At 41.5% G+C, this 265779-nt stretch overlaps 2 protein-coding genes and 1 long non-coding RNA gene across 5 annotated transcripts; 2 read left to right on the top strand and 1 right to left on the bottom strand.

Moving 5' to 3' along the window:
• Positions 1–531: 531 nt before the first annotated feature.
• PGM1 (phosphoglucomutase 1) lies at positions 532–27050 on the top strand. Its single transcript, XM_064454905.1, has 11 exons — positions 532–825; positions 15380–15542; positions 15822–15968; positions 17112–17237; positions 18223–18413; positions 18848–19002; positions 19616–19731; positions 22890–23025; positions 24422–24605; positions 25698–25832; positions 26792–27050. The coding sequence occupies exons 1-11, from the start codon at positions 580–582 to the stop codon at positions 26879–26881; spliced, it is 1689 nt and encodes a 562-aa protein (XP_064310975.1). The 5' UTR covers positions 532–579; the 3' UTR covers positions 26882–27050.
• Positions 27051–47976: 20926 nt separating this feature from the next.
• On the top strand, positions 47977–222511 carry ROR1 (receptor tyrosine kinase like orphan receptor 1). 3 transcript variants are annotated; one of them, XR_010373427.1, is made up of 10 exons: positions 47977–48332; positions 166155–166226; positions 178711–178998; positions 180456–180486; positions 207438–207565; positions 208785–209102; positions 210003–210248; positions 214672–214883; positions 219499–221092; positions 221310–222511. XR_010373427.1 is itself a non-coding variant. In XM_064454900.1 (9 exons), exons 1-9 carry the CDS (start codon positions 48233–48235, stop codon positions 220921–220923), a joined length of 2820 nt encoding a protein of 939 aa, XP_064310970.1. In that variant the 5' UTR covers positions 47977–48232; the 3' UTR covers positions 220924–222511. The 3 variants fall into 3 exon arrangements, 2 of the variants coding, with proteins under 2 accessions (XP_064310970.1, XP_064310971.1); XM_064454900.1 differs by having other exon boundaries at positions 219499–222511; XM_064454901.1 differs by lacking the exon at positions 210003–210248 and having other exon boundaries at positions 219499–222511.
• Positions 222512–245287: 22776 nt separating this feature from the next.
• Positions 245288–247919, bottom strand: LOC135314086 (uncharacterized). The gene is made up of 2 exons (XR_010373561.1): positions 247832–247919; positions 245288–245903 (listed from the first exon to the last, which is right to left on the bottom strand). It is a non-coding gene; the product is annotated as an uncharacterized LOC135314086 (long non-coding RNA).
• Between the last annotated feature and the right edge of the window lie 17860 nt (positions 247920–265779).

The raw sequence follows: 265779 nt of genomic DNA, 5'->3' as shown, positions 1-265779 counted from the left end.
CTAGCCTCTTTTCTTCAAGGGGAAACGTTTAGGAGAAGGTGTCTGTAATCTGAATCTTTATGTTATTTTTCTTTTGAGAACCAGAACTATAATAACAAAATGCAGCTGCTCTGCCGCGTTGCTAGCGCTGGCCTTCCCCGGCCGCCCTGCTGGGGGCACCGGGTGCCTCTCCTGTTTGCGCCGGGCGGTCAGCCGCAGCCGGGCTGCCAGAGCCCGCCTGCCAGGCCCGGCGGTGGCGTCGGGGCCTGCTGCTGCCCGTAGGGACGCGGGGCCCGGCCGGCGCCAAGCGCCAGGCCAAGGCAGACAGGGCACGGCAGGGCGCCCCGCGCCTCCTCTCCCCTCACAGCGCCCGGCAGCGGCACCCGCCGAGAGCTGCCGGCGCAGGGATCGGCGGGAAGGCTGTCGGCGGCTCGCCGCCGGTATGAGACTGGGACACAGGGAGCGGGAAGGATCGCCCAGCTCTGCCGGGGCGGGAGGCGCCTTTAAGGGGCGGGCGGGGGGCGGGAGCGGCGGCGGGGCGCGGGGCCGGCTCCGCTGCCTTCCCCCGCGGCCGCCCGGAACTCCCCGCGGCGGCCGGCCATGGTGCGGATCGTGGCGGTGAAGACCAAGCCGTACGGCGACCAGAAGCCCGGCACCAGCGGGCTGCGCAAGCGGGTGGCGGTCTTCCAGAGCAATGCCCACTACACCGAGAACTTCATCCAGAGCATCCTGGCCACCGTGCCCGCGGCCGAGCGGCAGGAGGCCACGCTGGTGGTGGGGGGGGACGGCCGCTTCTACATGAGGGACGCCATCCAGCTCATCGTCCGCATCGCCGCCGCCAACGGGGTAGGGCTGCGGCGCCGCGGGCGCTGGGCTGCGCTCCCCCACCCTTAGCTTCGCCTCTCGGTGGGGAGACGGTGTCGGCCCGGGGCGGGGGCCGGCGGGGCTCGGCGGGCAGCGCCGCCCTGCGCGGGGAGCGGAGCGGGCCGGGCCGGGCGGGGCCGCGGGCTGAGGGCGGCGGCAGCAGCAGCAGCAGCAGCAAATCGGTGGGGCTTTGCGTGTCCGTGGCGTTGAGGTGAATCGGTGAGTGACACGTGAGCTGACGAGGATCACCGTGGGTACAGCTTGTGTTTCACGCAATAAAAAAATTACCTGAGAGTTTTATCTCCCTTTGACGCGCCCGGGGGCAATCGGACTTCTGCAAGGGCGGGGGTGGGAAGGGGGGAAGGAAGCGCAGCTTTCCTGTTACTGCTTTTTCTTGCTTTGGGCGATAGTAACGTTTTCCAGCCAGCGGCGCAAACCCGGGGCACAGCGTGCTGGCGGGGAGGTGCCTGGGCGGGGAGCAGCCTTTGGTTCCGCAGCAGTCTCGTCGCTGCTGGAGACTTCATCCCAGTTGATTTGTCTTCGTCCTGTTATTCGGTCAGCCCAAGAGAGGCCCAGCAAGGAGTGTGATGTTGGTAGGGAGAGCTGCGCTGAAGCTGAATTTGCAAAGGGAGGCTTTTCCCTACATTTGGTCTTTTCCAAATGAAATATGTCCGGGGCTCCTGAGACACCTGACGACTCCCCAGCAGGAGCTAACGTTCTTCCTCACAGACCAACAAGGAGAGAGTAGGCTGAGGATGCTTGGTGGTTAGGGCTGGTCATTAGGGTAAAACCTTAGAGTTACCTATTTCAGCTTCCCAGGGGCAGTCAGGTGCCTCAGTGTCTTTAAATATCTGGCTTCTTGTGGAAAAATAAAATTAATTTGAGATTGCAGCCTTCTTATGGCATAAAGAAGCTAATAACTTTTAAGTTATTAATGCCTTAAGTTATTAAAGTTATTTATCTTCTTAAGCCATGTAGAAATTTGTCTTTTGTGACTTGTGGTAGCTGCTCAGCTTTCGGCCCGTGTCCCAGCATTCCTTAGCAGCACCTGTCTTGCCGTGTGCACCTGTGGAAGTGATGGATAGTGTAGCCTTCCCTGACGGGAAAAGCAACAGACACTGTTTTGTTTATTTGTTCTAAGAAGGGGTTGGAGTTGAAACGACAGACAGTGCCTTGGATCCCTATGAAAAACAGAGTGGGAGACTTGTTCCCTGGGATAAAGCCTTAATTTGTACAGGTTTTTGGATGTGCATCCGGGGCCTGGTAGGATGTGGCAGCCTTCCAGGCACCGAGCTTTTTGTCGTGTGTGTCTCAGCTCAATCCCAGAAGTGAGCAAGGGCCTGAAGGTAAACCATGCTAGGGCCCGATGAGGTGTCTTCTTCGGAGGCAGTCGAGGGCCAGTCACTGCTCAAATCCTCCACCCTGATCGTGCAGATACTCATATATGTTCAGCATTACAGCACTGAGCTTTCTGCCAGAGTTGCAGAAGCAGGTCCCAAGGGGTGCATTGCTAATGGGCATTTGCCTTCTAATATTTTGTCTGTGTGAATTCATAGTGCTAGGACAGAATTGTCTCTGAAGTCAGAAAAATGTCCTGGAAAGGCAAGAAAGGAACCAGGAAGTAGAGGAAGAAAATAGATGGAAGAATATGTGGGTTAAGAGCCAAGACACTAGTATATGAAGTGAGAAGTTTTGCTTTAAAAGCTTTTTGTTTTGAATCATTAATTTATAAAACAAGATAATGGCCACGGCCTGAGACTAAATGTTAGGCTCTTTCAAGCAAAAATTTAGCAATGTTACAGCATTACCAGTCATCTGCTAACACAGGTTCTCTATACCGTTGTTGTAGCAGAACAGAGGTAGTGGTGTAGGCTTGCCAAAGCGCTGTAGAGTGCCATGAAATTACCCCATTTGTTTTTTTCTTCAGAGATTCAAAAAGGATTGGCAGGTCAAAAGCACTGCAAAACTGTAGGTCTAAGTATCCCATTTAAAAAAGGAAGAAAAAGACTTCATAAGAGATCATTGAAGAGAAGAGCAAAATATCCCCCAAATTCTTTAATAAATGAAGAGCAGGTAAAGCCTGAATAAATAACAAGAAGGAGGTACAGTGAAGTGATCTGCAGAATACAGAGCCATTGAAAACTTGATGTACAATTGCTGGCTAAGTTTGAGTGGCACTGGCCTATATAAGACAGTGCAAGTATTGCATTGCTAAACTCAGGAGAGGTAAAATTGTCAGGTCCCAAGAAATGAGGTGACTAAAAATAGAAAGTTTCTTCAGCAAATGCAAAATGCTAATTTTTAATAAATTTCTAGGCACTTGCTTTCCTATTTTAAAATGGTTAGGGGATGCTTGCTTTGTGGCTTTCTCTGTCATTGCAAGTATTAGTTCCCTGGTAGTTACCACAGTGTAGTTGAGTAAGAGCCTATGAAAATCCTCTTTCTTCATAATAAATGTGAAGTAACTGGAAGTCACCTACCCTTCGAAGAGAATGGTGGACTAACTTCTGTTAACTGATAAGAAAGTGTACTGCAGAACAGGGAGCACATGGTAACTTGTTCCGAGAGACTGTGGTTTTGTCTGAGTGCTGGGGCTCTTGGGGTTCTCCCAATTCCAGCAGCCAGTTCTCAGAAAGACTCTGTAATCTCACATTGAGAAATACTGAGTAACATGGAGAAAACTCCAGAGGTGGCTGCACTGCCCATCTGGACACCTGAACCGACAGTGCCATTTTGTCTGTAGAGAAGTGGTGGCTGCAATGCATGTGAGAAGGGACTGGTATATAGTTACATCAAAAAGTGGTAAAACTGAAAACAAGAAGTAAGAAGTAAAGATTTAATAAGGATAAGTTTGGGCTACAGTCTTTCCCAACATAGCTCTTCTGATTGCTTGATTAACAATGTAACAATGTTACACCAGGATGTATTGACTCATCTAAAACCAGCCAGCCACCTATGCCAAAGCAAGTGCTGGAAAACTGTATTTCTGGTCCTAGGGATTAAGAAGTGTTTGGATTAATTAGTTCAAAATCATGTGGTTTTAAGATCTGGATGAATGGTCCTCTCAAGCCACAGGGGAAACCTAAGGATCATGGTTTATGACTGTTAGTTTTACAATGTAAAAGAAAAGGATGCTTAAGTGAGTTTTAGTTTTGTCTCCATCTGGAATGGTTAATACATAACTAAGGACTTAGATTTGACTAGCAGCAACTCAATTTGTAGTTGTGTGATTAAGGAGTGTTTATCCTGTTTATAAGTTCGCATTTATGTAAGTAAACTAAAACAGAGGTTGCTGGTTTTGCCATTCTCAGCTGGCATCCAGTGTAGCCTACCTGCTTTGTTTTGGTCTGTTGTGCCAGGTTTCCTTGATGTTATTCCCACATAGTTAGTGAGTCTGACTCTTTAATTACATTAATAAAAACTTAAAAGCTGCTGTTGGAGCATCACCTGTCAGAGTAGAATTGTGGCTGTACAATAGCTTTTTGTCAAAAGCATGCAAAAATTACGGAATGGAAGCTATAAATCTAGATCTAATCACAGCTAGCACCAGGTTGATTCCCTAGCATTGTCACCTGCTATTCAACAAGTTTGCTGTGCCCCTGGTTCCTTCTTAAATAAACAGATTTCAAAGTGCTGCAAAGTAGCTATATTAAAGCAAATTGCTTGAAGGTGTTTTGAATGCCAGGCAGTGCTTTGCATGTTAAATACTAGCCTGGTTTTGTTTAACTGCTGCAGGACAAACAGTGCTTTTATTAGAAATACTGCTCTCTACCCTAGAAGGTTTGGTTTCCTGGCTTGGCTGCTATTAAACTTTTTCCCCACTCAATTATCCCAGGGAAACCAAGTGTTTAAACTGTTGCATTTCTCAGCAGCTCTCTGTTTGCCACTGCTCTGATTTTGTAGCTCTGCTCCCTTTTTGTGTGCTGTTCTGCCATAGCCTCCAGGCCAGTTCCCTTTCTGACAGTGCCGCTCAGCCTGTAATAAGCAGCACGGTGCGGTGTGGGCTTGGCGAGCCATGTTGTGGTCCTGGCTAGAGTGTGCCCACGTTCCTGGCCTCAGCATCCCAGCTGTGGAAGGGGTGTAGCAGGACCTGCATGACCGATCTTCTTTGGGCCTACTGATGGGAAATGTTCATTACTGCTTACCCTAATCTCAGCCTCGCTTGGTTTTTTTTACCTAGTTAAGAAACCTGTTACCAACATCTCTTCTTGTTCCTGTCTCTGCACAACACTGTGCAGTCAGTCTTTGCCTTGTTGGTTTACAGACTTTCATCCATTCAGCAATCTGCATCGTTATCCTGAAGAATAGACTCCCTCAGTCCTCAGGGTCAGACCTTTCCCTTTAAGTAAAAGCTCCTGGTATTAAAAACATCAAACTAAAGTGTTCATAAAGAAAGTTCTTCCAAAAAGCAATTGCTGTGTACCAGAATTAGATGCAATGATGCTAGATCCTACAGGCTGTTAAGAAAGACCAGAAATTGAGATTTTTTTCTTATGGTACTGTTTTTCTCAGAAGCAAGATAGGAAATTAAGATCTGATCTGTGAAGTAAAGAAATAGATACCAATTGTGCCATGAGCATTCCCATGCAGATATATCCTGGCTTCAGATTGTGGTGGGTTTTAGAGGACAACCATGCATGCAGCAGCTCTTACAGCTTGGAGACTGCTTCTTCACTAGTCTAGCTTCTTTTTGCCTGTAAAGTTAATTGGCTTTTATCAGTTTACAGCTGAAGGTTTTTAAGGTAGTGGACATGTCGTCCATTTTCAGTGCTTTTTTTGGAATTCTAAACTCTACAATAATGAAACACCAGCTCAAAAGAAGAGCTAAGGTGCTTTGCAGTTAATCTCTGCAAATCGAGCAGACAGAGTTGAAATTCATACTAACAGGGGTTTAATTGTAATCTCCTGGAACAATGACTCTGTATAACCAGAAACCTGAGCTCTGGCTGTGCTGGCAGGGCAGCAGGATGGAGTGTAATGCCTTCTCTTTGTCAAGGCAAAGTCTGGGATGGGTGAGCTGGACTGAATAGGTGTTACCTGTAGCTCTTATGCCAAGACTGAGCTGCACCACATGCACAGTTAATCAATATATTGATTAATGCTTCAGATGATGAACTGGAACATATCTTAGAAGTAAAAAAAAATATGATAGGATATGAGTAAGAAGGAAAGCAGAGAAGGACGTATAGGCAGAAGTAATAAAAGATGGATGTAATATGTACATTTATAATCATAGTACAAGTGGTACAAGTAAGCAGCAGATCTGATGAGTAGACCACAAACTGGTGACAGTATCATCCAGTTAGGAAGAAAAACAAACGTCACTCCTAGATTTTTACATAAGATTGTAAGTGAAACCCAGGAAATAAAGTCTCACCAGGAATATAAGTCCTGATCTGGGGTACCACCCCTCATAGAAGATGCAGCCTGCTTTGGGGAGACTCTAGCAGGAGTGACCTGAGGTTGGGCAGATGGGGCCAGTGAGGAAGGAATGAACTTAGCCTAGAGATGGGGAAGCATGCTGGCAGTCTGTGAACCTCTGCAATGATGCTGCAGGGAGGAAGGTAATAAGTTGCTCTCTGGCCTACTGGGGATAGGGAAAGAATTAAAATTGCAACAGTGGAGATTTAGGTTAGACATTAGAAAATCTTTTGGAAGCTTAAGGCTAACAAAGGGAGTACATTGCCTGGGGAGGTAATTGAATCTCTGCCTGGGAAAACCTCTAATGAGAATGGTTTGGGTAAGGTTGATCCTGGCCAGGGCAAGGTCTAGGTGACCTCTCCACAGCCCTTTCAGCCCTCTTTCCTGCTACTTTACTTCAGTCGCTTTTTACCCCTGGACCCACAGATGAAGCTTCTCTAGCAGATCATAGTAAGTCTGTAGGAAAATGTCTCCCCCTCTCCCCTTCTATCTGTGCTATTCCTGCTATGTATAGCCACCTTGTCACCATGTATACATACTGTGGGTTACTGGCTTGTTACCAGACAGCAGCTTGGCTCTGTGTGCCTCAGACCAGAGCTTCTGTCCCTGATCCTTCAACGTTTAACCAGATATGTCTCTGCTCATCACTCTGGCATCTGGCTGAGCCAGCTAGTGCCCTCCCTCTGCTCCACAGCCTTGTCTGCATTTTGTAATTCTGATTTTTTGAGTTCAGGTGCTGGTTTCTAAGAAGATCCAGGGATGGGCTATCTCTCAGCAGGCTGGGGTCAGGAATCCCAGAGCAGCCCTGGGTCAGCTCGAGGTAGACCAGCTGGAATCCCTCTCCCATCCCCCAGTGCAGGGGCAGGCCAGCAAATGCCAGGGTAGTCCAAGGTAATATGCAGATTTGGGTGTGCTTTGAAGAGCTGACCTTTGAACAGAAAGTTTTTCAGTCTTGGTTTCTGGTGTGTACTTCTCTTTGGGCAAAGGGTGGATCAGCCTCTACCGGTGTGACAAACCTGGAGCCCATTGCAGTATCTATAGCAGCCCTGCAGATAGTGGTTTCATCCATAGCCCTGCAGAGCTCTTTCTCTGCCACCTGTCTAGCTTGTCCCTTACTTAACTACGGTGCAATGCAGGTACAGAACAATGTCTCTTAATTCTGGAGTGACTTGTATTTATGTGGTTGCATGTATGTGCACTTGTGCTGTCAAGATGGTGCCAGATATTTTGCCTTTCTGGAATCTCTACAGCAACTTCAAAACCTAGATTTTTAATTAATGCTTATGGAAACAAACAGTTTTGCAGTTGGAGCAGCACTCCTGTGACTAATAGGCTTGCAGGTGGTCTACTTGTCTTACTTTGGTTACATTTGTCTTGGCATTGCCAAATGTCACACACAGCAGTGGCTGCCTGGACCAGAACTGTACTCAGGCAGAAAGTGCAGGGGTTTGGCAGTTGAACAGCAGGGTTGTTCAGGGCTCTTGGCACCCTCTTACGGTGAGTATGCAGGCAACAGTGCAGGGACTAGAACTTTTCTGTGCGCAGGAGCTAGGGAAATGTGATTTCTGTTTTGAAGGAGAGTCACAAAATAAGTGCAAAATACCTGATTTGACTCTGTCTGTTCCCTGGGGTTTCATGCAGTGTAACTTTTTGACTAATCACAGAAAAAAAGCATAAAGATAATGGCCACTTAATGGGGAGAGAGAAGTATGAGACAGAGGAATGGGAAGAAGCTGAAAGGAGAGGAGAGGGGCTGCTCGTGGAGGAGAGGACATCCTGGACCTTGGAGAAGCCTCAGCCAAGGTTGTTTGCAGGGGGTGAGAAGGTAGAATTACTGCAAAATCTGGCTTTTGTGCAGTGGGTTTTCCATCCCCCAGCTATTTTGCTTGTCTGAATGACAAAATATAAGATGTAGCTTGGACGAAGGCTGCACTGAGGATGGGTTAGTGTCAGAGTGGGAGGCTGGGAGAGCCCAGCTCCCTGGTCCCAGGCGTAGGGGAGGCTCCAGGCAGCCAAGGCCCTGAGTAGGTGGGATGAGGGAAGATGGCAGAGCTCATGCAGAAGGAGAAGGGATGGTACAGGGACCAACAGTATTGAGCCAAGGGAGCAGCTGTGTACTCTACAAGATTTGACTGAGTTTTAAGTCCTTTCAAAATAGTCTTGTTTGTCTTTTTATCATTAACCAAAGTAAACAGTTAGTTCATGGTTTTAACTCTGTTCTTGCATGTCTGAAGTGCAAGACAGTAAAAGGGGATCTAATCTAGCAAATGTCCCTGCCTACTGCAGATCGGCCATTTGGAAGGGGAAACAGCCTCACTAGCCTCTGACTGCCTTGAGGAATAAGAGACCTAGGAAATACGACCACAAGGAAAAGTTAAGGAGGTTGGGGTCATTTACTGTAGCAAAGAGAGGGCACTCTGAGTCTGTATGCTAAAGGATTTATTTTTTTTAATGAGTGAGAAGCTGTCAGGAAGAGGATTATGATCAATTTGTTTTCTGTGTCAGCTCAGGTCAACTGAAACCACAGCAAGGGAGATGCACAGCAGATTGTAGGAAAATGCTTCTAACTGCAAGGCTAATTATGCACTGGCGTGGCTTACCTGGAGAAAAAGTTTTGAAGAACAATTTATATCAACTTTCTGGAGGATGCTCTAGGTGTACTTGATGCTGCGCCAGTTCTGGGGAGGGAGCATATGACCTGCTGAGTTCCTTTCCAGCCCGTAAGTGATCTGTAATGATCACAGTCATCTAAGCAAAGCCTCCCAGATCACAGATCACATGACCGTTGCCCAGTCTCTGCTCTGATCCTTAGAGGTGGTCAGGATCCACCTTTGAGTTTTTTTTTCACCTCTGAATCTTCTGGCAACCATGTGATTGCCAACCCCTGTACCAGTCCTTGTTGGCCAATTACTGGTGATACAGTTTATCCCAAATAGTGATGCACATGTTGCAGAAAAGCCCTGGGACCAGGTGAGCACCCCAAAGATGGGGCTGGTGTATTATGCTGTTCTTGTCCCTATGCTTTATATGCACTATTTTATATTTTGTTTGATAGAATGTATTTCATTTTATGTACCTATGCATGGAACTAATGACCGTCTTCCTCTCCAGCTTGATTTAGTTTGATTCGTCTGTCCAATACCTGTGTAATTAATTACACGTACAAATTCCTAACCCTGCATAGGCCTTTTCCCTGCTGGTAAGTCTGTGTGCATCTCCTCCGTGCAGCCACAGGAGCTGGTTGGTGGCCTGCACCCTCCTCCTGTCACTTAATGCCATGGCATTTCACAGCACAGTAGGTTTATCTTGCTGGGAATAAGAATGAAAGAGCTTGCTCAGGCCTTTTCCTGCCAGGGGACTGCCCTGTGTAAGGCTCCCCATAGCTCATTTTGGGGGCTGGATTTTGTTTTCTATGCCACTAGAGGGAAACCTATGCCTTTGCATGAAAATAAACGGCACCTCAGCTGCAGGATGTTGAAATAGCATGGATGTATAAAATACAAACCAATTGTGTCTAGCTGCATGACCAAGGCAATCTCACTGTTAGTCTGAAATATGTGTTGTCCTAGTTCTGCAGTACACATGCTTCAGTGTGGTTTGGTGGGGAGAAGAGAGGAATTAAGGAATCAAACTCTGAGATCATGCAAAATAAATTGCTCCTGGGCCACTGAGGCAGGAGGGCTCTGGATGGATCAGGCAGCTCAGCTCATGTGCAGTGTGTTCAGGCCAGCACCCTGCAACATCCTGGCTTTTGTCTAAGCCAGTGCCTGCCCCTTGAGCAAGCCTGGGTAGGCAGCTGTGTGGGGCAGCAGCCCTCAGGGTTCCCATAGATTGCTGAAACAGCTTTGCTTTCTGAGAGCAAACCTGAACTAAACTCCTCTTCCTCGGGAATTAAGTCCCCTCCCTAGGGAGCAGACACGAGAGCTCACCTGGGTCCTCCGCTCCCTTGCAGGACCTGGCTGATACTTTTGCAGAAGGTCAGCCGTTGTCTCCAAAGGTGTTTTTCTGCCTTCAATCATGAGGTTCCTCCTCAGTCTCAAACAAATTACCCAGCTCAATTTTAATGTACCAGTGAATATAACAGGATCTCTCTACCCCTTGGAAGAAAATCTCTTAGTTTTTGGAGCAATTAAAGAATCAGCACCTCAGGAAACAGTCCTTTGAGTGCCTTCAGAATTTGTCAAAATTCAGCTGGAAGGCACCTCCTTTTTTCTGCCCCTTGCTTTTTAATAATGGGACAAACCGAGTCATTACAAAGTATATGTTCTTTAATTGCTTCAGTAATATCTATAATTCAAAAATATATTCAAAGTTACCTTCCCCATGTTTAGGAATATGATGTTTCATAAAAGTTTCTTGGTATCTGAGTTTCTTCCGTATGTGTTTAAGCTGTTCCAAAATTAATAGCTTTGTCAGATGCAGTTTTATAAAACATTTGATAGTTTTTTGCATTTTTTTTATAACTCTGGGTGCATATACTGCACCCAGAGACTTGTTTGGGTATTCAGTTGAAACCATTGCTCTTGTGGCTTTTAGCTACTCTGGATTTTTCTTAGTCTAAACAAAGGTTGACCCACTATTCATTGTGGATAGTGTCCGTGTGTTTGAGAGGGAGTCCATGGAGAAGTCAGGTTGTCAAAGCAGGAGTTGTATGAGCAAACTGTAGGTAACAGACCTGTTGCCTTCCATTTTAAGAGTGACCTTTAACTCACCAGACTTTGCAAAATAACTCTGGCAGATTGCTGCCATGCCTGCTGGAGGCTTACCTCCTGGGGACCTGCTGCCCCAGGGAGTGGTGTGACGGCTGGCCCTGGCCAGCGGCCTGGTGCTGCTCTGCAGATCTGCTTGGCTGGTGAAAAAGCTGGGCTCTGTGCCAGGGCAGTGCGTTGGCGCATCTGAGCAGAGGGCTGAGCTGTTCACCACCTCCCCCTTCGCCCCTGCCCTAAGGGAGAACTGGATGGATTGACAGTGCTGGGCTCTGGTGAGTGATAGCACAGAATGGCAAGGAGCTGTGTCTGTGGAGAACAGAAGATGATAAAGACGGGAAAAATCCCCTTTTCCCAGCCGTTTCAGTGAGGGACAGCCGTGTGGAATTGTGTATTCTCCATGACATTGATCCTCCACAACAAGTGCAAGAAAACGTCTTCAGTTACAGAAACTACATTCAGCTCACGGTTCAAGGAGCTATTTTTGGGTGCTCAACAAGCTCACTGAACTTCTGTCTAATAGGTGGGCCATTGCTAGTGTCAAGATTGATTTTTGCATTTTGGCATAATTTACTTTTTAAATGCATTTGTATGAAAAAAGAACATGGAAGGTGCTCCTCTGCCTCTGTTGATCATGCCAACGGCTCCTTACAACGATCAGAAACCAGGAACCAGTGGATTGCGAAAGAAGACCTTTTATGTTGAATCCAAGACGAACTATTTGCAGAATTTTATCCAGAGTATATTCTTTTCCATAGACCTAAGAGATCGACAAGGATCTTCTATGGTAGTTGGAGGTGATGGGAGATACCTTAATAAGTCTGCAGTGGAACTGATAGTCCAAATGGCTGCTGCCAACGGGGTTGGTAAATGTTAAATGACTAAATTCCTATAGCTGTGTGGCTGATAAATGCAGAAAACCATAATAAATTAGTCACTATGAGATTTAATTCCCCCAAAGACTATTCAACTGCTAATAGTTTACTTTTTAATGGAAAATCAGCTTAGTAGTACAGAAATTACTTTTTTTATCACTATAAGTGATGCAGTTGGATAGAAGTATGTGGGAATACACATGCAGTAAAGAAAATAAATACTGCTTGGTTTTTGTGTGTCCTTGTTTTGTATTTTGGCATGCCACAAGCTGTTGGCACCTGTGGATTTCATAGTCTCTCCGTCAGATCATAAAACCCTGATATTGTTCAGAAGTGAAGTAATTGATAGAGCCATGGCTTGCTGTTCAATGGCAACTCAGCAGAAGCTCTTTCAGCATTGGGCTGAGCTGCTCAGCTCATGAAAAGGCAAAACATGGTTGTTTCTTTCTCAACAGGTGTTAAGTTGTGGCTATGTGATAAGTACTCTGGGAGCCTTTGAAAAATTAAATAATATGAGAGTTAGCAAGTGAGTGGCAACCTTTACAGCGATCTCTGATTGTGCCGGTGATCTGTATTTTGGAAGCAGAACAGAAGGCTTGTCTGTTTGCAGTAGAGCATGGTTCGTGCACTGCAAGACTCTTGGGCACTGGGGTTTTGTCTTTGTTTCCTTCTGCTTTTTAAGAAGAAAAGACTGTGGTGTCTGTCCTGGATCTCTTAGTGCAGAGCAAAACTTCACGCTAAGAGACCTGGCTCTTAGGAATTTTGTTTGACCGCAAAACTTACCTGATCACAACAGGGTGATTTGTAGTGAATGGGAGAATAGGAGAGATTTTGTACTTGGGGGGGAATCCTTTGGCATGGCAAATTAATGTATTCCTCTAAGTCAGCATATGGGCTGAGCAGAAGAGCTGGAAAATGTGCACAAAGAGCCAGGCCTCCTGCTTGGACTGCTTGACACTAGGACAGGTTTTCTGCTGGAAAGATGAGATTAGACTGATCCTTACCAGCTGAGACTCTTCTCATGCATTTCTTTCCAGCAATGTGGCCTGTGTGTGGCTAAAACCTGGTTGCACTGCTGGTCTTGATACTTTTAATTGACTTTTAGCCAGTTTGGCTAATACCTGTGACTATCAGCATTGTACTCATCTTGCTTTATAGAATAGAATGGATGAGTTCAAGAATGCTTTCAAATATAAAAAAAAAAAAAAAAACCACAAGGAGGGCATGCATATCCTGTTTGGAGTATGCAGAAATCTCTTTGTTGGTGTGTGGCAGTGATAGATACTGTTACCTCTACCAACCTGGGATCAGCAGGATTTGCAAATAGCACCAAGCACGCTTGCTAGGTCGGTAGCATCACATTGTGTGTTTTAAATGATGATTAGATAGCTAGGGGAATGACCCAGGTAGTTGTTCACTTGACCTGACTTGTATAAATAGAAGCGTCTCTATTCAGAGACTGTAACTGTGCCATGGCATACGGGACTGGTGAGGTTGCTCTTGTGAGGCATCTCTTGTACTGAAAGAGGACTGGAAGGGTGTGCTGGTGACACGATGGAGCTCTAGGCACCAGCTTCCTTGGCCTGAAAACATGTTTTCGGTGTGAAAGCATCAGCCTGAGTTACTGGGGGAAAGGGGGGGACTACGGCAGGTTTCCTTTATTGCCTGTGTGCATCTTAGTGGGGCTTTCAGTAAAACCAGGTGGTGGAAGTGTCACCTGGATTGCTTCGAAGTGCTGTAACCCAAAATCACAGCACAAAGTGGGTCTGTTTGTGAACAGGTCTGTTTTGAGCATTCTATGAAAGGTATTTCTGCATCATTACATCCTTAGATTTTTCTCATAAGAAATTCCAGAGAATTAAAAAAGAATAAGTGTAAATTGCTCCACATGCTGCTGTACCAAGCAACCTTTTCCAGTGGTTACCACAATGGATTTAGCGTTGCATGGGGCAGAATGACTGCTGAAAGCTGATGAGGACCCAGATCAGAGAGCAGCTTGTATGGAGACAAGTGTTTGCATCTTTTCCTTCACTGCCGCAGGAGCAATGATACACGTGCAGAAGCCCCAGTTCAGGTGTGTGGGGAGGACGAGCTGTGTAAGGACAGCGGATTTGATGTGTTTTCCCAGCTCCCCTGCAGCTGCTGCATGCTTTGGGAGAGAAACTCCCTTGTTTTGCCAGTCATTCTCAGCATCCCTTGAGCTGCGCGCAAGGCCTGGCAGAGCACCGATGCAGAGGGGTGTTGTGGCTGGACGTGACCCTCAAACAGAAGCTAGGAAACAAAAGGTGGAGTTTTAGAGAGGAGCTTCCTGGAGACTGCATTAATTCTTGGTGAAACTGGAGGAACTAGACTTGGAGGCTGGAACAAAACACAAGGTGTGCTGGCTTGGAGTGAGAATGGGGAAAAAAGCAAAACCCATGTAGGTTGGGCTACTTCAAATTAAATGTATGGCATAATAAATTAGTGCGATCAGCCTGGTAGAGAGGCACTGTGAGGGCTGTAATATTAGCTACTACGGCCAGCTGAAAGAAGGGCATTCACTTTGGGTTTATAAACTGCTGTTTCACATTTATGCTCAATGTTTGCTAGAGGTGCAGTTCTTTTAGCAGGGCCTTGCTCACCCAGCTGGTCTGTGACAGCTGTAGCATGTAATAAGCGATCAGCAGCAAAGCTGGGGCTTAGCACCAGGCAGTGCCACAGGAGAGGAATCACAGTCATCCAGTGCCCTCGACTTGGCACTGAACATGGACCTTTGGTCTTGGAGCACTGCCTTTTGTTTTTGGTTTATCTTGTGTTTGAATGAAATTCCTCCTCTTTTTCTCATTTGTATACAAGATCTAATCTTCATGGTTGATGGAGAGTAGTCTGGTTTGTTTTTTTTTAAATCTCTGTCACCTCATTTGGGGGCTACGGGAAGGAGCATGTTCTTCCAGAAAAATACTCATCTTCTGTTTTATTACGTTAACTCCAGCAACCAGATCCTGATTACCTTGTATTGCTTAGCACATTGGTCTGGATTTAATCTCGGGTGATGTTACTAAATTTATGAGAAGGAGGTGTGTTACCCACTGCAAGTAAGAGAGTCTGCAGTAGGTCCCATGGGAGTAGTGATGATGATCGATTTTTGTTTTGTTCTGGCTTTTCTCAGCCCCATTGTGTCTTCTGAAAGCAAAGTTTGAGACCATAGCCAAAGGGCGTTTGGGTTTTTTTGTTGTTGTTGTTGTTTAGATGCCTCTGGAAAGCTCAGCTCTTTGGTGCGAGCTGACATTTCCAGTTGAGCTGCAGCATTCATAAACGAAAATGCTAAAAAGGCACAACAGAGTGGGGTCAGATGCTGACCTTCACTGTACACAGCGGAGAGCTTTGGCAGCCTCCCAGGAACGAGCTCTTTGCTTGCAGGAAAGCAGCACCTCTGCCATCAGCACACCTCCTGGGAGCTCTGGTTTACCTGTCGCCAGCATTTGGGGGTTTGACAGTTTTGCTGGTTTTAGGATTTGGGAGTCATGGTAGTTTGTTTTGCTCTTTAATTTTCAGATTGGCCGCTTGGTTATCGGGCAGAACGGCATCCTCTCCACCCCAGCAGTGTCCTGCATCATCAGGAAAATAAAAGCTATTGGTGGCATCATTCTGACAGCCAGCCACAACCCTGGTGGGCCCAATGGGGATTTTGGCATTAAATTCAATATTGCCAATGGAGGTAAAGTTGCTTGGTTCATTTTGGTTTGCTTTGTTTTTGTTTGGCTGTTTCTTGTGTTGACCCGGAGGAACCTAATTTAACTCTCTTAATATCACAGAGATTCAGTGCCCTGAACAGTGGGTTTTCTTAAACAGAGCAAGTGATTGAGCTGCTCCCCTCATACCAATATTCCTCTCCAAGGGAGGTATTTGCAGCCCCAAGTCTGCTGTACTTCTGAAATGCACTTCCCTTGCAGTCTGGTTCTCTAATGTCTTCCCCCTTGACCATTTTATCTTGCAGGTCCTGCTCCTGAAGGTATCACGGACAAAATTTTCCAAATCAGCAAGAAAATTGAAGAGTATGCAATCTGCCCAGACCTCCAGGTGGACCTGAGCACGATTGGGAAACAGCAGTTTGACTTGGAGAACAAATTTAAACCATTTACAGGTAAATGACTGTTCTTCCTCTTGGAAAGCTTCCTTTCAGGTGGAGTTAGTGCAGACCTGCTATGAAGGGGCAAGGGCATCTGGTGTTTTCTGAAGGATAGGCGTGGCCATTCTGACCTCTGCTCTTCCTCTGTTGGATAATCCAGGGAAGGACATTGCTCTTGGTCACCCTGGCATCCTGACTTTTGTTTTTGGCCTTTATCTTACCTTGTGTAGATACTTTAATTATATCATTGTTTCTGTCCTACAAAAGCTTGTACTACAGTAGGTAAATCTGATCCATCAAACTTCACTAAAATCAGAGACTATTTTGTCTGTTTGGCAAGTACATGCTAATGGTAGCCTTATGGACAACTCTGCAGATAAAGTGCACTTTCCTGACACCCCAAAATTATAGTGTTAGTGTTTAATCTTCATAACTGATTTTTTTTCCATGGTTTCACATACAAAAGCATTCTCTGTGCGTGGGAAAGCCATTACATTTCACATGTTACTTTTGTCAGTTAGCAGTGAAATATGAAAATATATTAAAAAAAGACTTGAAAAACACTGCAAGTGTTTTTACCTTCTCCTGGTGGCCTGTGCTTTTAATAAAAAAATTAAATCAAAAGATTAGAAAAGTTGGCATTTCTCTCAGTCCCCATTTCTGTATAGTGCGATTTTTATGTTAATGGAGTTTTCATGGCTGTCTTTATATGGCGCGTTAGTTGCAGAAGTGCAACTTTTTCAAACTATTAGGTGCACAGTTTCCATTGACCTCGGAAATTGGAGATCTGTGTTTATATGTTGGATTCCCCCCGCCCTCCCCTTTACTTTAATCCTACTTTCCAGGTAAGTGGAGTGGGACTGAGCCCTCTTGAAAGAAGTCCAGGGAGCTGTAGCTGGGAACAGTGTTTGTCTTAAGGATTTTGTTGGCCCGCTTGGCCTCTAACCAGATTAGCAGTGACAGCCTGTAATTAAATTCTTAGTATAGGACCATTATTATGGCTTTTATGTAATGATTCTATGGGATGTTTAAAGGCTTTATGCTGAGCCCTGGCCCTTTGCACTAAGGACTGTCAGCACACTGCCATGTGTAGCAAAATCGTTTTTCTGCAAAAGTTTCAGATTCTGAGAGTTGGTCTCTATTTACTACTTTTTCCAGTGGAAATTGTGGACTCGGTAGAAGCTTATGCGAATATGCTGAGGAACATCTTTGATTTCAATGCGTTAAAGGAACTGCTTTCGGGGAAGAACCACCTTAAGATTCGCATAGATGCTATGCACGGAGGTATGGGTGGACTTGGGTTTGCTGTATTGCGGGGCTCCAGGTGTCCCTGGGGCTTTGCCGCCTACTTCAGAGAGAAAAAACTGTCTGTCATTTGTAAACTTGTTTCTTGTTTTGCAACATGTTGTATTTTTCTTCTTGCAGGCAAACTTTTTATGGCTTTACATTGTCTTCTTTTGTCAAATGTTTGGACTTGGGAGATGTTTGGGGTTTTTGGGTGATGCTGTGTGGCTCACACATGTCAATCCACACCTGAGAGACAGAGGCGGTTATAATGCTGATGCTGTGATCTGAGCTGCCGTGGCAGCCTTTGCATCAGTCAGTGTCCCTCAGAGGTCGCAGCGGTTAGGCAAAGGTCTGCCCATAGATATTTCAGTACAAAAATGGGACCATTAGGCTGTTTTATATAATCTAGTACATATGCCAAGCTTGTGAGTCTCTTTCAATAGACATTTTCAGGAGCACCCTGGTTTTCATAGCATCTTGTTTCTCTTGTCTCCAGGCCATTCCCATGCTTACTTATTTTTTATTGTCTACATTATTAGTGTTTGAGAGCAGTAAATCCTGTTGTACTGCTGGATGTCTGAATCACACATGCATTTTGTTCTGTTATATGAGGCTGTCGTACTAATACCTCGGTGCACTTGGCACATAAGCCCTTCGCAGTGGGGTCCTGGCTCACACGCTGAGCGCCTAGCATACGATCATCCTCACTTCTAAACCCATGAGTGGTTTCACTTATTTAGTGGGACAGCCCCTTAGCTGAAAAGCTTGCTTTGGCAAGAGCTTGTGCGCCTGGATGGATCAGACTTAAGCACACCTATGTGCTGCTTGGGGCTTTTGATGTGAGTGCTTGTGCTTTAGTACCATGAAGCATATAAACTGACCTAAAGTGAGCACACTAGAGGCCTGGGTGGCTATGTGGCTGCTGCAGAGCCGCCTGAGGGCAGAGGGTGACTCGTTTCCTCTTTGTGTTTTGCCACAATAGTTGTGGGCCCTTATGTAAAAAAGATCCTGTGTGAGGAGCTTGGAGCCCCAGCAAATTCAGCTGTGAACTGCACCCCACTAGAGGACTTTGGCGGCCACCATCCTGACCCCAACTTAACCTACGCTGCTGACCTGGTCCAGACCATGAAGACAGGAGAATACGACTTTGGAGCTGCCTTTGATGGAGATGGGGTAAATGGGCTGTTCTATATTCACTTTTTTTGCCCTCTAGTCAGTTGTGGGGAAGTGACCGCTCAGCTGCTTTTAGGCAGAGGAGGATGAAGGCGAAGTCCTTTTTTCTCTCTCCCCACCCCCCATTCTGTACTTGGAAGTATAAGTGAACCACTTGCTGCAGTTTGCCACCATGGCTATAGCTGGCTACTGTGTTAACAACAAAGTCCAAACTGTATTTAAGTAGCTTTAAAGCCTGTGAAAAATCAGCAGGAAGGTGAAATACTATACATGTGTTGCTATTTAACTTTTTCAAAACTCTATTTATTTCAGTGCAGTCAAAAATCTCTGAGTTGTTGGGTTTATAGGCTGCACCTGCCAAGCAGAACAAGTTCTGTCATTGCAGCCTTTGTGCTAAGCAGGGATGAGAGCTGTTTCTTTCTTGTCTTCACCAGGATCGCAACATGATTCTTGGGAAACACGGCTTCTTTGTGAACCCCTCCGACTCTGTTGCTGTCATTGCTGCCAATATTTTCAGTATCCCTTATTTCCAGCAGACCGGAGTCCGTGGCTTTGCCCGGAGCATGCCAACCAGCGGGGCTCTTGATAGGTAGCATCTACCTCTGTGCATGGTGGGAGAGGGGAGGGGAGCCCTGCCAGGGAGACCATCCCTTTTTTGTGGTTTAACACGTGTCCACAGTGGGGAGTGAGTGCGTGGTCCGTCTGAAGGGTGAAGCAGTGCCAGGGCTGCTGCAGGCTGGCTGCCAGGGGAGGTAGTGAAGTTTAATGAATTAAATCCTGTTTGGGGTCATGGCAGAGCTGGGCTCCGCTGTTGGCTCTCTTCTCTACAGATAAGCCCAAACGAATGATTCTCCCCACCCTCTTTTTTTTTTTTTTTTTTTTTTTTTTTAAATTTGATAGTGATACTTTCTGCGTTAAATGCTTTGAGATCTACAACTTAAATTGCTTTAGCGGAGCTATGTGTTTACATTTATTCTTTAGTTGTGCATCCCACCCATTTCCCAAAGGTTATACCATGATATAATAGAGGGTTGTGGTACAAAGAATTGTTTGGGGTAAAAACCCAAAATCAGTGGCATGACCTGCCTTCAGTGTTAGCTCAAAAGAGATGCTTGGTAGCAACTGAAGCTCCTACAGCCGTATTTCACATGGGACCGCTGAGAGTCCATCCATGATGTGACTTAGCCTTCTTACCTTTGAAGGGTGGCCCATGCTACAAAGATTGCTTTGTATGAAACTCCAACTGGCTGGAAGTTCTTTGGAAACTTGATGGATGCAAACAAGCTGTCTCTGTGTGGAGAGGAAAGTTTTGGTACTGGTAAGTTGGTGTTCCTGATTTCACCAATGATGGTATTGTTCCTCCTCTTAGTTCTCTGTTGTATTGGGTAGCTTGGGCTTTATCTTTTATGTGTAGTTGTTAATGCTTCTAAAATAATAGAAAAAAAGCTTGCAAGAATCAGTGACTGAAATTAACACAATGCTAAAAGTTTTGTCAGGCAAGAGCTAGTTCTCTTTTCAGTTATTTAGGAAGGCATATGTAGATATGCAGGAAGCTTAAGGGCCTCTTTACTAGCCCGGTCATTGAGTCTGTGGGGATTAAGTGCAGTGTTAAATGTATTTTTCAACTCTTGGTGGCCAGGAAAACCTTCTAAATGTTTTCATTTCTGGAAAGAAATATGGTTTGGAGCATGCAGTTTTATTAGGGAAGGTTTCAGGTCACTATTAAATCTCTGAGCTTAATAGGGCTCTCATTTTCCTGTTCTAAAAACAAGGTATGATTTATAAAGTTTAAATTAACACTTGCCTTTGAACAGTCTAAGCAAGTTATTAGGTTACTGAGAAACAAAGTGAACATCTTAAGGAATTTACTAGGGTTGTGCATGTGACACAAAACTATTATTTGTGCAGGGAAGTTGTAACGAGCAGATTCTGCTCCGCATTTGGAGCGGCGTGCTCAAAACATGCAGTGTTCCCAGGAGACCTCAGCAGTTTCTGAGTTCTCCCATGGCATCTACCACATGGTTTTAACGTCCTGACTGTGGGAATGGGACCTTCCCTGCATGCAGGAGGTCAGCACCTAATTCATGTGCAAAGGCTGAGTTTTATCTGGTCAGAATTCTCCTCAAGATCTTGTTTTTCCTAGGATATGCAAGGCACAGGGTCTTGAGGGAATTTAGGTTGGTTGAGTCTCAAACCTTGTGTTTTCATTCCACCGCCCCATATTTCAGAAAGACATTTTAGCCTGTGTATGGGTGTCTTAAGAGCAGGGATGGCCTTAAATCCCCAAATGCCTGAAATTCAGTGCTTTGTGGAACTGGGGTGCACAACTTGATGTGAAAGGATTACCCCAGCTTTTCTGCGGCTGGGGAAACGACATCACAGACTCTGGTTGAAAGCAGTTTGCTGTGGGGTTGAAGCAGTCTTCAGTGGCAATATTTTCACAGTTAAATGCTGTTGTGATTCACAGGATTTGTCCTCAGGTTGGAAGGAAAGGGGAGTTTCAGAAAAGGTGGTATTTCTGTAAAGAAATCTGGAAGTAAATAATGAATAAAGAAATATTTTGGAGTTTTGCCCTGAATTATTTCTGCATGCGTTAAGTTTATGTTCTGGACTTTGGCTAACAAGAGGGCACCGGCATTTCAGTAAATAAATAAAAACAAGAAGCAGCAAATGATTCATGGAGCTGCTGATAGGAGATGGTCTCTAATGAGCAGCTCTCTAAAATTGTTTCCATCTTTTACTGTATGAGCAATGAGCTCATAGTTTCTCTCCATCCCCCAATAGGTAAGTAACTTTACATTACAAATAAAAGTGACTAATTCCATTTGCAGCAGGGGCTGAGAGAGGGGTTTGAGGTTTTGGCCATGCAGCATCACGTCTGAGTGGCCAGGGACTGAAGTAGTTCTGGGGGGGACAGATTAGGAAAGGGCCCAGGAGTGTTGGACACCCCCTGCAATGCAAAGGGGGTTTGTCCATCTGGCAAATGCACTTTAAGGAATGGAAAGGGGCGAGGAAGGTTGGTTGATAGTAAGTTGATGAGTTGTTTGGAGTGGGACAGAGTGTGAGTGCTGAAGGGGAGAGAGGTGAAGGAGCAGTCAAATAGACCCAGTAAAAATTGAAACAAACTGTGACCCAGTGGGACTGGAGTCCAGGAGCAATTAGAGTAATGCAACATGACAGAATTCCTGCTTGCTTTCTTGGGTATTTTATTCCAGCAATAAGTTGATACATCACATGGGACTTCTGTTTATTTAGCATTCCTCTCCATCACCTCTGTACAGCTCTCTCCTCTGTAAGGGACCATGAGGATAATTTATCACTGCGTCCACAACAGTGGGATTTGTGTAAAGCACCACGTAACCCATGCCCCAGCCCCCAGCTTTTTTCCCCAGGCAATTACCCACTCTGGCAATTCTTGAGAGGGTAAAATGGCAGCTCAGGAGTGTTCTCTGCATTAGCAAGCATACCCTGGCTCCTTGGGATTTCATTAATACCTGTTTGGAGGTTTTCCAGAGCTCAAAGGACAAATCTCAGAAGTTGTGCATCTGTGGGGCACAGCACCAAACTTGCAAGCCAGAACCACGGAGTCTGGGTTGGGTGTATTCTGGGCTGCCATTTGATCCCTCATTTAATTGATGTGTTCAGGGTGCTGTCTAAGTTGCAATACCCTCTCGGGTTTCCTGAGGGCTTCCTGAGGGCTGTGCAGTCCCTGCCCCGATGCTGGCAGCCCCTGTCCAGTGTGTTCCCAGTGCAAGGCTGGGCCGGACTCTGACAGCCTCCTACTCTCTGTGCAGTGCTTGCTTTGGAGGAGTGCTCTACTAGCTAAAGCAGCGTCTTTTACAGCCTTTCAGTGCTGGTGTGTGGGAGTGAGAGCAGGCACAAGGCTCCCTTCTGGTTTCTGCACGTGAATGAAGTCTCTTCTTGCACTGCTGTTTGCCAGCCCCGGTGGCTGGTGCTATCCAACAGGCTGCTCTTCTCTCCACTGTGGGGTAATTTCAGAGTTGTTTTGGGTTTGGCATCCTCAGCGAGGGCTGACATTTTTCTTGGTGCTCAGCCAGAATATGTGCTGATCAGAGTATGCTGATTTGGCATACAGTACATGACAGCTGCTTGAAGAGGTTGATGTTAGTCCTTCCTGAGCTGTTCCTCTGCATTTGCCTTTTTCTTTTTTTTTTTTTAATGACCTTCTTACTGTGCATTCCCTATTACTTTCTTGGGAACAGAATTAAGGATCTGTGAACAATGAGTGTATGTGTGTTAAAAGGGGCCGAATATTTTATTTGGGCTAGAGCTAAAAGCAGATGATACCTTGAACCGTTTTAACAATACAGCAGGGATTGAGCTCATGAAATGCCTTCCATTTGTGAGTTTGTACAGCTGCCAGTTGGATGGAGGAGAGAAGACAAGGTAGGGCCATAGCACAGGCTCTGCTGTGAAAGGAGGTGGGAAATGTGTTTCTGCTGTGGCTCTCTGCAGGTTCCGACCACATCCGTGAGAAGGACGGGCTGTGGGCTGTCCTGGCTTGGCTGTCCATACTAGCTACCCGCAAGCAGAGTGTGGAGGACATAATGAAGGATCACTGGCAGAAATATGGCAGGAACTTCTTTACCAGGTGGGAAAGGTGCTCCTGACGCATCACACTTACCTCTGTCCTGTGTTCGACTCTCCAGGGTCAGAGCCCCAAGCACTGATGGCATGTGCTACTGCAGTGCTGTTCCTGCCTCGTTACACTTGCTGTTTCTGTGGTGCTGCAGTGATTTCAAACTCCCTGAGCATTTGCTGCAGTATGCGATGTATCTGGGTTAGATAAAACGTACCCAGATCAAACAACTTATCTGGGTATTCACCCTAACCTTTCATGATGTCCGGTTTAGGATTTGTTATTCTAAACATAAATCTAGTAAATATCAAAGTCTGCAAAGGCTGTACATTTTATATGTGCAAGGTATCTTTTTTCTTTTAATGGAGATTTCCTTTCTTACAAATGTCTTTTTTGCCATTGGAACTGTATGCTTCCTGAGACCACAAATCACAAGTTAATTTGTAATATCTTCACTGATTTCAGTGTCTTACTGAGTGGATGCCAAGCTCCTAGGCTGATACTTACATGGTTGAGTTTCTGTCCAGTCTCAAAATACTCTAATTTAAACTGCAATAAACATGGAAGATGGAAAGGGAAGGAGTGAGAACCAACCTGCACATAAGCAGAGGCGGGAATGCTGTCTGGAGTGAAAGTGTTAGACAGAAAGAACTTGCCTTTTCCATTCTGCCCCCCCCCACCCCGTACCACAAAGCCAGCATACATCTAAGGCATTTAAACCTGTGGAAAAAATGCCAAAGTCTAAAATAAAAAGGCAGTCTTTCAGCGCCAGAGGTATGTCTGCATAGCAAGCTAAGAGCAATGGTAGGCAGGTTAGCAAGCCTGTGCGTGCTTCATCTAGCCAGTTGAGCAAATAAAAGCAGCACAAATCACACTGACAATCTGAGTGCAAAGTCTCAGATCCTTACATGTGCTTCAGCTGCTCTCTCCTTCCTCTCTTACCCAGGTTAATGAGATCAAAGCTGGCACTGGTATGTTATCATGTGCTGCAATCACACCTGCATTTTGCTGTGGGGATGCACACGAGGATGTTCAGGCAAAATTGTTATCGTGAGGGACCTGTTGAGATCCTATCAGCAGAATTAGAATAAATTCTTTGCAGTCAGCGTTGTTTGAGTCTAGCCCTGTCTACGATACGCCTAGTGCAAGACAGCACAATTTGCACTTTTATCTCTCCTGACGCCAAATGTCTGTGGTATGTTGCAGTGTATCCCACGGATTTGTATTAGATGGTAACTATATTGCTGCACGCAGATCCTCCTCTCTTTTCTTCCTGTCCTCTCCTCCAGTAAGGGTGTAGAGAACATCTTTGGGGCAGACTGCAGTGTTTAAACAAGGGCATCACAAAACATTGCTACTCATTACAGCCTCTTCTTCCCTATCTTTGTTTTGTGATGACTGGTTGTAGATACGACTATGAAGAGGTGGATGCAGATGCAGCTAACAAAATGATGAAGGATTTGGAGACTGTGATGTTTGACCGCTCCTTTGTGGGGAAGCAGTTATCATGTGGTGACAAAGTCTACACGGTTGAGAAAGCTGATAATTTTGAGTACAATGATCCTGTGGATGGAAGTGTCTCTAGAAACCAGGTGGGCATAGCCTTGCCTGGGCTGAACATGACCTCGGAGGGGTGATGTGCTGTGTGTTTTGGGCTTAATCTTTGTCCGTTGCATTTGCATCTGCTTTAAGTCAAACGTTGTATTTGTCCCTTGGAAATTTTTTCCTGCCCTGTGTTTGCTGGTGGGATCCTGGCCTGCATGAGGGAAACTGCTGCCTTGGAGGGGGAAGGTTCTGGAGGCTGCTCTGGCCCCAGCAGGGCCCATAGGTGGAGCAGAGCTTCCCTACAGCCACCCCAGAGGGGAAGGAGTGAAGGAGCTGAGTTGAGGGGGGTCCTGTGGGTGATGGGTCAGGAGCCAAGAAACAGACTGTGCTGAATGAAGGGTTGAAACCCCACTGGAGCACGAGGCACCGACCCTCCCGTTCAGGTATCATCTTGTCTCTAGCACTAGACCCACAGGTTGGTGCAAGCGAATCCTCCCTAGACGCTTTTGTCCCCAGGCTGGTGGCACTCTTCATGGGGTAGTCCCTAAGAGGGCAGGCAGCAGTGCAGAGTGGCTCTAATAAGGGATTGAGTTCCAGGCTCCAGCGGTCACAGGAGTCTTAAATACATGTGAGATGAGTAACCTGTTACCAGACATCACTGAAATAAAATTTCCTGCAGATGGATGGGTCTGACAGCATAATGTGGAAGCATAGTAAGTGGGAAGGAGTAATGGAGAAATCCTGCAGGAATGATTGCCTTGCCTGTGGGATGACAGGAGCATTTTCTTTACGTCCTGTTTTTGTGGAAGAGCAGTGGGTTGGTAATGCTGTGTCTGACAGAGAATCAGTCCCTTGCTCTTGTTTCCAAGCAAGTGCTGGGGCGAGGGACCTTACAGCAGCAACACACTTCTTGTTCAGGAGCTCTAGCAAGTTCTCCGGGGTGGGTTACGAGGAACACTAGCTCCTCCAGGAGTGGGGAGAGGATAACAGAAGAGCCTTCCTTCTGTGGCTTCCTAAAGAGGAGGAGCTCAGGGATCGTGCAGGTGAGGCATAGCCATGCTGGGACTTATGGAAAATATCTTGGGTACCCAAAAGGCACGTAGCTAAAAGGCTCTTCTTCTCCCCTCCTCTGTTACCAGGGCTTGCGGCTCATCTTCTCTGATGGCTCACGCATCATCTTCAGACTAAGCGGTACTGGCAGTGCGGGAGCAACGGTGCGGCTGTACATTGACAGCTATGAGAAAGATGCTCAGAAGATACATGAAGACCCACAGGTAAGCACTGCATCTCAGTCACGGCACTGCTGGCTCCCAAAGTTCCTAAAAAAGTTTAAATCTTTCCTTAGCACTGCTTTGCTTAGAGCTATGTGGAGATGCTAGCTATTTTGGAAGAAAAGGCTTTGGTATCTTTAATCCCAGTGTAAATAGATTTATTAAAAAAAAAAGGCTCTGTGTGGAACAAGTGTTACTTGTTCAGAATCCCTCACAGCTGCTCCTGCAACGGCACCTTAGTTTTCCTGTTTATGTTACATCTGTGGCTGGTTGCAGGTGTGGGTGGACACTGTTTCAGTCCTGAACTGACCTTCTAGTTGAAACATTGCATCACTGGGCATAAAATGAGCTCCTTCCTATACTGAATTTGGGAAATGCTTTTATAAAACAAATAAATAGGGGTAAAAGGATGCAGTTGTATATAGGATGACACTGACCTGTTCTCTACTAAGTTTAATAGATGTTCTTTACAGCAGCATTTAATAATGCTGTTGACCTTTCTTGTAGACACAGGAGGAAAAGAATCCCCATTTTATATTCCCCAGCAAACAGTCTTTGAGCTCCTTGTGCATAACTGACTGTACCATTATTGACAAAAAGACTAAAAAAATCCCCAGATTCTGAGAGGCACAAACTGAATTTAGGATTTAACTGTCCTGTGCTGATGGCGCAGAGGAGTTTGGGGTACGGGACAATGAGGGCGGCAGCAGCAGCAGCGGAGCTGTGCCCGGGTTTTCTCTCTGAACCTGCATGTGGTTGCAACACTGTATCCCTCACTGCGCCATCTGTCACTGGTCCCGCAGCTCATGTTATGAACCTGAAACAGTCCCTTGACCAGCAGTGCTGAGCTTTGGGTGTCCCAGGCTGACGCCCGCGAGGGAAGGGTGGACGCGACATGCGTAGGCCATGTGTGCTGCTCTCCTCTGCTCTGCAGTTATGAGCCACCTCTTTCTTTTCTGCAGGTCATGTTGGCACCTCTCATTTCCATTGCACTGAAACTTTCACAGCTTCATGAAAGAACCGGTCGCAGCGGTCCGACTGTCATTACATAAAGGCCCGGTCAGACATCGTGCTGGAGTGCACACCGAGTGAAGGAAGCCAGCCTGTCTCCCCTTCTGTTGTCAAATCTGTCACTAAAAGAGGAATATTAATTTTATCTCTGTATTTAAGAACACTATTGAATGGCTACGGATAGCCAATAAAACCCAGCCCCTGTCAACACTTTGTGTGCACATTGCTGTGCTGCTTTTCTGCGTCACACAGCGCTGCTGGCAATTTGTGTATGGTGCTCATTAGCACAGCCTTCTGGTTTAGCGTATGTACTTTTTTTTTTTTTTGCTTAAACAAAAGGTTCTAGAAATAACAAAGAGACTAAATTCTTCAATAATACAGTGGGGTTTTCTATCTTGGAAACTTTCCTGGAAAAGAAGCACAAATACTTTTATAGTTGTTAACACATAGTCTTTCAAATGTGATGTCTCCGAATAAGCAATAGTTGTGTATTAAGGCTGAGTACTTTTTGCTTAGGTGGATTTTTCCCTTTCAAAAACAAATTATGTAAATTGAGCTCCATTGGCCTTCTGTATAAGAAAAAACCCACAACAAACCCTCCACACAGAAATGAGCAATAACAAGCATTGCAGGATATTAAAGTGATATGAGCTACAATTACTGTTCAGTGCTCTTTTATTTTCTTACATCATGATAGGCTGCCTTTTGAAGAAGAAAAGATTATTTTGATGAGCTCATTTGGGTGAGCATGGACAGTAAGATCCTTGGAATAATCAGATTTGCAGGCATTAATGTGCAGTATCTTATCCAAGGGCACAGAGAGGGTCACTTTGGAAACAGTTGTAGCTGTTTGATGTTAATGCCCTGCAGCTGTACCTTCCTGCCCTTTACCTGGAAGCCATCCTGTCAGAGCTGAGCTGTGTTCCTGCTCCTGGCCGACCGGCTGACTTGGCCCTGGAGAGGACTACACATGCTTGTGCCGCTGACTTAGTGCTCCTCATCCATGGAGGTGACACCCTCCAGCAATAGCGGGGGACTCTGGAAAATAACACCAGGTAAATCCACAGGACCCTTTTTGTTTATTCCCTCCATCTCAAGGCTGTTACTTCTTAAGCTATGTTAATAAAAGCAGTTCTATTAGTGGGAATGAGTTTAGGTGACTTTCCCCTGTTGGTTTGCTTGCCTCTGTCACCCAAATCCCTGCAACATTTGTGCCCAGTCTCACCCTCTGCCCATGCTGGGCTCAGCAGTGTGGGGCCTTGCTGGGGTGGTACTACCCATGCAGCTGAAATTCAGACTGGGTCCCTGGGCAGCCCTGAGGGAATAGCTCTGTTTTCCAGGAATGTGAAATATCCCACACTCACCCTAACCAGGACCTGCCAGCAACGCTTCTGAGGCAGATGCACATGTGCTGACAAAAAGCTCTTTATCTCATCTTCCTCACAGAGGTGAGGTGTCTCTTCTGACAGACAGACTTCTCTACTAAACCTGTGCTAACGGTTTTGCTGCCAGAGCTGCTTTGGTGTGGAGCATATTAAGAACCAAAAACCATCCCAGCCTGTGCCCTAGCGCTGGATGTTGCTGGGTTGGGGATGCAGAGCTCCTGTCCCTGCTCGCTCCCACAGACCAGCTCTGCTGGCCAGCAGTTCCCACAGGGATACATGGAGAAATGGTTGTGGGGGAAAGCTGCAGCTGTGCCATTTCCACCGCAGCCCTGCCTGCCTTCTGCTCTGGTTTTGGACCATCCATGGCTTCTCTGTTGGATGGATTCAGGTCAGTAACACAGAATACCAGGAGATTATCTGAATAAATGCTGTGTCATCTGTCTGAGGAAGCAATGCTTGTGCTCAGGGTCTGGCTACAAACTATAGCAACACGGATTCCTGTTTATTGTGAGAAGTAGCAGCAGTGGCACATGTGTTTCTTCCACTCCAAGCAAAAAGGAAAAGCCAAACCCACGCAACCCATGTGCATGATGATAGACCAGAGTTTCCACGCTAGCATGTGGTGGGGGAGGAGCTTTGGTGATCAGGATCTTCAGAAAAAACGGGTGCTGGAGGTCAGTCTCCAAAGTCTACGTGTTGAAAGTGCTGAGTGGCCAATGGCTGTGAGTGAAATTGCTGTGTGCTGGTGCAGAGCTCTGCCCGTGCAGCCAGGCTGCTGTGGGACTTGCTCCTGTACCTTTTGCCCCCACAGCCACTGCTGAGCTGCTGATTCCTCCTGTTCACAATCTGCTGAGTGAAAGGGAAACCTCCCGGGAGGCAGTACAGGTGCAGAGAGCAGCAGGCGGGTGCTGCTCACAGGGAGTGCAAAAGTCTTACCCAGAGCAAGCCATGCCGTGTCGCTTAAAACAAAAGAAATCCAAAATCCCAGCAAACACTGTGGCTTCTCCATTATGGAGAGAAAGGGGAATAAAAAACCCTAAATCAAACCTGAATTGCCAGTCAAACCCAGCAAAAAGCAGTTAAATACAGTCAATTTATATTCATTACTTACATTCACATGTAAGTGAAAGGTGTATCAAAGTGAAATTGCACAATCCAGGCACATCCATGGTGTGAGCTGGGTGCTCCGTTCAACTTTGATCTCTGTCAAAAGAGATGTGTGGCTGGAGCTGGAGGTTGGTAATGAATCCTGGAGTCTCCCCCTTGTAAATACTTGCTTCCAGCCTTTCTCTGGGTGGTGTCAACCACACATCTCCATTGTTCACCCTCTCCTGGGGCACTTCAGCCCAGCTCCTGACACGTTGGCACTAGTGGCAGAGAAGCATCAGGGGCACAGGACCAAACCCCGCTGCTTTTCACCACTGTTGTCAGACCTCTGCACCATCCCCTTCCCCTGGCTCAGCTCATGTGGGTGAGCATGGGACTCACATGCCTCTTTCTAATCAAGCGAATCACTGCTGTGAAACCCTCTTTCTGATTTTTTTTCCCAATATTTTTACTGGCAAACATTGATTCCAGTCCTAACAGAAGCCTGTGTTCCCTGAGAGCACTTAGTGCTGGGCTATGATAAAAACACCTTCTCTTTGCTGCTACTCTGCAGCAGAGAGCCGGCTCACTCTTCCCTTTTTAATCCGCAGAGGAGGTTTGTAACTCTTAGTGGAGAAAATGTTTAGAGTATTTGGGGCTCTAATGAGGGACTCCATTTCCATACCGTGTGTCAGGCATCGTTAACACGAATGCTTCTGTGACTTTCACCAAATGAATTGGTCTGGAAGCACGAGCTGTGCGGCCAGGAAAGGGCAGATGCACTCAGCAAGGAAGCTTCCAAATTAATCTGGGGAGTCTCCTTTCTTCTGAGCACTTGAAAGACCAAGCCTAAATCTACTTGACAGCTTCTTCTGCAGGGACACATATGGCACGGAAACATTTGATCTCTCGGTCAGCTAATAACAAACTTGAAAACAGTGTAAATTGGTGACTATAACATACGCTAAGAGACAAAAGAATTTACATTTGCGCCCTAGAGCTTCAGTCTGATTTGATCGTAAAAACAAGCTAGAATTGTGAATAATATATTTTGTAAATTGTGTTAGCACTCTAATAGCTGCTCAGTAAAATTATCTAGATCAGTCTTAGGGTAAAGAGAAAAAAGGAGATATTAATAGAGGCTAGAAGCCAAGGTAAGAAACGCTGCTGCCTGCAGGCAGGCTGCGCTAAGCGCTGTGCTGGCAGCACCCACGGGCTGCATTCTGCAAACAGCTGATCAGGTGTGCGTGTGTGTGTGCGTACAGCATCGTCGCCCAGCAGTGTGGTGGCTGCTGACCTGGGGAAAGCTTGTGCCCAAGTTTGAATGAGCTGTTTTCTGTGCCGTGGACCTGTGCGTGCAAGCCCAGCACTTCACTTCACAGAGTTGGGTCTCAGAGGCTGTACTCACTGCCGGCCGCAAAGCACTAAACCAGAAAGCTGGGATTAGAGGGGGGGAAACAATTTGGCTGCTCTAATTTGCCTTTTAAGCGGTGCGTGAACAAGTGACCCCATAGTTTATGGTTGGCCTCTTTTTAAAGCAGGTCAGTCCTGAGTTCCTTCTACTGGAACCGTGGGCACTTTTCAGTCAAATTCTGTCTATTAAAAACTGCTCTTTTGCCAATAATGGTGCTAATGGCTCAACGGCAGCTTGCAGCACTCCTCTCCTGGGGCTCCTGACTTCTTTCAGCATCTTCAGAATGAGATAGAAACCTTCCTGCACTCTCATGGTTTTATCTCAGCTAGAGTTACTCCAACTGTTCCTTTCCACTGAGTACAAGCAGAGCCTGAGCTGTTCCCCCATGTCAATACCCTTCCCCCAGACAAACAATCTGTGCCTGTCTGGCCCTTGCCTGTTCAGCTCACGGGATTTGGAGCCTTGCATGGGAGAGGGAGATGGCTACAGGCAAAAGATCGTGCTTGGGGAAGCCCAGGTGGATTTGCCCGCTGGGTTGCTGAGCAGGATGTAGCTCTCCACAGCTGCCTGAGTGCCAGTAAGTCCCTGAATATACAGCAAATGAAGGAAAAGTGGCTGGTGGTTAAGGATAACTGGTACAGCTCTGAATATGGGAGACATATTCTACACACCGAGGTTCAGTTAGTCATAATTTTCTCAGGAAATTCATTTTTACCCCTGGGCTGTATTATAGTGGATTCTTTCCAAGTCAGTGACTGTGTGCAACAACAGAGAAACCCGGTCAGCCCGTACGGCACTTAATGGGCTGCGTTTGCCAAAGACGTGGCAACGGAGGTGTTTGCAGAGACTCAGCCCCTCTGCGCAGATGGGTATTTGCATGAAAAATTACTCCTGCTCTTTCTTTACTTCTCTTCAGACTAAAGCTATAGAATCCTGTCCCAGAGGAACCCAATTAGATCCAGATGTCTCACTAGTCGTATGTGTTTTAATCTTTACCCCGAATTTACGTAATGCAATATCTGATTTCTGCACGCAGTTTCCACTGCACGAGAATGAAAATACATCATAAGAGCTTACTGACAAAAGCAAGCGCAGCTGCACATGGAGCAGAAATCAGCCCAGCCACTGAACTGCTGCTTGGTGGTTTCTTTTCCCAGTCTGGTGGGTCTTACAGAGGTGCCATTGCCAGAAGTCAAGTTAGCAGGCAGCAGCAGCCAGGGTGACTCCCAGCACATGGGGTGATGGTTTTACTATGTGGTGTCAGCGAGCACCAAAGGCTGAACCCTTGTGCTAGAGGCAGAAAGCTCTGAAATCCTGTTCTTCTGTAGGATCTGACAATGCTCCGCCCACGGAGGATGGACTGTTTCTCCCTAGATGGCAGCATTGGTAAAGAGTCTCAGGGCAGCCTCCGATGGACCCAGGGTCTTGCTACACGTCACTTGGGTGTGATTTCATCTATAATCGAGGCGTTCATTCACAGTTCAGAATTACTGCATCTTTCAAGTCCTTAGTGAGTACACAGCTTGCCAAGCTGTTCCCTAAGCGCAGTCTACTTGAGCATAAGTATTGACCCAAAGCTGAAACCCATCCCGGTAAAGGAAAGGTCACTTTGAAACTGGCTAAAACAATTCAGGAAAACACCACACAGTACTGGCTTTTGTGGGGTATTTCCATGTGATACATCCAAAGTCTAATCCCCAGTTCTTCAGCCTGCAGAGTTTTGGGCAACATTTCCAGTTGCCATTGAAAAAAAAATCTGTTCCCTCAGCTTTGCATATGTTATTCAGCATGTTTCCATCACAGCACTGACAGCTATGCCCAGACGAGGAAAATCGTTGCAAATAAAAAAAGCCAATTATCAAATCACATAAACCAATTCTCATTTTTTTCCTCAATGTTTTCACACACTGTCCAAGCATGTGGGACCACCAGCAATTCCAGTGTCTTTGTGCACTTTCTCCACCATCAGAAGAACTTTTTCTCATCCCTTCCCCTAGTATTCCCTTGCACTCCCCAGCTCTGGGAGGATCTGGGAGGCGCTGGGAGGATCCCAGAAACCATGAGCTGGGACCAGTGAGCAGTAGGCCCACGCTGGGGCCAAGGAGTGTGGATGAAGCAGCAGGGTCAGGGAAGTGTGGTGAGAATGAGACGGGATCAGGAGCTGGCACTGGGGTGGAGGTGGGGCAACTGGGGTGGTACATATGGTGACTGGAAGGGATAAAAGCTTCAAACCAGTGATGGATTTGGTTTTACTGCCTTTGTTTTCACAGGTTGTGATTACAAGCCAGAATTAACAAAGATAACGGCCCTACTCCCCATTATGGGAAATGGCTTTATATGCCAGCGCAGAACCTGCTGTTCACAGCATCCCACCTGCCCTTTAATTCTGTAAACTCACATTTCCTTTGTGGCTAAACACTCAGATATACTCACATACAGCTTGATTACGGGGAACAAATTAAGTTTTAATTAGGATGAAGAATCCTGGCAAGGAGCAACAGTCCAGATCTGAAACTCGTTGGCATGCTCCAGGCTTTTGTAACAGCATGTGAGAGGAGCCAAAGCCGTGGCCATTAAGATGGTTTCATATGGCATCTGAAGTCATTATTAAATATCCATCCTCCCATTTCCGATGGCATGGGTTATAATTTGTATCATCTTGGTAAACAAACCCCAGCACAACCTCTGCACAGAGGGGCTGGGCACTGGTAATGTCTCCCGGCATCCCTCTGGCTCCTGCACAAAGCAGCAACGCTGTGCACCTCTCCAGAGAAACCACAGTGAGGCAAAGCCTGTGGCGCATTTCATTTTCCATAATTTCAACTTCTCTATCCACTTGTTTATTTTCATTTTACAATAGCAGGGTGCTAGTCGTTGAGTGCAGGGCATTCCTTAATGGCCAGGGATTAAACGCTGCACTTCCATCAGTCCCTCCTGGCTATCATCCAATACAGAAAAGCTGCTCACACACTTGGTGTTGCACACACACATACCTCCCTCCCCACATGCCCACCATCCCTAGAAGTGGTCAGGATGAGATTAACATTAGAGGATTCTGGCTGTACTTAATGGCTCGATTTAACATCATGGCATTGATTAGACTTTGCACCAACTTCAAATTAAATCAGTTCCCTTGCCTCCTTTGTAAAAGCCATTCTGGAAGGACTATTAAAAACCTTTCGCGCTCTGCTCCCTCGAGGTGCCCGTTTGGGTGCCACAGAGGGACTTCTAGATGTGCTGCGGCTCCCACCGTGGTGCACAGCTCCCTGAGTGGGGAGTCCTCGCAGTCATTCCTCCTCTCTTTCAAGTCCCGGTGAACCTCCTCACATCCACAGCAGAAAGGAAGGTTAAAAAAAAAGTAAGTTGGAGAGGGAATAAATGGGCAAAGTCCGTCCTGTGTCACAGGAGTGAGTATGTGAAGCTTTGAATCATTTGACTCCGTGTTTATCCACCGCTCCTGGGAGACGGGGGGAGCTGGAGGGAAGTGGAGGAGTTTAGGAAGTTCGCAAGCAGAGTGCTTGTGTTGTTTCTGGCACAAAATTACCAGTCATGTATGTCCCTTCACAATGCCATTAACCTCCCATGGTGAGGCCAGGAGACCTTCAGAAATGATCAGCTCCACCACTTCTATGAAGGATGACTTAGGCAGTTGTTCCTGGCAGCAGCAAGGCTTGGACTGCCGGTAGGAGCCATGAGCAAGGTGGGGCAGGATCCAGTTATGCAGAATAAATCTGATAAATGCGTGTTAAAGTGCTGGAGACAGCTACTATGGAAATGAGAAACAGCTTTTATCTCTGAATGGTGCTGAGAGCTGGGGGGTGATTCACTCAGAGGAAGGTACATAATCCAGCCATTTGGCATCAAGGCAGCAGAAGGCACAGACCTGCCCTGGCCAGAGGACGTCTTGTGCGAGGAAGCACTGACAAGGGGGAACAGCACGTAGGGCTTTGCCTTCTCCTTTGGGGTCACCTGCCTGCAAGGATCCTTACCACAACAGAGGCTTTCCTGAGTTTAAGGTTTGTTTCAAGGCAAGCACGTCTATAAGCATTTTCCTGCTCAGGTCACTAATGTTGTTCCCTCCCTGAACTGAGTGTATTGCTCCAGTCTAGTTCTGGATATGCTAATGCTACGCATTAGCCCTGAAAGAGGGAAAGGAGAGAGAAAGTTTTCAGTATTTTTTCCTTCTGACTATGCAAAAGTGGATGAAACAGGAAACACAGACTACAAATCCATCCTGTCCCAGGGTAACCCAAAGATAAAAGCATTAAAATAGTCTGTAATTATAGTCAACCTCAAAGAAGAAATTTTATGATGGCAGTAATCAGATGCTCAGCTCTTACAATCCGTGGCACAAAATGAAAGAATGTGATTCTTTTAAACAATGCTGGGGTTTACTTTGGGTCAGCAACGGTTCAGAGGTGTTTCTCCCTTTGTAAGAAATTTGAACTGTTTGAGAGTCTGGCCACTTGGATGACAGAAAAAAAAAAAAATTTAAATGACAGTCCTGTCTAGTTCCATATGCCTACATCTTTCAGGGTGGAGCGTAGCCTTTAACAAAGCAAAATGAAAGCATCAGTTATGCAGCTGAGGCTGAAGAAATTATGTCAGCGTTATAGCTAAATCAGAGTTCATTAGAATGCTAAAATGGATATAGCCCAGTTAGGTCCTGGCTGCCTTTTTCAGGAGTACATGAGAACCTACCAGTTTTTAAGCATGTACCCCATGCTTACTGGTTTTTAGGTTTGAGTATCCTCCTGATAAAATAGTTCCTCCTGTGGAAGTTGAAACCCTAGGTTATATGGAAAGTAGAGAAGTTAGTAAGTTTAGATAACTTAAGGACAGATTTCCTAATGCAGGATGTGTTACTTAACCAACTAGCTGAGCTTATTAAAAACTAAAAACATTCTGTTAAACATTCTTAAAACTTTCTGGGTTTCAGTGTTCAAAATAAAACCCTATTATCAGAGATTCCCTCCCACCTCCTGCAACCAAAGGAAACTTATTTTCCTGAGTTTAACTTCTTAATGGGCAATGCATGGGTACCACGCCTGCCTGCACACTGCTGTTGTGAATTTTTTAGCCTGGTTTCCTAGAGAGACCCGTGTGGTCACCCCACCTTTGCGTGTCCCTTCTAGGTGACACCAGGAAATCTGTTGACATATTTTAAATGGGATATAGACGCAGCGTTGGCAAAGGTGTTAAATACTGTCAGTTCAATGGTATTTCACAGCAGAATGGCAGAGAGAGAGAGAAACCCTGGTGAGACCTGTGCTGAAGACTGGTGGCTCTGGGAGATCAGCCCTTCCTAGATAACAGTGAATCCACGCAGGACTCCGTGCTATAGGAAATCCAGTACCTTAATCTTTCATGCCAGTGGAACTATTTGTGTTATAATTGTTTGTTCAAAAGAAAGGCATACGGTTCTGGTGCTTCTTCACAGTATTCTGCTGTTCGCCCTTTGTGGCACGTGGTGTGGCACAGAGTCCCTGAACCTGCTTTTCTTGCCCCCTCCTCTCTCAGCAGGGAGGGCAGAGCTCACAGAGGTCTGGCTCATCCTGTCTCTGGTCACTGTTGTTAATGTTGAATTTCTTCTCCGTGATCCCTGACACTGTAGGAGCCCTCCAAAGTCAGGGTTTGGTACTTACACACTTGAAAAGGGATGCCATAACTCTTTAGCCCCAGAGAAACATCAGCAGCAGCCGCACTTGGTCAGCTGCGGAAGGATCTGCTGGAAAGACTTTTTTTTTTAATCTCCATCTGCTTATTTTCCTAAGGGAAAAGTTGTGGTGTGACCTCAGCCTCTGGCTGCTCTGCCCTTGGCCTGCATGTATGTGCAGGCACTGCAGCTCGGCACCAGCCACACCAGCAGCTTTGGGGCAAGGAGGGAGAGGGGAGGCGGGGACTTTGCGAGGAGGTGGGAAACGCAGTAAATTGGAGTTATGATGGATGCTAGAAGAATGGTGGGAGACTTTTGAGGTGCAGGTATAAAGGATGAAGGACACAAAACCGCTGGGTACTGTTACCTGTGCTGTTTGTATCTTGCTTAAAGATATATTCTGGGATTCTGATATTGGTCGTTAGAAACACGACAAAGAAATACAGTAGAATATGGCCAAAGCTGTCCTGGCAGAAGTAAAGGGAATCTACAGGGCTGAAAGCTGTGTTTGTGTTTTGGTAACACACTGAGCCAGTTTATAACTTGCTCCGTTTATAGTAACATGCTGTTGGATGCAAGCTGCCGACATTTTGGACTTCTGTGCATGTGTGTGCTATTAAAATCTGTATGTGATGGGAGTCATGAAGACATCGCCCACCAAAAGCTGGGCATTTACTGTGCAGAGCTGTGCTGCTGGGCTCTGTTACCCGGCTGGGTGCAACAGCAGGGGCTGAGAAAAGGCCAGGCCTCGTGGTGGGGGTTGGGGGTGCCCTGCAGAGCTGGGGCTGCTCTCCTGCGTAAGTGCACCCTGGTGAAGATAGATCGTGATTTATGATGCTGCAGATACTTGTTTGCTTCGGCAAATTGTTTTGATTTGAGAAAATCAGGGAGGTGTTTTTAAAAAGCTAATCTTTCTGCTTACGTAGTGTCAGGATAAACTTCCTCATTGCTATACTTTTTATTTTGATTGAGCAAAATGTTTAATGTAAATGGAAGCAATTTATTTTTTTAGTTTATTGCAAAGCAAAATTGCAAGCAAAAATGTGCTACATGTACAGGGCTGTTAATTAGTACCTCGCTCACAGCAGCAGGTGGGACAGTAGAGCTTCTGGCAGCATTTCAAGCATTTACTGATGATAACATTTATGGCAGCATTGGCGTGTAAGACATTTCATTTTTCTGCTTTAAAACAAAACAAAACAAAAAAAGAAGAGATGGAATAGATCCATGCAAATTAAACAGCAGCGAAAACGAAACTAGACATTAGTGGTTTCAAATACCCAGGCTGTACTGGTAAGCTCTCTATCATAGAGGGAATTAAAGTCAATTTTTAAGCAGCTATTGTATGTTCTACTTTGAACTGATTATTGTAAATGTCTTATATAAAGCAGCTGAACTGCATTTTTCAATTTTATATACAGGCCTTGAAAACCCACTAAGTAGCTGAATGCCCCTGTGCATGCATGTTAAACTTATTGTGCGGTAGAAAGAAGGTACAGAATATACCTCAGCTCGTATATAAATAACACACTACTAATTTTTTCTGCCATTACCAAGTGGGTTGATGCTAAACAGCATAGCTGCTGGGTGTTTCATATGAATTGTTTCATAGGAATTGTTGTTTAGATCCAGGGAAGTGCTACAGATTCCTCTCACTATGCACTAATTCCTGCAAAATTATGCCTAATGATTTTGTAGCACAATGCTTGCATACTGGATCTTTCTTTCATCCTAACTTTCCAAGTTTCTCCTATCTTTTTTCCCTTCTTTGTTTCCAGCTTTTTTTTCCTTTTCAGTCTCCTTCACAGTTTTCCCACTTGCCATCTCCTCCGTACAGAATTTCCCCCCCCCCCTCTAGATTTATTTTCTCTTTTCTAGTATTGTGTGGGAATACAAGACTTCAAGATCAATATTTTACTTCAACATCTGCAAGCCCTCCTCTGGTCTGTGCTTTCAGCATTGACTAAAGTCCCCTTTGTGGAACTCTAGTGCAGATGTCTGAGGAGTTACTGTACAATTAGGCGAGCTTACAAAAATGGTAGACACTGCAGTTTTTATAACATCCCCAGAAAGCACCCACGGGAGAAGAGCGAGAAAGTGGCTCCCCTGGCTCACCTTGGCTGCTGTGGCTCCTGCGCTGGCTGAGGGTGGCTGGGAGCCTGGGAGTTTTGGCCATGTAGCATGAGCTGTGTAAGTTTGTCCTACTAAAAGATGTTGTAATGTGTATGGCCGTGTTAAAGTAAAGAACATGTTCCATGGCAACTGCCGTGTTTGTAGTAGCAATAGCATATGGGACAGCCTCACTTCAGCACTTCCCAGCACTGCAGTGATTGTCCATTGCAAGGAACACTGAAGCAATGAAGCAATGACTGGGTAAAAAAAAAGGACATAAAGCACAATTTTTAGAGCTGGTATAAGCAACTTATAAATGAATCACACTGAGAAACAAAGGGAAAGAGGCTCATCAGTCACCGCAAACCTGAGCTGGATGGATTAAACCACATCTTGTCCAATTGCACAGCAGCTACATGGCCAAGACCCAGTGCACAAACCAGTGTGCTCTGCTGCAGAGCCCAGGTGAGCATGCAGCAGCCTGATGGGAGCAGCTTGGTACTCACGCAGCTCATAACATTGGCAGAAGCCCCCTGGCATGGATGCACCAGGGCACCCAGGCATCACTGGGCAACTGGGAATATTTAACCCAGAAGTAGAAACAAGGACATCTGTGCTATGTACATGGTCTTATTCCCCCACCTCCAGCATTCCTGCCAGCTGCATGGGTCAGTGATACCCAGTACCAATGCAAACCCCAAAGATCTTAAAGTTAGTCTTGTTGTGGGACTCAACTCCCTCAAAACAGTATTTAAAAGCATATGAAATGTCCTTCAAAAACAAACTGTCTCTATTTGAACACCATTCATTTTTTCCCATTAATAATGATTAGCATTATTTTAAATCCCTGTAGAGAGACCTTGAGTGATGGCCAAACACAGAAGGTGCTGATGCAGATGCCAAAACCAGAGAGGATGTATCAGTGGTAGGAGAAGGTGATGATGTAGGGAGGCGTAGGCTACCTTTTAAGAGAATTTTCTTCACAGTAAGAGATTTTGCTAATGGTTATTTGATGGAATTCATGATGGAACACTCTGGAAAACATCTTTAATTTTTATGTATTTAAAGCTCTCTAGATTTTCAGTTTAATTTACCCCATAGAAACTAATATAAATGTAAGGAATGTTTTAATCAACATCTTTTAGCATAAACGAGACACTAAAAACAATACAACATATTAAGTATTCAGTTACATCCCAGGGTCCCATTGCTTTTATTCCACATACGGTGATATGTATAAGTCCTGAAGCAGTCCAAGAGGTAAAGGTTAAATTATGGATATGTATTCAGCATTCCGTCTAAGAAGCTGTCAAGCTCTGTAGTCCCTTTTACATGAAAGGCTTGTTAGCACGTGTTGCTGAGATTGGTGGGAGATCCACACTGGCAACCCAAAGGAGACAAGCAGACATGTCATGAGCTGAAAGGATAAAGAATAGAACTAGTAGTGGTTTATAAAACCAATAAAACTTGTATCTGTTCCTTTGTCATTGCAATACCACTCCAAAACAGAGGCCAACTCTTAACAGAGGCAAAGGCAACTTCATCTTTTGCAGGCTGACAAATGGTCATGTAAGTTACCAAATAACCCAAGACCTCAGGACTAAACTTCTCCAATTGTTTTCACATGATGCAACTTTAAATCTCTCTTTTGAACAGTATTAAATTTCCTTTCATTCCCATAAACTTCAGAAAAAGTTGACTGCTCTCACATTTCAGACTGTGACCCAGCTAACTTGCACTTTTCCCCTCTGCTAGTCTGGAGAACAGAATAATGAAATTCAGACAACAGTGACCAAATGTTGCTCCGTAGAACTTTCCTTTTACAAAACAGATGAATACTCCTGGGCTCCAAAACACTGCAGGGAACAAAACTTTCAAACCTTATGGAAATAAAATAGTAAGCCTATGCAGTGATTTCATCTCCTTTATCAGATCAGAGACATTTTCACTGGAATTGAAATGGATTTTAGAAAACCCTCTAAATAGAGCAAAAGAATTAAAAAATCCCACTGAAGCCATTATTGAAATACTGCTTTATTCAAAAAACCCCACACCCATGTGAGTGAAAGCTAAATTTCACAGAGCTATAGAGGGAAAAAACCCTCCATCATCCTCATAATTTACATAACACTTTGTTGCAGATAGAGGTGTGCTTTTACAAGAGCCAGGGAAATAAATATTTTAGCTTTTGTGTTTGTGATTAAAAAGACGATAGGCAAATGTATTGTGTACTCTGATGCGGACAAAGGGCTTTAGAAAATGACCACAGACATGCTGTGTGGAGGTTCTGTTGCTGCAAGGTCTGGAATTTCTCCCTTGAGGTGCTGAGCACTCTCGATCTCACAGAAACCTGACGAAGTTAGTCCACTCAGCATCTTGCCAGATGAGGCCCTGTATTTATATAACAAGAAATACCCACTGTGCTGCAGATTTGCTGCTGGTGTGAGTGGAATTGCATTCACTTAAGCCCATGGCAAATTTAGCCACTAGAGTCAAAATAAAAGGAGCCAAAATATATAAATCCAGCAGACGAAGTTTATGGGGGAACTAAACCAAACATTCAACATCAAGATTTAGTGCAGCCAAATTGTTATAACTAAACGGGGTACCTTACAACATTTTGTGTCCTAGGGGCATAGTCTCTGTTTTAGTGGCATGCTAAACTCACGCTGATATCAATAAAAGTTTTACATGCAAAATTAGTGGAAAATACGAGATGTTAGATAGTACAATACAAGTCTATAAACCTGATACCTAAAACCTGCTATCATGACTTTGCCAACCCCCTGCTAACTTCCATGCAAATTCCACTGATGGATCTCTAGTTCAGCTTGTCTTAATTGAAAGTCTTAAAGGTGAATTGAAATGTTGTTGGAATAAAAACCTGTTTAAGATGCCAAACCCCTAACAAAATCCCTGTGTAGGCTTGCAAGTAAATAAAATATAAAGACAAATGTACAGGCCTTCTTAATAACCTACCAAACCATGAATTCTGGATTCTATTTTTCTCCTGCAAAAATTGTGACATTCTTCTTCCTCTAATGACTGAAGTATTTTACTGCTTTACATGCCTGGCAACAAAGATGATATTGTTTAGGAAGGTGGTGAAATCCCCATGGTTGATGCTGAGACTGCCATGGCCCTTCCTGGCAGGACTATTTACTACAAGCTGGTCTGGGGCTACCTGTAATAGTGTGAAGTCATGGATTAAAACAGTTGAGTGCACTTGTTTTCCAAACTATTCCCTTAATAACCTTCTCCCTGAATCAGATTTTTGAGGATTGGGTTAATTGATTCCTTTCAGAAAACGCAAACAAACTCTGCAAGAGGAATCATGGCCCCTTTGAAGTCAAGGAGGAGTTTCACCTGAAGTTACCTGAGAAATTTTGCAAAAGTACAACCCGGTTGTGCCTGAACTAAGCTGTAAATCCGTTGTCTTCTTTTCAAGACTCACTTCTGGGGCTAACGAGAAAGTCAGAGATAAAACAATTGCAACTCTTTCCTCCCGAAGGATAACTACAAAGCTCAGCATCTGAAATGTAAATAAGCAGCCTGTGTGACTATTTGGACGCACCGCTGTTACACACTTCTCCCATTAACTGTCCTGCTCTGTACCATGTCTGGTTGTTAAATTAATGCTTTGAAAGTGCCCAGCACAATGGATATCAAATTTAATGAAATGCTGGGGTGCCAACACACAGTTTCAAAAATAAAGCAATAACAACAACAAAAATAACGCATAATAAGCGTGCCAATATTTGCATATGTTATTAAGTTGTTGCTGGTGTTTGTGTCCCATTCTAATACCCTTATTTTTCCAGAAGGGTAACATTACATGTTATGGAGGTAAGTAATTCAAGGATATAAAGAACAGAGTCCTTCTGCTATATATATAAAATTCCAGTGTAATACACATATGAAAGGGAAAGAATTGTGGTCTATTTCAAGGCTTTTTCTTTTATCTTTTCCATAGTCTCCTGCCAATTTTCAGAGTACTCCCAGATCACAGACTGAACTAGATTATCTGAACAAGATTGTACTGCACCTCCTGATACTCCCTCTGTCATTCCCCAGGGCTACAACCTGTGCTCTGACCCCTGACGGTGCTCCCTTCCACCGTACCCTATGGCTAGCCAGTCCTTTGCTTTCCTCTTAAGGCAAAGAAAAAATTTCAGCCTGAGAAGGAGACACAGTTGTTGCAAAGACTGTCACAAACGCACCTACTCATGGGCCTAACCTGTTGCCTTCAAAATAAAAAGAGGCTCCCAGCAGGGCATGCATATCCCACTACCTATGGACATACCTTGAGCTACTCCATGATGTCTGCAGCTGACCTGCCTGACTCAAGCAGTGAAAGACATGTCAGGAAACATCCTGACAAGGGCAGCACTGGATTTAACTTTTAACTAAAACAACACGTCAAGTGCAATCCATTACCTCCCTGTCTTCAGTGTCTTTTCTTACTGTCTGCTGAAAACACAGAAATCAGTCTTAATTGCTTAATAGTGTTCTGTCATAATCACCAGGTTTATCAACCATTTTCTCATGCAGTTATGAACAAAAGTGAAAGCTTTTGCTACATGATTGCATAAAGCAAAATTTTTCACATGAATGTTGGCCAATATCTGTATTTCTTAAACTGTCTGCAACAGATTTTTACAAGAAATCTAACTTGCTGAAAAAAATTGCCTACCAAGATATATGTCTTTCTTGTACATGCCTATTCTCTACAGAGTGGCTGATTTGTTTTAGACAATTCAGGAAGTTTACACTTGTATGTCCTGTTCCTTTTAAAGAAACATGTTATTATTGATACTACAGTTGCTCCTGAAAACTCGGCTAGAAAAGGAAGGAGGTGTCAAGCGAGACAGTGTCTTCACATAACTCAGACAGAATTCCTATTCTAAAGAATTGAAAATGTAAGAAAAGATGTAAATCTCCAGTCTTTAAAAAGTACCAGCAATTGTTGTTTTCCATGTTATGTCAGCATTTAAAAATCAGTGGTGAAATCAGATTTACACACAGTCTTTCCATGGATGCACAGATGCTAGGAATCCATGAGCAGTTCTTCCTCATCTCCAGGTTCCTCCCTAGAAGCCTTAACGCATTGGTGTAATTCTAGTTAATTTTCAAATGGGCAAAGGATGATTGACATGGCCTCAAATGAAAAAATTCTGGTATAGATTAATAGGAGTATTAGTGAAAGATGGAAGGGAAAACAAGGATTCTTTCATAATGTGACATGATACTTAAGAACATACATTGTCAGTAACTACAAATGTGTAATGTTTCTCTTTTATTTTGCTGTACTTCTGACACTATTCTCTTCCAATATTTTACTTATCATCCTCTTGTGAGGTTTATTGTACTTACAAATCATTCCCAGACAGTCAGCTTCTTTGCTATCTTTTCATTTAAAAAAAAAGAATAAAAAAGTTTCGTAATACATTTTCCCTGCGGGAACTAATTCCACAAAGATATTGACTACAAGCCTTTCGTTGTTTTAAAATATGTAGACATGCATCAAACAGTTGATTCTTCTCCCCAGAGTCACCTTCTGAAGCTTTATCTGTGCATTACATCTCTGAAGCATCCTGCAAACCATGTAGGAACAACTCTCTAATTTGTCCTCCCAAGCCAGTGCTTATCCTTACCTCGACTACTTTTTGCCATCAGATCATTATGAATATTCTGGGCTATTCATTTTATGGTGTTGAGGGCTGTGTCCACTCTAGTTCCTTTGTTTAATATATTTTTAGTTCTTCCACTGTGGTACAACAGACTGCAGCATGTTAATGGAAAAGTAGGGAGAATATTTGTATTGATTTCAAAATGCTGCAGATTGAGAGCAGATGTACCATGTATTCCCAAAACGTATGTTTTAACTTTCAATTATGTGCTGTGCTGAACAGTCTTCAAGCCAGGAAATGATTTATATTTGCTAATTGCATGCACTTTGGTAGATTTGCAGCTAAAAATAAGTGGTTTGTTTTTTAATTATAAATGATTTATCCTTTCACACTGCGTATACTTAACAGCTAACTGAAGAGTTGGGAAATCTGCATTTATTTTCCCCATCTGCCATAGACTGCTTTTGTATCTTTAGGCACCCACTGTGGGTTATCCCTGGGCCCAGCTCAAAGGTATCTGGACCTCATGGACATCTTACTTCATTACACAACAAATAGGGAGATTAAGGAAACAATTTTGTGTTACAGGTAAACAAGTCTAATGGCAGGTTGCTCCCAAAAGCAGTGGTTCAACTGCTTCTACCCACCCCTCAACTAGGGTCCTACTCGTCTTCGCTGGATCTAACACCCCAGCAGCTGTGGGGGGAACCGGCCCAGCTGGATGATCTGGAGGAACATTGCTCTTCTTTTCTCTCATCAGGGGGTTAGTTTTCCACAAGACCAGTTGGCTGAATGGACCTGTCCGGATGAATGTACAGGAAACAAAACAGATTTTTTTTTATTGCGGGTAGCTTGCTGTTAGATCAGCTTAGAAGTAACTTGAAATGTCACCTTAGAGGATCAGTGTAGGCAAGTCTGGGCTGGTCCTGCAGAATTCCAGCTCTACAGCCTGACCTTCTCACCGGTATTAGCTCTAGTATTCCTCTACCTAGATGATGAGTGTCAGGACCCTGAGGGCACTCATAGCTCTTAATGACTGACCAGCCTCACCTGAGACCTCCCACCCTACCCTTGGCCAGGGGCTCTATCTAAGCTCAGCCCTGCCCCACCCTTATGTTCTCCCTGAGCTATGTTAGAGAACTAGTAGTCTATAACTTGGGCATCTCTGTACCTGCCTATGGATCCTGCTGGTCTGGACCCTGACATGTGGGATGACTTCCCTGCTTGATCTGCCTTATCACTATGGACCTGGCTGGCAATCACTGGGCTGTGTCCCAGTGACCATTGCTGGAATGGACCCTGACGTGTGGTTGACCTCTCAGCTTGACCTCTGACCTACCTCACCACCACAAACTTGCCTGATGATCTAGACCCTTTGTTGGACCTGGCCTTTGCTTGAGGGTAGTGGGACAGGTTTTGGCTGGTGAGACCCCTGCTCTGCTGGCTGTTGTACCCCTTCAACTCCCTGTCCCTTAAAGACCAAAGAGCATTTGCTGTGCCCTGGGAAAAAGGTGGTTTGAGGACCTAAACTGGCAGAAACATCTCTGCTCTGAAGATGTAACTAGCTGTCAGCTTAGCCCTTCAGTTGTCTCAGCTCCTAGTTCCTTGTGTCAGAAGTGATGTGCAGGACTGGAAAGACCATGTGGCTGCCTGGGGAAGCTAATGGTGTGGTTCCTTCCTAACCTTGATTTGAATCAGCTCTGGCTGGTATGGAGGGGTTTGGCTTTGTGGTCAGTTTAAGCAGGTCCTGTGTGGCTGTGCAACTACTAGAGCTGACACAAAGAATGTATTGGGAATGTATGATTGGGAAAGGGAGGAGATGGCAGCATGGCTGCCTTCAGCCAGCTGTGAAACTGCATCCTAAGGCATATCAGAGCAAGGTCCTGCACCCTGAAAAAGGAACTACTTTGTCTAATACTGCAAAAACTAAATCCTACCATGCTGCAAACATAGGCACCCAGGTCCTAGAAGCAGACAATCCCTTCCATGTGTCACACCCAGATCATACAACAGCTCTGGTAGTATCAAGCTTGGCTTGCCTCTTCCATTTAATCCACATCTGTATATTGGTGAGTTTTCACTAGGAAATGGGTACTATTTTATCATTGTCCTCCTTGGTCTGAGAAGGAATATGTGCATGTTTGTATATGTGAGGAGAAGGTGGTTTCAGACCTCAATCTCTTTCCCTAACACGCAGCCAGATGCTTATCTGGGTTTGTTCCTTCTCTTGAAACTCTATTAGTGTCTGACAAGATATACAAGATTCATATGGCAGAACGCAAGCCTAAGAGGGGCGAGATCTGATCTAGCAGGAAGTGAGGAGGAAATTCCTTTAATCTTGTCCTTGTTTCCACTCTGCTTATGAACTTTTTATTAAACAGTTGCTGACTTTTGAAATCCTAAACCTAATATAAGCATCCCAGGAATGTGATCATTCTCCTGAATGGAAAGTAGCTATCACTCCTAGTAGCTTCAACCGGCTCTGGCAGTGTCCTTCAACTCCAGCAAAACAGTGCTATCTGCTATCAAATCTTCCTGATCACAGTTACAGCTGTGATATAATGTATGGTGAACTGGTACTTTGTGTTGGCAGAAGAGAGTAAACTGCAACCCTCCTGCCCACAAAGCCCAGCTTCCTACCACCAGTGAGAGGGGAAAAGCATGTCTGAGGGCTGGTTGTGGGCACCATGTCATGGGCTGATGGAGCCCTTGTAACGAGGCCACGGCTGTGTAGGAAGCATGCTCATGGGGATGGTCACCAACCTGGCCAGAGGCGTGCTGGAGAGTGGGGGAATTAGAGCAGGATTAACATGCTGTTCTTGGCACTTAGGATCTCAGGCAGTAGCTACACCTGAGTCTTTTTCAGGTATTTTTGTATAAAAGCTAAACTAGAAGAAATTAGTATGTTAAGTGTTAGTTTCACTAAGGTGGGGGGGAGCTGAAAATTATTCCTAGGATGCAAACTGGACTTCTGAGGTCCTGACTGACAGGAAAACTAGGAGAGATCCAGTAAACTGGAAGTGTTGTAGGGAGAAAATTAGAAGCTCTTGACTATAAACCCACATATGAAGAACAGTTGAGAAGTTGCTTTTCCACACTGCTGGTTCTCTGTTTCTTTGCTTTGTCTCACCAGAAATGGTCCAAAAAGTAGAACACTACATCCACAGAGCTCAGTGGGAAAAACTTTAAGTTACATAAACCTGATCAGCTGCCCTCCCCATTGCCAGAGCTGCATCTGGGCAGTGAGTGATGCCCTTCCCAGGGACAGAAGGTGTCTGTTGAGTGCCTCCATTGTGGCTCAGACATGCATCAGTAGCTCCTGACCACTGGGCCACCCCAATGCTATGAGCCCTCTGGGAGGCTTTGCTGTGGGGGCAGGAGGAGACCTTGGAAAATTAGGGATGGAGGCAGCAAGTAACAAAACTGGACTCTGTCGGGAAGAGTGAAGAGTGTTCCCCCCTGCACCCAAATGTAATAATCCCAGGCATCGTGTTTATTGTATGAGCAGCAGACCCTCGGAAAGAGAAATAGGGAGGCGAAGGGATGAAAGAGGAAAGCACAGAAGTGGTGCTTTCATAAATCCACCTGCTCGGAAGGGGAAGGAATGAGGTGGGTTGTGAGGAAGGGCACCTCAGCCGTGTGGGCACAGCAGCCGACACCTCCCCTTGCCCTGGCTCACAGAGCAGGGACGCGCCGGCCAACCACAAGGCTTTGGGGGGAAAATGGCGCCCGGCGGGGAGAGGCGAGGCCAGCGCCCCCCTGCGGCCGCCGGGCCCGGGCGGGGCGGGGAGGCGGCGGCACGGGCGGGACAATAGGGGGCGCTGCTCGGCCGGGCTGCGGCGGGGCCGGGGGGGGCTCGGCCGGGGCCGGGCCGGGCCGGTCTGTGAGCGGAGCTGGCGGAAAGTGACAAGTGAGGGGCTGAGGGCGGCGGAGGCGGCGGCCGCCCGCGCTCGCTTCCCCGCCCGCCAGGAGAGCGGCAGCCCCGAGGGCGCGGCGTGGGACGGGTCGGCGGCGCGGGAGGAGACGCGGCCCCGCGGCTGGTGCGCGGGCCGGCCCGGGAAGCCGGCGCTGCGCGGTGGATGTGCGAGTAGCGCGGCGCCGGCTCAGGAATGCAGCAGCCGGGCGGCGGGGACGGGAGCCTCTTGCTGCTCCCGCTGCTCCTGCTGCTGCGAGCGGGCAGCCGGGCGGAGCTGGGGGACGCCACGCAAGGTAGGGGGTGCGCGGGACCGCGTGCCAGGTTTTGTCCCGCGGGAGCCTCCCCTCGCCCGCGGCGGGACGGGGATGATTCTGTGAGGGGGGCCGTGATCAGCTCCCCCGCCCATCACCCGCTCCCCGAGCTCGCGTGGGGTCCGGCGCGGCGGGGCCGGCCTGAGGCGCGGCGGGGCCGGCCTGCCCCGGCTGCGGGAGCGAGCGGTGCGGGGCGCGGAACCGAGCGGCGCTGGCCGTCGGCGGGACGCCGCCCTGCCCGGGGGCTCTGCGGGGCTGCGCGGCCCCTCCGCCCGCCGGGGAGCCCGCCGGCTCCAGCGCTCCCCCCCACCCCCTTCCCGTTAACGAACTACGAGTTTTATGCTCGATCTGTGTTTAATTGCTTCGTAAAGAGCCCTTCCAAGTGTTTGGCCGAGCTACTAGCGAAGTGTAACCAGTCCCAGGCAATCCCGCTTTTGAGAAGTGATTGATGGCTCCCGAGGTGGCGTTATCAACGATGACTTGTCCTTTAGCTCCGGCTTTGGGGATGTTTTGCCGTCTCGTCGCCCTCGTTGCCTAACAAGAAGTTTTGTTTTGGCCTTTTTTTTTTTTTTTTTTGTAACAATAACCTTAAAGAAAGGCTCTTTGATTCAGTTTTAACGAGTAATATTTATTTTGCGATCCTTCTGTTTTATTAGGGTTTTGATTTCAGCCTTTTGCAAATGATTTATGTTTGAAGCCTAGCACATGCATAAAGGGACCTAGATGGAATTAGGCAAGAAGGACTGATTTCTGAGGCCAAGTCAGTAAAAAGTGAGCAGTGCTTTTGGATGCCTGCATGAGAATTTCAGTGAGAGGTGGATGTTCATGAACTCCCTCTCCTTGAAGGTATTTTATGGTGGGTACTTAAATCACAAGCCACTTCTGAAAAGTGCTGGTTGATAATACAGCCGTACTTAGTATTTAAAGAAGGGAAAAAAGTGAACGCTAAAGAGATAAAGCCGTGAGTTTAAATACTTAGCAGTTCAGAATTGAAAAAGCTGTCGTTATGAAACCTCTGAGCCACATCGCAGATACTGTAGGATAATTGCCTTTAAAAAGCCAGTTGTAGGGAACGGATAGGACACTCTTGTTGTATACCTGTGGCTGAATTTCTCTCTGTGTTTCAGTGTGTCCCTAATGATGCCATTACTGGGGACTGCATGTTAGGTAGCAGATCTGTTTGAATGACTTCCAGATATCACAGTGCGACTCTGTTGGACAGAGGAGTCTCCTGCTGCAGATGCAATGGCTGGAAGATGTTCTAGCTTAGGGTAGGAATTCTCCCTGACATCTCAGTGGGAAGATTTTCAAATGTCATTTTCTAGTGTCTCCAGGGAATGCTGTATGTGCTTAACAAATAGCTGTAGTTTTAAAAGGGGTGGAAAAAAAGACAGGCCATCTTTTTTTTCTTGTTTTTCAGTTAATTTCAACACTTTAGGGTTATAATATGAAATTTTGTGGTTTTCAAAGAGCCTGGAGGGGACACCCCTACCCCCCAAAAAAACATAAAGCAACTGATGCATTAAGTCCAAAACTGGCCATTTTTTATTTACTGTGAATTCTGCTAGAAAGTATCTTTCCTTATATGAATTCACCTTTATGTATGGCTATTAATATAGTAATTATGCACAATTACTTTCCACAGTGAAATATTTCCTGTATTTTAACTAACATCTTTGGCAAAAACTTACGATGTTGACTCATGGGCAGATCAAGTGATTTATTTTTTTTACCGATAGACATCTATCACATATGTTACAACCACATTTACATTTTCCCCAAACTTGCCAAAGATCTAGGTTTTGAAGAAGAATAAGGGAACCTGAACATCTAATGCTCTAATTAAAAGCAAACAAAACTATTACGAAATGTTTTACAAATTTCTTTAAGATAACTGTAGTGGCTGGGTGAATAGATTTTGTTCCATCAGAAACCCAGCCAACCATAGAGCACCCTTCAATCCCTACCCTTTTATCTCTAGATTTTTCAAAAAGATAGAATATGGACCAGCAAATAAGTAAAATACTTTATTTTTCCAGGCATGTCAAATAAGGACTGCAATGAAAGTTCGTGTCTCATAGTAGCTTAACTTCTACTACCAGAAAAGATGGGCTGGGAGTCCAAGATCTGACGGTCTAACACAATGAAAATATTGAAGAGTAGTTTGGGCTGTTAGCCCCCTGAGGTCCAGAAGGATCAGAGCCTCATTGTGCAGCGCTTGGTCCAAACATCTGTGAAGACATGACTCCCACTCCAGAGACTTCCCAGTTTGACACTCTGATCCAGTAAATGTATACAGATGTGCAGAAATGGCCTCGTGAGTAGGCTGATGCAGCTCAGTAGGACAAGTCAGACGTGAATTTGCTTGGAGGCCAGGAACCTGTGCAGCCATTGTCACATCTCTTCTGGGGGGATTATTACCAAGTCATCCATTTAGTTGAAATATTGTTAAGTGACCAAAACTGTTTTGCTGTGTTGCCTTCCAAAAGCTCTTTTTTGCCTTTTCCTTTTCACTTTTCCCTGCTCCTGCTGCTTCCTTTTTGTCAATGACCTTTCCTTGTAGAGAGCAAAACAAAACAAAAAGCACATTTTCCTTTGTACGTTCGTACCGTCTTCAATGCGTGCTCTTCCCAAGGGTGCTCACCGGCTGGCCCAAGTGTTCTGAATAAAACCACAAAGTTAATGTGAATAGAAATAACAGGAACTCCCTAACTTTTTTTTTTTAATTCTTTGCAGTGTCTGACTATGAATATTACCACTTCAGCTTTATTATTCCACATCATGTAACTTTGTGAGGAGTCACAATGGAAGAAGCGTGAATAACAAGAGCTTTTTAAAAGCATATAGAATAACCACAGATCCCTAGATTATGTTTCAGGTTATAGGGGATACTGTTGATTTCCTTGAAAGGTGCCTCTTGTGAGATAAATTTCCACAGCTCTTGAGTAGTCCCTGTAATACCCCAGTGGTTAATTGTTTCATCCATAGGTCAACAGGCTGCTGTTTCAGCCAGTATCCACTTATTAGTTTACAAACAAACAAAATGCTTTTGTTGCCATAAGCCTATAAGAAGATGAGAGTAGATGTCACTGTTTGACTTACCATGATTGTAATCTTGCATTTCTTAAAGTTGCTCGAAGTATCAGCAGATTATCTTCAGGACATAATTTCTTTGTTTCTATAATTAACGTCTACTGAAACTGTTGTGTTGATTAGGTACACACAGGCATTTTAAGCTAAAGCATTGCAAATGAGATCTGGGCAGGGTAAGGGTTTTAAATCCTGTGTATGGATTTTAAATACAGATACCCAAATCTAGGCAAAGGGGGATGGTGGGGGAAAGCTTCCCTGAGGTGTGACACTAGATACCACTCTTTGGAAACACATGTAGAAATGCAGCAGTCTTCTGAGACTCAAAAGAGCACCTCAGAGTTGAAAACTCTTTAAAAAAGTCTCTAACTAAATGCAGCTGCTTTCCACATAGCAATTGTCTTTCAGGCCAGAAATATCTAGAAAGTCAAGTAATACAAAATGAAAAGTGTAAACCCTTTTTTCCCCAAGCCCCAGAAAAAAGCTCAGTCATCCTCAATTGCAAATTTTATGTTCACACAATTGTGCGTGTTTTTGAAATTTTGTATATTAAGAAACAATTTTTAGTAATCTGGTAGACTGTGAGCTGCAGTTATTTTGGGCTGCAAAGTCATGTGTTTTGTCCACTGTTCTTGTCTTGTTGTAGGTACCCAGGTAATATGTGCTGGTACTTCACTGGTGAAGTTGCTCCTGAACCAAAAGAAATGAGGCAGCTGGTGTCAGGGCTGGCCTTGCCAAAGCTAACCTAACCTAACCACCTCACAACCAGCCTCACATAGGTAGAGGCATGACAGTGATAATGCAGTTTATGTTTTGATGGTGACTCCTATGTGTTGAAACACTTAAATGAATATCAAATTAAATGATTTTATTATTTAGATGCTATCTTTGATCCAAGTTTCTGCTTTTAAAAACTAGCAAACTGGGGCTGTTGTCTTATAATATTCTCTTGCACTTGAAAATGGAAGGAAAGTTTCTGTGAAATATGAGTCCGGTTATATGGTAGGAAACAATTCCTAGCGGTAAGGGTCAAGCAGCACTGGGAGGGCTGTGGATCCAACTCCCTTTAGCAGAGCTTAAAGAAATTCTGGGTTGATTGGGGCTGGGGCAGCAGTTGAATAGTTAAGTGACTTTGTAGGGCTGCCTCTGTCCTGATTTCTTTTTCATTCTAATCATGGAGATACTGAAAGTCAATTAATCTGCTCATTTATAAATGCAACAGCAGTGAAATGAATAAATGAGAGCAATTGTCTATGATTCTTTGGAAATAACAAAATACTGGTGTTAGCTGAAGGATGGTTCTGTAGTTCTCATTTTTTCTGTCTGCTTACAAGCAGAGTCACCACCACCCCTTGCCAGGAGTGTGGCATATGAGAGGCATATGAGTCATGTTTACTTTCTTAGTTGGGCATTTCAGCCCAGACAAAATGCATGGAGGGGTTATGAAATTTGCTAAGTTGAAAAAACAGAGTAATTTCAGCTTAAATAGATACTACTAGTGTATTATGTAATAATAAAGATCTGAATATTAGCATTATGTAACAGTAAAGTTCTTTTATGTCCTCTTCGGAATAGAATGTAAAATAAAAGAACTTGCATGTATTTGGAATCTAATGCAATGTGATATTGGAAGTCGTGCTCTGCCAAAGTCAGACAGCTTGGGAAAAAGAAGTAGCTTTAGAAACGAACCCTTTAGTGAGGGAAAGCAATAACACAGGATTCTCAGCATAATTCCATGCCAGCATCCCGTAGTGAGGAAGATTGCTTTCTAGGATCTCCTCCTGAAGTGGAGACACTGGAGTGCCACTGTTTCCAAGTAAATCTGCAGAGCAGTATATGAAAGGAAATGGCTAGTGACGTGTGAAAAGAATCCCATGGTGCACATTGCTGGGATGGACACAAATTTGGAGGATGATTAGTTAGATATGATTCCTGAAAAATAATGCAGAATGGTCACCAACAGGAACAGAAAGCCACATCGCTCCCATTGAGGTAGAACTGACAGGTGTAAATTGATTGTGGGGCCAGTACTGTGTTTCAGCTGTGCTGGGTACAATGCTAGGTGTTTTCTAATGTATTTCAACAAGTCATTAGCTGGAGTTCATGCCAAAGGCATGAAGTAGGCTCTAAAGCAGTAGAAAGCCTAGGTCAAGCCTGCTTTGTTACTGAGTTCCATGGGGTAATTGTACTCAATACCCTCTTTTAGCAAAATCCCTTCAGAGCGCTGCATAGAGGCTCTGGTTGTGTTTAATCTGTGAGGTGGTACAGAACACCTTCACAGGAGATTGAAGAACAAGAAAAAATTGTCTCTTGTAGAAAGTATCCTGTATTGCTGATGCTGGCGAGGTCTGGGCAGTGTGTCCCTGTTGGCTGCGTTGGGACAATTGCATGTCAGTTCAGTAGTGCTGGTCCAGGCATGGCTTAACCCATGCAGGCCTTCCTCTTGCCATGTTGGAGGCAGGGAGCCAGGGCATGCTCATAGCATTTTGGGAGCGTCAAAGGGAAAGATCATCTGTCTGGCCTTGGTGTCTGGGAAGGTTTAAAAAAAATACAGCTGAGGTAAGTCACCATATGTAGAGGCAAGACACATTCTTCCTAAAGAGTTTGAGCAAAAGTGCTGGTTACTTTGTGCAGATATTGCGTGTTTTTTGTAAGTGCTGCTGATGCCCTGTTCTTCGTTGTGTTGTACAAAGATATGCTTTCACTTTGTAACAGATATTTGGTACTAGGTTTACATTAGGACTTAGCCATCCCAATACACAATGGCAAAGTTTCATAACTAGATGAGTTCTTGAGAAAGCAGTTGGTGGAGGCCCTGGTGGAAGCCTGTATTTTATTAAAAGATTTTTTTCAAACTGGTCAGGTCATATGCTGAAACTGATACTTCACAATGGCTTCCTGTGACCTTCTGCTCCTTTCCTCCAAGGGGTGTCAGTTGTGCGTACTCCTGTCCCATTCCCAGATGCTCTGCTCTGTCTGCAGCAGAAGTCTGAACATCTGCTCCATGCAGATCTGGGAAAGAAGCGGGATGGTGAAGCTCTGTGTCAGAGCATAGCAGCAGGCCATGGGAAATTGAAAGATCAGAGATAAGAAAGGAAAAATGTTCGGCAACTTTATAACCCCATCACACATTCCCTCCAGAGACTGGAAATACATGAGGGTATGATTTTCTTACCCTTAGAACTTGAGATTATCTTTGGAAGGATATGTACTTCCAGATTTGCAGCATGAGCATTCCTCTTAAGAGACAGCTGTTTTGTCCTCCTCTGAAGGAGGTGACATAGTCCCTCCTGAAGACGCTAAGCCATGCTTTAAAGCATTGATGGTGCAAGTGTGATGTGCTGCCTGAGAGTGTCCGCATTGTGGCTGGTCAGTACAGAACATAATGGCTACTCATTCAGAGAAACTGTGTGCTTCAGTGCTGAGAATACATGCTGGAGAAAGAGGGATTTTAGGACCTGTGTGACCTTATTTTCAGAACTCCCAAGGACCTTTATCTCTTCTCACGTTTACTTGGGAGAGCTGAGCACTTCTCAGAATCTCATCAGAAAAGGCATAGGGTGCAGATCAGTCCAAAGGCTTCAGAAGAAGCCTGGTCAGGAGAAACGAAGCTGCTTGAGATCATGTAGTGAGTGAGAAATTTTACTAGAGCCCCTTTTAAGTCATGTTTGGTACTTCATCTCTTCTTGTTGGGCTAATACCACTTTGAAAAGAACATGTCTTTGTACTCAGTCTCCTAACCATCTCCAGGTGAAAGGCAGAAATGGCATTTATAGGGAAAAATGCTATCTTTCTTTAGCCTAGGTGACAAGCTTTTGGGTGCCGAATGTGGGCTTACACCTGAGAGCAAGAGTGGACCCTAATAACAACACCACCACCCTTCCTTGTTTCTTTGAATTGTTACAATCTTGTAACTGCCATTATTTGAAAAATAATGGCAATACTACCAGTAGTACATAGGCTAATTTGTGCTAGGCAGAGGCCGCAGGTTAGTATTTTGCTTTGTTTTCATCTAAGCATTTCCTTTAGCAGTAGCACCATAGAAAAGTTATTATGACATTTGCTATATTAAAGTATTTTCAGTTAAAGTCACTTTTCCACCATCTTCCAGAGAACTTTTGTCTGATTTTGAACAGAATGTCAGCGTCTGATGATAGGATTGTTCTTCCTGAAGGCTTTAGTTTAAAAGCAGGGATGTAAAGGTACACGGTACATGTACAAGGATTCTTGGGTAACAAAAAAAATGCCAGGATGGTAGAATGAATTGTAGAGTGTCGTGACAAGGCTGGGCTGGTGGACATCCTAGAAGTTTAAAGCAAATACAGTAAGGGCATAGGAGTATTGAAGTTCTCCTAGGAGAGTCTGTTGGTTGTGGTGAGAACTTATCTTTATTCTTAGACCTGGTACCAGCTTTTATTACACAACATTATGCACTGGGTATGTTGGATAATATAAAACAGCTTGCCAGAGATACTTTGTTGCAAATATGAACATGTTGTGGAACTGCTAATCCTTGAAGTCCTTGGGATAGTCAGACATCTGGAAAAAAACCAGGAGGGATTAGTCCAGACTCAGCACACCCCATGAGGTCAGGAAGGTGTATTCTTGACCTTCTCTTACTACAAATTGAAAGGGGTTTGAATGTTTTTAGATGATTCTTGAATCTGATGAGGCTTTTAAGTTTTCATCCCACTCACAGAAAAAATTATCTATGCCTGTGCTTGTTACTGCTCTGACCTACAAAGCTAGTGTTAAGGTCACTTTTTTGACTTGGTTGGAGGAGGAGAAATGCTGTGTTGGAATGCTGTCATTGTGGTATTAGCAGCAGCTGAATAAAGCGTACAAGCCTGTCCCACCACCTCAGCTTCTATATCTTTGAACATTGTGGAATATATATCTTGGAGAGGGGTTTAGTTTTCTTTCTGTTTAATTCATTTTCAGTAATTCTGTCCTCAAAGTTAAGTGTGACTGTGTACACAGAGCAGTCTCTAGGATAAGCCAGAAGCTTGGCCAAATGACAAAAAAAAGTCAGTGTTAGAACTAAGATCAGATCAGTTTTTGATCAAATGAAGTCCTCTTTGCAAAACTTGTTACCTCACCTTCCTCTTCATGGAGAGGCATCATGTTTATTGTACAGTGAATATCAGTCTCATCCCCGACACCTTTATAGAGTTATTGTATATCTGAGCACTGTGAGTCTGCACTGTATTTGCAACAGTTTTAGCCTCTCCCAGTTTTTCCTGTAAGAGGTCAGTTATCATGGTTGAACATCTCTTCTCCAAAATTAACTTGGCTTCAAATAAAAGGAAGTATCTGTAATTGTTTTGTTTACTCTGAAATGTTTGATGTGCTGTATAAGTAACAAGCATTCTGTACATTTTAGTTTTTAATTTTATTTTATATGTTAATATGCATTCTGTATGTTTTGATTTTATTTTTTAAAATACATTATCCCTCTGAATTTAGTGAAAATTTGTGGCATGATGGAGACATCTCTTTCTCCAGAACAAGCTGACTGCAGAGAGCACCATATTGAGCTTTGCTTTCTGTGTGTTTCACCCAGAATGACAAGAGGTCATTTAATTCTCAGTTGATTGTTAGGAAAATGGATTTATGTCATTAAATGCTTTCAAAAGGTCACAGAATAGCACTAGGTGGATCTTTGCGTCTGACCATTGACTTACTGTTCCAGTGTCTTGAACAGTTTTCTCTTCCTACATTTAAAGCTATTCTCCAAATGAAAAAAACAGTTCCCAGTTTGGATTTGTGTGCCCTTTGCTTTTTTATGAAGAGTAAAAGCACAGAGCTCTCCGGGGAGCTGCGTAGTCCTGGAGGGCTAGTAATACCCCACAGCTGAGAAACTGGCAGCGAGAGGGAAGCTGGTAATTAGAAGTGAAAATGAGGTCTTTTAAAAGTAACTATCAGCCAGCGATTAAATCTGAAATTCCAAGAGGGTTCTTCTTTTGTTCCGGCCCTGTCTGGGCATTTGGTGCATTTTGCTACTGCTGGGCAGGAGAGATGCATTTGCTCTAATTAGCAGTATGTCAGAAGTCCTCCTGGAAGCTCTGGCTGGTGCAAAGCTGGCCCCCTTCTAGCTGGTGTAGACGCTCATGAGGCTTGACTCTCTTCATCAATTTCCTTCTGATATCTGGGGCAACTTAATAGTGTTGCTGATGCTTTTTATGGCTCTGAATGGTCCGGAGTTGTGGTTTGAGTGCATGGTCCTTTTGCCCAGTACTGCATGAAGCAGTTAATCATAACTGGGGAATGCCGGACTGCTGGCATCTCTGAGGTTGAAACACTTCATGTTCATGATAGGATGTTTTTGAACTGAGGGCCCCTTGCTTTTAAATTCACTTTTCTTGGCAGTCTGACAGAGCCCAAGTCTGGCAACCTTTGTAAGTGAGATGCAACAAGCCTCACTTATTTTAGCTATTGGTCTGTCACTGTGTTTTTAATTTACTGTAGTTTAATAACTGACACAATGCTGGAATAAATAAATGGGCTGTGAACATTCTCATAGACTTTGGAAGTCCAACTCAGGGCAAGATTTAGCTTTTAATTAACACTGCCCATGAGATTTATTGTTAAAATTGTATCCTTTTAAATAAGTAAATCTGAAGTTGAGTAAGAGATGAATAATTGAAACCTGGTGTGGGATAATAGAATGCATTCTAATGCATGCAGTAGTGGAGCACAGTGCCTTCCCCAGCAGAGTGAGTGGAGGCCCATCATAGCTGTAGATTCTGTTTCTCATAAGTTAAGGGTCATTCCACTGCTGGGCCATACGTTGGATGTTGTCATTATTTATCCTCTCCCTTTATTTTTCCTGTGTATGGTATGTTGCTATATGTTGAAAAACACGTGTTGTTCATGACGTGAAGAACTGTAGTATTTCACATGTGTATAAACCAGATTTTTAGTACAGCAAAGAGCTTTAGGAAGGCCTTTGGATGCCCAGCTAAAAAGAACAGTCAAAGGGTTTTTGACTGCTACGTAAATTTTCCAAAAAGAGGCCCAGGCAGGGGAAGAAGCTGTACAGGCATCCTTTCACTGTAGAGCAATCTTAGTCATTAGCAAAGTTCTAATTCATCAGGGATCAAAAGAAGATGTTCTCCTGATATTTTTTTTTTTTTCCCCATTATGTAGGGGGAGATGATATCTGATTTGCCATTTTTTCTTTTGAGAGTCTGTTTGTAGGATGTGATTTATGGTCTCATGTTCCGGTTTTGTGATTTCTTTAAATTTTTTTTACCATAAAATCTTTTAAATCCTGAGGAGTGTTTCTGACTCTTACGACGGATTGTGTAGTGAACCCTGAGCAGTATTAAAAGGTTCACAAAACTTGAGAATATTTTATGGGCAGAAATTTGATGTCCCGTATGGAATCTTCTTAAGATCTTTGGTCTCATACTTTTCATAGCAGCAATATCATCCAGATATGAGGAGCTCTGTGACCAACCCTTTTTATTTACACTGAAAATCTATAGGGAATGTCAAAGTCAGACTGATTTGCTTTTAGTTTATTTTGTTGGCTGTGCTATTCAGGGCATGACAGATTAGGTTGGGCGTTACACTAACTGCCCCATTTCTTTCTTCCTGAACTGGTTTTAATGCTCTCTTATTTGAGGCCATTCTGAAGACGCTGGGCTTGGAGCTCTTAAGCACTGGGCAAATTTTTTGGCCTGCAATATATTTATTGTGGGATACCACTGGTATAATGGTCCCATCCAGCTTTAAAAATCCACGGGTAGCTCTAAGAGCAGTCCCCTTTTTCAAGAGATTGACTGAATGCTGCACAAACATCTTAACTGGCATCGTTCTTCCTGTGGTGTTAATAAATGACTGAAGCTGTTGCCTTGGGTGTTGTAGACCATCCAGCAAGGGTCGTAACAGGGAGAGCAATGCTATCACTGCCTTTGGTTTGGGAAAAATGCAGTTTGAAGTGGTCTGTACTGTTTTGTATGTTAGGTGTTTTTTTGTCAGCTCTACAGAAATCCCCTACCCAAACCCTGTAATTGTCGGATGTTCTGTTTTACTGTTCCCCCTGCCAGTTATCTCCTAAGATTATCAAGAGTAACTTCATATGGACTAATTGTAGCAACTGAAAAGGCCTAAGGGGAAGAATTCTGTCTCGATGTTGCAAGTAGGGGATTAAGTGTGTGTATATTCCATGTAATTTACTGAGAGGTGGCTATGGACGTATCTGTCAGAAGAACTGTAAAATCATTTGAAATACTGCAAAGGATAGTTATGTGGTGAAATGGGGGCTCAACTTTCTTTTGCTTTTGTTGCCTTACTTTATACACTTTTTTCTTCTCTTGCCTGTATGAGCTAGTGTCAGGCTCCTTGAGAGAAGGCACTTATGTTCTTGAAGGATTATTGTTCTAATTTAGCTTCCATTTCATCAGATATCAAGGCCTGTATTATCCTGCTATTTGTTGCTGTACTGTTACTGTAAATTACTGACACCAGAGATGGTTGGTGATTACAATGAAGATGACTGAGGTGCGGGAAGGAAATGTTAGTTTTTGATCTCCGCTTACTTTGCTGTCTTAAAGATCCTACAAGTGGTTATGATCCTCTGGGGCTCAATCATTCAGTAATGCTGATTAAATAGTCAATCTGAGCAGCAGAGCCTGACAGATTTTCTGCCAGAGTCCTTTAAAGAATACATGTAATGAATCTTTTAGGAAATTTAGCAGGCAATTGCTTTCAGTCAGCTAAGATATTTCCCATATAAAATAATGCCTGCTCTGCTGGACTTGCGATGGGACTTACTGTCATTTTGGAAATAACAGGCTGGATTCATTATATCTTCTCCTTATTAGATAGATATATTTTTAATGATCACTGTTTTTGTTAAAAATAAATATTAACTGCACTAAGTTTGTATTTGTTCCTGGGTTCGAAGTTGTTTGCTCTGAACTGGAGCACATGGTGTCTGAAGCTATTCAGCATATCAGTTTTATTTAAATAAGGGGTAAAAAGTGAATTAAGTAACTGTTCAGGAAAGATTTATCTGTCTTAATTTTGGCCTCAGTGGAATCACTCTCTAAGCTTTTCTTGGGATTTTTGGGTAAAACCGAGTTGCATTCACTGTGAAAGTGATGATGTGTGGTACAAACCCACCCCTTGAGTGTGATGATGTTGCCCTAAAAGATGTATCTTTAAGCAGTTAGGGTGAACTTATTCCTATTAATGATGGTACTTGTTACTAGTAGACATAGAAAGTAAATCGAAAAGTTACTTTGATATATTTTCTGTATTTTCAAAATCAAATCCACTTCTTTCATAGAAAATAATTTTGCTACTTTGTTTCCAGCCATGCTTCATCTAGCAGTGGATGAGGAGAGTTGTTTTACAGAAAGCAGTTTCAGTGCTGAGTGTCCTAGAATATCTTGCCTGGAATTAGAGAAGTGCAATTCTTCTCATTGACTTCATTGGGACTTAAAGTACACGCGGTGCTTTAAAGAAATGGTGTTTTGTTTTGTTTTGCCACATTGCTTTGTTACACTGGTACGACTCCTGAGTATTTCCCGTCAACTTCAATATTGTTCAAATGTATGGTGGTACCACTGAGATGGTTTGTACAGCAAAGGAAAACTAATTGACAAACAGTGGTAGTCTGGAGTTCTGCTGATGCCCCTTTTCCCATAGATGTTAAGTATTCTCTGCAGAACGTGTGAAATTTGAATACTTTGGATTTTGTCTTTAAGCAGAATATAGTGTTGCTTTTGCTTCCTGCACCAAATGCCATGGGGGAAAGGGCAGTTTTGATCTGTGCTATACATACTGTGATGTGTAGCTGTCTCAGCTTTCAGGGATGAAAGACGACTGTCATTTAAAGCGCTCACCATATGAGAAAATAGTGTCTATTCTTGCATAGCTGTGGGGGGGAAGGGAGGAAGCAAATGCTTTGCATACAGGAAAATACCTGCTCGGGGGGTATTTGATTTCACTAAACAAAATACTATCCAATCTTCTTTGCATGACTTTCATACCATAGTGGGGTTAAAATGAACAGCCAAATGCAAATGGTTGTTCCATATATGTTCTCATGCCCTCTACCAACCCTAATCATAATATCCTGTCTTTCTTCTTAAAGAAATATATACTAGGAAATTAAAAGGCATCTCATTTGCGTAGTAGTAAATAGTATAGAATTCAGTCAAATCCTAGTGAAAAGATACTGTTTATTTCTACTAGAAAAATTTCTCAGACTGGATTATGACTTGAAATAAGCAGTTTAATTTCCAAACTTTAAATCTATCGGTATGTCAGGAAAGCATTCGCAGTATCTGATGAAAGCCGTTGCTACTTGAGACAATATTTTTTCTTGAAGCCTTTATTTTGTAATTGCTTGTGCAGTTCAAGGAGAGTAATAGGTGTTCTATGAGTATGAACTTACTTTTCACGTTTTGGAGGAATATAAAGATATAAAAAAAGGAAATATTTAATGCTGCAAGTATAAATTAGCTCTCTTGATTGGGAAACAACTCCTGGTTTTAGTCTCCTATGTGGCTTTTTTGCTTTTATTAGTTTTCTCAAAACTTTTTGGAGTTCTGAAATGAGTGACTTTGTGTATGTAGAAAAAGGATTTTGTAATCTTCAGGATTTTTCTGTTTTGCCTGAATCTATCTAATGTTTGTTCAGATGAAGTGAAAGGGAAGACAGCTTAAAGTGTCTTTTTCCTGTTGCACAAGATTTGATCCTTGCTTGAGTTCTGCAGAATTTACTAGTTTTAGCCAAACTAGGAAACATTCTGGATATTTTATGTTCATTCATCTTTGATGTTTGGGATTTGGGACCTCAGTGGTTTATTTTGGATATAAGCCCAGGTGAAAATGTGCTGGAAAAGAGGTGCACCTGGCAGGCAAGGTTCTGGCAGCCCTTTTCTGGCCTGCACCAACAGGTTCTGTCCTGGGCCAATTTTAATCTGAGGTGTTTCTAGGGTTTCTATCTCCCTTGTATCTGTATACTGGTATGTCTGAAGATGCAATATACAGGAGGGTGACCCGTGGAGACCACAAACACTGAAGTTTTGGAAATTCAGTGCTAGTGCCTGCTTTCCATGGAGGGTTTTTTGTTATTTTTTTTGTTCTGTGTTTTTTAATGAGAACTTGCCCTCTGTGGAACTCTGTTTTTTGTTGAGATTTGGAGGTGAAATGGCGTTCACTGAACTTTGTGATTTATATTGCCTTTGGTAGAAGGCTTATTCAAAGATGCCAGGAGTGTTTGGAAGCATCATCTGATGCAGAGTGCAGCTGCATTTTCACTCACATTCTTTTATGAGGAGCAGAGCACACTTGCTATTGAGCTACTCTGACAAATAATTTCTATTGGCAATTCAAAGTCCCGGAGTTTTGTTTGGGTTTTAGCATATTCGTGTGTCAGCCAACATCTGCTTAGATGTTTTCTATTAACATCCCTTTAATTTTGGGGTATGCTTTGCTTAATTGAAACTTTGAAGTCACAGGAAGATGTTTTGACCAAACCTGTTCTTCCTTCAACTGATGTAAATGCTGAATAAATGCATACTGTGACTGATGCTGGTAATAAATTCTGTTTGTTGAAGAGTCCCTGATTTGAACGTTTCTAGTTCCTTTGGTTCATCCAAACTTCTTGACTTTCCAAGCATGCTGCAAGACTTGCCTGCTTGTCTGAGCTGCCTAATAAAGAATAGATGGAAGGAAGGGGTAGCTGTTAGAAATCATGAATGGGTAGGGGTAGTCACTGATAAGTGCTCCATGACATACTTTGTATGCATTGTTTTTAAAAAAATGTATTTCAAGGCACTTTTTTTGTACATGTGCCAAAAGCATAGGGCAGTTACAGTTTTAAATGAACACCCTGATCTGGTGTTAGAAACGTGGTATGGTTCAATTCTTAAGTGCACATGACGAACAGCAGAGAAATATAACATACCATGAAGTTATGCAGCAGTGCCAGCTCTTCAGTTTTGTGTTTATAAGCAGATGCTTATTCTTTAATCTAGGGAATGATTGGTATATTATCCACAGTGTGACTGATTTACCAAGAGATGCAATCAATTTGTTTCCAAGCAGAGACATGTCTGGTCTAATACAATACAGGCACATTAATGACAATGCAGTTTCCAGTGCTTTTTCTTGTTTTCAAGTTCTTAGTGACTGGGGTTATTAAAAAAAATCCATCTGTACCAATTTACTTTTTCAGGGGAGAATGTACTGGGCAGCAGGATTACAGATGTTCACATGCCCAAACTGTATAATGGTATTAGCAAATGACAGAGCTGCAATGCTATTTGGGATGGTAGCTAAAATGATTGACCTATTTTTCTTTCAAAAACTTTGTTTATATTAGAAGCTTTATATCTCAGATAAAATTAGCTTTATATGAATGGGAACTATACTTGTAATGATTTAGTTTAGAAAAGCAATGTCAACACCCCAAAGGATTTCTGGCCTTTGATTTTTCCAGCATCCAATGGAAGCCTTTCATAGAGGCTGGATAATGTCTCGTTCTGACTTCTGTTGCAGCACACAGAGAAGTGTCTTGACAGCTTCCAAACCAATAATATCTTGCTTATGTTTCAATATATGAACAGCAGCACAGACTTTCTAGAGATTATCTTTTTGTAATGTCTTTAGTTCTGTAACATACTGTAGCCAGATGAATATAAATCCTTCAGCATTTTGAAGAACAGGAATGTAACCCTTTTAAAAATGTGTGTTATAGCAGGGGTGTGCAGTAACATCAATTCACTGAGCCAAAGTTGTATTCTTTTAATTAAGAGGTGCAGTTAGCAGAGCACATGACACTTCTTCCTTTTCATGCTGTTTCTTTCCTCTTTTCTAATCTATGTTCTCCAGTGTGTTATTTTTTTTTCATGGTCTTTGGGAGTCTGTCTTTTTTCAAAGTGATCCCCTGCTGACTATTTTGAGGTCTGTCTAAGCAGTTTCTTCAGCTCTGATTTAAAAGAAGTCGTTCCCTTTGATTACTTAAATAATTCCATTGCTGTCCGAGTGATTAGTTTCTTTGCGGTGGAGGAGCTGGGAGGAGAGGCCAAAGAGCTGCCAGTGCTTCATGGACCAACTGCTCTGATGATGTCTCATCCAACCAGGATGTGTCTTTGTGCATCCCTGGTTCGTCACCCTATGTTGGGGACTGTCTAAACAAGTCTTTGCATCAGATAGTGCAAGGACAGACGGGTGGAGAAGCCATTCTGTGCAAACTGGTGCTGGATATTCTCTGCTTCTGTTGAAAAAGCTGTTCCACATGGCGTTGCTGCGGATGTCTCTGGTGGTTCTCAGCAGGCAAGTCCTATGGCAAGTTCTGGTGCTTTATCAGCTGCAGCCAGAAGTGAGAGCTCCTCCTGCTAATCTTACAGAGGGAAATGCTGTGGCAAGGAAAAATGCCTCAAGCTGTTACCTCCTCTGCAGAGCTAGTTTGTTTTCCCCTTTCCTATTGTCTCCCTTTGCCCCACAGCATGTGCACCACTGCCTCTGTTTGCTTTTTTTTTTTCTATTGACAGTGAAATGTTGCTTATTTATTCTTGTCCTAAGGAAAACTTTGGAAATAGTAACTTGCCTTTTAATTTAATATCTGCCTGTTCATAGATTACTGTGGTGGCAGAATCTGAAGTGTTCAGACTGGGGACATCTGTCTTTGTTCAAGAAACAACAGGAGATGCAGTGGGTGGAAAATAGATGAAGTTTGTTTGAGGCACAAGAAACTGGCAAGATACCTTCAAGAAAGTGTTAAATAACAATCTCTGCCTTAAGGCCCCAATCCAGCAAAGCACTTAAACGTATATTGTAACTGTAAACAGTTGAGACATCCAGTTGATTTAAATGGGGCTAGTTTTGTGTTTAAAGTTAGATACTCGCTTGAGTGCCTTTCTGGATCAGGGCCTAAGTGAGTGAGAGTTTGAGCTGTTTTTCATTTACAAAAGTGAGACTTGAAAGTGAGACCTGACCAGTGGTTACTAATGTCCCAGGGCATCTGAGATCTCAGAGAGACTTTTTAAGGCTGTGTCCCTGCTGCTACTTTTCTGCCACTTGCAAATATGCTTCTTTCTCCTCACTTATTTTTCTGCTGACAAGTCAAATGACTTATGCAGAATGTGAATCTAAAAGATGCAAGTAATTCATCGCATGCCAGGGGAATGGTGCAACTGGTCACATTTTTCAAGGGCCTCAACCCAACTTGTGCAATGGAAGAGCAATAAAAGTAGTGATGTAGAGGTGTCTTTCTAGTTCACTGGCATAAGTACATGTAAAATTCTTAGTTCTATGTAAGTACGCATCAAACTATTGGTGAGGTTTTAAACTATATAGGTCCTGTGTAGATAATCTGTGTCTTTTTATGAATATTCAATCTATACTAGAAGTGTTTCATAGGGAAAAAGCAAAAATACTTTTCAAGCAAGTATTCCCATATGATTTTCATTACTGGGAGGAACTTGCTTAGAGGGCTTGATCCCACAAACTATTTCTCTTGCAAGTTGTCTTTACTCCAGAGAGCTGACTGATGACTTCAGAGGAGACTGCTGTACAGAGAATGCTATTCTGCTTCAGGTTTGCCATTAATTTATTCTTCAAGAATTTGTCTCCTTCCCAATCTGTAAGAAGCAGGATAATAATGCTTACCCACCTGTGTAATACAAGTTCAGATGCTTGAATGAAAGGCCCTACTGTGCAAAAATATTAGGTAGAACTATTGAGGGGTGGGGGGGGGAGTATTCTATACCTGCAACTTCAGACAATCTACAGTGAATGCAGTAAAGTTTTTATTAACAGACAGGTAAGCCATACTTTGTTTGCACCAGTGCATGGTGTTGCTTTACAAAGAAATAATATTAGGAAATAACACTACAGTTGTCACTATCTTAGTATTGGCAAAAATGTGAAGGGCAGCTTTCTAATCTTTTGGGTGCGGAAATTCTGCTACTGCTGTCCCTGGTTATTGCACTTTTCTGCTTCTGGCTAATGTGCTGCCTACCTCCTGTTCCTTTCCTGGCTTGCATGTCCATGTCATTTCTGACTCTAAATGCCATAGTACTTTGAAGGAGCTGGTGGAGGAAAAAGGTTGCAATAGCAGGGTGATGAAGAGGAGAATCAAATTTGCTGAAGAATAATACTTAAAGAACAACATTGGTTTTACTGTGTATTGCACCTGCAGGACCTGGACAAGATTTATGCCACAGTTCAGGTTGTGTACAAATGCCTGGTAAGGCACAGGCTCCTTTCCCTTACATTTTTATAGTCTAGATCTCAGTGGTAAAACTCTATTGACTTCAACACAGACAGGAGTTTGCCTGTCCCTTCAATATATAATGAAGTGTATGAGGAGAAACAGTAGCCCAGAGCAGAGATTTGGCTGAAAGTCACACAACAGGTTAAAAATAAAGCACAGACTCTCCCAAGTCTCCAGCAGGCACTTTATAAGCTGCCCAAAACACTTCTCAAGAAGTAAAAGAATATAGCAAATGGTGAAATAAGCAGCTCTTCTGTTTATCTTCAGTCATCAGCAGTGTGTGTGGTGGAGGTGTGTGTGAACAGCATACTCAGTAACAACCCTTAAAATTGTTCCTACGCAAGCCTTGGGTCAGGAAATACACCTGACAAAGCCATAATTTGTAGACCTGTGCAAAATGCCTTTTCATAAGGCTTTGTTTCATATTTGTTTGACTAAATCTTCTCACAAAATTTCCTAGTGTTTTACGTGCACAAACTATATAATTGTCTTGGAAAATGCAAGTCCAACCACTGTAAATGGGTTTATATTTCCAACAGGGCAGTTATTTAATTTCCTGTTGGAAGTCTGCAAATGTTGGCACTGTTCACTCGTTGGCAGGAAGCCAAAAGAGAGTACGGTATCATTAACATGCTACAGTCCATTCGAGATTTCAGTTGGCTTCATCCAAACTTTAACACTGGACTATAACAAAATATGTATTTCTGATTAAACTTCATCAAAGCAGTTAGGGAGATGGGGGTGAAAGGGGGGTGATAGAGTATTCTTTAGCATGAAAACAGGGTTTTTTTTCTTCCTTACCTAGTCTTGTGCTGGGGTAATCCTCATTTTGCTGCAGACTTAATCTCACTTTGTAGTTTTCCATTAAAGCACCACAAAATGAAGGCTGAAGTCTGATCCTGAAATTCTCTTTCAGTATAAACACATCCCCTGATGCAGTTACCTTCCTTGGGATCTGTGTGCGCAGCCCCTGCGGAAGGTCAGGTGCTAAGGTTTGAACCTCTAATAGTCACGGTGATGTGACTGAAAGTCCTGAAGTCTCCCAGGTATATGTATTTCCAGAGGATTCATCAGCATCCAGAGGACTGAGATGTTTGGAAAATGCTGTCTTTAGAGACAAGTGCTTAGAAACGGTTTGGAAAGCAAACTCTTATTAAAAAAAAATTTGTTCAGAGATTGTTTTAAATACACAGGTTTAACTCTGCAAAAGTGAATCAGACTAGTTCAGTGTAAAAACAGATAATTTACTGTGGGTGCCTGGTGTAGGCTATCTATAGCTGCATGATGCTTCAGGCAAGGCACCTTCCTCTGTGTAACAAAGTTATTAGCTTGTGGACCTTTTGGTGCACCATTTCTGGTGCCCAGCTTGCTCGTGGAATTCCTCATTTCACTGCAGTTTGCAATGGAGATATATACTCTTAACATCTACAACTTGAAATAGAAGCCCTCTTCAATTTCCTTTTGTAATTTTTTCACTTTGAAAGGAGCTATATGTTGAAATCAAATAGTCAAATGATGTGGCAGACTCTTCATCACTTGGAAGCCTTTACATCAGGGCTGACTTTCTGAACAATGCACAGTGGGCTATGTGCAAGAACTGCTGGATGTAGGAAATTGTGGTGTGTGTCATGCAGGGGATCAGACTTAGTCTTTACTAAATCTCTTATAAGGCAATACTTCAGTGTAATCTGTTTGGATTTACCCTGTTCTGAACTGGAGTAGCTGCTTTTTTTCTCAGTGATTTGGTGTGAAAGAGGAGGCGCTTATAGAGAAACTTGGACAATTTATTATTATAGTTAATATTTGCACTCACTTTTCCTAGCTTATCTGAAGCTGTAGTAAGTAAAGCTGTATGATGGAAAGCAGAAGGATAAAAAGGATGTTTTGAACACCTGTCATTCTTTGGTATTTCTTGAAATTCTTGGCTGCTGATAATATGTAGGCTAGGCTATTGATATGTATTGAATCAGAATGGGGAGTGCCTAAACAACTTTGTGTGTCAAAAGATCAGGTTCATTTTTCATTGCGCCCTGAGAAATACACAGTGCAACTAAATGAAAATGCACATAAAACTTACCAAAGCATATAAAACATGTTAAAAATTATACACCTGAACTTGTATACTGCAATATACTTCTCTTACTTTCATGTTTTTTGTGATACTCATAAGATCTGTAGGTTTTCTTTTTTTTTTTTTTTCCAGCACACAGATGAATGCACTTACCTGTATTTACATCCTGAAAGGCAAACTCTAGAGAGTGTTCTTTCCATATGTGCATGGAGCTTACAGCAGTAATAAGTTCTGGGTGTTAAATTTCATGCAGAAAATATGATTTGCATTGCAGCTTCACAGGCTTTAGAAAAAAGCAGGTCTTTTTGATGCTCCATCTAAAAGAAATACAGCGTACTCAATTTTCATTTCTTTGTCTCTTAGTGATATTATCCAGAAGTTATCAATTTCTTACAGTAGGTTTGAGCAAAGGATCTCAGAACTGTTTGTAAACAACTTTTAATTTTTCACTGTGTCTTGCTGTGAGTTAGTTATGTATTTTCTCCTTTTAGGTATGTGTAGAGGAGCACAGGTAAAATAGCTTGTTTGAGATCCCAAAAGAGAACCCATAGCAGGTCTGGGAGTAAAAGCCAGGGATCTTCTCTTCCACACACCTCTGTTTTACCAAAATTTTAAGATCAAAGCCCTGTGGGGTTTGGGTTTTGTTTGTTTGGGGTTTTTTTGGTTTTGTTTTTTTTTTCAGTAGTCTGGGACCTTTCCTACATCTGACTCTTTTTCATTCTGCACATAAGCAGCCATCTTGCATACATTTGGGTTTGCGCAAACTCCTCAGTTGCTGTCTCCAACCCATGCACCTCCCAAGTCCTGCAAAAGCCTTCTGCTATTCCCAGCTGCCTACCTACCAGGTCTGTAGATTTGGGGGTGGGAGTGAGATGCTGACAGAAAAAGTTGCTACCAGTTTGGTTTTGAAGTTGCTAATTATTTCAGAAGTTGTTACCTTCCTGAAATAAGTGCATTTGCTAGCATTTCTTGAAATGGCATGACATTGGGTTGAAATACTCTTTTCTACACAACATTGCATACTGGTTTGTTAACTCCAGTTGCAACTGAAAGCTTGCTCTGCCGCTGGTGGAGATTGTCCCCGAGTTCTGTCTGCCACCTAAGCACGAAGAAGAAGCGTGAAGAGGTCACGGTGCACAGCAAGCTGACAAGAGTGAGGTCCTATATGGTGCTTTATGCATTTCAAATCAATGTAAGACATGTCACCTGTTCTAAATGCAGATTTGGACTAAAAACCAAATGTCTATAATTGACATCTAAAAAACGAGGTTTATAATGCAAAGGGAGAATAAAAGAACACCTATCTGCCACACAACAAACAGTGATATCTTACCTATATGCTAATATATCCTGCTAAAAAATTGAATTCACAACATCATGTAAGTAGCATGAAACACTTCTTGAAACGTAACAACTGAGATTTTATATAATGTGAGAAAGTGCTTTTAAATTTGCTATCTTGACTTTGAAAAGTATTTTGATTAACACTCTTGAGTGATGGAGTGAAATCCTTAGGAAATAGGGTTGATATAAAAAAATAGTCTGATTTGGTATACTAAAGACTATAGTTCATAAATAAGGTCCTATGAGAAGCAAACCTTAAGAGAAAAAGTATTTAAGGGAATCTATAGTTGCTTATAGAGATTGTACTTCTAATGTGTGGACATCCTCTTAGCATATGGGAATGGTAGGTGTGAATAAGAGATGGTGACCTCAAACACAATAGGGAGGCATCTAAAAACTGTGAATGAGATTGCCAGAGATGGGTACAAAAGCTTAGGATAAACACAGCAACAAAATTAGAAAAGCTAAGGCACAGAATAGGACTAAAGCTTTAAGTGATAATAAGAGAAGCAGAAAAAGAGAAAGCTAGGAGAAATGCTGACTTGTGATTCAGTGCACAGGAAAAAATCCTGATAGGTGAAACCAAAGGCTAAAATCCTTAATGCTCTTTTTTTTTTTTTGTGCTGCTTTCCACCCTGCCCTGAAAAAACCATCAAACATAATGAATGTACAGTTGTAAAGACTGCAATCTCGGGTTACAACAAGAAAAAACAAAGAATATTTTGATAAATTAATGTTTTCAGGTTGTTCCTGTCAATTGGATCGGTCCTGTCAGTTGGATTGCTCCTTCCATCTAACAAGACCTGGACATGCTGAAATGCTGGGCCGAGGAGAACCTCATGGAATTCAACAAGAGCAAGGGCAAGGTCCTGCCCCTGGGGAGGAACAACCCCATGCACCAGTACAGGCTGGGGGCTGACCTGCTGGAAAGTGGCTCTGCTGTGAATGACCTGGGAGTGCTGGTGGACAGCAGGCTGACCCTGAGCCAGCCATGTGCCCTTGTGGCCAAGAAGGCCAACAGTATCCTGGGGTGCATGAAAAGGAGTGTGGCCAGCAGGTCGAGAGAGGTTATCCTCCTCCTCTACTCTGTCCTAGTGAGACCACATCTGGGGTACTGTGTCCAGTTTTGGGCCCCCCAGTTTAAGAAGGACGTGGAACTGCTTGAGCAAGTCCATCAGAGAGCTACCAAGATGATCAGGGGACTGGAGCATCTCCCATATGAGGAAAGGCTGAGAGACTTGGGTTTCTTCAGCCTGGAGAAGGCTGAGGGGGGATTTCATCAACACCTATAAATATCTGAAGGGTGGGTGTCAGGATGATGGGACTAGGCTCTCTTCAATAGTGCCCAATGACAGGACAGGGGGCAACGGGCACAAGTTGGAACACAGGAAGTTCCACTAAATATGAGAGAAAACTTCTTTCCTATGAGGGTGCCAGAGCAGTGGAACAGGCTGCCCAGAGAAGTTGTGGAGTCTCCTTCCCTAGAGACACTCAAAACCTACCTGGATGTGTTCCTGTGCCCCCTGCTCTAGGTGTGCCTGCTGAAGCAGGAGGGTTGGACAAGATGATCTCCAGAGGTCCCTTCCAACCCCTACCATTCTGTGATTCTGTGAATTCTTTAACTTCTGAGGAAGTTGTTCAGTTCCAGTCGGTCTCAGGAGTGAGAGCTGCTGTCCTTGTGGGGGTAGGCCTAGAAAATTGGGAAGAAAAGAGGGGGAGGGGGTGGGCAAGGACATATGTAAAACCTGTTAAGAAGAGAAGTGCCAAGGAATTATACTTCAATCCGCTTCACAACAGATAAGTTATGTGCAAGGAACTGGAAGATAGTAAGGAGATATATAGCAGGCTAAAAAGGTTTTGTCAAGATCAAATCCTGTCACACCAATCTCCTTTCCTCTTACAGCATCTTATTGAGTCTTGTGGAGAACATGAGATGACGTATCTTGAGCTCATGTAAAATTTTGATGTCGCATCTCATGTGCCATTTTTACAAGTCATCTGCAGACAGAGGGTCTTAGTGAAACTAGTACAGCGTAAAGGCAAAACTGGAGTAATTGCGTGCCAAGGATGGCCCTCAGGGTTTGCAGGGGAAATGAAGATCCTCTAAATAAATGGAAAGCCTTGGGCCCTGTGGTTTGGAAAGGGAGTAGCAATTGTGCTGGAGGACACACAGGTGGAGGGACTGTGAGGGTATCAGCAGGCAGGCAGGTTTTAAAATGATCATGCTAAACTGGAGAAATAGAAGAAATATGATGGAGTGGAATAAGTGGAATATATTAAACTTCTAAAGGAGTTATCACCTGTATAAATTAAAGAATAGGAATGTGGTTAGGTTACAGCTCTTCTAAAATTATTTGGGAGTTTTTGCGGAACAGAAATTGAGCAGAGTCAACAGTGGCGTACTGTAAGGAGAAGGCAAACATTGTGTTTGGCTGCGTCAACAGCAATAGAACCAGCAGGGTACAAGAAGTCATCTGTCCCTCTGCTCAGCATGGGCAAGACCTCAACTGGAGGAATACTGTGCCTAGTTTTGGGAAGCATATCTTGGGAAAGTTGTGGGCCAGCTGGAGAAAGTCCTGTGAGAACAGCAAGAATCATCATGGAGCTAAGAAAACATGACCCATGAGGATGAATGAACAGAGGTTGCATCACCAAATAGGAAAGGGAAAAAAAACCAGCAGATATTATGAGTTTCTAGTACATAAGATGTTACAGGGAGGAAGAGAATAACTTACTCCCGACGGTAGTGGTTGCTAGGACAAAAGATATTTGGCTTAATTTACAGCAGAATAGATTTAATTTAGATATGAGGAAAAAAATTCCCAGGGTAAGGAGAATAAAGACCTTCACAGTCTTGGGAGGCTAGAGGTCTTTAGCAAGAGATTAGGTTTACATCTGTTAGGACTGGGTTTGGGAAGGGAGATGTGGCAGAGTCCTCTTGCCATCTATTTTACCCTGGTTGACTTGGTGACTCTAAAGGGATCGTAGAGAAACTAGCTTCCCTAGGCTCCATTTAGTCTTTGTGACTATTGCCCTCACTTATTTCTTCAGGCCTCTACAAATATACACATTAATTAAAGCAATAGTAGTATACTGAAATAGTTTCTCGCCTAAGACCTGATGGAGTATAAAATGTTTTCTTAATATGAAAGCTCGCAGACAACAACCATTATTCATACCTAAACTGTATATTACACTTACTAAACTGTAGTAAGTGGTCGTGAAACCTTCTTCTGTCCTTTTTCCTGGGACTTCTTATCAAAGGAAGGGAGCTCCTGCGCTACACATCTCTTGCATGTTGGGGGAAGAAAGCAGTGCTGTGGGTGGTATTCACCTGTGGCGTTTCTCTAAAAGCCTATTAGGCTTTTCTTGTAACAAAGTACATTTTTAGTTCTGTCCAAGGAGATGACAAATACGTCTACTTTATTAATCACGAGTCACTTGAGAACAGCACAACATCAAACATTTTGAAAGGATTGAGTATGTCAGAATCTCTAATGTTTTTTTTGTATCGGTGTAATAGTCTTTGATTCACTTCTGACTTCCCAAGTAGTTCAAGTCTGCCAAGAAGCCTAATCACTCAACACCAACCCACAAAACTGAATAGACTTAGGTTCACTGTCGTTTTGAGTTAATATATCAGTGATGAGTCTAGTCTAAGAGCAGAAAAAAAAAGTTTTCCAGAGTTGTGTGAGCCATTAAGAGGGGTAGCTCTGCTGGGACTAGTTTACATATAAGTTAAATACCAGATATGAGGGGTTGTCTGTACTGAAAAATAAGTAGTCTGCCATTATAGAGAAAACAGAGGCCCGTTTCTCTGTGTACATGTGTCTAACTCACAATTTAGGCCCCAAAGGATGTGTCTGTTGAAAAGAGGAGGCAGAGATTGCCAAGAAAAAAGGCATGCACTACTCAAATAACAAGTATTACTTTCCCCTTTCTCCTTCCTCCACCCCCCAAAATACATATATACAAGTATTGCCCCCCTTTTTTAATACTCAGTTTTTTATCCAAATGGGCTGCACTGTAATCTCATGAGTCTGAATGCTATATTTAGCTTTTCTTCCTTCCATTGGAAACCCCACCATGGTTTTTTTCGTCACCATAACTTCCATCTAACATCACCCTCTTTGTGAAGTCTGCTGCTGCTCAGTGTTCTTTAAGGGTCAAACTCAGCTTTTTAATATTTATTAGTTAGACTTCAGTTAAGAAGTTTTGTGTCATGTGTAAGGGTGTCAGTCACTTGTGCCAAATCACACAATTTTCCAGGATGCAGAATGCCTGAATTTTATAGAATCCTTATAATGCTTCTCGAAGGGAAGTGGGCACACCTAGTCCAACCCCCTGCTTGGAGTGGGACTGTCTTCCCTTCTGTTAAATTATATAATGTGCTCTACTTTTCTTGGTGGGTTTCACTATTTTTCTTATGGTAGTTCCTCAAGGCCTTGTTAAGCTGCACAAGATGCAAAGACATTTTCTGTAGGCCACAGCTCCTAGTAAGCTCGTGGCCTGGGTAATAAAGCCGAGAGAAAGGAAACATCCAAGGTGACTTGCCAGAACAGAGCTGCAGTTTAACCTCTCCTGGTTCTCAATGCCAGCCTCATCTCTTGCCCTAAATGCTCATTAACACAGCAGCCTTTAATATGAAACTTGCACATCGTTTATTCAAGTGTGTGTGTACGTATATAGATGCTACACTGGGGAGCACTGCAGAGGTGTTTGGGTTTTTCTCCTAATTCTGAATGTTTTTCTTTCTTCTGCACATGGAAGGAACCAGCTCATCTACAGCGTATGTAGTCACTCCAGGGAGCACTGCTATAAATTTTTTTGTTTTTCTTCCCCTTTTTTTATTGATCAATAATGTATCCAGTTTTTCAAACACTGCTTAAATATAGTTCATTCTCATGCTGTGTCCCATGAAGGCAATGTTAACCACTTCTAATGCAGGAGTGGCGTCTGACCAGCTGCAGTTTGGTTGAGCGTTTATCTGTAGCCTTTGCTGGGGTACTCTGCATGGTATCGTCACAAAAGAAGGAAAAGGGACTTAGTCAACTATAAATACTTGTTCCTAATATTTTGTAGAGGTAAAAACCACGCCCAGCCCGATTTCTGTTATTTGGCTGAAAGGAACCTGAAAACAAATATACACAAGGTCAGTGAGGTTAGTGGGCTTTCTCTACAGCTGTCATGGGAGCGCACCTGTACTGTTATTGTACAGCTGTGGGAAAGTTAATATTAGAAAAGCTTCCAACAAATTGTGGTGAAACTTTAGAGGAAAAACATCAAAATCAATTCCGTGATTTGTTTTTATTTAGGGAAAATGAAAACATGTTGAAGTTAAGAAGGATGATCTTTTGTGCACACGTATTTTTGATTTATGTTACTAGCAGGGAAACGGGTATTATTCAATGCAATGCAAAGGAAGATATGACTATAAACAGGAGGAAGGAAAAGCAGGCAAGGAAGCCTAAGCTAAATTTCAGGAGCAGTTTCTGAAGACTAAAAGTTTTTGGATTGAATAATCTTGCAAGGGAGGTTATTGAAGCTACATTGCTTGAGATGTTTAAATTGGACGGGGCAGAACTATGGGGGAATAAGTTTTTGGCAGCAAGTCTTCCCTGGCAGTGGATTGGATGTACAGGTTGGTCCAGCACCTTGGGAAGTCAATGTGAGTCTTTCAGCTTGCTCTGGATCCGACCTCTACTGAGTGAAGATGTTGCTCCTGTTTCTGTGATCTCAGTCGTGTTTAAATGTCTGAGCAGATTTTCAGTTTCCTAGACTGGTAGCAGGGAGGAGTGGCTGAGTGGTAGGACCACATTTGCCATCATTCTTTAATTATCTCAGACTGCTGCCTGTAAACGCTGCCGTAGAGTATTATTTTAATAGGAGATTTTAAAAGATATTTCTCTTTTGAGATGGGAATGTATCTTTTCTTCCCTCCTGGATTTTCATAAACATATTTTTAACCTGCATCTATTTTATTAATATTAAGGTTGCAAGATTTTTCTTTTTTTAAAAATGTTTTTCTCTTTAATGCAAAGTCCCTGTAATGTGAGCCTTGTTTGGTGGTCTTGAAAGAACCCGAAATATAGATTTGGTTGATAATGTGTAATGTAAATACAATTAGTCGCATGTGCTTACTTGTTTGTTTGTTTTACTAACGGAAAAATGTCTGCAGAAAAATAATGGGTACCAAATTCAGGTCACAGGAAGGAACTATAATACATCCTTAGGTTTGTTACCTCAGATTGTGTAACTGCTCTTAGTCTTTAAATTCCAGAGCAATGAAGAACAGTATTTTTAGTCTCACAAATTTAAATAACACAGTATGATCCCCTGATATTGCTAATAAGTCTCTGTGGGAAAGAACTGTGGCATATTGTGTTTTTCCTCCCTCATTTCCCTGCCATATGTAGTTAATAGAATAATAGTTGGTGGTATGCCTATGCCTAGCTGTGGCTACCACACTGGAGGGAAGTTGCAGGGCCTTTGGGTTTTGCAGTTCGCCTATCTCAGCAAATCAGTTGCTTAAACAATGGAGCAAGTTCTTCACAGATATGTGAATCCCTTATGCTGGCACGTGGCAGCCTGCCTGCTGCTTAGCTTGTTGGCATAAAAATCTGTTTCTTAGGTATTTAAAGCTTTCCTCTTTGAAATTAGCTTTTGTTGAAGTTTATATAAGTCTTTGGCATTAGAGCACTTTTTTTTTAAAAGTAAGAAAAATTACTTAAATCTATAAAACCATATTTTTGTTCCTAGAATTGTTTGGAAGAATAGAAACTGTTTTTTTTGTTTTGTTGGTTTCTTTGTCGTCATCTGAGCTTTGGCACCGTTGACACTTCACTACTTATTTCTGCGGTAAGTGGGAAGATACTTTTTCAGTCATTGCACAGCATGCTGCAGCTGCACAGAAATGGAGACAGCCTGAACTCTTCTTCTGCCTTGCCCAAAATCCACAGGGCAGATTTGTGGCCACCATTTTGGATCATCTCCTGAATGCGAATTCTTTCCCACAGCCATTTAAGCCTTTCTAAATGTGTTTTTCCATTGGAAAGAGACATTTGGGTATTAAACATGCGCTTAGAGTGTTGCCTTAACTGAGTATAAAGGAGAGGAAGAAAGTATTTTAAATGGGCACAGCAGACTAATTTCTTCATTCCCTGGGGGAAGCATTCTCCTCAGGAGGCTGTGTGCTGCGCATACCCCCGGCTGGCACCTAGGCACTTTGCTTCAGGGGAAGCAAAAAACTATGCAATGGACCATGCATTAGTGTGTTGGGATGCCAAAATTTTACTAAAGCAATCAAAGTTGTTTGGAGTTTCAGCCTAAAGAGGAAGCATCATTTAGAGGCAGTTCCAATTGTGTGCAGGTATTTGCTGGCAACGCAAGGAGGGATGAAGAACATTTGTAATTATCCATCCATTTTTTAAATAGTACTGCTGGACGGAACCTATGGTGCTCATCAAAGCACTGTGAAGTGATTTCCGTCTTGACTTTTGGCTAAGACACAGTTTTTTCCTGTCCTCTGGTACTTAGACAGTTCTTATCACTGTAAATACCCCAAAGCCTTACGATCTTTGACAAGGTTTTTCTCATTACACTCCTTCTGAGGCAGGCAAAGACTGCTATTCTCATTGTTCACTTGGGAAATGGAGACACAGACAGGCTAAATAACTTTGTCTATGATGACACCAGACAAAGAGAGAGTTATGCAAGATGCAAACCTTGAGCTTTCCTTGCTGAGATGGATACTGTCACCTCCAGCCACTCACACAGAGCCTGGAGGGAGTGGTAGAACAGCCAGGGCACGGGTAGTGGAAGCTGCTGCTCACACTGGCTAGATACTGAATCTTGGTTTTATACCCAGGGTGACAAAACACTAAAGACCATCCAGACTCCCAGCATCCCCACCACTGTCGTTCTCCACCCAGTTCTGTACTTCCAACCACTTATTTTTGCCTAGAAACATGATTTCGCTCCAGCACTGTTTCATTGTCAAAACATCTGAAGCCAGGAAATCTTTCTGGCATAGCAAAAAAAAAAAAAAAAAAAGTAAGGGGACACAAATCCCCAAAGGTCCAGAGTGTGTGCATTTCTCCAGGTCCAGTCTGGCTTGTGGGAGCCTCTGGATTCCCAGTACCATCAGCTCCCACTCAACTAGTCCTTGGTTCTGCCTGTCTGGTGTGTCTCCTTCTAGCTTGTTAACACCTTACCTGGTAGGTGTTTCTGTGTTCCTTTAAGATACTTCCTTGGGTTTTCTCCTGTTTTTTTTTTTTCCAAGCTGTTAACTCATCAATGAACAGCAGTTTGTCAGCCTGTGGCAGCAAGGCAGTGGTAGTGGATGCAGGTGAGGAGGCTCAAGGAGTGCTTTTGCGTCCTGCCAGCTCTTCTCCAGGGAAAACCACTTCTTCCCTCTGGCATCTTAACTCCAAACTGTGCAAAGCACAAGGAGCAAAACCCCAGTCTCTTTCAGGGTGGCATTCAAATTCTAGTTAAGAAATCTTCATTCACATGTTTAGTAGACAAATTGTTTGGATCTACTTTTTATTGCCCAATTTTTTAAAAATCTGATTTTAGTCGGAAATCTTGAATTTACAGCAACATACTTGTTTAAAAATACTTCAGTGAAGAAAGAATGTCCACAGGTGAGGAAACCACTGTTCTCACCTGCACTAACTGTAGTTGCTCAGCATTCAGATGCAACTCTCCTATAGCATTTGATTGTGTCCTGGGTGGGACAGTTCAGGGGTGTAGCCTTGAAAAAATCCAAACCAGCCCAGCAGTACTTTAGCAACAGTGTCAGGGAAAGTACCTGCTAAAAGTGCCAGGTACTTGATTCAGCTTTTAACTACAACATACAAAAAGCGATGAGATATGGTGAAGTATAGCCATAGACATGAATTAGTGTTTGTAAAATGCTGCATTTTATGGTTTTTAATCAACTGCATAATGCTTAACATGCAGCACAAACACCCCATTCCTCCATAGGGTATGCCTGAAGCAATTTTTTCATGTACTTTGAGTTAACTGTTCCTGTTTTGAGCACTTTGTGTTTTACATGTCCTGTTCTGCAATGAAAAGGCAATGAATTATTTCCAACTAGTTATAAGCTGCTCTTATTCTGTCAACACAGAGTAGAAATCCTGGTCATCTTTCTCTGTGACACAAATTTTCACGCTTTCTGCAGTTAATGAAATTGCAAACCCCGCCAGATAGTGGCCTGCTTTCTGGGCACAGGACTGAGAATGTGCATATTATCCCATATTTTAAAATAATTGGCCTGTACATGTTACAGAGCTTGGAACTTAATTTTGGAGAGCAGCACTGCTTCTTGGCAGTACTTCTTGGCACCAAGCAGTGTGCGTTTTTGTCCGAGGCAGCTCTGTTGAGGAGCATGAAGAGGGTTAAAGCTGATAACACTGCAAAAGTCTCCTGGCTGCGTGGCAGGGGAATTGACCTAGCCTGCTTGAAACAGCAGGGAACTAATAGAAGTTTTCTGCTCTATTCAGAGCAGGGTAGTCAAGCGTCTGAACTTCCCACCAAACTCTGTTTTCTATTGTACTTTTGATGCCAGCTTTCTGTAGCACTCTGCACTAAAAGACAAACATTTGCAACTCCGTCCTTCCAATTCCAGCTATAAGGCATTTAGTCTTAAATAAAAAAAATAAATCTGTAACAATGCTAGTCTTATTTAAACAGACTGTTTGGGGAAAGGACCTTTGCTATTTACAACTAAGAACGTTCAATACGTTTCAGAATAGAGTATGTAAATAAATAGAGTGCACTTACGCTTGTATGCTGAGATAATGCTACTGAGTTAATCTTATCTTGAGTTTTCTTTAGAAGTAAAGCTTCTAAGTTTTGATTAGGGTGAATGTCAACTTTATCTCTCTTTAAAGCACCTATCGTATTGCAGCACTCTAGGTAAACAGCGAAGGCAGAGGACCTAATTTCTGCTGTCAGCTTCTCACTGTAGTCTGAGCACTGATTTTACATAAGCATTCCAATAAAATTTGACTTTCAAGTTAATGAAGCTCATTTTCCTTTGTGACATTTCCCTTTCTTATTTTTTTCTCAGTACATGCTTTGCTTTTGCATGTAATTTTATTTTTAAACAAAAGTACATGAAGAAATTTGCTCTACACTTTATATACATATAGACATGAGGATTACTTTTATCTCTATACTGGAAATATGCCTTTGGGTGGATTGCTAAACTTATATACTGCAAAATTTTTGTCCATCCATGCCTGGATATGGCACAGTGTGTAGCCCATAAAGACGCAGGGTCATTTTGCCTCTGTGGCAGGGTAGGTAAGAAGACAGACACTCTGTAAAATGTATATTGCATTTGGATCTACACATAACTCTTGACCTAGTCCAGACAACTGATTGACATAATGAACAGGGGATATCTGAGCTCAAATACTTGGCAGAAACAAAACTGCCTTGTCCTGACTTTCTGTGATCCCTCAGTTGGAATCTTTTCGAAAATCATAAGGACGGAGACCCTGTGTTGAAAGACTGTCTGGTAAGATGCAGAGGCAGGGGGAAAACAGTTTCTGAAGAATTTAGAGCCTTGTTGATCTACTAACCCTATTGAAAAGACTAGCTGAAGCAGAAAGTCCCAAAGGGTTAAGTGGAGGCAGGTGTTCAGTGGACATGATAAACTATATCCCTTTCAGCTCTCAAGAAATATCTCATTTCTGCTGTGGGATGGAGACAGCAATGACTCTATGCACCTCTTTATACCTAAATACTTTCTAAGGACTGATTAAGTTTCCCTGATACCTGTTAGGAATATTCTAATTTTAAAAAAAAAGCAAAAAAAAAAAAGCTTTTTTCCAAGGGACAAATGCTTAGTGATTAGATGGTGGTGGATTTTTTTTTTTTTTTAAATAGGGACATGTTAATTTGTTCGGTAGCAGCAGATATTTGTGTGCAGCTGGCCCCAAGCAATTCTTGTGTGTCTCCTGCTGTAATGAAGGCAGTTCAGGTCTTGTGCTGTGAGCCAGCCAGTACAGCCATGTAGCATTGGCTGCTGTGAAACATTTAGTATTAAGTATGGACTACATCCATGACAAGACTGCATCCCTTCCAGATGAGCGATATCAGTATACTAGCTTGCAGTGTGTTTGAATGCATGTCAACAGGAGCGGTTATTTTAGGCTACAGAAAGTTTATCTTGAAGCAAGCGTGATAAAAGAATATCCTTTTTGTCATCCCTCCCCGCCTGAACCTAGACAAGCTCTGATTCATGTGCTCTCCTTCTCTTCTAAAACAACATGTAGGGTCTGAGCTACCTCATCCATTTGCGCTGTGTTCACTCTTTCAGTGCTTATTTTACACACAAGCTGTTTTCCTTTGTCCCCTTGTTCTCCTTCCCCTGTTCCAGGCATGGCAAACCGAAGTAGTCAAATTCAGGCTTGTGAGGGCTTCTCCCTTGTTCTCCTCTGCCGATAACACGTGTCTCCTAGTTTTACTGGACATCCTGAGAAGGTTGCCAGATGACATGTCTGGAAATATTGATGAGGTTAATGGGACATCAGGAGAAATATTAAAAATCCTGATTTATATTGGCACATCTGTCAAATTTTATTTCCAGAACCTCTTTCGGTGTGTAGTTGAATCCTGAAAACTCTTAACTTCATAGGATGTGCTTGTACGCTGCAGGATCTACTCTCCCCTTTGCAGCATTGTCCCCCCATCGTGGCAAGTATTTGATGCTGTGTACCCAGAGCCACAACTGATTTTGCACAGAGCTTGTTTGGTCTTCTGACATCTGGCATGGCACATTAGTTTATTTCTGTTGTTTTCCTCTGCCCTTCCGTTTCTCCAGCACTTTTAGAGTTAGTTGCACTTAGTTTTCGTTTCATACAGTAGGCCTGGTAAAAAGTAATAGAACATTTTAAACTTTTAAAAAATGGGGCATTTGTACAATTTTTGGAAGGACGGATTCATTTTTTCTTGTTTTTTTTTTTTTGCGTAATTTGTTTAAATTTGAAATATTACAGCACATGTTAGCATGAACAAAAGATTTCAGGAATTTTTCATTTACCAAAATGAATTTTAATTTATCAAAAGCTCCTGACATCTTGAGGCAAGCACGATGTGTTCTTTGTGTTTCAGTCTAATGCTGGCTCCCAGCCATGAGGCTGTGAAGGATCGTTTTCACCCGAGGCCTCTTGTAGTTGGAGGAAATCAATCTTGTGTGATACAAAATGCCTGAGCATTGGAGGCATGTCCATCTTCAGGAACTTCAAACTCATTCCCCTCCTTTCAGGGACTTGGCTTGAAGGCAAAGGCTGAACTCTCTTCTTGTCCAAGAAAAATGAACAAGCCTTGTAAAGATGCTTTCTGCTCTGACTGGATGTCTATTGAGCTGGAAGATTTTGACTTCTCCCTGGAGTAGGGAAGATGTGGGTGGCCTTCAGCAGAGATGAGGCTGCTGAACAATGCAGCCATTGTTTGAGCTCCTCCGGGAGGTAGCAGTGTGTTGCTTTAACATGGTGGTTGTGTTTCTGGTGGGCTGGTAATACTAAGGCATTGCTTTTTGTCATGTAATTATAGCACTATTAGCTAAAGTTTTCTCCCTTGCTAATATTAATTAATCAGTAATGTTGATGGGATAGTATTTGGGTTACCCTCTCTCCATGTGCAAGAAATAAGTACAGAATCAGAAAACATGTGTTTTCCCAGGGAACGAATTTGAGGTAGCAGCTTTTGAATGCTCTCTCCGTTATGGTTAAAAATGAATACTAACAACAACAACAACAAAAATCAAACTGCCATCTTGAGTTTCATAGCCCATTGCACTAGCATGACTGAGGCACTGGTTTCTCCAGCTGATGATACCCAGGCCCTGGTGTAGGTAGGTGGTGTTTTAGTCTAGATACCCATTTACAAGGGCTGGAGTAAGGGTTCAGCTGCTCTTTGCAGACTGAATTGGCTCAGGCCTTCTGTAGTTACTCCCTTTTCTCCTTTTTTTAATTAAACATGTTAATTTGGGAAATTATTTAATACAGACTTCTGTTTTCTAGTTGTAATTTCTCTCTGTTGTTGTTTGGGGAAGAATTGTTATGGTCTTTGCTCAGGAGCAAGAAAGACACCTGACTGAAGGCCTCTGTGGTGGAAGCCTTTATTTTTTTGTGCTAATCTACAGTTTGTTCTGTTTCCCCACAGCTGCATTTTGGAAAAAGTGTAATTCCTTCAAGTTGGTATTAAATTGAGCAAATAAGTAGTCTGTTTTCTCTTTGTTGGCTTACATGGCATTTTACCTTATAAATCTTCTGTTGGAAACATGTGGAATCTGGACCAATATCCATGGTGACACATTATGCACACATTGCACAGCTGTAAGTCTACGAGAGGTGAAATCTGGATGTCAGTGAAGGGCATGCAAAATTCCGGTACGAGGCAGGTCTGAGATTTCACACTTCCTCTCCAAACTGCTGCTGGATGAATTGCTCGATGCTGGGTTTTGGGGAGGGGTTTGGGCTTTTTTGTTTGTTTTAGGTTTGTTTTTGAAATAAGGTAAGACTAAGCAGCTCCTGCTGCTAGAGTAATTCAGAATGAGTCATAAGGGGGTAGAGATGGAAATATCTTCAAATAATTGCAATTTGATTAAGAAAAATATACCCATAATTTTGAGGTGATTCAGGGTATAATGAATGTATGGCCCTGCTTTCTCAGGTGAACAGAGCCTGTTCCTTTCTCTAGAGTGTGTATGACTGAAGATGCTCTGCACTTCTGCAAAGACTCAACCCCCACATCCCCTTCACAGAGAATGCTGTGCACATGGTATTATGTTCAGTGGGGAGGAGAGGAGTATTTATTTGAGGATTATGGTCCAGGAGGGCTGAAATCAGTGCAAAGGGCTTATTGCTGAAGGTGGGATGCTTTGCTCTCCCAGGAGGGCAACAGGCTATAGGCATCAGAATTGTGCTATTTATGTTAGTAGCTAAGATTCTTGGTCTTGCAGAATTATCTGGATTTTGCTTCAGCCATAGTGCTGTGCTTCCAGACTCTGCGATGTTACATTACTGAAGGAAAGCACACCGTCTGGCATTGTCACCTGGAGAGGCGATGATGACTCAGGCTGTTTCTTATGAGAACTCAGCCTGTTACTTTCAGTTGTTGTACCAGATCTTTATAAAGCCTAATCTTTGTGACTGGGGGCAAAAGTAAGAGAACTGAACAACGAAACAGTTGTTACTAAATTTAATTTTTTACATGCAGACATGAGAGGGCAGGCTTGATAACGTGCTTCCAATATGTTAAGGAGCTGCCACAAAGAGGAAGACAATAACTGTTCTTGTCCACTGAAATTAGGACTAGCTTAAGACTAGCTAGCTTTAAGACTAGCTGTCTTAAACAACAGCAAGGGGCATATAGACGAAACTGTTAGTTAGATGATGGAATAGCTTTCATGGAAGTGCTGTTACTCATGGCCTTTGAGGATGTCTGCCACTTGTGGTACAGCTGATCCTGGTTTGAGCTGAAGGGAGAGAAGTGGTGATGTCTCCAGCATGGCCTCAGGTCTGCTTTGTGTACCACCCTTGCAAAGATCTACAGAATGGGAGTTGCCATACTTAGAATGGTAGAAATAAGGTTGCAGAAAGTATAGGTTTGTTAGATTTCCCTTAGCAAAAAGGTGAGGATCCTTATCTCTTCTCCAGTGATGATTGTGCTAATTTTTGTTCGACCCACTGTTGAAGACCATATCTGCAGGGTAACTGATGTCTTTGCTTTGCTTTAAGTGGAAAGTCATTCAACTGCAGACTAATTTCTCTTTGCCTGTTCACTAAATTGGTCCTCTGAATGTTACAGTGGTGGTTGTGTCACAGTGCCCGCCTACCACAGCTTTTTCTTCTGCTATTTATTTTCTAGAATAAAACAATGGATATAGTGGATAAATGAGCAAGAACGTGAACATCAGCATTGAGTTAAATGAAGAGGGAGCGATGGTTTTTTCGCTGGGCTTCTGTCAGATAAGTCAGGCAAAATGTCATGGCACTTGGATCTATTATTTTCTTCCTGCCATTGGCAAATGTCCCAGTCACTTGCCTGTCTGCAGTGCTGGTTTCATAGTAATTCAGAGAACTTGCAGGGTGAGATTGCAGTTTTTAAAGCATGTTGCAAATATTAGTTGAAGCTCACAGCCTCCAAATGGTAGGTAAGCCCTGGCCTCTTCTTGCTGCAGCAGAAGTGGAGCAATGACTTGGCAAGGGGCAACAAAAGAAGTTATTGTTAAAAGGAGCACAAGAAACTAGAGGCTCCTGGCTCAAAAGCCAGTGCCCAGACTCCCAGGCACATGACACAATTTACCAACTTGCAGCCTGTTTTTAGCAGTTTTGATGTCAAGCATATATCATCATTAGTCTCACTCCAGCAGCCTATGTATTTTCCTTTTCTTAATTTTCTTCCTGAAAGCTGTGAGCAGCTCCAGTAATTCTTGAGAATAAATCTTATTTCATCAAAGTGAGTGCCTCGTCAAAAGCACTGTTTATCTTTGCAGCTCTGTCTGGGCTTTAATGCTTGCAAGAAGTCAGGAGTGGCTGCATTGTGCTTCCTGACCAGATGTACAAATAGCAATCACGTGGATGCTCAGATGAGGCGCATTCCTATCATTATTTTCCAGTGATAAGATCTATTAAGCTAGTAGGACAGTCATTGTTTGTTATGTTGATTCATAACTTTATTCGTTCCCAAGGAGCTCATTGATTTGATAAATTCTGTCAGGAGCACAGTGCTGTGAAAAGAACTAGTAGGCATGTAATTCAAATAACTTCTACGTGAAAATCAAGTGTGTGCTCATAGCTTCTTTGGTGATTCACTGAGTACTTTTTCCAATGGGCTTTTAACTGTGAAGCTTTAAGTTATAGAAATGCCATAATTATCCGCATGTCTGTAAAGACAAAAATATGCAAATGATATTAAATGTTATGCAGTGTGGCTTTTGCTGGTGGTGTGTCAATGGAAAGAATCTAATAGCTTTTAAAGGCAGTATTTTGAAGTGGTGCTTCAAATGAAAGGAATTACATTGTTTTGAACTTTTGTACCTAATATTGCTACAAATACTACTGAAGATTGCAGGGTTACTACCTGTACTTTTCCTTACTTTTTTCAATTAAAAAAGTGATAAGAATTATGAAATTTGCAGTATAATTGGACACGCCTCTCTTGAAATAAAAGAAATTGAGGTTTTTTCAGATGGAGAATTTTTCTTTACATTATTAAAATTGAGATTTAAATTCATAAAAATGTGGTTTTTTTGTTCATATCACTTGATCAGTTTGTTGTTATAGATGCTTACATTTAATTATTAACCACTGCGTAGGGTTTGCTTGTAGGTTGTTTGTGTAAATAAGCATAACTAAATCCAGATCTGTTATTAATTACAGATAAGCTCTGTGTAACACCCAGAGCTTTGTATGATCCAGCAGTCACAAAATCCGAACGTGTTTTGTTCAGCTTGATGGTTTTTTCCTCACTTATAGATTGTTTCTTTTCATTTGTACAAAAAGGAAAATGGATAAAGTCAGTTAATGCCCAACTTTTATGTTCAGGTTTAAAGGGAATGTTAATCATTGAGGCTTTTTATGCCAGAAAAGTACTTCTTTATTGAAAGGAATACTACTTAATTTTTTTATAATTTGCACAGTGGTACAGAAATCATTGTTTAGTTTTCTTTTGAGGTCAGACAGAAGTACAGCAGTGAGATCTTAATACTGATTACAAAGAAGTGTTTTCATAAAAATAAAGATATACCTAGAGGAATTCATGCTTTTGTGTGCACTTTTAAAATAGTACTGTAATGGAAATATCAAGGTCATGGTTTCAGTTAATTAATGTAATTTAGAGGCATATAGAGGTTAAACTGAAACCCCATGTTGCTTGTGTGGTTGTCTTTTGCCATGCAAGAGACATTTGATCAAACACTAATTATATGCCTACATAATTTTAATAGTTTGGGGTTTGTAAATGTGACTTTTGTTCCTGCGTAGATTTGAAGTAGTCCACCTTGTGATTAAGAAATGAACTCTGAATAAATACTAGACATTGAATATGTCTCAGTACATCACTGAAGAGCAAAGAGTGCATGTTGCTCTCAGTAGGTGGTTGCATTGATCTAAACAGAGGTGTGCTTTAGATCCTTCCCAGCAACTGCTTCTGTCTCTGTATATATGAGGCTTTGTCAATGTAGGGTATGAAAACTCTGTACGTTCCTGTACTTGGTATGATGACGAGCAGCTGCTGTTCGCATCAAGTCTAGATGCCCAAATAAAGGGAGGGTATGTGTATTATATGGGTAAAAACTCCCCACTTCTCTGCAATTCAGAGACGTAAAGCAAAAATTACCTAGCAGAAAACAATAGTTTGTCTAGATTTATTGGTCTGGATCTTAGGGTGCTGTTACAAGGAAAAAGACACCGAAGAACTGTATGGATTGTGGTTCGAGCTACTCTCTGATGGTCCCAGCAGAAGTGGTGGCATCCAGAAGCAGCTTGCAATTGCACTTTATATTTTAGCAGTCCATCTTGCAATTAAAATAGAGGACTGCAGGCTCAGTCCTTCTCAGGGATTTGAAGTTAAGTGGTATAAGCAGTCTGCTAATTGGGGGATATAGTTAGTAATATTTAAAATTCTTTTCAGTTCTGCTGGTTTTGTTATCTCTAAAATATAGGGAGGAATCACAATTCCTTTGAAGTTCATGGCAAAACTGTTGGTTGTAGCAGAGATTGGAATGAAGCTTCAGGTTTCTGTCTAGAAATTTCTTTTTCCTTCTATCTGTAATGTTTTTAAATAGTAATGGCATTCAGGTGCAGCTATTGTCTTGCACTTGGGGTGACCACTTTCTACCCTGATCCTCCCCTGCTTTCAGAGCCATAAATCCTATGGTCATCAACTTCATCTGAATTTCTTTAAAGATACAGGAGAAAAAAAATTTGGAGGTGTTGGAGGATTTTGGTTGGTTGTGTGTTTTTTTTTTTTAATCTTTCTGGTTTTTTTTAATTCTTTTTAAAACAGGAGTTAATCTTATATGATCCCATGACTCCCAGCGCACAGCACAGTCACAGCTGGCAGTGCTGTATCTTGTAGCACAAATTTTCTTCTGTAAGGATTAGCATAATGTCCTTTTCCACTATTAGAAGCAAGGTGGTTGCGCAGATGGAATAACTGAAGTTGAGCTCTTGGGTGGACTTGCCCTAAATTTCCCTGCCACTGAACCCAAGAAGATGCCTCTCTGTGAACATGCTTGTGCATACAGAGCGCTGTCCTGAACTGAGTCTGATCAAAGCATATAAATTATTTTTCCTGAGTTTGTGAGAGTCTCTTGGGCACAACAATTTAATACATATTTGACCTACCCATGGGGTGGTGTTGGTGGTAGTGGTATTGTAGCTTAGAATGTTTTAACTCAGTGACTCAGGAGACGCCAATCCAACAATCTGTTGATACTTTTAATTTAGTCTTTTCTGAATTTCTATCAGCAGTCTGAACATAGCCAGAATGGCTGCCTACCTCCTCCCTTGACAGATTATTTAACTGTGGTCAGTTCTGGATAGTTACGATTTATGATCTGTTGGTTGTGTTCATGAATGCTTTGGGAATGGTGCTCTTTTTTTGGACTGAGTTTGTCCAGATGTATCAATATTTTGGTTTGGATGATATAAAATAAATGGTCAAGATTAACTGTCTGCAACATTCTCTTTTTAACGACAAAGTAGAACCATTTTTCACTTTGGGAGATGTCTTTAAAACAAATATTGAGGTTTGCAAAATGGTTATAGCAGCCCATCCACAAGTGGCTTTCCATTAGCTTTTGCTATATATTTTTGGCGTCGGCGTTAGACTGAGAGAAGACCATGGGGAATCCACTTCTGATGCTCTGTGATAAAGACTTCAGATTGTGTAATGATGACCGAAGTGTGAAAGGATAGGGTGAAATCTTTTCAGCGCACACTCTTGGGCGGCTAGTGCTGCTCTGGTAGGAGATGAGCTGGGAAATGGTTTGGAGAATTTTGTGATGAGAGTAGAAGACCTATAGTGTGATTTTATTTGTTTTTAAATTTTGTTAGTTCTGTTCAAGCAGAGACTGATATTATCTTGAGCTCCTCACAGCCTTCTCCTTTGCTGCTGCTGTCACTTAGGGTAATGTCACTCTGTTATGTGCAAGGGACTTCTGAGTAGAGAAGGGGGAAGGTGATTGCATTACAAAAACATGAAGCTCAAGGTTGTTAATGGGAGTAGAAGAGCCCATTTCCCCTTAGTACCCGTCTCTTCCCTGGGTGTCAGTGGCACAGCAGAAATGGGTCGTTTAGAGCCTCCAACTGTTATGGAAAAAAAGGTGAAAACTCATCTGGGTAGTGTCTGACTGTGGAAGGCTTGCTGATTAACATCAGTGGGTGTGAAAGCAGATTCCTCGCTGAAGAGCTGTTCTTCAGTGTGTATTTGTCATTTGTGGAACCACAATCGTTTACCTGATTTCCGTGGATGCTTGATCACTTAATAGTCCTAGGGTTCAGAAGATGGCCACAGGTCTACTAAACTGGACCAAAGACCTGTGTGGCTGAGCAGCTTGTCTCTGATGGACTACACTTGGGCAACAGGGTAAAAATCACTGGACAAATTGGATCCTCCCAGCTTCTGACAGGGAACTTCTTGGGCTAGAAGCAGGTTATTAATTTTGTGATTCCATGTAAGAAAATCTGGTACAACAAAAATGAATGTAGGATATAGAGATACAATAAACCTGTTGTAACAGAGTTAGTGTAAATGAGGGCACATGGTTTTGTTTGGGGAACAGTAAGAGCAGTTTGCTTTTTGATATATTAATTTGTGCATTTAAAATTATTCCAACTAGGTAGGAAGGATCTTCTGCATAAGGCATTAATTGGGTTAGGCTGGCTTCCAAAGGTAACGTTTGACAGCATGCCTTGAGTTTGACTTGAGGGACACTGGAAACGAAGTGATGTAAGTGTGAGTTAGCCAGACTGGACTATAGAAAGTCCTGACCCATGCTATACTTTACAACTGTATGAGTAAATTGGCTACTTCAGGGTTGAAAACAGTTGGATTTTTTTAAAGAAAGAGCTGTTCCCACAGGTTTAGGTCTTTGATATTTCTCAATTATTTTGTTATTCTCAGCTAGAGAAAGCTTTGAGTATGTAATACCTGCAGAGCTAGTTTTGTTTTTGTTTTTGTTTTTTTTTTAAGAAAGCCAATCTGATAGTAATAAAACAACAAATGCAGCAAAAGGAACACTTTATTTTCTTGTGCAAGTATACAATATTTCATATAACTTTCATGTGCACTTCTAGTAGGATGGAGGTAATTAAAGACCAAACACTTGTTTTGTCTCTAATAATCAACACTGATAAACCAGGCTAAACTCTTAAATTGCAGGAAAAAGGTAGTTTTCTGTAAGAAATGTGTGTGTATCATTCTGAACTCTGAAGCTGATGTAGCTAGGGCCAGTGAATTTCCTTCTAAAGTAGAATTTAACTTTTTAAAAGAGAAAATCAGGTTACTCTAATCTTTAATGGTATAAGCCTTCTGGTGTATTACCCATACCCTCGGTGTGTTGTAGTCTTTCAGTGGCAATGCCTTGTCTAAATGGGGAGTATTTTATTCCTTACTTCTAAAAAAACTGCTTCTTGAGTTATTAAAGGTATGGCTATAGTGAGAAGCTGCATATTTCACTTGAAGCTGATTACTTTAACTTTGAAAATATTTGTCTAAGCTTTCATTTGGTTTGCTAACTCATTATATAGAAGTGACAGTAGTTTAATTAGAAAACACAGTTTGTATTTATGGAAAGTGTTCACATGCTGCCTTTTGTGAAAGCTGAAGAATTCAAGAAGGAACATGATGTTTCCCACAAACCATACATCTCCGCAGTTCTACAGTCTCTCAGCAGCTGGGCTAAAAAGGTTTTTAATACGAGTTATGTGTTTAATTAGGGAAGGGAGCTTTGGCAGATCTTCTGACTTACAGTTCATTTTTAAAGTCTTCCAAAAAAAAAAAAAGAAAAAGGAAAAAAAAAAGAAATCAATCCAATTTAGTTTAATTGTCATATATAAATTAAGAACTCATTTTTTTCCACTTCACAAAGATATCTTCTCTGGCCCCTCCTGATGGATTGCACAGGGCAATTACTTCCAAATGAGGAACGCCAGGCTGGAATTCAGCAGTGAGTTCTCATAGTCTCCCAGAAGGCCCCGCGCTGCCCTGGCCCCGCTGCAGATCCCCCCGTCGCATCCCTGCGGTTTCACAGTGCTCTGCAAGCATTTGCCTCTGCAGTTCCTCCCACAAGACAGTTGCCCAGCCCAGAGAGAAGGGCTTCTTCCAAAAGCTCAAACCCTCTTGAGAGTGGACTGTGGATAAGAAAATATCTTGCAGGAGATTCCCGCCTGCAGTGTCCATCCTGCATGTTCAGCAGGAGGTGAGGCCAGGCTCTTTCAGGCTCAGGTTTTGGGGTTCCCCACTGCTCTCTTTCCTCTTTTCAAACTGGTAAATAATTTTGGGAAATAGAAGTTTATTCCCTTTGTACCAGTTCTGTGTGGGAGAAGATAAGTACAATTAGTAGAAGATCAAAAAAGAAGGGTTTAAACCAGAATAATTTAATGCAAGAATACAAATTGCCTACCACCTCCTTCTGTTAGGTTTAAACTCTTGGTAACAAATCTAAAACAAATTGGAAAGAGAAGAGTTGCTTCAAGCTGACTAAAATTTCTATTGCGTCTTCACGGGGAAATACACAGTGGACTTGAGCTCTGGGATTATTACACGCCAAGCCATCTCTTAGCAGCCCTTGTTTTCAGGATAGGGTTGAATACAGCTAAGGATGGATGATTTTTTTTTTTTTCTTTAATCTAAAATAGGAAAGTTTCAGGGGTTGCAGAGGTTAGTAACCTCATTCATTAACTTCCTTTTAAGAACCACCATGTGTCACTGGGCTGCTGCAAGGCACCATTGCTGCCTTGCTGTCTCCTCCTTGCCTTCAAGAAGCCAAAATGTTAAACTGGTGGAGTTTACTAGATCTGACAGAGAAATTCTTCACGTCTGGCCTAGATGTCTAACTAAATTTGGTATGTATCTTGTGGCCTGGGGCAAGTGCTGGAAGCTATTAGAACACTGAACAAAAACCTCTATTCAAGGACTATCACCTTCCTGTTGGGATAATCCAAGTATCGAAAATTTAAAAATATGGGGTAGGAGACTGTGGCTGCCACAGACGAGAACTTTTAAAGGTGTCTAGAACATCAGTCACTTTAAAATGTTGCTTCTATGCTTAATTTGAAAAATGCAACAAAGAAGCCCAATATAACATATACATATATATCCAATTAAGTAAAAATTGAACACTTCTAATAAAGTGGAGTTGCAAGCTGGTAAAAATTTTCTCTTGTCACTCAAAGTCAGGACAGGAAAACATTTTTCTTTCCCTTGGAATAGCTGTATTTATTATATCTGACCTGTTTAACATTGCTGGTTTTACTTAAGAACTAGAAAGAAACAAATGCTTTTCATCGTTTGATGCCTTTTTTTTGTAGCATGAAATTGTGTTACCAAGAAAAATAAGGTAGAAATGGTTTCCAAAACACAGCCCAGAATAATAGTTCTTTTTTTAAAAAAAAAAAACAAAGCAAAACAATCCTGGTTAATTGTAATTGTTTGAATCTATTATAAATTATTTACTTCATGAACAGCAGCTCATTATTATTTTTAAGCTTTAAAACAGCTATATATATGGTTTTAAATTTTCAGTAGTTTCTTTAGGGAAGGTGAAGATGTGGTGAGAATACTTCTAGTGCTTAGAGAAAGCCAGACCATATAAACTGATTATAAACTGATTCAACTTCCAGTTAAGTTATCCTGTCTATTAGTTGCTCTTAGTTGCTTCCTAATGAAAAAGCTCTAGAGTGTAAGAGAGCCACTGAAGTCCATTCTGTGCTTGCTTTACTTTTAGTATATACTTTTGGCTATATTTTTGAGATATTTTGAGAATTTTTTTGGTGTCATGTCTGTAATGGGTTTGCCTGAAAAGCAGACCTCCTTCATCATGGCTGGGCTAAACATCTTAACCCATGCTTCTGGCTGTGGAATGGCCAATTTATATTGTCTTTCATTTTGCTTCAACCGTTTTATGTTAGCCAGTGAACTGTGCAGCTGGTACTAGGCAAGTCAAGTTAAAATTCGGCAATGTTGTGGCCCCAGGAGGCAGATGCTGAGGGTTTTGGAGTATTATGTTATGTTATGTTAGAGTATTACATATGTGGGAGTATTTCTGTTGGAATCACAAGAAATGGGCACAGATAAAGGAGCCAAGACCTTGATGGGGTGGGTTTGTACACACAGAGTTGAAACTTGCAGCACATAATTTCACAGGAAAATCCAGTTGCGGAGATGCCTGAGGATGCTCGCAGGAGGGCCTGACTGATTCTCTCCTTTCCAACTTTTTCCCCAGTCCATTGTCCAAACATATCTTGAATGAACATTGGATGAATTGCTTATTTCCCCTCCCTGTTTTACCAGTGTATTTTAAATATGAGAGACAAAAAACCCCCAGTGTCTTAGTTTTACACATTCAATTTGTTTATCTCCCTGGGGATTTTAAAGTGAGAAATGGCACCTATTCTGCATTAATATGCCATTCTCATTGTACAGAAGGCATGCAAGAAAAATCTTTCTTTTTAATAAAGGCCAGATCTAATGTATTTACTACCTATGGCTACTTATGCGTCTGTCTTGCAACTCTTTAAGGTTCAAAGGCAGCTGAAACGGCATAAACTCTGCTCATAGCGTAGAACCTTTACACTTACCCTGTCTTCTCTAGCAGGAATGTGAGCCAAAGCCTACTCAAGTCAATAAGAGTCTTTCCACTGCCTCTAGTAAGTGTTGGATTAGGTCTGTAATGTGAATATTGAGATTGGTTGAGGCAGAATGCTTTAGTATAAAAGTTTCTTTTATTTTTCTTCCATAAATGGCAATGAGCTGTGTTACAAATAAAATAATAATACAAGTCTATTATAGAGCTCCTTTTATCTGCTGACTTCAAAGTGCTTCCAAGTTTGCATGAAATTCCCAGCTTTCATGTTGGAGAAACTGAGGTATGCAGATATCAAATTCAAAATAACATGGTGCAGTAGCAAGACTCAGAATAGCACCTGGCCTAATTTTCATTCATATGAAGTATCAATTAGTGGTCATTAGTTTTCGGCTGTCCAGAATCAAACCCTAAGTATTTTTTGCCAACCAGGATGGCAGGGTACAGCATTGGTGAGAAGACAGTAAGTCCTGAATCATTAAGGTTGGAAAAGACCTCTAGGATCATCAAGTCCAACCATCAGCCCAACACCAGCACGCCTTCTAAACTGAAGTGTCACATCTACACATTTTCTTGAATGCCTCCAGGGATGGTGACTCCACCACCTCTCTGGGCAGCCTGTGCCAATGTCCTGGCTACAGACTTTGTAAACGTACCATTTTAATGTGCAAAGGGTGATGGTTTCATATTTCCATTGTATCAGTGTTCAATGTCATAACATAAAACTGTTATATAAAACATAGCAAAAGCTATGAAAACTGGTAATATATTCAGTTGTTCCTTTCCAATTTTCCTTCTTTATTGTCTGGTTTTCTCTTTGTCCTTAGTAACTTCCCTGAAGCATGTTTCTTATTTCTGTTTTCCAGAATTTGCTCTAGGAGTTGCAACTATACTGATGTAGAGTCACAAATGTATTTTAGGTGCTCTGTCGTTAGAGAGTTAAAACCAAGGTGGTTTCATGCCCTGAACTTGGGACACTGTGATGAGAAAACACCAACACATCCTCAATTCTAAGAGGTTTGCCCTAATTACAAACTGGAGATTTTGAATTCTTAAAACAGAAACTTAAGTTATATATCAAATTACATTTGTCTTTGAAATTCCTATGTAATGGATATTAATACCTGTTCAGCTTTGTTTGAGCTTCTGCTTCTCTGGACCCATATAGTATAAACACAATCTTTCACCTGATTTTTTTCCAAAAGTAATGTAATCATTTGGGCAGAAGACTTGTACTGTTGGCTGGCATGAGAGTCATAGGCTGAGCTGATTTTACAACCATCTGACTGCATGGATATGTTACCTGTTTCTTTTTGGAGATTATATTTTCACAAATTAAAAAAAAAAAAAAGAGCTGGAGAGCTGGAGACATGCACAGAACCTGTACGGAAAGGAGACGCAGCTTTTGTGTGTTTTCTGCACTTCAGGTGAGACTTTAATTTTAATTTGTTTAGAAAGGATTACTTTAAGCCATCCCTTGTAAGCTAAAAGAAAACTGGGAATGATTACAGTTGGCATAAAATTGCAGATAACATTAAAAAATAAGACTGCAACTCTTACACCTTCCACAGTCCTGACTGGGTACGGTTTGAAGGCAGATTTCTCTTTCCTGCCTAAATGTGGGGAGGTGTTTTTGGGTCGATTTTGCTTCTTTAGCTCGCATGTTGGTTACTGTGAGAGGCAGGTTGCTGGGTTCAAGAGGCGATTCCCCTGTTGCGCTGTTATCTCTGTTGGGTCTCTGCAATGGCAGTTGCACATTTTTCTGTGCATGAAGCTGTTGGAAAACTTTTATTTTATGAAAGTCTTTATTAACTACTTCTGTAATGTCAACATAAATAGGAAGATTGAAATTCTGATTTGATCCTAATAATGTTTAGGTAGAAAATTGGAAGGATTCACTTTCAAACTAGATGCCAAAAAATGTGACTGCTTGGCACTAATTTTATATTGAAAATTATAATACATGAGGAACGGGAAGAGTTGTAATAATTCACTGTTTGACTGCTATGGCAATCTGTTTTAGCTGGAGGGAATAATTTTTCTCATGGGACAAGCAGTATGATTTCTAGCTATGTGATCTAGTTGCTAGGTACTTAGTACAGGAGCAGTGGTAATTGATTTTAACTTTTATCAGTTTTGCTCTTGTAATTTTTGTCTTTGACATTGTGTTTGCTTTGATAGGGCTACATTTGCTGTAGATGTAAATTGGTGAATCTTTATGGCCTCCAGTAATTTGTACCTGGCTCCATGCTATTTCTGTAGAACAGACTTAGAATAGTTTGGCAATTTTAATCAACTACAGTATAGTGCTGAGGCAGGTGGTGCTTTTTGTATTACGTTTTAATTCCATTATTTGTGGAAGTAATGAAAAAAATAATAACAAAAATCACCCTCCTGCTTTTAAGAGAAATGTGGTTTTAATTTTTTAACAAGTTAATAATTCATTACTTTGTTTCTGTCTGTACAAATACTAGTGAAAAGTGTTGTAAAGAACTACCTGATGGCCTGAAGAAAGCTGTTACATGTAACCATGCATAAAGAAAGGACAAGCGCTTGCCAGTTCCTATGTAACGCAGGCCTGGCTTTAAACTCTGAAATAAGTATAGCAAATGGTATTAAAGTTGTGCACTGGGACCAGCTGATAATCCAGTGCTGAATCAAATTTCCAGATTTCACGTCTCATGACAATGGTATTCCAGGATTGCTTTATGCTTTTTCCATTTGGAAATAAATATATGTTTTCCTTTTTTTTTTTTTCCTCTTCTCAGTGTTGATCATTTTAAATCCATAATGTGACTGAGTCAAAGAGATTCCACCAAACGTTAGACATTTGGTGTATTCATACTGAAGACTTGGGCACTCTAAATGCCACGGCTGAAATTAAGTAAGTGTTTAATAGCTTGACCCAAAGTCTGTTGTGTCAACAAAAAGAGTCTCATTGAATTTTAGTGGGCTTTGATCAGGCTGTAAGTAATGTACAATTTATCAAGTTATTTCCATGCTATTTCTTTTCTGTAAGGTTCACAGAGGAAGTAGGTTTTATTAGTGACAAGAATAAATCTGAAAGATGAATGGAGGGGAAAAATTATGCATATGCTGAGGGCTTGCTCCTGCTTTCAGCAATGCAGGTGTGGGTCTTGGTATCTTGTAAGATCAGCTGCACTGATGATTTTACAAGAGATCTGATGATTTACATTGTGTGCTTTTGTGAATGGGGTCAGCCTTAGTGATGCACACCTGTGTACCTGAGACTGGGCCAGGCTGCAGTCAATTGAAAGTGCAGGTGTTTTTTTTATATCTGTCATTTGCTAATGTTAAATTGATTTGAAGAAGGTATAGAAAGAGTTCACTATTTGGCAAGCGCATTACAGAACAAACAAACAAATCTAGAAGGTATACCTTTCCACTGCAAGTTGTCTTGCACTGTCTCTGAGTCCTTGGCTCACATACTGGAACCCCTTGCCAAAGTCATGTATAGGGGCATGTTCTGGCATAATCAAGAATATATGGTGGACATTTTTCTGTATACAGGGCAAAAACTAGTCAAAAGAACTCCTGTCTTTTGACTACTATTAGAGTTCCCTGTGTAGCGGTTGTGTAGTAGTGCTTTCATGTAGACACCACTTTTGTGCTCCTCCTTCAAGACTTGGCTGTGTAAATGTCTTATTCACAAAATAAAATAATGCAACTGGTACAAAGTAGAAGCTTGAGCTAGTGGACGGGAAAAGTGTGGGAAGTCTTATTTCTTAATACCTAGCAAGTTCTCATGAGTTTTGTGTCCTGTTTCGGGGTAACTCCCTATTTATTCCTGCAAATGTTAATAGTAACGTCATCTTTTTGTGGTGTTTACAGAAGAACTACAGTGGCTGGGTTATGTGATACGCGGGAGGTGTGGGCTGCTGGTGTGTGACCAGATATGTCCATTTATACAAATACCTATGCTGCATGCAAAGTTATTTATGAGAAAGAATTCACAGTAGCTGTGTTGGCACACAAGGGTAAGGTATTTTTCCTGTTTCCAAGCTGGCAGCCTTTAGTGACTCACTTCAAAGGTAAAAACAAGTCTTTATTCCTGTATACCGTTGCCTTTCATCCTTCTGCTACTCCATAGGTTTGGGATATTTATCCTATGACTAGAACGTACAAACTGGTATATAATACAGAATAACATAGAGGGGGGATAAAAACCCCAACAAAAAAAGAATTTGAAGGGAACAGTTCTGTAGGTAGATTTATTTCTGTCTTGAGATCACTTTCTCCTCATTTTGATTGAAGAATGGAGATGGAATGCATCATGAAGACTTGTTTTGTTTTACGGAGACCTGTGTCGCAGATAACAAACCCTTTGATCCGAGTCTCTGTCTGAGTTCAGTCCAGAGAAGTGAGGTACAAGTGAACTAGTCGTTTTGGGGGAGCTGCCAGATAAGAGTATAAGCAGAAGCAGTTACTGTTAGAGAGCAATACACTCTTCACTTACCTTGCAGCAACTTGTTTTTATGTCCATTTCCTGAAGTGGTTTTCCCTGTTTCTGCTGCTTTCTCATAGCTGTTTTTCCTGAGGGTTTCTTGGGGTTTGTGTTTTTGTTTGTTCTGCTTAGTTGTTGGTTTGTTGGGGTTTTTTTTTTTTTGAGTTTGGGTTGTTTCTTTGAATGAATTGCTCCATTTCATTGGAATTAATAACTCTTTCTTTTCTTTTTGAATAACCACAAGTGGTTAAGACCTGTCTCCTCTGGTGAGCAGCACATGCAAAACCACCATAACTTATGCCTCTGTTGATTTGCTTTCTCCACTGCCTCCTGGAGTGATGAACCTCCGCAGTGCAGATTGAAGGGCTACATGTCACCTTCAGGGAATCACCATCAGTATTCCCTGCAGCATTTTGCCTTCACTTGGAGGTCTTGCATCAAGACCTGATCTGACCTCTGTAACCTTCCTTGACCCCAAAACATCACAGCCTGAGGTGTTACTATTGCAGGAACACCTGTGACATGCATTTATTTCCTACTGGGAAAATAAAGTTATTCTTTCACACAGATTCCATCTAAGCACTATATTTTCGTCATTCCAGAGGTAATGATTTGAAATTACTTAATTTTGCTTCCAAGGATAGCAATCAAGGTTTAATAAAAACTAAATTGACAGAATTTACTGTCTCATCATATGACGTTTTCAGAATTGTGGAGAAAAATAGGAGAAGTGTAAGTCTGTGTGTACTCCAAGAAGAACAAGGCTTGTGCCCGTGTAAGGTCATGGCATGTTTTATCCTTGTTTGAACTTGTTAGGAAACTCATGATTTTGAAGCCCACTTAGATGTCTGTCTTACTGTTCTTGCTTCCTGATGTTTGCTGGCCGGTGGGAGATAGTTATACTTTGGGTATAATATATAAGTACGCAGTGCATGGTTGCAAGTCATTATTAACCGTGGCAGTTTATTTATAGTTCCACTTTTTGCTCAGTTTTTCTCCTGTACTAAAAGCAAGGCAAACCAATGAGCATGTTTGGGAGGTTTGTTATTAAATGCCTGTGATTTGCATATCTGATATATCCAACGTCTTTAAAGATTTCTGATGGATAAACATAAAATCACAGAGCAATTTAGGCTGAAAGGTAGGTCATCAGGTCCAAGCCCCTCTCAAAGCAGTACCCGCTTTGAAGTGTGATCCAGCTTTGGCATTAGATCAGGATGCTCTGGTTAGATTCAGGTTGAATGGTTTGTCTCATGGACTTTGAGGAGTTAAAATCAATTTGATACGTGATAATACTTGAGGTTAAAAATATTTCTTGAACCTTGAAGTAAACCTTCTGGATGTATACCAGGTTTCAGTACAAGTTCATATTGTCACCAATAGGCTTTCAATAATACAGCATTTTCTCCTAACAATGGATTAGAGAGAAAGAAGGCTGCTTCTCACTGATTAAATGACACTTATTCTTGTGCTCTTTATTCAGCTATTCCCCAGCTGCTGACAAAAGGTGCTTTCTCTGAATGCAGAGCAGCAAGCCATCTCCTCTGAGTTAGTAAAATACAGTAAATTCCAGATGCTTTACAAATAAGCTTGGCTGAAACATTGTGTTCAGGGGAAAAAAAAAGCCTTCTTTTTATTAAAACCAAACTTCTGTAGGAAATAATATATTTCAGATTTTTTTTCTATTTTTCCTCAAAAGTATGTTGTTTTGATTTTAAATTCTAATGAAATACTGAAAACTCATACGGATAGATTTTTGTAATTAAAGATTGTATGTGGGACAAAAACGTTTCCCACCTAGTTATTATTTTAACCTGCGCTCCCCCAATTCCCCACACTAGTGTTTGTCAGTAGTCCTTGTTCCCTGAGAATTTTCAGAGAGCGAATTTTTTTAATTAGGCATTTGCAAGCACACGTATGTTTGAATCAGCAAGTGCATTTTATCCGCTTCATGAGTGCACCTTTGAACACAGATTTTTGTGGGTATGTATATTTAACACGTATCTGAAAACTCTGCTCTTACCATAGCTGCCTTTTGAGCACTGGCGCCATAATTTCCTAAGGGAGGTGTGCTGCGGCACGCTTTCCAATCTGATCACCAGGACAGTGATTGCGGTTAGAGATAACTGGCAATATCTTTAATTAAAAGGCTTGCTGGAGAGCAAAGGGCACTTTGCCAGTCACCATAACAACTGTTGCTGCTGAGAAATTATAACTGCATGCTTTGGCACAAATGGCATGTGCCCGCCCACCCCCATGATTTCAGGTATGTTTTTTATCTCCTCATGACTTAATTGTTTTTGTTCACAAAGGATGTGGCAATTTTTTTTCTTTAACTGTCATGTGGTTTTCATTCTGCTGTTCTTATTGCGTCCAGGGATTTTTAGCCTTTTGCAGCAGGCACTGAGAATTGTTGCTTTAGTTTATAATGCTCTGTCAGGCTCCTGACCATAAATAATCCATAGTGGAGCAGTGATTACACTGCATTTCCTCAGGAGCTGCAGGCTATGTTTGCACTGGATGTACACCCACTGCATTGCTTTAGGCATTTGAGTGATTCCTATTTTCAGTTTATTTTAAAAAGTTGCAAACGGACAATTTTTTAAATGGATTGTTATTGTTATTTAAATTGATTTAGTAGTTAGACTTCTGCATTTGTGCTTTAAAGGGACTGCAAATTAAAACCAGTGTGAGTCAGGAATGTGTATTCACTACAGCTTTGGAACATGTATGGAATCTGAAGTTTATGGCTTTGAAAGCACTTGCCCTCTTTCAAATGTTTCTAATAAGATAGAGTGTGGTGATTTACACCTCTTGAGATATTGAACTGCTATCCAAGAATGTTTGGCTCTTAAAGAAAGCAAGTATTGGTAGGCCTAATTTTGGGAAAAGAAAAAAAAAGCTGATGTTATTTCATTGAGACTTAAGCATTATAAGCATTATGTGTGTAAAAGAATTCATTATTTAACACTTTCTCTGCACACCTCAAATGCACTTGGGATCCATCAGCAGTTCGTTTCTGGAGAGGACAAAGAGGAGAGCGGAGCCCTCGCATGACCTGATTTTCCTCCCGCTCCAAAAGGCGTTGCTGTACCAGGAAAATAAAATTTTATTCTGTTCCCGAAGGAGGCTCTTTTGTCTCTCCGCTCCTGGGCTCTGCAAGGTGATAGCACTGTCAGCAGTTCAGATCCACAGACTCCGGGAGCTGTGGCTGGTTTATACAGCCTGGGTTATACAGCTCGGCGTAATGCAGGTTGATCACGACTGGGCTCCCCGACACTACTGCGTTGCAGCGCTAGCAGCAGTAGGCTGTTCACACATAGGAGAGAAGACATTTGGAAACAGTGAGCTGGGATTTTTTTTTTATATGTGTATACATTTTACTATAAAACAGGGTGTGTAGCTCTTAAGTGCTCAAGGGTGTGTTTTAGTTTTGGTGCAAAAAATGAAGCATGGGTAGGGAAAGCAAAGGGAGAGAGGGAGATAAATGAAATCTCACGCCGCTCATCAGAAGAGGAAGGACTTGTAACAGGGGTGTTTTGGAAGAGCTTCTAGGAATGGTGTCTTAACTTGGGAATCTGTGATGTGTTTCTTGGAGTGATTTTTAAATTTTTTTTTTGTTGTGATTTTTAAGGGGTGTTTTTCCTCACATAAAATTGAGAATGTTGTGATTTTTCTAGATTACTTACACTCACTCCATCCCTGTGGGCCAGCGCTGCTTCCGCCTGTGCTCTTCCTGACTTTCATTAGAGGTTATCAAATTACATTTGCAAATCCTGAGACGAGTTACAAATGATGTTTGCCCATTCATTTGACTAGAAGAACTGGGGAGGGGAGGCATGAAGAGGGCAGGAGGAGGTTCAGGTCTGTCCTGACGAGTGTGGTTCAAGTTTTAATCAGTGTGGTATTTCCTCTTCCTGCAGGCCAGAGAAACACCTGTGTTTTTCTTGAAGTATTACAGGGGACAGTTGACGAGCCCTATCGTTTTGAAGGGAAACGTATTAGACCCCATCTGCATATGTTGGCTTCAAAGCATGTGCACAGTGCTCTGGCTGATTTTTTTTTTTTTTTAAATTAGAGCGAGTGAGATCTCTGATGCTTATACAACTCCAGTTAAACTGCGTTAACAAAGCATCCATCCAGGAGGGGAGACCTCAGGATTGATATAAAAGGTCAGGTAGGTTTTGTGTGATGAAGTTTTAAAGCATTTCTTAACCTTCAGGGCTAGTTTCTTATTCTGAGGTTGTGTTTTGTTTGAAAGGACAAACACTATTCTTAATTTCATTCTTTGTTTCATATAAACCTATTTTAGAAAGTTGTAAAATTACACACATTATTTTCTGTCACGGATCTTTTTCCACTCCTGAGAACTTTAATGGGAATAGTCACTCCCAGGGCCGTTTTGCAGCTTTGCTGGTGTGTAGCAGCACAGTATTGCCCAAATGTCTCCAGCACCTTTGTTGGCACATGTTGGGGGTTTGGCAGGTGAGTGCAAGAAAAGCATAGCAGGCAGTGCTGTAACCATGTTTTGGAGGCAGCTCCAAGAAAGCTGCAGGGGTGCAAATGCAAGCGGAGGATCTATTTAATCTACAAAACTGGGAACTGTTTGCTCCTGTTCTCCTCCATGAATTAACTTGTTTGTGTTTTTAAAGAATTAAAATTTTAGTTCTGTGGAGAAAGATGATTACCACTTGTGGAGGACTAGAGCATTAAAAAAGCTGTGGTTTTGTTCAGGGTTGCACTGAAAGCCAAACGTGTGAAATCCTCCCTAAAGGGAATGGGGCCCTAACTCAGGGCAAGCTGCCTGGGGGGGCACGTGGAGCCATCAGCCTAGAGAGCTGGGGTTCCTTATGAGACACAGTCCTGGGAATGATGTTTCCAAGCTTTGGGCTGCCCTTTAATCTGCCAGGTGGGCTGAAGGGAAGCCAGGAAACTGGAAGTCTTAGGAGCCACGGCTCCAAAATGTCTGGCTCAGCTATGGTTGCAGGCTCTGGCTCCATGTCAGCTACTGATAGGGAGCCAGAGAGCCCTGCTTCCCAGCAGCCCCCCAGGGGAGCTGCACTGGAGGGGGGGCATGCTGACAACTGGGAGCTGTGTGAACTTGAAGGCATGTTTCCAAAGGACTGCAAGCTGGAAGGGCAAACTCCCCATTAACCTAGCAAGGCTGCTTGGTGGGGTTGAAGTCAGCAGTGAGGGTCTCATCATAACCTTGGCAGGGCGCCGCAGCAAATATTTCAGAACTGAACCATCTCCAGGTAATGTTTTGATTGTGCAGGTTTGGCATTCTCCAGTGGAAACTCACTCTCTTAAAGAATTTCTGACCAGCATTTTTAAAATCCAAGAATTTTTTCCTTTTCAAACATAAATAAATTCACCTGGGGGTTTTTGTGCCTTTGTTGCTGTTTGTTATTCAGGATTTCTAGTTAGCTTGCCATATCAAATGTCCAGGAGTGTGATAAATACCTCTTTCATATAGAATCATAGAATCATTAAGGTTGGAAAAGACCTTTAGAATCAAGTCCAACTGTCAACCCAACAGTACCATGTCTCCTAAACCATGTCCTGAAGTGCCACATCTACATGTTTTCTGAACACCTCCAGGGATGGTGACTCCACCACCTCTCTGGTCAGCCTGTGCCAATGCCTGACCACTCCTTCAGTAAAGAAATTTTTCCTAATATCCAATCTAAATCTCCCCTGACACAGCTCGAAGCTGTTTCCTCTCATCCTATTGCTAGTAACCTGGGAGAAGAGACCAACACCCACCTTGCTACAACCTCCTTTCAGGTAGTTGTAGAGAGCGATAAGGTCTCCCCTCAGCCTTCTCTTCTCCAGACTAAACAACCCCAGTTCCCTCTACCTCTTCTCATAAGATATGCTAGAGTATAAATTCAGTCAAGTACAACATGGGGAAAATCTGGTTCTCACAGAAGTCAGTACAAATTTGAGACAAATGAACTTTACTGTAGCATGCCAGAACTAGAAATTTAGGCCCTGGTCATGTAATCACATTGATTTATGTGGCATTGTAATGAAATATAGTCCTTTGAAATATGTTGATCAGATCTTAGAGAAGGTGCATTTTCAGTCAGAAGGTGTATTGGAAACACTGCTTGTAATCATCTGTCATTATATCAAGAAATTGCATATTGCACCTGAAGTGGGGAAAGCAGAACAAAACCCCAAAACCAAAAAAAAAACCCAACCCCAAATATCCAGGGAAAACCACTACCTTTACAAACCACTATAAAGTCATATTAAAAGACCTCCTTACATTATTTGCAGTTATTGCATAAACATGTTGCACAACAGCTATACTGTTAGCAAAATACACAAACACATACTTACAATATTTCTCAGAGCAGATCATACCACAGGGGCTGCTAACATGTTCTCAGGGACTTCGCTAGCTATTCCAGCCAGCCTGTTTACAGCTCTGAAGGGAGGAGAAAGATGAGGAGCTAGGAAGCCCCCAGTGTGCTTACACGTAGAATGCGTGTGCCCCAGTTTCTTGGATATGCGGTCTTCCCAGGGTTGCAGTTTTCCTTTCCCAGCATCAAGATTATGATCTTGGCTTTTTATTTTATTTGCGGCTGTTGTGCCCCTGTCCAGCCCATCTCATACATTCTCATTCTCATTTAGCAATATGGTCCCTCTCCTCCTTTCATGCTGTTTTTTCTAGTACCCATCCTGGTTTGGTTTTTTTGGTTTTTCTTATAACTAATCCTGTTTGTGCTCACCATGTAAAGTTGGTGTTTCTTGATGGAAATTCGTGGCCCAGACCAAGCTCTGTCCCTTTGAAAGAAGCTATTTGTATCTCAGTTGGTTTTCCTAAGAACCTTTTTCCTTTGCCTGCTTATTGTTCCAGGTAAATAGGCATTTTGTGCCTGATTTCTCTAAGGTAATATTCTGTCCTCTATTTGTTTTCCATTTGGGAACACATGGAGAACATGGATAAAAGCAGAAAGGAAACGGGAGTCTACCAAGTAACAGGATATTGACTGGGAATCATCAATGTGGGCAGGCAGATGAAAAAGCAAATGACGTCTTAGGGTGTATCAGGTAATCGATACGGCCTGGAGAAGAGAAGATCGAGGGGGGATTTCAGCAACACCTATAAATATCTAAAAGGAAGGTGACAGGATGATGGGACTAGACTCTTTTCAGTAGTGCCCAATGACAGGACAGGGGGCAATGGGCACAAGTTGGAACACAGGAAGTTCCACTAAATATGAGAGAAAACTTCTTTCCTGTGAGGGTGCCAGAGCAGTGGAACAGGCTGCCCAGGCAGGTGGTGGAGTCTCCTTCCCTAGAGACATTCAAAACCCACCTGGATATGTTCCTGTGCCTGCTGAAGCAGGGAGGTTGGACAACATGATCTCCAGAGGTCCCTTCCAACCCCTACCATTCTGTGATTCTGTGATATTAATAGTGGAGCAAGGGAAGTTTCAGTGTAACAGTAAAAGGTTCTGGAAAGACCCTGTCTGTAATTCCCTGCACAACTTTGATTTATGACTCTGAAGACCATCACTGATACGGACAGGCTCTTCAGTGAGACTGCAGATACGGCTTGTTCAGTCAAGCCAGGTGCTTGCTACAGTGAATATTACTGCTGTATATCAATAAAGCATTTATCCTCATAAATGCCAGAAAGGCAGGGAATCTATCTGAGGTGGAGATTAATGCTGATGCAAAGTTAAATTTGTCTAAACTGGCCATCAGTAAATTTAAGTTAATGTTTCAAAGTGGAAAAGCTGTTAGGCACTGGAATAGCTTTCCAACAGGAGCAGTTTGGACAAGAAACTTAATTAGCTTGAAGATGGCACTCATTCAGTTCATAAGTAGTACAGCGTGCCTGCAATAAAAGATGCCTGCACCAAGTCACCCTACATGTCACTTTAAGCTGTCATGGCTACATGCGTCCTCCAGCTTTCCCTCCTCTGGAGGTTATCCTGCACCTCCTGGCACCCCCTGGCATTCCCCCTGGCAGCTGTCACCTCCTCAGTGTCTTGCCCACCCCCTGCTGCTGGCGGCCCACCCGTTCCTGATGCTTCTCAATGAAAGGACATTTTGTGGAGCTGATTCACTGCTGTGTTTGTACTCTTTGCTCCTTTGTATAATCCTTGCTCTTTCAAGCTAACAGCTTCCCGTCAGATGGTTTGCCAATAGCAATTGTGATCTTAATATTTCATGCCAGGTTCATCTCCCTGTCTTTGCAGGATAAATGGGGCTTATGTGTACTCCAGAGACTGCATCTTTCCTTTTGTAAGGCCACAGTTAATTGCGATTAAACAGTCAGCCTTTGTAAAATTAATATTATTGCTATGCTATGCATGTGCTATAACATTGGGAATGGCTAACAAATGTCAAGCAAATAAAAATGGAGCCCTTTGCTTACTGGGATTTTTAATATATTTTAATCACCTGTTTGCCTTGGCAAAAACGTGTATTTTAGATATTCAAATAAGTGGGAAAATAAACTAGTAACTTTGCTTTAAGTATAGTCTGACATCTGTTCCTTTCTTCTTCTCTGTTCAGCTTCCTTCATTATGCTTCTTCACAGGTCTCTTTGTTCTTGAGTATGTTAATTTCTTGGGTTGTTTATACCACATACCTAAAATGTGAATTCTAAAGAGTTCTTTAGAATTTAAAGTTGCTCTTAGTTTCCCAAAACCCAATTCTACCACCACTTGTACAAGTACAAGCCGAGCTTGTGGGAGTAACCCACACAGCAGAGTTACGAACCTTGAGTGTTTCCAGACCGGTGGAAGTTTGTGTTGTACATTCGATGTGACAGGACTGACCATCCAAATGAACTCTGCGTGCTTTTACTTGTAAGCATGAAACTAGCAGCTGATGGTTTCCAAGCTGAGCCAGGCGTTAGCTTCCTTTTCTCAGCATCTGTTGCTGCTGCCTCATGGAGCTGTGATTCAACTGCGCTAAACGTACGACCTTGTGATTGCAGGATCCTAATATTGGGGTTAACTTCCTGCAGTCATGGTCTTCAGCAGAACCAGCATGAGCACAAGTAGGCCATAGGAGGTAGATCTCTGCAGGTTACCATATGGATTATTTGATCTGTTCTCCTGGACATGGCACAAATGATGAGACAGTATGATGCTCCCTAACAAATATAGATACTATGTAATCTTGCTTAATGAATCGTGAGCACAACTGTTTGCTGACAGACCTATTTGAAAGAGAAGGAAAGTATTTTTACTATTATGGTTTTAATGGTGGTGGCAGCCTCTCACCATTGAGCAGGAGAACTCCCAAAATACTTAAATTATTAAAAATTTAGCGCCCCATGTGAAACAAAGTGGGCGTTGCCATCGTGATCCCAAATGAGCTATTGTATCCCTCTGAATAGTGCCTCATGTAGTTCCCCAAAACTTGCCCCATTGGAAATAAGTGTTACTTAGAAAGAAAACCCCAGAAATAACCTTCTGACTGCAGGCCCTCTCAACTGTACATGTGGTTAGGTTGGAGGTCACGGATGTGTTGCAGAAGGAGCGGGGCTCTTTGCAGAGACTGGAGATAGAAAGGATTTCAGTTCTTCTCATGACTGGTTCCTAATGTTTCACAAGTACACATTTCTTTCAAAATTTAAGAGAAGAAAAACTGTATTTTGACTAAGGAATGTAATTCCCTCTCCCCCAAAAGAGATATTTATTCAAAAGCTGGATCAGGTCCAGTTCAAATGTTGAATACTGAGCCAGTACAGAGACATATAGCACATGTTCATCACCATGCAGGTGCGAGGGGAAAGGGAGTTTAGGCTTGAGCCGTTTTGAAATATTACTTTTACCTACATGTTTGACATTTTCTAGCGCTTTTATAAGGAGTGATGGAAATCTACGTTTTTCCTCCTTTAATAAAATGAACTTCTTGCTCGTTAAAGGTGCTAGATTGACAACCAGGGAGACTGAAGTCTTCTGTTTACCCAGAGAATAAGCACAGCATGGGAAAGCTGCAGTACAGACTTCCTTCAGGTGCTGCCTAAGCTAATGTGCCTCAGCCTTGACCTGGTGAGAAATTCATCCATTCCCATTACAGCTCTAGCTTTTGTGATTGGACTCTGAAAGGGAGGAGTTAGTTCAGGCTAGTTCTAACGATGCTGTTATTCCTTTAAGAATTTTTTTGGACCTAAACAGACCACCCCAGAAGCTACCTCCAGAGCGTGTGCAGCAAGCAGAGCAACCTCATCATCTTCTCTTTCACTTTGTACACACAAAACTGAACACGTCTTTGATGAACCCTGGGTGAAAATTCAGAGCTTGCCATGAAAAATAAGTAGCAGGAAAAGATGACTAACTGAACACATACATTGAGAAAACCTCAAACGACTCCTCATTTTCCTCTTCTAGTCTTAATCACTGGTGTATTTGTCCTTCACAATTAGGGAATGTCTGAATGTGTGTGTTTCAAGACAATAATAAATAGTGGCTTTGCATTAGGAGAGGTCTGGTCTACATATCCCAGAAAAAGTGAAGGAGAGAAACTGAAGGTTAAGTACAGAAATCTTCACACCTCTCTCATTTTTATGGCTAGAAAAATTCAGACAATTTAGCTTTGGAAAATATGGCATATAGCCTAATAGGTCTTTTTGAAAAACATTTTGTAATGATTGACTAACTTCCAAGAAGAGAGGTATACAAACACTCCAATTCAACAGATCACTTAAGGATATACATTTATGCGTAATGATAATCCTACTGACCTCAAAAATTTAACTTGTCATTTAATGTTGATATAGACAACATTTCCATTACTGTCCTGTCCTATAACCCATTTTTCTTTTTTTCATATTACCAGTTCAGTGGAGAAATAAACTTTGGTAAACTTACTTGTGATGAAACTGATAACAGTGAGATCTTAGCATGTTAAATAGCAGATTCTTTAAACATAGATTTAGATAAAGTAATTCTAATGTAATGCTAGAAAAGATTAATTTAGAGTGTTTGCAATAACTAGTGGAATTACTAGGGGCTTTTCTTACTGGAAAACACTCTTTTCTTTTGGAAATGTACCCCCACTGTGCTGTTGGTCTTTGTGAGCGCCGTTCTGATAATCTCAGTGAAGCGTGGTCCCACTGTATTCTTAGTAAGGAGACAACTGGGCTGTAAGAACAGATCTTCTTTGCATTATCTTCTTCAGTAAATGTTGTCTTTGATGAAGAACTAAGAGCTATTAGTTCTTCTAATATACTGCAACTAGATCAGCTTTCTGGACCTTACACAAATAGAAATGCTCTTGGGGAAAACATTTGTGCCAATGCGACCCTGCAGGACAAGAGTCCTGTGGATGACCTGACGCTCTTCCTGGGTTTGTCCAGTATAAGAAAGTCAAATAGGATAATTTACTTCTGTGAAAAGAGAAATACCTTCTAGTTAAACCACTGGACTGGGACATAGGAGAGATGTAGATGTCAAAAATGGCAAAGGATGAAGATTGTTTCCTGTTGAGTATCAAACAATTTGTTGAGGGGCAGTGGCTTAAAACCCCCAATATGTCTAAAGGATACTGCTATAGGATAGCAAAGATCTGTTTGAGGGGAAAAATAAGGGAAAAATAAGCCTGTCAAAAATAGTTGTATAACTATGTATACATATGTACGTATGCAATACGTGAGCTCAGAAGTAACCTGTACCCTGTAGAAGACCAAGTCTTTTGGGAACCTTTGGAAGCTACACCACTTGGAGTCGGCTACTGTGTAGTTTTATGTGCTCCTGTGAAATGGGGGTAATGTCTCTTAGAGCACCCCATCTTGGCTATAACCTGTAACTCTCCAAGGGTGCATCTTTTAATTTGTAGCACATTTGTTTCCTTCAAGCCTGTTGATATCCTCAGACTGTAGGTAAGTAATGTGATGACCTACAACCTCACCAGGGCAATTGCAGTCCAGTTCCACTAAAGTCAGCATAAGTCTTGATCTTTTTTTAAAATCAAAAGAAAAGTCTGTCCTTGTACGATTTTATTTGGGGAGTTTATCTAGTGTTAAGGTTTTGTGCATGTGTGCTGTGACAGTGTGGGCAAAGAATCCTGCAGAATCATGCTTCGCTTAGAATACATGTACTCAGAGTGCTTAAGTCAGGCTTTTAATGATGGAGGATGATATTGTGCTATTGGGGCAGTAATTTTCAGACAAGGTTTCCAGACATGATTTGTGCTTTAAGACTTTGCCAGTACTAACATTAAACAAGCTTAAGTATGCTTCTATTTTTTTTTTATCATCTAGATACATGAGTTATTAACGTAACTTTTAATTTACATGTCAGAGTAGAGATAAAGCCCATTTGGATTACTATCACCATGAAATTGCTGAGATAGTGAATTTTAGGTGGGTGACTGTGTCACACTAGGGAAGGGAAAAAGCAATCAAATGTAAGAGGGCTAAAACGCTTCAGGGTTGTTACAGATTCCATATGGTAAGAAATAATTTTTTTGGCAATTTTCAAAAGATAGCGATATGATTTCACCCCTTCATGTCTGTCACCACATCATCTAGTGTGGAGAACAGCACAGAGGAATGTGAGACAGAGTTAGCATGAATTTAACTCTTCTGAATTTAGCATGTTTGCAATTTGGCTTAATATTATACTTTTAAAACTGGCTTTTACTGAAATAGTTTTTAAAGTTTGTTTTGGTTTGAAGCTATACATTACGCACTTTCAAGAGACCCTTTGGTGATTACATGGAAAAAATGTGTTTCTTTTCTTTGTTTCATTTTTGTAAGGTTATCTTTCAGTGCATGTTAGTCATTACTGGTTCATTTTTGTTGAAGCTCTGATGGAATGATGCAGTCATTTCTGTGACACCTGGTTATTTTTTCTTTGCATTACACTTGGAGTACAAGAAAGTAACATGCACAGATCCACAAGTCTCTAAAATTCTCTGCATCGAAACGTTCCTCATAGAAACTGTTCACGCTGCCTCTTAACAGCGAAGAAAGGGGAGCAGTCCTTTTAATTAGAGTAGGCCTGAAGCCATAACGATTTCTGAAGTCACTTGGGTCTCTACAATCCACATGTTTTGGTAGAGCACTGGAAGTCCTTTTCAGTGCTTAGGCTGATTACCTGCAGGCTTGGAAACACCTGTTTGCAACACCAGGTATAGCATCTAGCAGACTGTGATAGTGGATGGCACCAAGGCTGCTTTCAAATAAGCAAAATGCTAACAAGCAGGACCAGAAGGACCTGATTAATTATTACATATGAAGTTCACGTTACATGGGTGGCTGTATAAGGCTGGATCACCACTTAAGTCCCCAATAGGCCCATTTGTGAATGGGGAGGAAGGGGCATCCTCCAGTGTGTGCAAATTTACTTCCCAGTAATTCCTACTAGTACAGCATGTACTAGTAACTATTCATGTTTATATGGTGACACACAGAGGTGGAACGGAAATAACACTAATAAAATTTGTAGGTACATGTTGGATTGCCAGTGATGTGGCAATCCTGTCGGTGACTTTTATATTGAACTTCATCTAATAATAGTGCTGCCGACAAACTTCTGTTCAGTCTCAGTGATAAAGTTGCCTTTTCTGACTTCCCTTACTACCCATGTTATTTTACTATGCTATAAAATGTAATATTAGTAAGTGTCATGGGTTTAGTACGGTACTAAAGATAGTAAAAAAAGGCAAGAATATGAATTAAAAGTTATAAGAATGTGATTGACCATTTCTGACTTTGTACAGGAGTAGAACATCTGTTATTTCTTACATGTGCATCATTTTATATCATGTAAGGACTAAACTACAGCATTGTGTTGGCCTTAACGTTCACAAGTCCCATTTTCATTCATCAGAGATAAGTACCTAAAACTCTACACTCTGCTATGAAATTCTTTACAGAAAATAAGTATTTTATGTGACGTTCCCGCAGGGAGGTACTAGTGACTCTTGTTATATATTTGAGAATATGTAGTTCAGAATCAGACATTAAGCTCCAGCTAACTGTAGCTGTTTCTTAATTCTCTGTGTAATACATGGATAATTTATGCTTTGGAGCCTGAGATGATATCTACAAAAGATAACTATTAATGAAAGTATTAATTGTGGATTAGAATTACTATTGCTCGTGGGTAACAGATTTTTAACTTTTAACCTCTTGGCTCTGTTGTCTGTGCTCATTTTAAAACTATATATTTTTTTTTATTCAGAGAAAGATTTTTAATACCTATTATCTCCTCTCACTATTTATTCCCTAGAGTCGTACTTTTGCCTTGTAAAAAAATGCTTTCACATGTAGTGATACCTGCAAACAGGAACCTGCTGACCAGATTTATATGTACAAAATGTTTAACGGGGCCATAGTATTATCAGGGATCATTTTGCTGGGACTAGTTAGCAACTTGACTCTTAATTTTAGCCATAACATAAGCTTAGCATGCTGAAGAAGAGAAAATGAGCGTCCTTGAATACGGTTCTTTATTGTACATCCCTAAGGAGCAAGATTTTATGTTAGCAGTTCACATTGTGCAGGAAAGTACCGTTTAAAGTAGTATGAATAACAGCACAGTAGATTTAGGATTGTTTGATTTAGCTTAAAGTTGAAGTAATTGACAATTTTCTCATTAAGTGCCATTGGAGTTCAATGAGCCCAAGATCAATGACTAAATCAGTAGTTCATATTCTGCACCCAGTTATGTGAGCATATTAATCTTGAAAACTTTCATTAATTGGCACCAGATTATACAGTGATGCAAAAAAAAAAATCTGTTTTGTGACTTGTCCAAACATTCAACTGTTACTTGCTCTGGGCAAATGAGTATTCAGCAGAACAACTGGCTGTTCTGAGTGCAAGTCTAAAGGTTCACAAGTTGCACAAACTGGTGTCCTGACACTTACTAATTATCCTCTAAGTTAGCAGACTGATTTCTCAAGAGTTTATACAAAAATGTACTAAAGAAATTTGATAACGTTATTTATAAAGCACTCTGCTGCTTCTAACATGAAAGGAATAGTTTTAAAATTTTCTCATACTTGTCTAGTAACTTTATTAGATATGTTTCCTAAAGGTTTTTTAACTCAATTTTTATACTTTACCCATTAATAGCTTCCTTCTAAATGCAGATTTTGAAGTTCTTATTCCTTCCTGCTTTCCTTACACATTTTTCGCAAAAATTAATCAGAGTGCTGCACTCAGAATGAGCTCTCTTGCTTTTTTCTTGGGAGGAAACGTGCTGCAGAGTATTGAACAGACTGGTGCTTTGTACTGTCTTACTGAGTTGTTATTGGGCTGATTATGTCGAGCACTTTTTCATATGCTGTCTCCTGCTCTAGTATAGTGAAGAATTTAAGCATCTGTTTAATTACTGTATTGAATCCACAGGTTGCTGCTTGTTAAACTTTCACAGGTCCTTATGCAGATTTTATAGATGATATGAAAAACATGCATAGGTGAAAAACACCAACTCAGGAACCCAAATATCTGCAGGATGCAAAGGAGTGGCTACCTTTAGGATAACAAACTCCCACACCCTTTTTGTTACAATATTACTTAAGGGAAGGCACAAAGGGTGTAAACAAGAGCTATTAGAAACATACTGTGGTGCCTAGTGTGTATTTGTATGATGCTGTAAATCATGTAAGGGCCCTGTATGTTAAGAATACTGGAGGAAGTGAACAAAGGAAACGAGTTAAGCCTGAAGTCGTATTTCCCACAGCACAGGCTTTTTACTCTGAATTGCTTCTACAGACTGTGACTTTCTGTTGTTGTGGCTGAGTGTCACCTTGTTTACTTTTGATGTGGGAGTTACTCTGTGCTTTTTTTTCAGCCCTTTGGGTTTTCCTTGAGCAAAAGCCATCAGAAGTTTTTAGTATCCTGCTCATTATTATCCAGTGAAAAGATGACAAGATGCTGGAAACCACAAACATCCATCCAGCATTAGACAATGCAAAGAATGGTGAAATAGAGTATTTGGCTATTTCTTATACTTGTAAAACAGTTACTAACTATTCATTTGTTTGTGGATGAATCACTTGCCTAATATATTAAACAGGCTTTCTTGTTTTAGTAGGGTAGGGAGGTCCGAAGTCTGCGTGCTGGGAGCAGGGAAGTCTCTTGAAACAAATGTGTGTAGGCGAAGTATTTAGATACATTTTGCCTTAGAGTGACCTTTCAAAGAATTTCACACACACTATGGGCACTGGGTTTCTTTCCATGGGTTTACCCTTAAGTGCAAAGCCATATGTTTTAGGTAAGGTTAAGCAATCAACAGGTTGTACACTTAACCCTTAAGTGTATATCTGGGACTAGACATTTTTATTACATTGCTTCATTCTGTGTATTACTGTACTATCAAGTGAGAATTTAAAAGGTTGATTCAAGTGCCTCTTGAATAGTATTTTTTTTTTTAGCTAGTTGATTGATATTTATTCCAGATGTAGGTTGTGATTTTTTTATTTTTTAAATATACTTCATAGCTGAGAATCAGTACCCAATTCTGGAAGGTGGTCCTCCTGGTGGGGCTTGAATACATTTCAGCCTGTTGAAGTAAATGGCAAGTGAAAGTGCCTGTGATATGTGATTAGGCCCTAGCTTCATGGGACAGATGCTATCCAGTTTTTATTTACCACAGTTGTCTAAGTAGTTACTCCATATTCTGCCAGCTGCTGACATTTGAGGAGCTATATAGTGTCCTTAAGAAAATATGTCAATACTTCCCTGTTGCCCCTGTGATAAGGAAGTGTCATAGTTTAGCAAACCAGTTGTAACAGCACTGAGAGCTGCCCAAGCCTCCTAGCTGCTTGTCTGGGCAGATCTAACAGTTTTTTGTGGTTGTACTTCATGGACCTCAGAAAAGACTGGTCCTATCCCCACGTGGTGGCTAGTGTTACCACCTAAATGAAGGTCACAATATGATTTGTTTTCTAGCAGTACTCAGGTGGAGAATGTTTGTAATAAAATGTGTGAAACTATGGCTTTTCTGTTGGGAATATGAAACTCATCCCCTCTTCCCCTGTCTCTGAAGAAGTGCCCTCTATGTACCTACCAAAAGTATTCTGATCTTACAACTGATGTAAAGCAGTGGCATAAGCTGATTAATGGCATGGCTCACCATAGCTGACGTTTGGGTTACATTTTTGAAAGACACTTCTGAAATTGAGCTGCTAATGTTATTTTAAAGCCTTTTTTTTTATGCATTGAAATTCCTCTAGCAATACAGAAGTTTATTTTAACTTTTTATCAAAGTTTAAGGGTATTTCAGCTATTAAAATTAGTTACTTCAGCCAAAAATCATACTACAGAGAGCTTCTTTGACCTCGTAAATAACAATTATATTAGCAACAGAGTAAATATTGCTTTGTTTGGCATCTTGTCAAAAGACAGTTTCACAGGAAGATGGGAAAAATATGTAAGATTGCTTGGGACAATTTTTAACATGTAAATGGATGGTGAACATAAATTGTGACAGTCCTGCTAAATTTAGTGAAGCCATCCGAGTGTACAGTTGGTGAGGATCTGTCTTGTCCTTCCAAATACATCCTGGAAGATATGTTCCACCAAGTGCCTGCTTTTGAATTAGTTGTTAATCGTGGACTTGCAGGTTTATTGTTCATGATCAGAAAAAGGAAAGATGGAAATGGAATATGCTGGCAGTAGTTATCCAGTATTGCCCACTGAGCCAACCTGTGCAAGGATAGCCTTCTCCTGGAGATGCTTCTTTCTGCCAAGGTACAACAAATACTAAACCTCTTAGGTTCAGCAGTGCTGCCACTTCTGCTGTATCCGAAAGGGCTGGGGAGTTTTACACCACCCTTCTTGTTGTTTTTTTTTGGGTGGTGGTTTTTTTTTTTTTAATATTTACTCAGTAACATACGGTTTAATAGAAAGCCAAGAAGACATCTCTGTATATAGGCCAGAAGCTATCTGGATTTGTTGTACTCCAGCTTCATTTACTGAATCGTCAGGCAGGGTGCCGCAGAGATATCAGAGAGGGATTTGTGTTGAATGTCATTAAGCACTTTCGGCACCTTGCCACGTGTATTGTTTGTGGAAAGAGATTTTCTGACACTTCTACTATTTTATAAGAAATAATTTCCATTAGGGGAATGTTTGGGGTGGTGTGCAGGATAAAGATGATGTCCTGTTGAATTAGACTTGGACTGTGCTTTTTGAAGGCAGTATTAGCTATCTGGCAAATTGATTTGTCTTCCATATAATGAAATCAGAGAGTGCTAAGGTAATAGGCCTGTCAGATGCCCTGTCCGATGCTATACTGTGTGCTGGTTTTGGCTGGGATAGAGTTAATTTTCTTCAGAGTAGCTAGTATGTGGCTATGTTTTGGATTTGTGGTGAGAATAATGTTGATAACACAGGGTTATTTTTGTTACTGCTGAGCAGGGCTTACACAGAGTCAAGGCCTCTCACCCCACCCCACCAGTGAGCAGGCTGGGGGTGCAGAAGAGGCTGGGAGGGGGCACAGCCAGGACAGCTGACCCCAACTGACCAAAGGGATATCCCACACCACGTGACATCATGCTCAGCCTATACAGCTGGGGGAAGAAGATGGAATGGGGGGACCTTTGGGGTGACGATGTTTTGTCTTCCCAAGTAACTGTTATGTGTGATGGAGCCCTGCTTTCCTGGAGACGGCTGAGCGCCTGCCTGCCCATGGGAAGTAGTGAATGAATTCCTTGTTTTGCTTTGCTTGTGTGCACAGCTTTTGCTTTACCTATTAAACTGTCTTTATCTCAACCCATGAGTTTTCCCACTTCTACTCTTCTGATTCTCTCCCCCATCCCACCTGGGGGGAGGGAGCGAGTAGCTGTGTGGTGCTTAGTTGCTGGCTGGGGTTAAACCATGACATACTGAAAGAGATGCATTGTTGGTTATTTTTTAAACATAGTAAGACAGTGTGATTATTTGGCTAGTTTAGCAGTTTTCATTTAAGTTTTTTAAATGTATCTTGAATTTTTTTTTTCTGCTGCAGTGAAAGGAGTAGGTAGGGTGGTGCTTTTCTACTTAGCATCTGACTTTCTTTTTGTATAGAAATACAAATACAAACGATTTTTGTGTGTGTGTGTAGAAATTATCTGCTGTCAGCTTTTCCAGTTTAAATTCTATTTTCAGGGATTCTTGTGTTACATGTGTGGCAAAAACAGAAATTATTTTCTGGTTTTATGAGGGATTGTCTTCTTTAAAAAAAGTTTTGTAAATCATACGAAAATGGGTTTGGTTTTAGTAAGTTTGAAGTTTTCCAGGCAATTAGCTCACTATATGGACTAATGCCTTTTTGATAATTTGGACAGGGAAAACAATATGAGACTAAGATGCTCTCTTCTTTTTTTGGGGAGTCACATGGCATTCCTGCTTTTCAGCAAACATTTAATCAGGATTTGTGACTCTTGGGAGTTGCATGCATGCACACAGCCAAATAGTCTCGGGATTTAAGATTCCCTAAATACTCGTTAGCATGATAGACTACTCCAGTGCTGTGAAACCTGAAGGTCAAAAATTGCCGGTATAAAAGTCCCCAAATACAGGTTTAGAATTCAGAGTTTTTAATGTCTACTGGCTAAATACTACCTGTTAGGAAAGATGTCCTAATACAGCTGGGCCAGACAGAATTTTTTTTTTTTATGTTGTCTCTGAGTTACTGCTTGAGAAGTTGCTGTAAGTGCTTTCCCTGAAGAACAGCCTTGGGAAGAAGCTGACTTGGAGGAATCACGGTTCATTGCCTGACCCTGTCTGGCTTAGACGTAAGAGGGGACAGCCCAGGAAGAGGCATTACTGCTGTCTTCTCTCTCTCTTCCTTTCCATCTCTCAAGAGCCTGCTCAGCTGCCTCTCACCCTTTTTTTCCCCCTTGATCACAATTTTTCTGTTCAGAAGATGTAGTAAAGCTTCTTTGAACCACAGCCAAGATCTGCATGGGGTGGGAAATTCTTTTTGCCCAGATCCAGGTAAGACCAGGGCTCAGCTGATCTATGTCTAACAACTGTTGGTAGAAAGGCCACTTCTTTTCTAGCATTCTTCTCCATGAGGAGGTTCAGAATTACATTCGCTTAATAGTATTTTAAAATTTAAAGACATATGAAAGGTTGAACTTATTTGAACTCAACAAAACCACAGTAGCACTGAAAAAGGAAATTGGATTTCTTTGTAGCTCCCCTGCCTTGTTCACAGAACTAGAAAATCAGTTTCAATTCTAGCATCACCTCTTCAACTCCATTGTTTTCAGCTGTAATTGTGCATCCTCATGGGTGGCAATAGGTTTACTGTTACAGGGCTGAAGGATGAATGAAGTCAAGGTCAGCGTTTAACCTGTAGGCTCCGCAGTTTTGGGTAACAGGCAAGAAGCAAAGGTAAAGCACATTCCTCGGGAATTCATGATACAGTTTCAGTTCTGAGTAGAAATTCTCTGGCTTGTTCAGTTTCTTGGAGTCCTGCAGCAGTGCTCTAATGCTGTATCTAAATGTGGATTCAGTACAAAATTTAAGCATCTCAGTATGTGCTTGCTATTGTAGTACTTAGCTATAAAACATTTTATGTTCTCATTTAAAAAGCTCCATTTTATACCTAGTTCTTAAAAGCCCCATAATTGTCTTTAAAAGGCTATTTTTAATTATTGCTTTTAATAACCATGTTATCCATGTTAAGCTCTGTAGATGAAAACCTAACCTTATTGAGGAACTTCAACAAGGTGAGGATTTCACTCCGGTTTACAAGTGTATTTTAAGGGTGTTGTTACAGGCAAGTGGCCAAGTGAGCTATCCCTGAATTATAACTGTTGCAACCGTGTGATAGGTACTGCAATGGTCTTTCGGAAAGTAACTGCCGAGTCTAGTTCAGAGCTGTTAGTAAATCCTTCAGATGGCTGATGGTACATCTAAAGTAAGTTTTTGGGGCTGTCTTAATTCAGTGTCTTCGTCAAACACCTCGCATGGCCACGTGGCATTAAGCAGACTACCTTTTTGAGAAGGTCTGGAAACTAAGGTACCTTTCATCTTTCCCCAGTGCTCCTTGGTAAATGATGAGGATGTTAATGGAGTAGTGCTTAAGAAATCTAAACTGCTGCAACTTGTGCTTTCAATGTATCATGGATAAAAATGTGCCTGTTTTGGTCAGGACTGAACATTTTCCCACAATCAAAAAAATGCAGCTGTCTAGAAAACAACATATATATGTTGTTACACAAATATATAGAGACTGTTATATATAACATATAAAGGTACCTATAACTTCATTGAATAGCTTCCCTGAATATATGAACCATTATGTCTCTGCTTTAATGGAACTTCAGCAGAAGGAATCATGAGTTCTACATTAACTTAAAAATCCCACTAGCAGAAGTTTTTATGGGTGGTTTTTATATTGCCTTAGATATTTGGTGATACAGTATCACATCGAAAGATGTCACATGTAACACTTCCGGTAGAAATTCTAACTAATTGACAGTGAGCCACTGAAGAATGTTCTACAGTGTTGTCCACAAATTAAACAGTTTGCTCATGTGATTTATATTTTTTATTTTAATATATATTATTTTTAAGGTCAGGCCATAATTAGAGATATCCCGTGATTCTGTCACCAGCATACTTTGTGTTGGTAGACCTCTGCAGAGCTCTCAATAAACAAGCTGTCAGGACTGTTTGGATAAGAGCTAGGGAAGGGACAATAATAAACAAATGTACAAGAAGGTTTGAAAAGCCATGTTATCTCAGACTTTATTTTTAAAGGGCTTCCACAAATAGAAGGTACTTTATTGTCTGTGATACAAATAAATATTAAGAAGTGTGCAGACCTTTAACCACTTCTGAACCTTGGAAGTTGAGTTATTTGCAAAATATAATATCTCATATTCCTTCAGAAAATCCTGTCTGGTACAGGAGAAAACAACTTGTACGCTGTCATTTAAAAGATACATAAAGATTGGAATTTGTCATGGTGGCTTTAGAAAGCACAGATAAATATGATGATGTACAGGGGTAAAGGGATTTTGGCATCACCAGTAGATGGGACAGGCTGTTTGTAAAGTCTGCAGCTGCCCTTATTTTAAAAAGAGGTAAAGTCCACTCTTAACTCCAAGGTCGTCAGATCTGGTTTTTATAATTTTCCTGCATAGACTAAGTAGCAAGAAATCCAAAATGAATGCCATGTTAATAAAAAGAAACAGTAAGATGTTTGCTGTATTTTTAAAACCAGGCTTTCTTTTTGTGACAAATCACCTGTACTCTCCGATCCGAGGCCTGAAATCCTGCCACTTTCACAAGTCCCAAACCGCTGATGTGGAGTTGGAAATCCCACTGTCACCTTTTGCAGATTTAGGCTTGCCTTTCCAGAGCTGCTTTGCAGACCGTCTCAGGAAGATGTGTTTTAAACATTTAAAACTCCAGCCTCTGCTCTTGACAAGACCCTCTGGAGTCTGCAGTTAAGAGTCTGTCCTGTAGTGGTCATCTGTGGTTTGTGTGTATCTTCTTGTGTCTGTGTTTTCTCCATAACATATAATGTAGATTTTTTGCCGCTGAGTTAGGAATGAATTTAGCTGAACCAAGTCTAATACACAAAATACAACTCCTGGATGACTTGTCTTTGATTTTTACTATATTATTTTTCTATTCTTTGGTTGTGTGTGGACAAGTTACTTACAACTGTGTATTGTGATAGTGTACATACCTAAGTATTTGCCTGTTTTACTCCAGTTTTTCTTTTTAAAAGACACTAAAAATAATAATCACAGAATCACAGAATGATAGGGGTTGGAAGGGACCTCTGGAGATCATCTTGTATGGAACAAATGGAAAATGTAAAAATAGTTGTTAAAATATTGGAAATATTGGAAAAAAGATTCACTTTGAGTCAAAGTATTTTATTAGAGAAAATCAAATCATCTTACTTGGTTTTGATTGTTTTAAGTTTTCAGTTGTATTCAGCAACAATTTGAAATGAAAGGTCATTTCAAATGAAATAATTACTATTTCCCTGAAGCCATCCAAACAGGATTCAGAATGGTATGAAGCTTTTGTTTCTACATAAACAATTCATTAAGATCAACATGAACCTGCAAAAAATTGTCTCATCAATCAACATGTGTTTTTGCTTTAAAAAAAGCCAGTTCAAACCGAGAGATCTGGGTTGATTATTTTGCACCAGCACAGATTTATGGGTGGCTGTAAATCAGCTTCCCCCTCCCAAGTTGTAAAGTAGTGATAATACTGTTCTTGTTCAAATTTTGTATTTAGATGGTAAACCTCACTGAGAGGAGGGCCTGTTGCAAGCAACTGGTTATAAATTGATAGGCCACACTGAAGTCTGCTTGGGCATGTATCAGGGATAATATAAGGAAGTGATGCAGGTAGTTCCCTTTGGAGATGGCAACTGTCTGACACAATCCAAAAGAGGGTCTTTGTAGATTTTTAGCTTTATTTTACAAAAACAGTGCAAATGAGAAATGTGGTATCTTTTGATTTATTGCCTGTGCAGCCTTCTGGGAATTAATTAATAACTTTTGTAGGTTGTTTTTCTAGGTCTTAAGTAGCAGGATATTATCTAGTCTGTCTAGGGGCTTTACCTCCTTGGAGTGGTAGCCAGGATGTTTGAGAGGGTTTTGAGGGCTTTTTCCCCTCTTGCAGCCCATCTGGTACCTTGATGAGCTGTACTGGGAGTTTGTTAGTCTTTGAAGTTTGTTTGGAGTCCTGTCTAGACTCCCCAAAAATTCCATCCTCCCCAGCTTTACTGTGAAAAAAATCTTTTGTCATCCAGTACCAGCTAAACTTGTCTGAAAGCTGTGTGATTACATCAGCGAGGTACTGGACTTGTTTTGGGTGACAGAAGCTTTTGAAATTCAGGTGGTGGCCGCTAAACTGTTTCCCCCCCCTCCAGTTTCATATATCCCAGTTTCTTTGCAGGCAGAAATAAAATCACTAATCTGTACAAAGGCAATCTCATATTTGGGTTGCATATCCAAGTTAGTAATATGTCCGGGAAATGCCACATTTTAATATCTACAGTTTTGCTTATTTTTGTTTTAGGTAAGGCTCACAGTTGATCTAATGCACAGTTAATGTGGGAAGATATGCTTTATTGCTTTAAAAATCTGCATAGTAACACACTATATATTATTTCTCAGTCATTGCTCATTTTTCGAACATTTTTTCACATAGCCAAAGAGACTTTGGGATTTTTATAATAATTAACTGGAGAATTTAGAGACAAGTGTAGTATTTTCTTTTATAGATGACTACTGTTGATTGTCCTCTTAATGCTTTTTAGCTTTTACGTGCAGTCGTTTCCTTGAGGTTGATGTTTCTAGTGTTTATTCTAGATTTATGCTTAATCTTAGTTTCAAAGAATCGTAAAAATTATGAATACATTTGTTTCAACCAAGTTTTCATTCCTAGGAAACACTGTGCTTATTGGAGCTGATCTACAAAATAACACTCATTGTTACAGTGCCTATCTTCTTTTAAAAGAGACTTTGTTAACAAGCTGAGCAGGCTTTGCGCACTTAAAGAAACACAGAAACCATAGGGAATTGTGGTATAGCTTTTTATCAGTCAGAAGTTCTTTTTTATTCCTAGGCTGTGCAGAAATCATGGTAAAGTTTTGACGTTAATTCTGTTTTATATTCTAAACAAAAGGAAAAAAAAAAAGCTGTGAACTTTTCCTGACCCTTCACATGGACCATGCTTGAAACTGGCACAGATTTCATCTTATGAGGGAGTAAAATGACATTACTTCTCCTCCCCAACCGCACCACCTTCTCCCCAGCCAAAACTTGTCACAGTCCAAGGACAATGTTACTTGAGTTGAACACATGCACCAGGTTAGATGACATGGAAACCTGGATCCTGGAAACCAAAAGCACATACAAGACCATTAGCAGATCAGTTTTGGTTTCATTGCAACGGTCTAAAAGACAGCAAAGGAGTTGATCCTTATCTCTACTAATAAAGGAGGATTGATGATTGTGTGATCATCTCTATGCCTAAATTATTTGGAGAGTAAAAAGTACTTAGTGGATTCTCCTTTGCTGGAAACCTGATGGATGCTCCTATCCTGGCCAAAGCCAAATGGGTGAGAAAGGAGTTTGCCTGCAGTGCAAAGCAGGGAACTTTTTGAAAGTGATTTGTACCTGAGCTATCTCCCCTTCCTGGGAATGTAATACTGCCTGGGAATAAACCTCTACTCAAGGTTTTTCAAAATTTCAATTAAAGTAGTTTTGTTTTCCCCAGCTGCCTTCTTATCTTTCCTCCAACTTCTCATTCATACAGGTCTCCCAGGTGGCAAAGCTGACTCTCCATTGAATCTCTGAGGTCAGAATAAAAATAAGGTGGCTTTATTATTTTGGTAGATGAATCAGTAATTGGAGAGTTGTGCAGATGTATCTAAACCTTGCCAATGAAAAACATGTGAAGTTTGTTAACTTCAGAAAGGCATTTTTCGTCATGAGCAATGGCATAGGTGGGGCTGACGTAGTGCGTGCCAAGTGTGAAATAAGTTTTGCTCAGGGAAAATCCTCATCAGTCTCCTAAATGTGGGGCTCCCACTGCAGCTCAGGCAGGCTCTTTTACCTGTGTAGATCAGATGAGAGACAGGGTGAACACAGGGGAGTAAGCTTTTATAGCCAGATATGCCAGAGCAGTTGTCATTCTGACATTCTTCCTCCCCTATTTCTGGGTACCTTTTTCTCTGATGAAATCCAGTGGACACTCTCTTCATATCTTCATAGGGGAAAGTACATGGAGTTGTAGTCTATAGCAAAAAAACCCAGTCCTGAGAGTCCTCAGGAGGCAGGCCAACTGGACTGTGGCTGACACCTGTTTAAGAAACTCCTTTTAGTGCTGAAAGATGTATGGAAAAAGGGAGCCTAGCAAAACCGCAACAGAACAGTACAAGGGAAAAGAAAGTGTAGGATAAATCCCTACAGTTAAGGATAAATAATTCAAACTTTTTTTTATTAAATAGGACCATTTCAATTAGTGTATTTCCTTCTTAAACAATTAAAAAATTTAAATTTATGAGAAAGTTTTATTTATTTTTGATTTTAAGACATACAGATTTGTAGTCTGGCTCCAAGTTTTATCTTTTTAAAAAATACATGTAGTAATAGGATATGTTCTTAGTTATAACAACTGACATGTCTTGCTCTTGGGTAAAATATCAAGCTTATTATATATGTTGTATTTCTACTTGTCTGTTGTTCATAAGTTAGAGGCAGGGAGTTGTACTTTTTGGTGCATATGTAGCATGTGTTTTCCTAAGGACCGTTTCCTAAATTGCTTTTAAAGAGGTGCTGGCGAGGTAAAATGAGGGGTCCAGCTTTAGTCTCGACTTCCACAGAAGTGGGATTTGGCCTCCTGTTTTACTGCCGATATTCAGTTTGATGTCTCAGCTTGCAGCATGCTGACTACGAAAGGACAAGATCTTCCTGTGCAGGCTGCTGATTCAGGGAACAGTGGGTTGGTAACCTGCTTGCAGCATTCTGCTGATCTAGTGTTACAGTAATTAAACACAAAGGGTTCGGGATAGCAAACACATGGACTGAAATCTTCCCTGGATGTCAAATGCAATCTGTCTTACATCAGTCGCTCTGGGCTGTTTCAGTCATGTGATGTCATAACCCTGATGACATGATCTGCTCTGACAGCCAACCTGATTGAGGCACATGCTAGAAAAAGAAATCTTGGGTGCGTGTGGGGAGGTAGATGGATCACTTTCCCCTCCTCCAGATGAACTGTGCACGAAAAAGTTTTGGCCAGCTATTTCTGTTGAAAGCTGTGTGGGATCTTAGCCCTGGAGCTCTCTGGAAGCTGATGTTCTGATACATTGCCAGAGCAACACTGCTCACTAAAATGTATTTTTGAACATATTTTCCTTTAAAAAAAGCAGTACTTCTGGAAGAGATATGTGGGATGGGGATAACACTTTCTCGCACGAACACACAGCAAAAGTCTGTTGTTGTGAGCAGACCCAACAAGCTGAAATCTTGACTGCTGCTTTGTGATAATGTTAGAGGATTAATAACAAGTGACAGTTGAGTCTCTTGTTGCTCGTGGACCTGCCTTTCACACATACTTTGTTCCTAATACCTGTGTAAGCATAATAAAATGATGCGTAGAAGTTAGAAATCATATAAAAATGTAGGTGGGAAGGAGCTGCTGGCATCAGCTCATCTAACCTCTTGTCAAGACAGGGCTAACTTTCAAGTGGTTTCAAGTTGCCCAGGACCTTGTCCGGTCTGGTGTTGAAAATATCCAAAGATGGAGGTGCTCCAGCCTCTCTGGGCCCCTGTTCAGTGCTCAGCCATTCTCATCAGGGGTTTTATTTCCAACTGTAGTGTCTCTTCGTGCAACTTATGGGTGTTGTCCTTTTTCTGTCCTCTTCCAAGAGGAGCCTGGCTCTGTCTCCTCTGCTCTGTGATCTCTCCTCTGCTTTCTCTTCTCCAGATGACACAAGGCCAGGTCCCTGGGACTCCCCTCCTACATGATGTGACCCCATCCTCTGACCATCTTAGCATCCTCCTGCTAAACTCTCTTTAGTCTGCTGCTATCTCTCATATGAAAGGTATGCAGAAAGGTAATACTGGGCTCCAGATGTAGCCTCACAAGTCCCTCCTTGAGGGGAATGATTGCTTCCCATGGCCAGCTGGCTAAGCTGCTGCTAATGCAGCACTGTAGGCGAGTGGCCTGCAAGGATGTGCTGCTGCCACGTGTTCAGCTGGTTGTCCACAGGGTCCAGTTGAGAGAAAAAATTATCAGCTACAAGGACATAGTATCATTCCTCATTCAAACACATATACTGTGTGACCCGGGTAAATTCTGAATTTTCATGTGCCTCTTTTGTGCATCTGTAAAACTGATGGTAACACTTCATTCCTTTTTTTTTTTTTTTTTTTTTTTACTGTCCATTAAGCTACAAGCATGTGATTGGGAACTGTCTTTTAATATCTTTAGACAGTAGCTGGGGCTTTACTGGGGATCCTCAGGTGTGACTCTGATCTGAAATGATGAAATGACAGCAAGAAAGACACCAAGGACATAAACCTGTGCAAACATTTCTGAGATGATGTGAAAATACCCTGAGTTGTTAGCAAGGTAAAAGTCAAATGCTTTAACTGCATACCTTCTAATTGAACCAAGTTGGTCCAGCTACATACATCCAAGTCTTTTTTTTTTTTTTTTTTTAATATGGCAGATCAATGACGTTTCAGCTCTTCAGTAATTATTAGGAGTGTTAATCTTTCTTACTTCCCCTTTCAGTTTTCGAACAAAAGTGATTTGGAAGCTAGTGTTTAGGCAAGGAAGGGAAAAGATGCAGTCAGCTTCAGGTTATTATGAATACAATAGTGTGGAACTGGTTTTGCTTTATATAGGGAACTGCTAATTGGATGTTAGAGGCTGTTAACTTTATAGCCTTGTAAAACTGCAATGGCTGAAGCTGACACTTGTATAAAGTCTCTAGGGAGAAAAGAAAGTTTTCATGTCACTCTAAGGAAAAGGTTAAGAAACAAACTGAAAGAACAGTTGTTTTGGTGTTTGTCCTTTAGTCATCTCAGTTCTGTAACTTAAAGAAGTTTTTAGACATCCTCATGGTGTTTGCAAAACAGTTGTAAGTGCTCATACTGAAAATAGTGGAACAGATTTTTTAATGGTGTAGGTTTAATTTGCATATGGCTAGACCCAAATCTAGGTTCCCATTCCCTCTGTTGTTTTCAGAGAGCCAGCTAGTTGAAATAAGTTTCCTGCAAGCTTGTACCAGCAGAATACAGGCAGCTGTGCAATCCAGTGTTTGTATCTTGTGCACAAAAATAGATTAACTGCTTGCATCTGCAAAACACAGTGTGTACTGGATCTTAAGAGTAAACAAAAATATTTACTGTAGATGTTTTCCAGAAGAAGCTAGCTCTATGAGTGCCTGCCTATAGCACCCATTTTGCTCATTAGTTGAATCCTTGTGAATCATCATTCCCAGGAGAGGGCATAGTGGAAGTTCTGTGTGGAAATGCTGTTCTCCATCCTGCCTGGGTCCAGCTAACGAGGTAAAATACAGTGTCAATATTTTCTACTGGCAGAGATGAAAAGAGCCTATTGTTTTAAATACCGGCCACTCGTAGTTGGTACCTGTTTTCTTGCATAAATAACAGAAATGACAGTGAAAGGGTCTTTAGGATTTTTACAAATCAAATCCCTCTGAGAGAAAAAAAGCATCATTTCCTTAACTTTTAAGATGTGTTAAAAGTATATAAATCTGTGTATTGGGCCTTGAGGGACTGCACTCCTGGACTTATGCAGGTGCACACAGTAGTAAAAGCAATAAAACATGCTAAATGGTTGGTATACTTTTGTTTCGCTCGGATCAATTACTGTGTTTTCATGTATGAAAACTGCCATGCCAGAGATGACCTAGTTCCTTTTAAATGATATAATAAAGTGCAGCGTTTCTGAAGGCTGCTTGTAAAAAACTCAACATAATGAGGTTGGAAATAAACCATTTCTAGGTGACTGCTTTGACCTTCAGGTTTTTCTGAGATAGACCCTGAAGGTGTGAGTTTTATAAATAAAGTATTGTTGTTAGAGGTATTGAGTACTTCCCTCCCACTGCTTACTGGGGTGCTGAGAAAGGGACACGGTCAACTGTGGTTTTAAATGGAATGGCTGATCCTTTGCAGCAGCACATGGCAATTTATGGTCTTGAAGTGACATGGTCAAGTGTCTTAAGCTCAGAAAGAAAGAGAATGCCATAAGAAAATGGGTGTAAGGTGACGAATGTTCTCCAGATGACAAATGTCTGGGTTCCTTTACATCACTCCCTTTGCATTTGAAAAATTAGAAACAACTAAATGATGCTTTATATGGTGGAATAATGGTTTTGTACATTTTGTGGGGGAAAAAACCCCAAACCATGTGCTGCTTCTGGGCAGTGCAAATCCTTGATTCTGGTTCAGACATAAAACCCCCACTACATAGCTATGGAGAAATTATGTCATCAGCAGAAACATAACTGTGAATACAACTCCAGATTTATCATGATTATAAGGAAGGGCCTCTCCAGCACCTCACATCTGTCTGGCACAAGACGACTGGCCAGCTGTGCGTGCAGGAGCCAGCAGTGGTTTCATCTCGCTACCCACTGCAGTCGGCTCCGAGCGGCATGGCAGCGGGAGGAGAGCTGTGGCAGGCTGGCCACCCTGCTTGGCCAGGCTGAGCACGAGAGAGGAAGATCATCACTGAGCTGATGCTGACGCACTTGTTTCTAGCAAAGTTCCCTCTGGCAGGGGAGGGAGGGATGAAGTTTCCTAGCCAAGCTGGAGGTGAAAGTGCACTTTTCCCCTGCTCCCTGCTATCTGGTTATCCAAGTTCTGCAAGGATTCAAATAGGACTGTGAAATGGGCTCTGTATAACTTAGATTAACAGAGGCAGTCTGCCTACAGCAGAAGGTGGAGTCAGTGACTTGGCTAGCTCCAGAGGGGTCAAGCAGTCTTGGTCATGCAGAGTTCTCTGAGTCTCCAGAGCTCTGAAATACCTCTGTAGCTGAAGGAGATTTTCTTTCTGTCAGTTATGCAGGCAACAGTAATCTTCCCATCAGTTATGCAGCCTTCAGACCTCCTTCCCCATCCCTCAAATCCTCACTGTGGTCCTCCTGCTTCAGAAGTGCCACTCTCTGGATGCGTGCCAGATGTCTTGGAAGAAGTAGGGGGTAAAGCACGGTAAATTATGCTGGTATTATTCTTAGTCATTGAAGGAAATGAGTGATTAAGTGTACATGGGACTCACAAGTGTCCAACATATTATCAGTGCTGGTATTTAAACTATGTACAGCGTATCAGAGAGAAGTATTTCCTTATATCTGTGTCTGCCTTTCTTCTTGACTTTGATACAAAGATAAGGCCTATGCTATAATGAATCACTATTGTGGGAGATAGTAAGATTGATTAGGCCTATTACTGAGTGAATAGGTCAGATACTTGCAGTACAAAGCTAAACTTCAACTTTGATAGCTCTCAGGCTATGCTTTTATGTTCCCTCCCCGCCAAAAAATAGCATTTATATCTACAAAGAGATGTTTAACTGCTTAAGAAAAATCAGGATGGACAAAATAAAACAATGACTGGGCTGATGGTTTACCTACAAATCTTCCTAGCTTTTGTAATTACATTTAGTCTACTTTTGAATATCAGCTAAATTACCAAGGTGGTGAGCATCTTACATAGTTCTCCTTTTAATTGTGGAATTAAATATGTTCTCTATATTCTTATTTAATTCAAACAATAAACAGAGACAATTACATGTTTAAATAATTTAAAGATGTCTGTGGGTGTATTTTAAAGGTTGTTTCTTAAAGGGCTGCTCACTTTTGAAAACATTAGGGCTGAACTGTGACTCTGAAAATGCTGAGGGGACAGCCGGGAGGGCATGACTAGCCTTCTGCACTGGAGCTCTTTATCCTCCAAGGGTCAGATCTTGCAGGAGTTAACCCTGACAGACAAAGTTAGATCCTTGATAGGCTGCACACCGTGTAGTTATGACACCCTTAATCCTTGCATTGCTGAAAAGGACTACTTCATCAGTGGTGTGGATTTCCATGCCCTCTTCCGAACTCACCCTGGTCATTGGCAAGGAGTGGTAATAATGAGAATTTGTTAGCTTTTCATGGGCTTTGGCAAAAGGCATTTGAGTCTTTCCTTTCTGAACATCCCAGACTGCCTTGTCTTACGTGAACTCTGTTGTCTCTGGAGCTGGAAATGCTGCATCCAACTTCCATGGCAGCATGGTGTCTTTATCAATACAGGATAATTACTTTATTTTTGTGTGTCATAGGACAGTTGTCCTGTTTTCAGTATGTCCCTGTGCAGGACCATTTAACTGGCACCTACCTTGAAAATATTTTCTTGTCTTGCAGGGGTAGAAGTTTTACTGGGGAGGGTCAGAAGACTCCAGCCTTTGAGCACTGCATTAGCATTGCCACCACTACCTTCCCACCTTCCTCTTCCCTCCTTTTCAGACTGAGGCTGTATCCACTGGTTTTTAAAATCCTTACCTGTGGACTCTTTAAAAATAAAACTATGAGGACCTGTTTAAGGATGGGAAAACTGCCCTTCCAGGATAATCCTGCAAGACTTATGCAGTAAAGTGAGTAGATAATTAGTGAGATCTATTAAGGAATTAATATGTTTGGTGAAGGTGAGACTTCCTGAGCATTCCCACAGGACTTCTCTACATAGATGTATGTCGTCTTCTTTTTGGTGCGAGATCTTTATGGCATAGCCTGGTGGCTTAGGGAGTGATTTTTAGCTGACTTGAAGGTTTCTGTCACATCCCAGCTGAATTTGTGATTCCAAATATAGGTTTGAAGACTGAAGGAGGTTTTGTAAGTTGTTGACCAGTGCATCACTCAGAGACAGTGGAAACCCACTTTCAGCACTGTCCAGATGATATCTTTGGCCTTGCTTTTCTAGGTTTTCCAATACTGAAGCAAAGTACATTGAACTGGTCCGTGGTTTCTCAAGACATACTCTGTCGTGCCAACATGTCTTGCAGGAATAGTTGTCCCTGATGCAGCTGCTTTGGCTAGATCTCAGAGTACAGTTCTTCTGGAACATTGAAAGTACTCTCAGAATTTACAAGAACCTTTACTTTGATTTTTAAAAATGCTTAATTCTTAGCAATTGCCAGCACCTCTCATAAACAAATCGTATTTATGGTACTGTGTGAGGCTATGAGCTGAATTTGGGAGCCATAATGCCTTCATATCTGTCCAGGTAAAAGTTTGATGATGAGGACACAAGAAAGTCTATTGGAAGGTAGCAAGGAGTCTGCAAACTATGAGGTTTGGAATCCACAGCTTTAAATGTATGTATTCAATGATGGGAAATGTCTTCTGTGGACCAGCATGGCTGGTAAAGTAATTTTGCTCATTACGAGTGAGAATAATTTACTGCTTGACTGCTTATTATGATGTTGCGGAATATGAGGGAGAGTCCTCTACTGTCGCTAAAAAGTGGCAGGTGATTTCAGAACATTTCTATATAAACAGACTTGAATTTACATGGTATAGATGGTGGTAATTACAATACTTTGAAGCAGTTACATTTTTGTTAACTCTAAAGACTACTGTGGTAACTATAGAGTTCCCTTTGTAATACCTGTTTTGGCAGTTCTGGGAATGCCTTCACAGCTTGCTTTGGCATACTTTAGTCTTTTGTGGTTTTGTTTGCTTTCCACTTCATGTGCCTATTTATTTCTGAAAGATGAGTAGTTGTTTATCTTGATCACTGGGGAATATCATATCTGTTGACATATAAATAAAGGAAGCTATTATTTGTAGAGCTTTTGTGGTCTGTGATCTACAAATTATTATGAAGTTATTATCTTTGCTATTGTACTGCAACGCTGCATTCCTCACTACTTCTGTAAACTAGATTTATGTGATTTTAATGTGTCCTGCATATATATATCAAAAAAGCAGTAGTGAGTAGTAATCAAATGATGCAAATAAAAAAACATTTCACAACCAATCAGATCCCTAACCTAATACTAATGGAGCTGTCCTCACAAAAATAGTGTTATCCATGAATACGATATCTGTGAATATGTATATCCTTCTGCTGTGCAGCAGTTGTTGGTTGAGTGGAAGCGGTTTGGGTAGCTTTCTCCAGCTCCTGAACCCCAACTAGCGATCCAGCGCTACTGGGCTTCTGTGGAGAGACGTACAGAAGAGGGAAATTACTCTGTCAGAATTTACTAACAGTTGCTTTTTGGTGTCCTACAGCAATCTTTGAAAACATGGAAATAGATGAGAACGACTTGAGTTGCTGTTGAGATTAGTTATTACTTCTAGCCGTTTTAGAGTAAGAACCTAACTGCTGAATTGCACTGCTGAAGCCAAGTTTTGTAACCAGCTTCTCAGTTTTTCCCTTTCATCCATTATCTTTACCTCGGGGAGATTACTCATGTAGGTAAATGTTACTGATGTGAATCAAGTTTGTAGGACCAGATCCATAGACCTCATGTTTGTATTGCTGTTAGATTGCAGTCTCATTTAATAGCGCAGCATTAAGTATAACGTTGTTTCAACATGTTAAATTGCTTTAAATAGAATCAATCTTCACATCATGTTTTGGGCTGATCGTTGCCATATTTGTAAAAGTAAGGCTGAAGACATTTTCTTGGCATGTTCCAAACTACATTATACAACTTGTAATGCAATCATTTATTGGAAGGGCTTTAGTACTTTTAGAGCAATGGTTACGGGCCTGGGAGCCTCAGCGTGGAGATGCTGTCACGCATGAGTCTGAAATCGGCAATGATGTAAAGGCTTTTAAAACGATCTCATGCAGTAATTTAACTTTGTTGAACTAGATTTAGACAATTTTACTTCTAAGATTTTTTAGGTTACTTTCTAATTATTTCAAATGCCCCATGTGACACAATGGAGATAACACTAAGTGGTTGGAGTTTACTTTTGCTGTTAAACTCTGCATTTAAAGAGAGCTTGTAGGTATACATTTGTTTTCCTTGACACTTGGTATAGCCAAAAATGCACAGTCTTGATAAAGACATGATGGCTGAGGTGGCTATTAACTGGGGAGGTTTCCGTATTTGTTTTTCATACATCCCTAGCAGATTCTGCAAAGGGAGAGCTCCATCTGGCTTGCAAACTTCAAGCTGTAAAAGAAAACCTCTGAAGATTACTGTACTTATCCTGTAAACCTCAAATCTCATTTGTCAGCTCAGATTTTTGAACACAGTATTAAAATTGAACTGTAAGCAAGAGATTTCTAAGTAAAATTCTAGCTGTCTTGAGATTTTATTCTAAGATAAATACTTCAAAAATATCACTCCAGTAAGCTGAACAGAAACTTTTCAAATCTCTACATTATTGAGTACCACTGATATGTATTTATAAAATTTCGTGTGGATTTAAACAACGAATTCAGTCATTCTGTGAGTAGCTTCTGAAACACCATTGTTCCCAACCATGACATTATTTTCTGGGTAACTATCATGTTTCAAAGTTATTAAATGTTATTCAGCCCTCCTCTTACCTCCTTTCTTGAAATTCTCTCAGCAAGCATGTGCCACTCTGCCGTCCCACTTGATTAGACTCTGTTGAGAAATGTGTAGGTGAATGATCTTTTTGTATTCTTGTCCACTGCAACTCAGTATTTGAGAAACTGGGAATGAAGGCTTATATTGCCCCAGCGGGTTGTTGTTAACTCTCTGAATTCCTAGGTTATAACAACATGAGTTTAGCGTATCCTTTTGTGTTTGCTTCTCCATGAAACATTGCAATAGAGTCTCTTCTCTGCTAGGGTGAGACGGCAGTTCCATAGGAAAATTTATTCTGGTTGCTTGGACTTCAGCCACTTGAGCAGGAGAATTTTGGATTCCAACCAGTTTAATATTTTTTTTTTCCTCCTGAAACACATAGCAAAGGAACTGGGCGTTAAAATGCAGCCTTTTGGTAAGGTTTCAGGCCTTGGTATGGGAGTTGTATCAGCAGGTAGGTGATGAGCACAGGGGTCTGTCACACAGGAGGGCACAAAAGTTCCCAAACTAAATTAGGGAGGAGGGAAGGAAAAAGGAGATTATACCATAGTCTTTCTAATCCTTTAGAAATGCCTAAAAGTGGTACATATAAACTGTATATAAAATATCCTGAAAATGGTTGCAGAAAACATATTCTCTTTTTTCTTAAAAGCACTTAGAGACTTCACAAAATTGTCTGGAAGCCCTGAGAAACTTGTCTGAATGTGGAAAGTAAAAAATCCAAAATCAACACCTATCACTCAGCCTCAAGTACATGCAGCTTGCCTAAACAGCAAGGACTTGGAGAGAGGGGAGGAATGTATTATCTCAAAGTACATTTGTAATTATTACAATTCAGCCTTTGCTAATAGTTACCACACAATGTCATTTCAGATGCCACGTTTTCCCCTCCAAGTTTAGAATGGCAAATAGCTCTGTGGGAAATGCTGACTCCCTTGAAGTGGGCGGTATTGGGTAGTAAAGGGAAAAACCAAGAAAAAAGAGGAACTGTTTTAACATGGTCCAAGGGAATGATGGGTGAAACTGAGAAATGGAAAATACAGAGCAAATGTCAGGAATTAAGTCCTTATTGCAGAATTTTTTAGCCTCAAGGATTAACTGTGAAAGTAAGTGGTGGGAACTGTGTTGCTTGGGTCAGCTGCAGTAACACGAAATAAGCTTTTCAGAGAGTGCAATAGAGAATAATATTGCATAGGTAAGAGACAAGAGTAGATGAAAATGTTGATGTGATTTCCCAACATAGAGGGGAAATTTAGACACTCAGAAAGGTCTGCTGAAGTCTCAACATGATTTAACTTCATGCGTGTTGCCAGGTTAACTTAGCAATTGTTGATTAGACAAAATAAAAAGCATTCTTCTGGCCCAGCCTGACCATGTCGCAATTTTGGGGCTTTTTATAAGCTGTTAAATGAGATGCTGACATCCTGTGTCTAGTATCTACAGATAGGCTGATCTGAAAGCCTTGGAGACCCTGAGGGTCTGACCTACATTACTGGTACTGTCAGTACAGCAAGCTCATATATCTTTCAAGCTTTTTGACAATTTAAAGGGCAGTCAGCCTAGCCCAAATAGTTAATCTCTCTCTCTGTCTCTCTTTATCTCTCTTCTCCCTGCCTAAGATTCAAAGAGAAGGGAGAGCGCTAAGGAAAAATTTATTAGAGCACAGCATGCCCGTTTCTTTAAGTTAAATAAAAGGGTGTTGGATTTAGTTAAAATATGTTTTTGTTAAAATGGAAAAGGATTTAACCTCTTACTTTCCAACAGTGAAGAGGGAAGAATCTACACAATGCCTGTGCCAATGGTAGCCTATTTGTTGTTTTTAGGTTAAAAAACACACATTGTCATCTGAAGGTAGAGTGGCTTCAGCCTGAGAAACACCATTCTAAAGCAGATGAGCTCTTTAGCCAGCAAAAAACAATCATCAAAGATGTTGGGAGTCAAACTGTGGAGCATCTAAACTCATGTGGTGTTTGAGGGCCAGAGAACCTCCTGACCTGCAGATCAAAGGCTGACTGAACCCTTTCGCCATACCCCTTTGGGAAATCAAAAGTCAGCACCTACACCATGAATCCTCCAAAAGCAACAGTAAGAAAGCATAATGTGCTCCATTCCTCCCCCATTTTTTGTGGAACAGCATGTCCATTGTAGGGAAATGAAAGTAACATCCATCACTAAATCTGCATCCAGTTGTTCTTCTATCTGTTTCCTTTGATCAAAGCGTTTGGTCATTATATATATCTTTATAGTTCCATCCAAGGATGACACTCAGAGGCACATTTTTTATCATTCCTCTCTTTTTACTGTTAGACAGGACAAGCGTATAACAATATATTACATGTAAAAAGTCTATAAATAGCTGAACAGAAGAATTGTCTCATGAAGGTTTGTGGCTTGTTCCTGATCTGTACTGAAACAGGCTGACAGACAACCTCAGAATTAACATGGTTTGGAAGAAGAGGCAGCCTCTGTGAAAACCAAAACCGCCCAGCCCCTGCTGTGTTCCTGCTCTCTGGGAAGCAGCCTTGCGCAGCAGCAGGTATTGGTGATAAGGGCATCGGTGCTATCTGGCCTCCTTCAGAGGCAGCATCCCCGAGCTCTTGCTGGGTCCCAGCTGGAGAGAATCACCAGAGCACACTGCTTTTCCCTTGCAGTTTCTGGCCAGGTTTAATCTGATTTCCCTTCCCCCAGGAATTGTAGAGCATGAGCAATGTGAAACAGAACTGAGTATGAGCACATGAACTAGGGAAACCTGGTTTCCTGGGGATTTATGCCTTATGGCACTGACTGCAAGCTCAAAGGGAAAGACCTTTTCACATCTGGAGCATTTAAAATTGCTCTTTGCCATGTAGACTCTGTGGTGGTTGTAAGGGCTGAGCTCACAGTTCTGCCTGTCCTCTGTCAGGGCATGGAGAATTCCTTTATCCACCCATCTATATTAACACACAAATTTAATTATAAATCCCTTATGCGCATAGGGGAATATACACCCAACTAAGAGCCAGCCCAAAAGGGGTTAAATAGGACGCATATGATGCAGTATAGTAAAAATAAATTCTCTAGCTATTCGCTTTGCCTAGCTCCATTTTCTTTGTGTGCTTTCAACTGCCTCTTATTCATCTTCTGCTGTATCAGATGTGAGCTGCTTCCCTTCATTTTCAAAGTCCATCGCAGCCTGTTCTGTTCTCTATCATATTTCCTTGGGCTCAGAAGGGGAGTGCCTGCCTTTTGCTGGCTCAGCCTTCATCATCTACTCATTAAAGTTTCAAACAAATGACTTTGTGTTTTCTCATACCTCTCCCCTCATGCATGGAAGGAGCTCCTCATCAGTATCTGCAAAGCTATTTCATTATACTGCTTCAGAAATCCTTCCTTAAAGTTTTCCTTTGCTGAGATGCTGACAAAAAAAGCCTTGTTATCAGTGGGGCTGCGAAGGCGCTGAGCCTGCTGCTGGTCACACTGACCCTACTGTTTCCTTGAGTCTCCCTCTCTCTGGGTCGCAGAGGCTTTCTAATTCTTGCTGGCAGAGAATGCAATGAAAATTCAAGCTGCTTAACCCCATCCCGTTTTGATAAGGCATGGGAGGCAAGAGCAGCAGTGGTAGAGGTAGATTATAATGTCCTGGTAGGCGGAGAGGAGAATGGGAAAGTGGCCGCTTAATTTGGACATGTGTAATGGTACACCTCAGGGACCCATTAGTCTGAATAAATGAGGAATTTAAATTGGGTATAAAGGAGTGTTCAGTGTCTGGGACACTTCACGGGGAAATAATACTGTATGGATCCAATCCCAAAGTCTCAGCGTAAAACATCTTAATTTTTCAGTTTTCATCGACTCAACAAGCTATTTCAAGACTAAGCATTCATTTTTTAAAAAATTATATAAAATGTTTTTTAAAAAATGTTTTAAAAAATATCAAGGCCAGATCATTTGGGCAGGTAGTATGAACAGCCTGCAAGGCAAGTGACATTTCCTAAGGACTCCTCAAAAACCAAACCAAAATGGCACTCGATGCAAAAGGAATAAATTGTTATCAATTGCTATGATCTCTTGTTCTCATTGCCTTGACTCCCTCTGCAGTGTAGCCATGCTCCCTAAAATCCAGCAAGTTGGATCAGTCAGAGGAAGCAGCTGCAGGATAGTTTTCACAATCCAGGAAACAAGTTCAAATAGTCTAGATATTTATCAGTCAATGTCGGGATAAATTTATTTGGAAGTTTAACTTAAATTATGATAGATCCATTCTATTCCCGTTGTTTCTTTTCCTGTGCTGTGTGTTTTTTCTTTCCTGAAGGTATTAAATTGCTACATAAATCCTGGTAATCCTTCATTCATGGGATTTAAGGAAAAAATCCAGGAAGAAAGTTGTCAGGAGAATGGACAGTTATGCAGTTATTTCCAGAGTATGTGCTGCCAAAAAGCTAATTGTTCAAGTCTTCGGATAGGTTCTGCCACATTATGGAATTAGTTAAATAAGGTGGTTTCTTGTAACAACTTTTGCTAAAAAGTTTGGCCACTTGTTTCAGGTCTTACAGCAAACCTTTTCAGATGGAAAAATAAGCACTCTCCATAGGGAGGGAGATTGTTTTCCCTAAATGTGAATTATTGTACCACTGTTGTAGACAGCCTGGTAATCTCTTTTTAGGGTGGGAATGAATGGCCTCACTAATTTTAGTGATTCTTGACTTTTAAACGATGATACCACTTCTGGAAGTTTTGTGCATTGCTTGGATTAACACTAGGATTCTTCATTTGCTGTGCAATTACTACAAAACTGGGAAGCAGTCAGAATAGTGATGAGATATTATGATATAATTGATAAAAAGGCTTTGCATCAATATGGCCATTAAACAAACAAATCTGAATAATTACAGGAAGCCTATAATCTACTTTATGAGCTGTGTTCCTTGTATTGCCGTTGAGTGGGAGGTAGACAGAACAGGCAGAGCAATATGGCACTCTAATATTGCAGCCCAATCAACAAGCTTAATTAAAAATGTGATTTTTAGTGTAATCATATTGCTGAATTATTTTTACCTTTATGATTCTTTCCCAGATTTGTATCCCAAAGATCAGTGTATGTAAAATGAAGAGGCCTTTATCTCTGTATGCTTAAAGAGTATAAAAAGTCAGATTGGACTCTGGCATTTACTTTTATTCAGTTAAACTGCAGATAGTACTTCCGAAGCCTAACCTGTCATCTAAAGTTGTAGCTAAGCTGTCCTTTTCCCTCTCTGTTACAATATCAGTTAAAATGGATTCTATAAATAATATCATAGCTTTAAGCACTAGAAAATGTGAAAATAATTCTTCTTATCTCTGTCCTCTACTGTGCATGTTTCTCAGGGATAAGATTTTTTTATTTTGTATACAGAGAGTTTTTGTTGTGTGTATGTATGATATGTGAGGGAAACCAAGAATATAATCCCAGAAAACAGTTGAATTGAGTAGCTCTAAGCTGTGTGTTGGAGGCAGCCTGGCCAGAGCAATCCTGATTCAAACCTAGTCTAAGTCCATGGAAAAGTTCCTGTGTCTTCAATGGCTTTTGGATCTTGGCCTATGGTTCTGGCTTCCCACCTTGTTTCCAGCTGCTGAAGTGCATTATAAGATGCTAAAAATACATCAAATAGTTTTCTAACATTTTTTCCATGTAAGCAACTGCCTTAGTTGCCATTTTGTCTTGTGTGGGTGGTCCATGACCCTATCTATTGATACCATACTTAATGCTGTAAAGAAACTAGAAGGCCCTGGAGTGGATACTTTTCCAGTTAGCAAGTATAGTTTAGAGGCAGAGGAACTGTACAAGAAAAATTTAATTGTAAGTCTCAGCAATTGTTTCTAGTCTCATTGTGCTAACGCAGACGTCTAAAGGGATGGTGTAGAAAGGAAAGAAAGAAAGAAGAAAAGGTTTATATTTTAAATGTAATTTTAATTTTTGAGTTGAGAGAGCGCCTTCAGTATATGATATTGTATGCAAGGTCTGATTTATTGAACATGTTGTGTAAGGCTATGTGGGTGGGTGTGTCTCTGAGCTGTTACATCCAGCATACTTTTCTCCAGGCTATTTCTCTTTTTCAGTGACAAAATAGGGATAGGGACATAAAGACTTAATTTCTCCCTATCCAAACAAAAGATAATACAGGCACCAGCATCCAAAGGATGAATTTACATTTCAATGAATCGATTTAAATCAGTAGCAAATAACCCTGATTTCAACAGACTTGGCTATGGCTTCAGATTCTCTTTGTTTTTGAGGACGATAACTGATCAACCTCTCTCTGGCTCTTGGAGAGCACAGGTCAGAAGGGATAATGCAGTGCAGTGGGTAGCACGCTCTGGCTTGGGGCAATAGTTACCTCCATCATTTTGCTTGAGCACTGGTCCATCCTTTCCCCTTACTGTGTTTTAACTATTCAGATCATCAATTCTTTTAAGCAGGGCCAAATCTTATTCTTTATCAACATGGTATTTCAAGCATACAGTAACTGGTGGTAGCAGCAGTAGTGATGTTTTCTTGAGCATTGTCTCAGGAAATGCTTGACCAAAGCCAGCTATATCAGTTCCCAGCTCACAGGATTTCTGATTCATTTTAGCAACGTATCAGAACAAAACCCAAGGATTTGGGATAACTCTGAGCTTTGGAAAAAAGTTTGATTCTGCTCTAAACGTGAGCAGTGATGCTTTACTTTCCGGAATAAAAGCCCTGCCTGTGAGCATCTGTGAACTCTGTACAAGTTCAAAAAACAGAACCAGACCCACATTTTGTGGCTTCGGCCCATCTTTCATTCATTAATTTCTAAAGTATTTTATGGCCTTGGTTATCTGGCTGCTTCCTGATGCCTTTAACAGCTTCCTCATAGCAAGTGAAGCTAATAAATTTACAGTCACCATTCTTATGGAAGCCTTAAGCAGAGTTACTTTCTTAAAAAAAAAAAAAAAAAAAAGAGGGGGGCTTCATCGTTTGATCTCTAATGTCTGGCACGGGAACAATACAAATAATAATTGTGACTGATGAAATGTATAGGAAGAAAATTTGATAATTGGGCATGCAGGAAAATGTATGACCTGGAAGATGCTGGATCAGTCACTGGAACTCACCATTTGGCTTAGGAAGCAGTATTCCCAGTAGCGTTCCCAGCTCAGGGCCCTCTATGGCAACACAACTTGTTAATCATCACACCATCAGACTGGCCAGAATGCAGCTGTATAACTTAGGCTTTTGTGTTGCCGTGGATGCTATCTAAGCATTCCTGGAACAGTAATTTCCTTTTTGACCTCCATGGAAACAGTCATAAAACAATTCTTAAAATGTCAGGAGAAACTGCATCTAATGGTGGTGCTTTAGCCAAAGAAAACATACTTCAGTTTTGAAGCATTCCCACCAAAACACTGAAATCTTAAAGCTACTAATAGGCTGTGCATCAGTGCCTGAGCGCTTTACCATGACATTTAATAAAATGTAATTCATATACCAGCTTTACTGAAATCATAGTATTCACCAAGGTACACTAAAAACTTTCCAAAAGAGATCAGACAAAGAGAGAAGGGCACTGGTGACAGCTGAGCTGGAGGCAGAGAAGGACCAACTGGCATGTATGCTTCAGTAATATTGCAGTGTTGAAACTGGTAAATATTTAAAACCATGTCACACTCCTTTAAATATCTGTCCACTAATGAAAGTACTGTTGGTGCTATTGGTAAACATATCACACAGTAAATTCCACAACAAGAAAAATGTGACATCTCTGAACAAGTCAATATATACGGACAGTAGTGTGTGTCCACATGTTTGCATTCTTATAATTATTTTATTTTTTTCTGATACTGCTTTTTGGCAGCAGGGTAAAGGAGAAGATTCCTCATGCGTTTTTATGGATAAGTTTCCTCTTGAATCTCAGGTCTCCTGTGCTTTAGTGAATTTGAGGAAGGAGGGGAGAGACAGTGAAATATGCTAAGTAAGCAGTTGCAACTCCTTTTGTATCTTACTTAAATAATTTGTTGCAGTTAATGGTCAATGGCTGAGAAACCTTTGTTGTTGTTGCGTCATGTCAGATTGGATCCAGTGCTCGATTCTGCGTTTCCTCTGAAGCAGGGTGACCATCTTTAGTTTAATCAGATACCAGTGCCAGGAGCAGTGTCACCCCTGGCCTTGTGCTGGGTGATACGACCAGGGAGAGCTGGCACGGTAATGCCAGACACTGCTATGTGTTGGGAGATGCTGGGCTTCCTCCACTTCCGGTGAAGCTGGTATATTGGGGTATTCATGCACTTTCAGTTCTGGAGATGCTCGCTCACTTTATACTAGGAAAATATGTCAGCTATTTCAGAGATAATGGCACCACTGTGAGCAGCTGGCTGGCCTTCATCTGCTGTAACGTTGATGCACATCAATAATCTGGTAGGGCAGACTTCAAAAGAGTCAGAGAGTGAGTTCATGCCAGCACACAAAGTTCAACTGCTTATGGGAAGCCTACCCAAGCATATCAAATGCTTTTGGGCTGGAATTTGGACTGTGAATCTTTCAGGATTAGGCTCTTTCGTCTGCTGGAGGACAGTAATTCCTGTTTCCAGCAAGGCTGGAATACCATGAGAATAGACGTCTTTGAAATTTTTTGAGATTTGAGTTTCCATCCCAAAGATTATTGCCTGAAATCAAGTTGTGCTGATAGATATGGGAAAGAAAAGAGCACTTAACCAAATTTCTTCAGTGTTGGGTGTGGCTTGGGTGTGTTTCAAGTTTTTGATGAAAGCCACAGTGAGCTCTTTATTAAAACTGGCTAACACATCCCCAGTTTGTGAGTGATTGTCATGCGGATCCCTGCTTAAACCCTGTGTTTCTATAATTCACGGGTGTTCCAGATTGCCTTCATCTTTTCATCCTTGAATATTTTATTTTAATACACTGTTAATATAGCCAAAGTGTGGAAAGGTTTAAAAAATTCTACATGAAACTATTTGTACAATATTTAAAACCTTCCAAATGTCTTTAAATATTTCTCCCTTATTAGGTCCTTCTGCACTTTGGAACAGTTTTGAAAGATGCTGCCTATTCATTTTATTTTTATAGTTTTATTTTGCTAATATTTTTTTAAATTGGGACTGAGCTAAGCTCATTCTCTGGAACTGATATGGGTATCATTTAACTGATGTGGGCGTAAACTTTCACCCTTAAGACAATTTTAAAATTATATTTCTAATCCTCTTATCTCTTCCATGAATTGTCAATCTTGCTTGTAGGTTTTCTGGAGAGAATGATTTAATTATGAATGAATTCTCTCCATTTGGATTTGTTTATTTTTAAGAAAGATAAGTTATCTTTCTCCCCATGAGGGAGCATGATTAAAATATTTCTAATTATAAATTTGAAAGTGGTGCAATTCAAAGTACTTCACTGACTGTTTGCTGGTGTAGCAGAAATATAACTAATGAAAATGTATCAGAAAATTGATGAGCATGTGAATTTGAACATAATGATGAAGCGATATGAAAGGGAAAAATAATAGAAAATTGCAGGAATAGTGAAATAAACAGAGATAAGTAATCAGTGCATCTTTCCTCTTCAGTTACCATTTAGTTTCTGCTATTTATAGTGGTATTTACTCTTCAGCCAAGTCATTTGCTTGGTGTAGACAGGCAAGCTCTTTAGAAACCTACCTGAATAAAACCTGTAAAATGTCTTTTACTTGATTCTTGCTACTTTGTGTCTGAGAATACAAGCTTTAGGGATATATGAGATCCAATAAGAAATAAAGTGATAAATACCCACTTGGGGCTGGAAGTGTAAGTGTCAGAAGGAAGCCTGAAGGGAGAGAGAGGGAGTGCTGTGGGTTATAATTTTGGCATCTGAAGGGGAGTAGGTATCACACAGGAGCTTGTGGAGAATTTACTGGGTGGTAATAATGTGGAGGAGCCTGGGGCTTTTGGGGAGTGAGGCCAATACAGAGAGATATTAACACCTGGCAAATTTTGTTATAATCCTTTGTGATCATCAGTGTATGGAAGCAGGAATCTAAATATTCCTTTTGTTCACCTGGATACAGACCCGGTGTCCGTAATGAGTGATACACGGTGTCCCAGAGGTAGGCAATTTCCACCTACTGAGGATGAGTCAAAGCAGTATGGCGAGGGGCCCAACCTCAGTCTTCTCCCACATTTTCCCACGTCAAGAGCTGTGATTTCATCAGGGGCCTCTTTCTAGCTGAAAAAAAGATTTTTGCATCTGTGCTGCCTTGCCCTGTGCTCTTGGATGGAGCTAATGCTGTGGCAGCTAGGAGGAAATCCCAGTTTTCCATGTTCATCTGGTGTTCACAGGGAGCCAACATCCCACCAGCAGCATTTACAACCAAAAGGTCTCAAATAAAGTGGGTAATCTGATTTCCAGCCTTCAGTCAAGTACAGAACATACAAAGGCTTTCCCTGTGAAATCATCTGTAATAATACTTCCACCTTATGTTGCTGTTTCCCTTCAATTATTGCAAGTTCTTTTTCAACTGAAGACGCTGGTTTTGCTAGTGCCATCATTTCATTAATTCACCGGACACATTCTGATAACCCCTTCGTTCAAAGCTAGGGGAGGGAAGCAGATGGCAAGGACTGTCTAGCAAAAGGTCTTCCAAGTTTCCACATTGGCATCACCTGAAAAGGAGAATAAGCACGACTGCACTGGCGTTTGGGATTTACTGCAATGCACATTTCAGGCCATCTCTGGAAAAATAACTAAGGGATGTTTTGTCTGCTTTTACTGATACATCTTGAGGAAACTTTGAGCCTTTCCAAGGTGGTGATATATTAATTACATGGTGCGAACCTTCCTTAGATATACATGGTTTATTCAAAAAAGAAAAAGCATTCAGTGTTTGCATTGTTAATGGAAAAGGTATTTAAATTGGAACTTTTTGGACAAACTCTCGTAAGTTCTTTTATAATCAATATTTTTTTTACGTAAACAAGAACCTAGAAATAACCCAAATTTATAAATACGAAAATTTTGGAAGAAGTGCATTCATCATTTGCGTCACTGTAGACAGTTACAATTGAGAAGGTCCTTGAATACTCAGAAACAACACTCGTGCATTCACACATGGGCTTAATAAAAATTTAGTGTGTGGGTAAACCCAGAAAATATTAGTGTGCTATTTCAGTACGGTAGAGTTTAATGATACTCAAAATAAATCATGTCTTTTGCCATCCTTTGTAAGTAATCACTTGATGGGATCAGGTTACAATGTGCTTTCAAAGACTGATGCAGAATTTTGCCTCTTCTCATCAACAGTTATTTTGATGGATGAGTAGTACATTTTTATCCACTAGAGAAAAGGACTGTATATTAACACTTTCAATTAACATGGTACATTCTTGTAATAAATTGACCATGAGATGCTCATAAAACAGATATGGACAGAGGGTAATTCACGATAATTCTTCCTTTAGAGCTCAGGGACTCAGGATCATCTAGTATCCTTGGCATTTTGGACTGGGTTTTTCTGGTTCTAATCCCTTTATGATATGGACCATGAGCCCCTCTTGCAGTAAAGTATTTAAGCACATGCTTAAGTCTTATTACTCAGGTGCTTAAGCATTCCGCTGAATGGGGGGCCCTGACACGTGTTCAGGAAAAAATGGATTTGGGGCTTTTTTGTTAAAGTTTTCTGGGCACTTGGCACGTTGTGTGTCATGCCCAGCTCCAAGTAATTAAAATTCCTTTTAAGGTTTCTTTAAAAGTTCAGCATTATGGGATTCTTTTCAAAGAACTGGCTTTAAACCTAGGACCTTTCAGAGTATTTTTAAGGAATTAGAAGGATGGATATGTTTAAACTGAGTTGCTCCTTCCATAGTAAAATGTATTGTATTGATCTGAGTGGCCCAGAGAGTCTGCTTTTGGGGAGAGAGAGCACAAAAAGGGACTTTGGTGACTGGTAAAAGGTCCCAGGCAAGTTCTTTATAATGGGTGGCTTCCTGCTGGAGGAGGGAAAGGATGGTGGAAGATGTTCCTCTTCACCTGGCTCAGGTCTGTACTTCAGGGAGCACATAAAATTAAGATAGGGCTGCTGTTCTTCTGGAATAAACCTCACACCTTCAGAAAAACTTACTCTAAATGGTGTTTGAGGAAGAATGTAATTTTTCTGCAGCATGAAGCATTTTGAATGGTTATCAAACCCTGGCTCATAGCTGTCAAGATGAGTTATGAACTATGGGCATGCAAGAGTGGGGACATTCTACAGCAGAGTTGAGCAGCTTTGACACAGGAGAATTGTCCTTTGCCTGAAAAATAAGAACCGGCTTCTCCAAAACTTCCAATCTCATGCTTTTCCCAAAGGTCAGTGTTGGAAGGGGCAGTTCATGATATTTGATGGTCTCAAAGACAGAAAAAGAAGCGGGGTGAAGTTTTACTATATTTGGATAATCCTCTAGCACTGAGGCAATCCAGTATTTTGTTTCAGATGGCTGAATTTTTTTTCCCTTTCCTGTGCAAGCGAATTGGTACTTTCTTAAATATTGACATTAATCTCCTCAGTTGGAAGCAAACCAAGCTTCTGTATTTCTTATCCTCCCAAATCATCTGTACTTCAGATCTGTTTACCAAACGGACTATATTGCATTCCCATAAATCCTGTAATTTGAGTTTGCTGTGATATTAATTTATTAGTACGATTGCATTTTCAACATCAATTATGCTCTATCTCAACAGACATAATTCTTTCTTCAAAGGAGATAGAAAGCTGTGCAGCTCTTGGGTTTCCACATCCCCTCCCCTCCCTCTGCCCTGCTGCAGAGCGGCTGAGCTCAGCTGGGCTTTGAGGCACCGGGAACCTGCATCTGTACAGTAGCAAATAGATGAATGAGAAGCACCACTACTGCAGTGTAATTCTGGGTTTCCTGATATTTTGCTTAAATGCTGTGTTTGTACAGAAGGCAGTTTTCACTGAAAGCGAAACCACTCTGTGTTTGTAGGAGGGAGCTTGAAATTCTGATGGGAATGCAAACTTCTGCCTCAGAGAGTAGAAGAGGGCATTGGCTTTCAAAATGTTGTAATCTGAAATCAGTTTTGAGATTTTAGGGGAAAGGAAGAACAGCAACTTTTTTAACTGAACAGCTGGAATAAATGTCTACAGATGTACACGTCTTCATTTATACCCAGAGCTTCCCACTACACCAAACATTGCCTGTTAAGGGAAAACAATACCAAGAGTTTATTTCTTAAAATGACAAGTGACAAAATACAATTATTTGAAAAAGACCTTTGTACCGGATCTACTCTTTGTGTCCTAATATTGCAGTAGTTGGGGGAAGAAGGCAATGGAAAGGGAAAACTGCTTTAGTGAAAAAGGGTTAAGTGCCTTCATTTTCTTCCTTGTGTTGGGCTGAAATATAAGTGTTGCCTTGTAAATGAAAAAGAACTTGCCTTTTAGATGACCTGTTTAAAACTGGAAGTACCATTATAGTTTAAGAAATGCTTGTCAACTGCTGTCGGGGAAAAAATGAGAAGCATGTGGGACTTTGATCCAAAATTTTACACAGTTTTACCTGCATCCACTATGCTTGTAGGTACGCAGGCTTGTTCCTCAGACAGAAGTGTTGCAGAATGCATTCGATTTTGTTAATGTAGATTTCCAAAAATACAAACTGTGCTTTCCCTTCATCACCAATTAGATTGTTTAGTGAATCTGCGTGTAAAAGTGGGAGCATTTCCCTGGTGTTTGTTGCCAGAAATAATTATAATCATTGCCCCTGTTTTCTTCACTCAACATTTCAGGATTTTTCAATACTTGATAGTGAAATGAGAAGGTCCATTTTTTTCTAATGAACTAGTGAACAACTGCAATCCAAATTGCTTCCTCCCATGGTGACACTTGCAAGGGCTGTGTGGGGATCGTAGAGGCAGAAAACCCCTAGTATTTTTCTCACTTCCTTTTTTTTTTTTTGTTTCCCCCCTAGTTGCCCACTTGGCCCAGCCAGGGCAGCTCTAAATCCCATGAAATGATGAAAGGTTGTGTTTCTTGCAGCTTGCCATCCCTTTGAGATTTGTTTCTGTGCAAGCTGCTGCAGGAATTCCAACCTCCCTTTTATTCTTTCTAATTTTTCCCTAATTTCCCCCGTTTCTATATTTTTAATTTAAATTCCCCTCTCCTTTTTTTTAAAAAAGAAATTTACATTACTTATTCTTTAGTAGGTTATTAATTAAAATGGAAACTGATTTTTTTAAGGTCCCTTTCCATTGGGATACCTTTCCAACTCGCCACACTAAACTGCAGCACAGATGTTAAGCACATTTAACTGTACAGTCAGTGTGTGCATATTTTTAACATAACTTGTCTTGAAAATATTTATTCAAGCCAAGACAACAGAAAATTAGAGTAATTTGATTGCTCAGACTTAAGGAATAGATTACTACTGTTCCAGATGTAAGAAACAACAGCCTACTTACTCTCTCTAGGCTGAAAAAAATGTCTTTGGCTCCTGATACCAACCATATTTGCTATTATGTTAATAGTAAATCTTTTAAAAGTTGAATACCTTTAAAGATTTTCAGTTTAAACTTTTGCCAACTAGTGTTACGAGAACTTCACCCCAAAATAAGCTCATTATGAAGGGTTTCAAAATACTCAGTGCTCCAAGGGTGCAGTATTACAAAGCAAAGTTATAAATCATCTTTGCTGTGAAATAAGCGTGCTAGATATCTATCTCTATGGCGGACTTGGTACTTGGACTATGCAGGGCTTTCAGCAGTCATTAATGATTAAATTTAAAGATCAGGCAGTTGGCACAAAAGATGTGTGATCTGGGGTGCACCTTTTTTTCTTCTTGTCTTTAACTAAATCTTCTTTGTTTAGATTTGCAATTATCACTCAACCATTTGAACCTGTTTTTATTGGGTTTTTTCCCCTCTCTTTGTATGACTTAAATGCAATTACCATTTTTATGCTTATTTGTTGTATCACTCACCAGGTTTCTGAATGTATAGAAATATGCAATAGGAAAGCAAGACAGAAATGCTAGCTGTCTGACCCAGGGTTTAAAATACATATTCCTAATAGCTTGTGTTAGTAACTGTTTGTACAGTCAGATTGTCAGAGCACTGTGGGACGGTGGAAACATACTTTAAGATACTTTTCTGCAACTGCAGCTTCTGTATCAGTCCTTCAGAAGTGTGTTTTGAGATGTAGGCTTATATTCCAACCTAGCATCCAAGTACCTGAGCTATTTTTATGTGAACTGATCATACATGAAATGATGGTCCAGTTTGCAAGTGAGGCTAAGGCTAATGGGCCAATGCTTTGCGTATTCTCATTTTTCCACTCATGCATGTGAATTGCCTTAATGCACTTCACTTTGATGTTTTACATCTAGATGTGTTTTTTACTTGTTAACCTAAATGTCGTGTCCACAGATGTAAAGCTTTCTTTATGTAAGAACTGCTTATGCAAACGTAGAAACCAGGTTCACAGCTCCTAAAGAGTGTTACCTCCAAGTTGACTATAATCAAGTGGAGCTGGGCAGATACTCTTGGTGAAATTACCATTTTGCTATGGGTCTCCTCTCCATTTTCTGCTAGGTACCTTTCTATTTAATCTTTTATTTCTGGTGGTATTTGCCATTTTTATGACCCTGTCAAAGACAGAGAGTCAATGGTCAGTAAAGAGAGAGTCAAGGTGTAGGGGTTGCATACTGTTAAAGAAAGGATCATTCTCAAGCTGTTTCTGCTGGTTCCCTCCAAACAGTGTGCAGATCCTTTCTCCTCCGTAGGCTGCTCTGTTTATTTGGAAGATTATTTTTGAAGGATTATCTTTCTCTTTACCCTCACCACCACCCCCACCCCCCTGACCTTTTTCAACAAAAACCCAGAATGTCTAGGGTTTTTCAGAAACTGCACCATGCAACTTAATGCATGCTTCATTACAGATCTTCCTTCTCTGTCCCATGAGCTGTCTCTGCTCCAGTAGTACACGGAAAATAGACTATAAAACCCTCAGTCCAGTGTCTGGTTTTACTTAAAGACCGTATTATTTTAGGGTGAAGATGAGCATGAGGAAATAGTCTTCATAACTGCTCTTGTACAACAGCTCCCTGTGTTTGAAATTACTTCCTTAAATCCATTCTTCTTTTCTCTTTTCTGGACAGCAAGGAATGCCATATTTTCACTTCTCTTTCTGTAGTAATGCCACATATTTTTTCTGTCAGAGCTGAGTGGAAGGAGTCATTTGGCGGTGAAGTAAAGCACCATTTCCACTCCTTTTTGGATCAAACCCCATGCCTCTATTAGCCTGGGTATAACTATGGAAACCCTTATTGTCCAACCGCTGTATACTTTAAAGCCGGTCTTAGCCATCAGTGTTCGTGAAGAACAGCACTTTAAATCATGGTTCCCTAAAACTGAGGTAGTGAAAGCAGAATCTTTAAGTGGATAAATGTTTTTGGGCTGCTAATCAAGTAGTGTGGAGCCTAATAGTGCTGTGTATACACTAGCTGCTGGAAGTCTAGTTTAGTTGTCTAAAGGGAGATTTCCTTCATTCCTGTCCTTCTACGTTCACCTTTTAAAGAATACAAATGTTTGCATATAAAAGGTCATTAGGGGCTGACTTACTGCTTAAATAACAGCACCTTGTGTCATTTTTCACATAATAGCTGGGATGGAGCACAGCACCCTTTAAAAGGGAACTTGAGCCATACTGCTAAATGTTAACTGACAGCCTAGTAAAAACAAAAGTCTTCATTTTTCTCATTTGTCTGCTTTCTAACCAGCCAGAAATTGCGCAGAGTGCTCTTATTAGATCTCCAAGCATGCAATGCGGAGGATTCTAAAATTGCTGAGTACACACAAATGGTGCCACAGTGTCCTCGTCCTGTGCCAAAGCAAATCTCTGAGTTATGTAATTCTTCTCCTCAGTATTTGAGTTAGGTAAAATGTTTAGCATGTCTGAGTTGCTTGTAAGAGCACATAATCTGTAGGGTCCTGCAGTTTATCAAGGTGCCATCGGCAAACACCGTGGCATTGGATTTCACACAGCCCTCCAGAGCGGGGTTGGCCACGCTGGCTTGTGCTCGCCGTCGCGAGAGTGCCCCGGATCGGTGTCTGCTGCTGATTTCTAGTAATATGGTTCTGTGTGAAATCTAAGTTGTGTCTTTTAGGTCAGTCAGAGTGTATGGGCCAGAGAACGCCGTGTTCATGTGCTAACTCCGTTTAGCCCAGAAGGTTTTTCATGTGCAAGAAAGCTCCAAACCAACAATCAGTCTAAGTCAAGGGGCTGTGAGCCCACGCCACAAGACTGGACAACTATTCCAGCTCAATCAGTCCTGGCCTTATTTTATGTCTGCAGTCTGCAAAAGTGCCAACTATTTACGTTCCATAAACTTCAGTAAGGTGACTCTGGTGGCTGCAGAGAAGGGATTTTTCCCTCTCCTGAATTATGATATACCTGGCATGTAGAAATAAACAATAAATTTAATTAAAGCCTAGGCCAAGATGAAGTGGCCTTCAGTAGATTGTGTGTGGATGAAAGGGACTGCGAGAGAATTTTAGCTGCTTATCTAATGCAGGCAGTCAGCATGTGATGGTTTAGAGGGGCTTTCGAACATTTTCTACTTCTTTCTTTGCTTTAACTTTATTTTCATTGCTTGTAACTTGTAGAGCAGTTGCGAGCCAATAGCTTCGTAAAGCACTTTTCATCCACTTGTGCAGCTTTCAAAAGTGCTCAGCATTTCCTAATTCAATAGCAGCTTTACTGTTTACTTCAGTGGAAGCACAAGTGAGACCAAGAGCCTCTTGAAAAACCACATAAGTTTCCCCTGAGTTTTCTCTTTTTGACTCTTAGTCCACAGAATAAAGCTAGCAGCAGCATCAAGTGATATTTGTAACAGCTAAAATTTCAGCATGTTCCCCGATTTCTGTGTTTGATCCTAGTGTCACTAGACAATCCTTTTGATGGGACTGTAGTAGGGGTGGGCGATGTACAGACATTAATTAGCTGTTAAGAGTTAATTGCTAAGGAAAAGTTCCTACTCAAATAAAATATGTCTCTCTTCTAATTCTGCATGTTGGTTTTGCTCTGCGTTTAACTGCTCAGTGTAGAGGAATCTCCCGCTTCCCATAGTGACGTCTGTCTAGCCCGGTTCTTTCCATTCACCAGTGACACTTGTTACCACTGGGACTTTCTTCTCAACCTACTACATGAGGAATTAATTCCACCACACTGTTCTCTGCTGACTTCCATTATGAAGTATTTTTGTATTTATTTATTTGAAAAGTAAGCCCACCTGCACTGCTTTACATAAATACATGCTGAGATCTCCAAGACTCCTGTGTCTGCAGTGCAGTGTTTATCCACTTGGAGCAGAGATCAAGTTCTCCTTGCCTGGCACAATGTCAAGCATAATGGCAATAAGTAAGCCAAATCTTGAAAGCTTTGGGCAGTCCTTTATTTATCCTTGTTAGTCAGAACTCCCTCAACCACAGTGGGAACTCTCCCAGAACTGAAAAGCAATGTTTGGACGTGGACAGGAGGGTCCAGCGGAAGACCTCACAGCAGTACGTGCAGAGCTGGCTCTGTGCGAGGTGCAGGGTGTCCCTGAACCCAAAAGGTCAGCTGTGCTAATGTCTGGAGGTTTGCCAGAAAAATAAATCAGCTTTTTGATTCTGAGAAATCAGCAGTCTCTTTAGGGTGACTCAGTGTGCGCTGCACAGGGTATGAATGGAACGAGTATACATCTTTTCTTTTTCCCCTGCCACACTTAAAGGTCTCAGGGTATAAAAGGGCATGTCGCACAAGAGTCAGCTGGAAGACGCATGGGTGCATTGTCCTGTTCACCACCTCCATCTCCTCTCATCCCTGGGAAGTAAGTCTGTCTTTGGGCTGATACAAAGTGTGCAGGATATAAGGATGTCAGTCTTGTCTCTGATTCCATTTGCTAAGTGAGTTTGTTATGTGTTTAAACCCAGTAAATTGTTCCAAAAACAGTTTAGTTTCTTTCTTGGAAAGCAAAGGTGGGAAGAGCAATAACCACATGTGATAGAAGACTAGTTTTGCTCATCCTTGCTCTTTGTTAGGCTTGCACAGAGAGGAGCTCTGTCACCTAACATCACTTATTTCTAGATTAGTCTTCTGAATTCACACGCCCCACTGCAAGACAAATTAGTTGTCATTTCTATCCTTGTGCTTCAGCTTTACATTAGTATAAAGCGTCACGCAAATGCACAAATATGTTTAATAACTATTTCCATCCTGGAAGGGGTTTAACAGAGGTTCTGCTCATCAATGGAAATAAAAATTGAATTTGTTGCTTTGGATACAACAGTGCAGGTTACTAAAACTGCAGGCTAATTGTGTTGTGAAGGGCTAAGGTAGAAGTGGTTAAAATTTGGTAGCATGATCTGTGTCAATAACTCCTTGTTTTCAACCAATTTTAGGTTGAGGGAGCAGCAGCAAAACTTTGGTAAACATGGCCACACTGTTTGTCTGCATCAGTTACATAATTGAAATGCACTTTATTAGTTGTCAAGAGTTTCTTCCCACCAGGCAGGACTTCAGGGTTCCTCATTCTTTATCAGGACTTCATAACTGCTTTGGTCACTGGGGAATGACGTGAGTGGGCATTTGCTCCTGGTGGTTCGCGTCATATCTGTTTTCCATGTCTGCTCCCCCTGTAGCTCCTGGATTCCCGGTGTCAGAGAACACTGGGAATTAACACTTTACCCCAAATAGCATCCAAAACATTTGGATGCGTACCTTCCCCCACCTGTGTTTAAAGTCCATGTCCAGAGCTGCGTGTGCCTGGTGCATCAGCAGGTGGTTCAGTTTGTTAAAACAGAAAGCCCAAGGCAGAACACAGTTATGTCGATCACCACAAGAAATGCCTCTCAATGGACACTGTGCTGTGATTTCTGCTGTGAAATTCATCACAGGTGAGATGTTCAGGATCTCCTCTCTGTAATGTGACACTGCACGTGCAGGACTTTGTGTCTGGATCCAAAATCTGTATCTGCTTAGTTGTGTGCGCATGCCTATGTGTCTATGCATATATGTAAATGTGTGCATATGTATTAAATGGTTTCAAAGCTTTAATCCAGTAATGCAAGGAAACCAAAATCACAGGGCATGATTTGCTCTGTGGTTTGGAGAGAACCACATCTTCTGAGAATTCCCTCCTTCAGCATACCAAGCCCAGGCATTTCAAACAAGACACGCTTTGCTGAGAAACGTGGTGAAAAAAGACACTTTCGCATGATAGATATTTACGGTTTGTGTATGTTTGTACTGCAAGATAGGGCATTGCTCAGTGCGATCTCAATGGCCCTCAATGCAGCGGAAGTAATTTGATCAGTTTACCTAGGATATACCTCTCTGTTGAATCTATTTCTCCTGGTCTATTCCAATCTTTTTGTGAATATACTTCCTATTGCAGTTCATATCAATTTTTATCCTGCCTTTGTCATAAATGGAGAACATTTCAATTTGGACTCCTATCACAACAGTGAGATTTTCCTCATTTGCAGGCTTAGGACCTGTGAAGTTCAAGGTCCTGAAGTTCAAGGTCCCTCAAGGCTGAGCTGTTAATATCCCAGAAGAGTACTTGGTGCTGAGAGGTAACTCACTGGGAGAGAGAAATTCAGTCCTTTGGCTCTTAGAGTTCCCAAGATGGTTACTGCATCTGCTAGTTATGCTTTCTGTGACAGGGATGTTTGGCTGCTAGGAGTTGGACTGAGATGACCAAATATGATGTCATCATCAAATCAGGTAACCCACAAGAAAATCTCTGCTCTTACTTCTGTTACACCCCTTCTGAGACTTTAATAGCTAAATTTTTAAAAAGATTCTAGTAATGTTATAATCTGTTATCCCTGGCCTTATGTAAACAGCATGACTAACAGCAGCACACAAATCCACTGTCAAAGTCAATTAATTTGGGAATCTGGGTAAGAAAATACACAACTTATCAATGCTGTGTTTCAGGACAATTAAAGATGTGCAAAAACCTGAGACAGCATCCAAAATCATTAACTGATGCTGAATTTTCCAGGTATCTCAGTAGAGGCTGGATTGCATTCAAATATTCCTCGAGCATCCATGTATTAAGTAATGGAAAGTTTTTAGTCTTGTACAGCCACAGGGTAAGGAGTTTGATTGCTTTTAATTTAAACTAAACAGGTCGTAGATTGTGATATTTGACCAGAATCACAAAAATGAGAAGGTAATCTGCCAGAATAAAAAATAAGTGTTTCTAACATCTTTCTTATATCACTGATGGAGTAATTAGACTTTGTGCAATCAATGCTCTGTATCTCTCAGACAGGAACCCTCCTCCCAAAACTGCAGCCACCCCTCAGGAGACCAAAACTGAATTTTGTGCATGGTCTTTCTCCATCATTCATTCAGAGGCCCCTCTGTTAGCATCAAAACTTTGGGGTTTTTGGTGTACATCCTGTACAAGATGGTCAGAGCTGAGAAATGGGACAAAACGGAGGGTGTAGCTGCTGGCGTAGTGAGGAAAGGACCCATGAATGAACTTTAGAAGAGTTGAAAAATTAAACAGCAGGAAAATTTGGCTTGACTATAGGAGTGGTTTAGGAACTAATCACAGATGAGTGGATTAAAATTGGGGGAGCAGTTTGTAAATACTAGGTATGAAACTAATGAGAAGCCTATGGGACGTTCTACGATTTCATTTTCCCAGTGTCCTGTTTGCTCCAAAGCTTTCAAGGAGAAACTGTGTTTTCCTTTACTTGCAAATAGTCTGTACAAAATATTTCAAAGTGTGTCTGGATGCTATCAGAGCTGACTAATGTTAATGAACCCACTAGTCAAATTTAGCCCTGTAATAAGTATGTGCTCATTTGAACTCAGCAGAATCTGCACACACTCGGGCTTACTTTGGCAGACGCTCGCTCTTATCACCTGCTGAGCTTGATATTACTGCAGTCCTTTTGCCTGAAGAAAAGAAATTGGGAACAGCAATCAAAAACTTTTGCGCAGCTCTGTGGTTTGCAGCTACTGGGCAAGCAGTTGGTCCACTGGAACTTCATCTGGGTGTACTGTGCTCAGCGTGTTTATTTGGATTGCCCTGTCTTTCAGAGAAAACCTATATCCATTTCCAAGCTAACTAGTTTCTTAAAGCATGGCAGCTGCCATGACTTTGAAACATAATCTCTCTAGATCTGCAGTAGCATTACATCAAATGCCTAGCTTCTTGTTTGTTGAGCTAATAAAAAAATCATCAGTGGTTTTTCCTTCCATGAGGCTTCAGCGGCTGCAAAAGCAGTTAAGACTGAACAAGACAACTTTGCCCTGCTCCTGTTGATTTCCTATTGTACAGGCTATTAACTTTTAGAGACTCTGGGGGTTTTTTTTTGTGGCAAAGCCATTACAGGGTCATGAAGACTACAGACATTTGTACTTCTGGGTGCAATTAAGATGAAGGCTTGCTAAGTCGTAGTTGTGTTGTTTAGAAGCGGCTCTTTTGCACCAAGCATTTCCCTAGTCCTGACTGTGCTTGAGACAATGCATAAGTATTGCTGCATAATTCGGGATTAATTTTATCAAACCTGTGGATTTGGTGTCAATTATTAAGCTGCCAGCATGAGGTTTGTGGTGCTGAGGTCTGCATGTCCATGATGGGGTGTGTTCAGTAGCCCCTGGAGGTTTGCATAATTCTAGTACCAGAGGGGAATGTAGTACCAGAGCATGCTTAAGCCACTGATGAAACAATCTGAAGATCACCCAAAAGAAATGAAAATAAATTTGGTCCTGTTGTTAAGTTTGGATTTAATTTTTCTTAATGATAGAGAGTATCTGAATCCAGGAGATCCTGATGAACCTTGGATTCAGGGAAATTTCCTATAGTGAATAAGTTGTAACTGTGGCTAAATCAGTACATTAACTCATTCCAGCAATGAATGGATTAAAAATAAACCTCTGAAGCATTGATGCAAACCTTTTGCTCAGACTAATTCCCTATATAGTTGCTTTTGTTAGCTAGCATGTGGACAGCCCTGATCTGGAGTCCCATTAGGGAAGGACAAGGACAGATGTGCCTGTGTCATGTCACCGTTGTGTCTGAAACCCAACCTGGAGCCATGAAAAGGGAGTTTAGTCTTCACCTCTGAGAGACCTTGCCCTCTCTTGAGGCTGCTAATAAACACAAATTAGTTGGAGGGCCTTGGTTTGGTTTTGGTCTCTCGAGGATGCTGTGCCTGCGTGTGCTGCAGACTGAGGGATCTGGCTCAGGATCCTGCCTCCTGGCACTTCCCTTGTGCTCCTAGCTGAAACCTCAGTTAAGCCCAGTTCTCCACATGCATGCTTATCTGTTCTTACTCACAAGTGTCATCAGGTTGACTTCAAGACAAATTTTGAAACCAGCATTTTAGCAAAAGAAATTAAGTTTTAAAGATACCTTCTAAAATGTATGGGCTTTAGGCCTGTCTGAGATCAGGCTTGTGTGGGTTTAGACCAGGGTGTAAGTTCCTCTTGAACAATCAATGTAGCTCAGTCCTGACTTGGCTAAAGCATCCAGCTCTGGCATCAGTTAAATATTTACATTTCCCCCCTTTTTATATAAATTGTGCTCTATTAGCATACGTTTCACAGTGTATCCTTGTGTTTCGGCCTCTCTATAAATTTGGCAGTTTGTACATTAATCAACATCAACCCATGTAAAATCCTAAGCATGATGTTGAAGCCGTCAAACGTGCAACGTTTACTGTTTCATCATACGCAGCCAATAAGTCATGTTGCAATGTATGCCTTGTACCAAGAGGATATGGTATAAAATGAAGCATGTTTACACTAGGGAGACTTCTGTGTATTTAAGAAGTAATTGTTTCAGGACCGTTCATTAATTCATGAGCTGACATGAGTACGTTTTTCCTCACTGCAACAAAAATAATTATCATGCTCAAAAAATAATAATGAATTTGCACATGGCAGACTTCTACTGTAATTTTCTTCACAAGTTATAAGGGTTTAATTGTAGATTGCTAGTAGCCTTATCCATTTCAATAATTCCTGGCCCTCAAGTGCTGAGGTGCAAGGAGTTACGGTGTGCTGCAATTTATGGTGGATGTAAACTATTTCTTGTTTGCCCTCCCTGTACTTGGCTGTATTTGCCTTCTTTAAAACATTTGTGGGTGGATTTAGTGCAGTGGCACTGATGGAAGCCAGGGACAAGCAAGCAGGTGCCCTGTCCAGGCACTTCATCCTTCGTCTGCAAACACCTCTATCCTAACCATGCACTTGTGGGTGCTGCTCAGTCTGCTGTTTTGTGAGATAAATAAATGGGAACCTCTGTGGTGGTTATGTCAGTAGAGCAGCAGGCCCCCAAAAATGCTCGTGCATGGCACTGATGCCTTCAGGAAAGCAAGAATCCGTAGTAGGTGTGGGCTGGGTGATATGGATCATTCAGAGTCTCAAGGACATTAAGGGCTTTGCAAGAGAGCCTTTTTCTCTCTGTTTGGAGGGATCTCAGTGCTCTTTAGATTCAGGACCTCTTGGGATTGTTCTTAGGGAAGTCTCCATCTCAGGCAACCCAGATGTTGCCACCATAGTGCTGCCCCCAGAAAGTGCCTAGAAGAGAATGTTGCCTCCTCCCATTCCTCCCTGGATCTTTCCTCACCATTCCTGGCCTTGAAACATCTTCACCTAAAAGTGCCTCAAGACGTCTTTCTCTACCTCCCTGCCTTCTTGATACTGTGGTGGGTTTTTGTGACTCCTCTGTTTATTGTCACATCCTCTTACCCCAGACTAGCCACCCAGCAATTTCTTGCTGACACTTTGTGTTTTGCTTTCTTCTGTTGCAATCATCCAATTTCCTTTGTGTGGTTCCCACTTCCACTTTCTCTTCTGTCTTTCTGCCAGTCTGAGGTGCTCAGAAGACAATAGCTCAGGGTGTGGAAAAAAATTCAGTATTATCTCAGGTAGGTTTGGAGAGATAGGAAATTTGCCTTTATTATGCAATTACTCAACCTTTATAGGTTTGCTTGACAAACAGCTGTGCTGTGCTCCCTTTCAGGGTTATTAATACTGAATAACAACCAGATTCTTTGATATCCGTGTCCAATAAAAGCCGCCTTAATGGACAAAAAATTATGTGTTCCTCCAATATCTCGCTTCCACATCCCTTGTTTTTCAGATTGTGCAGAGTACAAACAGTTCTTCGTAGAAAAAGCACTGGAGGTTATTTGGAGGCTGTCAGCTTCAACAAGAGGGGTATGTTCCTTCTGTATCCTTGTCTCTGCACTGCCAGTAGAGTCAGGACAGTCCAGTCACTTGTCTACAAAGTGCATTTGCTTCAAGTTGACTTAGAAGCCCAGCATTATTTTTCCTCTAGATTTGCCCCTGCTTCCTTGGCAGTAGAGGTAGAGGTCCTGTGAGTTTGTGCAGTGCAGGATCATGCCCGGCCCACCTGAGCTGTGCCGTTCCCAGGAACGCCAGGCAGAGCGTTTTTTGTGCTAGGCTCACGCGCCTGAGGTTCACATCTGCTTGATGTGCATTGAAGTGCGATGGTAGCCACATTTCTACAGTTCATAAGCACAAAGACTCAACTGTGTGCTATGAAATGCTGGCATTCAGCCAACTGGCCATTTCTTTTCTTCATTCCCTGTCATTAAAGCTGTGGGTTGCTCCAGGGTGCAGTGTTTTGCTCTTCTTAAGTGGAACTGTTAACGACCCAATTTAGAGCAATGTAAAGTGCACCCAGATTCCACAGTGACTTCTAAATCCATATAACATTAATGATAATCTGTAATTAATATCTGCAATCAAAAGGAATTGTAGTTCAGTAATTAGAAATTTAGGATTAAAGTATTAGCATATTAAAAAGGCCTCTTAACAACCTCTTCTTCCAAGAGATGGCTCTGATCCCATGGAAGAAAACAGTTTTTAACTGATCTGAGCTTAGTCAAAGACCAAGTTACTAAAATATTGCATTGACCTGACTCAGTGTCATTAGACTACTGCCAAAACATTGAAAGGTATTTTAAGAGTTTGCAGGTATTGAGTACGTAGCAATTGCACAATTTTGTGACAATGTTGCCTATCGATATTCCATAACAAATTGTAAGAACGGTGTGTTTGAGAACAAGCTTCAATCTCCTCAGTAGGCCTTTTGGGGTGGGTATTATTGTTATCCTGTAAGTACAGGAAACCCCAGTGACAGCCTGTCTTTGAGTCCAAAGCTTTCCTGGTGTATCCTCATCGAAGAGAGCAGGTCTGCAAGAAGACATAAGGCAGAGGTGTCAGGTGCATGCAATGCTCTTGGCTTCCTGCCCTGTAATCACAAATATGGCACTGGCTTGCTTTCTGATGGTCCATCCTGAATGGGCTAATCCTTTAATGTATCTCTAGCCCTCAGGAACTTGAGGCATTTAGAAAGACTCCCAGGTAGAGAGGTAGTTCATTGCATACGTGCTGATGAAAGTGCCAGTAGCAGTGATGAGGTGCTCTGATAGATGGAATAGGCTGTGGTATAAATGAAGTTCCTAACAATTTCCAGTCCTGCACTGAATTAAATCGTCCTGCTGCATGTCTCACTTTTGAATCTGAAAATTAAGGTATTGTATGTTTGAAATCCACAGAGCTCAAATTGTTCGTTGGTGTTGAAAAATTCCCTATCTAATGCCAATTATTAACCTACCCCAGCTATCAATAATGATATACTACAGATAAATAAGACAGATGTGCTTGAAAGTTTTACATTCTAATAGTGTGAGGAAAGTTAACCATTTGAAAGTTATTAGCATCATGCAGTATCATCTCTGCATAGAACGACCTGAAGAGCTCCAGCAGGTCCTTTGCCAGCAGTAAGTGTAGTTTCTGACACAGCCACGGCAGCAGTTGTGAACTCTGCAGGAACAGTCTGGTAAATGCTATCTCTTGGATCTGCCTATGCAAGGTTTTGGCAGAACAAGCTTTGCCTTTGCTTTTTCAGCCATTGAGTAACCAGGTGGAGTAAAGCTAACTAGTTAATGTTAAGCATTTGAAGGAGAAAAGCCATCATGCAGCATTTCATCTTGCTTACCAAATAGATCTTCAGTTAAGGTCTGTTCTCTGACAGTTTTGTATTGCATGTAATTTGTAGACTGCTCTCTTTAAAAATATTTAAAGTGACAGTACAAAGGCCAACAGCTTCACCTGAACATGCAAGGCTGAGTCTTTTTACAGGGACGTATTTTTAATGTGGACTGTGTTTGCTGTAGGCTATGTATACAGTATTTTTTACACATCGTTTTGGACTGAAGTTGCTATTTCATAACTAATCAATGGGAGGTTTGACATTGAGCTATGGTATTGCATACTGTTAAAGGTAGTATATTCTCCTTGAGAGACACCTGCCTTACCTGAAGAGCAGAAATGGTCTCAACAATTTCCCGTCTTCATGCAGTTTTGTCTCATTCAACTGATTGAATTATTTATGATTCCTGCCTCCTTTTGAAACTCAAGAACTGTATAATGCAGACACATCTACTGGCATGCAGAGATATTGATGTCATGAAAATGAAATCCTTTCACAGATTAAAGGTATAAGCAAAATTCAAGGTATATATTATGGAAATTTCAGGATGGTGCCAATTTTCAAACAGACAAGAAAATTGGTAAATAATAGGTCATATCCATTACAGTCTGCAGAAGGTATGTCTAGATTTCCTTCAGCACCTCCAGGGTGGGCTGTGGATAGGCTGGTAACTGGATGACTGCAAAATGTAATATCTTGAGAAATCAGATTAAAATGTGTGGGGAACTTACAAAGGATCAGTGAAACAGAAAATGCAAAAGGCAAAAAAGGAAGATGAGGGAGATATGACTGAGAGGAAAAACAGCCATGAGGCACATCTGTGGGAAGATCCTGGAAGAGATCAGTCAGGTAGGAACTAGACAGAGAGAAAGATGAAGCGTCGGCCTGGAATGTGCAGAAAAGCAAAAAACACTGAGCACTTAGTTAATTAGGTTTTGCTCCAAGTCTGTATAACTTTATAGCTTATCTTATTACTCAGACTTCTAACTCCTTGGTTACTTTAAATACCTCCTTGCTCTTTTTGCTATTTTGGGTATTCTACAGTGAGATCTGGATTGTGTACGTTGCAGTCGCATTCATATTTGTATCAGAAAAAATTACTTACGCCAGATTGTCTCAAGGTTATAGAATTAGGGTATAGAATGACCCACTGGTGTGATATAAAGTAAGACAGAGGATGCCCATTAAGAAGATGCTTTGAAATTTTGTTTGCGTGTTTTAAGTAGACAGATCATCTGCCTGGTATTTTCATCTCTGCACCTGAGAAGAAAGTCTGTCCCAGGCAACATTCTATGCTTAGCAGCCATACAGACCTCATGCATTGCTCATAGTGCCTTGCAAGTAGAATATCCACATTCTTAGACTTATTTTTCTCTCTGCTTTGTTTCTGTTTAGCAGATTTATTCCCCATTAAAATCTTCAATCATTTCTGGGTTTGGTGTCATCTTAGTTATCTGCCTTCTTCCTGTTTTGACTTATATTCTCTTTACTTTATGTTACAAATGCATCACATAGCGATATTAATTAGCCTGGGCAGGGGGCCTGGATCTTCTCCTATTTGGTTCTGTGGCCAGGGGATGAGGCTGCCCCATCCTTTTGATGGGTCTGTAACTGTGACAGTAAAAACACTGGAGCACTGAGTAATGGTTGGTTCTGGTGAGAAAATGAGAGAGCAGTGTGTGCCTGTGATAAGAACGAGCTCTGTAGTTTTTCTTCAGAGGCAGATTTTTGTAAACCTTATTGAAGTTTATTTAATCACAAAGGCTTTAGAAGGACTGGCTTGTGTGAAATTCACTCTACGCTTATGCAATATGGTAATAAAATCAGATGTTAGTCAACTTCTCTGTGGGGAGTATATTTGAATACACTTTACTTGGCTTTTCACAGGGGTTATAATTGACTGTTGTGATTTCTCATTAACTTAAGACCAATGTTTCTTAATAGTGATAGAGATTTGGACAGATACTTATCTTTCCAGTATTAAAGATAAGATTCGTCATTCATCTGGAATGATTTCTTCTATAAATAAAATCTTAATGGGGTAATGGTTCTCTCTGCTGATCACATTTCTCAAGTTGATTTTTTTCAAAACAAATCTTATTGTTCAGATAGTTAAAGTGGGGGATAAGAGGGCAGTTTTAACAATTAAGGATTTTTAAACTGCTCATTTGAAATCCAGTTGCAATATTAAGCAGATTTTTTTCCTCTTTTTTTTTTTTTTTTAAATGGTGACAACAAGTGGGCAAGCCTGTTTCAGTGCCCCAAATGCAAGTTGCTGTGTGTAAATCCTGTATACGGGATTTACAGAATAAATGGAGCAATTGGTTAGTGGGAGTTTAAAGGTTGGGTGTGTGAGTGAAGTGAGTGGATGGGCCATTTGCAAGCGGAGTGATGGATGCTGAGCGCTGCTCCCTGGTCTCCAGGTCATGGTGGGTGGAATAGCTGTAGGTGTCTCGTTTTTGGTGTGACTTTATTGGTGCTCCAGCTCTTTGGCACACTGGCACACAGTGGGTCCCGAAAGGGAAAAAAGACCTACTCATTCCCAGTCTGTTTTTTTAAAACACATTTTCCTCCTGGAGGCAGAGTTACTGAGCAAGGCAGATCAGGCAGGAGCAGGAGGTGGGTTTGGTTCCAGGGTTTGCTTAGACAAGTCTTTGATCCTTCTCCCATCCATGATTCATCTCTCTCCTTGGGCTGGCTGGGAGCTCACCATCTGACAGAGGGTGCTTCGGATTTGGCCTGAAGGTTGTAACATAGTTTTTCCAAGGAGGGGTATCACTGCTCTCACTTTCATGCACAGCAATCCTAAGCAATCGCAGTTAGAAATTAAATCCATGCATGTCTTGTAGACTTCTTTTCTGGGATACTTTTGTTTTCTGCATTAGCTTTGAATTGACAGTACGTTCCCAAGCTGTGTATGTTCCTTTCAGTCAAATAAAATGTTCACTAAGGGCACAGTAATATGCTGCTCTCAAATTGGAGCTTTAATTCAAGAATATCAGAAAAATTACCAGTTACCAGCCTGCAGGGCTATCTCACAAATAGTAAAGTTTGGTCTTCTAATGTGGTTTCTTCTGTAGGTCAGGTGATGGATGTCTGCTCTGTGAGATTTATGGTCATGTTTTTAAAGCCTGTTTAAGAAAACATTAATAGGAACACTCTGGAGTTTTAAAAAGCAAAATATTAATTTGGTCATAGCATTATTAGTACTCTTTTTTCTATTTCAGTTAATGTGTGTTAGCTGCTTGCAGAATGTGGTTCATTTGTAAGCTTTTAATACTAGAATATTTCCAGGTGAACAGAAGTAATATTACCTACAGAAAATATATTGTCGAGTGCAAAATTTGAATGTGTGAGCAGTGTGAATGACATAACCCATTGCCGGAGGGTTTGAGCGGTGCCCTGTGGCCATGAAAGATGAACCTGTTTGTCTCAACGGCAGGTGTGAGGGGCAGTGGCACCTCAGGTCCCTCTCGCGGAGCAGTTTTATCACAGGTTTACAGGAGCTGCCCCATTTTTTGGGTACGAGGGATGGAAAGGCAAGGGCCCATTGGAGGTTTAAGAGATTAAGCATTGCAACCTCCAGCACCAGCCTGATACCAACCAGGTCCTGGTCAGCATTGGCCCACTGGTTATTTGTCACCTACCTTACATCTCAGCATTAGCCTCAGAGCAAATCCGTCAACCACAGTGTCCTGCCTCTTGGATGATCATGGTCACCATAAAGATGGTATTAGCACTGGATCCATTTTGTTTTCCTTAAACCTTGCAGGTCTTTTAGCCACATGGTCCCTAACATTTGGGTTAGGTAGGAAGCTCAACTGTTAAAAAGTAAAGAACAAGGAGGGATGGACACAGTGGGCCAAAATCTCAGCTTGTGTAAACACATGGCACTACTGAGTTCAGAGCAATGCTATTTCACATGGGCTTAGCATCTGTCCCCGTCAGTGGGTTTCTGCCCTGCATATCTGTGGAGGCCAGGGGCATGTTCATAGGTGAATTATAATGCCTTCAGATTCGGTGTTTACATTGGAAATACTTGACAGAGTCTTAAATAAGCAGTGCTACCAGGTGGGCTTTTAAGAAAGACGATATTTATAAAACATGTAGTGGCTGTATCTTAATTTAACAGCTTCATGAGTTTGTATGACTTCGTGTTAACAATTTTCATGTGATTTTTTAAAAATGAAATAGCTTAGTTGCTAACTGGTCAAATAAATGCAGAACATTTTTGGATATCCTTGCGCTGCCCCAGTTTTATGAGTGAAATGGTTTGTGGTTAAAAAATGTCTAGGAACAAGCTAAAGAGATGGTGTCAAAATAAAAATAATACAATTCAAAATATTCCTGTTCTCATCTGGGATCCTGCTGACACTCAGCATCCTGACTCTGCCCTCGCTGTGCACCTATGGGACCAAGGGAATCACCTGGCACTGGGGGTCCCGCCAGGGTGCAGGATTGGGCCACAGGGTGTTAATTTGTAGTGAGTCTTCATAGCATCTCACTCAGATTGGGTGCTGACACATAGAAACATGCTTGTTTTTATTTCAAATTCACTCCCATTTCCAGTGCCGTAGCACTCCTCTCCAGCGTTGCTCTCCTCCTTTATAAGGTCAGGTTTCCTGGGGCTGGGTGGACACAGGGAATTAGGAGATGCACTGTGTTTCTGTGCCATGTAATGTGTGTGCACACCCCTTCTTCCCACCCTTCCCATTATCACTTACTAAAGCTGGCATATATGTGTATTAATCCCTGGGGGTTGACTCTGAGAGACAGCGCTCCAAAAGCAGTCTTTTCCATATGCCTGAAGAGCCTCGTAAGGCACACGTGGGTCAGCTGTTACAAGGGGACAGTAATTCCCCCCCGCAACATGTGATGATGCATTTACACTGCTGAACGTAGTTTTGCAAAAACCCTCGGGGAGTGAACAAACAACTCATTATGGATACTGCACCCGGCCACTGCAGCCTGTTGGGATGTGGCAAGTGCTATGGCAGCAGAGACCTCATATCGGTGTTTGATGAAATTGTCAACATTCTGATACGGGGAGGTATTTTAGCATGACTTACAGCTGAGGCTGGTAGCATGCTGGTAGTTCCCTCAACACCATCCTCTGTACAACTTACTGTTTGCATGTTTAAAAAAAAGGTAAAAATATAAATGAAGATTAAGGTCACCATTCAACTTTTTCTTGAAAAGGAAATAAGTATCATAGCAATGAAAAAGCTACTGATGATCAGATTAGTCTTTCCAGCCTGTGTTTACATGAGTTGTAGGAAAATTTTTCATACAAGTAGCCCTATTAACTTCAATGCATAAACTGTGTCCCTTCTTGTGCACATGGGTTTGCAGGATTAAAATCGCTTGTAAATGTTAATAGGTAACACGTTCAGCAACCTCGCGGCGTTTGTGTTTTTCTTAGCTGTAGCACTGCCGAGTCATTCTACCTCTATAAAATTCGGAGAGATTTTAAGGTGGGCCAAATATATCTCAAAGATTGGTTGCTTAATTAACACAAGGCCTCACTGTGACAGCATTGCAAAACAAACTCCAGCACTGGCCCTGTGCCTTTTTCCACTTCGCTGGTTCTGCTACCCATATGTGTCAGCCTGCCAACACAGAGCATCAAGTGCAGTTTAATAGCTGCTGTTCTTCAAATAATTTTATTACTGTGACAGAAACTTTATAAATGCCTCTTACTCTCCTGATGATACAGAATTGATATATTAACAGCATTTTTTTTTTTCTTCCCTATTTTTTCCTTCCAGGAGCAAATTCATCAGTTGTTGCTGATTTCATGCCTACATCATCATGGAACATCTCAAGTGAGTTAGATAAAGGTAAGTAGACAGAAAAAAATAGAAGGATGTGAAATCAGGTTTTAAAATCTCAATTCTTCTTCTTGTCTTGGCCAAAACGGCAAGCAAAGGGGTGAGGGGCCATTTAAGATAAACTTAGTTTGCCTTGTGATTGACATTTAATTATGTGTGGTTCTGTGATTTCTGGAGAATGCCGTGTTCATTTCTTGTACTAGTAAAATGTTCCACATGGTAAAGCTATTTCAAGATGTGAGTTCTGTTGGTTTATGAACTGCTTGACATTTTGTCTGGTGGATCTTAGGATTTGAACTCAAAATTAACAAGCGTCAAGGAGGCAGTTTGCCTTGATGTGTTTTATTATTAAATTTTAAGGCTTTAAATTAATAGATGGGGAAAATACATTTGCAGGTGGTAATTATGTGTGAATTGGAGCTCTCTGAAGGGTGTATATTGTGAAAAAAGGGATGTATTTCCCATTCCCCTTTATTTTGTAAATTATGCACCACCAATTATTTAAGCCACATTGCTTAGCTTCCTCTAGCCCTTATTGAAAGGCAGTGTCATGCAGCTCCTGAGTCAGTCTGGTCTTTGGAATACTTCTAATGTAACATTTGCAGTGGAGGATGCTGTTAGCCACACTAACTGTGCAATTTGTCAACCACTCTTTTCATTTGCTTATAACTTTGCCAACCATTGACTATTTTGACTGAAATTTCCCATAGTGGAGTTCTAGCACAGATGGTTTTTCCAAATGTTTTTGTCTGTATTTTGTTTTTAGTTTTTTAATGAACATGTGTTCGTAATGTTTTATGTTTATGCATAAATATGTTGTCTGTGCTTAAGTATGAAGAGCATATGTAGTTCTGAGTACTTTAAGGCAAGGTTGACTCTTTCATGTCTGCTTTCCCACCAGGGAAGGAGCAGTACTTTCTGGTGATCCAGGATAGACTGGAGATTAAGGAAGTCAAAGGGCTTTTGCTTGCCAGTGGGAAAGGGAGACAAGCATGTAGTCATTAAGGAGAGGATTCCCAATTCACAGGAAATTGCTGAAAGGCATTGACAGAATGGATGTCCTATCTCACTGCAGTGATTCATCCAGGTGCCAATGGCAGGTCGCAGGTCCAGGCTGTGTACTGGGGACATCCCGAAGCTGTGGAGAAGTGAAGGCAGTCGTTCCCCCAGACAGGGTGCTTGCATGTTTCTTTACTTGTTTGGCAGCTTTGTTTGTTTTTTTTTCAAAAAGTAAGTAATAAATAAGTGGCCTAGAAAAAGCAAGTTAAGGCCACAAAGCCAAACACTCGAAAGTTAGGAAATGCCAGAGAGAAGGCAATCAGACAGTCTTAATTCAAGCCTTTTACGATATCCTTGACAGCCAACCTTTACTAACCTACAGGGTAGATTTTTCTGTAGGAAGCCAGCCCATGATCACAGGAGAAGAGAGGGTCACACTTTGTTGGAGTGGTGGAAATATTTTTTGCAAATGATCATCAGTGGTATATTTGTTGTTCTCCACTGTGAGCCCAAGGGTTCAATTGGTAAAGATTGCTATACATTGCAGGGAGAGGTGCGTGCCTCCAAACAAAGCTTACATAGAGGGAAAGGTACAGAACAGATATTGAAGATAATGTAATTTTACAGTAAATTGTATCTGATCTGTGCTGAAAAATAGGTCCCAGTAGCTTCTTTGTTGTTATTCCTAACAGGAGGTTTTGTGTAGACTGGTTTCTTACGACCAGGGTGATGTTTAACCCATGTTTTGGTTAGGCTTGCCATCAGCTGGTAGTTCAAATGCTCCTTTTTTTCAGTAGCATGTGCCCCAGGTGGGCCATCTCCAAAGCCCTGCTTGATTCACGTAGCTAGGAAACAGAGAAAGATTCCTGGTGGCAGCATGGACTGCCTGCCTCCTTTGGTGTCTGCTTTCTTCAAAATACTCTCCTCGCTGGATTCTATCAACCAGGGTTCAGGTGTCCCACCCTCGGTGTGCCGGCTCTGTTGGAAAGTAGCAGCTCCAGAGCTAGCAGAGGCAGAACTCAAGGCGACTGCCACCATCCTGGATGTTGAGTCATCTTATTGCCCAAAGCAAAGCTTACACTTCCTGTGCCAGTGCTGAGCCTGCCCTCTACGTTAGTAATTAAACCATTTTCCACATTACTTCCATGGCACCTGTTCCTGAGCTATATTGTCAGAAACAGGTAAAATGAAGTTTCATGCTTCTAATCTACCTGGAATGCAGCAATTACCACTTGTTGGGCTGAATCCTGCATTCCTGGGGGATTACCGGCCCCTTTGCTCGCTCTGATTAGCATTTAGACTGCTGTAAGCTTACACACCTAAACATGGATTTACATATGTGATTAAAATGCATTTGCTGCCCAAAAAGCTTAGTCAGAGGGGCGGATTCTCCCAGCGTGCCTACAAGCAAAGTAAGGCACACACGTTTTGTCTTGTGTAAGAGAGAAGCAGGGGCTTTAATGTGGGAGCTACTGGTTCTACTAAAGGTCTTTGAAATTCTCGCTTGTATAAGGCCAAATATACTGCAGTGCATGCTGACTTGGTGAGTTGAAACCTCAGAGGAGAAAATTAGGCGTGCACTTGGTTTCCATTTCTTTTGCAAACAAGCATCTCAAGAAATCAACATCTACTTGTCTTTGCTGCAGTCAGCCATGAGGTCACGCAGGCGTCCCAGTAAAACTAATTTTAAAGCCTATTAAGTTCACCACATGAAAGTGGTTTCCAGCCAAATTTCCCAGTTAAATGGCTGTCTGCTTTAAGTGGCTTTAACTCTACCTGCTGCCTTTTAGAAATGAGCATCTCTTCCTCAAATATGTCTCCTGTGTTTGGGAAGGAGAAACAGCTCATAGTCTTGCAAATAATATTCTGCCTTTTGAAATAATTACTTAATATGGTGCTTTCCCTTGCTTGGGGAGTTCTGCAGTGATTATCTTACAACTGAGCCCTATTCAGGTTTCAATTTCTATTAAATAAGCTAAATCGACAGCATTAAACAGTTGCCTGTTTATTCTTTTTAACAGGAAATGAATTTAAAAGAGATGCAGCCACCCGTGAAGAGCTGTTGAAAGCAACGATTGATGGGAGGGAGGAGGTGGTTTCTCACCAAAACCTTAAAAAAACAAACAAACTGTGCATAAAAAATAAAAAATAATCACTTCTGAAATAGGAGAAATTTAGCTATGAGCATTTCTCTCTCTTTTCCAACTGGTAAATCATGGAGTGCAGAGGGAATGCCGCAAGGGAAAGGGAAATGAAAATGTGATCCAATAAATATTTAATTTTATAAGAAGAAACGAGTGAACTTCAGGGGAAAAAAGGGGTCTCTGGTGGTAGGAAAAGGCCCATCTCAGGGGGTTGGTGGCAGGATGCGAAGCCTTTCACCCCAAAGTTGCTAGCTGAGATTTCCCTTGACTGGGAGAGCCTGCAGCTGCCTGGCAAGCAGGAGACATCCAGCGGGGACCGTAGTTCATTACTTTGTGAGGCTCAGAGAAGTCCCCCTTCATGTGTGCTCCTACATGGCCCTATGGCACCAGACTTTGTAACCGCTCCTGACACTCGCCATGGCTCAGCCATTCGCTCTTGGTGGCTTAAAGCAATTTCCTTTTCTGGAAATTGTTTGACATTGACTGTGGCAATAGGTGATATCTGAGGCAAAGGAAAAAGGCCAGATGAAACCGTGAGTAAGTGGAGTTCACGAAGATGCTCTGCCCTGGTGCCGGCTTTTAGGGTCTATGCTCTGTTCCTTAATGCAGTTCTTTTTTGGGGTGTGTCAGCAGGCAAGGGAGCAGGGCAAGTGGCTCCGAGCATTTTTTTAATCTGTCTGTCTTCCTTTTGTTTAAGGCACTCTGATTTCTCATCTCTCCTTGCCTGTGCATTGCCTCCCCTCTCTCCCCTTACACCATGGGACACCAAGCTCCTGCTCCAGCTCTTTGTCTGAGAAAGCTGCTGATTTACCATGAGCTCTTCTTCTCCTTCATCCTTATTTAAAAAGGTGAAGAGCCCTTCATTCAGCTGCTTCTCTTCCACAAAAACAATTGTGGCTTTCCCTTCTGTCAGATGTCAGTTTATTTACAATGAAATAGGCCTGAATTTGAATGAGAGCCTATTTACATCTGGTACAGCAGAAGAATTGTTTGGGAACTCTTCATCCTTAGGCAAAGATAATATTGGAGCCTTTGCCAAGAAAGAGTAAGCTTTGAAATATTGTTTTCTTTTCACTGTGAGTAGGATTCAACTTCAGTGGATGTTTACTCTATAGGAGAGAGAACGATATAAGAGAATGATGCTGTCACTGCAGCTTCCCCTGATCAGGTCCTCCTGGTCCCCCCCATGCCCGCCTGCAGCATCCTCAGGAGCTCATGTCATCATGGCAGCTCCCTGACCATGCACAAGGATGTGTCCTGGCCATGGTTGAGCCAGAGCTGAGGACACCAATGCTGGGTTGCACCATGTTAGCTCATTGCTGATACCTCCTCCACTCAGGAGCTCTTCACTTGGTCCTTCAGTTTCCAAAGAAAACCGATTAGCGTGAGTTTTTGCAGGTACTACCTATTTTCCTCTCCCTTTCATGGCATATCTGCTTTGCCAAACAAGTATAAAACATTAGAATGATTCAGAGCTTGGGAACCATTTATTTCCAGACATTCACCATCCCAAGCCCGGGCGCTGAGCTCCCCACCACTCGCAGCCTCTCTGTGTGGCATAGACCTTGCAGTCACTGCTTCAGCAGCATTAGCAGTCTTGTGGTGCTCCAGGTGTTATATGGAAGGCAAACATTCCCTGGAGAGCTTGGCAGCAAGAGTCAGGATTTTACAAAGTGCACCCCAAATCACTCAGTGGTTTAAGGTTAAGCTGAGATTTATCCTTAAGTATTCAAAGGCATATCAATACAAGGATTACCTATAGCAAGCATCCCTCCCCTGGGGTGGTCTGGGGATCCAGAGCAGAAAATGGCTGTGGAAGTCCAAAACAGAGGATGGAAGAGCTGCAGTATTTGTTCCACTACTCTGTGCGTGGGACTGCGTGTCATTAACTTCTTGGAGATCCTTCTGCAGGCAGATCATTCCCTGGCAGGGTGGGCTGGACAACAGCTACAGTGCAAGAGGAGGCCATGGAGCTTAGAAGGGGCTGCAGGACATCCGGGTGGGTACAGCCACTCTGCTGATGGACCCTTTGCATCTGGGGGCTTCCTGAGGGGTGAAGCAAGCCTTGTCATCCTTACTGATGAATCCAGGCTAAAGCTGTCACCTTGGCAAGTCTTTCCAGGCAGGGAAATGACATGGCTATGAGTTCTTATAGGGAGAACCTTTCTGATGTCCCAAGGAGAATTTGACTCTTAGGCAAACTACATCTTAAAAAACATAAACAAAACCAAACGTGGAGAAAACCAGGTGGATCAAGGCCTCCTGACATTGGCCCCAGTTCTTTAGAGATTTCCAGATTTTCTTTTGAAATCACTGGATGTGAATCTGATACACGTGGTGAAAGGGGAAGAATTACAGCTTTCACATTCATGCACAATTTACCTTTTTATTTTCCTTTATTATCTGGGGGATATTCAGTAAATCAAGCTCCCCTGATGGGGCTCAGGATTCTGATTCTATTTGTGGGGTCCCATTAGTAGCGAGGCAGTAAATTACTGCTACTTTGTTTTAAAATTTTTTTAGCCACAGTACATTAGCTCCTTTTGTTTGCTTTTCCACTGATGGAGTGTACATTTTTATTTGAGAATTTGTGTTTCTTGAATGTCTCATTTTATAAATAATACAGGGTGTGAAATTTGAAGGTCACAGAACACAACCTGAAAAAGAAACCACCCTGAGTAATGTTGGGCATTCATGGCAAAAATATTTCACAAAATGCTTCACTTATTTTGGATTTTTTATATAACCTTAGTGTGTGCAGTGAATATCTGACCATTATACATAAGGTAACTATATATAATAACCTTTTCCTGGCTCATCCAGCTATCTTTGTTTATTTGAAAGATTGATAGATCAGAGGGTCAAGGGACGTGTTTTATTGTAAGTTTCTGTTCCAAATTTCCTGACATTTTTGGTTTAAAAAAAAAAAAAGACCTTTAAAAGGCACAGAAAGGGCTAATAAGAACCAGATCCTAAAGTGATGCTGTGTCAAAATGTCAAAAATAACAGCTTTTCTTTGACTCTACTGCATTAATCTTAAGGCACATACCTTTCTATACACCCTTCCTTTAACAGCTTGAGTTTTTGTACGTGGCTCTTTACTGCAGAGCAGCTTCTAAAGTGACAACAAAATCCCTTGATGGTTTTCAGTAGTTGGGTTTATAGCTGGATATGGACATTTGTTTACCTATTCCAAATCACTTTTTTTGTGATAAAGTTTAGAGGCTTCCTACTTGTGCTATAAAACTGGTTCCTGAGTAAAGAAAAGCTTCATTTCCCCTTGCTAGATTATAGCATCAAAGCTATCACCAAGACATCTGTCCTTAAACCTGAAAGTTGACTCATAAAAGGAGAGGCAGATGTGGACTCTCAAATGCATTTTAAGAATTCATATTGGCATGAAGGTCAGTGAGTTGTCCAGTTCCTGTCCAAAAGCAATGGGATTCAGGTGCTCAGCCCCTGATAATTTTTTGGCAATCTGTGGGCATCTGTGCACTGGTTTCTCTCCACAAGCTCTCCCTTCCCTATGGTCCAGGGCAACCTCTAAGCTGCTGATTATCAGAAAGGAGCATTTAATTCTGAGAATCCCAAATACAGTGAATGTCACATGTGGACATCTGAAAAGCCATAAAGCCTCGGGCAGTGGTCAGCTTGTTTCAATTCAGTAAACTATCCTCAGGTGGCACTAAACCCTCTAGATAGTGTCTGGGAAGAGAAAGCCCAACACACAGCCGCAGCGTGTATCCGGAATGGAGTCTTGCATATACACATCGCTGAGGGAACTTGTTTGAAAATAAGATGGTCAGACAAAGGCAGTAGAGTTATTTCCTTTTGTCCCAAGACAGTTGAAATTGAATATTTCTGCAATGCTGGGCTTCTTTAACTCTGATATTCTTCATATGGGTTGCCAAATCATGGGTTGAGTGTGGTATCCCTTTCCTCCTACTGTCATTCCTCTAGTTTTACTCATTTAAAATAAGTGAAATTCCAGCTGGGAGCCTTCCTTTTGCCCCTTTTATTAACAAGGGTCTGTTGATCAGACCCACAGATCGGACCTGCCAGGAGTTGTCTTCCTTTGTGAGTTATGGGCAGATCAAGCAATCAATGGTTAATCCTTTTTTCCAACTGAGAAGAATATGCTCTGTCTATGGCCACACTTCAGTCAGAAATCCCGCTGGTTCCTCCTTTAGCTTAAAACTCAAGTTGATTGAACATATGGAACAACCAGCAAGTCCCTCCAGTGTCTTGAGGCTGGGTAGGCTCCATATTGTTGACTTTCTCCAAAGAGAACAATTCTGTACAGAAAATTTCCAACAATCTGAGCTCAGTGGCAGTGCCAATACATCTAAGTATGGGGTGCGTCCAAGTGTAGCATCAGACTAGACTAACATAGATAATCCAAAGCTCTGAATGAATGAAAATGCTTATTTCCAGACTGTGTCAGACCCTCTGATGTGCCTAACAGGCTCTTTTCCTTCAGGCAAAGGTTATCAACTCTTTAAGTTACCAATCACTAAGCATATCTGTCTTGCAGTCACTGACTGAGACACTTTTTGTATTTCTTCTTGTCAATGTATGCTACGACAAAGAACCAGTGAGCTGCTAAACCATTTGGTGAAAAAAGATAAATGCAGTAAGCAGCGTGGAAGACTGATGTCCCAACTGGCTCACTCCAACCAGGTCAGGTGGTTGCTTTACGTGCAGCAATGCAGATTTGAATTTTCAAATCCAGAATTAATTTCATTCTCCAGTCCAGCAGCTGGAAACAGTGTCCCCACAGCTGTAGGTTTGCTTGAGAAATGGTCTGGAGATGCTCCTTACCAGACAAGTGTGTTGTTACACGTCTATAATGGAAAGTAACTTAGTACACTGGCCTCTCTGTTGCACCTGAATTAAAGCTGTTTTCAGGCTTGCAACAGCTTGAATGGAGACTTTAATTTTAGCTTTTCTTTGAATATTCTGAAAGATCAGAAGGGCATAAAGAAAAGGATAAATGAAACAACAATTATTCTCATAAAATGAACATTTCAGGGTCTAATCCTGCATCCCCATTGTGCTTTAAACACCTAGTGAAATCAAAAGCATATAGCACACACAGTGCTTGAGGAAAAAAAGGTCTCACTGTGGCCAGCAAAATCCTCCTCCAAGCAGAGAGGGTGTTACTGCTCTAAGATATGTCTTTGGTAATTTAAGATAGAGTAACCATGTGGTCACAGAGGAGATTAACATTCCTTGGCCAGAGAGGACGAGCTTTTATTTTGAAAGCCACCTGGGTTCCACTTAATAGTAGTAGAATGCTTCAGGATTTATTACGACTGGGCAGGCTCCTATTTAACAATGTCAAGACGGCTGTGGAAATACACACACTTTTCTTCTTTTGAGACACGCAATGCACTACATTTTGTCCTTGCACAGCTGTTGCTATTCTGTAACATCAAACCAGCAAAAAGTTTGGCCATGAAGGATACCTAATATTTGGATTTTATATGCAGTGTCTCCAATTTATGCGCTTAGAATCATGAAGATGACTTATGATGTGTTGTGTTTGCATTGGCAACAGCTCAAAACCAGAAATATATTTCAGGCTTGGCTTTCCAGATATTATCTCAAGTCATTTAAAAGTTCATTATAGGGCACCCGCCAGTGCTGCTATAGTAAAGGGGCTGTCAGCATTTTTCAAGGGTTTATAACTCAGCCATTAAAAAAAAAAATCTCTGTGGGCTAAAACTTGGCATTCAGGGCCTAGGCCCAGCAGTAAATTGTTTTTACAAATTAAAAAAAAATCAGTTTGACTATTATTAAATTATAGGTGGGCTAAATTTTATTTAGAATTTTTTCAGGCTATTCTCCCATACTTCTTTAAATTAAAATGTTTCCAAAATGTTTTTATAGAGTGCTACTCTAAAATATGGACCGGCTTTTGTTATGTTCTTGAAACCCTGAGATTTAACTTAAAATATAATAACAGTGCTTATCCCAGCATAGCACTTTTCACCTTCAAAGTGCTTTACGAGCATTATCTCATTAATGTACATAACAGCCTCCCCATGATGTAAGAGGGATTATTATCCTCACTTTATAGCTGGAGAGACTGAGCCAAAAGGTTTAAGGCTGTTTTTAAAAGGACTTAGTTGCACAAATCCCATGTGAGCTTTGATTGGCTTTGGGTGTCTACTTCCCTTTGGCTCTTCTGAAAATCAGAACTGAAGTGATTCACCCAAGACTACTCAGAGCCAGGATTAAAACTCAGACTTTCCAATGGCCAGTGCCACCAGACTGGTTAATTCTCAGAAGTGCAGTAATTACTTTGTACATAAGAACCATCGTGTTTCTAAGAAATTGTTCTTTAGGTCAGAGGGGGTCAACTCTGGGCGTCCGGGGAGACTGTCAAATGAAATATGGTAAAACATGGCGTGCTCCAAGACCATGGCCATGAGACACAGTGTCTTCCTTGTGTATGCAAGCAGTGGGTCCATCCCATTTCATCAGCCCTGTTTGCCTCCTACTAGAAGCACAAAAGGAGGATTTACCACCATTTTCTTGGCCTTTGGTCCTAAAAGGAGGAGATGTTAATGCTGACGGCACCAGAGAGTGGCTGACAGAGGGTGACCTGGACAGAAACCTGGCCACAGGCAGAAACTATTTTATATGTTCTCTGCATAGTTGTTATTAAAAGGAGAGGTTAATGGCGGTAGTTTAGGAGATTTGATGGGCTTTGGTAGGTGAGAGTTAGACACAATTATTAAAAATAAAATTGGGCTTCTCTTTGGCTCCTCCATGACAGGCAAGGGCAACATTGGATAGCTTTTTGCATGCCAGGGAAGAAATGCTTATACTTTTGTATCCCTTAGGAACAGTCCAAGGTTTTTTAGAAGCACTGTTAGCCCTTCAACTCGTTTTCAATTACAGAATTGCTTTATCTGTGAGAAACATCTTCTCATAAAGCTTCCAATTGCTTGAAACCTGCCCTGTTTAAATCTCATCTCAGGTGATCCGCTTGATCTGATTTATGATTTGTATTCAAAATGTATGGATTTGAGGACTAAGCTAAGCTGAATTCAGCAGAAGCATTTTGGTTTAGTGTTTCTGTAGTAGTTAGTTGAGGAAGGTAGAGAACAGTTAGAGAAGAGTCATAAGCTCCTGATGCTGAGAGGCTATTTCTGTTTGTACCTACAGAGAAGTTCCACCTTAGCTCTTGCATTACAGCCATACTTTTTCACTGACTACTGTTGCTAATAATACTTTAAAATCCTTCTCCAGGGAGAGAAAAATTCTCAAAAAAATCCAAAAGAGACTGGAAACCTACCCTGCATCCTCACTCCTTTATTTGTCTCTCCTGTACACATGTGACCTTTAAAATATTACATATACTGTGGTATTTGTCAGCAAGACCATCACAGGACTGAGGCCGTTCTGTTCTCTGACTGTGTTACACTGTAGATGTCTGGAGCAGTCTGAAATGTTATCAGGAATTATATAAATGACTGTGGTATAGAAATGTTACATTGGATAATTAAATGCGGTTATCCAGTTCCATGCTATTAGTGTGATTTTATTAAACCCAGATTGTGGAAAGAACCCAAGAATACGTGTGCTGACTTAGATTATGCTTCCTGGTGAGGTTATTAAGATAGCAAGTCAGACATATTTCTAGTCTTGCAATGAAGCATGCAGAAATTATTCTGGAGAGTTAAAAGGCCTGTCTGACACCCCTGGCAAGAGACATCAAACTTTGTTGCCTATCTTCACCGAGGGCTGGGATCTCTGCCCTTTTTACCCCATACATAGATTTCCTAACTAATTAGATCCATGGGAGCAGAGGTAAAAGTAGGGTTCTTTTGCACAGTGTCATACCTGCACATGAAAAGGCTAGTTGATCAGTGAAAAAGATATGTGTGGGCAGTTCCTTTGTGCTAAACGTTTATCCTAATAGCTCCTCAGGACCAAATGAGAACAGGGAGGCATGATATAAAGTGCTATGCAAATACAGGATAACAGTTTACATGCTAACGGATTAAATACAAAGAAAATGGAAATTGATATACTCAAAGCATCATGAAGGGAGTAGCTAGTGAAGACATAATTAAAATAAATAATTAGGGAAGTGGATTAGTTAGGCAAGTTAGTTGGCTGAGCTGGTTTTATACATGCTAGAGATTTTTTTCATACTTTTAGGCAGGCTTATTGCTGGAGTTAACAGTAGATGGACCTGAAAATGATGGAGCATAAGCAGCACAGCACAGCTTTACTTACTGATAGGCTTTTCTTGACCTCCTGGGTTGGCTGTGAGAGCACAGGAGCAGAGTACAGCCTCTAGATTTCTCATTCCTTGGCTGCCCTGCTGAGGCAGCTAGCAGATGATAATGGGGTTTGGCCCCTAATGACCACCGTTAGATTTGAACCTGTGACACAGAGATGAAAGTGCATGTATTCCATTCCCTGTACCCAATCTAACTTGCTCTCTGCCTTTAAAGGATTTAATTAAATGTTGAACACAGTTAACTAGAAATAGTCCTCTTCTTGAATGATGCACAATGAAATAGCACTTGACAGGAGAAAGCAATGTTCCTAAATGGATTAGAAGAGATTAATTTTGCTAAATTTTGATTTAGCATTCTCTATCTTAACAAAAGAATCTTTGATCTTCTGCTTGCACCTATCATGAGACCTATTTCAGATATAAGATAAACTTTAGTACTCTCAGCAAGGGAAATACTGAGTGAGAAAAAAAGTCTCCATCACCTAGATGTGATCCTTATTCCTTGTCCGTGCAGTTAGTGCTTACAAAATCATTGGCAACATACTGTCTACACTGCTCTGCAAATCAGTTAAAAATAGCTCCGAGATCTTAACTTCTGAGTAATTAATTTCATTTATTCCTATATTTTGTGGGTCCTAAGATGAGCAGAGGCAGATCTGCATAGGCAGAGGCATCAAAATGAGCAGCTGGATTTCTGATACATGTTTTTCATGTTTATTGGTTAGCAAAAAAGAAAAATAAAAGAAAAAAGAGCAGCAGTGTTACCTCCTTTTTCTGTGTTGAATGAAGCCAAATAGGATGATGGTGAGAAAGTAGAGGGGATCCGTGGGTATATGAAGGAAGTTTTCTAGAAATACAACATTACTATAGTGCAATGGAAATTCCAAAATTTGTTCCTTTTATTACCATGCAAAACTATGTGGGACCTACTGCCTGCCCTGAAACATCACTTAACAGGTATTAACGTTTTCTACTAAACCTGATAGCCACTTCCTTTGTTTTCCTTTCAAAGACAAGCATGAGCTTTCTTTGAAATGACATTTCCTGAGCTGGAGTTCTTTAATCACCTTTTTTTCTTTTTACGTAACAGACTACTTCCTGACACTTGATGAACCTATGAATAACATAACTACCACCCTTGGCCAGACCGCAGAGCTGCACTGTAAAGTCTCTGGCAATCCTCCTCCGACGGTCCGATGGCTGAAAAATGATGCTCCGGTAGTCCAAGAACCCCGGAGGATCTCCTTCCGTGCCACAAGCTACGGGTCTCGACTGCGAATAAGGAACCTTGACACCACAGATACTGGCTACTTCCAGTGCGTTGCGACTAATGGCAGAAAGACTGTTTCTACAACTGGCGTGCTGTTTGTGAAATTTGGTAAGTTTTCTCCTTTTAAACTGTTCAAACCATTACCTAAAAAAACAACTCTGGAGAAAAGTGTGTTCATCCACTGAAAATTAACACACTGATGTAGTTATTTTCAGCCGGTCTGATTCAGCCTATTTTTGGGGTGGCAGCTTATCCTCTCTGCGTGTTTGCTCTTTGCTCAGTTGAGATGTCTGTGTTGCCAGTAACGGTGGCTTTTACTATATAAAAGCCTACTGGAAGCAGGATTGAAATGCAGGGGTCACTCAACAGCAATGTTCATTAATATGCTACCGGAGTGGATTCAGACCAGATGAGAAAAAATATTTTATTATCAAGTGACCTCCTTTGTCTCTGGTAAGTGAGAAATTTCAGCTTGGAGTGTAGATTGGAGGCATGTTAGTGGTACATATATATATACATACACACACCTGTCAGGTAAAATAAGCACTTTTTCTTCAAAGTTTGTATTGGGATAATTGCCTTCAGAGCTGATCTGAACAACTGAGAAGATTCCAAACAAGAAACAGGTTTTGTGTGTCTTCTGCTCCACCTCCACATTCAAAGGGAAATAGTTCACTGAGATGAAGGTGTTTGCACAGAGTCCTAGATAATCCTCTTAGGAACTGGACAAATAACACACAGTGAATGATGTATGTAATGAGCTTCATAGTCTTTTTTCATAAATCTCCCACATTTTCTAAATTCTAATAAGAAATTAATAATTAGGTGTTCTCTCATAAGGCAGTTGTTGTCCTTTAGCCTGTATCTGGAACGTAGGAGATTTTCATCTGAGAAAAGATACTTTTATAGATGCTCCTGTAGAAAACAGTAAGTATTTTTCTTTTTTCTGACTGGAGCAATATTTAATGTCACAGTTCAGTTTCTAGAGCGAATACTCATCAGTAAGAACTTCCCTGAAATCTGCTGCAGCTGACTGTTCAGTCTGTGCTGTGCTGGTGAACATGTACTCCAGCCTGCTCAGCCCTTCCAGTAGCTGCCAAAATATAAGCACCGAGGGCAGTAACAATGAAAACCTCTCAGCCAAAGCCCACTGAGGTCAGAACAAATTTGATCAATGCATCTGAATCAGACCTAGTATGAATTCCCTGATAAATAATGAAGGGGAAATTATGCTGTTTTCTCCCACTTAAAGTTAAACCATGCATTTCTACAAGCCTCCTGTGGTTTGCTGTAACCTTTTCTATGATTGCCTAAGACACAGTTGAACTGCAGGATGAGTGCCTCACCTGTTTATTGTCTTCGTCTATGTTATTTTGCAGACAATCACTGCTACGGGATAGTGTCTTCTCTTTGGTACTGAGAAACTGCAACTCATCTGTTAAACTACATAAACCACATCCAACATGACAGTCTGTTACTTTTATCTTTTAAAAGGTTTTCAAAAGCTTCCTGCTTACTACCTTACCGTAACTCATCACACTGTTTTTCTTCTGTCACTTTTCCAGGTCCCCCGCCAACAGCAAGTCCAGGATCATCGTAAGTTGTTTCATGTCTGTTATGTTGATTCATTAATCTTCCATTTCAGCAGTCAGAAGCACATTTTTCATTTTGTGTGACAGCAGCACTTTTACATTCCACTTTAAGTCAGATAGTATGGTAATTTATTATAACTGAATTATCTGTCTTGTAGATATATTTTCATGTTATCATGTCAACTCCTATTTCTTACCCTAGACTTCTTAATTTCCAATACTATAACCTTTAGTTCCTCTGGTGCCTTCAGCCTTTGAACTGATTTCAGTGTACCTACAGGTGTGAGTAGAAACTGATCTTCATACATGTCACAGCCCAGTTCAGAAAATACTTATCACTATAAGTAGATTTTATTACCTAGGGGCTTCTTACTAATTTTAAGGGGACTGATGATCCTAAACTGTATCTATATCTACCTCTACCTGTATTAGTAAACTGTCTTAAAACTGGGTTTTTGAAGATTGAGTACGTGAGTGAGAGTAGTGGCTGTTTTTACAACAGCTCCCTGTATCCTGGACCTCGGGTTCTGTTCCTGCTGCTGGGCCCATGCTGCTGGGTCTGAGCAGTTGCCACGCTGTTGTATTTTGGCAGTGGGGCTTCCATCTTTGATAGCTTTTGAGAACATACATTTATCTTCCCCTCTAGTTTCAAGCTACATGATAAACTTGCTCACCTTTTGTAGTTCCTTATTGTTTTCAAGTGTGATCTTCAACTGTTCTGAAGTTTGAAATTAATTTTGTGATGGCGTATCCAGCTTATTCACATCTTATGTGCATGGAACAATACTATAAATCCATCTCTCCTGGTAAGGGAAGCTGTACCATTAGAAGAGAAATACTGTACCAACTAAAACATAAAATGAAACTATTAATATGATTACAAGGGATGCAAATGCCCATTGGGGATGTGAATGTTACCGACTGTCCTTACAGGAGGTCATTCACAAAGTATTGCAGAGGATATAAATTAGGGGAAACATCTGACTACAAAAGGACATGCTAGGATGCCCTCTAATGGAACATCATAAAATGTGTTTTTGTCTTCCCTTTTGAAGGTACTTAATATGAAGTTACTGAGTTTGTTTTGGAAGGAGAGCTCTTTGCTTGGACTTAGGCTCCTTTTTGTGATTGCGGTGTTCTGGGGAGGAAAGCTTCATGGTGGTGTGGGAAGTGGGGGCTGTTGTGCTCTTTAGCAGTTTGGAGACTTAATGGGTTGAGATGATGTGCATTTTTTGTCTGCTTCCACCTAGTTTGGGGTTTCTGACATTTTTAAGGTTAAGCTACATGCCCTTGGTGGTCAGAAATCCATGGGAGAGCAGTGAGAGCACAGAAAGCAGAGACCTGTGCTGGAATTTCACTGTCTAAGCCACTCAGGATTGCCTCACTTTTTAAAAACAGAATAGATTTGGGAACCTTTTTCCCATTTTTCTTTCTGGCAGGGTTTTGGGGTTCTTATGTACCCCTGAATAAAAGGAACTACAACTTGAGTACCTAAAAGCCTCCCCCAGTTATGGAGAAGTAACAGCAAATGGTCCTTCTAATTCAGTGAGTGTTAGGCTGAGCTGTAAGGTGATGTCTACACAGCATCATCCAGACCATGAGGAAAACGTAAACTAGTGTCACAAGTGCTGGTTTGGAAACTAGTAGTATTACACTCCACCTGAGCTAACCACCCTTCTTCTAGCTTGACATGGCCCTGTCTTATTCTGCGTGTAAAGCTCATATATCCAGGGAACAATCAATCACTGCTTTCTGTATGCACCGTATCAAATATTAAACTGGCTTTAAAGTGGCTTAATCCAAGATTTTCGTTTTGTTTTCAGCATTCACTGTCCATTGGTATACGTGTATACAACTACAAAGAAAGTGAAGAGGTGAAAAAAAGTGAGATGTCCTCTAATAGTTGACTTTATAATTTTCCCTTATAATTTTGTAACCAAAGAAGATATTAAATCACACTTTGTTACCCTGGGAAGTTGTGGGCTCTGTCTAGTAAAAGGTCACATTGTACTAAACATTGGAGAGAAACATACCCAAAGAAATGTGCAGAGGGATCTCTGTTTTACTGGATGGAGAACATTCACATTCTTGTAGAAGCTAACCAGATTTAATCTATGAAACAAGAGAATCAGGAAGGAGCTTATGACAAAGAAGTCATAAACTTGGAACTCATACTAAATAAGAGTAAAAAAAAAAGTCCATGTATGTCATCTTGAGCCTATCTCATATCTGCTGCCAGTGGCATGAGTGCAGGAACCTTACAGATAGCAGCAGCGGGTTAGGTCCAGCTGTGTGAAGCAAAATTGCAAAGCAAAATTCCTTGTTGTGGAATGCTGGAGGGAAATTGCCTCAAAATCTGTTCCTTGCTGTTTGCTGTTCTTTCCACGCAAACAATATCTTGAGTGTTGCAGCCTACTCATGCATAGCCTTCTCTCCATACAAGTTGGCAAACAAATTTGTAGCTATTAAATTAATGAAAATTTGGTGGAAGTGCCTGTGGTAAGAGTGAGCCCACATTATGTAAGTGTCACAAAAAAGCATTTGAAGAAGTATTGGGTAAAGGCAGGAGTACTCTTCAGCAGAGGGGAACAGAATATTTTGTACAGCTCTGCTAAATTTTTTGTCTGCAAAACAAATTTATTTAAGTTGTTCTAGAGAGCAATACCTCATTTTTCTGGCATTTTGAATGCAAATTTATTCAAATATGAAGAGACCTTGGAGTCTGCTTCCTGGGAGACCCTTGAAATCCATCAGCCATCAGACTATTACATTGTTTCATAGTCTTGATGCCATTTTAGGGCTCATCGTTGCTATTAGATGAGCAACAGGTATAGTCATGAGAGACACCTGGGTTTTTTTCTGTGAAAACCAACCCCATCTATGCCAGCCTCATTTTTCAAGTTCCAGAGTGATAGGTGTACTCCATGGTTGACCTCCCTCCCCACTGTTTGAGACTCACGGGAGTCCTATGGGGAAACACTTTCTTCAAGGAATAGTCCTGGAAGCTAGGTCAGACAATATCTTCCTGCCATTTTTTCAAAAAAAGTTAGGGCATTGGTCCTGGTGCTTTGGCTAAACTGGCTGTGGGTCCATGGGTTCAGCTGATTTTGGTTCCCCAAAATACATTCACAAGAACCTATGTCTCTTCCCCTGCTGTGCAGGCTGACTGCTGGTGTTGCCCTGAGCAAATGGACACTTACTGTATGTCATCATAGGGATATATCGCATTATTTCACAGTGGTTAAATGAAGGCTAAATATGGAAAGCACTTTGAAGGATGTTGTGGAGATGAAAACTCATACTTGGGTAGTGTTTGTGCCTTATCAGAATGAGTTTCTTCTCCTATGATAAGGCAATGGACAAAATCGATGGCAAGTAGCAGCCTTACTCAGTGGGCGTGCTTTTCCCATGTTGTCTTTATCAACCTACCCTGAGTGGAAGGTTCTGTTCATTTAAGGATTTAATTTGAGGATCATGTTTTTAAAAAAATCCATATGCTCAGCACTTTTTCTTCTCATAATTTATAGGTGCAGAGTTCTGCTCTGATGTGATGGCAGAAAAATAGATGGGCCAACTGTAGCTTAAAAATAAAAAGGTTAAACGGATGAATTCTGTAAAAGAAGACAGACAATACTAGATAACATAATAATTCATGTGTGTGTTATATCCTTATTCTTTCTGCTTTCCTTAAGCACTGTTATAGTTAGCTAGAGCCAAATGTCTGATTTGCAAATCAGTCTGAAGCGAATGAAAGAAACTCCAGCAGAAACACACCACTGTAGTTGATAAGGAAATTAAGAACCCAGGGTATTGCTGCAGTGTAAAGCACTGGCTGACCTGAACGTCCTTCCTTTAACTCTTGTGTTTGGCAAAGACCAGCTTTAAAGCCCTTATCTGTGAGGCCATGGAGTTACATTCCATTAATGTGCTCTGTGTCTCTGACATAGCTTGAAGAAGCTTCTTATGTTTTTAAAAAAAAACCAACCCACACTCCTGCTTTATAAATAAATCATCATGTTATCTTTCGTTTTGCCGGAAGGTGCTACAGATACAGGGCCAGCTACAAACAGCTCGGTGAGCTGTGGGGAGAGTGCCAATGCCTCTGTCCTGCAGTCCGGATGCATGCCCAGGAGCTGGGCGGCTGCGCCATCTCTGGCTCTCGGACTACTGGAATAGTTTCCGTAAAGTGGATGATGTCAAGGGCACCTCCACAACAGGCAGGAGTCTGGGCGGGGGGCTTTTCGGGCAGATAAGTCAGGTCCTGCTGGCTCTTGGTATAAAAAGCCACCATCAGCTAATTTAGCCATTTCTTTTTTCCATTGAATTTATGAATGCAAACTAAAATTTAATTAATTGAATAATTTGAGGAAGATCAAAGGGAACATTTTGCTAGTTAACTATTTTCCAGCACGTGTCAGTGTATACTTGTGCATTGCATATTTCTCTGTGTGTATATCTATTGTACACACATATATATTCATGGCTGTAGCCATCAGTTCTGAAAATATCCTGAAAGACCATAACTTTAACCTTATTTTATTTTTGAAGTTCCCATGCTTCACATCACTTTGAAATACGGGTTTTATTCATTGTCCATGGCAAGGTTTGGTCCTACGTCAGATCTCCCTGGTTGCTACAGAGATCAAAATCAGAAAGGACTGAGGTCAGAGCACAGCAGATTCCTAGAGATGAGAGAATTTAATATAACAGTAGAGATACTTTGGCCTGGAAAGTGGTTGTGTGCCCAATCTTGTCCATTATTATTGTCCCCTTTTTTTCTCATTCTGTATTGTTTCCAGTACCTGGAGTGATGGCCCTGTGCTTGCCCTGAACTTCACCTACTCCAGAAGGAATGCTAGGTACCAGTCACTGAAATTAGAGGAGGTGGAGCACACATTCACTCTGATCAAGAGCTGCCACAAGAGCTATAGTGGGAATGAAAACAAAACGCTGTTTTACAAGGTCCAGTCTAAAAATGAGCTAGACAAACCCTGATGAAGCATAGTCCAGTGGGAAGAGTTCCAGAAAATGCTGTGTATATTCTGTGTCAGAGCTGTACAAATACCACATGCCATTTATTGTGTTGTGAGTACATTTCAAAAAGGCTTAACCTGCAGGTGAAATATTTCACTCAACAATGCAGGCTTTTGACTTTATTACAATGGAAACATTGGAAGAACAGCATGACACCTCTTGGAAGTATTCTGTAAGTTTGCAAGACACAGTGTCTTAGGTTTTAAAGGATAAAAATGACTAGCTCATCAATATTACTGCTCTTGGATGTGCAGTGCTTACTGTGCGGCAGAGAGACAACAGCATGAATGTAAATCAGACTGGGTGTGTATACCACAGACTGGCACCTCCTGAGTATATACAGTCCTATGTCAGTATTGCTCTTGAACAGTCCTTTTATTCTTAACGGAGCCTTTTCTATGCATATAACCTAAATATGGTATTGTTTTGTTCTTTATTTAACCACTGGGGGAGAGGAGAGGAGGAGAAGAGGAGAGGGCTGTAATTTTAAGGGGCATTTGATTCATAAAATCAAATGGGGTTTGTGATTCCCAGAAATAGCGTGCAAGGCTTGTGAAACCACAAACCTCACAGGATTCTCCCATCCTCTTTTTCAGTGATTAAGGTTGGTTTTTTTTTTTTTAGTTAAACACATCTGGGTTTTTTAGTAAAACAGATCTTTTATATAGTGGCTCTGTGTGGCTGGACGTCAGCATGGTTCCTTCAACGAGAAAACACACAACCACTGGCCAGCATCCAGGTGAGACTTGGCCAACTGTGTATTTGATTGTGGATTTCAAAGAGTAACAGAGAGACTTTCCTCTTTTGGTCACAGAAGCTAAATTTTATAGAAGAAAAATGCCGATAAACAGGCAAGAGCAGATTCACGGGAGAGCCACTCCAGCAGCATCCGGAGACCGACTTCCCTGCTGCTGCCTACAGCCGGCCCCCAGCACCCGGCACGCCAGGGCTCCTGCGCCCGGGCTGGGCACCAGGCTTGACCCACAGGATCTTGGTGAAGGAGGAGTATTGACTTCCAGTCCTGTACATGGTTTGTGGCTGTCACAGAAACTACCTCAGTGTTGCTTAGTGACAGTGGAAATTTTGAATGAGGACTGAAGGCAAGTCCCACGAGTTTTGGCACAGGATCTTTTATAGCCCTGCTGTGTATTGGTGCAACGGCTTGTACATACAGCATATAGGATCTGAGGCACAAACCTGAAGTGGGATATTCTATGTGGAGGCCAATATAAATATATTTGTGCAAAGAAATCACGTGGTATGAAGATGAAGTCTGAGTGGCTGATGCTGACAGAAACCATGTTAAGTTCTGTTGCATTACTTCATTTGAGTGAAAATAATACTCCCTTAGTTTTGCCAGGGTCTGAGAGTCAGATTATCTGCTGTGAGCATGCCAGCTGTAGAATTCAAATGTTTCCAGGGAGAGCTGGACATGTCCTCTTCACTAGGTCTTTGATCTGGTGCCCACTTATTTGTTATACCACTGTCTCACCTTTTCCCATGTTCTGATTATTCTGCTGAGATTTTCTTTGTGACATTGGTGTAGCGTTGCAGGCAGTAAGGTGACTGCTGAGGTACCCTGGTGTACAGTTTAGGGGGAGGCACACTCTGGGACTTTTCCTGAGCAAGCAAAAATAAATGAAAATGCCTGTGTAAATGTGGTACAGAATTTAGAAAGCCATATTTGTGTCTTGTATTAAATGAATTAGTTATAGACAGTATGCTAGTGCATTTTATCTACCTCAAGGTACTTATGTAGCTAAATATATACATTATCTGAGAATCCCAGGATCCTTTGCCTCTTTACCTCCTCTTATCTCCCAGACCACATACAGGAAACTGAGCCAGAGTAAGATTAAAGGTGTGTTTCAGTTGCCTTAACTGTAGCTGTTTGTGCTACTTCAGATGCAGCTAAAGTCACCCTGGTCACCTTCTCTGGGTTTGACACCCTGGAGTGGTTTGCCCAAGCATTCATTGCATGTGGAGCCTGAAATTAAATAGAGAATTGATCTCTGTCTCTGGACGTGCAGGCCAAAACCTGTGCCACTGGGTTCTTGTTCTTGTCTGGTGCGGCTGTGCATAGTCCACTGGTTTTCATGTGAGCAGTGCTGCAAAAATCCGAGATCTTTGCCACAGAGCTCTTACCCCGGCTCTTACTGGTGAAGTGGGTTACATTTTATTTTGTTACACTGTGGTAAATCTACAGAAAAGAAACTGGCCTGTAGTTTGCATCCAGATTGACCTTAGAAAGTGCTTTTCACTTTTGAAAGGGTATCTGGTAAATATTTTTACAAATTTTAGCTGAAGTGCTCCACCCTTATCTGCCTGTAGTGCAAACAGAAAGCCCTTCTGTCTTCATGCGGCACGAAGGAAAGGTATGACACAATACAGAGACGTAGTTGTATTATCTGAAAACAAATTAATTACAGTGATGTCAATATTTTTTTAAGTGGGGAGGGAAAAATGAGTAAAGTATATTATGACTTGGACATCAGGAGCCAGAGTTCCCTAATGTATTTTTGTAATACAAGGGAAAAGACAATGTGCTATTAAGAACTGGATTTGTTTTCATTCTGCACAGGATCACCCATAGCAACTACATATGCAAATAAATGTTTGGTATAGAAATGGCCTTTGTGGAATGCTACAGCCAGTATTTGAAGAGTATTTGGACTTTTATTTCTACGAGGCTTTAACACGACCCGGTTGCATAGTCAGTAACCCCTGACATTGCACACAGGATTTGTAGCAAGGCTCCGGGAGACTGGGGGAGTTGAAAACTTGACCCCAGCATTTTGTTCCCCTTGTTCTGAAGCCAACTTGTCTACTCATTGCCTGCTCACCACATCTTTTTCAAGCACAAGTCTACACAGGCAGCTCAGTGCAGCATCCTGCCTCACCCCGCTCACTTCAGCAGCTGCAATGTGGTACTTGAGGATGGGAACACAAGCACTGCTATTTCATTTCTTGGCAAAATTAGTTCTCAGCTCTGCATGGTGGCCTTTGTCAAGAACTGGTAACACAGTTCTTGTGCTAGTTCCCACTGCACATCCAAACAGAGGAAAAAGTATGTACAGTGCATTTTATACAGTGAAAGAGTTTCTTGACATGCCCGCAGAGGTCAGAAGGAGGCAGGCGGTGTGGATTGTGTGTCTATTACAACCCACAGTGGAAGTGAAGATGAAAAGATGAAACTGCTTTTACTTGCCTGGGAAGTGCTCAGCTTTCAGCATTTTGGAAATACTGGATTAGGTCTTGTGCCTTTTTACATTTAGCTGCTTTTTGGTATGTTAATTTAGCCTTGCTGCATTACTCCTGTTGCACTGAGCTTGTTTGACCATGTTCGATAAATGCTGAGGATAACACTGAAAGGTGAATTTACACTGTCATTATAAACTAGGTTCAGATACCTTATTGTCATTTTTTAACACTCTTGATCTATGAACATTTCAAATTCCACACAGGATCCTGGGAGGGGCAATACATAAAGTGCAGGTAGAGGATAAATTTTCTTTTCTCTAATTGTCAGTCACCTCAATTGTTAGTCTTTATGCAAACACTTAAAGAAATCCTGTAATTATATAATTTGACTGAGAGTTACAGACTGTGTGTGTATTTTCCTGATTTGTTTAAAAAGGAGCAAAGTGAGGATCATTTTGAAGTTTCTTCTGTTCAGCAACAGAAAGGAAAAAAAATTATGAAAGGCTGAAAAGTTGCATTACTTACCCTGATCATCTCCTGCAGCCTTCAGGGTATTGTGTTTATGGACATATTCTTTAACTGTTGAAAAAAAAAAAATAAATCCTTATGCACAGTTGGCAATCTGTGTCTGACTAATAATAGACTGAGTCTTGTGAGTTAAATCAAATAGTCAGACCTGCCAAGTATTGTTCCTATTAATGCTATATATCCTTAATGTCACACAGAGGCCCTTTTCCCACTGAACTCACTGGCAGAAGTTGTCTGGGTAGGAGTTCAATCCACCCCAGGACAGAGAACTTGTGCTACTAAGGTCCATATTAAGGCTGCAGCTCAGACTGGTTGGGAAAAAGTATTGGATTTGATTTAAAATATTGAGCCTTCAATATCTGGTTTTATTCCATGTTGGAATGAAGCTGAGACCATTAGACACTTTTCTCAGAAAATAAATGTTGCATCGCCCCTAGCCCAGCATATATTCACTTGTGAGGAGGAAGATGCTTTAGAGCAGAGGTATAACCTGGCTTTCCCATATTTCATGTGGTCATTCCAGATAACAGCTGTTTTGAAGCCAACCCAAAAAATCCTTCTGAAACTGCTAAAAGATTGCAGCAGGAATTTTGTCCAAACCACTGTGTTTTTGTGGAACATTCCAGTTTTCAGAAGATAATGTTTTCTCTCTAAGACAATTTTCATCCAAAAAATTTTCATTTAGCTCTAATCATAAGAGCAGTTTAAATGACTTACAAGGATTTCTTTGAGCCTGCAGGCTGTGAGGCAAGATCTGACAATATTACAATTAATTTCACCCTTCCTGGACAGGGTCAGGTTACAGTACTGGCTAAACAGAGCCTGTCTTTGTGTTGCTTTATTTTGGAAAGGACTTGCCCTGAATGTATGTCTTGTCCTCAAAAAGGGCAAATTTGAAAAAAAAAAAAAAAAAAAGTTTTAGAGTGTCTCTGCGTTGCGTGGGATTAGACCTGATTTCTGTTATGCTTGGACCACACAGTATCTTAAAGTTTCTGGCAGAGATTATTGGTCTGTTGTTTTATTTGCATATATTTACAACACCGTACCTTCTTCAATGGCCCTTCATCTAAAAGTTGCTAAAATAGAAATGAATACTGTTGTTTTGGGGAGGAGGGGTGTGCCAGAGCCGCCTCCTTCCCAGTCCCAGGATTTTGGAGCTTTCTGTTATATTTTTGGGATTTGTTGGTCTATCTTAATCAGTTAAAAAACACAACAAAAAGCTAAAAGACTGGAAACCAACCCCCTTGATTTCCCTCCTCACCCACCTGTGGTGGGATGACAGTCGATGTAAGACTCTGGCCTTGCAGGAGAATACATTACTTGAGTTTCTCTTGTCTGGCTGTTGTCTCATTAGCACTATTGCCTGAAGTGTACAGGTGTTATTTGTGGGGAGATGGGTGTAAAGGTCTTTAGATGTAGGAGGAAAGAAGGGAAATAATCGTACAACCTGTCATGTACTTATGGTATAAAATGATTTCTAGCTGTCATGGAATGAGTTAAATGTAACTAAGTCAGAAAACTGGTAAATGAAATTGTTAATCAGTCAACTTTATTATAATTTTCTGCAAGAGAAAAATTAACTTCTGTCACATGGGGCAAGCATGTTTAAAAGTCTTGTATGGTCTTGTTTTGCTTAAAACCCTGCAACTTCTGGTGGTCAAATGTCCTTACAGCACTGGTCAGGTGTAAGAGGTGAAATAAAGAAATAGTCAAACATTTCAGAAACCAGTTAATGTCTGAGGTCATCTCCAAGCTACAGTGAGATTCCTTTATGCTGTAAGGCCTTTTAATTATAAGGGAAATCCTATTTAAAGGCCTATAATGTTTCTGTGGTTGTAATAAAATATCCTGCATAACCAGGTAGAAAATCTCAGTGGGAAAATCTCAATCTCTTTCTCATTTTGGTCTTCTTTTACTTTAGTGCCCAGCTGTTGTTGATATTCCTTAAACAAATCCTCTTCTGCTATTTTCAGTTTGTGGTGTTGGGGAACCAAGAAAAGGAGGAGCAAGGAGGGATCTGTTGGAGGTTCATCAGATCATAATGGCATGCCATGGCTCAACTCTGGGGACAACTTCAAGCAGGTTTTTGTTCTATCTCCTAGCTGCCAGCCCACTGAAAAGTGAATTAAGATGAAGCATTTGAAACATTAGGGTAGTGAAAGCTCTGGTACCTTGTGGTAGGAATTATTCAAGAGAACAAAATAGAGTAATAATAATAATTACAGTATTTCAAACAAAGCGTTGGGTACTGGAAGGGGGAGAGGCAGTGTCTGTGGCCTGTGTGTGAGGAATTTGTTTCCTGTCCTAGGCTCTCTTTCACCACCTGAGAAGTTATCTCTGTCCGTATGTAGCCCCCTTCTTCCTGTCCCCCCTTCCCATGGGCACTTTATGCTTCTCCTCCCCTTTCAGATGGACTCAGTGCTGAGCCTTTGCTTTCTCCCCTAATGAGACATCCCAGGACGGGGACCCAGAGCTGTGTGCTGGACTGCTGCTTGTCCCTTGAAATCACTGACCCAGCCAAGAGCTGCGCAGCTGCAAAATTTCCTTCATTAATCAACCCCATGTATCTTTAGATCTTCTGATTTCATAAATGGTTCAGTGATTATGGGGTGTTTCTCCTTCCACCTTGAATAGTGTCCTGCATCCCCATGTTCAAGCGGGTTTCTCTTGTGAAGACCACTTGAAAATCAGCAATTTAAAAGGGCCACCCAATGCCATTGACAGCCACACTGTAATGAGCCAATGTCAGGAGTGTTGTGAGCAAGAGCCCTGTGACTAAGGGGCTCTGAAAGCCCACATGAAGCTGGAGGGTACCATCTTCACCCTGAACGAACAGTGTGGCTCCTTGTTGCAAGGATATGTCAATCAAAACGAGCTCAACTTAAGAGTTTACCCTGGGCTTCCGCAGCCTTTAGGAGAGCCAGTGGTTTCAGTCTTGGGGCAAGTGTTCATTCAGTCTAGTAAAAACATTAAAAATGGGAGTAAATCTGTATTGACCCAAGCTGCTTTCACTACTGCGATACAGTATAAAACCTTCAGAATGAGTTTTCCTATAAACATAACATTGTTGAGCAGCCCGTCTGCATGTAGTTACCTACTCAATTGCAATTTGTGTTACTCCATCACAAAATCATTAAGTGCGAGGAAGAAGATTATAAGGTGTTACATTATTTATCCTGATAATTAAAAACATACATGACGCTCTAGCTTTGGCCATTCAAAGCAATAACCCTGGTTGACTTCAAATACTGTAAAAGGAGCTAATCATTGATTTCAGAATGTGTCAAGTTTATTGATCTTGTTAACAGGAAAATATGTGTGGGCACCTCAGTGGGGAAGAAAAGCAGTTATCATCTGACTTGTTATTAGTTGGATGCTATTATTGATGCTTGCACCAACAAAGATCTGTGTTAGAAATTAATCACAAATGTTACCCTGCCATAGTTTTCCAGGCAAATTTCTCATGTCAGTAAATTTACCTTAAATAAATAAATTTTCTCTCAGTTCTGATTTTGGTCGGGATGAATGGACACATTCTTTAGCCACAGTTCTGCCCGGCAATTAGCACCAAGAACACCAAGCAACTCCTCTTTCAAGGTTCACAGCTAGTTTAGAGATTTGGGGGTTTTAGAGGTGAGAAGAGACTCTGTCCTCTGTCTAACCGTGCTGGGGACAGCACAGGCTGTAGTGCTTCTCTCAGGTATGTTATGTTCCAAATCCAGTGGTTTTGAATTAACTAGGACACACACTTGGGGAGGAAAAAAAAAAAAGGTCTTGTTGATTTTATCTGTCTTTAACTTCTGAACATGCTTGTGCTGTGTCAAGTGAAATGCCTTTCGAAGATTCTAAATATACAGACATTGTTATCTTTACAACCTAACTCTTGACTTCTCCAAAGCACATCTGAGAGGTCTCTTTTCTGTAAGCTCCTGGGAATTGCCACCAGGTCTGTTACTGCCTTAAATCCTGTGTTGTCTGGGCTTCGTTTCAGCCATTCCACTGTTTTGTCTTGGATGGAGAAAGGCCAGCAGTTGCGGAGTCACTTGGGTCTTTCGTTCTTGACCTGCCTATGTTTAAAAGATCTGGTTTTAGTAGGCGCTATCTAATGTCTTCTTTAGTTACTTTTGGAATCAAAACTTTTTTTTTTATTTATATGATAAATAAATAAATGCATTTACTACGCGTTATCGTTGACAGTTCCATCATTTCCTTTTATGTGAGAAACAAATATGAATTTTAGCAGAATCTCTTAATCTTGGACTTAAAAGCATAGTAAAAGCCCTTTCTCTACTGTTTGCAGCTATGCTCATTTCAGAAATCTTGTCTGACTTTTGCTTCTCACAGCAATTTTTTAACATTTGTTTAAAATATGGTGGTGTCAATTTTTCCTCCTTGATGCATGCCAATTAGCCCAGCCACAAGTAGCAGATGAGGATTTGACCTTCCATGACAGTACTGTCTCTTGCAGATTTGAAAGGAACAGAAGATAATGTGAGAAAATATCATTCTAGCAATGATAAATGTGAGGGAATTATCTGGAGAATATTTGCTTTGTGTTGGGAGCTGTGTTTGGGGCAGTAGCTGGCATCAGGAGCTGCAACTGTTTCAGAGTCTGATCTCAGCTGTATGGGGATAAACCCAGAGGAGCTCCATGGGTTTCTGTGGAGCTGCTCCATATTTTTCCTCAGTGTGAATAACACAGGAATGTTACTCCATCCTTGGCATACAAAGTGTTTTTGTGAGGCAAAATGGGCAATCGTCGTCCTGCCAAAATAAAGTTTCTCAGTTGGATAAAAGGAGCAACGGTATATAAATACCAGTGTTCCCTTTGATTTTCATCTCACACACACTGTGCGTAAATTGCTTTGCTGCATGGATGGTATGTGTGCATGCCTTTTAAAATTATGTTTGGCTTAATCCTCATTTAATTTTTTATGCAGTTGTAAAATACATGTTTTATATTCCCAGACCATGATAAGAGTTAGTATTGATACGAACCAGCACTTCACCTACTCAAAGATAAAACCCAGCTTTTAGATTTGATAAAGTACAACTGCAAAAGTATGCTAGGACAGACTTTATTAAAACAAGGTTCTAGAAACAGTTCTATTATCTTAAATATTTTTCCAGTGAGGGAATGCATTAATATAATACATCACATGCATATAACTTTATCAATACCAATTAATTTCAGAATTGCAGCTAAAATTTTGGTGTCACGCAGCTCAGCCCGTCGCGCCATGCAGAGGCGGATAGGAAGTCTGGCAGACACGGCTGCGCTTTCTTACTGAGAAATAGTAGAGCCGGATGTTATGAGTGCCTTGAACATAGTTTGCATCAAAGAACACAAGTAATCATGTGTAAAATGTCTTATTGTGATCCATTCACACTGGCAAGTTAGCATAATTGCTTCTAATGCAAAATTCAATCAAATTACTGTTCTCAATTGCTGACACACTGGAATAATAAAATGAAACTAAATAATACAATTGGGATACGTTGGTGGCTTTTTTTGTGGTGGTGGTAAATAGCAATAAATTGCATATCCTGCAAACTTGGATAAATCCAGAAAAATATGTACCTTTCCCTTCTTCTGCCACTTGAATAATAAAAAACATGGTGCTGGTTATGGGAGGAGGAAAGTGGGTTTTTTCATCTTTAATACCAATTATTGGCTGTAAATGAGCTGCGAAGTGGCATTAGCTTACATGTTTTCTACAAACACCTTACTGCAAACAAGCTGGGCTTTTCTTTGAGTTGCTCAGAGAAACACTTTAAGCTTGTAGTGTTTCGAACTGGTTGGCCTTGCAAAATTAAATGTTTCTATCTTTGTTTACCAAAACAAGAAGTAAAAATATTGGAGGTCAGAATTTACTTAATAATTCTTTAATGCTGCTGCCAGAAAATAGGCAGGAAGGTGTGTTGCAACATATTCACTCTTTTGGGGTAGCAGGAGGAAAAGGCAAAGACTGCTTTCTTCCTAAGAACAAAAGTTTCAGATGGGATTTGTGTTATTTCTGAGTAGAAAGCAGCCATTTTTACACAGTTCTTCCTTCATAATCAGGGTTTTTAGGGCTATCGTCCTCCTCAAGGCTAACTGAAATATGTATCTTTTGGTCCTCGGCCTGCTTGCTGAAGTGTGATTGCTTCATGCTGGTTTGTGCAGCCTATGTAGAGAGGCAAAATGCTTTTAAAGTAAACAAACAAGTTCTCCATGCCTTATCCGATTACCATTAGGGAACGGATGGACAGATCTTAATTTTCACTGAAGCATATTTTTGCTCATGTTTGTTGTCTTAAGAATGAGTTTCTTATCTCAAAAGCAATCTTTTTCACAAGACATTCTCAGTTTAATATAACTCATGATACTCTTTAAAGCAGACTGGCTATTCCCAGCTGAGGAGCCTCTATTTATGTGTGTCTGTCAGGAGCAGAATTTATGATAGACCCGCAAGTTATGTGAACTTTAAATGTTTTCACAGTTGTTAAACTTGACCAACTACTTCAATAAGACTAACTGCTTAAAACAGTTTTGGATTTACCAGCTACCCCAGCTGAAGTATGAGTATTGTGCTCATAAACCCAGCAACCCCCAGACTGCTCGTCAGTGGAGAAAAACGCTATATTCCTACCTTGACATAATTCTTAGGAAGGCCATTTAGAAAAATATGTTTTCTGCTAGATTTTTTAAAGGGGTCTGGAATTTCAGATAATTTTTTTTTTTCATGTAGCTGCTCTCCGTCCACTGGCTTTACTTTGTAGTGCCTGGCCTCTACCCTGCCCCATCAAAGGGAACCACTGAGAGGGACACGGCTACATGCCTGAAAAATTAGTTATCTGCAACTGATTATTGGTATCTGAATTAGTATTGTGGCATCCAACAGCAATGCACAATGCTGAGCAGGCACAGGACTCAAGCGCTGGGGTACCGGTGTGCCAAAGTCCGTACCCATGCCCCCGTGTTCAGACAACCCTCACACATGCTCTGTGCAACTCTTTGGGTGGGATGTAGCAATTTGGCTCAGCAGCTTCGGCAGGCTCTGTGAAAACTTTGGTTAAATAAAAAGAGAAGTAGTATAGCTAATTTTTGCCCTGAGTTTGAGCTTATGTCGTTACTGTTATTTTTGTAGCAATTGTAGACCATAGCAGTTATTGATGGGTGCAAATTTTTGGTCAAATAATAGTTTAAACAAGCTAACATTATGCGTATTATTTTTAATTAACTTGTGCTGAGGCATGTGTTTCAATTTTAATTCAAGTGTCAGATTTGTGAAGTCTGTTTTTCATCATGCTTAAGGTTAAAATATTAGGTCACCAGAAGAAAGACCTATTTGAGTCACGTAAGACAAATTAAATGTTAGAAGGAAGGAGAGGGGAGGGAGGAGCAGAAATAAAGCTGTGACTTCAGAAAATAAGGTAAAGCAGGAAAGAGTTAGTGAGAGATAAAATGGGCTGCAGAAGTTCTGAAACTCATTTTGTAGTGCTCGTTATTGACTTTTGATGCTAACAAGTTTTTGTATTGGTTAGGAATAGTTCAAAGCTGAATTTGCAGTGTCCTGAGGTCCAGGAAGGAGCAGGATATCGCCTTCTGTAAGGAGCCCCTCCAGGGCAAAAAACTATTTGCAGTAGTTTAATCAGGGAATAAGGCAGGTCTTTAAGACACGTTGCAGGAGAATGGGAAGTTTGGGTGTCCTTTCATAGGAGAGAAAGAAATAAAATGCATAGGATTGAAAAATAGCTTGCAAATGAAGATACTTTCCCATGTTATTGAAATAGTCTATGTGTTAATTCCACCCAAAAATTGTCTTTGCTTTAGACTAAATGTTTTGGTTTTGATATTCTCATTGATGAATGTGTTCCAGAAAACTTGACTGTCCTGTTGCAAAGGTAGGCGTATATCATACTGTAGCGAGGAAAATCTCTTTTGCCGGGCACTTGAGCAATTTCAGTCCTCAGCAGTGAATAAGCAGTTGTGGGAGAGACAGGAATCATTAGCAATGCTAACAGAAAATTTTAAAACGTTAATTTTTCCTTAAAAAAAGGACATTTGACAAAAGAGATTTAATGTAAGGCAAACAGAAAGGTGTTACTTAAAACCTTGTTATGATTCTCACCCTCTTCTAATCACAGGGGTTCAAAGTAGCCTGGTCCATGCTGTTTTCTGAAACCTATGCTCCTCAGAGGACCCAGCTCCTCATGCATTAAAGCCTGGTTATGCCACGTTTTTGGTGTAAAGAGACTTTCTCATGTGGTGTCAGTTGCATGAAACTCGCTCTGAGGCCCCATTATGCCTGTAAAGAGGCAGTAAAATATTTGGGAATAAAGCCCTTAATGTCCAGATCAAGCTATTTGAAAGGTGACTCAACCTTGACTGTACTTCTCATGTTTAAAGTTTTTTTTTTTTTTAATATATCACAGAGGTGCACTTTTCTGTATATTATGAGGGGGGAAAAAATCAAATTTGTGGGGGAGATGCACAATGTAATCTGCAACTTATTTTATTGCTCAGTGAAATCGGAACAACCTCTGTAACTTCACGTGACTAAGTAATGAATAAATTCCTAGTCTGACTAGAGACTGAATACAATCTAGAGGTTGTCCTTTGTAATACGACCTATTCATTGTCCCATGTATGTCCTCCTGGCAGACCCCAAGAGGCAGAAGGGTGTGTTGCTCTCCTGTTCCTATGTGGAAAAGTGCCGGCCTTATGGAGCACAAGCAATCCTGTAGTAACTCTCCCATATGGCAGTGTTATCGATGGAGAACGGTCTCAGGGGAATATCAGCTTGCTGGTTAAATAGGTCACTTAAATACTTTTCATGCATATGAAATCAGTGAGGTGTTTGATTAAGGAGCTCCATTGTATCTGGTGACTTGATGTCGCTTGTACAAATAGAGCTGCACCAAGTCGTGATGGTTGGGCATGGGTGGCTGATGGAGATGCAGCAGTCAGGCTGTAGTACACTTTGAGGCTGCTCATAAAACGTGAGTTCAAAAAGGACCCAGTTATTAGAGATTTGGACAAAAATCTGAGGGATGGGGCTGAGGCGCTTAGAGGAAGTCTCTTCCCTTTGCCTGTCTGTCTTATTTTGTGTCCAGCTTCCCGCCTCAGTGCCCAGGGGTTGCTATCTTGCTGTGTAGGAGATGGATGTGGATGTGATACTGACCGGTCCTGTCCGTCCGATCCCAAGGGCATTCAGACCAATGGCCTGAGCCTCTGTGGGGCAGAGCAGGAGTCTGGTATAACTCAGGGCAGAGTGGCTGCAGTCGATTTATGGAGTGAAGCTGATGATCGTTCCGTCAAAAACTCCTTATCTGAAGGTTAATGCCTGATGAGAGGTGGATAAGGAACGTGTGTGTGAGATCATTGCAGCTCTGTGAGGGAATCCAGGAGGAGGGAGCGTGTTTTTCTGTGCAGTACAAAGGTTTGATAGAAGAGGCAACGTTTAGCACTTGTAATCTTATCCTGCTTGACTACTTTTATGTTTTTTTTCCTCTGCATCTAAAAACTTGGACGAACCGACCTTCCAAACGTAACCTTAAAATAGCTTTGTCAAACAAAACATAAGTGCAAGAAGTTTCCTGCCATTTCCATAACTACGAGCATATGATTTGCAGTTCATCTTGAATAATGATGTAAGAATTCTGCCAGGAAAGATCCAAATGCTGTTACCAGGGCTGTTTCCTAACCAGCTGCAGCTGCTGAGCAAGCGTGCGGCCAGCTTGCAGCCTCGTTTGCAGGAATACCTATTGACTTTGCAGGAAGAGTTTTCGTAGGGAAGGGATTGTTATAAAGTGTTTAAGAGGAGAAAAAGAGTGAATCTCAGAGGGTAACAGCTAATTTATTTATTTTTGGTCAATATTTAGATCAAAATCATGGCCACCGTTATTGAGCTTTTCTAGGCAGCTTTTGCTTCCCTAAAATGAGTAATTTTGATAAAGACCCTGTAAAACTTTCTTATGATGACAAAGACAAACATGCAGTAATTGCTTTGGTGCATCCTTGCCAAGGGATTAATTGCATGAGAGATGTATTTTATTAAGCTTCCAAAACTGTGGATGCTGCCGCACTGCCCAGATGAGGTTAGTAGAAAACACATGTCAGCTCTCACCAGTGATGTTTATGTCTCTGCACAACCCTGCCTCCTTTCAGCACCGAAATCCTCTAACGAGAAGTGACTGGGGGAGGGGAGTGTAATGATATGCAGCCCTGACAAATGCTCAGACGAATATGTTTGGGTAATTGTAAGATTTTTGGGGTGTCAGGGAATTTTGTGTGTCCCAGTTTTAGCGGAGAATGGCCATAATGTGGCCTCAGCACTGGCCTGGGCCATTCAATGCCATCCCACGTGCTAAACTGTGCAAAACAGCATCCCAAACACATAGTAGTTTTGGATGCTTTATCTGTCTCTGGTCAGAGACATCATGTTAAACCAGCTATCAGTCTGGAATGTGAGATAACGTCTAAGTAAAGTAGTAGTTACTTAGGCAGATTGTATTTGCATATTGATTTTTTATTATTATTATTATTTTTAGGAACCAGGTGCATTAGTGGTGCTATGGGATTCTGTAAATTTAATTATGTCAAAGGGACAGCATTATTAATTTTTTAATTTTATGCCTATCCTTTTCTAGTGAACCATTTAAACCCTGGCTGCCCAGTGACTTTAAAGGGGTAGCAGAACAGCAATAGCTTGTATTACTCAGAACTTTTCCTTAAATTACACAGTGACATGCAAGTCTGGGCAATTCTCTTCTTTTTGCAAAGTAAAATGCAGCCCGCACAATTCTGAAATATTGTTATGAAGCAGAGCCAATATGTTCCCATTTTCAAAGTGAGGCACAAGCAACTGGGTTTTGCTCTCTGGAAAGTATGACAGAATGTTTTTCATCTGTTTGCTTTAAGGGATATCTGCCAAGTAAAAACTCCTTTCATTTTATTCTGTGTGAAGCTGGAACATGAGTACAGAACAAAACACAATTTATTTAACAATGTACAAATAATTAATACAGCATTAATGTATGTACAGAGGGTGTATTGGATATATGTAATGAAAATAATTTATTGAAATACCTTTTAATTAACTGCAAAGTTTTCTACAGTATGTTTCTTCCCACCATGCTGTCACCTATCAGCATTCATTATGAGTTCAACTCCCCTAAAGCAACACCCTCCATAACCCGCATTGTAGGCTGCAAATTTGTAAGTGCACAATTCAAACATTAAGCAGGACCCTTTTGTGAAGCTCTTGAGAGGGCAAGAGTCTCCTCAGGCGCTGTGCAGATCCCTGGCTCTGCTGGGGGACTTGCCCGTGCCAGGGTGACGGGAGCTGAGCCATCCGCTGGCACTTCCGTTGTCCCACTGCAACAAGCAGCAGTTTTTCCTTGGAAGAGAAGGGTATAAAGCACTTGGTTGTCTGAACGTTGGCTGCATTTTCCCATCAGTACTCCGCTGTTAGATATAAATTCTTTAGATAAACAGCTCTGACTACTTTAGTGCTATGGTAGAACATTTTTTTTAAGCAAGACAAAATGCATTTCACTTTATAAGTGAAAAAAATGTCTGGACAGTCTTCACACAAAACCGAAGCTACTCCATCTCAATTTGGTAGATCTTGGAGATAATACAGCATTTATTTGCTTTTGCTCATCAAATCAGTAAATCTTCATAAATCAGTCTGGCTTTGCACGCACACTTTAACCCCATGATGGCTTTATACGTCTGCCTTCCTGTGTCGCTGAACATTAAGTTGTCCTTTCCCCTGCTGCTTTTATTAATCCTCACTGCCTCTATGTACACTCCCCTATTTACATTGCTGTCAGTTAGAGATTTGGTTACCAAAATAATGGTAATCCAATGGTCCCATGTAACCAACTAAGTACAGACCTAAGTGTAAGTAGACGTCATAGCAGGCTGGTGTTGGAACAGGCATCAGGAGAGACAGTGGTGCTCCTACCTCTTGTCTTGGGACACTCTCAGCATTTGGGACTCTGTCTTCCCTTGTCCCACATCTCTCCTTTGCCCATTTTTGCTCAAGGAGCCAAAATCAGTCCTGTATTTGTGATCCTTTCTCACTGGGTACTCATGCAAATCCTTCTTAAAGCAAAAGAAAAAACAAGGGAAAAAAAAAAAAGAAGTAAATCCATGGGATGTGTTAGAAATGACCACACAATTACACCATCTTTGGAATATGCATTTTTAATACATTGGATATTGTAAAAATAAATACAACATGATCTCACAAGGTTTTTTTTTTCTGTTAATTTATTAAATACTTCTGAGAGAACTCCTGTTAAAGCCTGGTTACAAAGCTTTTGTTAAACTAAGTTCCTGGATCTGTTGTTGACGTTTGCTGGGAATGTTTAGATTTGGGCAATTCCTGGTAATTTAGAAACAGACTGGCAAAGAAAAGGCAGTATGTTGGGAAGTGGACTTTGACAGAGGATCTTGCAGAAATGGCTTGTATTTAGAAACCAGACTGCAGACATGCGTTTGGATGAGGTGAATACCATGCAGCCCCTCAAGGTTTAGTGCGAGCTGATAAGAAACAAATTGCAATTTGATTGTTACTGCTTTTCTGCTGCTGTAAGCTATTTTGCCTGGTTTGCATGGAGATGCTTAAAAAGCTGCTGCTGTTTCAAGTCAGAGGCAATTAGAAATTTCTGTTGCAGCCTAAAACTGGAGAAAGGTGCTGTGCTGGGAGGCAAATCCACCTTTTGATTCACTGGAGCCGTCACACCATGAGCAGAAGAGATAGAGAGATCTCTCCTGATACAACCCTTGTAACTACCTCCTCTGGGATCTCAGTGCAAAGTCAGAGATTTTAGTCCTCCCTCCCGTTCCTTTCACATTTTTACACATTACTGTATCTCCCCTAAGAAACGACCCCCTGGGAAGCTTCTATTAACAAATCACTGTCTTGGGAGTGTCTGCTGCTCTCAGTTCTGCTGCCTGTTGCTGATCCTGTGTCTGCCTGGAAAAGGGCCAGGGAGTTTGTGGCACGCGGGAAGCAGCAGACATCAGTAGCAGGGTAACCTTTACAGAAAGCAGCACCTCTATCGCACGTACAGAGCACCCCTGCATTTCGACACCACAGCGATGCAGCAGTGCTGCAGCAGTGGCAGACCAAGCATTGGATGGCGTTCGAGTCTTGAACAGGTCTGCCTTTTCTGAATGTGCTTTTTCATTCACTGTAAGACCTTTGCACATGGAGCCATGTTGCTTTCATGTTTACCTCTTCATTGTGCTAAAGTTAGATGGGGTGAAAGAGAATATCCTAGAGAGAAGAGAAGGATCTCAATGCAAAGTTAGGTAACACTGAGAAAGCCACTGGGAGGGTGTGAGTGAGGAGCAAAGGGAAGGAGAAACATGAACTTGCACCAGCCATTCTTTACTTCAGGGTCGGTTTATTATCTTGTTACAATTTCAGTGTGTGAAAAGCTGCTGGTGACCCCGGGTTGACAGATGTATATATTGCTAGCACAAAATAAAAGAATATTAAAGAGAGGAAAATGAACCCAAGCGGTGACAGTGAATTCTTCGTCAGTTGTTTGCAAATTTTTTTGTGTGCTGTGACTTGGTGTCTCTGGCTTTGTCTAGGTGACCCTTGTTGAGACCTTTGTCATCTTAAACTACATGTGAAGGACAGGGTCCTTTGACACACGCAGGCACATCATATTCAGATGGACCCAGAGAGACATGAAGTACCTTATTACAGTGCTGATCTTTCTGTGCAGCCTCTGTAATCTGTAGAAAGAAAGATGCTGGTCAAGTTGGCCTGTGTGAAGGCCGAGTGCATCCCATGTTGATGCGAGCTGTAGGTTAGGTCAGATTACATTAGTGAATTGGTGTGGACGCCTTTCAAAGCTCTTACTCAGTCTTCTGTAAACTTTGTGCAATCAGATAAAGACAGCTGAGTATAGTGTAAATTTAATCTCTGGTACTATTATTACATGAAGCCAGAAGTATTGTCGCAGACAGAACTGTAGCAGCATCTAAAAGCAATGGGCAAGCTCCAAGATAAACAGCAATGCTAGAAATATTTGAAGATCCAAACGGAAAACAGTGGAAACCAAATCTGAAAAGAAATCATCTTAAAATGCCACAGTGCTGAGCATCTGTCTGTCATTAAAATCCAGCACTTCCCTTTTTCTTGTGTAGTCTTCACTGAATGGTTGCCAGGGCTTTTCTGGGTGCAGGCGGTAGAAAAAGCAGGAGTTGGGGCGGAGGGGAGGGAGCAGCACCCAGACCCCAAAACCTGTGCGGCAATTAGTGCTGAAGTTGCTGCTGCAAGCTGGCATCCATGGTTTTCGCCTGCTGACTGCTTGCCTCTCTAGTTTAGCAGAGGATTTGCACAAGTGATTAAGTTCATCCTCAATCAGCAATGTGTAGGGCTTAGATTGACTTCTATTTCATGAGGACTTAAGCTTGACTGTAAATTTTAACACACTAATTGCTTAATCAGGCCTAATTTACCTCCTATTTGAGCCAAAGAGACCCATCCTTTCTCTGTGGGTGGAATTGGATCAGGACCGCAAAGCAGGTACACACTCTCACAGTGACGCTGTGATTTGCTTACAAAAAGCACGTGAGGTATGCAAAATGTGAACTATGTAAAAAGAATCAGCAATCTCAGCCTTGATCCCAAGAAACTGATAGCTGTGTTTTAAAGCCAGCTGCCGAAGTGGCTGCCAGTTGGCAGCAGGAGGTGGGGAATGTGTTTAAGCAGTGTAGGAGCTCTGCGTGCTACTGTGGGCTCCGTGTCAGGGTATGGCTCTGGTTTTAGATGAAACGTCTGGTGAGCAGAGGGTGTTCAGCATCAGCAGCAATCTGTTCAGTGGGAAATGGTCTTAGATGGACAGCTGGCGGCCACCCCATGAAAATGCTGTATTGTGGGGAGCGATGGCTTAGGGAGTGTCTATCTGGCAGAGCTGCAGCTGCATTGCATTGGCAGCAGTGTTGTCTCCAGGGCTGCCCTGGATATTGCTGGGTACAGCTTCAGCTGCCTGTCAAGGACCAGAAGGATGCCCAGGAAGGCCCTAGATAATAGATGTAAACGTTTCCATCCTGAGCAGTCTGATAGAAGAGAGCTGCAGGAGTGAGAGGGGGAAGAGACATCATAAGAGATGCAGAGGGAAGAGGGGATTTCGTGTGACCCTGAACAGCTGATGAAGGATGACACAGAAATGGAGCCGGGGAGTGAGATGTGGCCACTTGTTCATTGATGAGCATGTGCCGGTAACCACAGTGATGTGTTACCAGCCTATAATTGGGATTCCTATTGTGGGACATACTGTTTTGAGCTCCTGATAGCTGTCAGGAGCAATAGATGAACAGGACAGCCCAGTACTTCCCTTCTTTATCACCATGCCCTGGCTGACCAGCTCTGGGAGTGGAGACCAGGGGACTGTGTCCCATCGTGTCTCAGGGGTACTTCTGCCATACTCTGATGCTCCTGTTCTTTTCATTTGATTTATCCTTCTGCCCCATTATAGAGCTGATTTCCAAAACAATTCAAAGTAATGCCTGCTCCATTTGGGGTACTAATCTTGTGTTTTACCTCTGTGAATTCAAGGCTGGCGTGCAGCGGGGTGGGGGGCCAAGGTGGTGGGATCCAGGCTCTCCTCTTTAATCTTCCCCTTCTGAGATTATCTCCAAAATCCTGCTCCTTGGGGCATTTCCATCCAGGTAGACTTGGGTCCCTGCTTACTCACAATTCTTGCTGCATGCAGCTATTGCAGTTGAATCTTCTTTAGTTCAAAGGTGAGCATCAGTGAGGTGAGTTTGCTTTGTTGATATGTTAATTGCATTCCTCCTGGTTTTGTCTAGTCTATCGAGTTGTGTGCTTAAATTGCAATGCTAGATTACCTTTGAAAGCAGTTGCTATTAGGTGTAGTCCCTGAGTTAAATTCCTTAATAAATTATAATAATTAATAAATTAATAATAAATTATGTCCTGTTGGGGGATTTATTGACTGGAAGATGGAGAATTGACCTCCAGAGCCTGCAGTAGGTATTGCGGTTTTTCAGCTCAGGTTGCAGCTGTTTCATCTTCTTTTCAAGAATGAACAGAGTACAAATACTTTTGCCAGAGCTGACTCGATGCAGAAACACATGGATGTGGTTGTGTGTCTTTGTTTACATCTCAGGGTACCTATGTTGGCTGGGTACTATCCATTATTAGAGGCATCGCAGCCTACCATCACTCTAGTTAATGAAGGGTTTAATTGGCTGTTTAAAGGTTGCGCTTTTGCAATCCAATTTTCAGTGTACTTGGGAACATCTTGGGACCATCATCCAATGAAGCCTGGACCCCTTCCCATTGATTTCTCAATTGAAGTGAGATGTCTGTAGAAGGAGGTTCCCATCTCTACCATCCCTCTTTCCCACCCCCCTGTCTTCACAGTCATAAATTACTGCAGTTAATTCATGGTGTCTAGCTTCTCCCTGTGAACTGGGAAACAACGCTGCGTGACTCCTGGGACAGTGTGCTGGAGCTGGTAACTGAGGAGTGCCGGGAGATATTTGGGGTGTCCTGGAAGGCGGTCCTGGCACTTCTTCCCGCTAATCCCATTAGCTCCCCCTGGCCGCTGTGACAAGGCGCTGGGGAGCCCGGCTGTGAGGCTGGCTACTTGCTCTAAAGCCATGCACACAATGAATGGGTGACTTCAAAGAGGCTAAATGTAATTTGCATTTCCAAGCTCTCACAGCCAAGGTCTTCAGGAGGGGATGAAAGTGTCTTTTGTTAAACTTAATGGCAGAGTTGATTAAAAAAGCTCTGATTTTTCCCTATTAACGGTATAGTCTGATTCCACTGTTAGGCTTTCAGCATCTGGGAGAGGATGAATTCTGAAAAAAAAAAAGCACGCAAGGAAAGTAACCTATTGCCTACCCAGCTATGATCATACTTGGGGTTATTCCAGTGTCATTTTTCCTAATTTGAGAGCCATGTAGTAGCTGTTTTAGGTGAGTACCAGCCCGAATAACAAAGAAATTATCAGCAAATTTTCACTGGGCATCTCCCTTTGCCAGGGCCTCAGCAGAGCCGAAGTGCCTGTCCTTCCATAAAACGGTTCCCTAATATCTCCAACTCGATTCTCAAAGCAAGAAAGTAAAAGGGCTGATTCATGCAGTTGGATGCATGTTTCAGCGATCAAGTATGCAAGTCCCTCCTCAAAACATCCATAAAACGATCTGTTGTGTGCCAGCACTTAGCTGTTGATTATCTGCTCAAAATAAGCAGTGACTGGTCTGGTCTTCAGAGGTTTAGTAATTTCCTTTCTTTGCTTTGTTTGAAGAATATTGGCAAATAATTTCACATCTGGATTTATGTATTAAATGTCTCCTATATTGCATAAAACAAAGCACCTAATGAAAGAAGTCTGTCTATTTAACTCCTGTCTTAGCTTTGGTTCTGTTTTAGCAATAACTGTTACCACACTCATGGAAGATTGAAGCAACATTTCCTATTTCAAGGGTATCAGTGCTGGGAGTGGTCTGATTTTCTATATACACTTTAAATTCTGTCTCTGCTGGCATGACTCTTCCTGCTGTGTTTATCAATATTAAGTAGCATTTTGGTTCAAAAATAGAAAACAGCATGTTAGCTGCTTTAAATAAACATAAATCTTCTTTTTTTTCCCACACTTTTCATGTTTGCTCTTATAATCAAGGCTGGGTATATTCCTGAATATAGCCTTCCCTCTCATGCAAAAAGCATTCATTTCATACAACATTAATGCATATTCTGTTTAACCTGAAACGTCACTACTGGTTTTATCAGGCAGCTAATGCTTTTTTTTAAGAAATAAATATGCAAGATCTTGTTTAATGTAATGATATAACCCTTATATTCACTTTGTGATCGTTTGTGAAATAGTGAAAACTACCTGCAGCACTGTGGGAATCCTTTAAGGTTAAAATCATCCAGGGCACAAAGCCTGTGCCATGCCCCCTGCACTACCTAAAGACCATATAATCCCTTATCACAGGCTCTTAATGGAGGGGAAGGCAGCATGTGGGCTCCTGCGCTGGGTGAGCGTCACCCAGAACGAATCGCAGAGTGCAAGACAAACACAGTAAGCCCCTCGCTTCGGCCTCTAATAATACAAGTGCCAGCTCCCTGTAGTGACATTCTGTTGCAAAGTCGCATGTGAAATGTTTCACCCTTTTGTGTTTATGATTGATTTCAGTGACGAGTATGAAGAGGATGGTTTTTGCCAGCCCTACAGGGGGATTGCTTGTGCACGATTTATTGGAAATCGAACCATTTATATGGAGTCTTTGCATATGCAAGGTGAAATAGAAAATCAGATTACAGGTGGGTAAAAAATGAACTTGCTTCTTCTCCACGAAGCTGTCTTTTCCCAAAAAGCTGCTAGCGTTTTATAAACTGCAATACTGTTTTTATTTGTTCTTTATGCTCTCTTGCTGTGAGCTTCCCACCAAAAGCTGAGCCGCAACTCCTGCATTGTGCGGTGTCAGTGGAGGGAGTCATCTGAAGAGTGACAATCTGAGCAGCCTTCATGTCTCTGCTCATCCAGCTCCCCAAAAAGAAACTAAGAAATGTTTGTCCAAGGAGAAGGGGCTGTGTATTTCCAGCTTCTGTGAGTCTCATAGCTAGGCTACCTTGTGCTGCTGTTACCCATGCAGATTTTAAAAGTGAAGGGAGGCCAGACTTCGTTGATTTTTACATGGTTGAGATCATTTAGGTCCTGGGAGAGGCTGCATGAATAATACAGCAGGTAGTGGTAGTGGTTTTCCTTTAGATTTAATAAAGAACTGGTTTTCATAGTTTTTGTGGGAGATGCTTTACTGTTGGGGGTGCTGAATCAATGAGGGTGAGGCCTCAGCCTGAGGCTTCATAGATACCATGATGCTTCTCTGTTTTTTTATATAAATTAACCTTGGCCAGATCCTAGCCATGGTAATAATTTTCTCTATACTCAGATTTTCTCTTGCTGTCAGAATATTCAAAATTTCTCTTCCCCCTAGAGTGTTCTTCCTTTTCTCCAAACACTGTCAGCATTGCAAAAAAGGCTTTTGCATTTCTCACAGGAAAGGCCAATGGTTTCTGTACAGCCAACTGTTCATAATCTTACACCATTTTGTTTGAAAAGTAATTTGGGGTAGTATGAAAATGGTCATTTTCCAAAAAGGTACTGGTACTGTCATCTTGCAGCCTGCAGGAACTTTGGTTTTTACCTGGTGGGCAAAAGGCATCCAAATATTACATGACTTTGCAAACCATTATAAATTATTTGGGGGTGGGGGGTGGAGTCTAATTAGGTTTGGGGTTTTGGTAACATGTTTAACATTAATCCCGTGTTGAAAACCAGATGTATTTTCTCTGTCAGCGAAATCATCATCGTTAATAACTTTTAATGTAATTAGGGCTCTGTATTTCTGGAAGGCCCGTTCATCACCTGAACATCTGAAAATAATAGTCGCAATGGGAAGTGAGGGTTATACTGGGAAGGCAAGAGCACAGGAGTAAAATTCCCACCGGGTTAACTAAAATCCTTTTGTATATTTTACAGCTGCCTTCACCATGATTGGCACTTCCAGCCATTTGTCAGATAAATGCTCCCAGTTTGCTATTCCTTCGCTGTGCCATTACGCCTTCCCATACTGCGATGAGACCTCCCCAGCTCCCAAGCCACGAGACCTGTGCCGCGATGAATGTGAAATTCTGGAAAATGTTCTGTGTCAGACAGAGTATATTTTTGCAAGATCTAATCCCATGATTCTGATGAGATTAAAACTGCCCAACTGCGAAGATCTTCCCCAGCCAGACAGCCCCGAAGCTGTCAATTGTATCCGGATTGGGATTCCAATGGCAGATCCCATAAATAAAAGTAAGTGAAAACTGCGTGTGCCTCCATGCAAAAAATACTGCTGTGAAAAGGTTGGCTGTAAGGGCTTGTGTATCAGAATTGGAGCTAGTGCTGGGCTTTGAAATCTCTCAGATGCCATGCTCTCGAATTACCCCACTCCCGCATTTCTCCCCTAGCTGGTCCAGACCGGGTGGAAATTCAGAAATATTTTTTCAGTTATTTCTTTAGCTTCCTCTGGCTTCATACTAAATGTTGTTTATTGGCTTCAGGTCTTTTCTAATTAGTGTGAACTAGGAAACAATGACAGTGTAGGCATTCAAACACTGGGGAACGTTGGTATCTTCAGTCGCCCTGTCCTCCTACAGCAGCCCGATATGCTCCAGCGAGACCACGGGTGTAGTATAGGGTGCTTATCAGGAGGAACATTTGTAGGGACTGGGTCCATGGCGCACTCTGCCTAATACAACCTAATTTTAGGCATCGGCTGAGCTCGCTCTTTGATCAGGCTGGGCTGTAGCCTGTTCACAACCCTTACACATCTGAATAGGCAAATATAAAACGTGTCTCCCACAAATTCTCCACCTTCATATGAAAATAATGGCTGCAATTCAGGTTCCCACTGTAGTTTTTACTTCTTTTGTGTATCTTATATTAAAAACGCTTGGCATAAGCTGTTTTCATTACAGAAGCATAAGCTTTAAATCCTCCCAGGAATGTGAATGCAAAGCAGGCCCTGCATTACAGCCACAGCAAATTGGGAGCCTGTGCTCCCAAACTGGGTTTACCAGCCCCAGGCCAGCAGCAGAGCACTGGGACTGGGGGATGCCGGGAGCTCCCTGTCCCCTCATGCTGCAGCCGTCTGCCTTGCCGCCACCAACTACTCCTTTGGAAATTCTTTTTTTTTTTTTTTTTTTTCCCCAGATCACAAATGCTACAACAGCACAGGAGTAGATTACCGGGGGACGGTGAGCGTGACCAGGTCGGGGCGGCAGTGCCAGCCGTGGAATTCACAGTACCCCCACACGCACACCTTCACTGCCATCAGGTACCCTGAGCTCAACGGGGGCCACTCCTACTGCCGCAACCCAGGGAACCAGAAGGACGCCCCGTGGTGCTTCACATTAGATGAGAACTTTAAGTCTGAGCTTTGTGACGTCCCGGCATGTGGTAATTACTGGCCTTCTTTACATTTCATTTTGGAGCAAAAAGGGGAACTGTTTTGTCATATCCATACAGCCACCCTGCAAAACAGGACCTTGTTTTTTGTTTTGGACACTTGTGCCCAAAGGGTCATCTTTGAATCCCTGAAAAGAGAGCTGTAGAAAAGGCTAACTGCAGTGTTTGTAGCTAAAGCCACAGCATCCCTGCCCCAAGGAGACCTCTGAGCACTTAGTGCCCATGCAGCTGGCAAAGTGGTGGCATGACAATATTTTACTAGGGAATGCCTGAGCAGTCCCCAGAAGGTGGTGAAGCACCAGCACATTACCAGCCCGAGTGTCCCAGGCCTTCCAGACTGCTGTTATGATCAATACAACTACTGAGTCCAGATTAAATCAGATCGCAGAAGTCACACTGTTGACACTGATCCACAAAGTGGTTGTAAACCTTCTCCATTTCACTTGGTTTATTAAGGGGCATTCTAATAAATGCAAACCTCACTTAACAGAGCTCGGGCCTTGTTCAAAAAGTAGAGATGATCTTGCCAGATCCTCTTAGCTGTATTTTAAGTTTGTGTTTACAGAACTGCCCTGGCTGCATTTTAGCTGCGCAAAATGAACAAAAATGGAGATTCAGCTCTCGTTTTATTCTGCTTTTCTGAGATCCAGGGGAAGTGGATGGAAGACCTGAACAAATGGTTCCTAATTGTTTTGTCTGCATTTAAACATAACAACATTGATAGTGTGCCAAGAAAAAAATATAGCTATTTGCATGGACATGCCAGAAATGCACCCAGAAATGTTCTGGAAATTCACGGTACAAAGTTTCATGCAAAATTTTATGTTGCCTACAAGTTGTCACGGTAACGTTACCTTTCCCCTTGGAAAGGAGATACCTTTTGATGTTACTGTTCGATAGCCAGAACCAAATGAAATTATTTCTGGTTATGGTTATGAACATTTCTGCAGTGAGACATGTTCTGACCCTGCTCCGAAGTCTTTTTCAATTAATGGAAAGGTGGGAATCTATGCCAAAATGGGATCTAAGTTATGTTCTTACTAAAAAAGTAGAACAGGGGAAAGGCAGTCAGTCTGGGCTATTATCACGTGTATCTCAAACCTTCTCTAACTTTCTTATACACTTTCTTAGAGTCCTGTATCTCTTTTGCTATTATTTCAGCGCATTTATCTTCTGTTGTTTTTCTTGTAATTAGGCACAGCGATAGAATGACTACACAAGAGTAGTTCAATCTATATAAACTGTTCTGAAGATCTTTTTCAGCCCTTCAGTACAAAAATCTGGATCTAAGTAGCAGTCAGCAGGACTCCCCTTAGCGTACTGTCAGCTCTTGGCTCCCCACCCTGGGAGGTGCACGGCTGCAGGCGCAGATGGCTGGGCTGGTCCGGTCCGGGTGAGGAGATGTAGCTCAGACCCAGGGGGTTTGGGCAGCTCAGTTTGGGCAAGCTCAGGGGTCTCTGCATGTCCACCACCAGCGATGCTGTTGAACTTTCTGTACTCCACTGTACTGTCGCTGTGCGACCTTTCAGCCATGTGCATTTTGTGTTTTCTACCACTTCTGGATAATTGGGCAATTAAGAGTTGATGGGAGGGCTGCTTATCAGGCCCCATCGAGATGGGCTCTGAGATCCCAGGACTGGCTCAGTCTTTTGATCTGAAATAGCTGAAAGCAGGACACTTTTGGATGTGTTGCAAAAGTCTCTGATTTGAACATTTTACTAGATAATAAATGAGATAGGCTGGCTGGCTTGAAGAATTCCTGACAAGGGTTTTAATTACCTCTCACCACTGCCTTAAATGGTACTTGCTGTACACTGGGTTATATGGCATTATTATTCTAAATACAGACAAATAGAGCTATATCAGATGAGTAGTAGTTTAATTGTTTAAATGCCAATCTGCATATTAAAACCAAAATACCACGTGGGCCTTGCATTCTGCTGGTTTTTCACTGGCTGAAAGAGCCATTTCAGACACATTTTAATAAGTATTGTGCATTCTGCCTCACCAGGACATGCCTAGATGGGAAATGGATTTAATTAGGGTGGCTCCCAAGAAACCTATTATCCTAATGAGGCTTCATGGCAGGGGCTGCTACTTAATAAGAATAATAATTGCCTTTGACTGGAAAAGCTCAGGTGATGAACTAGTGCCCAGGTCTCTGTCTGCCTCGTGTTGATGCTTTCTTTTTCTTTCTTCAGCTGTATCTTTCAGTTGTCTCACAAGCTGCAATAGATTCATTTCATAAAAGTTTGTCAACCTGAATGTAGGAAGATGTGAAACATGGAGCAATTCGAGCATGAGTGAGGCTTAGCAAAGGCAAACATAAGAGGTTTTGAAGGAGAGGGCAAAGCACTGATTGTGCGTCCGTGCTACAGGGTAGCAACTCACGAAGGAAACTCGCAATGGGTCCACACTGTAGAGCTGGACATTCACTGAAGACAGGGCAAGAGCACACACTGCCCTTTTGCTGGACACAGGGAGACTGTAACAGGGCCAGCTCTTCAGTCCTCTCTTGTTTCCCAAAGGCTGTAGAAATATTTGGACTACCTCTCCTCTCAATTAAAAAACAGATGGCACAACTTAGTCTAAAAAGAATGGTCAAAAAGCAGTGTGAGGGGAGCAGAAGGACAGCGCAAGCCTGTAACAGGAGAGGGGTTATGCAAAGTGACATCCAGAACCATTTGAACTTTGCCTCTGTCACAATTTGAATCAAACCCAAGCATCAGATCAAGTTAATGTTTAATTAAGTACGTAAAAGATATCGGTGTGGGCTTCTGAGCACTTCTAAAAATCCAGCGTGGAAAACACAGACAAACAAACCGAAATGACCCTGTAGGAATACTAAAACATTCCCCATTCTGCCAGAATCCACTAAGCCTGATGCTGCTGCAGACGTTCACCATCTCCCTCGGAAATAACCAGGCAACGGCCACCAGTCCCGCTGCTCAAGGTGATCCTGAAAGTTCTTGGGGTGCCCTATAGTTAGTGTGTTAATCCATGTGTAATTATACCCTAAACTTTATGAATGCTCCTGGGAAATACCAAAGCAAAGCAGGTTTCAGCGTCCCTGTGCTCAGAGCAGTCTGACTGGAAGGTATGTCCTTGTCAACGCAAGTGGGTGCTGCGAAAACACAAGGACAGGAGCTCTTTCCTGAAGCTTCTCTCTCCTCTCCCACTGCACCTTTCCTCTAAGCAACGCGCCCTGTGAAACCAGAGCCAGCTGGAGGTAGGTGAGCGTCTGATGTCCCAGCTATGCCTTGCTGGGCAGTGGTAGAAGAGCGTTTCATGTTTCTAAAATTAATCACTCACTCCCTGGCTGTGAAGAGAGCTGTGTGCAGAGGGAGCAAATATTGCAGCTAGCATTTGCACTATGTTAAATAAACAGGCTTCCCAACCTCTTCTGGATCCTTCTTCTTTTATCCATGCTTTACCTTTCCTTTCAACCATCATTGCTGTATCCTTTGTGCCAGCGTTTGCCACCCTGCTCAGATGACACACTATTAGTATATAGTTGGTAGAGGGGTGGGTTTTCCCGTTAGCCTGTTAATCCTATTAAGACCAAGTCCTCAATATCTAAGATTTTTTTTTAAGATTATGATACAGATTTTGTCTGTATTCAGGCTTTTCAAACCCCTTTCCTGACTTCCTGGGATAAAAACAGGACTGTTCTCTCTGTTACTTGCCATCTCCATGCATTTCCTCCTGTTTCCCAGGTGTCCTCCATTTCTTCTGCTCTAGAGTTCCTAATCATCCTGCTCCTGCACCTAAAACTAACTAGAAATTAAGTTTTCAGATGCACAAGTTGTTTGTTCCAGTGCCCTGGGTGGCCACACAAATGCTTTGGCCGGTGCTAGAAGATGTTGAGAACAGGAGGAATGAACATAACAATCCTTTTTAACGGCTCCCCATATTTTTGTTGGATTAAGGAAACCTTGTATAATAATATATTATAATACACACATATTAAAATAATATACATATTAATAATACATATACAACATACATATTACATATATATGTATGGATATATACATGTGATATACATATTAAAATAAGGAGTCCATAATCCCACCACAGCCTTTCTTTTCCGTGGACCTGGATTAGACCATTACTTCCTTTCACCCCAAGCAAATGCCACCTCACAGTATTCAGCTATTTCATGACCATAAATAGGTTTGAACTGACATGCTGCAGGGAAGTTGTTCCTGGGAATTCTATGTACTTACAGAAATGTTACTCAACAGAATTAATTGCTCTTTTAATATTAAGGAAATAAAACAGCATTCAAGGTGGATTGCAGTAGTATTACCTGGAAGTTTTAGTCCTCTTAACACTTCTGGTTGACCCAGGAATGTATTTGACTCCGTGGGATACTTCATTCATTGTTTTGGGTGTTTTTTTTCTGAACCAGATTACAAGGATTCCAAGGAAAAGAATAAAATGGAAATCCTGTATATCCTGGTGCCAAGTGTTACTATTCCCCTGGCCATAGCCTTGCTCTTCTTCTTCATCTGCATCTGTCGCAACAATCAGAAGTCATCCTCCCCTCCCATTCAAAGACAGCCTAAACACGTAAGAGGACAAAATGTGGAGATGTCAATGCTCAACGCCTATAAACCAAAGGTAATCCCTCATTTCTGCTCAGTATTTGCTGTCTGTAAATGCAGGGAGTGAAATACTTTGATTAACTCAGTGCTGAAAGGTTAAGCTGATTTCCAGCTTGCAGTTTCTGCCAGCAGAATGCCTTTAGCTGTAATTTTTGTAAGGACTTTTCTCGTCAGCAGTATAGCAAGTGTGCTGGACCTGTGGAGGTAATTCCTATGTGTCCATGTATGTGGATAGATAGGAGCTGGAGTTTTTCTTTAATAAAGAAAACAACCCATTACTGAAGCATATCTAAACTGCCTCATTTAAGATAGAAAGTAGTGCAGATAAAGATGTGATTCAGCATTTTCTCAAGAGAAATTTTTCAGGGGTCTGCTGTAGTCATGTGTCATCTTTCACTCAGCTGAAATCACTTTGGAAAGATTTGTTCCTTGTTTTTTCAGGCTTACCCATTCTCTCAGTTAAAAAGAGAAATTACCAAAACAGAGCCTCAAAAATCTGCCTGCAGTTCAGGCCAGCACAGCTGGTGCATAGCAGATCTCGTTGCTGGTATTGTTTTGCTTCACTGTAGTCCCAGGTTCATGAAGCATTTTTTAAAATCATTTAAGATTTAAGCCTGATTAACCTTGAGCTCTTTGTTTATTGGCAGAGCAGCCAATTTGCAAACCTGTATGTATCACCCATTTTGGGGCTGTAACTGCCTTCTGCCACCTACAGGCAGAATAATGCCCTGGGAAGAGTATTTGCCTTGTTTTTCACACCATGCCCGTTCTCTTCAACAACTTGATGGAGATTGTTATTTTGAAGCATTTCAGAGTGAAAATCAATATCTACAAGTAATTAGAATAGAAACTGTGTAGACTGTAGTATCTGAAACAGTCAGACATGCCTTTGAGTAAGGTGATATTTTTCTTAAAAAATGTCATAGCAAAATGTATCCAAATTCAGATTTTATTGAGTTTCCAATGTGAACTCTAATCTTCAAATATTGCTGACACAGGTATTGTTTCAGCAGAGCTAGTCACTCAGCATCAGGAAAGGTTACCCTTGTATTTCAGGAGCTGTGTTCAGCTCTGAATAAATTCTGAAGTAGTTTTCTTAAGTTTGATAAAGCAGCTATGGGATGCTGCTGTTGCTTGCCCTTAAATGTCAAGTTTATAGAATTAGGTTATAAAGAGTTAATTGTGGCAGCCTAGGGAAAAGAGCTTAAGTAGCTCTATCCTGTGAGATAATGTGATGTTGACAGTTGGACTTGATGATCTAAGAGGTTTTTTTCCAACCTTAATGATTCTATACAGGGGGTACACTACAAGGGGCAGGGACAGATGGAGCTGTGCCACCCAGGCAATGATTGCTCTTTCAGGGGTGCTGCCCTGTGTGTCTATGGAGCCGCAGTCTCAGTGCAGCAGGGTCAGGCACAGAAAGTTGTTGCAGAGGAAAATTCCAGCTCACCACCATCTAACAGAAAGAATGGGAGAGTGATAAAAGTAAATCCACTGCGCAGCTGTGCTGGAAAATGCAGTGCTGCTTTTGCCCATTAGTAATACAGACTGCATACAGAGAAGTTTTCGTGCGGCGTCACACGCGTCATGCTAACACTAGGATTCCTGTTTTAAATAGTGTGGCAGGCACTGGGTGCTGATGTCATGCCACCAGGACTGTTGTGCCGGGTATCTGTTCAGGCTGGCCAGACAGTTTAGTCTATTGTTGTAGACAGCCGGCTGAACATGAGCCAGCAGTGTGCCCAGGTGGCCAAGAAGGCCAACAGCATCCTGGCATGTAGCAGGAATAGTGTGGCCAGCAGGAGCAGGGAAGTGATTGTGCCCCTGTACTCGGCACTGGTGAGGCTGCACCTCAAATATCGTGTTCAGTTTTGGGCCCCTCAGTACAAGAAGGACATCAAGGTGCTGGATTGTGTCCAGAGAAGGGCAACGAAGCTGGTGAAGGGTCTGGAGAGCAGGTCTGATGGGGAGTGGCTGAGGGAGCTGGGTTTGTTTAGTCTGGAGAAGAGGGGTCTGGGGGGGAGACCTTGTTGCTCTCTACAACAACTTGAAAGGAGGCTGTAGTGAGGTGGTGGTTGGTCTCTTCTCCCAAGTTACTACCGATAGGACGAGAGGAAATGGCTTCAAGCTGCATCAGGGGAGGTTTAGATTGGATATTAGGAAAAATTTCTCCACTGAAGGAGTGGCCAGGCATTGGAACAGGCTGCCCAGAGAGGTGGCGGAGTCACCATCCGTAGAGGTATTTAAAAGATGTGTAGATGTGGCACTTCAGGGCATGGTTTAGGAGACATGGTAGTGTTGAGTTGATGCCTGGACCTGATGATCCTAGAGGTCTTTTCCAACCTTAGTGACTCTATGATTCTGTATTTTAACCCCTCAGTCCCACACACACTGGCCCAGTGTGAATTTATCTTGATTTTCCTTTAAAGTTCTTACTTTCAGCTTTCATTTACAGCTTAGAGTAGCTGTATATCAAAATGTTTGTAATAGTACAAAAATCATTTAATTAATTGTCAAAACTGCATCTTGCATCCACCTCCATGGAGTATTTTGTTAAATTTGGATTTGCTTCTTGGTCCCCATTCTAGATATTTGGGGTACAGTCCTGGCTAAACTAAAGGTAATGGGAATGTCAGCATCATTTCCATGAGGTCACAATTGCTAACTAGATTGCTGACACACTAATGCTTTATGCATACAACATAGGAAAGCAACTTGCCCAGAAATCTTTGCAAATATAGACCGCACCGTTTTCATGCTCAAAGTCATATGCTGCAAAAAGTTTTCCATCTTATTTATTAATTCTGTATTTTCCCACTGGGAAACACAGCTCTGCTTGTCTCAAATGTTTTGATTGCCTTTCAAACAAAATTTTAAAAGAAAGGAAGTAGAATCGTATTTTTAAATACTGTATCCAGTATTAATGTCAACTTTGGGTAAAAACACACTTAGCCTTCAAGCTCCAACTGAGGTAGATGTGTGTTTGCTCATACAAATAAAAATGTTAGTGTTTCATCCAAAAGCCTGTTTCAGCTTTAAGGGATTTTAATTGCCTTCAAAAAATATAATAAACTAATCTCGTCTTGTCATTCACCTAATGGAAGGAGCCGATAAAAAGATAGAGGCCATGGGCTTCACTCTTACTGTTCTCCCTTTGTACTTGGTTTACTTTGGCTTGCTGCCTCATATGTATTTTACACTTCTTTACATTTTGTACACCGATGTATGACAAATACTTGTCAAACAAAAACTAAGCAGATTTATAACAGCTTAACTTGAAATGAGCCCTTCCTGCCAAAACTTTATGACTTCATTTTCTTTCATAGTTTTCCACTATGTTGGTTCAAACAGACGAACCCAGCCTCAGGTCAGACAGAGGTCATTTCACTTTCATTACTAAAATATAATTTACAATATGCCAGACCTAAACAAGTTTTAGCCTAAAGGATTTGTGTAATATAAACCATCTGTTCCTCAACAATATAGCTAATTTCCTGCCATCACCATTGAGTCTACTGGTTCCCTGGTCAAATGGCTGCTTTATTACTATTATTATTAATAATATTAATAATAATATTAATATTAATTCAGTAGTTGTCTAAAGGTCATAAGTGGCCATTCTGATTAGAATTCACTTATTCAAAAATGTATTTTAAAACGATTTTTTAAAATGTCAGTTCTTTACCTCTATTGCCACTGTAAAGCTGCTGTTATATTATTTCAGGAACGCAAATGCTAATGTTTACACTAATTTACGAAACATACATCCCAAACTCATTACCCTTAAATTGCTACCTATGGCTATACTGAGAACCCTAGATGAGTGGGGCTTGGGTGTAGGTGTTACAAGCACATGTGGAAGTTAATGTCTGAAAATAATACAACTTCTTTATGGCCTAAGAGTGAATATATGCACCCTGAATAACAACAAGAGTTTTAAAAAGATTGCTTTTCTTCTTTGACCACATTCTCATTTTTCCAGCTGACTCTGTCCTGAGTGTTTCAGGATTGAACATTCAGTCATGTGTGAACAGAAATAGTGTCTACTGTACATTGAAGGGTTAATAGCAAAGTTGAGGAAGAATTGGCTACAAGGAGATAGTTTTTTTAGAAAATGTTTTCTGCTGAAACTTTAGGCCCTGGCCCAGAAAACACTTCAGCATGTACTTACTTAAAGTATGTGAATTGCCTCAATTCCTGAAATTAGTCAGATTCAATTCTAAGTACATAAATACCCAAGCCCAAGTATATAAATGCCTTTGCTGAAATGCTGATGGCCCCTGCATATATTTAGATCTACTTGTATCTGATCTTGTGTAGAGGGTAAAAAGTAATTCTAAGTTTAGTTTTGGAGCAGGGTGCACAGAGATTAGGAGGCACTCAGCCCTGAGCTTTGCCTATGTTGGCTTACCGGTGTACCTCAGGCTGTGTCTGGCCTGGGGCTGGTGCCATTGCACAGTGCCCACGTCCTGCAGGGGTGAGCAGGATTGTTGCCAAATGGGCCTGCGGCCCTGGGAGTTTCCGGTTCAGTCTGCTTGGCTTTCAGACTTCCTGTACAAACAGATCTTTTTCTTAAAAGTACATTTTCAGTCCTCTTTTTCTGACGTGTTTTTCTGTCTTTTCTTTAACAGAGTAAGGCTAAGGAGTTGCCTCTGTCTGCTGTTCGTTTCATGGAAGAACTGGGTGAATGTGCTTTTGGCAAGATCTACAAGGGACATCTCTACCTTCCAGGCATGGATCATGCTCAGCTTGTTGCTATCAAGACATTAAAAGACTTTAACAACCCCCAGCAGTGGGCAGAGTTCCAACAAGAAGCATCTCTAATGGCCGAGCTCCATCACCCTAATATCGTTTGCCTCTTAGGTGTTGTGACCCAGGAGCAACCTGTCTGCATGCTTTTCGAGTACATGAACCAAGGAGACCTCCACGAGTTTCTCATCATGCGATCGCCGCATTCCGATGTTGGATGCAGCAGTGATGAGGATGGGACTGTAAAGTCCAGCCTGGACCATGGGGATTTCCTGCATATTGCAGTCCAGATTGCAGCAGGGATGGAGTACTTATCAAGTCATTTTTTTGTCCATAAAGATCTCGCCGCTCGTAACATTTTAATTGGCGAACAGCTACATGTGAAAATTTCAGACCTTGGACTCTCAAGAGAAATCTACTCGGCAGATTATTACAGAGTTCAAAACAAGTCTCTCTTGCCAATTCGCTGGATGCCACCGGAGGCAATTATGTATGGCAAGTTCTCTTCCGATTCAGATATTTGGTCATTTGGAGTTGTTTTATGGGAAATATTCAGCTTTGGACTTCAACCGTATTATGGATTTAGTAATCAAGAAGTCATAGAGATGATCAGGAAAAGACAACTGTTGCCATGCTCTGAAGACTGTCCTCCCAGAATGTATAGCCTGATGACAGAGTGCTGGCATGATCTGCCATCCCGGAGGCCACGATTTAAAGAAATCCATGCCAGGCTGCGCTCGTGGGAGGGTCTTTCAAGTCACACTAGTTCTACTACCCCCTCCGGTGGGAATGCCACCACTCAAACGACTTCCCTCAGCGCAAGTCCAGTTAGTAATCTCAGTAATCCTAGGTACCCTAACTACATGTTTCCAGCACAAGGTATACCACAAGGCCAAATCGCCGGGTTCATCGGACCACCAATACCTCAAAACCAGCGATATATCCCCATCAATGGATACCCGATTCCACCAGGATATGCTGCTTTCCCAGCTGCCCACTACCAGCCGCAAGGTCCACCCAGGGTAATCCAGCACTGTCCTCCTCCAAAGAGTCGTTCTCCGAGCAGCGCCAGTGGATCGACTAGCACAGGTCACGTCACTAGTTTGCCGTCTTCGGGATCCAACCAGGAAGCAAATATTCCTTTGCTATCTCATATGTCGATTCCTAGTCATCCAGGGGGGATTGGTATTACAGTTTTTGGAAATAAAACTCAAAAACCATACAAAATTGACTCAAAGCAGTCTTCCCTATTAGGAGACTCCAGTGTCCATGGACCTAATGACTCTATGATTTCAGCTGAATTGTAAATAAGCGAGGCCTTTGTACATATAACTATTTACAATACAAACTAGAAGGTCGTAGAAAAGATTTATATTCAAATATTTTATTAAAGATTCTTCTGGTTGTTTAACAGACATTGCAGCAAGTATCTTCTGTGAAGTTTAACTGCTTAACAGGATGGGCAGACTCAACCAGGTAAAGATCATTGTGGTATGAATACTCAGCTTTGTCAATGGACGCATTGTTTCTCTAAGTGCCACCAACAATTCAAAAAGGGGAAGGGGGATTTTTTTGTTAAATAGAAACATTTTATCATATGCTTTTTCACAGCTTTTTAAACCTCTGATGTGGTTTAAATCACAGAAACTTTTTTTATACTGAAAACATATTTTAATATTTGTCTCTTTTTTAGGAGATGCAGATATTCGGAGATCTACTGGGTGTGCAATTTCAATTCCAATAGCTAGTTAAAATATTTGTAAATTTTGCAGTCAAGGATTGTGTTTCGAATATGTGATCTGAGAGCTGGATAAATTACGTCAGGTAGGATTTTGGTCATTTGTTAATTTGGGAGTCTGAGTTCATATTCAGACCAAAAAAAGTCATTTATATGACAGCACAATAGCTTGAGTTCTCAACTCGCAGTCTCCAAAAATCATCTGCCATTGGCTGCTAAAGATGGCTGGAGTTCTAAGAAATTGCCTTAAAGGAAATGAAATTAAAGTGTTTTAATTTCAGAACCTGAATCAACTTATTCAAAGATAACATTTCATAATCTAGTAGTTAAAGCAGAAATTTTATATCCTTTTGTTGCTGTGCAACTGTTTAATGGAAAGGCTCCAAACTGCAATTTTATATATGACAATCAGTTTTCCCAGGAATATTTATTGTTTCAGATCAATGTGTAATTTCAGTGACTATGACTCCAGTAACCCTGAAAAAAGGGAAACTCACATTCCATCAGGCAGCAAATCCATTGATAGCAATTTTGTCTATCATTTCTAACAATGTGAATTAATGTTAACGTTCAACTTAGAAATATGACATTTGTATAATTACTAAAAATTCATTCAGGTATAAGCAACCTAGATTATTCATTTGAAACCACTTTAATGAGTTACAGAAGTGCTGTGTACGTTAGTTTTTCACAGACTCTTTCTTGTACTGAATAGTATTTTTATTGTACACGGAACAAAAACAGTCTTTTGCTCAGTTGACAATGTTGTATAATATGACTTTATTTTTATCCTTTTGCACAAAAGTGTGATAATGTTTTGTACAGCAGAAGTGAAAATACATCTCTGCGTTTTATATCTTGGTCTGTTTCTTTTTATTTTTAACCTGATGTAGATGTTCTTGAAATATATTATGGTGATATTCAGCCACTACCTTACACAAATATTTTTCTTTGTTTTCACTGCATGCATTTAATCACTGTATTACTTGATGATTGATTTATTAATTACGGGCATTTCAATTAGGCAAGCATGAAAATGTAATAACAAAGGCTATTTTATAATTGATATGTGCATTTTTGTATTTCACATGCCAGAGATGATATTAAACACTGATTATTTTATGCTGCTGTTTATTAAAACATTGGTTTAACATAAACGTATCAGTATTTCCTCCATCTTGGTGTAAGATATTTGAAAAGTTTTGTATTTAACAGAGAGCTAAAATCTGCTCACTCAGCCCAGGTAGGGAGCCTACTGAAACGGTCACTTGAATGGGACGAGAGTGTTGCAAATAATACTTGCAGACAGATTACTTCGGGGTAACATGCAGAGGCTTAAATGACTATTTGACTCTGCAGATATTTGCACAGCACACAAAAGAAGTGGGACGGCATAATTACCTTGTGAGAATGATACAGTCTTTGCTGTGATCTCATCAGTGCTGCTTAGCTCTGTACCAAAGGCCAGCATCGCCCTTTCAGCCCCCCGCTTAAGTTTTATGTACTGCTGCATCGTATGAACTTTCATGGTGCGTTGTATCGCAGCTGCATCCAGAGCTGTCAAGCATCCTCTCCATTGCACAGGTGTGAAACTGTCCTTGCAGATTAAGAACCATCAGTAATTATATAGTGAGGACTTTTATGACTTCTGAGATACTTTCTGAATTTGAGATGTCAGCTTCCATGTGGACTGAATTTACATCTGGATCAGTAATGGAAATACATTACTTGTTAGCTAAAATTGAGTTTTGACTGAAGATTCAGGCAATAATTACACCTTATCACCTTCTATATCTGTGTCAGGCTATCAGACTCAAAGGCTAAAAAGTTACTTTTGACAGAGGTGTTTTACAGGAATGGATGAGATGTTTTTCTCTTGAGCCATAGCTATTAGCATAACCAGAGGCTAGGGAATTGCTTTCTCACTTACATCCATACACAGCTTTGCAGCGCTCGCTTAGCATCTTGTTCAATAGACAGAAACTCTATTGTTGTTCTTGATCCATCTTTTCTCTCATCTACTCCTGCATGCTTTTTTGAGTGGTTGCACCAGTGCAAACAATTCTTTTGCATCTTATGCATCAAATGCACCGTGAAGGAAGCAGGCTTTTTTTTCACCCATTTTTCCTATGGGATTTCTTAGCCTGTACCATTAAGGGCTTGAAATTTCAACAGTGCCAGTTTAAAGGCAGTCTTCAGAATATGGTTTCAGAAACATATATGTAAGAAGAAAGAAACTATACGCAGCCAAACAGGTCTGTGGTTCGTAGGTTATGCTGTTATTGCAAAATCTTCAGTAATGAACATGCTGTACATGAAGTCAATGGAGAAATAGGAATCTTTTCCGTCATAACTGACACACATACTTGTGCAAAACCATGGCTGAAAAGGTACTGAGGTATGATGATCAGCGATATCAAAGGATTTGCTCATCACTGTCAAGAAACAGCCTTCACTGAGTGAATGTGTGAAGAAAATGGAAGTACCTTCAGGAGGCTCTCTTCATCTGCACAGACTGGAAAAGACAACCATGGAGCCAGGTCCCGAGACATCTGGGCAGATGGTCTCTGCCAGTTGGGATGACAAGTGATAAGTGTCCCATCAGATCAAATCTGAACATGTTAGGCTTAATGCTATAATTCAGGTCAATTCTGTAAAATAAGCACGAGTCACGCTCAAGCCAAACCGCCCTCACATCAGTACTCCACACAGTTAGCTCCCACAGGACTGCCATCTTACACAGGTAAGCTTAGCTGTGAATTTGCATACTTAGCTTTAATCACCCTGATAGGAAAGCAGTAACCTAATACTTAATGGAGCAGCAATGGGAGTCATAAAATAGTCCCTCACACACTTTGTGGGTTTATGTTAAAAAAACGAGCTCTGGTGCAAGCCCACTCACAGCTCAATTTAGGGTTTTTCCTTTATTTCAAAGTAGGCTGGGTACTTAAGGTTAAAAGATTTTTAGACTCACAGATGTAAACCAGAACTGAACAATACACCTGAAAACTCTTGCAAAGACCTCTTCCTGCCCTTCTCTCCCTCTCTCAGAGGGTGAAGTTTTGTGAACCTTGAGGCTGAAATCATGGTCTGGCTCACGACCGATGCATAAGGAACAAATGCTAACGCAGAGAGGCAGGAATTCACTGGGGAGAGATTAGAGGAAGAAAATCTTCTAAAACTCAATTAGATAATGTGGAAAATAAATGTTGCCAGAAATTAAGGAATTACTCCTCAGGTGGGAATGCAGACATACAGATGAAAGCTATTTTCGTGGCAAACGCAGGAAGAGGGAATTTTCCAGATTCCTAGTGCTACATGCTAGAATCATCACCCCTTCTTCCTTCAAAGAGATAGGACAGCCAAGACTGTTGGAAATGCAGCAATGGCTTGAGAAGCTCTAGAGGTTTGGAAATAAAACTGCATAAACACTGTTTAGTAAGCCTACAATCCAGAGAATCTCATTCCCTCTGGGTTAGCTTATATTTCTGTAAAGGAGAATAAATATTTGCTGATTTAAACCCAATATGCAGAGACTGAAATGGAGATTTGTATCCTTTGTTCCCATGGAGGAGTGATTATAGTGGGTTTCTGCATTTTCTGGATTGCAAGCAGAAAGTAAAGCAGATAACTACTTGTGCAGAAATTTGGGCTGGAAAACTCAGAAATACCAGCATGTGTTTATCCAGAGCATCAGAACTTGTCAAAAAGGAATCTACTGTTTGCTTTCCATGAATAAGGATATCCAAGAAGATTGCAGGCTTGGAAATACTCTATTACACTTGCTTGTTCCAATACTGTTCTGTAACCTACATTCACCAGGAGAACTTTAAAATGTCCACCTAACTCGGAGCACTCCTGACACTAAGGCAGGCAATACAAAACCTATCTCAAGTACAAACACATGCTGTTCCCTATGGACCCAGTTCTGTGAAATGAGTACCTTCAACATCTACTGGCTCTGGTTATTGTATTTATCAGAAGGTATTTGACTCGTTGGCAGGATTCACTCTTTTCAGTTTGCCTCCTCACAAAGTGGAGTCATTTGACCAAAGGATACCTCTTTTCTTCTGTTTCATACCATTAGGCCTAGCTTGGTCAAAGTAGGCTAGGCTCAGCCCAGGCTAAAGAGGGGAGCTACATAGCCAGGACTGCTTTTCAGGAGGCACTGGGGAGTGCTCGTAGGAAAAGGGTGATGGGCTAAGCCACCCCCCATCTTTGCACACCGTGTCACACTAGGTGTTAGGTACGCCAAAGGACTAAGGTAGCTATGTCTTTATCATCCACCCTCCCCATGCAAGCATAAGATACAATAACTGGTTATGTTATATATTTCTTAGAAATTCATGAACTCGATAAAGCTGCAGGTAGGGAGAGAGGGCTGTCTACGTGTGGCAAAGATGGTAATGTCATAGGAAGGCCAGTTTTGTGAAAAATATACTTCTCATTGTTCCTTATGGATTGACATAAACCACACTGAAATCCGCAGGAGTCTTCGCTGATTTTACTGGTGTCTGAATCAGGCTTTCTACCTTCTGGAGAGTCCTTAGGAGTTTTAATGAACTTGATGAAACCCTGTACCTTCAATCTGTACCCATAAGAAATTAAATCTTGCAGCACAAGTCCACAAAAGGTTCTGATGCATGCACAGTTTGTTACAAACCAGGTTCCCAAGCCAGCAAAAAGAAGCATGTTAACACATTTGTTCAAAAGAACAATTTTATTCAGAAACTGTCTTTTGTTCAAAGTACTACAATAAACAAAAAAAAGGTCGATTTTTTATGTGCCAGAAAAAATTAAAGCATCTTTACTGTATATTACAATATTTTAACCAGTATTTCTTTAGAATATTAATTCATCATAATTCTGTGGTCAGGGAATGGAATGAGCAGCCATGCTAAGCTGAATTTCACCACCTCTGGTTCTGCTGGAGAACCGCAGTGGAAAAACGAGGAAACCAGGTTAACCTGATGGAGAACAAATGTCTTTTGGAGAGAAAGCACTAGATGTATTTTGAAACAGCACCTCCTTTGTGCCCATAAGATCTGGGTACTGATTCCTAAATTCCCCTCCCCAGATAGCACAATGTCTTCATGGTATGCAAACTTGCACCTTTGTCCCAGATATTTCTTTTGCTTGAGACAGAGCCAGCACATTAATTCCTGTGAAAAGACAGTAGCCAAACGATTCTCAGCTGTTAGACTTGCAGAGCATGGCTAAACCAAGGAGGTCTGAGGGTGCTGGGACCAATCTTAAAGCATGTAGTCACCCAAACCACATCCTTGAGTTCTGTGAGAGCATGCTTTCTTTTGGCTGCATCTTCAATGGTGATGTTTTTTTGTGGCCCCAAGTCTGCTCTCTCCACGGGCCTGAAAGCCTCTCTTAAAGATGGAATCTGAGAAGCAATTTTTATCTTGCTGTGGGCTGTCTTTTATAGGAGGAGAGAATATTGCCCCCAAGTCACTCACTCTCTATCCCATCATATTTCTTCCTGTTTGATCTCTCAAAGATTAAAGTTCAGTATATTTCAGGACAGTTATATTGCTGAGGTAATATAAGATTATTAAAAACAGAGAGAGAGAGACAATATTGTGACTACACATCAAAAGCTCTTTAAGACAAAGGAGGGAAAATTGACTTGAAACTGGAATTATTAGAAGCATCTGTGGTGTCCTTTATTTTCCATTTAACAGTGCAACACATTTTGGAATGGTGTCTAACTGTTTCGAACTGGCAACCTGGTACTGCCTTAATTTTCTGATTTGTACCCTAAACCCAATGGTTTGTCTGCTCCTGCAGAGGGGAACCGCAACTGTTGGTTAATGCGTATTGATCTTAAGGCACAAAGCAACGTTTTCCAATGCTGCAACCTATAACCTATATGAAGAGGCTGGGTTATTTTTTCACTCAGCTGAGGAATTTAAAACAAAACAGAAATATCTATTAGATTAGAAGCACATGAATTTTTAAACCACAACTCATGCTTGTACAATGTGCGTGTGTTTGTTTATATATGTGTGTACATGTGTCTATACACCCTCAAATGTTTTGTAGTTATTTCCATAAATCCAGTAACATTTTGAAACAGTAACTAACAGGAACTAGGATAACATTTATTTCCAGTCACCTTCAGTGTAAAGGCAAGTAAGCTTATTTGGGCCAGTCCCGAGCTGTGGAAGGCAGAAAGTGCTGCCTTTATGGCGTGGTCTGCAACTGATGGGTCCCTATGGAAGGAGCACTGCCAGGTCGCTCACGTTTGGATGCTCGCTCTCAGCACAGCTGTGGGATAATTCAGCCACTGGCCAGATGAGGAGCCAGGTGGCCAGAGCCATGGGGAGAATGAGCGAAACACCTCATCCTTGGAAAAAATACTCTATAATGTGAGCTCACCTGCCTTCACACACATCTTCCTACATTTTAAGGCCAAAAGAGGCGGAAAAGGATAAGTGCTTCCTAACACTGGACATCATATTCAGCCCTTCTCACACCAAGCCCAAAGCACTGCTTGAGGCAGAGTATCTCCTTTTAAGCAGGGCTGTACAGCACATGGCTGGTGGATCTCATGCGGCCTGAGATGTGCTTTAGCTGGCTTGCTGACAAAGCATGTGTTACCTTGCACCAGGCGGTAATGGCCTGTGCGCGCCCTCTTCCTCTCTGCACAGGATGGAGTGGCCACCGCTGTGGTTCCTGGGGGCACAGGCATGTACAGAGATGGGTCCCATGGAGCTGCAGAAGAGTGACAGTCCCTCTGCACCTCACACCAGGGAGGTATGGCATGGGAAAAGCTGGGCTAAGTTTGGATCTGGGAAAATGAGATGGATGTCTGAGGGAACAGACAGGGCTGGGGAGGCCACATGGAGGTGGATGAGGGCTGAGGTAGGAGCCAGGAGGCAGGTGAGGAAGATGGGAGGGTGGAGGAGATGGGATGGAGGACTGCAGGGGGTGAACACTGCAGCGTGGTAGGTGTGAGGGGATGGGAAATGAAGGTGGGGGACCCCTGCAACCGGGGAGGAGAAGGAGGATCCCCTGTTCTGGAAAGAGTGACTCCCCTGGGCCTGGTCACAGGGAACATGGCCCCCCTTGGCAGTGCCCTGGGGTGGGTTACCTCAGGGAGGCCGCCCACTGAGGAAGCTGCTGCTGAGGTACCAACTAATTTACCCTGCACAGCCCTTATATGGGATGACTTCTCCACAGTGCTGGCTCCTGAGCCCTTTCCTGAGCTCTCCATAACCAATCTCCTGAGAGGCTAGTGCAGTACTTCCCAGCCAAGGTCTGTGTTTGTCCCTGTTCTGGTTAAATTCACCTTCTCACACCCAGCTTTCTGGAACAAAACCTGTGGTCTGTGAAGGTGGCAGCTTGTTTTCCTTAAAGAGTACCATCTCTGTTTTGCATTGTTATTACCCAAATTCATTGTGCTGAACCAATGCTTTTTTAAAACAAACTCTGTTGTATGGGGTTCCTTTCTGGCTTATTCTCAGGTTTCATTGTGAGCTGCAGGAAAGGTGATCGGCCTCTGAAGGCATCCCTATCGCCACTCAGTCCTGGTTCTGGTTAGTCTCACCTTGCTTGTGCAAGGCTACAAGGCGGGAATTCAGCTTGGCTCAGAAGCCACCTTAAAATTGTATTTGCTGATCTGTTGCTGTTACATTTCATAGCATATTCTCTGTCTCTGAAGTACCAAAGGACTTGAATGCTTTAGAAAGTCTTTTTTTTTTTTTTTTGTTAAAAAAAGGGCAAATTGGTGGTTAAAGGCAGTGCAGAAGCTTAGTAAAAATTCTGCTGAGTAGCCCATGCTGAACTTTTCTGCTGGTTTCTGCTGGTATGACTGTCCCAAAAGTTTGCCTTTAAACTTTTGCTGCTCCCCCTCAGCCACTCCTCCTGTATGGTGACTTACCTGACTCTGTGCCTTTTCAAGCTAAGCACGCAGTGTCCAGAATAGAAATCCTCCCTTTCCTCACAGGATCAACCAGGACTGTCAGGTTCTTGTCTGCGCACTGGGTTAAACCAGCACTTTGCTATAATTCCTCCCACATCGTGCCATGATTCATTTGGACTTCTATGGAAGAGGTATAGAAGGACAACTGCTGGGCAGTGTGAACCTAACTCTTGTTTACTGTGAATATGCTTTTCTGTACATATGGGCAGCTACTTTGTCAGATGGCCATGGTTTCCTTGAAGAATGTCTGTGCTGATGCAGTAAAAATATTGCTAGACAAGGAGAAGGAAGAAACTGAACAATTAGGTTTTTAACATGACTCCACACAGTGACGCTGACTTCTGGAAGAAGAGGGGGATTCAGAAATGGAAGGTCCCCACTCTGAAGAATAACAGTGACTGTGGACAATCATATTCATAGAGGACTGTACGGAGTTCACTGGTGAGCAGGAGCAATGTGAGTGCTCTTCTTCCTCTGGAGGGTCATTGCCTTTTCTCCCTTGGCACTCTGAGAGCTGCCTGCAGAGCCTGATAATTGTGGTAACTCCCGTTAGGAGTTCAGGCTGTGCAGAGAGCAGCAGGTCCCAGTGGGAAGAGCAAAAACTCTGTGCCTGAGCTGCCTCACTGAGGGTGGGTGGGATGCTGAGTATGTAAAACCACTGTTAGTCCCAGCCATAAAGGGGTGTATGTGTCTTGTGTGCTAGCATTTCAAAGAGGTCAAATCCAGGCAAACTAACTTAGGAGCATTAGAGAAGACACAAATAAACAGATGGTCTGGACACTATATTATGGTAGAGCAGGAAACAGTGCCAGAAACTGAATAATTATTCCAAAGTAGACTCACAGAAGCGATATCCAAAGATAGTTGGCAACAAATGGATTACATATTTGATAAAAAAGTTAAAATTACTTTTGCATGTGGGAACAAGTTAGTTTATGCTGGAAAAAATCTCCAGTTCTAAGGAAGCTAACCTTCCTAAGTAGCCAAGCCATGAAGATTGCACAAGAAGCCATAAATCTGGCATTTCCTAATTTCTGAGTGCTCAGCATTGCAACACAAATAATACCCCTTTCAAACATTGCTTTGTAGGCAATTTCTTTGCAATATAATTTATGTATTTATTTTCTTATCTGGTAGTTAGCCTCAGTCCTGAAAATAGGCAGACCACTTAACAGAGCAGGATCAAGACTTTACACTACTATTGGTTTGTATCCTACAAAAACTGCTGCGGTGCATGGTGCAATAGCTGTCAATAGTGCAAATGCTGGGTTGTTCCATGCTGGTGCAGAAAGAAGGATCATGTGCTATTTCTCCCATATTCTGCTATTGCAGCAACTGGGAGGGATATAGGGAGAGCCTCGTTCTCATGTCATTGTTTTTCATCTTGCTGACTGTAAGGCAGTTGTGTTTATTCACTGCTGGCTGCTTCATGAGGGTTTTGTTCAGCTCCTAAAAACGATGCCTTTCCAAGTGACTTGTGGAAGGTGGCAGGAATCCAGCTGATGGTAGCACTCAGTTCTTTGTTTGATCCTGAAGTGATTCAAAACACTTAGGCTGTTGTTAACATGAGGTGGATGCTGCCAACCTAACAGCTCTTTGCCATGGAGGAGAGGAGGACAGACCCACCAGACTGCTATGGCAATTACTGTATCGACACACCATTAACTAGAACCTCAGAGAGGAGTGTGTGAATTCCTGAAAAATCAGAAAGAACAGAGGAGAATGGGGAAGATAACAGTACTGGGTTACCTGGGTAGTGTTGCCATATGTCTCTCCAGGATAAGAAGCAGGGACACCTTCCAGGTAGGACTTGCTGCATACCGCTCTTCATTTTATCAGTTCATTTGTCATCAGAATTTGCAGGGCTGAAATACAACAGGCTGGTAGGAACTGTTGAGCTGTTGCTCTAGCCTGGCCATTAAATGTTGAAAGTCTTGGACAAATACAGAACTCTGTAGATAGGTTTTTGAGTCATTTAAAAATACAAGATATACAGGGCAAACAGTAATGATCTCTAGTTCCTTTAGTGCCTAGCAACAAAGCTGTCCTATCTTAAATTTACACAGCATCTGAATGTTTTCCCTTTGTGCAGTGGATCGGTACTCTGGGAGGCCATGTAGAGACTTCCTTGACAACCCTGAGAAGTGGAAAGAAAACAACATTTTACTTGCTCTCTGGGTAAGGAAAAAGATGGAGATTTACTTGTCTTCTCTGTCAGAAAATATTAAAATATGCTTTGTGTAGTGGTTGTGAATTTTAAAATACACACTACCAGATGACTCCCAAGCTGGGGTAAACAGGATCTGTTGCACATTCCTTTTTGCAAACAGGAATAATTTCTGTTCATTTCTGCATTTCTTCACCAGTGACTCTTGGCAGCTCCTTAACTCTGATGAAAACAGATGATGAAATGAATTACTATCATTGGAGTTGTTACCAATGCTAATTTTTAGATAGACCAGGCTAACAAGTTCCTTTGATCTTTAGAATTTACACTCTTTTATCTTGCATAAGTCAACTGCTCAAGAGGCATGTACCCACCCAGGTGTCTACACTTCAGAAAGATGCTTTAAAGAAGCTGATAATTTTACTTTTAAGTTTTCTGGTCTATCATATTGTCAATCTTGATCAAGAGTGTTGGGATGAGTCTTAAGATCAGTGATAACTTAAAGTGTTGTATCATTTTGCCACATGGGCCTCCATGTTTCCAATTTACTGTCCCCTCTGTTTTTGTTGGGTTTTTGTTTGGGGTTTGTTTTGGTTTTGTTTGTTGTTGGTTTTTGGTTGTTTGTTTGTTTATTGATTTGTTTGTTTAAATACAAATTAATCCAGATTTTTTTTCTTGGAACACTCTTTGACTTTCTTTCTGTCCTCATTTCCAGCCTCACTGCCTGCCATCGCTTTAAATGACAGTATACTCTCCTCTCACAACTGAATGTGTCCCCCAGATGTATGCATGATTTTTCCAGACAACTCTGTATTGATTGCGAGTAAAACAAAAGGTAAAGTCATGTATCATTTACAGCTGTCTGCTAGGATTTATAAAAGAATGAAGGGGAAAATTGAATGGAGCAAGAAGATTGTGTCCTTTTTTTCAAAATACCAAAATTAAAAGCCTACTGTGACTATTCTGGCCACAAAGCAACCAGTTTAACAGAACAGAGTTGTGTAATTTTACTAAGTGTGAAATCAGGGTTTTGATAGTTTATGCTTTGTAGGCTCATGTGCATGTTCATGTTTCTTTAGGTGATGCTTTCAAACCCAGTAACAGAAAATGCAGTGAACATGGATGCAGCAGAAGTGGTGAAAACCAATATATCTTTATATAGGCAAATGGTTTTGCAGTGTGTCAGAAAGAGCCTGCACCCAGAAGGTAACACTGTCTCTTTTTTTGTTGTTATTTTTCATAAATAAACATTAACAATTTTTAAAACTTTTTAAACAATTCTAGAACCTGCTTAACAAGTAAATTTGACTGATGATTTAGTTTTAATGAAAAAGAAGTAGAGTTTTGAAAGCAGATATGTGGCCTGGTCTTACAAACGGTGTAGTGGTGAATAAGACCTAGCAAAATTCATGCATTCTGATGAACACAGCTGAGATAAAACAGGGAGATGGGAAGTGCTGATATTTTCTCTCTGACACCCCAGCTGGTTTCTCTACCCTCCAGTCTAAGCACAGCACAGTCGCTGAACAAATATTGGCTTTATTTCAAGGAAACAAACAGAAAAAAACAGTCTGTCCATTCAAACCACCCAGAGAAAGCAGCCAGAAACCCTCATTCACATCTCTTTCTCCTCCACTCAGATATTTCTGGAATGGAGGAAAAAACCTTCTTTCCCAAAGGAAGGTCCCTAAAAGTCCTCCACCTCCAGAGGAGCCCATTTCTGCCCTTCCTTCCTGGCTGGCCCTTAAATAAGTCCTTTAGCCAGGAATCCTGTTCCTTAGTGATTCCCAGCAGTGGCTTGCTGGTTCTCAACACAGTGGGGCAAGTTCTTCTCCAGGCTTTTTAAAGGATGCATATGTCATACTTGCAGCACAGGGGCTGATTAAGCCCAGTGCTTCTGTTTTACAGCAATCAGCTGCCAGAATGGATTGCCTGGAGGGTAAAAACTGTGGCAGAACTTCTCTCAGTTTGCTTACTAAGTGCCAACAGGGAGAGGGAGGGTGAAGGTATGGATCCTGCAGATTTTTTTCCACTCAACAAATCAGACACTTTAGCCCATTACAGTGGCAGAAGGTGTCCAGAGTCTGGTGATTATAAAGAAGTTCCCGTTAGCCTGAGGGCAGGAAAGCTGTCAGACCTTCAGAAAGGCCGTCAGAATCATGGGTCAGATGCCTCTCCATGTTCCTTCATTTCCTGTATTCTTCTATTACACTGCTGGGGTGAGATACACCACATAGAAACAAGAATTAAGCCCAATCTCTATGCAAATGCATGCATAGCCAGTTCTTGGCTACATGGCTATTGAAGGTAGGGAAGGAAGGTAAGTTCCTCCTCTGTTACAAGGTCAGCACAGCTTCAGGTTATGCTAGTAGGATCTAGATGAGAAATGTTCTAAAAGACCCTGTTTTCCATTGCAGAACTTCCTGATATTGAGAAGGACTGTTTTTCTTCTCTGAAGTTTTACCAGCCAGCTGAAGGGTCTTCTCTCGGCTTTGCCAGGTAACAAATTACAGTGCACATTCTGCTTTACTGCCACTATTTCAGAAAAGCAACAGAAGTCCAGGATGTTTGGGTCTGTATACTAAAGAGAGCGATTATTTTCTTTTTCCTGTTAGTGAATATTCTCAATTATTTAATTTCCTATGGAGACATTTGGCAAGCAGTTACCTTCCCAGCTACTGCCAGCAGCTCTTGTTCCTAAATGAAACAAGTTCTTGGCCTACAGGAGTATAGCCAGGAAATTTGTCATTGTTGGGCCAAGTGATATTTTTATTTGGCCTAATCAATGACATTTATTTCAGGCAATACATATTTTAAGATAATTTATTATATTAATAAATAGCATAGGAAAACCAGTTAATTCACTGCAAGAAAAAAAAAACAAACTGGATCATTTTGATGATGTATTTCTTTTTGTACTGCTAGGGTTGTACATGGCATCACTGTTGAAATATTTCTGAAGCTAACTTTCAAACTAGCAGATGGAGCCAGATTCTTTTTTTCAGTTCAGTTGCCTTTGCTTCCTTCCAGAATTTGGCAGGACTTGGCCTGCTGACAGTTGTCTTAAGGACAAGAAGTTCTCAGCCCTGGTAATACTAGTGCAGTGGATTCCTAGCTCATTCTATTTCCAGACCCTAGCAATGGGGATGTGCCTGGGACATTAAGGATTAAATGACGGCCCTGCTGAAGTTAAATTCTAATTCACACTGGTGGAAACAGGATTTCATTGTAGAATTTTTGCTCAGGTAGAGAATCAGATTGTTTTCAAACCCCAAACAAGTATCTTCAGTTTGTCTTCAAAGCCGATCTTCTCGTGCCTTTGATGCTTAGGTACCACTTCCACCAGTTTCTTCACAATTTCCAAGTCTGGAACAGAAGGAAATTGAGATCTGTAATGGAATTGTTTCCTTTTATGGGCACAGCTTTAAATATTGCTAAAAGCAGAAGGCCTCTGGCGAGCAGCTTTTGACATTTTACAGGACTACAATGGCAAGGGAGGTTGGAACAATATCAAAGAGATAAAAATAATGTTGATCACTGCACTCAAGGGTCCATGTTTTTCATAACTGGTGTCTTCCTCTCACTTTCATTGTTACTTCCTGAAAGATAATAGGCAGTAGTGGGATCACAGGGGATTAAATAATTCAGACAGTGGGTGATTCAATGTTTTGTTATGTATAAAATTGCATTGACCCAATGAGTGTTGTTTACAGTTTAATCTGCCCCCCCAATCAATTATTTTTATAGAAGCAGGAGAAATAAGAATTAGATAATGCAGAGCTTTAGGAGGGCTCCAAGTGAGACAATGCTGGCTAGCCACAAGTAGACAAGAGTCTCATACAAGTTTGCCAGGTTTCTGGTAGAGGCCAGTTAAGGGGATGAAATTTTAAATTTTTCTCCTTCCCATAAAAACATCTTGCTAAAGAAATCTTCAGTATTCTGAGTTGTTTCAGAATAAGTGTCCTAAGATGGGATTTGGGAAAGTGGTCAATGCTGGCTTCCAGCACTCTTGACAGCTATTAGTGTTATGGTGGTGGAGCCACAGGGCCACAGTCTTCAACCAGACCCACTGCTGTAGGAGTCCTCAGAGCAGCGTGGGAGGAAAAGTGTTTCCTGTGCTCTCATGGGCACATTGGCCCTCAGGAACTTTTTTCTTGCCTTACTCTAGGATAGATACAGACATAATCAAAAATCTCATCTCCTGAGGTCAGTGGTAAAACTGTGACATAAAACCACATGGGGCTAGGGTAGTGGCAAGGAGTGTTACACCAGATGAGATGAGATGAGCCAGTGTGACTTCTGTCAAAAAAAGGAGGGCTCATTTCCCTTCCTGTTCCCAGATCTGCAGCCCCGCTGTGTGCCCATACCAGCTCTCTTGCAAGTCACACCCTCCCATGAACCACATCTACTCGATGACCGTCCCATCCCCAAGTCCAGAGAAGGAAGGGGCTCATTCCCTGCTTTGCCTGTGGACTGAATGAGCTGACAGAAGGATTCCACAGATGCCAAAACTGGCTCTGAGGGGAATGGGAGTGTGTGGCAGGAGACTTTCTGATTAAAGATGATGGTCCATGGGAGTTTAAAACTCCCTAAAGCAGCTGTAGTCCTGCCCCTCCCTAACCCCAGCGCTGTGCCTGCCTGACCCTGCAGTGTCACGGCTCAGGAAGCCAAACTAGGAGAAAATGATCCTTATTTTATTTTATTTTATTTTACTGGTTTTCTGATGGCTTCCCTCTCAGTTCACAGCAGGATCAGATGAACCCTGGGGAGGGATAGGAATGCGTGGACAAAAGCACAAGAGACGGTGGGGTCATGGCAGCACCAACTTGGGCTCTTTCAAGCTGTCATGAAACTGAAAAGTGCCTTACCTTACTTAAGTTGTGGTTTCTCTCACTTGGTTTAGAGAAAGATAACATAGGTATAGAGTATATATGAGGCAGGAACAAGGCCTACAGTGTGAATAGCCCATGCAGCAATGTGATGAATCATAAAGAAATCATAGTTAAATAGGCAGTTTTCTTCACTTATTTTCAATGTTTGTGTAGTAACTTCGAAACTAAGGCAGAAAACTCTTGCAAAAATACTAAATGGATTTTACAAAACTCTACCTAACAGCAAAAGTATTTCTTCCCTTGGCTTTAGGTTGGCTTTATGAATAACTTCAAACGGTATTTTATTTTACTTGGAGTATAGAAGGGAATGACAAAACATTAAAATAATTTTTGCTTTTGCTTTTAACAGCAGTAATGAACAGGCATACCAATTTCTTGTGGAACTCATTCCTCTTCGGTTTGCTGGAACTTTGTGCACCTATTTCTTTCTGCCATTTGTAACTATTAATACTCTAGGGCTTTAAATCCATTCTTTTGTGAAAATTATACCAGTGCCCATGTTAACTAACAAATTCTATAATTGCCAGAAACTCCTCCCTTCTCTATTCTGTATTTATTTTTTTAGAGGGATTAGAAGCATTTCATTTGAAGATTACCACAGGATATGGTCTAGAATAGCTACATCAAAAGGAAGAGAGCATTTTAAAGATTCATGTAAGACGCCATGCCTGGTTTAGCAAAATTGAATATAATGGACTTGATGCTGTCTTTGTGCCAGATTTATCTTAGTGTAACCAGGATATTGTCTGTGGTCAGGCTGTTTTAGCCAGGTGTCCAAAACTTGCAGTCAAGATGATGTGTTGACGTGAGCTCATGTATCCCGGGACAGCCATGTCAGTTTACACCTCCTGGAGATCCAGCCTTCAGTACCTGATTTGGAGTCAGGCAACATACTGGCATTGTACCCACCCAGCACAAGGGATGATCCTTACCTCAAAGGCCATTCAGTTAGAGAACGACCTTGTTGGCAGTGGACAGTCTTGGAAGTCTGAATTTCAATTGGGCACCATCGTACTGAGGAGGCATTAATTACAAGTATTAAAGCATGTAATTACAAGTATTAAAATGTGTATGTCAGCTATGGCCTTTGTGAATTCCAACACTCTACTGCTGGATTTTGCTGTACCTAAATTACTAATCAAACTGAGTAACTGCTAGTGTCTTACAAGGGTTTTATATAGGGTCATTATTAATCTGGGTTGGTGGCATGAGGGTTTTATTATTATTTGTTATACTGTATGGAACACAAATAGCAGACAGTCCCCATGTTCTGTTTTCCTGCTGCTAAGCAATTCAGTGTTACTTCTGGATTCCACCATGAAGACAAACCTAACCATTTCTCTGTTATTTAGGAGACTAGGGATAATGAAGGGTGAGGAAGCCAAGCAGCACAACTAAAGCAAAAACCATAAGTAGCCCTACTGCTGCTAGACACAGGTAGCTCCTAACAAAGCCGCCTCTGGCACTGAAGTCCCCAGTACGTTTGGTTTCAGGAAAACTTCCTGACAGATCCAACTGGGGTCCAGAAACAGATATCCAAGTGCGATTACAGTGGAGACCTAAGGGACCAGACCATTCATCCCTTTCCTTTCCCTGCACTCACTTGCTCAGTGTCCACACTCTATCTTTGGAGAAGTCTATTTGTATGAGACTGATGGAGAGAGCACAAACTCTGTTGGAACCACAGATACTGCAGAGCTTTCTGAGGGACATAATTTCAGACAAAGGCAGCTGCCCTTCCTCTCATCCTCTGGTGTCTTTAGAAGTAGCAGAGATGCCTTTTCATGGAGCAGTGCCTGAGGTAAGGAGTGTAGACTGTTCTGGCCAACACAGAGCAAGTGCCAATGTCTCTGAACCTGTGGAATAATATTTGCAACACAAATAATCCCTTCACATGCAGACGAGACTCTGCTTCAACTGTATGTGTGCCGTTTTGCCACCCTGTTATGTGTGAGTGGACAAATTCAATCCTAAATTATGCTAGAAAGTGTTAGGGTGATTTCTACAAAGTGACAAGGTGATTTTGATAGAGTTCCTTTGAATTTGCCCGCCATGGATGTGAGATCAGTGGTACGGCATGGGGTCTATATTTAGTAACAGTACTCAGCTGTAAATTGCTTAGGTCCTGAACCAGTCTCATTGAAATACAGAGGAAAATTCATAGTGACTTACAAGAAAATAAAATATGTATAACTAAGTATAATAAAAAAGGGATTTTATTATAAGCACTGCAAATATCAGCAGGACTTATGTAGTCACTAGGTTTTGGGAATTTAATGGTTGGTGTATAATTCTCTCTAAGTGTAATTTTTGATAGTTGTGCCATTTTAGTTTCTGAAGATCCAAAATTCCTGGGGAACTACCATGTCTGGAAGGCAGAACATGTGAAAAGAACAGACATCTGGGGTGAGGATACATAAGTTTAAACTGCTGAACATTTACACCTGGAGGTCTTTATAATTGCAGTGGCAATATTTGGGTATCATGATATTTTCAGATTCTGGATGGTTGTCCCTGTCCTTAAAATATAGCAGTTCTCTCCTTATCTTAAATTTCAACTCATAAGTCAAACAGTCCCTTGTAAGGTGCATCTATGGGGGCAACAAGTTGGGGAGGGAAGGGCACATGGTAGCCAAGAGGGAACCTGCCCAAACCAGCAGCTTCACTCCTCAGAAAGGAGGTGCTCTCTACCAAACACAGCTCTGACTTACTGGAACAAATTCCTTGTTGCAACTGTGAAGTTAAACACACTTAAGGCCGACTGAAGATGTGATCAAGGCTCTTAAATTTTACTCATGAATTCTCCTGTGGCTTAGTTAGCAGAAAAGATTTGAGGAAGTTGCAAAGCCAGGATGCTGCCTTGTGTCTCAGAGGCGACTGGAGTTTTCTTCCTTCTTGTTTCTTATGTGGTAACTCTAATAGTTTAAAAGAACACCCCTTTCCCTTTGAATCCCATTTGTTTTCGACATCAGTTAGAAAGGAAAGGACTGCTTCATTGAATTTGAAGGACAGCAAGTCCTGAATTCAAATTAAGAGTATTTTTCCCTCCACAAGAAGTCCCTAGAATATAGGGTTAATTTTCCTTTGACATGCCTTCCTTGTTTTTATGTCCTTTAACAGAACTCCTTTGTTTTATATGTTTGATAATTGTTTCATTATGCAGTGGCACAACATCCTACCAGACTGTAGAAAATGCTGCAAATGTCCCTTTTTGTGCATACAGCTCAGGCAACCTGGAGTTGTTTTAGGGTGGTGTCTTCATCTCCCATTGTAGTGATTCCCCTCCACCCCCCCGCCCACCATTAAATTCGTAAGAACTAGAGAGGAAATTGCAAAGGTGAACTTTCTGATTTTGTGGGGAAGGGGGGTGAGGGCCAGATGCCTGGTGATGGGGAGTGGGGACATCTCGGTGCCACCTGGTGGCAGCAGAAAATGGGCTTTTAACAGATTTCTTCTTGCCTTTGAACTGCTGGGTCTGATAGATCAAAGACAGGTCCAAGCATTCAGCTGCAGGTTCAAACACAGGGTTGCCTCTCATTTGGTATTTTTTTCCCCTCAATTGCAAACAGCTCACAAAACATGCTTGTTTTTTAAAAGCTTGCAGTCTGTTCTTAACTCCTGGCATGGGATTAGAGAGGAAAGAGGCCAAAAATTTGCTGACATAAGTGCAGCAACAGAAATCTTAATTTCAGTTATATAATAAGGCAAATGTTCATACTTAAATGTGTTTTCTTCATAAAATTGGATCTCTAAATTCAATTACTTCCATAAAAGAGATTTGAAATACAGCTTGTTTTTGTATAATATGCTGTTCACATTACTGTGAGCAGTTTGCCCCTGTTGAGTTTTTACATGTTCACTAATTACAGTGGCACTGAGTCAATTTTTACATCGTTAAATCAGTGTAAGCCTTCAGGGACTAGTGATTTGTCCTGGTGTAATGAGCAGTTTGTTGCACATCATCCTTAGGAAGAACTGAATATTGTTAAAGAAATGATGGTGAAACACAGGGAAATGTGGAGGTGCAAGGTATAAAAATGCAATTATAATTTGGTGAGCTTTAGGAATCATAGGGCAAGAAACAGAGGAGATCTTGAAGTAGCACTTAAGGAATCACAATAGAAACTGGGTTTTTTTTTTCTGATGGTGAAGGCCAGAAGTGGTATTTATGGTGCAGGAACAACCAAAAACATGTTTTCAGAGAATTTGTTGAACAAACAGAGGGGAATGGCAGGAGAACTGGTGGTGGGCATGTCTCTATTGCAGTGACAATAGTGTGTGCCAGAATTGTGTACAGTAGGGGAGGAGTACCTTCAGAAGTGTGGCTATCATAGCATGAAGCTCAATACAGGTTGCAAAAAATCCACCTGAGAAGATAGGTGATGATTCAGGTGGCCAGACATGCTATTCTGCAGGCATCAGAGGCAGAGCTACAAGCTACTTTCCAGCTAGCTGGAAAATTTCTGCAGCAGTTATGCTTGCAGCCACAGGGTAGGTGTTCTGGTGACCAAGACAGACATGCAAGCAAGAGCCTCCAGTTCCCAGGAAAGCATTCTCACTGCAGGCCTACGTCTTCCTGGGAGCTCTCCCCCTTACTCATGAACACCTGTGAAATCCACAAAACAAAAATGTGCACAGTAGAAATGTACCGAGATCTTTTGGCTCTTTTCCATTTTCCTTTTCTGATATAGCAGGCATTCCCAGCATACGGATTGACTGCCCTGTGCTCTCTAAAAACCACTGCTGCTAAGAGAAAGTTGTAAAGAATTTGCAGTTAGAATTTAAACTATTTTACAATATACAGTTAGAATTAGTGAAGATTTATCATATTTTAGAATATGCAGTTAGAATTTGTGTATGTGTTTTGCTAAGCTCCTTAAAAAACAGAGGTGATGTGATTTAATTGCATGTTAAAAGCTAGTTTGCCATCTTGTGGCCAGGAGAACGCAGTAACCAGATGCTCTATTTTGATGACTGCTTGTTTTCATTTTGTGAGAGATAAATTAAATATCTGATTAACAGCAGTATATTTAGGAACCGTTGTCCCCCACTACAAAAATAAATGTTCCAGGAAGCAGGAACATAAAAAATATCCTCTAAAAGCCAAGGCAGAGTGACAGGGTTAGACAAGTTACCGGTTTGGCTTATATTTTAAAGGATATTATTCTCTAATTATTTTTACTTTACAGTCCAGCTCAATTATATTTTTGACACAGCAGAGAAGTGAAGAGAAGTCAAAGCAAAGAGTAGTATTTGACGCCAGGGAAATAGAAGTGTAGGGCATGAGTGGTTTTTAAGAATTTTAGTTAATCCCTCTCTCTTTTGTACTATTTAGTTCCTGGTACACCTCTGCTTTTCAGAATAGTAGGGGTTTTTAAACAAATTTAAAATAGAAAGCAAGGTTGCTTTATTTGCTAAACCTGGACGGCATGTGGCAAGGCTAAGAACCATATGGTGATAGAACAAAGTTGTGTGTACAAATGTTATTAGTATTACCTGTTTTTTTAAAAACTTGTTAGGATACAAGCAACATAGTACATTTTTCATTGTTTTCTCATGGTTACCTTTTACATTTCTCATCTTTTGGAGAGTATTAGTTGTTTCAGTCCATTTCATATGCTTCTGAGACTTAGTCCTGAAAGGTGTTCAGCAATCTAGTCACGAGCCAGCAAAGTGCTTATCACATGATTATCTTCAAAATTGTCGGCTTGGCAATTAACTCCAAGCTATTAACTTCAGAGTGCCTTACTAGTGCTTGTACATTTAGTTGTGTGATTAGTGCTTTACTGAGACTTGGTCAAAGCTTTTGGCACTTTACAGGATAAAACCTCTCTAGCCTGTGTGGTTTTCAGCTATTTATATGCTACATCTGCTCAAACAAGTGGTTTTTGCATCTTCCAGAGGTTTCTCAGTTAAAAATCTTCTTAGGAAGAGATCAGAGAAAGAGACCTGTATACATCCTGTCTTGCTGGCCTAGGATACAGGATTTGATAGTCTAATTCTCTGCTTTGACTCAAGCATAAACTTTGACTTTGAACTTCAAGACCAAAAGGTGGTGAGAAAGCTGGGCACAGAAGGGGAAGGAAGTATTTTTCAGTTTAAAGAGATGAAGATACAGAGATGTCAACAATATTGACATCCTGGTCAAAACAAGTGTGTGTGTCCCTTCAAGCATGAGTCATGAATAAAGACCAAAACAAAAAATCAAATACATTTCTTCAGAAAACTCTCACTCCCCTCTGCCCCCAAATACTTTTTATAAGCACTTGTTTAAAGTGAAGAACAGCTGAAGTGCGCATTGCATCAGTTGTGTGAAATTGTCTTAAAGAAGTGTATGCTAAATTGATTTTATCCATCAAGTTATATTTTTGCTTACAGGTGCAATGCTATCATCTCTCTGCTTATCAGAAAGCAAAGGAAACAAACAGCTACAGGATTGTTTGAAATAAACAAAACCAGCTAGAAAACCGCCCATCTCCAGGTAAAGAATCAGTACCACATAAATTAATCTTTCCTATTAATATGTATGACATGATTTCATTCTCTTCTTTCTTTCACCAGTGTAAACCTGCCACAACTTCATTGTAATTTAATGCTATTGGGAGTCTTGAATCAAGTATCTTAATGTTATCATTTGTGGATTTAAATGTGCTTCTATCCAGGGGAAAAATCACGTTGCATATTACGGACAGAACCAGACGCTATGGAAGAAAAATTAAGGTAATTATAAATACATTGCAGATCCCCAGCATATTAGTAGCGGTCACAGGTTACTTTTTGACATATTCAGAAGTGTAAATTTTAACAATATATGACCATTTCTTCAGTGAGAATTGAGTAGGAGCCTGCTCTAAACCATGCAGTGGATAATGTTTTGGCTGGAGTTTGTAGGTTTGATTTTCCCCTACTAACCAAAGGAAATTGGGATCAGCTCAACTCAAATATGTAGAAACTTTACCAAAATAGAAGCTATATAAATGAAAGAAGGATTGGGTTCTACATATCCAAAGTCAGGAGGTAGGTTACACGCTTTTATTAGCATATGGGGTTTTTTGGTTTGTTTTTTTTTTTTTCATTTTTTTTCCAAAAGAGAAGAAAGAACAGATCTAAAGTTGTTATGTAGAGATACTGTTGGAATACAGCTGTTACACACTCATTTTAAATACTTGTTACTTCATGGGAGCACTGTTAATGGCTCTCCAAAGCTTATAATTGTCTGCTGCCAGAGGAATCTTCCTAGTATTTCTGATGTATTTTGCTTTGACCCAAACTAACTCTTCTTAAGATTGCTAAAGTACCCAATCATCAGAGGCCCAAACAATACTGCATTAGATTTGTTTGTTTCAAATGACTCAGTGTCTGAATCAGGTGGAGGGATTTAAAACTAGAATATTGGGACCAGATTTTCTTATCAAGAGCTAGACATAGAGAAGAACTTGAACCTCTACACAGTAAGAAAAGAATCTTCCCCTTCTTTTTTGTCAAAGCCAGGCAGGTAGGAGGCACATGGTATGGCTGCAGTGCTGAGCAAGGCTCCTGTCCCAGCAAAGCTGTGATATAACTGGTGTAACCGGAGGACTCCAGTAGCCACCACAGAGCTGCTGACTCCACCCAGTGCCCCGCTTGCTTTAGCTTCAGGGTCCTGCAGCCAGTTGTCACATGAAGATCTCCTGAAATGTCAATTTTTTATGGAAGAGACTGAAAACTGTAAAATCCTGCACAGCAAATCACTGCAGCTTGAACCTTTCATAGTCGGTAAGAGAAGGAGGAGCTCTTAAGGCTGACAGTCCGAGAGAGGGGAAGCTGTTTATTGAGACCACATGACTGAGCAGTGAACTCTCTTGCTTGATTACACTGTCTTATGATTGCTTTTTTCCTTATACGCCTGTTTTTGTTACCAAGCCTGTGCTTGGAAAGAAAATAGGTGACATATTGAAAATGACATTTTTGTTAGTACCTTAAAGGGAAAATGCCATACATGTTCTTCATAAGTGTATGGGCTGTTGTTTTGTAACCTGAAACATTTTAATCACATGTTTTGCATGTGAAAAATATAAGTTTCCTAAGCTGTTTTTTTTTTCCCCACAGAAGAGTATGCAAAGCAAGTTTAGTGGTTTGGAGCATTGTGATTTTCTAACGTTCAAAGTAGATGACATCACTAACTGGCTGCAAATTAGTCAGAAAAAATGTTTAAAAATAGCACCATTTTCTCAATAAATCTGTTCCTTGTGTGTATTAAAGGCATATGGGCTTACTTATCTGACAAAAACAAATTATAATACTGTTAACACAGCAGAGTCCTAGAGCTATAAAAGAGCAAATGGGGATCCTGCTGACAGAATTGTTAATATTGGTACTGCTGGGAGTGGTGGAAAGGATATTTCACTCATTCAGAACACAACATTGTCATTCAGAGCCTCAGAAAGAAACTTTATTTTTGACAGGTTAAGAAGCAGTTGTCCAGAATAGTTTGGAAGAATCTATAAAGTGTGAGTTTAAATGGATTAGTGGCGAGATTTCAGGCAGAACTGTCAGACAGATGAAAAATGTAGTTCATTACATTATTCTGCAACTTGTTATACAAATGCTTCTCTATTTATAGTGCATGTGAATCTTCATGTTCCCTGTGCATTCACAGCAGATGCAGTTTCATGTATTATGACAAATTCAGGCCTGCATTTAAAACGAAAAATATGTTTTGGCTTGTTTTAGAAGCATCCTTTCTACTCTTTCCTGCTGTGCTTTGTTTCCTTCAGTCATTATTGACCTTCCTTGTTTCAAACCACAGATGTGCCTGAGCTCCTATCAGAAAGGCAAATAGCTGATGAAGATGGACATGACACCCAAGAGGAACGATGGGGGAAGGAAGTGGACAGTATAGTAGCTTGGACTAACTCTCTAACAGAAGATCACAGGATTAAATCAGGGAGACTGGATGTACAGATAAGCAAGTACTTTATTACCTTTTAAACAGTCTAAGGATTTTTGTACCATTCCCACCAAGCAAAACTTCAGTTGTTACTTAGCTGGATTTTTGTTGGTTGGTTGGTTACTTGGTTTTTGCCAGCATGGTGCTATCAGCTTCAGTTAGAGGTTGAGTAGGAATGGAATAAGAATCTGGTTTATACATGCAAGATTGGCTTTTCACCAGGTCTCGTGCCTTCCTCTTGCCCTTGGTGGTTTGTTGCTGTGTAATTTTTTTTATCTTATTGTTGAAATAGCTTGGTATTTTCAGGTGTTCTAACCTCTGCTGGGTCTAGAGCAATGACAAGATATAGGAGAAACATCTAGTTTTGAATGCACAGGAGAGCATCTCTATTGAGTGAAAGGATGGCATTGCTTGTATCGAAATCAGACTATGGCTGTGTTCAGAATTGAACACCTAACAGTGGTAATTTTGCAAAAATCCCTGTGTTCTTCTGCTCTTTACACTGGATATGCAATGTGTGGATGTGGGGTATTGTAGCTTTGCTAAAAAAACTGTATGTCTCTTAAGTCTTCCAGATATATCAGTTGTAGCCATCACTAAGAAATTCACGCAGCTGTGTTGAGACCTATGAAAAGGCAAATGACATGTAGGTAGACAGGACAGTAAAGATCCATACAGCTTGGATCCAGGCTCAGGTTTCAAAAGCCAGCCAGATACTGCCATTAAGTAAACAAGAGCCACAGTGTTACAAAGTCTGCAGAATCACATTCACAGAAGATCTCTGAGATTACAAAAGAAATGTGTTTTTATCATCTTCAAGTCACTGGCCTCTTAAAATGTCTGTACACTGCCTGAAGAGCGGTGTAAGTGTATTTTATGCTTGTATGCTATGTCCTAGAAAAAAAAAACACCCATAGGACTGGTAAAAGACACAAGCACTTTGCTGTAGGAATCCATTAGAAATGTGAGTTATATAATAAAACTTAAAAAATATTTATTATCTGACTACCTAGAGATAAAAAAGATAAGAATGTCCCGTCTGTGAAACGTTTTCCCTAAGTGACACACAGTAAACAGAGTAAACAGAGTAGCTGCCATAAAGCAACTCTGCTCCACAACTTGCTCTGTGTGTGTGTGAAATGCACAAGCATTAAAATTCTTGTCAGTAACAGATATGTAGTGATTTTTATGTCTATGAGGACGGTCCTGAAAAACTTATGACATTGGACATACATGTAGAACAGTGCTTGCAGGCATCAGTCTCTAAGAAAAGAGCACAGGACTGGAGGGTGGATAATCTGTCACCTCTCCACAGTTGTGCCCCTATGATATGACCATGGTCAAGTCATTTCACCTTTCTGAGTCATCCTTCTCATTTGACCTCTCTCTCATCTATGTGGAATTGTAAATTTTGGATCAGAATTTGTTTCTGTGATGTGCTTGAACGTTCATAGCCAGTCTGGTCATGCTCTGAAAATATTGTACTGTTTCTGAAGCAAAGCAGTAGCCACAGAACTTATAAATAAACTCACTTTTCTAAGAAAATTCTTACATTAGCCTTCAATACATGAGGAATTATTATATCTTGTGTGTATTACAAACTCTGTTGAGTTCTGACTTCTGCTTAATTTGGGCAAGTAACATAACTAGGGCTTTGGTAAACAAGGGACAGCACTGCATCCTGTGTAGACCTATACATGTACATCTGGAAAAACTAATAAACATTCCTGGTCTAAAATGAGTTTTCATAATCAGTGGGCACAGAACATGGAATAGATTTGAACAGGTATTGGCTCTGTCAGACTGGCATCCAAAGGGATAGAAGGTCACTATACCATGTCTTTGATGGTGCCTTTCTAGAAGCAGTTCGCAGCCAGGAATACAAACAGTATATAACTGAGTGAAACTGTAGTTTCTACTTCAGTCTGGATGCAGATGATATCACTTTAATCCTATTGACCACATGTGGAAAATTATCTCCAGCTACAAATGCCTCGCATCTTTTCCAGTGAAAATCCAGCTCCAGATTTTCCAGTGTACAGGGTAATGGGACTCCGAGCTGCAGTCCTTTAAATTTCACACTTCTTTATGGGCTCCTATCTGTGACCTTTACTTCATGTAACATATTATAGGCAGAGTGTAGTTCAAACTGTGTGTACCTGCTATGAGAAAAAGCAGTGTAAAACCCATGGTGGTTTCATTAACGGAGAAGATTGTTCACTTGCTTTTTGTCAAATGCCTCTAGAAAAACTAATCAACAGCAGATACTCTCCGGACCTGTTTTGGTTTAATCACAGGTGTAAGCCTGACCTCACTGAAGCTGCTGCAGATGCACACCAAGACTGCCCAAGGGCAGTTTCTGTTGCTGAAGCTCCTTCTCCTCTAGATGGCCCTGTGCTCCTGCCTGGGACACACCGGCTGCTCCCGGGCCGGGGAAAGGGCTGCTGCCTGCTTTCAGAAGCTCCTTGTTTGGGAGTCAGCTGCCAGAAGGTATGGTTCTGCTTATAATAATCTATGAAAGCTCCTCAGCATTTCAACAGTGTGTAGTCTTACCTGAGAAGGTGTTTAATGCAGCAGAGGGGGAAGCTCCTTGGAAAGACTGTCTTTGAAATGTTGTCTCAGCTGATGCCGAAGGAATTGCCTCCATGCAGGTCATTGTGGTTTTGGTGTATGCGCTCTGCTTGTTCAGGTAATTTTCAGTCTGTGATCACCAACTCGAAGAGCACTGGCAGAAGAGTTACATTGAATGCTACATTCCCATATCAGTGTCAAATGTATGTACCTTGCACAGCCCCTCAGAAAGCATTGTCTGAAGAAACAGAGTACGGTGCTGATGACCACTGTAAAAGATCAAGGGAAAATATATGAGTCCTGGCAGCCACACTAAAGGGGACTTAAAGGGAACAGGGCAAAACACAGTGTCTTATTTTTACGTGTGGGTATCTAATGATGTTGTTACACAGCTTCAAAGATGTGTTTGTATATAAGCACTGAAGTATAGCAGTGACTGTATGCTGTCTTCAGGCTATAATATAGGTCAGCGATGCAAATAGACATGCTCACATGGAGCTCAAGGTTCTTCGTCTCCTGTCTGCTATACTTTCTATGGACTACATTGTGCTATTAGCATTTTCAATAATATTCTTCAAATAATCCTGAGAAAACCAGCAAGGTTTCATGCAGAGGAAGGTACTACTTGCTCTGTACACAATGACATATCATATTAAGGACTGGTTGAAAAATATTTTAGAAAGGGTTAGTAAAGTAGAGAAGACCTTGTTCATAATGTGACCAATCTTGGAGTTACCCCTGGTAGCAAGTTCCACTGGTAGAGTATTTGTAACCGTATGTATTACACTGTGTATTTAGGTTCATAAGATGTTTATAACAAATGTGTACTCCTTTTTATAATTATGCTTTTCTTAACATTAAGGGTGACCTCGCTCAGAGCGTGGCTGTAAGCTTAGGTGACTTCAAAGTGCTGCCCTAGCTCAGCAGAAAATTTTGATGGCAAGGGATTGCTGAAAGGCTTCCTCCTGATTCTTTTCTCACTAGGGGTGTCCTGTGGTTTAACATCCGACAAGCAGGTTGATCAAAGGTATCCAGTGAGAAACAACATGACTGGCTCAACCAAGGGGTGAGAGAATGAAAGTTGAAAGATCTCTTTTATCTTAAGCACACTGTAAAATATGTTAATAATTTAGAGCATCCAAGGACAAAAAGATTGCACTTGAAAGGGAGGTGAGAGAATGGCAGAAGTTTATAAGAGTTGTTTGTAAAGCTGCTAAATCAAACAAAACTTTCATTTGACTCTAAGCATACGAAAGAGGTGTGAACAAATTCTTAATTAGATTGATGCCCAAGGCAAAGTGCTTTATGCTAAAGTTAGTCTGCCTAAGTTTCTTTTGTGCTGGTTTTTTCTTTTTTTTTTTTTTTAATAAAATAAGGAATTATCTTAAAATCTTGAGGCCAGGTCCCCTGTTTTGTTGGTTGCTGGTGTGAATAGCCCTAAAGGTTGCAAGATTTGCCTTGAAGTGAATCCCAGCCTGTGGAGAATCTCTGCCAGCACCACAGTTCCTACTCTGCCCCTCTCCCACCTGCACTGAATAGCAGCCAGCAGGGTAGAAGGCAGCTGGGGCTGCATTGCTTTCAAGATGGAGCAGCCATCCTTGCGTGCTGCTTTTCTACACCACTAAGTCAGGGATTTTGGAAACTCTTAGTGTAGCTCTGAGATAGCCAGGGAATGCTGCTCGGACACTCTATAGAAGACACAGGGCATTCTTATAGAGCCCCATGTTTTGGGACATGATTAGGAAAGCAGTCATTATGTCTTATTCTGGTTTTCTGAGAATAGCATTCCCCATTCTCCTGAACACCCTAGTAATAACCCATATGGCAATCTGAATTTGTTTTTTAGCCCCTCTCCTCCCCAATACCTTCCACAGGTGTATCAATTCTACAATAGATGACTCTGAACCTCTTAATATGACCAGTCCAGCAGCTCCAAATACAAAAAGTGCAAAAGAGCTTTCCCCTGCCATGTTTGCTGTTAATGAAAAAACCTAGTCTTTCAGTGTGATGGGTGAGTTAAGAACAACTTTACAACTTCTCTAGCTTTTGTCTGTTTTGTCTGTATTTAATCATCCTCTGGATATAGCTAATGCTGCTTCTTCAGTGTATTTGAGTACAGCGGTTTAAACAACCTGAATGCATATGCTTCTTGTGGGTAATGGAAAAGTAGTTAGCATCAGCAAATAGGTGATTGGCCTTCCTTGGGTGCAGGCAATGTTGTTCTGCCCTGAAGACAGTAAAAGTCCTAAGTAGATTGTGGAGAGGTTGAGGGACAAAACCAAAATGCTCATGGCTGGGCAGATGAGCCTCCCAGAACCCAAGTCTTTGAAAGCTTTCCAACTATTATCCCATCTCTGTTGGATGTTGTAGCTCTGATGACTTCCGTGTGTCTGCAGAGCAAGGACAGCTGCAATTTAAAATGATAGCACATTAATTGTTAAATTACATCGGAGAGCCCAGGAAATGCATGTTAGTGCCACATTAAAGCCACATTAATTTATCATGATTAATTGCACAAGAAATATCAAATGAATTATTGATTGGTCTCTTATTACCACAACAGCTGTCTGTCATTACTGCATGTGGTGGTTTGTGATAACTATTACCCTTGTCATTTCTGGGCTAAAGCTCTGTGATGAATCATAATCTACATTCCCACAACTAACAGTTGCCAATTTTCATGCTTTCAGTGGTCAAATGAGTAGGTATTAAAGTTAGGGTAGACATAGACTAAATAATCTGGTAGCATTTAATATGTTGTGAAGGACTGGAGAATTATACTGTCCTGGAAATACAACCAAGAATGGGTACTAACACCCCTACTGTACCTATTATGGCAGCCTTTGAAGAAGAAAACTGCTAGGTTCTGCATGTTAAGGTCAGCTTTCATTTTGACTGTACTTGCCTTGAGTTCGGTGTTATGCAGTATGGATCAAGTCCACACAGTAAGGCATAGCTGGGGATACACTGATGTGAATTTTGTGCTTATACCATTGCTTTCTCTCCGGCTGGAATGAGGTGCAAGAACCTCCCTCCCACTCTGTCTACTTGTTGACAAGCCATACGTTGTGCCCAGCTTGAACAGGCAGAGGAAGGTTTATCCTCACCCCAAGAGGCATAGTCCTGCATTCACAGAAGACACCAACACAATCTTAATTTTTAACTGTAGGTTAATGTTAGATCAACTTGCCTATTTCTGCTACTTTTTGCCAAACACAGTGCCTGGCAGTCACTTCCTCTGGTTGCTTCTCTTTCATGATGTTAGGGAGCGAGCTTTGTTCCTAACACTATAGGAACGACTTGGTGAGATGTGATATGTGAGGATTATAATGTGCTGAGAGGGTATGACTAATTGCAATGACAGGGCAGAGCTGGTGGATTCATTGCAGAGAAATTAAATAGCACATTCCACACCACTGTCTGATCAGCTGTCGGCAAGAGAGGAAGGCACATACAATGGGAAAGACAGGCCAGGCTCCAGAGACAACACCCAGATCCCCTCCTCGGCCAATCATCCATTCATGCTGGGAATTACACCAGTGTGTGTGTGTGTGTCAGAAGAAGCCAAGCTGACATAATGGCCATTAGTGATTGATTAGTGAAATAAAAAGAAAAATGCAGGAGTGAAGACAAGAAAATACATCTCCTCAGGGCAGGTACTCTTTGTGCTGTGCTGAATCTAGCATAGTTTTGTCCTTGCCCACCATTCCAAATTGATTTTAAGTGAAACTATTAATACTTGCACTCTCACACTAAAGTGAAAGCTGAAATTTCCAATGGCAATACATAGACCAACATCATATGCTTTACGAGAGAAAGCATCATCTCCAAAGCTGAAGCCAGAAGAGGTGAATTAACTTACTCACGGTCACTGGAAGAAATAGAAACCATTACCCAAATCCTGCAGGGACAGACTACAGCATCCACCAACACTGCTGCTTCTAACGCCAGTGGTGGTATCCTACCACAAATCGTACCAGTGTAAAACAGAATTTGGAGGGTAATAGCTGCTAGGCTGTGACCCTAACTATAAAACAAATAAGATGCTGGGTAAATGAGACCAATTTGGCAGATGTCTTCCCCTTTCTCTAAGAAGTATGTGTCTGGCAGTCAAAAAAGTGTTCTGCACAGTGTTGCTGCTGAGTGCTAACAGCAAGGGGGTCAGTGTTCATGACAGCCTCACACATAGTTTGAAAACATTTAAAATTGAATGCTATTATAGAATAAAATATTTTTACTTGCAATGAAAGAAAAGGTGAAGGAAAATTCAAATACAACTACTTTACTTGCTGAAAAATGCAATTTAAGCTTAGCCCAAATAGTTAGTAAACCTGCGTTAAATTCAGTGAATGCGGTCAGTTTTCTGTTATAATGTTGAGCGGTTGCCATACTCCAGTTAGTAGAAGAATGCAGATAAATGGAGAAGTATCATCCTGCACAAAACCATTCAGGTCCATCAGGGCTGTTAGTTGCAAATCAGCTCCATTCCCACTGGCTCTGTGTCTTTTTTCACCATGCTCTGCTTGTGCTGCGCCTCCTGGGAGGGTCTGTTGGCTCTTCTGGCACCAGGACTGAGGTGGCTTTAGGGACAGCATGGCTTAGATTAAGTCGAAAGACAAGATCCGCTAAGCAAAGAAATAATAATCATATAATCCCAAAGCTCTTCATATAAAAACTCCTGACAATAGTCAACACTACCTCCACATCAAGAAGTAACATGGGTGGAGAAAATGGAAAAAAATTACTCTTTTCTGTGTAAAGAAATGGTTTGGACGCTAGCAGATGGGGTTGGGAAGATGAAAGCTCTTTTCTTGCTTCTGCTAGAGGCCAGGAATATCATGCAAGGTGCCCTCCTTCACTGTACTACATTTTCCCCAGATATAAGAAGTGAGATAATCACTTTGACATCTCAGAAGTCTTTAAAAGCTACAGATGAAAATCGCAATGTAAAAGTTCTGTATTGCTATCCATGCCTAAACATCTCTGGTTTGACTTGGTAACAGTCATGAAATTTTTTGCAAACTCCCTCTCCTTGTCCATTAATTTAGCTGCAGAAATGAAGGTGAGAAGGCTTGAAGGATGCAGGAAGGGAACTGGTAGTATTGTAGAAGACCACGGGGAAGAGAGCTTGGGGTGATGCACTGGGTGGAAGGCTGGGCCCATAGACACAAACCGGTTAGAAATGCTCTGTTAGTTATGCTGCTACTCACAGTACAACTTGTTTTTATTAGGCATTTCATTCAAAGACTTTTGAAATAACTGAATGAGCTAGTTAAATTTTAAAAGTGAATTGATGTACATGTTTTTGATTTACCATGACAGCTTAATTTATTAAAGAAGAAAACCTCAGTCTCACAGTAACTTTTCCCTTCCCGAATAAGGCTAAAAAAGGGGGCAATTAAATATTTAAACCTCTCAGTCTCCTTTGCTGTGCAATGATACTAACACATGCAAACCTAGACTCTACCTAATGGTATGATATTTTTTAAATGCATTGAGGTATAGTATTGCAGTAACCAGATCCTAACTGGTGTAAAAATGATATATTTGCATTAGCTGGATGGAGCAGTGCCAGTTCTGGCCCTCTGTTTTGAAAGATGCACTTCTGACTCTTAAAAAGAACAGAATATCTTTCTGTGCTCAAAAGTAAATGACAAAGCACAGACCTTTTCTTTTTAAAATCAGCAGCTGAAGTCTGATCAAGTTAAATGAGAGCCAGATTGTGCCCAGATGCGTATTGAGAGCTGGAAACAGAAGTGGAGAGGGTCTCTTTAGTCTCCCTCCACACCATTACTGCATGGCAGGGAGGAGTGTCCTGTGAACTGAATATCAGAGCTTTCTGGGGCTCATTAGGTGGGGTGTGCTGTCCTTCTTGCCCACCTGCAGTAGAATTCAGCAGGCAGCCCTGGGCTCATTGTCCCTGAGCCCCTGTGCCTTGCAGCAGCAGGATGCTCACTCATCACACCCTTCTCTGCCACAGCTGGATTCTGCTCCCCTCTGCCCTTGCCAGTTCCCACCAGGAAGGAGAGACTCTAACTTTCCTACATTTGATTCGAAGTCATTTGTGCCGATAGGGCTTTTGGTCCAGATGATCTGTGGCCACCCAGCTGGCTAGATGGCTGTAATTGCCATTATCAGATGCAAGGTTAAAGCAAGAGGCAGAGTAAAAAGCATAAAACTTGGAGAAGAGGGAAGACATGTAAATGAGACATTTCTGTGCCACTTTCCCAAAACAAGATTTAAGAAGTAATGAAACCCAGCTACTTTTTCTAGAGTGCCACAGCAAGGGGTAGGCTAGTGCAAAGTGGGAGGGAGAGCTGCAGGCAAAATAACAGCTCAGGTGAAGTCTGCCAAGGCTGTTGCTAAATGATTAACTTCTCTCCCAAGGGGGAGGATGGCTGTCTGCAGCAGCTGCAAGGGCTGGAGGAAGAGTCAACACAGAGCTGGGGAGGGAAAGCAGAGCTGGCCAGAGTGCTTTAGAAGTTGTTTCATTAAGCTTAAATCTCAGTTCAGCCATTTAGTCTAAGGACCTGGAGATCTTCCTGAATATTCACAGTGGTTGTGGGGCAGTCAGTTGCTCACCTACATGTGAGTTAATTGATAGGATCTACCCATACCTAATGGCAAGGAAGGATCATATAAAAGTGTCCCCAGCGTTGTTATATCTGCAAGGGCTTACTGCAAAGTCAGTGGGCCCAGTTCTTCATTAGGACAACATTATGCTAATGGAATTTGATTGGCTTTTTAGTGAAGACTTGAGGAATCAAAGAAGGTTCACTCAGCTGCAGGGGGGATGTGATAACACCAGATGGGCAGGCTAGTAGCAAACTCTGCTCCCAGAAGCCCACATGCTCAGCTCCTCATTCTAGGGAGACTAATTTTGAATATCTTTGGCTCTGCTTGCAGGTATTAGCAGATATAGAACGAAAATGAGCAGGAAAAAGAAGTGGGGGAAAAAACATACACATGAGGCAGAGATAACATTTTGGTTTATTCTAATCAACTATGGTCCCTTTATGTGGTTAGTATTTTCTTAAGAGGCATCCTATAGATGTGACAGTATCTTTCTGTCCCTGCTGTGGGATTGGGAAGGATGCTTTCCGAGTCAGTGCTTGGGCTCTTGTTCCTTATGTAAAGCACCTTGCTTGGATTCAGCATGTTTGTGGTGTTTGCATGGTGTGCATTTTGTTCTTTTTTTGGTGTGGAAAGCCTGTCTCCTCTGTGTTTGGCAGAACTATTAGGGTGATCTGCTATTTCAAAGTACATCATATGTAATGAAACAAGCCACTCTGTGTTTGCAGCCAGAGGTTATAGGATCATTAAAGATTCTTTACCAAAAAAACCCCCAACAAAACAGTTATACCCTCAGCCACAAAATAGAGGAAATACCCCAAATCTCCACCAAGGACCTCTCTCTTCCTGGATAAAAAGGTAGTTGGCCACAAAGAAAAGATTTTGACTTCCCAGAATCAGCTTTTGGGTGCCTGGTTTATAGCACAGGAATGAGAGAGAAGGGAATTGAAGGTTTGACATATTAGTGTGGTTGAGAATAGGGCAATTCACTGCAATTCTTGTAAGCTGTGTAATATTCCCATGTCAGGACAGATTTTAACCTGGGTTAGCCTTTCCTCCACCAAACTCTTCCTCTCCCCTTCAAAACTTTCTCCACCAGCCAATTCTTTCAACAATAGTTCCTCTTCCTTTTCCTTGCTATTACTTTTTCCACACCTTTTTTTTTTTATACTCTTCCCCCACTCTCTCATGCCCTGTCTTTATGGCGTCTGTTGGGTGATGAGAACTGTAGAGGAGAAGAGGTGCCCCGTCCTGCATTTGGAAAGCACTGCGTACGTGACTGGAGCTGCCTAAATGGTTTGCTGTAATAACAACTCTCATGCGTTGGTTCCCCACCCCCCGCCCCCCGCCCATTTCCAATACGATCCCTCCACCATGAGCTTGCAGAGTAAAAACTATCTAGCTAGTCCACATTTTGCTGACATTTTAATATTTGATTATTTGCTCCTTATGTTGTCTTCCACATATGTAAATGTAAAAATGTAAATCCTGGGGATATAATAAGGTGATGTTCAATCTTATCCCCTATATGTCACATTATTTTAAATCATGCAAGAGAAAAACTTATTTAGAGAAAGGAAATCTGTGGTCTAGATTTCATTATACTTCCAGCATAGACACTGCATGGATCAGAGACGTTTTACATGAGCAAGTCAGTGTGCAAAACCTGAGGATAGATTTCTCCTGTTTGCACTCCTCCATCTCTCCCCTGCCAAATGCAAGGCAGCTTATTCCTATTCCTCTGGAAGACAGGAATCATCATAGGAATCCTTGTAGGGATTATCTAATGCTGGAGATAAGCAGGCCTGAATACTTAGCTGGTGCTGTGAGTTCATGCTCTTTTTCATCTCTTGTTTTCAACTTGTGAGAGGAACTTGGTTCATCAGTGCTAATTTTTTTCAAAAAAAAAAAAAAGCAATCCTTTCTGCCTTGGGCAGTTGCTAAGACCTCAGAGTATCTTTCATATACATGCAATTTGTTCTTATGTCAGTACATCACAGCTGCCATTTCGACTGTCAGTTGTTCTGTAACAAGTGGTGGTTGTGTTTCTGGCTGGAGATGAAGGTATTTCCTTGCTACCCTGCATGGGTGTTTGTGAGGGTACAGTGTGCTGACTCAGTTAGCCTGGTTTAATAGCTGAGTGCCATCATGAGGGCTGGTTCTGCTCTCCTCCTCTGATCGGGCTGCTTGCTCCTGTACTTGTACTGACACAGATGCTTATCTGACCTCACAGGTCGTTAAATTGGCAGAAATTGAGTCATATCAACAGCCAAAATCCCCATCAAACCAGGACTGTTTTTCTTTTATGAGCAATTTTTTAGTCCCAGTAGTGAACTGAAGGGCCAGTGTAGGGTTGGGTGAGTACAGAATTGGTGTGAGGATAATAGGAGGAAAGTAGACGGGGCGGGATCACCCTCTGAGATTAAGCAGGGAGTACATGGGGCAATCAAAGAGTGTAAGACAAAGATCTGCAAATGACAGAAGAGGAATTACTAAAACCTGGAGGTGCCAAATCGGAGGTGTAGGCTCCTCTGTCAGGATGTGGATCCAGCTCTTGCAAGAAAAACATCTCATGATCAACTTTCAATAGCATAAAGCACTTTGTCAACACTTTAAAGAATATAATTTCATCCCGTTGCTTTCATTCCTTCAGTAATGAAGATTGGCTGTTCAGTACAAATTTTTAACATACTGATTTTGATCTTTTTGCATCAAGTGCTTTTTGCATCTCTGTAGTGCATTCAAAGGACATCGGTGTAAATGGCTTTTACTCTTTGCTTTGGAATGAGAGCAGTGACTTGAATATATACTTATTTTTCTGAATGTATTGGAAAAGTTCACTGACATGAACCCTAACATTACGGCTGAAGAACTTGGACTGTATTTTTTAAACATGTTAAGCTAGTATTTCTGTGATTCAGTTAGAGGTAAGAAGAAGGAGGAAGCTTTGAAACCATTAGATGAAAGCCTGACTGTCAGATGAGTTTAGAGGATAAGCTTCCTTCTAGATCATATTTTTCTAAAAAGTAGGCAACATGCTGCATTGCTACCAGAAATTGCCTCCTGGCTTTGGTAAGAGCTTGCAAGTACTGGGCTGGGGAAGGGAAATAAGTCTTTATATGGACTTCTCTGGTACAGATTGCACTGTGGTCATGGGACACCCCTCTAAAGCCAATCTATTCATAGCGCAACGCCTCTGAGCGCAGCTGCCTTTGCTAAAACCTTCTTTTACCACTGAGATGGTTCACAAACTGAATTTTGCCATATGTTTTGCTACTCACTTATTTTTGGGAGAATGGAAGGGATTAATGATTTTAGTGTAGAAGAGCTCTCCCTCCATATCAGCCTTGAAATTCTGCTGGCTGCACTCCCCATGCCTGCCTCATTTGGGTTTTCTTCACAAATGTGATCTAGGTTCAGGCAAGCAAAATATTCATTTGTAAGGACATGCCAGAACTGGGACATACATTTGTAAACCTCATACTCATGGTACTGATTGCCAGACCCGTGAGAGCAATTCTTAGCACTTAAACCAGTCAGAGGACAACAAGCTTTAAAAACACTAGCTTTTTAACACCCAAACCACCTTTGCCAAGTAAAATATTATTTTGGAAGCCAGAACCCTGCATCATCAGAAACTAGGAGCGATTCTGCAGGAGCTAGTGTGGAGGTGGTGCCACAAAGCTGAAGCCTCCTCTGCATTGCTGAGGTCTGTGTTCAATATCTATACCTTTTGATCAAGTTTGCCATGGCAAACTCTTGATTAATCAAGTCTCTTGATTAAAACCTCATGTTGCCAGCAGTCCTCTCCTCCTCTCTCCTGAAACAGGAATTTGCAGAGCAATCAGAAGAATTTCCACTGTTTTCCATCTGTCTGGGACCCAAAGCCTTCAAAAGGAAACCCTTTGTCATGGTCTATCGCCTGTCATTTTAAAGATCCCCTAGATTTATCTAGCTATAGCTTTCATTCATAGATCTGAAAGCATTTCAGACTTTGTTAAGAGATTTATAATCTACTGTGAAAACGGAGATGTGATCTTTATCTTGTCACTCAGCAAAATGCATTGAAAGCCAGGGAGCTGAGAAATTCCCGTTCATCTTGTACTATCTAGCACTGTTTAGAAATAGGTTTAACTAACTATTCAGACTAATTATAAAGCTACCTACAGAGAAATCTATATAGCGTTTAATATGTGTTTTATTTTGAACTGTGGATTTTTAAAAAAATCATCATTATAAATTCTGATCGTTAACTGGCTCTTTTGTAAGTGTATTTGTTAGTACCCTGTTGAATTAGTTACATCTATCTGTAGAACAAAACTGACTTCTGTAGGTTTTCTATCACTTGTAAATCAAAGTTTGTTTTGATAAGTATTCAATTATGACAAAAATAATTTGCTAGCAGCTATAGCTGGACCAACTCAGGTCTACCAATTTTTATCATACTGTTTCTATCATTTAACCAAGAGTAGCTGTCTTAACTTTTTTTTTTTTTAAGTTTTTAGCTCTGAATCATTGTATTTCCTGAATGTCTCTGTATGACATAAAATTGAAGAGTAATTTTGCTTTTCCAAAAGAGATATAGCCAAACATGCTTTAGTGAAGACACCTCTTTACTTCAGGATGTGCTACTCTGCATTCTGTTTGAAATATACAAACAGCATGGTTGTAACAGCATAAAAATCACTATTAATGATGAGTATTAACTGCAAAACTTGGTCTGATCTTGCATTTTATTTTTGAATGCACTCTCCTTCCAAAAGTTACCTAATAATGGGTATCTAATAAACACAATCTGACTTCTGTATTTCTTAACACGCCGGTGGCTTCCAAGACAATCCTAGCTGTAATTGCATACCCACTGCATAAGTGAACCAGATATTCTTCAGAAATAATTCACGGTTTGTCAGCAGATTTTCCTGGCTCCATCTGAAAGTTTGGACCAAATACAAACCCTAGTGCAGCATCTAATGAAGCTGAGCACCCCAGAGAAATGGTGGACAGAACTGGCAGCATTGGCTGTTGTTACGGTATCCTGCAGCAGCTAGACGAACAGTTATTTATTAAGGCCAGCGCAAACAAAGTGCTGTGCTTTAGCTTTCAGTAATGGTGTGCTCCACGTGTGGAGAGGGCAAGTGGGACATCTCTTCTGCTGGTTGGCCCTGATGCTGTTGTCTTTTTTCCTTAGCACAGAAATTCTATACTCTGAGGGATATCCCTCTGACTGTAAATCACAGCTTTTCTTTTCTACTGAGCACGAATGTATTTTTCTGCTTAGCACACCTTCACAGGACACCTTTACTTTGAGGTCTGCTTTTACAAGCTGAAAAATAGTTGTAAGGGTCAAGGAGAAATACCCCTTAGTTGTAGCAACAGTTTGCTCAGCATAACAAACTGGCTGGTTTGCAACTGTTCCCCTAGTTAGAGTGGCATATCTCGCATCCTACTCAGTGCTTCAGATCATACTCCATATATACATAGATATCAAAATATAATCTGGTGTATCTGAGGAAAGTTTGGTACTACAGGAGCTCAAGCATTGTACGTGGATTACTGTTGGCATTGTCTGTGACTGACAGCATTGTCTGTGTAAATGATATTAGGGGCTAACAGGGAAAAAATTATTAAATTAAAAACTATGATTATGCTCTTCATCTGTAAAGTAGTTTAAATAGTATCATTTCAGTCTGAATATGTAATTCAGCATTAAAATCTCATAACAGGATTAGCCCATCACTCATAGACCCTGCAAGAATAATTTTAAAGGAAGTTATTTATGTGCAGAAGCCAAGACACTGCACTTTTTATGGGCAGGTAATGGAGACTGGAGAATGATTTATGCCAAATGGAAACAATTCCTCATAATTGTATGAAGTACTTAATATTCCGTCTCTGCCCCCATGAACAGGAAACTGTCTGGGTTTCAATTTATGGTTAATTTGTAATAATCATATATTAAATCTATCATGTGTTTAGTTGCACTCTGAAATACAATGAAGTCTTTTCCCCTGCGAGCTGACTTCCAAATCCTCCCTAACCCCTTGCTGTCAGTAGCATCACTTCGTTTCCTTACATCATGTGCCTCTAATGAATCAGCCTGTAACCAGGAGCCGCACATTTAATTCAGCTAATATTTGGAAACAAAATCTGTGAATTCATATCTCTAGCAGAACAAGAACTTCTGAATATACTACATGTGTCCCAGGAGAGGAAAATACACCTTCTTTCTGTTACAAGCTGAGATGTAGCAACAGGTGTAGACCAGGGCAGTGAGAGCTATTGTTCACAATATTCTCTGCCGGCAGGATTTCATTATTTTATCAGAGCAGGAGAGGCTGGAAGTGGAGCAGAAAGTGCTTGTGTGTGTCTCTGGGCTGCTGTGCAGAGTGGCACCCACCGCTGAACACAGCTGGGAGCTCCAGCTCTTTAAAGGCACAACTTACTTGAAGTTAAATTGGGATCTCTTCCGTTTCTAGTAACAGTGTCAGAGGAGTTTGCCTGGAAATCGGTTTGCATTACAGTGGCATGTTCATTTTCTGAAGCTTAAGGATCTTGGCTTGAGCTCTGAATAAAAACCCACAAACTTTAATTTAGTGGGATTTAGTGGCTTGAAATCGGGACTCTGCCCTCCAGCAGACCTTGACATTAACTAGCTTCCCCACCATCTCTTCTTACCAGTATAATTACAGCCTGAAATGCTGCCAGGGTATGTATGCCCAAGAGGGCAAGGAACTGATTTTGGAGGCTGTAGGAATGTAAATAGTCAGAAATATCAGAGCTGGGAATGCATGGGTTAGGCTGCTTATTAGGAAACAAAAGCACAGGCTGGCAGTGAGGTCTATGAGTTTCTCTTCATAATTTTCACAAGAGGAGGAGGAAGAAAGCAAAAACAAAGATTCTTTCAATTTGATCTGAAAATTAAAAGCCTTGGAAGCTATGCTGAAGGAGACAAGTCTGCACTGACATAACAGGCTTCCTGTGCAGGAAAACCCAGTGGATATTCCTGCAGGCTCTAAATAAGACTCTGTATGTTTATTCCAAGCAAATAGAGTATAAGCATGGAGCCAAGTATGGAAAAATTCACCATAGATATTTTGTGAGAAACCAGGTTCCTACCAACCTACCTATGGAGCTGGACTGACCCATGTGGATGCCACAGTGAAATAGTTAACATGGGAGGGAGATGAGCAGGGAAATTTGATGGGTGGAAGAGTTCAGTGGAAGGTTTGACCCAAGACAAACAACTAATCCTTTATGCTCAGATAGAAGAAAGTCAAAGCTGCAATTCAGGAGTCTCTGCTAATTTGGAAGCACTGCCTGTTTTTAGAAAATATCTGAAGGAACTTGCTCTTTAAACCCTGGTAAATCTTCTTGCTTTGTCTTGGATTACAAAATACCTGGAAAATAGCTTTGCAAACATCATTGTTCTTGCAGGCATGCTCTGTCTGCACAGCAGACTGCTGCCCCTCAGCTTCCCGAAGCTTTCTCCAGGCTATTTTATTAGCACAAAGTCTCCTGCAGCCCAGCAGTGGGATGGGGCTTGGAGCAGGCTGAGCTTCTTATATTGGCATTGCATAGTAATTAGCCAGAGCAAGTATGTCAGTAAAAGTCTTATTAAAAGAGCATGAGAGATACAGCTGAATTAAAGAGCTCCATTATGGAGTACATACACGTTGCAATTATATTCACCAGGAGTCTGGGGGAATGCTTCCCTCCAAGCACAGAAACACTGGAAGATAATGTTTTGCAACAGAAGTCTGAGCATCAGGAATAATAGGCCTATGTTTCCTGTGGACAGGAGTCTTGCATCTTCCTTCTATTCCTTCCTCCCCTGAGACAGGCAAGTGATGTAATTGCAATATTGATTACATGGGACATGGAGCATCATTTGTAATGCCTGAATCCAGTAGGAATCCATCATTATTAATAATAATGTGTTTCAGCACTACATCCACACCCTTCCATGGTCCTTTTCTCATCCCTCCCTTTGCTGTTGCCCTGGTGACTTTTCTAGCCACTGCTGAGCCAGGGTACATCCATCTGTTAATGCTATTTCCAAAGGCAGCCTCTCAGCTGTGGTTGTTCCTGGGAAGGGAAAAGCTGAACACGAGTCAGAAATACAGCTGTTGTCAGCAGGCAGTACTCGTGATGAATGAAAACAAAACTTTTCCTGTATGCTCTCACGTTCTTTCCTGTCTCCCCATCGCCTGTCCTTTGCATTCATCAACCCTTTCATCCTGCTGCTGTTTTTAAGATGGTGCCTATGGTCAGAAGAGTGCTGGTCCCTCTGAGTTTGCATAATAGATGTTGACAGTGAATTGAACACAAAAGGGAGAGATTCAGCCCACAGCCACGGCCTGAGCGGAGGTTTAATGGTTCAAAGACATCAAGACAGCCTCTGCACAAGGGGAGCATCTGGAAGAAATAATAATCAGAGGTTTATGCAGCTGGTTAGCACAACAGCACTGGCTGGCATGTTCTGAGCAGGTTAGACAGTACATGTGCAGTAGTGTAAAGTTAAAATTGCCCTCTAATTTTGGACTGCTCTTGTACATGTTCAAGTAGAAGCTTGCTGGACAATGTGCCTCGTAAGCTGCTCAGAAACCTGCTGTTGGGCCTTAGCTTCTGGTGAGGATTTAATAGTAAAGCTTGGAATCAGAGTCAATCTGATTTTATTTAATTTATTTATGTTTTTTTTTCAAAACATATGCAGAAGCAGTTGCTAGAACAAAAGGCAGTATTTATAAATGTTGAAAAATGAATTATATAGGCATGCATATGCAGCTAATCATGTAATACATTGGTTTTGTATGAACGTATTCTGTGATATCATAGACCAATACATCTATACTTACGTATACCGTGTATTTGTGTACACACACATATACTTACATATGGTTTATATATGCAAACCGTAACTGTATTGTATATCTAACCCTAGTTCTTGTAAGGCTGCTCCAGGCAGAGAGCAGACAGCAAACGGGACATAAGAAAATTAGGGCTCTGAGTAGCAATGGTTCTTCAGCTCTGCATCTCTCAGGCTCAGCCCTTGTGAAATAAAACTCCTGAAGTTTCCTGCTGCCACATTCAGCCTCATCTTGTTTGTCACCTCTGCCAGCAGCAGAGCTGCCCTGGGAGTTGAGAGGTGCCCATGTCCCCAGCACTCCACCCATACAGGGCAGGAGGAGTCCTTCCATCTGCACACTGGGTAGAACAATGCTAACTCTTAGATGCATGGATTGTCCACGCGGGTATGTCCTCTGCTGTTTTCTTTCCCCTAAGAAAACAGTCACTCCAGTGTAGCTTTCTGCTTATATCCATGATTAATTAATATTTTACCCCTTTTCTCCGATCACTAAATTTTGAGTGATGCTTCCCTTCAGCTCCAACCTGCCCCTGTGCTGCTGGCTGACCTGCAGCCTGGTGGGACACCCGATTTTGCAGTCCGCATTTCAAATGCCGTTACATCAGGGTTTGCTGGTGCACATGGCATTCCCCTCCCATAGCTGTGGGTTGACAATGGGGAGCGTGTTACCAGCTGTGCGGTAGGGATCGGGGGCTGCAACCTTAGCTAGTTCACGTTAGCTGAGCTTCCTTCGCATTTACAAAGTGATGCTATTTTACACCAGCAGAATATCTGCATCATTAAAGCTAAATACCAGTCAAAGCTGTTTGATTTGATCCTGCAGGCATTGTCTTGCTGTTGATAACTGTGATCATGGGCTGCAGATTGCTGTTATTCCCTTCTTGTGGGCAAATCCTGTTTCCAATAAGGAAGCCTCATTGATCCTTGCTCTGACACGGCACGTCAGCTGGGTCGTATCCTGCCCAGTGGGCTGTCTCTCAGCCCCACTGCCAGAGTGTAGGAAAACATCTGAGGGCGTTGTACTGTATTTATTTTCCTCAGCTTTTCTGCAGATGCGCCCAACCCAAAATGTGATCTCAATTATTTTTGTCATCATCAATGACAGTTGTGATTCATCATCTAGTTTTATTTTCTTGCACATAATAACTTCTATGGAGCAGAAATATACTTCAGCTGCACATCTGTCAACAAACCATGGTTCCTTATCCAAGTAAACAAAATAACTTCATTTATTCTTACTAACAAAGACATTTTCTAAAATCTGCTGTAAATATTTAGAATGAGTTGCATTGCTGTGTGATCTTTATACGCCTCCCAGATATTTATGTTATTATGATCTATACTAAACAATTGGATTGAAATACAAGCTACATGTGCCATTAAAGGAGCAAATAATAGCATCAAAGCCTTTTGTGGATGTATAGGGTAATTGCTCTTAGCACACTTCAGAAGTCAAACTATTGTAGCTTGACTATAATTGCTGTATATGTACTCAGATAAATAATAACCATTCTAATGCAGAGAAGAAATTATCTAAAAAAGCCCAGTGCGTTGCCTGGGCTGTTTTATATGAGCTGAAGTTCATGAAGGCCTAGCTGGCCAAGTCCACATTGTTTTTAGCTAACACCACATCCCTTCCCTGCGTGTGCTGAGGTCTCAGGACATGCACGGCCAAATCTGAGCAGCTTTTCTCTTCTCTGTCATGTCTTTGGGACAGTATGTGGCACGGTTCTGCTCCAGTGCATCAGATGGTGCTCGAGCCTCAGTGCATGCCCTCACCCACATGGTTTGGAAGATTTAATATGTGGAGACCAGGAAGAAAAACCCCAAACGGTAATTGGATCTAAACATGATATTGTAGCAAGAAAGAAAAAAGCACAAATATTCAAAACACATGAAATGCTATGCTTAAGTACAAACACAAATGTCGTTTATCTTTGACCCCTACATAAATGGCAACAGCATCTTTGCTGTTACAGATCATGAAGCTCTTTGGCTGCAATAAAGTACCCAGTTTGGATTCAGGCTTTTGCTACATCCTTTGATCTATATTCTGTTCACTGATGCCTGGCCCTTTACATGTGGTTATTTGTATATTCTGGGAAAACCAGCATCACATTACAACAATAAGTAACATTACACAGTTACTTTTCATTTCTCCTTTATTTAAATTTGCCACTTAAAAACACCATAGTGCTCAACAGACATAGATTATTTAAATCACCCATTGTCCATTAACTTAATTCCAAATTCCTATAAAATATAGCCAGTGATCAGGAGCTATATTTTTGCAGTACCCTCTTTTTTCATATTACGAATACAAGTAAAACACAGTTTATAAAATCATAACTTTCCTCCCTCGCATTGTTTAAAAACTAGCTATTACAGCCCAGCAAATCTGAGATGAGGCTGACTTCAAAGATTCCCATTGTCTGAACCAAAATGTAAAATACAGCCAAGGAGCAAACATAATAACAAATAAACTGGAGGT

This window comes from Phalacrocorax carbo, chromosome 6 (genome assembly GCF_963921805.1).
Source record: "Phalacrocorax carbo chromosome 6, bPhaCar2.1, whole genome shotgun sequence".
NCBI lineage: Eukaryota > Metazoa > Chordata > Aves > Suliformes > Phalacrocoracidae > Phalacrocorax > Phalacrocorax carbo.
The sequence above is the reverse complement of the archived record's forward strand: the minus strand, read 5'-3'. Positions and strand labels throughout refer to the sequence as shown.

Excerpts from the sequence above, each read along its gene's own strand:
- PGM1 (XM_064454905.1), top strand. The coding sequence starts at position 580 with ATGGTGCGGATCGTGGCGGTGAAGACCAAGCCGTACGGCGACCAGAAG. Across the intron at positions 15,969-17,111 it reads CAAATTTAAACCATTTACAG|TGGAAATTGTGGACTCGGTA; the intron begins GTAAATGACTGT and ends TACTTTTTCCAG. Across the intron at positions 24,606-25,697 it reads GAAGTGTCTCTAGAAACCAG|GGCTTGCGGCTCATCTTCTC; the intron begins GTGGGCATAGCC and ends CTCTGTTACCAG.
- ROR1 (XM_064454900.1), top strand. The coding sequence starts at position 48,233 with ATGCAGCAGCCGGGCGGCGGGGACGGGAGCCTCTTGCTGCTCCCGCTG. Across the intron at positions 48,333-166,154 it reads GCTGGGGGACGCCACGCAAG|GAGCAAATTCATCAGTTGTT; the intron begins GTAGGGGGTGCG and ends TTTTCCTTCCAG. Across the intron at positions 180,487-207,437 it reads ACAGCAAGTCCAGGATCATC|TGACGAGTATGAAGAGGATG; the intron begins GTAAGTTGTTTC and ends GATTGATTTCAG.